This window comes from Strix aluco, chromosome 2 (assembly GCF_031877795.1).
Source record: "Strix aluco isolate bStrAlu1 chromosome 2, bStrAlu1.hap1, whole genome shotgun sequence".
Taxonomy (NCBI): Eukaryota; Metazoa; Chordata; class Aves; order Strigiformes; family Strigidae; genus Strix; species Strix aluco.
Window position 1 is genome coordinate 35,348,002 of NC_133932.1, and position 288,358 is coordinate 35,636,359.

Below are 288,358 nucleotides of genomic sequence, written 5' to 3' on the forward strand. Positions count from 1 at the left end.
CCTAGCACAAACTGTCCCACATCCATGCTGGTTTGGGCCTGGCCACATTTGTAACTGTTTGGTCTTGGGGAGATCCACTTGGGATGATCCAAAAGAGCCAGGGGCTGCTCACGCTGCTCCGCAGCTCTTCTGGCAATCCAAATGCATGAGACAGTTCCTGGCCCTCTCTTACTACTCACCATAAATACAGTTATGGCTGTTTATCATCAATAAATAACAGACATCCTGGGCTATTTGGCCCTGAGAGCATGTAGTAATTTGTGGTTCACATCTGTACAGCTCTTTTCTACCTCCTGGAAACAGGGTGGCCATGCTGGTTGTGGGGAACAGTACTTACCCAAATCATGCCCAGATGTTGGTGAGAGTAATGCTCTTTGGCACGGGTCAGAGTATGTGTAACAGAAGTCTTGAGGGTGGTGAAGATGAATGAAAATATGCATGTGAGAGCACTAGAAGAAACAGGAGTTTAAAAAATGAATAGGTTAATTGCTACAGGGCATTGTAGAAGTAAATTCATTCAAAGAACCTGATAGCAAGAAGGCAAAGAACAAACTGAAGCCTCAAGCTAAGGTAAAGAGATGAGGAGGAACAGGAGGGGTGCCATAAAACATCCTGATAAAGAAAACAACAGAACAGTGGGAAGCAGGAATTTTGGCTTTGACTTTAAGATCCTGACAGGTCCCTAGGGGGTATAAAAGTCACATCCAGAAAATAGTTTGTTGTCACCAGCGAAGAACCCAAGAGCTGTGCCAGGACCTGGCAGCTGGTGACACTGGCCTGCCATCTCACACACAGACTGTCTGGGTGGGTGTCTGGGTGCAGGTGACCAATGGGACATCAAAAGTGAGTAAAATACATGCCCTTTAGAAAAAATATCACCCTTTTATTTCATAAGGTCCCACAGTTGCTCCCTTTCCCTGGACCCATGGTAACCCAAAGACAGCACCCATGTCTGTGTCCAGGGTTGGCTGCAGCTCAGGAGCTGGTGTGCCAGGGCTCAGTGGCAGCCCATCACCATTCATCCTTACTGACTGGAAAGGGCAAGAGCCATATCTGCTTGAAACACAGTGTTGTGTTATGCCCATGTTTATTGTTTATAGACACCATGAAACTTTGTTGCCTCCAGATCATTCATTTAACCCCCCTCACCCTGTCCTCTTTTTCTAAGGTTTCCTCAGAATCACATGCTTGCACTTCCAATTCTGTCAGGTGAAAGGAAAAAAAGCCTCAGACACTCAGCAAAAAGAGTTGTTTTTTTCTCTTAAAATCTGGCATTGCTTGGAAGGATATTTGATTAAATGATTGTGGCCACTGATAGTTTTGAAACTTAATGTTTTGTGGTTTCCTTAGTGCTCTTACTCATGCAAAAGAGTGTGGCTGCAGCCCTCCACAATGGATTGTTGGGCACACATGATGCTACCTAAACCAACACATTATGGTTCGTGTTTGTGTATTTCTGGCAACACAAGGAGGAGATGTGGGTAGAGAAGTCATAGAAATGACCCAGCATATCAAAAAACTGCAGTCACTTCATTTGTTCTGGGATGGTGTGAGCTAAAGTGTCCACACAGTCCCACAGCAAATGTATCTTCATCTTCTACACATTTTGAGCATCTGAGTCTGGCCCTTCTTAAAACACATCATTTTAAGAAAATACGTTTGTCCACATTTGAGTTATTCTATTTTTAAAAGACCACTGAAAGATTTTTTTAAACAACTTAGTGGAGAACAAATTAGATGGGATAAAGGGAGAGAGAAAGCAAGTTGTGGTGCTAACAGTATCACCAGCTGTCTCAGTGGCCTTGACATGCAATAAGATGTAATATCTAGACACAGATTTGTAGTGCTTGATCCCATGCCAGGGCAGAGATCACGATCCATTATTTAAAGGCATGTTTGTAGAGACAGCACCACTGATTTCCAAATACTTATTAGCACAAGTAGTCTTCTGTGTGGTGTTGCTTGTACAAAAAATGTTTTTATTATAATTTAAATGCAATTTTTCACATGTCCCTTTTAATCACCTACTATACACAAGGCAAATATGATCAGACAGTTGCTTTATTAATTGCTCTTTAATCACTTGTGTAGAAAACTCTTCAAGGTTTGAAGGTTTCTTTCTCAGCTTCAGTATCTTAGTCTTCAGCATGACCTGTCAACTTGAGTTAAACACTATTTGTGCTCAACGCAGTATTTCCAAAAGCAAGCTGAAATAAAATCAAATGCAGGATAACTAACTGTAATGTATTTCCCCAATGCATTTTTTTAAAGTAGCTTCACAGCAATGAAAAAATAAACATCATGAAAGCAAGTTAGTATTCCTTATCTGTACCAACATGTTTGAGTATAAGCAAATATTTAAATTTCACAAGCCCCTTAAAACTGGTTGAAGTTTAGTTTAAAAGCCTTTTTTTTTTTTTTTTTTCACTAGGTTATTAGGAAGGTTATTTCTAGTAATCAACTGCTAAGGTGAGGCATGACCCTAAAAGTTACAGTCGACATAAACTATCCACAGCATGTTAGAGCCTTGACTAGGTTAGCAAACATCCCTCTCAACCAGCCACTCCAAGTGCTGATATCACCCAATCGCTGCCAGCCACCCAGATGCCCCCCATGGACCCTTAAAAGCTACTTAAAGGTTCATAGTGGTTCTGCAGACACTCGCTGTGACTTTACTGACCACGCATGGGAGCTGGTGCCCTACACTGAGTTTCCTGGTGAGAGATACTGAACATCTGCCAGGGCTGGTAGAGCAGAGGTTTGCCACACGGCTCACTGCTACGTTCTCCTGTCAGCAGCCTTAACTGGCATCGTACTGCTGAACAACTCTTAGTTATCTCATGTGACAAAGACCCAAATGCAGGCCCTGTTCATGAGTGATGGGGTAAAGCAAGCTGGTTGCTAATGCATGGCTTAGACCAGCATTCATTTTTCCTTCACTAGCAAACTGCAAAGACGTGAAGGAACAAGGTTTTTCCAGGTCTCGGTCTAAATTGGACTCCTGCTGATTAAGATGTTTTTATTGATGAGCAGAATGCAAACCAAAAAATCTCTTCTGGAAATGAACTAAGGGAAACAAGAGTCCTATTTCAAAATTTGAAAATTGTTCAACTTTTTGATTAAATCAAACCATTGAAATGAAATCAAAATAAATATTCATTTTCAAAGACTGAGGGCATTTGTTTTTCTTGGGTTTCTTCCTTCTATCATTCCCTTTTATTTTACTTTTTCAGTGATGAAAGGGGAAAAATGAGAGGTAGAGGTGCTGGAGAAGAAAAAAAAAGACCACAGAATACCAAACCTTGGTTTTCAGCTCAAGATTAAAAAGTAAAACAAGACCTATACTAAACTTGTATCTTCTTTTGTTGAAAAAAATTTGAAAAGCTGCTTTCAGCCAACTTTTTGTTCTTCATTTTGAAAACATTCACTGCTCTCAGGTGATCTGCAGTGAAGATGAGGTCTCTAGAGGTGAAAACTCTGCTGCTCCTTTGCCTGTAGGAATAATCACGGAACAGATCTTCCTGCTCACTCCATTGTAGGACACTGAAATGGTTGTAAATTTCTCCAGGTAATGAAGCCATACCCATGTGAGAGCTACAAGGACTCGGACCTTACACAGGTTGCAAGAAGGATGCTGCATGTCAAATCCTCCTGACAAAACATACAGGCTCTGTGTGCCTCACGTGTAACTGTACTGTAGCAGGTAGAGTGTTACAAGACCCTCTGTGCCTAAGGATGTCTGAGCTAAGAGGCTGCAAGGTGATGTGCCCATAAAGGAAGGGTATTTGTTATAATACCTTGTGATGTGGATGGGAAGTCCTACCATTGCATCAGTATGAGTCCTCCTGAAGATTGCTCTTCTGCTGGTATCAGCTAAATCTCTTCTGATGGAGCTCACATCACTGTGGATGTAATTTGAGCTAAACTGAAGGCCTCTCCCCATCTCCTCCCTCCCTCTCCCATCTCATTCTTGATAAAGGTTGTGCCTTGGGAAACATGGTAGCAAAGGCACACCCAGATAACCACATCAATGAACTGATAAAACAGGCAGCCTGCTGAACCACAGCTGCTGCAGAGGTGAGAGGAGCTGTAACAGCTAACCATGTTCCTATATCCTCATGAAGACTATTAGTCACCTTGGCTCTGCAGGCTTATGAGACAGCACTCTAATCTTGTTCAGATGTCTAAAGTGCCTAAATTACCCTGATTTTCTTCCCCAAGATGACACTCTGTCTGGGTGAGAGTACCCTGCTTCCCAGTGGAGTGGGGGTATCCACAATAGCCTGCTTGTATCATGTAGACACACCCCTAATACCACAGCAAGGTGGTTCTCACCGCGTTAAGAGTTGTTTCTAGATAAATGTGGGAAGGCACTGGAATGCTTAAGTTTCCATCCTCATTTTCCTTATTCAAAGAGAGGGTTTCTTGCCCCTGGCATAAGCAGCATAGAGTCTCTACCTAGGGCATGCAGACGAGCTGCTCACTCAGGTCTCGTGCCAGCTGGGGCTGAGTGCACACCTTGAACTAGAAGCTCTCCCAGTGCCCACAGAAATATAGACCAGGGGGGATTCAAATTCAGTTGGCCCTACAGTGTGATAAGCAAGAGAGGTGAGTGGTTCATGTTGTGCTTGAACCCCACTGTAAGAGGGGAAGAATCTGGAGATCCCACCCAAGGGCAGCTTCAGACAGGACTGAGGGGTACTCAGTCTGCAAAAAGAGGGACCAAGATGTAGCAAGCTCTAAAACATTATTCTGCCCACTTCAACTTACACAATTGCTTTTTGCTTGTGGCTTGGCTTTTTAAATCTTCCAGTACATCAAATGTGCTATACAATGTTGAAGTACTGCTGAAGTGAAGTACATCTACCACTACCAATCTTCTCAGCTGCCAAAATAATGAATTAGACCTTTGAAAGAATGAACTGACTTTAAAAGTGTGACAGACCAAAGAGGTAAGTGTTCCTTCTTCTGTTCTGCTTGCTTTTCTGTACTAGCAGAAGGCTAGTAATTAGTTACAAATCATAAAAAAGAAAAAACGTGACCTGGGATTCTTACTCCTGCTCAGGGCTATGAACTGCTAGTTAGGTACTAAATTGCTGATTTGTATATCTACTGGGAATATAAATCCAAAGTGCAGGAACTAGAAGGGACAAGAAGAAAAGAGAGACGTAGAGAAGGAGAAGATGAAAGAACAAAAAATTTAAAAAGAGGTAAACTGAGACAAGGGAAGGGAAATGTTCTTTCTGAGTGTACATGCAGTGTTTGTACTGCATGTACCTGGTATAAACAATGCTTTGTACACACACACAGAGGCCTTTAAGGTTTTGTGCTCCTCTCAGTCAGAATTCAAACTCCATCTATCCATCTGTCTCTGAAGAATATGCCTATGGGTGTTCAGTAACAATACTTTACTTTGTAAGAAATTACATGACCAAAATAGGAGCGGGAGAAGTTTTAAATGGAACACCCTTCTCCCCTGAATTCAAGAACTTGCCATGAAACTGTATTATAAAAATCTAATGTGGGATCAGTCAAAATCATTCACCTGGATTAAAAAGTTGTCATTTTAAAATGTTTGAAAGCCAGTTAAAAATGAGATGTCTCTTAAACAATAATCCCGAAAGATCTAAAGCTAAAAAATGTTGAAACACTTCATTTCTAGCCAGCTTCCTATCTCACCCCTGTTGCTGTAGTGTTTGAATGCCTCAGAAGTACACTCACATCCACAACACCCTTGTCACGAAAGCAAAGCTGTTATTCTCATTTCATACCCACAGAACTGAAGGAGGCACAAAGAAAATGCTTCTACTCCAGAGACATGAGGCAAACTGTGGTGAAGTGAGGTCTCTCACACTCCAACCACTGGACAGCTTCCCTGAGAGAGACTTTGTTACAAATACATGGGGAGGTCTGCATCTGTTCTCTCTGGCAATATAAGGTCGGATCTGATTCAACTTGATAATGGCTAAAATGTCTACTCTCTAGTTAGTGTTCAGTGGTTTTCACAGCCCAGATAGATTCCTCATTGTTGTGGGCCTCATCAACACTTGGTATGATTAGCATGAATCCAGAGTTTGGATGGCCCTAGAGACTGAATTGATGTCTCACCTGTGTATATACGTTAGGGGAAAGTGTTTCAGAGAGAAAGCTATGGTTTATACTAGACATTTTTTTAACCAGGCACTTCTAGCAGCTTCTGCAACACTAGCTATGGTACCAAAGTGATCAAGTAACTAGCTAGACAAGGTACAGCATCATTCTTTAAGTCCCACCTTTCTTAATTTTCCAGGAGGGTGGCAGTGAGGGCTTCCAAAAGTTCCTCCTATGTAAAGGATTTATTTCCACGAGGTCCTTGCTCAGTTCAGATGGAGGATCAGATGGACTTTCATTTACACCTTCCTGTCCAAAACAGTACAAATGTAGGACAATGTCAGTGAAGCAGCCTCTAGAAACTGAGAACATCGGCAATCCAGGAAACACAAAACACAGCATTGCTTACTTTACTGAATAATGATGAGAGTTGCAGGGGTATTAGACAACTACAGTAAAAAATAAAAGAAAACATAGAGCTCCCTCTTCTCACCGTTTCGACCTTCTTTCCATACATCTTGGCATAAGCTGAAATGCAAAAAGGGAACACAGTTAAAAGCAGTTTTGGAAGATGATGATTCTGCTTCCTGCACAATTCAGCATGATCTGTCATTTAACAAGATGCATCCATAAGGAAAATTAGCAGAGCTGGCTCTTCCCACAGCTCAGCTTTCTGTAAATGTAGCATTGCCATGCGTCCCTTAAAGATCAGATTCACCTCCAGCATCACTTCTATCCCTGATTAGGGTATGAACAACCGAGTTGTTGAGACTAAAGTGGATAGGAAGATGCTTTGACTTCTTGACAGTACAATGAACATTTTACTACTGGTATGACAGTTAAGACTGACAGAGATCTTGGTAATTGGATGCTTTTTGGAGATTCACAACAACATTGTGGCTCAGAAAAGAGACAGATTTGACCCTGAAAACTCTCTTCTTGAACAAGTTCTCAAACCACTAGCTACTGCTTCACACAAGGCAGTAAGAGTCCCTGTGTTTTTTAACCAACAGGAACACCAGGTCTGTAAGTGCCTAACTACAGACACGGTGTTACAGCTTGAGACTAGTGTTCTCATCTGCCTGAGACACCAGCACAGAAGGCTTATTTTCAGTCTGAGGCACTTGCTCTGTATTTCACTTATTGCTATGTAGGTAGCTCCCTGCTCAGGTAAGTTTCCAAGCATGTAACTTTTTGCAGGCATTATGAAGAGTCTGAGCCCTACATAACTCAGGAGCAGTAGGCAACAGGGTAGACAAGAGAAGGGCACTAAAGTGTATACATATATTTGAGGCTCTCGGTCAGTGCCTCTGCCTGTGGACAGTGGACCTGAGAAGACCAGTATCAGGTGTGTGATGGGTGAATGAATCCCTGGTCCTGCTCTGCCTAGAGAACCATGGCCACCTGAATCTGGGTTAGGCAGTGTAGTGGATGAACACTGCCTTGCCACTTTCAGCCAGAACCAGCAAGATAAGCAGCAGATAACAAAAGACTGAAGAAAACCAAATCAGACATACAGAGGCAAATTTACATTTAGAGCCTTAAACCCCTTCTTAAGAGATGTCAGAATCATATAGACACAATGTTACACACAAAGGCATGAAAGACAATGCCTTTGAATGTCAGACAGAGGGTAAAAATAATATCTGCTAGAATAAATGTCTAGCAAAGTCAGTGTAAACAGTCCCAGAACATACATATTTTTTGCTGGCTAGGTGGAGAGAGCTCAGACTTGGACACCTCAGTGGTCCACATTATATACATGTGTGACTAGCAGAGTGATGAGATTTCTAGATCCAACACATGCTTGATAGGTTTGAGATTTCAAATTCCGAAGATACTGAGAGAGTCGGTCTCTTCCACACAGCACCTGCTGAGTTACTCTCACACAATGGTTTCAGGTGGTGCTCCCTGTTTTGGCATGCTTCAGACTTTACAGAAACTGCACAGTTTCAAACAAGATGCTTGGTTTCTACCCCAAAGTTAGTTTAATTAGAACATTTTAGCTGAATCCTCAAGGAATCCTTCAGGAGATGAAAATTCCAGTTTAGAAAACAGTTACAACTTTACCTTTCCCTGAAGATAACTCAAAGGGGACCAAAGCTAGGAACAGGAAGCAAATAATATAATAGTATATAACTGACTTTTCAAATTCACCAGACAGTGGAGTGTACTCACTATTTACTTACCAGCACATCATGTGGGTGTAAACAGACTGCACAGCGAGTACACGATGGTCTGATTTCTCAAACAGTATTACTTACAATGCAGCTTTTGAAACACTGTAGATTCACCTGACAGAAAACTGCCCACAGTACACTCCACAGCAAATGCTGAATTGGCAGGCAATTAACTGAAAGTAGAGCCTGGTGGGGGGCATTCTGTGCAGAGTCAGTTGCTTTGCTACTATAAAACTTCACCCATTTTTTCCAGTTACGCAAAAGCTGCCTTTCAAGATACACATGGCTGTCTTTGAGTTCAGGAAAGCAGTTCTATGCTCTGATGGGATCTTTGAAATTGTCCTGGCACAGAACTACCTAGGTCAGACAACCTGGGTCACACAAGCATAAACCCAGATCGATTCAGACAGAGCTTCCCACTCATGATAAAGACCTCTGTGGGAAAACCCTACTGGGCACTGTGGCAGGTCTGACAGTGACAAGTATCACCACAGTCTAATTTGGCTGACTGCAGAGTGGACAGGCTTTTTAGATGCCTACAGACGAGGCATAAAATTCAGACAAAATTCTCTTGTGCTGAGACATCTACCAAATTTGACCTGAGAAAGCTGCAAATCTCTCTCTTCAGTCTGGGTTTAGCTGGGTAGTTTTGTTGCTCAGAATTTGTATTTTTTGTGGACTACTAACATTTAATGCTGGTTCTCATAGCAGAATGTTCATGCCATGACTTGGAGCAGCACTCACAGGCTTACGTTCTTCATTTAAACATGTCCAGTTAACAACAAGTTTAACATTAACTGCACACATAAATCCTGTTCGTTTCCATTTGCACACTTTCAGCTTTCATTAAGTTAAAATGGATTCCCTGTTACTTCGTGGAAAAGTTTTATGAGAAGACTATGGACAAGTATTGAGCCTACACTAAGTTTATGATTGAAGTGGGATCCTTGTTTAACCAGGCAGATGGTAGATTTGACACACTAGAACATAGTGAGTAAACTCTTGTTTATAGCATGATACTGTGGTGTACATGAATCAGGTTATATAGCATTAACCTTCTGAAGCTAGAGCATGACCTACAAGTGTTAGTAAAAGAAATTATTTAGCCTCTTCTAAGATTCAAAAGCAAAAGATCACTGGTCCAAATATAAGTCAATGGAAATTCTGTGGCTTGTGGGTTTGTTTCTTGTTTAAATTCCTCTACCTCCCTGATTGTGGTTTTGCTTTCAGTTATACTGAAACATGACCTCTGCCCTGCAGATATGATCATTATCTCTTCAATATTTGACTCATGCTGTGTCACTAATGCTGAATGACATGGCAAGTTGTACTACAAGTTGTATGACATACAGAACCAATGCTATTAAATGAGGTGCTCTTAAAATACTCAAAAACCTCTGCAATGACATATTGCTTGCATTAAGCTTTTTCACAACTTGTTCTCCTCTCCATTTATGGATGTCATCATAAATATCTCCAACAGTCTGAAAACTTCCATGCCTCTAAGACCTTTTAGTGGAGACAATTCTTATTTCACATCTCCTTCCCAAAAAATCTTCCCATGAGACACAGACAAACATACAGGTACTCCTTCCTTAGAAAAACACATTTAAAAAGAACAATCAAGGAAATAAGGAAGAATCTTACCCTATGCAAAAAGGTACCTGGCACTTTTTGCTACCTGGCTTTTATATGCGTTATAGAAAGAGACATGCACAGAATCAGCTATATACACCACCTTATCTCTGCAAAACCAGTAGCAGATTTGCAAATTTCCAGACCAATAACTTTTCAGCAGTTACCTTTGATTCCACTGATTTTAAGGTCTGCTGTGGGAATGGCACTTTTTTGTGCTTCATCAAACAATGACAAAAATTTCAGGATCCTTTCTTGTTGGTCTGCTACAGGGATCTCCAACGACATCTGCCTCTGAGCTTGGTCAGGGAAAAAAAAAAAAGCAGCATTACGACCTTCTTCAATGTCACATGTAAAACTGTATCTATCTACAGGTTGGCTGGATTCACACTGAATTTTTCTTCTTAGCTCTGTTTACCTCCAAAAGGTAGCCTTGCACTTACTGAAAATGCAGATCTCTAGTACGGTTCAGCTCAATGGTAGAGCTTGCTGTAAGGTACACAGCTTTAATACACAAAATAAAAATTAATTATTAAATAATAATTAAAACAAAATTTAATTAGCTAATTATATTGTTAAAGTATAATAAATAATTACATTATTTAATTTAAAGGAAAATATTAAATAATAAAAAGGATTTATTAAACAGAATGCAACATCTTCAGCAAGCCAGTTTCTTCAGTGGGGCTATGAGAGTTACTCCACCTGAGAATATCTTGCTTTGGTTTTTGGTAGTCCCTACTGTAATATAAAAATCTTTAAATTCTTTTTACTTGCATCTGTCAGCTCATCCTTCCAAGCAGCACACTTAACAATTACACCCATGATAGGAGACTGGTATCCTACTGAGACATATCACAGGACAGCACTGGGATCCTGCACTGAAGCAGACCTTACCTGCTGGATGCTGTGGTTTTGCAGGCATGACTGGGGAAGCAGCTGCTAGGAAGCCATTTAAAACAACTGCAGTGATAAGAATATTAGCCAACATGTTGGTTGCCATTGTGGTCAAACGGGATCTGCGGGGTGCTGAAGCCTCTACCTACAAAGCCTGTCAGAACTTCATGCACAATTTCTCTCTGGTTGAACAAACCATCCCATCCCCTGTCTTATAAATCCTTGGTCTTTCTTCATTACCCAGAGAACAAATTCCACATCCAATTTGACTTCAGCAATCTGCATTTTGACATTTGGTGATACGGCTTTTTCTGTTTTCTGTGGTTTGCTTTGTGCCACTCTAATAACAGAGTCACCAACGTCAGAAGCCTTTTCTCTGCCCGAGCAAACACATCAACGGGGTGCTATCACTGCTTGAACAGGAGGATCTTAAACATGTATGCAAACTTTGGGACTAAGCACAGTCACTGCTAACAGCAGCACAGGAGCAATTTCCTGGATTCACATCGTCAAGGCGCAGAAAAGAAATGGGGCTACTACTTCAGGAGCCAAGATTTCAAACATGGTAGTGACGCCAGCTGTCAGCACAGCAAACAGTGAGGAACTGAATAAATAGCAAAGCCTCCAAACTCTGTCATGTGCTCCTGGGGACTAAATCAAAATGTGAGATAGGGGTGTAACCAGCCTGGGTGAATCTGTCAGATGCAGGGCTAAATGACTCCACTGCTGGCAGTCAAAAGTGGAGTGGGAGTGATATACCGCTGGTTCAAGAGCTTGCCTCAGCTTGCAGGGAGTGATAGCCAAGAGCTTTCCTCCTGTTTGTCAGAGGCATTTGGTGCTGGAGGAAAGGCTACAAGGGGCATTCTCAGTAGCAGAACGGTAGCTGAACTTCACGGTACACCCTGGACTGTACTTGCCCAACATCTAGGCAGTGTAAAACAGGGAAAAGGAGTCCCAGAAGCACACTGGGGAGAGAGAAGCAGCTTGGAGTGAGCACTGCCATCTGACTGGGCAAAAGGCCGCCTTTTGGTCCTGGCACAGGGCCGCACACCCACTGCAATGCAGTTTGCGTAGCTAACTCCATATGCCCACTTTTTGGGTTCCACCACTGACTAATGGGGCTTTCCTGCAGGGAAAGCGTTGCTGAGGCTCAGGGAAAGAAGCTTGAAATCCAAGTGAGGTTCCTCAAGTACAGCAAGAGGACTGAGAGCAATGCTGGGAACAAAGAGCAGCTCTCTTCTCCTTCACTACAAAATTGCTTTCTTTTTCCAGCACATGTACAATGTATTGCAAGCGCACTGCTGGAGGAGAAGATTGGTCTTCTTACTGAAAGAGAAAATACTAAGCTACCCTGAAAGGATGCACTTGACCAGTCTTCCCTGAGCTTAATTCTGAAGAATTCCCCCAGCCCAACAATGCCTCACCCAAAATTCATTCATACTGAGTAAATAGTAGCCCATCTGGCCCTGTTGCAAATGGTTCCTGTGGCTATTTTGTCAGCCTTTTGTTGGTCACTCGTGGCTGGTCTCAGGTGAGCCGACATTTCAGCATGACACTGCCTCCTGTTTGTTGACAGTTTCTTGAAACCGAAGCTTGGGCAAGCGGTCAGAGCTGAGTACAGACAGATTTTTGCTGTGCTTTTGGCTAAAGAAACCACAAGAAAGAGACTAGTGAATTGTTTTCACAGGATCCCACATAGCCTGGATGTAAAAAAGGAGCTGAAGCTGCTGTTTGAGGCCTTGGGCAGGGAGAGGCCAGATAAACTTCATTTGCTTATACAACCCTTCTGTTGGGACTTGATTGGCAACAAGGGCTGAATTCAAATCGTAGGGGTCACTTCTAAACCCAGATGCCCATATAGAAGCTTGGGAAAATTAAAACTAAACTTTCTCGTGCTCAGCAAGCTAATTTTCTTCATTTGCAAACATGACTCAGTTTCCTTAATAAACAATGTTTTATTAATGGAAGAAAGGTAGATAAACAGCATAGCACACAACACTTAACTCCTGGTGTATTACTATTTGACAGTCCTCTTTTTTGGGGAAGCTGGTTAGCTCAGCTCTCAGTTGCTTCCCTACCTCCTGCAGTAACATCCCACTTCCAGCTTGGGTTGGTCAAATTGTGCTGAGCAGCAGTGGCTGATTCAGGCTGTGGGCTCCCTTACGATTCCCTCTTGCCAGTCCTCACTCTCCAAGCCAGTGTTGGAGACAATTTCTGTTTTTCCAGCTCTCCAGCAAGACTGCATGCAACATCTCAGATTACCCCCGTCCCTGTGCATTCAGGAAACCCTTCACCCCATTCTTGTCTCTCACTTGGAGGACTTCTGAACGAATTCTGCCCTGGTTTACTCTTTAAAGAAAACTTTTAATCAAAGCCTTTTTCTTTTGCTTCTCTGCCATTTTGGTTTTGGTTTGTTGTTTTATTTTTTTGAGGCTATAACTTTTGCATTCCAGTTCTGGAAACTACTGCCCTGCTGAGGGTGACCAACTCACCCCAGGGACACTGAAGCGTAGCTCCTTGGCCCAGACTTCTATCCCTAGTTACAATTACAAACATTCCTCTGCTTAATTATGCTCCTTTTTTAACCAGAAATGCCTCCCAAACATAATAAAATAATATGTGCAAAGTAAACATGTTTCAGGCCTGCCCATCAGTTCCTTTAATTTATCTCCCCTTTCCTCTAAGAGAAATCAATGGAGTACTCTATTTTTTTGCTTCTCCTTGGGGTGGTGAGACAACTGGTCTCTCTTCTAGGCTGGTTGTTAAAGCAAGGCTGACAACTGTCAAAAGGAAAAAAAATAAATCTCTTGACGACACATTTGCTAACAGGACTGCACAGCCAGGGGCCATTTCCACTGCAGGGCAGATAGCTCAGGTCAGCAGCATTTCCATGTAGAGACCGCAGCAGTTCTGGAACCTCATGAAGAAGCAGCTGCCCAGGCCTGCATCTTGTATGGCTCTGGCCAGTAGTAAGAGTTGCTCCTAGTTATTATGCAGCTGTCTGACCTCACACTGCTTAAAATTATGGTTCATAATATCTAACTTCCAGGACAGCAATGAAAATAAATGCATTAATGATTCTGAGACACCTAGTTTACTATATGTTGAAGACAGGCATATCTAAGCAAAAGAAAGTGGGAATTTCTGTATGCAGGAGGTATATAAATCTTTGCCTGTTATTTTTTTTTTTCCTACCATAAAAAATCTTTTCCTCTGTGAAAACATGTGGACTTGATAAAATGCACTTGTTTTGTACTTTACTTTACAGCTTCTTTTTCAAGGCCTGGACCAAGCCGAAGAACACACACCTACTTTCATGCACCCACAATTAGTCAGACTATGCCTATGTTTGGAACAGGTTAGTGTTAAAAGTTAAGCATGGCAATGAAACACAGCATCCCATCTTAATGCTACGAAAAGAAATGCAGTCTACCTTACGGTACTGGCTGGCAGGGTACTGGCACGCTGCTTTGGATTAGGTCTGTACTGGGGTTTCAGACAAGGGGCATAATGGATTCGGTAAGAACCTCCACAGGTTTTTAAAATTTTTTCTGTAGACACCCTGCCAGGTCACCCAGGAACGAAGTAGTAGGTCCTGCCTTTCCTTAGTGCAATGTTTATCAGAAACAACACCGACGGCTAGCTCTGGGCATACTCCTTCCAGTTAAATGGCAAAGGAAGGCTCTTGGGAAATTAGGTGGGAAGATCTCAGTGTGCTTGTTTTACTTAGGTTGCTCCGAGTACTACAGGCTAACATCATGGGTCTTTCCACTGCGCAACGTAAACATTAACATGCAATTTGGGATACGTGGGTATTACTTCCATTTCCCACTCCAACCTGCCAAATCATGTTGTGTTAAGATCACAACTTTCATTGCAATGTTGATTCTCACTGTGTAGCTCTATTAACTTCTTCAGGATTTCATAAATCTTATTTTAAATTGATTTTTAACCCTTGTGAGAGGAAATGCTTGATGACTCTGGAGACAAGCAAGCTCCTGAGAAGAACCTGGTCAACAGCAGTAGCAACTTCCCTCACTCAGTGCTGCTGCTCTGCCTCAGAAGGGCTGGCCCAAGTTATGATCAGTTTAACTTCCACATATGGTGAGCCATTGACCTCTCTGCAGAAGCAATAACAGCAGAGTCCATTAGTGCTAACTGTGGTGTATTTTCAGTGAAAAAAACCCCACATATCCATACCAGGAAAGATAACTGGTCTTGGACACAAATGCCTTTTGATGACATAAGATGTTGTTTGCTGGACTTCTTTAATTATTAGTTGTGATTTTTGTTAGAATAGTGTACCTGCCAGAGAGCAGCAAGGGCCAGACGATCCCTACGGAATGGGGACCCAGGAGAAAAAGGGTGACTCCAGTGCAGGCAGTGCTCTCACTGACAGGCACTGTCCTGCTGGGTCTGAAGGCAGCAGGCAGAGCCAGGGGCTGGTAGCAGGGTCCATTGACAGCCTCCATCACAGCGAGGGAGTGAGTCAGGGCCAGGATCAATGCAGGGCCAGCACCAAAATGGGGCTCCTGGCCCATGGGCAAGGGTGGGGGCAGGCCCAGGGAAGGCTGGGCAGGGACACTCAAGCCTGTTAGTGTCTGACAGTATCAAAATCAGAATTTCTGATTTTGATCAGCAAAATAATCTGCTCTTCTTTTGGGAATGCTCATCAGAAATAAAAATTGTTACCGAGCCTCTCCCTTTGATTAGCTTCTTTCTTAGAGATACAACCCAGCCTCTGTGTCTGAACTTGTAGAATGGGAAATGAGATATGTTCAGAGCAAGGCCAAAGTTTTACCAAAAATCTGCTTGCCAGATTGTGTGTAAAAACCACCTGACATTTACAGGTCCTGGTTTTGCCAAAAGGAATACTCCAGTGAACCTCTTTGATAGCTGCTATAGTCACAGTGAAGTGGTAACTCATTTACACCTGAAGTGAAACCAAACATGTAGATGATACAGTATCAATAAAGCAGAGAAACACACCTGAAGAATCTGGTTTGTTATCTGGCACCTTCTTATGATTTTTGGATCAGCATGGATTCTACTAAAAAAAGCCATAAATTTCAGAGATAGCTTGTCAGATGTGACTGGAAACATGCTGTCACAGGGCTCAAGCCATCTCGCAGATCCAGGATGACAAAGTATTTGGCGCTACAAAAGTTTGGATGTGAAAGAATGGAAGGCAAGCAATGAGTACTAATATTTTGCATATTGTTGAAGGAGTAGGAATCGGCCTGCTTCAGGAGTCAAAGTCTTCCTATCAGCCAGCCAGGGCGCCTGATGCATTGCTGAGATTACAGCCATAACACAGTACTGCAGACAACCCAGCCTGTTAGCTTTGAACCTCATGTTACAGTCAACTTTCAACATTTTCCAAGCTTCCAGGTCTCTGATGTGGCAATGGGAAGTTCTTCTGAGCTATTTCCCATCTGGATGCATTTATGGCTCCTGACAGTTTTGATCAAGACTTCTTGAAATTTATTCCCCATAAGCATTTACGGATCTCTCTGGTTGTCTGATCAGTGCATTCGCAGCTAGCCCATCTGTCTGGAAAAGTCAGGATTTCTCTCTGAATGGGCCTAATTACATGGCCCAAGTGCAGACACCCAATGCTGTTTACCTTCCTGCCAGGTTTGGATTCAGTTAACTATAAAAGACTCTTATAGGTAAACTAAGTTAAGAATTTTCTTTTCCTTCAGATTTAGAGATCTGCAATTGTCAGGAGCTTTAAAATAATTCATCTCATGTCAGCTGTATGCCTGAGCCTTTTCTTCCTCGGATTTCACTGCCCCTACTCCTTGCAATGCAGTTTCAGTCCCCTCCAGGCCATCCTTCCCTTGAGTCGTGCTGCTCAAGTCCCCCACGTGGTGACAGAGAAGGTGACAAGACTTTTTCTGAGATGAAGAAGCAAGGAAAGGATCCGTGGTTGAAACTTGGAAAGAAATGCCAGATGGATGTATTCCATTCACTTTCACAGAAGATATATAGCTACATACACCCTTGGCATGGCTTTGAAAAAAATCTCATCCAGCAGCAATGAACACAGTAGGTGAAAACGTCTTGCAGACAAGGTCAATGGCTTTTTAAAAATCTCCCTTCTGTCAGGAGGAAAAGCATGTTGCTATCCTTCCTACAGCTACTGCTAATGTATATCCACCCATTCCTCCTGGTAGTGCCTGGCTGCAGCCTTGATGGGCTGAAGGGCTACGCAGGCTCCACTGTGAGGCCCGGTGAGCGGCTGAGGCCTTTCGCCTTCCTGCCTGCCCTGCTGCTCTCAAGCTACTACTTCATATAATGACCTTTCCAATTTCAAGCCAGCACCATGTGAACCGAAAAACTATCTGCTAAGCTCACAGATGCCAAACAAATTTTGCAAATGCGCCCCCTCTCCTTTTATTGATTTAACAGCGTATCAAATAGCTTTCAGATTCCCAGCAAATAGCAGGGCCCTGTTGTGGGAGGCTCAGCCTTCAGGTACTGTTAGATTTAATGCCTGACAATTACTTGTATTTGTTTAATTCCAGTTCTTGTTGCTCTGAGGTGCTGTCACACTGCAGCTCCCCATGGAGGGTGATAACCCTTTGAAAGGGCAGCCTAAGAATAAATTGTAACCCCTGACCCCCGGCACCTCTCAGCCCTGCTGATTGCAAACCGCTTCCTGGCCGTGCGGAGAGGGAGTGAAATGTCAGGGAGGTTAGTGGCTACTGGCTTGTGGGGAAAATCTCACCTATGGATGCGGGGCTCTGCTAACACTGGGCTAGACAAGACTCGGGTTTTATAAAGCTGTTTCCTCACGCAGCGCATTACCAAGGCATGCAAAACCTCCAGGCTCAGCGAGGAAGGGCTGCGGCAGCAGCGCCTGGAGTCCTGTCCGCGGGTACCTGACCCGGCCACAGCAGACGGGGTGCCCCTGAGGCGCCCCTTATCTAGCCCCCTGCCCTCATCTCAGCCCCCCTCGTCAGGGCACCGCAGCCCTCGTTTCTGCCCGGAGCAGGCCCCGCTCCTGCCCGGCGGGGAGGCGCTACCGCCAGCCGCCGGCCCCCCGCGGCGCCCCCCACGGGCCTGCCCTCCGCTCCCTCAGCTGCAGCGCCGGCCCACCCCGCCAGCCGGCCGCGCACACCCGCAGCGCGGTGGGACCCTCCCGCTCCCAGCGGCGCCGGCGCGGCCCCGGCTGCCGGCGGCGGCCGCCCGCCGTTAGCGGCGGTGGCCCTCTAGCGGCCTCCGCCCCGGCCGTGAGGGGACGGGCTCCCTCCGCCCGCGGCCGCGGCCGGGCGGGGGCGGCCGGGGGCCGCTGGGGACGCGGAGGGCGGCGGGAGAGCCACCGCGGCGCCTGCGGCCCGGCCGGGCCCGGCCTCGCAGCGCCCGCCGGGCCGCCGGCCCACAGGGGTGAGCGGCGTAGCTCGGGATCGGGGGGAGCTTCCCCCTCGCAGCAAGGGCTGCGCCTGCCGCGAGAGTCCGGGGTGCCGGCTCGGGCCCGCGTCGGTGACGAGCTTCTGGGGAACGGAGGCCCTGCTCTGGCGGGACAGCTCTGGCTGGGCGCTGACCAACCCCTTCGCCTGTCAGGGCCTCTCCAAACCGACCCGAACAAGAAGCAGCTATGCTGGGCCTGGTGGGGATCGAGTTCTGTGGGTCACACCGTGATAAATGCGCGTGTGTAACTAACCGGCGGCGGTTTAGCTGTGAGTGACCTGCTGCTTTCAAAGAAGCTTCTCTTCCCCTCCCTGCCCCGAAAGGCGGCATCGCAGCCTCGTAGCTTGTAAAGCTTAGAAAGACCCATTACAATTCTCTGACCCGAACATTTTTAGCACAGGCCATCCGTACAGTTTGTGTTTAACATTTCATCAAGAGGCCAAATGGGTGTGGTAACAGCCTAGATTTTTATGTTCCCAGGGCCCGTGTCCATGACAGTCACGGCCTCCGCCTCCTTCCCCCGTTAAGTCCCTCTACTCACCAACAGGGAAAAATAATTCCTTCTTCCATCCACCCCGGCTCAGCCAATCTCCAGGAAGACCTGAGTCAGATGTTTGGTACCTAGACCAAATACCTGAGGAAGGTGGGGAAGAAGGAGACAATTGCTGGAGGGAGACACACAGTTACTAAACCAGCCTAATGTAAACAAGATCTAAAGCAAGAGTTCAAAGTTATTAAAACTAGGGGAAAATGCCAAAGAAGGAAATTCTTCTCTGTTCAGTCACCCAGCTCCAGAGCCAATGAAACCTGCTTCACCATCCCTGAAAGATGATTTATGAGCATGTTTTTAAACTGCAGACAACAATAACAACAACCTCCTCTCTGTGGACCTTTTCATCAATGGAGCTCAAAGTGCTTTTCAAAGAAGGTCAATGTCACTACCCATTTGCAGATGAGGAAACCGAGGCACAGGAAGGAAAGGATTTTGCTACAGCCATCAGCAAGTGAAGAACCCAGGGACAGAATCTTAGTCAAGTACATGCTGTGCTAAGATATGTCACCCAGCAAACATAAGTCTAAATTTACAAACGGCACCCAAGACAGGGTACATCTTTCTGCAGCAGCAGGGGCTCACCCCCTGATCATGCTCTCAGGTGTCTGTATGGCCCATGGACTCATCTGAAAGAGAGACACATCTGATGAGACCACACAGGGATGGATACCAACCAGAGGTGATGGAAGAACACAGCTGAGCTGGACAAATGGAGAGACAGACGTTCCGAGGGACAGGAAAGGGGGAAAAGTACAGAAATAGCTTCATTTAGTAAAGCATCGTAACAACTGGCAAGGAGATAAGCAACTTGTGGGAGCCGTGTTAATTTCTAATGGTGGATTATTACCAGCAACTGAGAGTACTGGATCATAAAGCTCCATAGTGTGTGTAAGCGGTGGTACAAAGGAGAAAAGAGACACTTGAGGAATTTAATTATGAGAGATGCTGAACAATTGTGGTGAGAAGATGAGGTTATTCTTCTCCTTGCAGCATCCGTCTCCATTAGCATCACAGAGGGGAACCTAGTTCCTAGGATGGTTTAGCTCTAATATGTTTGGTTTATCAAGGATAGGAAAAAACCCTCAGAATTTTTCCTTTTTTTCAGCCATTTACAGCTTCCTCCACTGGAAGGAGAAACTGCTTTGGGGACTGTTCTTGCACCTCTGTAACAGACAGTGAAAAACCTCATTCTCTTTAACAGAACTTGTTTTTTCTGCTAGAACTTTTTTCTCTTTCCTGGTTGCAAATACAGGTGGGAGGGATAACAGACAGGAAACATTATTTTGCTTATTTAAAGATTTGGAATAAACTTGACCCCCCCACTCGTTCCTTTTCTCCCCCCACAAGACAGACCAAACACAGCTCACTTTTCCCTCATGTGTAGCTGTGTTACTGAAATCACCAAGCTTCCTGTGGGAAGGGAAATCTCAATAGGCTGTAGGTATTGTTGCAAACAGAGCACAAAAATACCCCTCACAAGGAGTGACTGAAGGGCTCGCTCTCTTCCACCCACTCTTGTCTCAGTACACTGTTGTATTGAAAGCCTTGAGAAGTGGCAAAATTCACCACCCCCAAGGAGGGGACTCAGCAATGAGTGACTCCTTTTTCATCTTTAATGGAACTGGCTGAATGGACACTTGGAAACTTCTTGACCATACCACGCAATTGTATATATGCTACGGCAAGGTGTGGATGAATGATGCGTCTTAAGACTTTAAAATCTGATAAGCAGACATTGGAAAGTCAAAGGATAGTCACCTCCTGTGAGACAGGCAGCAATGGAGACATGGCAACAAAGACTGCCCCAAAGACCATTGCTTGAGACATTTACGGAGAACAAACATGCTTTGCAAAGTGACTATATACTTGTAGATTTATCTTCCAAATCATGCTTCATGATTTTCGTAAATTTTCTTCCTTTCATTCCTTCCCCATCTCCTGTCCTCTCCGGTTGCTGGCTATGGACTGATGTAACCTTCTTAGAGGAAAGAGTTACAAGCAAATATCAGTGAGAAGCAGCCACCTCTTTAAGGGTCGAGGGAGAACACTGGTGGGTTATTTGTTCTGGAGACAGCAGCTGAAGCCAAATACCAGTTCAGCTATAGGCTGCTCATTGAAACAGAGTAGCCTGCCAACCTTTAAAGTCTCTTATGTTCTGTTTGTGGGTAAAAGACTCCTCTGCTTTGCTGGATTCACTCTTCATTTATTAACTTAATCCTTGGGAGAATTAACAGAAGTGCAACCCCAAAATTGTATGTCTTAAGGAGAATTAAGGTGCATGAAAGACTTTACAAAGCAGAAAGTGTCAAGCTTGGCTATAGGACACTGAGGAATGACACAAATGTTTTCCAACAGGTGATATGCTTCAAGACCCAGGAGGTTAAGAAGTATACAGGGCATTACAAAATGATCTTACTAATCAAGTCAAACTAAAGGGATCACATTTGGTGAGGCAGAACTACAAGGCAAAATAACTGCCCCTTTAACACCTTAGGTCTGCAAGGTCACCCAAGTGAGCCCATGGGATCACAGCCACAGTCCTGACAGCACTGAAAAGAAGCCAAAAATGCCTGTTGTAAGAAGAGATTGCTTTTGGCCACTCATACCTGGCGCTGGTCAGAAATATTTCTGATAAACTGTGGTGCAACATGCTGACTCATCCCAACCATGTCACTGTTGTTGCCGATCAGCAGCATTGCCTGCTTCCCACAGAGTGAGGAGCCTGGAAGGCCCAGGATTCCCAGCTAAGCTGGCAGGCTCCAACCTTTGGCAACCAAGATCATTTTGGTTTCAGCATTTTCAGAAAGATACTACTGAACATTATTTCAGAATCACACGGACAGATGTTTGCCGTGTGCAGAAAGTTTTGGAAATGTGACTTTCTGTTCCAAAATAGAACAACTGTTCGTCCTCTCATCCAGTCCCAGAATCATAATGCCCATGGGATGGACACGCTGGCATTTGACCATCTGTGATCATACACCCCACAAAGTTACATGTGTTGGACTGACATCACTGAGCTCCCAGTTCTGCAGGAGGCTGGAGAAATATCAGAGACGTGTGTTAGAGGAGGGAGCAGAATAGAAAGGGAGGACAGTTCCCCCCCTGCAAATTTAGCTACCATTTTCCACAGTGAAGCAGGAAACATTCCCTGTGTAAAATAACCGTTATTGCCTTGTTTCAGAGCAACTATCACAGACATTTAAAAGAGGAAGGGTGAAGTTTACCACAGGGTCTTCATGCAGGGATTTTACTATTTCAGTGAAAAATAGCTATTTTCAGCCAATTTCGAAGGACTTCCATGCCTGTGATGCTCACCCTATGCAAAGACATAGTGCAGTTTGACCACTGGGCTCCTTTGAAGAAAGCCACATAAAAAAGCTGAGCAGTTGGTGGTATTAGAGGACACTGGAATACCTGGGCTGGGCTCTGTGGCATGGGGTTCAGTGCTCCTCAGGCACGCCCCTTGTACCTGTGGTATCCCTGCAGACGGCAACAGAGCTGCGTTCTAAACTGGGAGGTCTTGGTCCTGAGGGATTCTGGTGTGATAAAACAGGGGAAATGGGACTAAACAGCCAGCAGGCATAAACCCGGTGGCCGTGTGAAGCACACCCAGATGTCAGAGACCTCCTGAGGAACTGTAACTGCAGGCTGCCCTGAATACAGGCTCTCTTCTCTGCTTACAGGACGTGTCAGGCGTAGCAGCAGATAATAGTAAGATTTCTGTCTAAGCTTCCCCAGAAAAGCTACAGATGTTCCTGTGTTTGGGGCATTTGAAAGTAAAACAGCCAGAGGCACTTTTTACATGCTACAGGAAACAATTCTGCATCAGCAGGGAACAGGTTCTCTCTCTTTTGACAGCCTCGCTACCCTTAGGAACCAGCATTTTATAAAGCCAACAAATCAGACCTAATCCCCTCCCTGCTCTGAAAGCAGGCTATGTTTTAAATCTGTGTATTAGATTTTCTTTCTAAATTGTTTTATCCTCCTCTCACAAACCCAAACAATTCCCAGACAGTGACTCGTGCTGACTAATCCAGTCTGGGAGACTTCTAGGTGTCCCTGTAACTTAAAACCAGAAAACAAGCTTCCTAATTCAGTAGCTAGACATTCCAATGAAGACCTGTAGGTTCTGAGCTTTTATTTTCCTTCTCCTCAGGGTTAAACATGCTTTTATCTACAGTGTGCCTCCCTCCCCCAGCAGGCAAGAGTTGAGATGAGTTGTAATTCGGACATTCCTTCCCTGAGATCCTGCCTACATTAGAAGTTCTGCTCCACAGGGCATCCCAGTGGCAAAGTTAATGTAAGCCCTCAACATAGTTAAACAGTGGAAAAAGGTGCTGTCTTACAGGGAGAAGAAGGGGGTGCAGGGAGAAGAAGGGGGTGCCTAAAGTCATGTCGAGGTATGTTCCTGAATAATCTTATAGAACTGTAAAAAGCCCAGAACTGTAAAAAGATATGGGGCCATGGATAAATTGTATTTTTGGCCCATTCACAGTGCTGGACTGAGTCATATTTTAGTCATGTCTGGAAACCACAGTGCCATTACAGGTCTTCCAGTATCATAGCAGTTGCAGTGGTGGTAGGCCTCTAAGCTATGAATGCTGTGAACAAGGTCTGTTTCAGAGCAGATAATTCCATTTACTGTCCGTTCTGTGACCACACATGCTGCACCAGTAACGACCATTCCCATGCCTGCTCAGAAGAAGGGATATCACTTTTGGGCACAGTACCCCGCACCACTAATCCAAGTCTCTTGTCTTGTGAGACAAGCCACTGAAAAGGGGGAAAAAGCCATGTACACTGAAGGTAACACACCTGTGTTGTCTTCCCAGGACAGCTGTGTTGAGTTGTACAGTGCCTTGTGGGCTGATAGTATTTAATAAGCAGCTTTTGCTCTGGAGCCTGGCTTATGGCTATTTCCTCATTGCACAAGTCAAACAAAGCAGTGTGGGAGAACACCCATGACAATGGCCTTTATAATTAAACATCATTAAAAGCTGTCAGTCAGGGTGTGAGGTGCAACAAGTCAACAACCTTTTGCGTTCACCTTTGCCAGTCCCTCCTCTCACAAACAGCACCCTCCAGCCTTAGTCTTCGTCGCCTTCTTTGCCCTTTCCTCTCCCCCCCCTCAAGCAGCCAGAGGAGGGGGCTTGAGCTGGCCTTTCTCAGCTGCCAAAACAGGCATGGCAGGGCCACCTCGCGTGCCCAGGGATCCCAGAGGGCTGCCCTGACTGTGCACTGCCTGCTCCTGAGCAATCTCTCAGCTACCCCCCTTTGCCAGATACCCTGGGCAGGGAGGAAGGCAGAGGGGCAGGAGAGGGCAGCTGCCCATGCTTCCTCCCTGCACCCTGCAGAGACTGGGTGCCACCGATCTGGAATGGCACAACCACTGTGAAAGCTGGTGGTGGGCTTGGGGCTAGGAGGGACTCGTCTCAGTCCAACTGGCCTGCACAAATGCCTCAGCTGCTGTTGTCAAGTAAGAAAGACACGGCCTTTCTCACAGGGGCAGGCAGCCTCGGTGGCAGTGGGGTATGTGCACCCGGTTAAAATGGCCATGGTAGTCTGATGCCTTACCCTTCCACACAAAATGAGAACTCTGCTGCTATGTCCTCTACAGTCTTCAAAGTCAAGCAACAAAAATTTCTGTTGAGATGCCCTTCGGTGCAGTATTTTTGTTTTTGTTTTGACTGTTGCTATTTGTAGCTTCTTTTCCTGTTGTGTTAAAGTAAGAAACAAAATAAATCTGTGCTCGACTTCATCATCCTTCTCTAAAGAAGTGCTCTTGCGTTTCACAGAGTAAGGAGAAGAATCTGTAGGGTAGACCCTTGCAAAAATATAAGTGCAATATTATTGTTAGGAGAACATGGGATTGTGCCAGAAAGAAATGTCAGATGGTCGTACTGAGCAGGGTAACCAGTAACCACGTCAGAGGTTTGTGTTAGCATTTCTGACCTCTAAAGAGGTACCTGGAATTCAGTAGCTGTTTTCTCTTAGTGTCTTGGCTCTAATTTTAAAAAGATAATATGAATTATCATTTGAGAGATGGGGTGCTATCTGAGAAGTTGTCAGAAAAAAACCCACCTTTAATATTTTGTTTTGTAGCTTGTTTTTCACTTCACTGAGAGTAGTAGATAAAAGTTAACCTTTGCATATATACATTATTGTGTAGAAGGATACTACTGAAAGCTTCTTTAATATAATGCAATATCTTGTGTAGGGCCAATATCAGAAGATTACATATATATATGCATAGATACAGGGGCTTTCAGATCGAACTTTTAATATTGACTCTGGGTTTTTTCCTCATTTTGAAAGCTTGGTTCCCCCCTATTAATGTTTCATTAACACTGCTGTTTCATTATTTATTTAAAGAGAAAAACAACCAATGTATCTCATAAGTAGTATGACCTCAAACTATCTGTTTTGGTGCTCCTGAAGTAAGGTTCAACTCATCAATATCAAAAAGGATCCAATCCAAGAAACAAAAGACTAAGGGAGAAAAATAAGAGCTGTAGATGACCTTGAAATATTGAAACTCAATCAAGAATCCTGAGATATAATGCAATTACTAGGCTTCTGTATCTGCAAAGTCTCAGTTCAGTCCTATTTTGATGGTCCTATTGGATTGCAGGCCTTTTGCCAGGTCACTCCACAGCAGGAAAATGCCTTTTTTTGGTTAAAAAAGAAAGAAATCAGTAAAAGAAAAAGTATGGAAACATATTTTTGATGTTGTGAGTGATACACAGTCAATACCCTTTCTCTGATGGTTACTTTTTCTCTGAGAGGGTTGTTTTCTCCCTGATGAAAGAATGCACCAGGCCAATGCGCATACTTGTCAAACATTTTATTTGTCATTCACACTAATTATGATATTGAATTTACAGAGGAAACTGTGGTACAAAGAAAGAAAGAAAGAAAGAAAGAAAGTCTTCATTAGAACTAACGCAGCAGTCCAGCTGCTCTGTGTGCTAGTTGTAATGAATTCTCCCGTGGCGCTGGACACAGCCATCCCTATGTACAGCAAGAGTCTACTCTGACGTGGTATCTAGAGACTTCCTGTAGTGGGGGAAAAATCTACTCTATTCTCTTTTCCTATCTGGTTCCAAAAAACAGCATCCCCCCCCCCCCCCCCTCCCCTCCCGCCCCCCCTCAAAGAAAAATCCCCTGCAATCAAAACCAAAAAAGCAAACTTCCAGAACCTGGTAGTTTCCCCTTCTGGAAATGTTCAGCATGACAGTGCCAAGGGAAAATGTGACTGTTGCGGGATGCTGCAGCATCTGTTTTGTAAACATAGCCAGTAAATGCTGAACAAATACACTGATGCTATTCTGATAGGAGTGCGTCTCCCACTGTGTCCTCCCCTCAGACTTGCCATACGGCCACCTCAGACTGAAAGTTTTTGTTTTAAAGTAAGATGTGACTGTCAAACCCAGAACACCACAAATAACCCACAGATTTTTGCACATTCATTTCTCCCCTACCACAAAAAAGTGAAGAATGTTGAATAGAGACCATGCTATAACTGTTTACAAAAGTGAATAAAATGTAGTTAATCTTGAAGCCTAAAATAACTAATTTGGAAAGAAATAAGTCTCACTACAGTATTTAAGCAAACACAAAGGTAAGTTCATTAAAAACACAGAAAAATGAAAAAAACGCGGAGTAATTACAAGCACTAAATATTTTGCTATGAAGCTTTTGAAATCTATTTACATACATAAATACAAGTAACTCTGTTGATGCAACCCTTTTAGGACAAGGAGAAAAATGCCAAGTGATCGGTACTGACCAAGCAAGGTTAACAAAAATAAAATACAAAACTGTTATGATGCAGGAAAACAAGCGTTTTGCTCAAATAGAAAAATGATCCACTTCTCCTGAATCTTCAAATACACCAATGGAAAAGGTCACCCAGAAAGCAGTAATGAATGTTTCAAGAGTGCAGGCAATTCGGAACACTCTGACAAAGACTGTGGGCCATTTGGAGGAAAGGGTTTTTCTCCTTTCCAGTGGATAGTTTGGCATAATTCTATAAATCAGATCCTTCGTAGCAGGGATGCACTCTGCATCCACCTCCCCCTTGCACTAAAGCTCCTGTACCTCGCCCTGGAAGCGTAGCAGGAACTCTTGAAGTGAGCATAAATGTTGTTTGAAAGCAAAGTAATGGGCCTTAGAGCACATGAGAGCCGGGCCCTGTATTTACTTTGAAGTTGTTTGATATGGCTGCATCTGGACAGTGAGTTGTGTCTTGTGAAAGGAACACACAAGCTGATAGTAAGGACTGCCATTAACTGTGTTTCGGTAGGGGAAGGTATCTAAGGCACTCTGCTGACTGCAACTTGTGAACAGAAGCACAATAGTTCTTTTTTGATTCCATTCAGCTACCGGGATGATAAAACTATATAAATATATATATATTATATATATATAAAAATATATACTTATATACTATAATTTGGAGATGGGTGAATGGGGGAAATGTTTTATCCAAATGTCCTCTTTCTGCCTGCTAAGTGCTCTTAAGATACAAGAGGAACGACGTGAGAGCATTTTTACAGCCTTGAAGATCTTTGCTGTCCTTAGTGGGACAGGGGATGGCTACAAAAATATAGATTTGAGTAAACTGTGGTTTCTCTGTGGCACTTGTGTGAATACACTGAAACCCACAGTGATTAAACAGACTAATTGGGGGGGATAACGAACTTAGCTTTTCCCCTGTAAAGAGGGTGCTGCTTTGTGCTGTGCTTGACATGCAAAGGGAGGTTAGACTCAAAAGTTCAGTTGCTGGCAATTATCGCAAGTGAGACACTGGGAAATCCCAGGGTTTTGTGACGTGCCAGTAAGGACACACGATGAGTGTGTGACCAGTTCTGAAGTTTCTCATCCTGTTCACACCAGGGAGAGTAAAATTAAGCTTCACCTTTAGGACAAGTGTAGAGAAAGTAGATGTGTAGACATAAGAAATGTTCAGTGTAGGGTCTAATCTCCAGGCTGAGAGATGCCAACTCCCCATTCTTGTGAATCCCTGATCTTGTACAATACTACAGGCTAAAAGGGGCAAAGGGCTTTAGCAGAAAGCAGGCTGTGGCAACAGACAGGCCTGGGAACGTACTAACCACATCAACCTCACTTCTGCCACGGGGCTGAAGTCACCTGGCCACGGCAGCCCTGCCCTCTGCAGTGAGGCATCCGGCTCCTCTGAGGTCCTCTCCCTTCCCTCACTTCAGGGTTCACGTTGCAGTACTATGCACTTGGGTGGTCCAGTCACAAGGCAGGTGTGAGAACTGTAGTAAATGATGATTTTTAATTGCACGGTGACAGAGAATGTGTAAGATGGATTCTGCAACAGAGCTACTGTTTAGTGATGAAGGACTTTTTTTTAGGCTACTGAAGAGGTGAGATTCCAACTATGTAAATGTCACAACAGGTAGGGTCTCTGTATTTCTGTATTCAGCAAGGTCTCCATACTTCCAAAATATATTTTTAAACGTTTTGATGTAATTTTTGATGTTTTCTGCCTTTTTTGTTCAGAGCAAACTCTAGAAAATTACAAAGAATATTATACTAAATGAAAAGCACAAGGCCATGCATGTATTTTAACAGAAACATTTGGAACTTTTGCTGAGATCTCTTGAAACACTCCCTATTTTCTGCACAAAAATGACCTTATTGACAATGTAAATTCTTCAATTTGTAACTTTTCAATACCAAAGTGCTACTGCATCTGACTTAAACAAAGAAGCAAAATCATATTAAAAAAAAAGAAAACTTGAAAAACAAATGGTTTTAAATAAGTCCAGCTGTTTTGCTGCCTGCAGCCAAGGATCTTTTTAATTTGAATCCTTTTAATTTTTTTTAAACATCAAACACTGATCTGAAGTCCTGCTTTCAAATACTCTCTGAGTTGACCTGCAATTGTTTCACTCATTTAAGAGGTACATTAAATAACAATCAGCTAATTTGGAACGCACACGTGTCAACATCAGCAGTTTGTAATTAATGAGTAGTACAACAACTGCATTCAGACCAAACCCTCAAATAAAATAGTGCCATAAACTTTACAGTGACATCTGATATGTTTGTGCTGTAACGATGGGCAACGATGACGACTCTGTATTAAACATGCTGTTAGTATAAGCCTTGCATATTTGCTACAGGACAGAATATTGTATGCACCAGTTTTACATACCCTTCCTCTTCCCTCAGAAGATGGTGACAGAAGAACTGTTAAGGCCCCTTCTTTGCTAGCCTGCTTTCCAGATGAGCTTGACAACCCCGTTCAGTGCGAGTTATTTCGTGGTGCATGAACTGATCTATTTTCCAGCACACTGGAATGTGGCTTTTGTACTGCACAGAAATCTTGGCTCTGCTGAGCTGGGAGCAAATCTCACACCAACTCCATCAGAGCCAGGACTTTACCCTTGCCATGCTAACTGCGTGTTGGCTTTCACTTTGAAAGACTAGGAGGCCTCCACCGTCGCTGTTAGGAAGCCCAGGCAAGCTCGGGAGCAGAATGGGGCCATATGGGGATGTATTTAGTCAGGGAATATTGAGTCTGCCTTATGAAATATGTACATCCTGATTACTGATCCTGAGGGTCACCACAGTGATGAAGGAAAAATGAGGAAGAAGTAGGGAGAGATGACTCCACTGGGTGGGAAGGCACAGAAATTCACAGGGATTTTGGTGCCTAAATCATTTCAGTGGGAGTTGGGCACCTAAATGCCTTTGAGAATCTGAGCCCAGTCAGCTGAGTAAAATGAGAGTGAGATAATTGTAAACAATATTTCTAGGTAATTAGGAGGTCACTTTACCCATCGTTATTCCAGCCTTTTTCAATGTGATAAATTTGACTTTGGCTGCTACCAAAAAAGGCAATTACTGATCTTTTTTAATATAGGCATATTTAAATAATAATAGTATCAACAAATAAGAAAAAGTCTAAATATCAAGCATAAATATCAATGAAATCATCAAAGTAGTACAGTAGTTGAAAATGACCCAAGGCTGTAGCCGTTGTATTAAAAAAAAAAAGTCCAAGAGAAAAAAGTTAAATTAACTCATTGAAAAAGGAGCTGATTCTTTCAGTTGACAAAGCAAGAAAGAAGCAAGCATGATTAAAACAAAAAAAAGAGCAAAATCTTTTTTTTTGCAATTTGTAAGGTGCCAAGAGAAATAAAACAAATTAGATGCAAAGCAGGATGAGCTGCATCCTAAAAACCAGACAAACAAAAAAACAAACCCAAAACAAAACAAAAAAACCCAGCAATAAAAAATTCCATATTCTTTGGAATATACAACATGGTTAAAAAAAAAAAAAGAAAGAATTAAGTCCAACATATAAAACCTCTCATTCACAGCATTGCTAAAACAGAAGCGTTCACAGTTTCCCTCTGGGAATCTTCCTATACTTCCTTACAGCTAGTATGTCCATAAGATGCAGTAAACTCACTAAGATTTTTTGGGTTTTAAGTCTTAAAAATAGAAGTGAACCGAAACTCTCTTTAGGGCTGTGGAGACCTTCAAGCCCGGGCACGTTAGAAAGCCACAGGCCTGGAAACAGACTGGGTACCTTTCTACCCACCCTCACTACCACCAACTCAGGCGTCCTCCTTTCCAGAAGCTCAGCCCACTGCGAGGGATGCTTTGCTGGAGCGACGTCGCTTCACCAGGGGCTGGCTAATACACGCCACCACTCCTGGGAGCACTGACTTCTGGAGGGTTTGCTTCTGAAAGTGATGTATGAACATGGCAGGGCCCATAAGCAAGACGGGTGTTTATGGGATACCTACGGGCACTGGGAAATGGAAAGCACGTTAGTCCTGACCCATAACTACTTAAAATTCATTCAGTATGGTCGCCACACCGCTTCCTCTAGCCTTGCTGTGGTCGCCATGTTAGTGGGGGAGTTGCTGTGGCTCCCTTCTGCCTCGACTACATCGCTTTGGTTGGGGAGGTTGGGGTTGAGGAGCGTCGATCCCGTGGAGGCATTGGTGCAGGGAGGGTGGATGCGTGGGGGGGACCGGTCCCCCCCCGAGATCATGGAGAACTGATAGGAGCCAGCGGAGGTTCCATAGTAGAGGTGGTAGGAAGGCGAGGTGGTCTGGAACGGGCTGCCCTGGGCCTGCGATGAGCCAGGGTAGGGAGGCGGGAGGTAAGTGTGGTATCTCGTGGCTGTGGACATGGCAGACATACCGATTCCTATCCCTGAACTGACGGGCGTCGGTGTGTAGGTAAATGCTCCCGGGTAGTGCATCCGAGGGTCGGAGATGGAGGGGAGCGCGGAGAAGGAGCGGTCGATTCCCACCCGAGGGTCACTAAACGCAGTCAAGTCAGAAGCACCTGGGTGGTGGGGAAGAGAGACAAAGAACTGTTGAGCTCACAGAATGGAGGTTCACCTGTTCAAGGCAATAACCAACATCCAAATGCTGGTCTGTGGTTAACCAAAGCAGCCAGAACAGAGCTATCCCTCACCTGCTCTCTAATGCAGTCATTGTAATGCTCGTAGATCTGGATGTTTTGGATTAATTTCAGTAAAGCAGCAATTAAAAAGGAGTGCCAAGCTCTCGCCCTGTTTTGTATGTGTTTTAGATACCTTACAGCACATGCAATTATTTACATTTCCAGTGTGTCCTCACCCTCAAGGGGTGGGTAGGGAAGAGGGACACAGATCTCAAGCTCCTTGCCCAGCATCACCTGACTCACCAGGGATACTGATGGGACCTAAATATAAATTGTCCATCTTCTGCACAGTCTCTCCTTTCACCCAGTTTTATTTTCCAACTCAAATGGGAAGCTCCACGGAGCAGAGATTGTTCTTCAGGTACATGAATGTGCACAGGTGGGGTTTACACACACAGGCTCAGTCCAGCTCTCAGCACTTAGGAGCACAGCTCCCCACTGACTCTCAACACCACCAAAGTCAAGATAAATCAGGTTCACTTAAGGTCTTCAATCTGGGTCCTCATATAATGTCTACATAATTGTTACTAACTTCTGAAAATCTTGGCTCTAATGAGTATGTAAAAAGGACAACAATAGTACTGCCTTTTTAGAGCAGAATGATATATTTGGGGATTGGCCTTTTTTCCTCCTTTCATGTGTGCTAGAAGCCTTTCTCATCCTGCTAAGTGAAATGTTTTATAGGACAGTCAAATTCTGCTCCACTTTGGCTGACATCAGTGGAAGTATGCCCGGTCCCATCGTCTCCTTCCCTGGTGTGCAAGGATTAAACAAGCAGAGCAGATAATGGCCTCTTTAGGAAGGATCTTCATCATGACTCAGATTAATGGAAGGTGTCAGTCCCTAGAGTTGGCAGCTATGCATGATTAAAATAACAACAATAACAATTAAGAAAAAATCTTTCCAGAAGACAACTTCTTCTGTCAGACAAGGCGTGGAGTCTGTAGAAAAGGAGCCATGCGCTGAAGGAAATACTCATGAGAAGAAGCAGAGAGAAAACAAAGCTCTTGGCTCTGACCAGATTTAAAGCTAGAGCAGACACACTCCAGCGCCAAGTTCTGAAAGCTCATCAACGACACAGCCAGCACACTGATGAATTTCTATAAATTTCTTAGAAAAGCTCTGACGCATGCTGTATGCTTCCTTTTTGAGTTTGTCTTCTATTTTTTCTGGAAGATTAATGGGACCCCTGAACACATCTCCTTCCCCTAGACACCAGCACCTTTAGATTTAACATGGCAAGATACACTATGATATGGAATGGCAGGAGCTTCAGAGTGGCTAAGGTTGAAGGTGGCATCTGACAACCTGCCAGATTTTAAATGGTACTTCCACACCTCATTCCTGAGAAAGAAACCAAACATCTTGAAACTGCCTGGACACATCACTTATCAGATGAGGGTTTCTTCTGCCCAGTTTTGGCAAAAACCAGAATAATGAGATTTAATGTCAAGGTGTTTCAAGTATGTCCCATATCTTTGCTTTTTCTTTTGAGGCACTGTGTCTTTAGATGATAGGGCCTAAAAACCCCTCAGATTTGCTCTTTGTCCTGACAAGGAGGAATTTCTTAGACAGTAAGTGTGTGTGACAGTAATGGGACTGGGGGGAATATATTGTGAAGGACTTTTCTGGGACTACTGAATGACGTTTAATATAGAAGTAATATTTTGGAAGCACTGCAAAAACCACTTAAGGTGTGTACAGATGAGCCCCCATGTACAGAATTAAGAGAGCAAAGAAAGAATTCTGACATGTGAACTAAGCTCTTCTAGGTTCCTTCACAAGTCACAGAGAAACTACGCCTGTCCCAAGGTAAATTGCTTGGACCGTTTTGACCACGGGCACAAAAAGCACCGACAAGCCCTAGTGCTGGTGCCCTACCTCCATGCTCACCATGTGCACAAAAGAAACACAGGGTGCAGTTACTCCACGCATACGCAGCTGTCTTCTGTTAGACTCTGCACTCCCGGGGGCAGCCACCATGGAAGCCTTTAGTGCTCATACAGCACAGTGCAATACAGGCCTGGGTACACAATGACAACATTTAGGCACTACGGCAATGCAAAAAATACCGCATTTCAATACCGAGTGCATTCACTCATTTGAGTGCAACCTCAGTCGCCACACTGTGATGTGATGTGATGATGTGATTAACATCTCCATTCAGTCTGATTTACATATCCACATCTACAAGTACACATGCATCAGGAACTATGTATAGGGCTTGAAAAGCAGAATAGCTGGTAAATATTGATTTCAAACAATTCTGTGAAGAAAAAATACATTTCTAAGTAAAAAAACGATGAAATAATTTGTTTTACTTGAAATTTTCTGGTTGCTATGAAGAAGATCTTTTTTCATCCTTCTCTCTTTTCTCTGTTTCTGTATTTTGCCAGTGGAAAGGAGTGCAACAGGAGGAAAACACAGGGGAAAAAGTAAAAAGGAGTCTTTTATTTTTAAAAGAAGAGTGTGTCAATAAAGAATAAGCATTTCTATAGACCTTTTTTAAAACAAGAAATTTTTTCCTTCTTCTGAATGGTTTCCTGTATTTTCAGCTATCTCTAAGATGTAATTAGCACCCAGATCTAACACATAATTTACTTTTGGTAGGCATCGTCCCTGTGACTCTTTCAAAGCAGGCTCTATATGACAACAATAGGACAGGCTGGAGCATATTCAAGTGATTCTCTCTGATCTTAGAAGAAGCCCTGAGTATTCAAATGAGAGCAATATGTGCGGCCAAAGAAGATGTTTTTGAAAAAGCTCTGTGCAAATTCGAATTATATGGCTCTCATTCATTTTAAGAAAATTCCTGCTATTGAACACACACATATTGGTTCAATATGTGTGGGTTAGAGTCAGCAGATGGTCAGTTGAGTATGGTGGAAACCAGGGGGGTAGCTTTCACTTCCATGCTGTATTTTAATGTTGGCTTGTAAAGCTCTGCAGTACAATTTGACAAAGATGTAACAAGACAATCCAGTGCAACACTTAAAATGTCAAACCCCACCATCCTGCAGTCAGTGTGTCCACCCATAACCTGCTGTGCTCTGGTCTGAATTTAGAGTGAGGGAAAGAAACAGAACTGAAATATCTGTGGCATTCATTTCTTGGCAGATACGATAGCTCTTCAGCACTCCAAACTATTTTTATAGTTCCATACATCTGCAAAGTGCTGCTCTCTCCTCTTTTTTTGTCTTTTTTGACAATGATATGTTGGACCCAGACCGTATGTCTTTACTCTTTGCACAAATCCCAGCAAAGTGTTGGGAGAAGGCTTGCCTGAGAGGGCCCGCAATAGGCTTCACTGCAACTGGAGAAAAGCTGCGGCAGCACCCTAGGACGCTGCAACCTGTTTGCACTGGAGACAGCCTCAAGGCTTTGGTGAGGCCGGGTGCGGGGGGACAAACTTTTAGGTACTTACTTGACAGCCGGCTTGAAAGCTCTGCGGTGAGGGATGTCATGCCGCTAGCCCTGCCGGGTGATATCGGCGTGGCGGGGTGCACGGAGGGGGTGGCAATGGAGCCCAGGTACTGGTAGGACTGGTCGTAGGACCATGGCGGAGATGGCTGTACTTGCCTTGTGTCTGCAATGAAAAAGAGACCTATAGGCTGTTTTGAATGATAAAACTTTGCAATCAAATATGTGAACCAAACCACATGGTTGAAATAGAAACTTAAATGCCAAGATAATTACATTTCAGTTCCATAATCCCCTTTGTCAAGAAACCTTCAGATGAATTGCTTTCTAAAATATTATCTGTGCATCTGTGATTTTTGATCAGTTGACTTTTTTTGTGAAGATTTTTGGTATTTCACGTTGATGGTGGGCAGGGAAAAGTGGTCAGGGAAAAGCAGATCAAGCTTTCCGAGGTGAAAGACTATTCATTGCTGAGATGCATTAAGTATTTTGGGCTGTGTATTTGCAGCCCTTTTAGCCAAAAAGGCATGCCTTGCATGGCACCCAGGAGACAAAAATCTGAACTGTGAGTGTTTCTGTGCAACTGTGCAAGTAGAGAGAGAAAAACAAGATGAAAATGTGTGTGCGTGTGTGAGAGACAGAGGTGGAGAGTGAAACTTGTGTCCTCCAGAAGGCAGGCTCCTAAGTGGATGAATAGAACTGGGGAATTTGACTTCTTTTGAAAATCCCAGGCTTAATGAAATGAACAGGTGTTTTGTACATCTATTTTGTATATGCTAAAATACAGAAATACAATTCAGAGCGATGGGTACATCTAATAGCATTGTTTAAACTTTAGAAACAGAAAGCCTCACACAGACTCCATGGCACTGCTAAGCTGAAAATGCAGACAACCTACGAGTACAGGCTTTCTGTAGGAACTGCTGCTTCTTGGAAGCAAAATCTCAAAATGCACAGATGCGTAAAACATTTACAGAAAAACGCTAACCTATGATAGTCTAGCCACACGACTAGTTTGGCTGACGTTTGAAATCAGAGATGCACAGCAGGGAGTTTGTCCAAATCAGTTGCACCGATGCAGAAACAACTCTTCTCTGCTTATTTCATCTTTGTATATGAAGCTGGCATTTTCAGTGTATAGAAAACGTCTAACTTTCGTATAAATCAAACTGAAAAAGATTCCTCCCCCCTTACCTACCCAGAAATTTTTTTACTACTTTTAGTGAAATCTTTTATATTTTCTTCAGCCCTAAGAGCATTCTCCTGCAGCTTCATCTAGCTAATTGCCTTTTTGAAAAAAGCAAATGTTGGATGAACTGCATTCAGAAAAAACTGATCAGCATGGAAGGGAAATTTCCTAAGCCTGAGATGAAGGACTTTGATCTTTCATCAGAAAGCCCATGTGGAAATTATTATTTTGTTGTGCTTTATAGAGATGAGTTTTGCATTTTGTTTGTTTCATCTGTTTAGAAAAGAAAATTTATACAAAACTCCAAGCTTTTAAAAAATAACTAGTGAAGTCACTTGCAGAATAAGCTGAAGTCTTGTAAAGATTTTTATGCTGAGTAACATATTCAAATTCAGATATTATTAATATTTAATTTTTTTTTTTCAGGCAGGCTTCCTTAAAAAGAAATCCAGTTGACTCATGCTGTTTTAAAAGCAACATCCAATTGCATTAAATGGACTTCAGTAGAAACAAACAAAAAGACATAGGCACAAAGCCTGCCTTACTCTGAATTACAACATCATCTCATTGTTAATGTATGGTCAGTGTTTATTAAAGATGACAGGGAGACAGATGAGGGAATTCAGTCTTCAGGGGTAGCATTAGGATAAATACCACAAAGCATCGACAGAGCAGGTGTTGTAATGGTACAGCACTGTGTGTTTCAGTTCTAAAAGATGGTTAATTAAATCATTGCTCCCTTATTTCAGCATGCAATCTCACTGATTTTGGTTCAGCAATGCGGCCGAGTACTAGAATCATGATACATGTGCTGGAGTGATCCCAGCCCAGGGGTAGAAACCCCCTTGGCTATTTCTCTTGCCTGGGGAGCCCTCGATGTGCTCTCTCGAGGGTGATGCCACAGGTGGCAGAGTCTCCCCTCTGTCACCTGTCTTACAAGGGCTCTCGTCAACACTGTCACTGCAGAAGCCACTGAACCCCTTTGACTGGAAGTGTTTTATCACCAGCTTTCAGGTGCTCTGTCCTTAGGCCTTAGCACTGCAGAGAAGAGGGAAGTCCCTTCAGAGCGATCTGGGTATGTGTGAAGGGGGTGCTGCCACCCATCTTTGTTTTTCAGGCTGAAAGGAGAGAACGTACTGTCTGTTTTCTCCTGTTACAAACTGTTACTGCGTGGTGGGGCAGCTCTGTCTACCACTTTTCTCCTGTTTCTTACATTGCTGGCTCTTCAGCACAAGAGACGTGGCTTTGTCCTGTACCTTGCCCAGCACGCATGGGATCCTGGTCCGTGAAACAGCCCCAAGTGCAATAAATGCATGAACAACAGTAAGAAGATGCAGAAAAAGCCACAGTAGCTGCCACAGCTGCAGAAGAGGAAGCAAGACCTTGTCATGGGTTTACTAAACACTGACAAGACTAAACTGAAATACGGTTTCTTTCTTTTAGTGCTATTAGAATTAGCTTTGTGCTCTGGCCCGACTAGAAAGCGGATAATAGACCAAGTACGTGCCTACTAACATCCAGAAAGAGATTACCAAGATATCTGACCTCCCTCATCCATTTGCTGTTATTACTGACCTCTGGGGTACTTGAAACAGTGACAGACAGCCTGAGAGACCCCCATTATTAATCTCCTCATCCCATTAAGTCTTTCTTAAGTGAAAGTTCAAACTACCGATCAATTTTCCATCTTGGTACCTGCATTCCCAATCCCCGTATTTGCTCTTAAAGATTGGCTTTTTGACATCAGACTGGTTAACAAGTTGCAATCTATTCAGCGATGTTAATATAGTGCATTATATTATATACACATATTAAAGCGGGTTGTGCTGACTAACCCCAGGCATCACCTTCGCAGTTTTTTAATAACAAGTGGAGAAAAGTATCACTGTAATAGCATTTTTATGGCACCATTTCAATATCAAGAGGCAGACTCAGCTCCCAGTAAAGACAATGTTTGCATTTCCAACAGCTTCAATAGGATCTGGATCAGGGGCCTCAAATGGCATTTTATTTTTGTGATAGATGCTTTTCTTCAACTTTCAGGTTACCTGAAATTAAACTGGAATGGGTTCAAATTTGCCACAGGACTAGGCTACACAAAAAGGCAACAAACTTTTCCCAAATCCATCTCTTCTCTGCTTTCAAAATAAAGAGATGCACATCTCAGAAGTTAGTAGCTTGGCATGGGGAACTGGATGTGTGGCTTTGTGTGGCTGAAGTTAATTTGGTCAAAATATGCTGCAAATAAATGGGAGTTGCTTCCCAACTCAGAATATCTGTGAGGAGATTTGCAGGGAGAGCTCCTTTGACAAAGGGGAATAACAGGGCTTTGGGTCCACAGGGTTTAAAAGCCAAACAGGATTCCAAAATCATTTAAAAGCAGATCAAAATAGCACGAAACCAGGGAACTTGCTCCAGTTGGTGATCTGTGCCCAATCCTCCCGGTATTTCTCCCATTAGCAAGTACTTTCCATTTCTGCTTTTTACGGTGTGAGAAAATGTATTTAAAACATGAAAACAGTTATTAATTGCAATAAACCACTCCAGGGCGAGAATTATGGTGCAATAATTCACACCTTGCTGCGTAGTCACGAGCTCTCGGCCTCTCGCCTCATGCCTAACAAGCTATTAAGCCGAAAGTATTGAACCATCTTTCATGCCTCGTCATGTTTTATTGCCGCAAAAAGGTTGCGTTGGGCTTGTTTTAAAAAGTTGTAATTAAGCTGTACAAATGTTGCATAATGTTTAATAGTTTAACGAAACAAGCTTCGGTGAGAGACTCGGCGAACGAAAAAAAAAAAAAAAAAAAAGCGGCCTCCCCTTTGCACGCCGCTCCCTCTGGTCCTAGTATTTAGCATTTTCCCAGCCGTTTTCGCTGTGGAAAAATGAAGAGCCTCACCGGCGGGAGGCGGCGGGGGCCGAGCGGTGCCGGGGCGGCGGCGCATCGGTAGGTGGCAGCGGAGGCCTGGCAGGAGCCGTTAAGGCCCGCCGCGGCCCACAGCCCCCGGCCGCGGCCCACCGCCCCCCGCCGCGGCCCGGGCCCGCCCGGCGACTGCCGGGCTCCCAGCGCCGGGCTCCCGGAGCGGCGGCCGGGCCGGGCCGCCTCGGAGACCCGCTGCCCGAGAACCAGCTTGAGCAGCGTGAGCCTTTGTTAACACCTCGGTGTCCTCCCCAGCCGGGACGCGGCCGAGCTGCGGCCCTGCTCTGCGCAGTCGCTGCACCCAAGGGACACCTCTCTTCAGGAGCAGCTCTGGGCTGGGTGGGTATCCCAGGATTATCCCAGGAGCTCGGATGCACGGGAGAGGTGTAGATGCCCCGACCCGAAGGTACCCTGGCTCAGAGAACCCGCACGGTTAAGCAGGGCAAACAAACACCTGCCAGGCAAAGGAGTTGTGCTGGTGTGACACAGGGCATCTTTTGGCTTCCAAAGTTGTTATTGATAGTCAAGTACAAAAAGAGAAGAACCCCCTTCACCCTCAGAGCACAGGTCAAGACCACAGCAGATCTCCTGAGCTCGCACAGAACATCCTTTTGTTTGTAAAACTGATCTTGAGCATACAGGGTGTAGAAATCACTGGGACATAGTAAACATGAAGCCCTGGGATGCTATTTCTATGCGATTCTTTTTCAGAGGGCGCACACGCTTTAAAATGCAAAACAACGCTCCCCCTCTCCCTGCAAAAGAAAACGCTGTGATGCTGTCAGGCAAGGTATAAATCCACAAGTTTCAGGGAGACTACAGTTCCACGGTGATTCACAGTACCAGGTCAGGATGTTGCTTGAGATGATAGCAAAAATGTCTTATCACCTTATCACTTCTATATAACAAATATAACAATCCATACCAAGCTGTTTAAGAGAAAGCCCCTGCAAGATTTTATATTCCGATCAGAAAATAATTCTGTTTAGCCATATTAAAAGCTCTAAGCTTCGAATTCAACTCAGATAACAGGTCCCCCTGCACCTATGAGCCGAAAGGAAAAATGCTTATGTGGACACGCGTGGCTTGCACCAGGCTAGATCCCGCACCTCTCTGAAGCCGTTTTATGCCCCTGGAGCGCGGAGAGAGACGGTTCTCCGTGTGTCACTGCAGGTCAGACATTGCTGCCTGCTCCCAGCCAAGAGGCGCCGCGTGGCCAAATCTCAGTATGATACAGCCTGTTCCTGGAAGCTTCAGAAAGGAGCAGCAGGATGTGAGTCAGTACGCCGTGGCGCGAGGCGGGATGGCGGCGGAGCCGGCAGCGGCCCGAGAGGGAGCAGGTATATGCCTTTGACTCAACCAGGCTGCCCGCCTTGCCACCTGCCCCTTCCTGCCCGCCTGCGCTTGCACACGGGCTGCCTGCGCGTCCTCTCTCCTCCTGCACCCCTCCACCTCCGAAACGACACGTGCTGGCTTGAAAATAGAATTGCCTGGACAAACTACCTTCTATGAGTGATTTTTCCCAAGCCAGGGTCAGGGGAGACAGAGGAGTCAGACTCGGGTACCAAGCAGCTAATTACCCGCTATCTGTGTCAGTGAAAACCCCCCCCCGTCCTCAGCATAGTGCGATGAAGATGAATTGCGAAATAGCCGCTGCTGTTGCCAGACCTTTTTTCTCAAGTTGCAAAAATTTCTGTCAGTCATACGCAACAAACCCTGAAAGTCACATAGCATCGAGCTTTGCAATTCCTCCACCATCCTGGCAAGCACTTTAAAGGCAGCAACTGGCATAAGACACAGGGTGAATGAAAGCTGGGATTAGTTTACTGGTGTCAAACTCAGAGGCAGACAAGGGGAGAGTTGGATCCTTAACTGCTTTGAAAGGCTTTTCTGAGTCTGGGATTTGTCTGCCCCCCCTGCCCCCCGGTCTGATTTGCTAATCTTTCCAAAGGGAAACAGTTTTTATAGTGTGACTTTCCCTTCCTTTGAGTGTAAGGCAGGAATGGTCTTGATTAGACTTGTTCATTCAGAGAGGTGTCTTGCTTAATAGAGGAAATGGACTATGAGCACAGAAATGTTTCGTGTAGTTTTGGGCTCAGGAGAAAGATGCCGCCTGCCTTAAAACTTCGATTCAGTCTTTCCTCCTTCTCCCCTTTGCCAACATCTCTTATGTGCCTGTCTCTGACTCTTCTTCCTGCTTGTTTTCTTGCATTGCCTCCTCGTCCCAGCAGCTTCAGGTGAAGGTGTGAGCAGCACAAGAGACCATGACAGGTCGTGCATGAGTCTGACCTAGTCTGTCTCTGAAGCAAGGCATTTGAAATGACTCAATCTCCCTCCCTCACTCAGGACCCAGCAAATCCTCAGCCTAATGCAGCACCGTGAAAAGGTGTGTCATCTCCCGGCAGCTGAAAGAATTAGTCAGTAGCTTAAATAAGGGGGACTTTCCAAAGGACAAGTTCATCACTGGCAGTGGCAGCAGCCGCACAAGGCTGGTATTCTCATACCTCTCAGTGCTGGAACATGAGGAGCTGGAAAATTACAGAGCAAACTGTAAAATTCCACCAGCAGCTACTTCACCCTGCAGGGTGGTTTCCCTCCGTGTGCCAGGCTGTGGAAACCACTGTCACACCACAGAGCCACCTCCCAGCACAACAGCTGGGAGACCTGCAGGTTTCACCGAGGTGGGTGCGAGCTCTGATTTATCCCCAGGGAAAGTTTTTCAAAGCATTCTAATTTCCACTGGAAATTTATAGGAGATGAGCATTCACTCCTCTCCGTGGCCTTGAAAAGCCCCTTTTAGATTGCTAACAGGTGACAGGACTTATTCTGGTTGAGAATGACAGTGACAGATATGTCGCATGTCTGGAAATTTTTAAGTTTATGGGGGGTGGAAGAGCCACCCAAATTCCCAGCTATTCTCTGGAAGAGAGATCTTTGGCAGCAACCTCCTGCCTCAATGTTTCCTTTAATTTTATTTCAATATTACTGTGGTTTTGTGGAGTATTGCAAAGGCTAGAGAAGTTCTAGAGGCATTTGAGCCTCTAAAAAACCTTCTCTGGGATAGAATGAGGCATCACACTCTTCAGAATAAAGAAAAAAATATCAGCCTCAAGCAGAAACCTTTCAAAAACAGTTGCTGAGGCTGTTTGTTCTAGCTGCTGTGCTTGGAGTTGATGCGGAACTTCCTAAAGCATGCTAGGTGCTGCACGGACATCCAGGAGGGTACCAGCCCCTGCGAAGGATTGAGAGTATAATAAAGACAACGATGGAAAACCACAAAGAGTGGTGTGATTAGGTGCTGGGGCGCAAAGCACCATTTCTGCTCTTCGTTTGGTACTTTGCATTCAGTTTCTGTGCATCATCTACCCCCAACTCATCTTCTGTGTTAGCTCGTTTCTTGGCAGCGCTGCACTAGAAAGGGTCTCGACAATGAAAATGATGCAAATCTGCCAGTGCCTTTGAGGATATCAGTCCTCCAGTGCTGAATGTAGTGAAAGACTGGAAGTCTTATATGAAGATTTTTTGCTAGCTTTTATTTAGAAATAGATCTCAGGGAAAGGAGAAAACCAAGGAAGTGCATCCTATGGTTTTTTTGAATTTCCTTCACTTTCTTCATGTCCATGTCAAGAAAGTCAGTGCTCCAATGATAGTAAGATACCTGGAGATGATACCAAAGGCAGCAAGAGAAAGCACCTGTCCTAGCTGTCTATATTTTGGGGATAGAAGGAGAACTGTGTATTTCTTCAAGTTTAAAGCTGCCTGAATGAGCTGCCTAGGCTAGCAGAACCATATATGCACAATGCACCATAAAGAAACAAGTAGTATTTTAGTAATGGCCACTGGTCCCCTAAAAAACCTCTCCAGTCTCACTGCTAACTCGGTGCCAGAATCGGGAAGTGCAGACAACTCTAAATACCGAACTGTGAAAAGTCTGATTTCACAATCAACGTATGTGCTGCCCTAGCAGGTTAGTACATAAGCTGCTCAAATGAAATATAAACCATCTCTCCTCCTGAGTAAGCACACTCCTTCTGGGCTGGCGTCACTGCTGCTTTGAAGAACATGATGGCATTATGGGCAAACTGCAAAGTCTCTGGGTGCCAGTGACACGCAGAAGTTGGAAAGCTGAGTTTTGCAAATTAAGGATGCATTGTTCTTTGTCTTCGGAGGTATGAGTCACCCTGGAGAGCTGCAGTTATTTGTTCAAGAGGGAGACTCCATTCCACCACCGGTCCTCCTCTTCCCTCCCTCTCTGCATCAACAAGGAATGAAGTAAAAGAATTCAACCTTGACCTTCCAGTCTTTTGGCTCCCCTGGAGGAGACATGCTGCCAGACTCGATGCCGCTGCAGTGTTCTCCCATATCTCTAAGCGTACTGCTAAAGCACAAACTGAAACAGTGAGGAAATCAGGGACAGATACCACGCGGGTGTCGGCGGCGAGCAGACTTCACCCTTTGTCCCGTTGTACCCAGCCTGGGAGGTGGCGCGATGCAGAGGTCCCCGTGGCTCGGGCGGAAGGATGACAGTGCAAGCGCGGACACCTGCATACATGCACATACACACGTGTACATGCACATACGCTTGTCTACTTGCTGCATGGCACTGCGCTTTCCTCTGGCTTCAGAGGCACTAGGGAGAGAGCAGGTTGTGTGCTGCTGCTGGGAGGGTGTATGATCTGTGCTGACCTGTGCAGGGACTAGGGGATGGGATCTACTGGAGGAGTCACTGCTCCCTTGTCCATCTCGGTAAATCCACACCTAGAAACCACATCTCTCTGAGTCCTGAGTGGAATCACATGGGGACTGGGACAGCCTCCCCTCACCTGTTGCCACAGTCTGTGTGACTGCTAGACAACAGAGCACCTCTGTTTCTGTCCTGCTTGTCCCCTCCCTGGCTTCTCCCTTCTGCTGCTCTAGGTCCCAGCTATGGCTCTCCTCTTTACCTCTCCCTGAACCACACTAGTTTGTGATCGCCTCCCAGCTAATTAATTCCTTCATCCTCACACTGCCCCCTGAGGAAGGGTATTATTGCAATCCTCGTTTTAGCAGACTGATGCATGCAGAAAGCAGGGCTGTGGTTCAGCAGAGCATTCAGGGCACAGAGCTCAGCACTTGGCTGAGTCAGAGCACATGTGAATTACCTGATGTCACCCCGGCAGGGAAAGTTCAACTTGGGGGAGAAGTATCCACTTTGTCCTAGTTAGCTCACATCTTGCAAGCAGTCTACCTGAAGCATAGGGCTCAGGTGGGGCACAATGCTCACGGAGAAGCAGGTCAATTAGCCCATCTCACTACCTCGCTGCTGGTGAGAGCAGCTGCTTTCAGCCTGCCTTGGACAGGTATATCATCTCCTGGAAATGCAGAGGCAGAACTAGGGTACTAATTGTGTACAAAGTGTAGTGCTGTCTCCTGGTGTCCTGGCTCTTGGGGAAGGATTCATCCCACCTGAGAGATCTACAATGTAGGTGTCTACCTCTGAGCTACTTGTCTAGACTCTAGACTTTATTGCCAACAGGGTAAAACAGACACTTGTGGGGTGCAAGTCATTTCATCCTAAGGGAGACATCTAAGCCAAGCCAGGCGGGTGAATCACACCCGATGAACAGCTGTTTCTCTCCTCGATCGCAAAGATACCAGATGACTGTGTCAGACGGAGACACACAAAACACGGATGTCTAAAGTTAGGTGAAATGAATCCCAGCCTGGTTACACCTCCAAAGTTTCTCTTTCATGGGGTGGAGCAAGACCAAAGGAAGTGAAGAGATATCTTCTGGGCCAGGACCTGGAAGTCACATTAAGTCACTATTTGTAGATGTAGGATTACCTGCACCTTCCTCTCTAGGGCAATACCCTCCATGCCTGTGGTCTGGACCTGATCCTGCTGGTCCTGGGAGGGGATTGCTGATGCCCGGATGCCCTGCCCCAGAGCCATTGCCTGAGCAGGACTCTGCCTTAGTGTGTTCAAGAAGGCAGTCATGAGTTCATGTCACAGTGAAACATTTCCCTAGCTTTGTGTCTACGTTTCAAGACAATTAAATATGAGGCTGAAAGTTCCTTGGGTGGATTATTCCCACTGGAAGACCAATGCCATAAAAAAAAGAGCAGAGTTGAATGAGGAAGTCTCTGCAGTACACTGGGAGACACGGTGATAAAGGGATGACTACAATGTGACCGCAGGTATCTTACAGGTTGCTCCTGATGATGTGAACTAATTACTCCATATTAAAGTTCTTTAGCCTACAGATAAACAAAAAGTCCTCATCAATCTCTTCTTTTACACTGTCAGTGCTCCCTCCTCTTTTTCAACATGAAAGTAGTGGAAGAAAAAAACTTACTCTCTGGAGCTTACAGTTATTTTATCCACCACAAAACACTGACCTTGATCTGAACTAATTAGGATTGCAATAGATTATTAATACGAGTTGGTAAGGTGGAGTTTTGTCAGTATAAAAAGAAGCCTTTGAAGATAACAGCCATTTACACTTTCATGATCTCATCCCAAGTGCTCAGAAGAAAGCCTATAAACTAATAAAGTAGAATTCATCCAGGGGCACTCTGCACACACAGTGGAGTATCACCCTCCAAACCCTTATTCAGGATGGCAAATGAAATCTGCTTGGATTCTTTTAAATTCCAACACAAATCAGGATTAAAACAACTTTTGGTAATAAGCAGATCTCTGATGATCTAAAGACATACTGGTTCATTTTATTGACTTAGAGAAAGTAAGTGACATATCAAATGCAACCTTCATACTTTAACAACTGAGGTCACCTTGAGAAAAATGATACTGAGCCCAGTGGTATGAAACCTCTCTCCAGAGTGCAGCTTTGATTTACAAGGTGAAGTAAGGTCTTCTTCATGTGAACATAAATTTGTAAAGTCAGTTTGACTTAGAGTGATGCATGGATTTTTTTAAAAAGGAGGTAACTAAGAAACTGTTGCTCATTATGGTACTAAACTAAAAAGGACTTGTTGAAAACTCTATTAAGTGATCTGCTCCTCTAAACTGTCAAGCTGGTTTTGAGGAGATCTGCAAAACTGAAATGGAAAATGAGTCAAACCCAGAAGTATGTGCTGAAAGCCCCAACTCACTGGGTTGTCAGGGGCACTCAGTCCAGAAATACATTTAAAATACCGTTTAAGAAATGCTTTGCTTCCTTTACGAAATCCCTTGGCACTTGCTGTGTGGCCGAGGAATGCAGCATCCTGCTGCACTGTGGCCATCACCGATTCCACCCGACCTATGGCCCTGGTGGGTAGCAGCAGGATGCCTCCCCTGACTTCCCCTGAATCAGAGAGGCTGGAGGTGTACAGCCAGAGGAAGAAAGGTTAAAAGGAAGGTACAGACTCATCTCCTTGTTCAACCCTTTGCCACATTTGTGGGAGCAGGAGTGCTGAAGACATGCATCCAGCTCAGCTTGCGTGTTCACTCTACAGGCCATCTATAAATGTTATACTGATTGATTTCAGAGCAAGCTAGATCTAAATATGAAGGGCAAAAGATATAGGCAGCATGAGCTTTGAAGTTAAAATTACTTCTCTCTTTAGTGCTACTGAAGATGCCAAGCAGCAGCTCAGTGAATCAACAGACACAGAAGCTGTTGCAGGGCTGAAGCCCCTCGGCAGTCCTTCATAGACATCATAGAATCACAGAATGGGTTGGGTTGGAAGGGAGCTTAAAGATCACCTAGTTCCAACCCCCCTGCCATGGGCAGGGACACCTTCCACTAGACCAGGTTGTTCACAGCCCCGTCCAACCTGGCCTTGAACACTGCCAGGGAGGGGGCAGCCACAGCTTCTCTGGGCAACCTGTGCCAGTGTCTGACCACCCTCACAGTAAAGAATTTCTTCCTTATATCTAATCTAAATCTACCCTCTGTCAGTTTAAAACCATTATCTTTCATCCTACCCCTACACTCCCTGATAAAGAGTCCCTCTCCACCTTTCCTGTAGGCCCCCTTTAAGTACTGGAAGATGCTATAAGGTCTCCCCAGAGCCTTCTCTTCTCCAGGTTGAACAACCCCAACTCTCTCAGCCTGTCCTCATAAGGGAGGTGCTCCAGCCCCCTGATCATCTTCGTGGCCTCCTCTGGACCTGCTCGAGCAGGTCCATGTCCTTCTTATGTTGGGGGCCCCAGAGCTGGACACAGCACTGCAGGTGGGGTCTCACGAGCAGAGTAGAGGGGGAGAATCACCTCCCTTGACAAGGTCCTCCCTTCCAAAGCAAGGTGCCAAAAATGAGACCCCCTGAATAAGCAAGCGCAGGGCTTTGAACATGAAGGGCTCAGCCAGCAATGCCCTGGATGCACACTCTCCATCAGGGCGGTCGGGGAGGGGTCTGCCCATCTGTGCTCATCTGCACCATCCATCAGGGCAGTGATGCCAGGAGGTGACGGTGACCCAGTGGGAGCCTGCTGACACCCTGACTCCTGTACACCTCCCTGACACTTCTCCTGGAGCTCTTTCTGTGGGGGACCTGGGACAATCAGGCTGCTCAGAAACGTGCACTGTGGCCCCAACTTTTGTGTACCTACATCCCCATCATAATTTCTGGTTTGTGTGCAGGTAGGTGCTACCAGAATGGGTGGAGTAAAGAATAACAGTGTTAAAGGAAAATTGTAATTCAGTATAGAAAAGAAGTGTCAACACATGTCAAATGTTGCAAAATGTCCCAGTGCGGAAGAAATAAAGTAATTCCCAGTATTAACCAACAAACAGCTGTTGTGTTGCCAGACTGAGGAAGATTTCTTTTTGGAATAGAAAGTTTTTCATACAAATATGAAACGTTTTATACAAGTAACAGTTTTGTTTCATTCTCTGTATAAAACATCTTAAAAGTTAACCTTTAATATACTAAACACTTCTGAACGGCTTGAAAAGTCTAGCTTGCTATAAGCTCTTTTCAAATTACACCCTGTGACTAGCCTGTCTGCTCAGAAATTTCATGTAAAATTATTGTTCTCTGTTAGCAGTTACGAACCTATGAAACACTGACACAACAAAAACTTTTTAGAAACTTAGCTGAACACAGCTAAACTCCATGTGCTGAACTGCACAGTTTTACACAACTGTGACATGGAGAGTAAGATCACAAGTCATCATTATAAGCAAAAGGAACTCTTTCCCATTTAAGAAACTATCTCAAAGCTGAACATAATTGTGATATGTAAACAAATATTAAATAATTGTTTAAGTAAGAGTAAGACCAAACAAAGCATTTACATTTAATGTAAAAATCCAATACGATGGCAAGGAACAAGGTTATTGTAGGTTATAGACTGTTGGCTTGGTCAGGGAAAAAAAACTTCAGAAATTGTCCTAATTGAAATACTTTTTACATCTACATTTTCACAATTTAAAAAGTTGGCAACATTTTGAAACAATTCATTTAAATTCAACCAGAAATTATATATTTCTGTTGTTGTTTTGCAGTTGTTGATATTTTGGGACTGCCAGAGAAACAAAACAAAACCCCATTGATTTATTTGTGCAGGTCTTTAATCTGTTTACATTAATATGCTGTATTACTCATTTTTTCCCCAACACGATCCTAAAATGATTGCTTAGCTGCACTCACATTATTCTCTCCTGCCAGTGAATTAAATATGAAATGGTTTATTCCCCCATCCTCCAGCAGCTCTTCCCCCATCCTCACATGCTCATTTAGCCAGTCTGAACTTACAGATAAGCTGATGATGAGACACTAGAAGGCAAAAACAGACAATTATCTAGGCAAATGTTTGAAGGATTTGGACCCTGCGGCAAAAATGCTGTTTACTGAAGACTGAAAGCACCATTTCTACTTAGTACAAGCCAGTGTGTCTGAACTCAGCAGTTCTGGATAGTGGCCACCAGTGGACTCAGAGCAAGGTTTATAGGTGCAAGATAACATCATGCTCCTGTCTGCATTTCATCACCGCAGGGCCTTTTTCTGTGTTCTTAAACAAAGGCATGCAAGTACCAACAGAAGTATACTTTAGCATCTGTCTTTATATTCACTCATTACATAGTTAATAATTTATTTTTATGCTGAAGACCACCCTGACAAGGCGCAAGGGCAGATCCTCAGCTGGAGTAGTTAGTAAAGTAAGGCCAACTTACGTTGGTTGAAGAGCTGTCTTTTGGTCTAATTCTGCACCCTTCAAAACTCACTGGATACGAGCAGGGTTGCAGTGCCTCACACTCTCCTTTTTTCCTTCCTAATTTCCTCCTCGAAAGATGTTTTTGGGCAAAGAACAGAGACTGCAGTAAAAGTCAAGATGAGGAGGAACGAAAACACAACTCTGTGTTGCATTTCACACTGCTCCTCCCACTGAGCCCTCCATCTACCCACTCCTATCTGCAGAGCCCCGGTGATGCAACTAGTGATGGCACTGGCAAAAATGGAAGAGATCGGGCTGGGAAGTGTAGAAAAAGGCATGGGAAAGCTGCTGAACTGTACAACCAGTCTTTCACCTGGACAGGTGGACCCAGTCATGAACAGCACCACAGCAGTTCTGCTGACCCAGAAGGCTCAGTTAGCCTTTGACAGCAAACAGGTTTGTGGGAAGAGTCTGGGAGGCCACTCTGCATTTTCAGGCTGTTTCAGCAGTAAGGAGTGAACTCCTGCTCCAAGAAAATGCTCAGCCACATGCCTCCTGTCTGAGTTGCTGAAAAATTGCCATTAACATAGCAAATGGAAAAAACCCTGCATGGGCCAGGACTGCAGCCCCTGCCTCCCTCTGCCACCCACTCTCAGTGGGAAGAAGGGTGCAACAGAAAGGGCAGGAGAAGCCTCTAAAACATTACAGTTTCCAGAGGAGGCACATCTAAGACACCCGTGCAACAGAACTGGAGGAGGAAGAGTGCATGAAGGGAGACCATAATGACAAAGATGGATGAGCAAGACAAAGACCAGACTCCTGCCTTCAACTCACAAGTGAATGGTGTCTGGAGCCGGGCTGATCCTCCACCCAGGGCAAGCTGCTTCAGTGCCAGGAAGCAGAAGATCTCAGCCACGCTGGCATCTGAGCCCAGCACCTTTCACAACCTCTGAGATGTCAAGAAATGGCCCCAAAATGCTAGGTAAACAGCACAGGTGCTAGGCACGCTGATAAGAAGCTATTAATAGCGCTAACCCAGCTGGAGGTAAACTTTCCAGTAAGAGTGCAACAAACTAGGTGCCTGTCTCCCATGCTTAATCAACCAGGCATGGTCCTACAGAGAAAGTCCCTGGAGACCAAGCCTTAGTCACATTTAACTGCCAGCATTAAGCTATATTTTCCATAAGCACTCCACTGGCTTTGTTTTGTAGATATATTTTCCCATAAAGAAAAGAGGGGCATGCTGCATCCAAGTATGGGGAACATGTCTTGTGAGGAGACAGCATTTCCTCAGTCCTCCCTTTATTTTTTTTTCCTTCGTCTTCAAATATGAAAAATAAGTTGTATGACAGCCTTTGGTGGAGATGTGTGCAACAAGGCCTTCATTGTCTCAGACAGGTGTGAGATTGGAATTGATTCAGCGCCAACAACCCCAGTATCAGAGCCAGCTCTGTGAGCTGAAAACATACACCAACCATCCAGTAATACCACTGCAGCCAGCCAGAGACTCAACAATTTAAGGCTTAACACACACACAACATAAATCAGATGAGGATGTACCAGCCAACCGTCAGCTTCCTGGGCAGATGCCTGCAGACCGTCTGTGCAGATCAGACCTTGCCTGTTTCAGTTATTGGAAACTTTTTTTTTTTTTTTTCATATAAAGATGAGAGGCTGGGTGGAGCAGCTAGCTCAGACACATTTACATTTGCCCTATCTTGCCCCAACAGCCCTCCTTTGCTTGCTGTTGGAGGTAGTCCTTCTTGTAAAGTCACTTTATTCCAAGTGCAGCAGGGAAGGAATTACATCTTGGGGAAATGTTTAATGTACAAATACAAAAATCACATGGACACGCACTCAGTATGCACCACCCTCATGAAACAAAACCGTTCCCTTCCATGGGAGTTTAGGAGACTCTGAACATGATCAAACAAGCACAAGAATTAGCACAGCTGTTTTTCTTTCTTTTTTTTTTTTTTTTTTTTTTTTCCATGGGTATATTCCTTCACTTTTCCAGGAAAACCTGTTTTCATACTCTCTCCTCTCTGCCTTTACTTCTCTCACCTGCTTCAACCTAGTCCCTGCTCTACGTCTGGCCGTGTTAGTCACCCCGGTGAGGGCAAGAGAGGTCAGTGCTGGTGGCCTCCCACCACCTCGGGCTCGGCACGTGCATGGAGAGATCCCATGTGGCACCCCGCCACCGTGGGCTCAGTCACCCATGGGTGACCCACAGGTGCACTGGTCATGGCCAGGCCCCTCACTCTGCCAGAGGCATCTGGCGAACCCCACTCTGCCCGGTTTCTCCCTACACCCCAGCAACTCAGTTTTAGCTGCCCTTAATCCCAGCTGCAAGCCGTTCTCCCTTCTCCAGCTCCTCCATCCTCGGAGAGCTCACGGGGCCCCTGCATTTCATACCACAGACGGGCAGCTCTCGCAGTCCATTGCTGCACGAAAAGGGGGACTGGCAGGAGGCTTCCCTGGGCCGGGGCTGACTCCTGCAGGTCCCAGGCTGGTCCCATGCTGCATCCACCGGCGGGGTTTGTCTGCTGGGTGGGCAGTGGAAGAGGGCTTGCAAGGGTGGAGGCCGGGGAGCGCCCTCAGCACAAGAGCCTGGCACAAACACCCAGGTATGTGCTTAAAAGCTGAAGGAAGCTGAAAGAGAGCTTTTCAAAAAAGTATTTGTAGAGGAGGGGTAAAAATTACAGTACACTAGAGACCCATTTGTATCTAGGTGAGCGTTAGTTGGCAAATCTTGGTTTACACTCACTTGAAATGTCTCCCTCCATTTTCTGTGGTTCCTTTTCAAGTTAACACAAGTGTTCACCTTTACAATGTATGGCAGAGCAGCACTGCTTTCTGGTGGGTACCTTCCCCGTGAACTAATTAATACTGAGTTCGAATTTGCAAATGGTTTTGCATGCAAAATTGCTCATGTATATATAAATCTCAAGGATATCAAAGACACTATTCTTTTGAGCTTATTCACATGCTTTACTGCAGAATGAGGATCATCATTTGGACTTGGGGCTTTAAAAATTAAATATACTTCAGTAACCTTATGCAATGAGAACTGAAATCATCATAAATGCTATACTTGCTCAGCTAGCTGTAAATCATCACTACACTACTAAAACAAAGAATCACTTCTGACAAAACGTTGTCTTTCCTACAGGCCAAAGGACATAGCAGTTCACAGCAACTTCTCTGGATACTGGAAACTCATCAGTGAATAAAGCAGTGGATATATAACTTTTTGCTACGCAAAGGTTTTTTTGTTTCATTGTTTTTTGTTGGCAATGATCACGTGAATTTTATCTGCCACAAGCTAAGGAAACCTAAACTGTCCAATCATATCTAAAAGTTCTGGTAATTGTAATTATTTAAAAATGCAGAGGATGAAAACTACAATGGTTTATATTCTAAAGTGTGTCTAGTGACCCAGTTCCATTTTCGGGTACCTAATCGAAGACATTCAAAACATCTCTTTTTGCAGATATCCAGGGTCCCTGAAAGTGCCTGAAATTGAGCACCAAATCCTGGAAGCTCTCAGAATCACTGATCTTGAACTTAGTATCTTGCCCAACACAGATAAACCAAGCAAACCTCTGAAATAGACCTGGGCATTTATTGTTGGAAATCAAGCTGACCCTGACAGGAAAACCACAGTTTTTTAATAGATTTATTTCATATGCTTTTGTTTTTCAATGCTTTTAAAAGAAGAGTTGTATAAATAGAATGAAAATTGTCAGACAGAGACAATCGTCTATTTGACTATATAATGTGCTCTTCCCCACATAATTGATTGTTTTACCGAGACATCCAAGCCCATTGTTCTTTGCATGTGAACAATCTCCATTTATAGGGGTCATAATATACTGAATACACAGGGAAAAAGTATAAATAAGTTTGCTAAGGGTGTACTGTGTACTCAGTCATGTAAAAGGAGCCCTGTGAACCCTCTAACCACGTGGGATCATTAGAGAAGATCTGCTTGATGCAACATCTTGTTAAAGGCATGGCGGTGGAAGAGACGAGGGCATGTCTGCACCTGATGCTTCAAAAGGAGCCCCCTGCCCCATGCACAAATCCCAGTGGTGAAGAAAGCAGAGACTAAGCCAGTTCTCCTGAATGCAAAGCCCCTTGGCTGCTATGAGCACGGGTAGCTGCCGCAGCCTCCTGTGGAGCTGGAGGGGTTGATTTCACTCCATCCAAATCTATCTGTCTGCACCAACCCAGACCATGCAGGATCTGCATACTGAGGTGGGGTTTTCACCTCAGAAACAAACATTTAAATACTAACTCGTGTGCTAGTCTCCCTCTTTCCTCATTTGTTTTCTAGATGTCAAATAGTACGGGTGTCTGTGGTCACTCTGCTCTAACCCCTCAACATTTCAAGTTTGGAGAGGCTCAATTCAGTATTTGAGGGAAAAGAATTCATTCAATTACAAAATCAAAGTGGTATCTTTTGGCACATGGGCATCAGCTGAATAATAAACTGGTTTCAGTGGGTGTTTGTTTTTAGGGTAAGGAGCTCTTATTTATTTTTTGTTTGTTTTATTTACCATGGAAGGTAATTTGAGCTCTGGTATCAAAACATGTCATGTTCTGCCAAGAGGGGATTAAAGAGGAGAATGCTATGGAAAGAAACTGGGTTTGTCAGTAAAGAACTGAGAGAGATTTTATTTACTGGAGTTTTGCAATCAGCGCTTTTAATCCTCCTCACAATTGGGCCATTCAAAGGCCAAGAATATGCTTCAAGGGCCAGTGAGGAATAACCCAAAACCCAAGGAGTAGCTGCCTTAAATGCTGAAATGCTATCAAACACATGGCCATCCCAAGTTCAGGACAGTGGAAGCACCTGCCGCAGGCGGGGATATTTGCTTTAGACATCTCCAGCACGCCGATGCCATAGGTGAGTTTTAGTGCCAGGCAAAAGAAGTGGTGAGCCAGAATAACGTGTTTCCATGGAAAAGTAAGGGAGCCCAGTGACCCAGCTAATCTCAACAGCAGATAGAAATGCCCCCTGAGGTACAGTGCATTTAAGCTGCCATCCTGAAAGACGCTGAGCCTCCTCAGTTGCCCCAGAAGTGAGGAAGAGAGAAGAGCAGGCAGAGGCTCCACCTCGGAGGGGTGACTCCAGCACTGCTCTACCACGAGAGAGATAAAGGAGCAAGAAGTGAGCCCAAGTAATTAATTCTTTTCTCTGGCTATCACAGTGACCACCAAGAGCACTGACACTAGGCTGGTAGCATCAGTGGCGGCACAAGATTCCTGCATTGGGTCAGAGAGCAGCTCCACTTTTGCAATGACATAACGGAGAAGGGACTTTGGCATACTGAGTGGAAGATGACAAAACAAAACAAACCAGAGAGGATCACTGTGCAAGTTAAAAACTGAACTGGGGATACTTGTCCCTACCTGCAAGCTCTGTTTCTCTTAGCAGTACCCATCAGCTCAGCGTTGTTCTCATGTGGTAAAAGACATGGACTGATTAATGAAAAATAAAACTGTGTCTGGGCACAAGTTGCCAAATTTTATAGCTGCCTAAAGATTCAGCTAGATAGCTAGAGGGATTTCCAAAGGCATCTCCATAGCTGTCACTGATTTCTCTGTGGCTTAGGTGCTTGGGCACTATCAAAAACTTTGCTAAGACACCTTTTTGGTGTGCTAAGTTTTCCTAAATACTCTGTAAAAAATTAAGCTCTAAATAGCTTGCCAAAAGATACACAGAATGACTTTGATGAAACTTGGAACAAAATACAGATCTCTCAACTTCTCAATTTCTGCTCCTAAACCAAGATTTCCTTTTCTTTCATTAAAGTCATCCTTTAGGATGCTCTGTGTGGAGGAGAAAAGGGAAAAAAAGCAGAAGAAAAATTTGTGTAAGTGGAGATGTTGCTTGGGGACTGAGAACATATTTGTTGCCTTATCTAGTGCTTTTTTAATCTCAGGAAGTGCCAGGCAATTGGACTATGAAGATTGGTATCTTTTAAATATATCGACACTTGGAAATCTTGGGGATTAAACACCATTACATAACTCTTTCCATTGGTGCCTGAAGTTGATGAAAAAGCTAAACAATTTCAAGCCTTTTTTTTTCTAGAACTGAATGTGAGGAGGTAGGGGAGGCTCTTGAGCAAGGCTTATGCCCTGGAGCTGGGCGTGCTGCCTGCAACTCGAGCAGGTGTTGAGGAACTGGCTTCCTCACCTCGCTCTGCCCCAAGTGGGAACAGATGGAGGAGGCACAAATCTGTGGCTGAAGGGGATGAATCCTCGAGGTGCAGGGAGGGGGAGGCAGGACGGATTCCTGCCACCCTCAAATGGGAAAAGTCTTCCCGTTAGCAGGCAAAGCATGAGGTCTCCAGCACTGGTGCTGAAGAGATGGCTGAGCCTGCATCCCAGGTGGGATGTATACAGAGAATTGCTGAAGACCTGGTGGTCCACATGGGAGTAAGGAGAGCACTGGGAGTTTGCAGGCAGAGGTTTTATCTTGTCACCAAAATCTGACAGGGCAAAGACCTGAGAAGATCCCCAAGCATTCTCCTGCCTGTCCTGGGGAATAAAATGTCCCTTGTTTCTCCTCGGTGAAGCCACAAGTGCAGAGAATTGATTGAATGGAAGAAAATATGGGCCCAGAGAGCATCTCCTGGGCCCTGCAGCCCAGCCACATCTTGTGTTCTGCACTTACATAACATAGCAAGATCCGCCTTAAATTATGTCTTTCTGTCTCTGATAGCCCCTGGAAGGCTGCCAGGGCTGCTTTGATACCTAGGAACCATCTTCTAATTTCCAGTCTAAATTCATTGATGGTCAGTTTACAGAATAACCACTTGTTCTTGAGCCAAAACTATCCTTTGGCGCAAATGGTTCTCCTCCCTCCCCAGCGCTGAACGTCTCTGCTGTGTTTATTGACTGTAACTATCTTCTCTCTCAGCCTCTGTTTTGGCATACTGACTAAACCCAGCTCTGCTAACTTCTTCTTTAAAGTAAGGTCTTTATTCCTCTTGTCATACTAACAGCCCCCCTTTGCACTTGCTGCCTCTTGAATTAAATTTTTCTTGAACACTGGATGATCATTGTTTCATCTGGACCTCAGATGAGATTTTTCTAAAACTTTTTATACTGCTATTAATACAGTATCCCACCTATTGTATCTCAAAACGGCAAAACTCATGGCCTGCTTCTGGCAGGGGAGGAGGGAAGAGAGAGGTTTCTAATGCCAGACTGAGGGAATTCCTCAGGACTGCTCTCGTTCTTGGGCTGCTGCTGGGCATAACCACCCCTCTCGTGTGTCACAGCACAACCGGCCCTGCAGATAAGCAAAGTCTTGGCAGAGATAACGTGTCACAGTAACAAAATTTTATCCCTGTCAAAATCAGTATTTGGAGAGGACCCAAATGGCATTATGAACTTTACAAATCAAATGGAAGACATGCCTCTTGCTGTAAGAAGTCTATTTCTACACGGGATGAAATGACTGAGTAAGAAAAAATGTTGAGAGCTGGAGCCAAGAAAAAATGGACACTATGAAACTGTGTTAATTTAATTATATTAGCACATCTTGTGTATATCTTTAGCAGACTGATATTTTCTAATCTATACAATATACTCTGTATATACTATAACCTCACAAACGTTCTTGACGATACAAATATGAAGGGTGCTAGTTTCATAGCAAAATGAGAAGTCTCACTTGGCCAGAAATGCTACACAACTTACTTCTGTGCTTCTGCAGATGGCAAGAGTCACATTTCTGGTGCTCCCTTTTAGTTTATGCTTTGGAGCAAACTTCCTAAGACATGCTCCAGTTTGGTCAACACAAGTAACTCTGGACAAAAATGGGAGCATCTGTGCCTACAGAGCTACATGATCGATTCAGACAGCCTTAAATCACAGTTAAATTCACTTAAATTCAGACAGGTTTATATATATCTGTTAGTAGGGGATGTGAAAAAGGAGGGATTTTTCCCCAAAGTGGACTTCTATTAGACTGAATGAAAGAAAAATTGTTTTGCAGATGCTAATCCGGTTCACATGCTCATGTGCTCATCTCTTCAGATGCAAGCTGGTTTATGACACAATAAATAGACAGCAGGGTGAGTCTGCTCCTAATGACTGTACCCCTTAAAAAGAATAACTGCGGAGGTTACTCATGCCATTATATAAAAGTATTATCTGCTGAGCAATAGCAGCGAATCAAAGAAACATATTGTACTTTCAGTAAAAAGATATTTCTCTCTATAAAATTTCCTTTTTGAAAGAGCCAGTTGGAACCCTTCCAGCTAAACAGATTTGGTTTGCAAAATATTTTGGGAAAAAGTCACTATTTCAACAAACTTCCTGTGACCTCCTGGTGGTGGTGGCACTCGAGCTCTGGGTTCACGTCACTGGAGTGGCTTCACCTCCTTCCCTTTCCCCACGCGGGAGCTATTTGTTGGCTACTGGCATTGAAAAGAGGGGAAAGGAGAAAGAGCATCTCTCCCCCTCTCCCAGAGTGGGCTCCTGGCACCCGTTTGCCACATTAGCTGCCCGCCCCAGGAGCTGGGCGATGGAGAGGAGGTCCAACAGAGGGGATCTTCCCTGGCTGCTAGCAAAACGTTCGCAACCTGGCTCGTGGTGGGGAAACTGTACTCCGGGGCTAGGGAGGAGGGCTCCCACACATTCAGGAGAAGTGCTGGAGCCGGCGAGCTTGGCAGCCCCAGCCATGCTGATTGGAAATGATATACCCGCTGCCAGCTCCCACACTGCCCGCGCTGCCTGTGCTGCCCACGCTGCCCGCCGGCGTGCTGGCGCGACTCACCCCCACTACTCCGCCGGCCGGGGGAAGGCAGGAGCGGTGCTGATAGGAAGGGTGCCAAGCTCAGGTGGCACTTGCTCGACATGCCAGGGAACGTATTTTGGGATGGAGAGGTCAGGTGGTTAATCAAGTGGAAACAGGATGATATGCTGCTAAAATGCCGTGTACTCGCTCTGCAAGTGCTCCGGGTTAAGGAAAGACGGGGAGACGCAGATGTGTCCAAAGAGAACATAAAAATATCGGTATTTAGTGTATTGCACAATGGAAAGAGTTGGCGAGTCCCTACTCTTGAGAGCCTGTTTATCTGTTTTGGCAGGGAGCTATGAGCACGTCACTCTGGATTCTCAAAACGTTCTGAAAACTGCATTTTGCAGAGGCAGAATGACAGCCCCGTTGAAGCCTGCTCTGAAACGCTGCTCTGTGAACACTTCTAACTCTATTAACCTACGGCCTATTAAGCTGATTTAAAAGTGGAAATATTAAAAATCAGGGCAGGATACAGCCATAGTAGGAACAAAGCCGTTTTAATTCCCCAGGCTTATATGTCGCCCTTGACTCCACTCCTGTGTTTCACCGGTTCATGGGAACCCTGATAAACTTGGGCTGTTTTTGGTGGAATGAGATTACGATAGCAAGGACCTTGAAATGTCTCTTAAACAAAGCGTATTGCACCTGGAGGAAGACAAAAGGCTGGCTTGTAACAAAATAATCTCTCAGTCGTTATGTTTCGTGCTAATTCAAAGAGCTGATCTTTAAATGATCTCTCTTGCTTTGCTATCGGTGCTAATTCTACTGCTTCGCTTAAAGATCTGTCAGCAATTTTATTACAGCCTCTTGTTTCGAGGGATTTTAGACTTGGTCGTAAAAGCATGGTCCCAGCTGAAACTTAGCATATAAGGTTACAAAATTTAAAAAAGAAAAAAAAAAAGCAAGCAAGAAAACTCAGATATTTTTAAGGCTATAAAAGCATAAAAAGAACCAGAAGCATGTAGCTAAAAGTGATTACAATGATTATTTGTTTTCCCTAGACATAAGAAATAGCTTTATTTTATTCATTTTTTTTAACCTATGGGTAATCAATAAGTCACCAGCTGGAAACATTCTTTGTGCTAATTTGGACAAAAAAAAAATTGAAGTTATTTAATTGCACATGTTTTTGGATTATATTCCTAGCCCCACTAGTTAGAAATTTATTTATGCAATTTATTAACTCAACATCAGTGCCTCCAAAAGAATACCTTCGTGGCCTGATGACTTACACATTTGAAATATTTCTATTGGCCATGAAAAATAATTATACTGTAAAGGAACCGTATAAATTTGTATTTATGTAAAACTCCTGAATTACAGATCTACCTACTCCGGTTAACACTAACCACTGTAAAATTAGTATTTAGTATCTTTTTCAGGCTGGTGTTAAAAGAAACTCAACCATAATACATAGATAGATAGATATATTTATAGTTATTACATATATAAACTTAAATGCTGATCAAGGGTCTTACCTAAACTTTCCTAAACAACACCTCAGCACAGCTCACATGGCTCTGTCTATTTTCTTCTCCCCTCTGTACAAAGGAAGGGGTGAGTTAAGGTTGAAGTGTTGGCCAGGTTTGGAGCTTTAACTGAATATCCTTACTCTGTGCATGTAGGTCAAATCCTTTAACATTATACGCTTGGTACTGGGACAAAGTAATCTTTCAACTTAAACCATGTGTGATGTGGTGGAAGCTTTTTCTTCCCTTCTGATCCCCTTCAGTCTGTGAATTGGCTATGGTTAGATCTCTTAAATGAACAGGTGTACTTTCTCCCTCCCTGTGATATGAAAGAAGCATAAAACTCGATTATAGCAATTTATGGTCTCTTAACTTGCTTGGACTTGTATCCATGACACAAGCAGCTTTATGCTCAAATTCAAGACTTGGTAAAATAGGAAGTTAAAATTAACCTCAATCCTTTTTATAGATGAAAACCTCAACAAATAAACAGTGGTTTAGTGGCATGGCAACCTGCCCCTTTAAATCCAAGAACTAGTCTGAGATGTCTATTTTGAGTTAGTTTTGTTTTTTAACAAAAGATAATTGGACTTGGATGAATAGAGTAGCCTGTGATTCATTACTGGTGTGAGTTAAAACAAAGTTTAATGCTACTACTTGGAAGTTAGCGATGTATGGGGTTTTATGTCTTATTTTATGCCTATATAAAAAGCATTCTGTGCTCTCTTCAGTGAGAGAGTTTCAACAGAAGTGTTTCAGGATGCAAAGATGTGTGGACAGGTATAGCAATGCTATGGAGCAGGTCAGAAGTGTTTTGGTTTTGGAGGCCTGTGTTCTGAAATGTAGCCATTTATTAAAAATAGAAAAGAAATTTAAATATGTCAACTCGCTAAAGGTCACACAGAAGATCAGCCCAAAAACCAACCCAAAAACCAACCCAAAAACTTTGAACACTGAGGAAAAAATGATGGTGTTGGAGCTCCTTCCCACCCTAGCCCTTTTCCCCCGCTGTGATAGCGTGACCCTGAAAAGACGAGCCCTAGAAATTAAAAGGCGTCTGCAGCAGAGACAGTCCCGAATGAGGGAGGCTTTAGTCTGGGGCTTATTTTACTGATAGAGACTGCAAGCCTCAACAAGTTGCTCAACAGATAACACACACATTTTGGAGGCAGAGGGAAAGGGGAACCAGGAAAAAGCAGCCCAGTAGGTGAAGAGGAGGGTATCAATGAGGAAATGTTAGTAGTTCGATTGCTATCATTTTCTGAGCTACGTCCACAGGTAAAATGCATTAAAATCTTGTTTGCAAAGAGCAAAGCAGAGCAATGTACTAAAACTATTTGTGGAGAGAGCAGCTGAACCCCTGGCCGAGCGTGAAAAGACTATGGCTCTGAAGTTGTACGAGTGAGGGACTTTCACAGGGAGCCAGGGAAGAGGGATACTCAACGTTAAACCTGATACTCTGCTAAGCATATAGTGTTCCCAAGAAGCTGAAGAATGCAAGTCTGCGACCGATACCTCCACCCACGTAGCTGCTGGCTGCTGAGTAGCCATAATAATATGTGCGTTTTCTTTTACGGGAACGGAGCTGTGCGCAAGAGAAACCCAATGTGGTTTGCTCTGCAAATCAGAAAACTAAGTGAGGGGACTGCCAGGGGCTGGGAGAGGTGCAGGATTGGATCTTTCACCTGAGCTGAGCTGGCATGGCTCCCTGGAGGGGAAGGAGCTGGGTGGTCCTTCCAACTGTATTTTGGCCCACCTCTTTCTACAGTACGGCACATGACAATGTCTTGATTTATTTCCCATGCTTCTCAAAAATGCCTGCTTCTGCTCACAACACAGACACCTGCAGTTTTGCAGTAGATGTCACGAACCCGAAGACCTTCCTAGCCCTGGGAATAAAAGGATGTAACAAGCGTTTGCCTTAGGTAAGCGATAACCTTTTCTACACACAACAAAGAGTATTCTGGTTTTAAAAATAAATGCCGAAAATAGAATTTACTCTGATTTGCAGTAACTATTCCTCCCCAAAACCCCAGCAGAAAACCCTGACTAAGGTAATTTCATTCTGGCTGGAAGAATAGAGGAAAACTCCATTAGGAACAGTGCTTGCTAAAACTAATACTGTCCTGCAACCTCCATTAGGCGCATCTCACTATGAATCTGCATTTCGATACACATTTTGCAGAACACGTATCAGCTGACAGTTTAGACCTGATTCACTGCTCACCGAGTTCCAGCTGATCCTAGGAACACAGTTGGTTTTACCAGGGACAGACTCAGCTCCAGCGGTGGCAGACAAGATTTCAAGCTAGATGTCTTGGTTTCACTGGCATCATCTGAGCCTGAGCCTCAGAGGAAAGCAGACTCCTGAGTCACCGTTTTGCAGGTTTTCCTTCAGATAAAACCCACTGGATAACCACCAGCCACAGAAACATTCTCAAACCAGCCTGCCCATATTAATGTCTTAGCACTAAGAGGTTGTCTTCAGGGGACAAAGCACTTTGCAAAGCTTTCTTTGCTGCTGCCTTCCTGGGAAAGGTCAAAGCAAGGCCTTGATGGCATTTCTCTCTCATTCAAGCACACAATTTAATTGATAAATATCCATTGGGAAATACACCTACACATAGAAAAAGGCCTGGCATAATGCATCTTTGCAAGAAAACAACGGCTTTCAAGATGTCACGGTTCTAGCACAGGTGATGTTAACACCATGAGCTGTACTGACGCCAGGAAGACAAGACAGTACGGACCCCTTAAAATCTGTCAGGTCTTTAGAAATACAGATATATGTTAGGAAGCCCCTCCTTTCACTCGTTAAAGGCTCTCACTCATTAAAGGTGGCCAAGGAGAGTCCAGAAGAGATGGAGGGACAGTGGGGCAGCACCTGCAAGCCCCCATGCTCCGCAGGCTGGCGGGGTGGATGTGGGCGAGCGGGGGGGAGGATTTCAGGTACTTACCCTGAATCTGACTCTGAGGCTGAGGGTTAAAAGCAGTGGTGTGGTTCAAGGATGCTCGTGGGTTGGGTGTGGGGGCTGGGTGGTGTGGGCTGACCCTCATGGCCGTACGACGCAACTGCTCCAGTTCACTCAGGCGCTCTGAAAAGGACAAGCTCCCGGGCTTTGTCTGCTCATCTATTTTCTGACGATGTCCTATTGTGGGAGGGGGGGGAAAAAGATCAGAAAATCTCACTGATACATGAGGTCTGTTGACTTATTTTATTTTTTAAATTTTTTTTCTTTTTTTTTAACCCCTCATCCACTGGCAAAGTAACTAACCAGCTAGCGGCCATCTGAAATTAAACTGAAACCACCTCTCTGCAAGAACAGGAGACACAAGCAAGTCATGCACTGTAACCGTATCGTGGGGCAGCCTGAGACATGGCCTAGTCTGATGAACCATATCCACTGAAAATTGCAGTGCCTTCTTACACCTCGCACTGGGAGAGAAGGCGTTTCTAAAAGGAGGACTGTCTGCAGGGATGCAAAGTGAGGAAACATTGAGTGGTCCCTGTGCTAAACCTGCACTGGAATAATTCCTCAAAAATTCAATTACAGATTGTCATAAGGTACCATAATTAGACAAGTACTGTGGGGCTATAAAATAACAAACCCAAACAAATCCCATTTTTGGATCCTTTTGCAGTGGATTTACAGACAGAAATATGAAAGAAACACCAGAAGCTGGCAGAATTGAAACTGGAATAATGAAGTCTCTCTTAGTGGCATTGGGAGCTTCAGAAACATGAGGTCCCACCAGACATCCAAGCATAAGAGAGTAAATGCTGACATTACAGCATTGGCCAGTGCACAGTGGACTTGGTCATGGCCACGTGGGAGTTACAGGGTCCAGCACTCCTCAGGGCAGACCTTGGAGCATGGTCCCCATGAAGCTCCGGTGCTGCAGCCCACGGGGCTGGGAGGCAACAGGGAAGGTGCTGGAGAGGCCCAACTCCAGCACAGCATTGGGGCACATCCAGATTCAGCTGGAAGGGCAGAGACATATCTCATCACGGGCAGGACTGGTTTCAAGATAAGTCTTAGCTAGCAGCAGTGAACAGTATGAAAGGATCAAGGTAATGCATTTCTAACTGTTGCCTGTGGCTGCTCTCTGCTCTGGAATCCTTTGTGTGTCAACCTGTAACCATAAAGACATAAGAGGGACGTCTCATCTGCTGGAGTACTTGCTCTCTGGTAGGCACTATGAAAGCATAAATTTTAAATCCTTTTCCACCTTCTTAAGAGCTATCTTATTGTCACAACTTTGCAAACCACTTCTGTGTCCACTGGTTTCCAGTCTTATGAGATATCCTTCAAAAGTGGGGTATCTTATCCTGGAAGGCTGCTGACATCACACTTTGAGGCTGAAATGGAAACCTCCCTAGCAGACTTCTGTTTGGTGAAATGTCTGAAATGGGATGGTTCAGCCATGTTCCCAACCAGGTGGAATCAAAACTTTCCTATGTAATTTCCCCCCGCCTCTCAATAGGCTTTTTCTTCTTAAAGATCACAGAAAACAGCCCTTCAGCAGAAAGCCCAAAAGCAGACTCTCTCTGACACACAAGTTGTCCTTTCAAAGACGCTCCTTCCAAATGCAGGGCAATGAGTCTATGAGGACGTACCCTGACCCCATCTGTATTTAGTCAATGGAGTAGGATCCCCAGCTCCAAAATGTCATTTTCATGCCTTCTTCTTGGGGACCTTCTTGTGGAGCAGTGGATGTCATCATCCCTCCTTTAATCCCAAACCCAATCCCATTTCTGCACGTTGCATTTGTCTCAGGAAATCAGCTGCCTCATGAATGTTTGTGGCTTATCCCTTCCCCTTCTTCTCATAGGACACTGTTACCCTGACGGGAACGCATGTCAAATCTCTAGCCCAGAGGTCAAACATCTTTTTTTCTACTTGTTCCTTTAAAGAAAGTGGCATTATCCTTGGTTTCTGCTGAACACCATAGTTTGCTGTCTATCTTCTCCCGATTTTCATTTTCCTGTCTTGAAGAGTTGCCTTCTGCAGATTTCTTTGCATCTCCATCCTCCTGTCAAGGGGATAGCCAGTGCTGTTCCTATGGTTAGTCTTCTCTCAACTCACAGCTACAGCATTGAAACAGACTGGCACAAAACTGCTGAAAATAATCCACCATGCCCTATTCCAAACATCCCCATAGTATTTAATACATGAACATTCATAAACATCCAGCTTCCAATTTTGAGTATCAGTGAATAAGCAGCAAAAAGTCTCTGAAGAGCTCTGTATGCCCCTTATTCTACAGAGCACTCTTTCAAGCCACCCTAACAGCTCAATCAAGACACAGGACCATTTTATGCACTAAAAGGAAAATGTGCATTTAAAAGCAGTTCCCAGTAGCTGCATTTCTAAAATTAAATTTTATAACTTGTATTATGGTTCCAAATCGCAGTGGCTCGGCATTTCTTCCTGTTGCCAGGCCCTTTGGCACAGCTTGAACTGTCTCAGATTCCACACTGTGCTGTAAATTATCCCAAGAGGGGGGGGGGGGAAATTAAAATATAAAAAGACATATAGTAGCGGTTTCATCATTAAAGAGACCCATTAAGGCTTAAAAAAAAAAAAAAAAGGAGGGGAGAAGCAAAGAAACATGAAAAAGACTTTTATCTGACATTCTGGTTGGTCAAGAGCAAACGCTTCATTTGTCAGCAGTGCAAAGCTGGATGCTGCCTCAAGCCTTGGGCTCCTGACCCTGGGCTCAAACACAAACACGTGGAGTCATACAAGATGTGTAAAATACCTCATACATTTGGATTATTTTAAGCTTCAGCAGGCTGAACCCAGGGCTTGCAGAGCCAAGAGCCAGATCCTTCCAAATCCATCCCCCCGATGTAATTTATTCTAATTTCAAATTCCGCTCAGACATCTTCTGCTTTTAAGTGAGTGCACCAATGCCAAGTTTGACCCCCTGCTGCCCTACCTTCTCCTCCTACCTCCCTGGTGCTGCCCTCCCGGCATCTGGAGTTTTGCCTGCCTGGCATGAAACCAAGCATCCCAGCAGCTCAAGCGTGTGTGCTAGCAGCCTCGCACGGAGGTGAGCAGTTCCTCCGAAGCCAACAGGACAAGGGCTGCATTAAGGCTGCTGAGGCAGGAATTAACTTTCCTGCTTTGAATCTAGCTCAGGCACTAAATTTGTGTTGAGCTGGCACACGACGCTGGGCAGGGCAGACAAACCCAAGCTCGCTCTGAACAAACCAGCAAGCAGGTGGTGAGCAGGGAAAATTAATCCAGGCACAGCATCCTCCCGAGGTCACTGTAGGGCACCCCCTTCCCAGGCCAGCTCCCTCCGAGCTGACAGGACTATCTCTGCCTGTCTCTGCACCACGCATTCACGAAGTGAAACTCCTGGACCCCACAACCCAGCCCTCCACTGCCCCATATCATCCTGCTGAATTTTGGGCATTGAAGGGGGGTGTTTTGGCTAGCAGCCTCCTGCATGGGACCTCCTCTATAGCCTGGGGGTACCAGTGGTGCATCGGCAATCGGCACACCCAAGATCTCTCATCCCTTGGGCTTGTGGAAATTCCACTCAAGTCAGTGCATTCAGGGAAGAAAGACCAGCGCCAACAGGTTCCTTATGAAGGGAACTGCTGTTGTTTTCATCCATACGTTGTAATTTCTGACGGGAACTACCTAGAATCAACACCAGGCAATTGTCACTTCAAGATGTAGCTCCAAAAGTGGCTCTTTTTTTTTGACCCCCAATCAGAAGAGCTATTTAACCATTTTTCCCTTGCTGACTGCTGCAGGTAGTAACACAGAACCTGTTTTGCATGAAAGTCTGCAGGAGGGAAGTGAAGAACTATGTCAGAAAAATATAACAAATATAAATGCTTTTCCCAAGCCACTATAAATGTACAGGCAGAGCTTTGCTAGGGTGACTTGCTTTTTCGTGTTTATTAGCTTTACTTTGAAGTTATCCTCTAAACACCTTGCTTAAAGAGCAGGTAAGTTATCCTCAGTTCACCCCTGTAAAGCCCAGGACTATTATTATCCCACTTTTATAGGCGGAAAACTGAATGACAGAGAAATGAGGTGACTTGCCTGTGGTCAGGCAATGACCCTGTGGCCGACGCTCGTCTCCCAGCTCAGTGTGGTGACCACAAGCCCAGGCTTCCCCTTTCCAGGAGAGCAGCGTGATGCAGGATGAAAAAGAGCAGCAGAAAGGTGCTTGGAAACTGGTGAGGCTCTGCTGAGCTGGCAGTTTGGCCACAAGGATCTGCCACTTTTGCAAATCAGATGGGACTTTATGGAAGTCAATCAAACATCTAGCTGTTGAATGAAGAAGGCCTTAGCCCAGAGCTCACAGAGACAGCTGGCTTGCCACGAGGCAGCACCGCTGTCCCCCTTCCCTCCCTCTGTCCCCATTTTTGACAAGCATCAGTTTGCAGGTACTAGCAGAGGAAAGAAAAGGGCAGCATTTTTTTTCCCTTGGGTTGTAGGGTCAGTGTTTGAGACACTGGAATAAATAGGACAGCCAACCTGCTTGGCTAAACTACAGGGTTTGGGGGCTTTTGGATATTTTTTTCCTTATCCTTTTCAAGTACTGTCTCAGTGAGGTCAGGCAGATTTTTTTATGCAGAATATTAAACAAGGAGGGCAGAGAAAACATTAGCTTTTCCGATACTTTTACAGCAACGTGACATGAAAGTGCTTTCCCTCTTAATGGGAGGGAAATGCAGTTTTATGGACTTTAAGAGACTGTGGAGCACTCAGCTTGGCCCATGGCCATCTGGTTGGGGCTCTGGATGTGGAAACAACAAGAACAAAGTGCCTTGGCAGCTCCCAGTTTTGTGCACATTGGGCACTCATTGGGAATGGCTGCTCGGTCTGGGTTTCACACCATGGCTGGTCCCATGGAGATGACAGCAGCACTCCAGGCTGCCTCCAGGTGCAGAAAAAGAAACAGGTTTCCCATTACTTTCCTTTTAACCTAGTTTTTAAAAGTGTCACTAGATGCCTTTCAGGTTCAGAGGGGCAGAAGCAGGTAAAACAGAAGCTAAGGAAAGGCATCGCTACTCTCATTCTGCCAGCTGAAGCCACTGAAATTCCTGTGGGTACCCAGGACTGTTTTTCAAGTAAACACTGCTGGAATGGATTAATGGACATTTTTTTTCTCTTTTAATCAAGTCAAGTCACAAGACGAGTACACTCTTCTGTCGCCTGCTCTCATTCACTCACAAATCTGACTATTTGGAGCTGGTGCATCAGGAAGTACTAACGCCCGCAAAAGATATGGGCTTGGGGGTCCAGGTGTCTGATGGAGACTCACTGGCTCACAGCTGCTGAGCATCCCAGCCAGAGGAAGACCCGAGCAGAAACACCACAGGTTTTCTTGTGTATCATCCACAAGTTTTCTGCCCCAAATCAGCATGTTGTACTTGAGTGGAGATAGTATAAGGGGAGTTTAATTAAGCAGAGCCCTTTCTCCCTGAGGGGAGCAGAGTACCTCTCTCCTCTGCCCTCCCTTTTCCCAGGCAGAAATGGAAATGTTTCACACCCAAAAAGTGGATTATACACAGGAAAATACAGCATCTGGCCAGACTTTGCCAAAATAGGGAGTGACTGATAAGATGCGATGCTTTGGTTTAATGAAAGGTGGCTGGTTTGGAACTGCATTGGACCTTGATCCAAGCATCTCCTCTTTTCAGGGCTATTTGTGTTCAGGTCTTTGGTTTGGTTCCAGCTCTAGCGGGGTAGAAAATAAGCCATGTTTTATTGTGTCCAATTAAGAAAGTGGTAAACATTGTTTTGTGCCATTGAGTTAAAATAAATCCAATTATTTTGTACATAGTGAAGGATGAGAAGAAAATATACTCTTTCACATTATTCTAGGAAGTGAGCACACTATATACGTCTGTAAACAAAAGTGAATTAAAGTTTAGTGCTTCTATATTACTACCAAGCTGGAAAATGTAAATGCTTGAAAGCCAACTATCCTGCTTACAAAAAAGCATTTTCTTTGCTAACAATAGAAATAGTACCTTAAGTGCATAAACCAGTAATATTTTTCTATGTGCCAGACATCCCACATATAAAATACCTGGCACACTCTTTTTTCCTGATTTCCTGCACAGAAAGAGCAAGTAGTATAACTTTCCTAGGACACGGTTTGCTGTGTTTTCAAACAGACCTGACCTGATCCAGCAGAGATGTATGCACATGCTTGGTGTAAAGCACTAACCATTGCCACACAGCAGCCCACAGGCTCTAAGAAATCACACTTGAAAATAAAACCAATCTGTAGAGTGGTTTCCTCTCTAGCCTCCGTCACTTGGAAAAGATTTATACCACCTTCAGGCATGAGGAGGATCAGTATGGGACAGTGTCAGAGCTCACCGACCTCTTGCACAGTGTTAAAAATACAATGTAAGAAGTTCTTAAAAAAGGAATTAGACACACTGTAGGACATTTTCTCTTTCCTCAGTTAAAAATATTATTGCTGTGGTAAGGAAAAATAATGGTGATGATAGTCAGAGCTTTGAGCAGACTCATCAGCAATTATATTTTTTTGCTGTTTTTCCTAAGCACTGTACAATACAAGCCTTCTTTCCAGACAGAAGGAACATCGTGGTAGACAGGATATTATGCTCAATGTTTTCGTGCTGTGTCTGTAATTACCAGCAGAATCAGTGTTGGTCATCAGACCCAACCTGACCGTAGGCACGAGGTGCTGGGAAATGTGTGAATGAGGCTGGATATTACGTGACTCGATGACCAGGCTGACATCCAGAATGCGGAGCAATGCCAAGCACAGACAGACTGACACCGGGAAGCCCTTCCAGATGCATTTCTACTATCAGCTCCCTGGCAAAACTCACCCTTTCTGCGTCTCTATGGAAAAATCTGCTTGTTGCTCCAAGTAACTGCAGACAGACTAGATGTTTCAGGTATGATCCTTTGCTGAGCATTTAATTTTTCCACCTGGTGATCCAATCTGGCTGTGCATTGAACAAGTGTCCAGTGATACCAACAAGGTGAACAAAGATTTACAGGGCAGGTTCCCTGCTCTCTGGTAACTCCCCACTGTACCTGGGGGAAACCCCAGGTAGCTTCTTGCACCTCTGTTGGGGGGTTAGTTGCCCCACTGTAACAACGTGCACCCTGAGCAGCTGGTGCATTTTTTCCTACATGTTTTAAGAGTAGTTAAACAATATTTTGGCATTATTTTTTCCTTACCTTTTCTTTTTTAAATCAGTGCTTTTTTGAAAAACCACACAAAGAGACACTATAGATAGTGCAAAATTTGCAATGAGAGGGAGCCCTGCCCCGGAACAAGTGAAAGCAGGTGAGAGTCTGGATCAAGCCCCTCTTGCTTGGTCTGTACTAGAAAACAAACTTTGGTTTCCTATTTTTAGGTGAGTGCTCTAATTGCAGGCTGAGAGCCCTTTTTGTCACTGATTCACTATCCAGCTGTGTTGGGAGAGCTTCAGTGGGGAATGTCTCCAGGAATAGGGACAAGAGGAGGCTGCTGGTCTCCCCTGCTCCAGCCAGCACACTGACTGTGAGACCACGGGCTCCTCCAGGCTGGGTCCCTCCAGTTCTCTCCCTGCCTCCTGACGAACATATGAAAAGTCTCACGTATACCCTGAGGTACCACAGCCAGAAAAAGCAATCTTGACAATTTTTGCGAGGCAGGAAATATACTTCCTTTCCCCCCAGCTCTGCTGGTGAGGCCTGTGCTCTACCAACAAATAGCAATGCACAAATGTATTTCTACTTAAAACACAATTATTTTGCTTGCCATGGATCTACCAAAACTTCTGATGAATCTGACATATGTATGTCCTCTATTTCTGTCATGGAAGTGCAATTATTCTGTGGGTTCACCCCAGGAATTAGGTCATTGCAGCAAAGTAAAAGTAAGGGAACCAAGTGTTAGGAGTTTGGAGGGAATAAGTTGTTCATGAAAGTTAAAATAGTCTGCAAAATTATACCCTTTGCTTTCTTTTCCCTTTCCCCCATGTCAATGTATATACTTTAAAAATCCCGACTCCTTGACAAAGTTTGAATAACTCCCAAATTAAGCATCGCATTGCCAAAAGCCTCTTTTGTTTCTTTATAGTTTGCATCTTCCCACACGTACAAACTGCCATAAGAATACCCTGCAGCCATGGGCTGAGACATCATAGTTGAAGATATGTATGAAGGAGTAGGTGCAGAATGAGACACAACCAGCCAACCAACAGCTCAGCAAGCAACCAAGAAAAATACAGGCACAAAAAGACACCTCTGTCCAAAGAAAAGCTGCAGAAACACAAGGCTCAGGCAGCAAGGACTGAGCCACCATTTGAGCAGCCCTTTGGAGAAGGTTGCCTCTCTGCTGAATACAGGGGACCAGGATCCTAATTCAGGCACCTTAATCAAATGTGTGAGCTTAAGTAGGGTGAATCTGAACCCCCTCCCTCAGCCCAAGTGGGAAAAGCAAGGGATGATATCATTTGCCACCTTTGCAGTGCCTCCGAGAGGACAAATGAACAGGAAAGCGAGTTGCACAAACATCACAGTATTGGAGGTCAGAGAAATAGTTTAGACAGAAACCCATTTCATCAGTCCACCAAAATATCTCTAGACAGTAAAAGATCTCCATCATCCAGCCTCAGGCAGAGTTGAACAAGGGACCTGCGGCTTAAAGGTCAAGTCCTGTGGCTCACTGTTTTTGTAAACCAGGGGAATCTGGCAACACAGAAGTAAATTTACTCCCCATGGATACTGACCGTTCAGACTTTCACGACTTGTAAAAAACTTTGCTCCTGTCCAGAAAAAGTATATAGCCAGGCTAGGCACTTCCCTTGAACTAAAGACCTTTGCTCTTACCAAGTCCAGTGACTGGTGTTTCCACATGATAGTTGAAAATACCTGTGTTTCCGAAGAAATGAGTTTGGATATTTTAATCTGTAGGTTACTAAGCAGTCCCTCCTCTGTACTAATGCTCCATTGTGCCTACACAGGACTACAGTTCACTGAAAGCTCATAAATTTCGTGTGGTTCTGCCTAGTCTTTATTTTAGGTTCTTGAACCATTTTTTGCTTTCCTCATTTTCTTTGCAGCTGCAGAGAGATATAGTAAGCTACTGTATAGCATTTTGAAAGCAGGGCCTCTGAGAAGTTTCCAAACTGCATACAAGCAGGTTATTCTTTGGCTTGTTTTCTTTGGCTTGGTGTTAGCAGTACAGAATGAGTCAAACAGTATTAACTTTCAAGAGGGAAGTGGTGTGGTCAACCAAAACTGTTTGCGGCTAGATTGCGAAGATAGGTAGAGCAGGTAATGAAGAACAGCCCATAATGCAGGGTGTAGGTAGGAGAGGCAGACAGAGTCAGACAAACAGAATCCTTAATAATTAAATCAACACTGTCGCCTAAATTTTTCTGCAGCTTTATGTATTAAGGTTATGACACAGCCTGGCTTTTCTGGACTGGTCAGCCTTGAGAAGATGGCCTGGTGCATATCGTGCTTAATGGACTCAAACTACAATACTCTGCAAAGGAAGAATAAAGGTCAGCCACTATTAAAAAAAATAAATAAATCAACTTTTCATTTATGGCTGGTTAAATTTTTTCTCATGTCTCCTCCCATTTTTACAGGCTGTTCCTTATCTGTTCCATGATTAAAGAAGGCAGGGAAGATGTTTCCATCTTGCCCTCTCTTTAGGATGTGTTTCAGTTATAAACAAGCACATCGTGCCCTCATACAACAGACAACTCCTTCCTTTACAATTCAGAAGCTCAGTTGAGGTGGCCTCTCCCAGGCATTGCTCTCCCTTATGCTTCGCACAGACCCATGCAGCACTGACATAGGAACAGTCTGACCAAGATTTATCATTAACACTGATAGAAGATGCATTTACTCATTACAATTCCCTATTGCAGCAGACGAGCAAAGAGCTAGGACACAAATGGAGATGTAGAGCAAAAGTCTTTTTTGCATTCTCCACAACGGGTAGACAGGTATTTTTGTATGGGCCTGCTGCACCTTCTGATAATCCAGGGCAGGCGAAGCTGGGAGGGACTGCAGTGCAGATGGATTTTCACCCCTTACAGTTTTATTCCAAGAAGAAAATAGAGCTGTTCACCGAAAGTGCTGCACAACTTCATCCAGCTTTTCTCTTAAACGTGTTGTTTTGGTAAACCTGTAAGTAAGGCGACTCCCTCCTCAAAAACAGAGGCTTCAGAAAAGGTCCTGCACTGCCAAAACCTTGTTTAGTGATCAGGAGCATCTGATCACTCCATGGAGGGTGAAAGTTTTCCTTCTCCTTCTCCAAGAGAAAGAGAAAGCCCTCTCTCCCACCTCCTGTGGAGAGCAGGGTGAAGGAAGTGGGTTGCAGAAGTTGTGTGCAGTTGGGTCCTCCTGCCCTCCACCACATCCCTGAAGGAAACCTCATCTGCCAGCAGCGCGGTAGGCTTTTGGTGGCCAACCCTGGAGGGACAGCGGGATGACCAACCAATGCTCCAACAGCCCAGCTTTGCCAGCTAACCTCCTTCTAGGAAGGGCAGGGACTATATTACACCCTTAAAACCACAGTAGGCAGCTCCACTGAGGGGTTTCAACTACAAGTCCATCATGCAACTACAAGTTGCATGTTTCAGCTACAAATCCAGCTGATGTGAAGCCCCAGCTGCTACTTCAAACCTTTCATTCATTCACGTTTAATAACTACCATTGAGAAGTCCTTCCTTGCTGAAGAAACATGATGGATGAAGGACCAGATTCAGAAATCTTTGATTCAGAGCACCACCAACTAACTTTACTGGAAAGATACTTGGCATGTCAGTGAACTAAGGTCTTCAGTGGGGACCACCATATAGTCACATCCCCTATGGCCAACACGCTTGCCAAGGTGATGCATATTAATGCTTTTCTTTACATACAGACACACACACACACAAAATACAAGTGGCATCTATGCAGTCTTTTTTCATATTTCTATGGAAAATGCTCCCACCCAAAAAGACCTGTTCACCAATCCTAACAGCTACAGATTCTTTGTAGGTGAGTGCAGTTGACAGGAGAAAGTCAGACCTACTCACTGGTTAGGAAGCATTTTCAGAAGTAATATAGATTCACCTAATCCCGCTTTTGTCAGTTACAGAGTACTTGCCCACTGATCTCAGCTAGACTGACGCTGTATATCCCTTGAAAATCCCACCGTGCAAATATAGGTAAACACTTATAAATATTCACCACAGTCTTTGTAGCCATTCAATCGCTAGGCAATAAAATAATGAATTTTAAGTGCAAAAAACCAAAGTTGATAAAGACAAAAAAAGTGAAAGAAATGAAAAATAACTTCCTACCTGTTCTCAATTTAAAATCACAATAATTCAAGGGGGGTGGAAAAAGAGCTGTATGGGATTAAATGACTCAAAAAAGGAGTTGAAATAATTTCAAAAGGACTGGGCCAGTCTTACCGCCGTTCCTAGCCCACACTGGAGCAACTCTGGTTTCCTGTTTACCTGCTTTATGCAAGGAAGGAGCTTGTCCTGTCAACACATCTTTAAAAAACCAGCCAAATAACTAGGCAAGCAAGTATGTATGAGCTACCGCACTCCCAGAAAAGCAGTCTTGACACAAGATTTCTTACTGCACATATTCGATAATTTTATTGAACTAAAATGACAAATTCCCTGCCTCACATCACCCAACAGCAACTCTCCTAACTGACTCAGCAGTGAGACTGATAAATGTCAGGGAAGATAATCCTGTTCCATCTTTCCAATATGGAAAAGAAGTATCTGCACCATGAAACCTCAAGGATGCTGGTATTAAAAACCTACTGAGGTCCTACCTATTGAGTAGGACAAAAAGGATTCCCCCTATCACTGTTATGCCAGGGAGTGCTGAGCATTCATATAAATTTCATAATCCTTTGCACATCTGATGGAGAACAACCAGCACTGTTTTTAGGAGCTGCGGGTAGCTACTAGCCAGTTAAAGCTCATATGAGGCAGGTCTTGCCTGAACCTTGTCTGCGCTGAGGGATATTTTCATTGGGGTAGTTACAGCAGCTACTGGTCCTTGCTTTTACTGGTCTTTTCAGCTTGTTGGCCACATGCCTGATGGTATGTCTGTATGATTTCCAATATGAAACCAACTGCTTGAGAGCATGGGCTTTGCTTCAGATTCCTGCTGCCAGTGAAAGCCCCCCTGGGTGGCCAGGCAAGGAGACTCTGAGACCTCAGATAACAGGCTGGTGCTGTGCCAGCCTTGACAGCTGCTGTGAGGGAGCCAACCCCGGCCCGGAGCTGCTCCTGCCCCAAGGGGGCTGCTCTGCCATCCCCTCATGGAGGAGAAGGGGCTTGCCGAGCAGCCGGGATGTGGCGCACAGAGAGGTCTTTCTGGGACACAGGGGACCTGACAGCTGTGGAGGTGCCCGTGGATGCTCTACAGAGCTCACTGCATCCAGACACATGGTCTCTGGTCCCGTTCTGCAGCCAAACTTGTAACATCCTGTGTCAGGTGGTCCCGTGCTATGCGATGCTCCTGTGCTATATGGTCCTGTGCTAAGCCAGAAGGTGCAATGCTGTATCACTGGAATAATTCACGCTGGTTGTGTGAAAGTGCGTGCATAATGGAAACAGGCTGATTTCCCCCTCACTCTTCACTTTTCTTCAGAAAACACAAGTCACAAAGGGACAAACTGCTCTCTGCTCTTTCGCTCTTTGTGTACTTTCATTATGAAAAATGGGCTGGTGGCGTGCACAGCTTTCACAGCGGGGGGAGACGTGCCCAACTGCAGGATGTACATTTTAGGCTGTTGTTCCCTTGCTGCTCTGGGGGACCGTGGAGCTGGCCTTGCTGCCAGGGGACTGCTAGGACTGTGCTGCCTGTTCAGAAACAGCTCCTTTGGTCTGCAAGCATGCCCTTGCAATAATATACCACTTTATTTTATTTAAATGGATTCAATTGCTCTTTGTCCGTCCTTTGATAAGACACACACACAGAAAGGAAACCAACAGCAATCCCCTACATACCCGTAACCATTTAGAGACAGCAACGCATCAAGTCACATTGTGTGAATTTGAGCTAGCGATGTTTTGTAACTTCCCCCAGCTGCCACACGCTTGCATAAAACCATTGCACAAGCCAACCAGAAACGTCCCCAGAGTGCACCCATAATTTAAGCACTAGTCCACCCACGTCGGTGTCACCCAGACAATAGGACGCAGGGACAGAAATGCACAGGCATAGACCCGGCAGTGCACAACCGTCGGCTTTTCTTGCAGCCCATCCCTTTCTTTTGTCTGTACACAATCTATTTAGATTGGAAGCTCTCAGGGGCAAGCACCTTAGCCAAGATTTTTTTGAAAAGTGATTAGCAAAGTTGGGTGGTGATACTGAGAGGCTGGTGTGCTACTGAGCACAGAACTAGTGCTAGCAAAGGAAGAAAGAGTGCCAGTTGCATTTCTGTTATATGGACAATCAACTTGTAAGCACCACCTCTGCTGTCTACATGTTTTAGGCACTGTAAGTCTCCAGGTGAATGGGAGGATCTGTTAAGTCATTACTGAAATTTATATGGTGGGTCTCTAACACGATGATTCAGTTTTTCATGGTTCTAAACTGTTCATTGGTACATGTTAGTCCCAGTTTCCAACAGATGGAGGCACTTGCAGCAGAAAGCAAGCAAGAAATTAAGGCATTTAGTATTATTTCAGTTCACTGAGATGAAAAGTTTTTTTGGAGGATGGTTTGGCTTTCCTTGCATGAAAGGCTGAAGGTGATGTGAAACCCTCAGAGGAATCATCCCTTCCCAGCCCGACACATGCAGAGTCTTCTTCACTTCTATCATGGGACGGGGGATGCCGGCCCCTTGTGGGCTATGCTGACTCTCCTCCCAGAAGCTGTTCTGGGAGTCAAAGTCTGTGGGCAAAGGTTGGACAGGGCAGGGGAAAGGATAAGCAGATAAGGTACACTTAACACCACCAGCCCTTGGGGATTGCCTAAAAAAGACCTCAGGCCAGGCAAGGGGGTGTTTGAAAATTTCCTTCAGAACAGCTACAGAGCATGGGCTTTCCTTGAACCTTACAAGTGAGGTGGGATCTCTTCAGATCAGGATCTGAGGGTGTTAGCTGTGGTTGACCAAAGGTGTACCTGCACATACCCACCTGCCCCAGCTAGCTTTGACAGGAAGCAAAATGAAATTTCCATTCCTAAAAAGCTGCTTCTTGGGCCAGCAGCTTTTTAAGCTCCTTCTCAAATACTGCTCAGCAATATTATTCTCTTTCTGCCCCTCTGCATCCTGCCCTTTGATATAAGAATGCCAAAAAAGTGGGAAAACCACATATCCAATATGGGATAATGACGTTTAATGCCCAGCTTAACCTTGGACATCTCAGGCCCACCGGGGCTAAATCCATGTAGCCTTTTCATTTTGTGGCATTTTCAGGCACCTGGTCCATAAGTGAATTTTTCAGAGCTATGTAGGTTAAAACAATTCAATGAGAAAAACAGAAAGAAGCAGTCAAAAGAAGAAAAACCTAATTTTTCAGCAGACGTACACAGTAGGTCAAATGGCCTAAGGGAAATATTTAATTTAAGAGTCATACTATTTCTACCAAGTTTCCTAACCAAAAGTATTTTCATCAGGAGCACTACTCTTGATCTGGTTACTGCTAATGATTTTCCCCATGGACTTAGCTCATAAAAACATAAATTGCTTTATGAATCATAGAATCATAGAAGTTGGAGAAGAAAATGATGGGTTAGGTCATCTTGCCCTTCTCCCTGACAGTGCAGTATTATTTCTTTTTATAAAATATTTTGAAAATAAGCATTTATTCAGAGCTGGAGAATGAAAATGCTAAGTTCAAAAGAGATTTTAAAAATACATAATGAAAGCAGTGGAGAAAGAGCCAGATTCTTAAGTACCTTGGCTCTGTCTACAAGCCATGACAATCTGATGAGAAGTATCATCTGGATAGGCACAGTCAGAAGTTCAATGGCAAAAAAAGGACAATGGTGCAAGTCCTGTTCAAGAGTAATTATCACAGTTGTAAATGCAAATCTGGTAGTTACACAGGCAAATATGCTGCTAGGTAAAGGCCATCACAATAACTGTGACCAAATGTACAATGGGACGTGCAAGAACCTAGTCTGCAGGCCTTTGTGCAGAGCGAAGATAATACACACTGTGTTATCATCACCTATTGTGGTACCTCCACACATCCCAGTGAGCCAAAAAGTCTGTGCTTCAAATATTTGCTTTTGGAGCCTTTGGTTTGAGTATTTTTCTGTTTTCCAAAAATGGCTTCAAATCCTGCTCTGTATTACTTTTTGAAGTTTTTTCCCCAAGCATGCCTAGTTGAAAAGGCTGTCCTTTTGCATTGAAAAAACCCACTTTGAGAACCTGTCTAATTCTGGCTCAGAAACTGCTCTTGATCCAACATTATCTGAAGACAAAAGAAAATGTTTCTGTTATTTCTTAAGTTAATCAGTCTTAAAGGTTTTAAAAGAAAGGTATTCCTATGTCCTGTAAAGCTGACTAAAAATCGTCCTGGTGTGAAATTCTGACTTTCATCTCAGATGGCCTCAATCTTCAGAAATGGCCCCTTACTTTCCAGCATTTTTCACAGAGAATGCTCAGACTGAGAACCATTATCAACATGAAGTAAATGAATCAAAAACTGTTGCTAGAGTTGTGTTTGGACTTCAGCATGTTTTTTGTAGGTCTCTGTAATACAGACACCAGTATCTAATTTTGTTCCCATTACTGTCTTCCAGGGATTTCTTTTGAATCGGGACATCTTAGAAAAAACAGCTCAGTATTTCTGTAATTCCTTTAGCTCAAGCAAGTGAGTCATGGATCTGAAAGCACGAACGTTCCCAAATATCGATTACTGAAACTAAAAACACTTTAATCTAGCAATTTTTATTTTGATTCTAGTCTCAATACAAGAAGGCCGATATCATTTTAAATCCCTTCAGTACACAGCATACATGTTTTGATACGTCTAACCGCAAATCTTGTATGTGAGTTTGGGCAGGTAACAGCCCGGCAATCTGGTTTTGTACAGGCTACAGGTGTAACTGATCTAATTGAACCAATGCAAAATAGGATACACCCACCAAGCGAGAGTACAGAAAAATAATGCACAGCCCAAACCCGCCAGAACTGCCTCAGAATGGAGAATGCACTTCTTTTTTCCTTCACAGCCTGTAGTGTATCTCATCAGACCAACCCGTATCTCAGTGAAATGTCTAGAGAGAAGAAGAAATACCAGGAAGAAGAAATACCAGACTGATCACAACAGCCGCTGCAATTGAGAAACCCTCGGTGACAAGTCAAACTAAAGGACTTTGCAGCCCACTTAAAAATGAAAGGAGCATAATCCCTTGGACACTGCGTCACAAATGACTTAGTGATAAAAGGAGCTGTGCATTTCTACTGAGGGGGCTGTATGACCTCTTCTCCTCACACGCATAAAGCCTCCTGCACTATTGCCTGTGACAAAGTGAAATTATTTACAAGGAAGCTTTTACATACATTTGAGTTGGGAAGATACATATGTTACTTCTGTGTGTATTATATCTATCTCTACTTCCTTTTTAAAATGTAGAATCTTATTAAATATTAACTATTATACCAACTGAAGAATTGATTTAAAACAGTAGGTATGTCTGCAGGATGATTTTGTTTCTTACTATTCTAGCAGACTCATATTCAAAAAAATAAAGCTTATTTGTTGTCTGCAAACTATGAACATGCTCAGGTAATTGCATATGCAAATCCAGAACTTGCATATACAAATATCTTCTTTTATGTGCACAGATGCCTGGTTCACTGGGGATATTTTTCATGGACAATTCAACCACAATTTAAAAAAAAACCTAAACCAAACTAAATAAGAAGCCTTGCCCCGACAGCAGTATTTGTTTTATAGTCTGGCCTCAAATCCAAAAAATATAGGTCAGATCTTTCCACTAAATGCATGCAGCACCATGATGCAACTCAGACAAATGAAGGCTCAAGAACAAAATGCACAGGCAAGACATTAAGTTTTCTCAGCTATTTTAGTTGAAGTTTCAAACCTTCCTTTTCTTCCCCTCCCCCAGTTAAGAAACCCTGAGCTGTGAGTCTCATTCTCTAGTGGATGTTTGGATCCTGCTGCTCTCTGCTCCCGGGACGATTCCACTTAAGCAACAGCAAGAACTTCTGCCAAGTGTGCGGGAGGAGTGCAAGAAACTAACCACAAACCTCAATTTATATCAGGGCATTTTGATAAAAATATGAAAATTCCCCATTCAGGTTAGTGACTGAGGTTAACGATTGCCTCTGGTAACAGGCAGCGCATGTGCTGCAGTAGCATCTATACCTGAAGATCTGCTCCACCCTCACTTCACCGCCTAGACAAAACAGCCTGCCCTTGCCACCTGAACAAAACAACCACCTGTGTGAAAGGTGTGGGTATTCCCCTGGAGATATCAAACCATTCGTCTCCTCCTTGTACTTAATTCTTGAAAAAAGAAAGGAAAAAAAAAGAGGAAAGATTGGCTGGCTGTGAAAATGGGTGCTCCTAAGCTATATGACACAATGAGGTACAGTGAGCTCCACAAGGCAGCAACGAGGTGTCCTCTCTCAGGCATTTATTTATTTTTGCAGGGTGGCTGAGCTTGAAAAGTTAGATCAATGACATATTGGTTTCCAATGCTTTAAAATCCTCTTAATATCTGAAAGGCAAGACTAGCAAGAAGCGATGCGTAAGGTATGCGCTGCCCACCTTTTACCAGCATCCCTTCTGTCAGCTTTTGGGTATGATCCAAGTCATCCCTGGGTAGATAGAAATGCAATGCAAGTCATATTCTAGATCAGCGGGACACCCATGAAAAATAAGGCTTCAGGAAGGCATAATAAAACCATTCGTAGAACAGCCTTGGCTTAAAACATACCCACTGCTCCACATGCATTGGATATTGCTGCGTTTCCTGAGGCTGGTGATGAACCCCTATACTAAACCACCAACTTGGCCTTCTGCGAATGCTGTCATTAGCTCACTTACTTCTGGGTTCACGAGGTCCGTCCACTGTTATCTTGATGGCTCTGTGGTATGTGGCTACTTGTGGTGGATTTGTGAAGACCGTGATAGTCAGTGTGAAGCTTTTCCCTGCAACAGGAAAAAAAATGTTACTGAGCATATGTGTTGAGAAAAGGTGTACTTCTCATTTCAGATAGCACTCGAACATACCAAATGGCACTAAAACACTTTAGCTGTCCCTATCTGAAGATAGATATGTGCCCAGAGAGCAGGGTGTATAACCTCACAACTGCCTGGTGGTGGATGCATTCCCGCTGTGGCAACTGCTCAAACCTTTTGGGAAAAAAATTAATTTATATTTAAATGATCTACACTTCTTCTGTAAAAAAAAGGAGGTTACCCCTAACAGTTAAGAGTTTATCTGATCTGCATGACTGCTGGTACCTTATCTGTACTTTCTAAAGGGTGTTAGTTCAGAGGAGCTTAGAAATTATGGCTGACTCTTCCAAAACTCCCACAGGGATCTGATCAAGAGTGCTTGTTAAAATTAAAGAGAACTGGGTGCTCAGATGCCCTAGGCAGATCGTAAAATCCCACACTTTGTGGTTGAAGCTAGCATTAGATCAATTCCGTGTTGTGAACCAGAACTCTTTAAAAATAATCTGCTACTGCAATGCCAAGAAACAAGGGAATGGAAAAAACAAAAAAATCCCTACAGCTTGTCCACAGAGAATTAAAACATTTTATGAAGACATAGCAGAGCATTATGCTTAGATTCTCTATTATTCAGTAAGAAAACTGTAAAGACCTTTTCAAAATTGTTATGTGCATGCCACAGCTCTAAGTTGGGAAAAGTACTCATTTATGATGGCTGCTGGGGAGGGTTTCATATCCCCTTGTGACTGCAATGCCTTCAGATCCTGCTACCCCTGGATTTGCTTTTGGCCAATGCCAGCACTTACTTCAGGCATTTTTTAAATAACAGAAGTAACATTCTGCATCTTTGATAAGACCTCCTATATGCATTCATTATGGCTTTGGCCTGGACAACAATAAAAACATTGCCTGTCAGCAGGTTTAGCATAGTTATCTCAGCATCACAGAGGACTCAGACACTGACAGGAATCTTTGTTATCAGTAAGAGACATCGAGAGACATGACCCCAAGTTAGATAACCAGGAACTGTTTTAAGAAAATGGAGGTTCTCCTCCTTTGGGCACATGCTGTGCAAGCTTCCCCATACAAATCTGCCTGCTTCATTTTACCACTCGGCTCCAGCACTTCCAAGTGCTGAGTTTCTTCCCTTCTAAGACTTCCCATGTTTATTGTTTGCTTCATTTATCTATATAAATAAATATAAATGTAAATATAAATGCCTTCCTCTAGCAGCAATATTCCCCGCCTCCCTATGCACATTCACTTGCAATTCAATACTTCTCTTAATGCAGTTCCTACTTTGGTGCTAATGGTCTCTATCAACATCACGGCAAGCACACACACGTAACTGTTACTGGAAACTGTCCTCATCACATCCCTGTGAATTAGGGAGGTATTCTCCCCACTCTACAGATGAGGAACTGGGGGGAGATAAAGTGTCTTGGCCACGATCTCACAGGAAGCCTGTGGCCAGCGATGCTAACCACTTTGGCTGCTGCATCTGACTATGGTCCTGAATCACAGCCCTGACAAATCAGAAGCTGAAACACAAGCCTCACAAATCCCAGGCCGGTGTCTTCCCACCTCCACATCCTCGCTAGAAAGTAGTCCCTGAGATTGACGGAATTGCACCATAAGCAAAAGTAATTTCAGACCCCTGTCTCAGGGCCTTTGGCCCTCACCTCTTGGGTCCTACATCTACCCAGACCAAAGATGGCTGTGTTCTTGACATTCTTTAAATACCAAATTACATGATAAAGCTTTACAGCTTGGTTACTCTTTCTCTGCCAGCCCAACAGATCTTTCTATGAGGCAACAGTAATAAAGTTTAATAAACTCTTTTCTGAAAAACTTTATCACCCATAGCATTAGACTAAAAAAATATCAGAGGCACCTGTAGATCATCCTTCTTTCCAAAAATGGTTTCCCTGTATCATTATATACAACACCTAGATCACTAAGACTGAAAGAGACTTTGAAAATACACTTTATTTGCTTTACTAATCTGCAGTATTTCCATATTGCTTCCCATTTGTTGTTTTGGGTTTTTTTACAACTGCTGATGCATCAGGTAAGGTGCTCCTGCTGTTCTGCTAGAATACATAGTCAATTTATTTCTTTAGAAGGCTCTTGTGGATTTTCCAGAGAGAAAAGAAACACAGAAAAAAAATTGTAATAGTGATATGTAGTAAAATGTGGCCATGTTACCTGTCTACAAGACCAGAATAAAGAAAAAGAGGGAGGTGAAGTTACTTTCAAGATTTTCTATGGAACAGACGAGATCTCAGAGCCAGTATAAGGTTGTGACACAAGCTGGCAAAAGCAGGAAGATACTTAGCTTACGCCTTGTTGACAGAAGACTATTCATTAACCACATACTGGTTAACCACAGGACTATATAACCATAAACCTACATGTCACTCATTGCTGCTTACCAATAATTCTGGCTACGTTTTTTTCTCTGTTTTTTTCTGTTTCATTTACCTTTAGCTTTATTAAGTGGTTTTATCACTTTTATTCATAGCTTCTACACTACTCATCATTTATGTGTCTGGTTGACAAAGGTAGATTTAGATTGGACGTATTGTTAGTGAAATCTGTGTTTTATGGATATACCTGGTTTGGGATGACAGCAGGACTATAAATGTCTCCTCCTTGCTTTTATGTATTATACAGCCATGATACAGATTTTTATTTTCAACATACACTTGCATAATGCATTTACACATAAGCACATACACGTTGCACATACACACACACACACATATGTATGCAACATGCGGCAGACTAAACTGGTGGAAATAATACCAGATTAGTCAGTGGAGGCTGTATTCAGACTCCCTAGCACAGAAGCTTATATTAGATGCCATGATTTCTGATGCCTAAGTAAGTGGACCTCCGAACTATTGGTAGAAAACCTACACTGAGCACTTAGTGTCTCTGCTCAGCTCAGAAAGGGGTGGGTGCCACCAAAACTCAGTCAGACAGCCTAAGTGATTGACTGACCTCTCTAGTGGTTGTAAAGAGGGACCAAACACCCCAAGAAGGCATTCTGAAAGACTGGCCTGGTTTGGATGCCTCCAATAGTCATGATGACAATTTGATGATGTCCTAGCAGTCACAGCAAGCTGGCACGTAGCCCTCCGTAGGCTAACATCAAAATCTGAGACCCTCTGGGTTAAACAGCCCCACAAATCTACACAAAACCATACACAAATTAGTTCGGGTCTATGATGCATGCCTCAGTGTATGGAAGCCAATTGCTATTGTGTCATCATGGGAGTCTTTACCCATAGTGGAAGGGCTGACGTGTGATGTCAATGTCAAGCTGGCCTTTCTGGGGTGCCAGAGTCACTCCAGAGACTGTTGCTCTCTCTGTAACTATCCCTGACAGTTCCTAGTATTAGGCACATAGCACCTCACGACCACAACGATTAAATTCTCCAGATGTGGGATGGGGGTCTGCCTTTGGAAACCCTTCTCACAGACATCAAGCACACCCTCAATATTTGTAAGGACAGAGCACAAGACTCACTGCCTCCGTCAAGTCTTCCCTCACAACTAGGGTAGGAAAAATTGCTTGGTAATGTTTATTTTTGCAAGAGCATTAAGGTCAGTACCCTTCTAGAAAAAATAATGGAAACAGTAGCATTTCTGGCCAAAATACAATATTGACTTCTGAAACGATACCTAGACACTGTTGATGGGTTTGCTAGAGACTGTATTATCAAAGGTGCCCTCAAGAGTCACTGCTCTGTGATAGCCAAAATCAGATGGATTAAACCAGTTGTCCCCAGCTCATGACTTTACAGGATTTCTCATGAGACCCCCAGATGCTGTGCAAAGTTGCAAGAACTTAGGAGGAAGCACAATGCATATTGTCTGCCAGTGCTTGCCCAGCAATACTGTTCCTAGACCAGCAAAGGTGAAGATCAGCCTCCAAGACCCAAGCATCTGAAGGTGTTGTGCCCATACCCTACACTGCAATACAGGAACGTGAAGTCTGCATTCAGCCTGCATCCCATCTGACAGAGGCTGGAAGTGAGCAGTGAGCTCACATCTAGCATGATGAGAGATTAAGTGATCCCCCCGAACAGCACTGAAGGGCTCTAGAGGGAGCAAGAGGCTTGTAAGCTGGGAATGTTTGAGAGGAACAAGGGGGGAAAAAATGAATCCCAAGTGACAATATGGTCACATGAAGCTCCTGTGTGCTGCTTTAGTCATCCCTGGGCAGTGTCATGACCACATGGATCTGGGGGTGGGAAGACACACTTAAAATATAAGTGGCTGCATGGGCAGATGCGAAGGGGAATGAGAACAGACATGCTTTAGGGAAGAGAGGCCACATCTTGAACCTATCACTTCATTTTAATCCACCTCTTTCTCAGGCAAAAAGAGCCGTTGATTCCACTGATGGAATGGAAACATTCATCCAAATGAGGACAGAAAAAAATGGGAGTTAAAGCTTCAAAAGCTTGCCTGTGGTGGCAGGTGGAGGAAAGGGAGGCCAACAGATGATGTAGTTACAATGACTATCTTTTGCTTTTGAGATTTATTCTGATGATCACAGATGTGTCATTAGAGTCATGGTTTTTGGTTTTTGTTTTTTTTAAATTGTTACAGTAAATTATTAGATAAAAAGAAGAACGGAAAAGGGAAAGGAGCCAAGAATGCTTGTGCTGACAAGGACAAAAGGTATAGATGGAAAAATATGAAATGTAATACACAAATGCAATACAAATTATATTACAGGCATTTATATTATATTAGTGAGAGACTTTCAGGTTCTAGTAAGAAAGATTATGATTTTTTTTTTAACCCTACTTTTTAGTGCTTATGTACTTACTTTTATTAAACCATGCTAAATGATCAATTTTATACATCTTTACAATTTCTCACAACATCTTCCTGGGTATCTGCCAAAGAGAAGATGTCTACTGCATTTTAATAACATATCTGACTGCATCTCTGGGCAGGATATAATATACACACACTTGCATATTCATTCTCAAATGTCGACTATTATTCACTGGGGCCAAATTTTGCCATTCTTACCACTCAAGCCCCTGAATACTCTAAATGTAATCAATAGGATGAGAAGGGCCAACATAATTTGACCCTCCATTAGTTAAATGCTGTTCATCATACAAGTGAAATATTTTGTAGGTGTTCAAGTTGTGTGTCCAACTGCAAAAAACCTGCACAATTCCAGATTCTGTGCTCAGATGGTGACTCTTTTCTCCTGCCCTGGTGATAGTTTCACACAGTCAGAATACAACTTTGCCTGTTATGTTTGGTCCAGTGGCCACTTCATCAGAAAAAAGCTGCAGCTGAAGTAAGCAGCATCAAAAAACCCCATAATTTGTTTACCATCAGCACCACAGATACCACTGAATTTAAATACGAGAAAAAACTGTTATTCACCTCATCCGCTACCATGCTGTAAATGGTTCACAAATTCTGACCGCCACAACCAACGGTCCACACAGATAAACGCAAACATGAGGAGATGTCAGCAAATTGGGGTGATTGCCCAAAGAAATGCAAAAACTGCCCATGCAAATCAGTTGCACGGGCAACGGATCTGTTTGTGTATTTATATGGATGTTTTGCGGGTGTAAGCGTGTGTCAAGTTGAAGATTTGGGAAATACACCCACTTGCCTCCTGCCAAACCGGCCTGGATCAGCATAAAGGTATACTTTTGAACATTTCCGTCGAGTGTCTCACTCCAGGAAGTTCTTATATCTGTGTTTACATAGCATCTACTTACCCAGAATGAGATCTCCACCGCATTAAATCAATAGGTGTTTTGTTCTGGATTTATATGGGGCCAAGTTGTCATGCAAATGGCTAAAAGTGGCCCTGCTGCAGTCTTGAACCCAGCTATGAACTATTGAATTTGGTTTGCAATAAGTTGTGGAAAAGCAACACGCTGCTGCGGGAGTGTGGCTGGCGCTGGCTTCTCCCCTTCCCTTTCCTTCCTAGCTCCCTGCAGCACTACTGAGTGCTTAACCAAGACGTGCACTTCACTCTCTTTTCCTCCCTTCCCATTCTCCAAGCTTTTTTCCAGTTAACAAGTCAAATGTTGTGGTGGAGAGCAGCAGAGCCACCTGCCTCTCCTGCCACAGCTCTGGGGATTCCTGGAGCTAGAAGGCTAGAAGAAGGCTGTGTCTGGGGTGGAATCATTTCAAGGTGTTATTTTGGTGAAGCATATGTACATTTAACCTAAGGCAACACAGAAACTATATTAAGCAACCAAAATTACATAACTGAAATCAAGAAACATTAATAGAGAAGCTGTCAACAAATTGAATTTTATCTTAAGCCCATTATCTGGGGGTTAAGGATAGTCCCTCACAGTCTTCTGGAAGTTGTCTCTGACAATCTTCTTATTTCATAACTCAGAAACATAACCCTAAGTCTGCAAGCTGCAGACATGAAATATCTAAGCAAACAGATGCAGAAGCTGGTTCTATCCTCGGCGTAACTTACAGCTGTTGAAATAAAGCTGACTCAGGCTCTCAGCAGCTGTTGCAGCAGACACATACTGGTGATGCACAGTAATGTTTTGTGCATGCCCCTTGCCATCAGGTGTACCAGCCATGCTACAAGACCCGCCCCACACAGTACATGGTTCCCTTTGCACCGGAGAATGCTCATGCAGGTAGCAGGTCCTACCTAAAGTCACTTTTCCCTCACTTTGCTGTGCTACATTCAAATCCCTTTCCTCAGAAAAAAAAAAAAAAAAAAAAGGAGAACATCTTCCTGCTGGAATAAATAAAAAATGCCAGCATCCCAGAAATGTGTCACCATCAATTCAAAAATCACATATTCACTTGAATGCTGCTTTTTATCCATTACTGTAGCAACTAACACCTTTAGTATCTGATCTGAAGCCCTCAGAAGAGTGATTCGCCCTTGCACAAACAGGGATCGCTCACATTCTCAAGCATTGCAAGAGTGGGACTCAGCTCACTAAAACGACCACAATTTTTCTCTCTTTTTTCGGCCAGATATTTACATTTTAATTTGACAAGAGTTTGTGCACAGCCAGTTTCACTTCTGCACTGATGAGCGGTTTCACTTCCCAGTCTCATGTGTTGTCATGATGATACCGTCCACCACCTCCTCCAGCCTTGCAGGGGCCTCTGTGCTAATCCCTTCCCTGACAGCCTGACAATGTGTGTGAAAGTGCAGCCGCCGCTGCCGCTGCTGCTTCGCAGTTTGGCTGCGAGGCACCTGATGGCCCTTCTTTGCTTAAGAAACTTGGACTTGAAATGCATTCATTTGAAATGTTCATGTCTAAAATGTTAGACGCAAGGCATCAGTCTCAACTGCATTCCTTCAGGTTCCTTCCTCAGGTTACTACTTCTGCTAACCTTCATGTTATTTTTCCTGTGAATGTGCTTTAGCAGAGATGCCACAAAAACACAGTTTATTCTGTTCAGAGCAAAAAAACCTGTGGCAGTTGTGTAGCAGGAGATACCAGGTGTGGGTACTAAATGGTCATGGCCATTTATCAGGAAGGGAGCTGCTGCAGAAGACAGGTAGGAGAATAACTGAGTTTATGGGAAAGGACACAAATGAACTATCTGAGGAGAAGAGGCATAGGGTCAAGAGATTCAGGACTGAGGTGGCAAGAATGAGGTCTCTGAAGACAGGTTGTCCCACAATAGTGAGTTTAGGGTGACACACAGTAGATAATGTAGACATCAGTCACTTTTGTATGCCAACATCACAATTCACAAACACACAAAACTGCCAGGAATCCCCCTATATTGTGATGTTGTCCAATTTCAGTCTCTTCTGACTATTTCAAGATGTGGTAGGAATTTATTTGGCAGGAAGATTATCTGTACTTTAGCATCCTTAGGTCTAAGTCCTATGTAAATACCAGCTTTTAGGCTTTGTGATGGAGGTGGCATACATGTATGTGTGTGTGAGTGCGTACACCAGAGTTACAACGTCAGACAATATAAAAAAAAGTGTTTTTCCATTTGGTTCTGAAAGACAACCCAAGTGACCTGTTTTAACTGAATTTTTGGGGTGGGATGCCGCCTTAAACTGAAAGCCTGCAGATTAAGTTTGCAAAATGGATTAAAGCATTAAAAGGCTGGGATGGGGGGGGGGAAGACCTTTTAATGGAAAAGCCAAGCAGCTTCTAACTATAAGTGGAGTTGCTGCAGTAACCACTATAAAATTCTTATGAACTTGGGTGGAGACAATAATTACAGCACAGGAAGAATGAGATGCTATGGGGTGCCTGGCCTCTGCAGCAGAGTGGCAGCACAAGGAGATTACAGTTTGAGTTTTAAAATGCAATGCTTATTGTTAAAATATTTGTAAGACTTGAAATGTATATATGCAATTTATACAAATGTACACGTCGCTAATGTTTGAATACAGATTTTGAGAGAGGGCGGAATTACTTTTTCCCCAAAGATGACTTCAATGAAAACCTCTGATGCTCCTATGAGTGGGCTACCCCAAAACCTGAACCTCTGCTCTCAAGTTGTGACCTACTACATATCTGGGAATTCTGATTTTTTTTTTCAGTGCAATATCATTTTGGTTTTAAATGAAGTGTTTCTCTATACCAGAGCTTGGGCTGTTTGTGAATAAATGTTCAGAAATGACTTAGCCTCCACAAAGCACATCCAGCTCTAGATGGAATGAAGAAATGATCATTCAGCAGGCTGCTGTGTCACTGCTGAATGGTTCAGAGAAAGGGAAAAACAGCAACAGAACACCAGATGGAAAGGACAGTTCAAAACGAAATGACTTAAATACAAAGCTACCACCTTCTCACAGAAAATGCCTTGGAATCCTTAAGCCTAATAATAGTCCTTTACCCAGCTATAATTTCAAACCATTAACAAGCTTTTTGAGGTAGAAATTATCACCCTCACTTTATAGGCGATGAGAGAGACATGAAAAGGTTAAGGCCCAGATTCACAAGAGGATTTAGCTGCCTGAAGTGGGATTCAGGTTTGATTTAAATGCTTAAGTCCAAAATTACACCCCTCAGCCCTCCCACCCCCCCATCCAGGTGATGCCTAGCAGCAGCCGCGGTGGATATCTGAGGGGCCTTCCCCTGCCAAACAGCCCCATGCCCTTGAGGCCGCAAGCTCAGTCTCCGGGAAGGAGCATCTCAGCGTGGTCGGTTGGCCCTGACTCGCAGCCTGAGCCCTCCTCTGCCCCTTCTCCTCAGGGAGGTTTGGTCGGGAGCTGCTGATCAGGGCTCACCCACTGACAGTCTCTCACAGTGGCCCCTGCTCCTGCTTTAAGCAGGAAGGTCCCTGCTTTGTAGGACGTGCCTCAGACATACACTTCGCACATCCCCAAAGGGCACCACGGCCAGATGGCTGTGGTGGGGTGGCAGAGTCCTTGACACTGGTGGCCCCAGCGGACGGAGGTCCTCTGGGAGAAGAGGTCCTTTGGGCAGAGGGGTGGTGCACGCATGGCTCTTGGGGATGGTGGCTGCAGCGTCTGGGGTGAGGGGAGATCTCATTCGACTCTTCTCCAAGGACTGCTCTTGTGTTTGACCCCATGATTTCTTCACCTCTCGAAGCCCTGTTCTCATCCTTTGCCTAATTGTCAGACCGGGAAAACCTCGGTGTAATGGGTGTTGTGGTTTTTGGCAGATCCTGTTCTGAAGCACCTCCATTTCATGGCACATTGTTCTGTGAACCTAGAAAAAGCCCTTTGAGACCTGTATTTTGTCCTTCTCCCTTTTTCCAGCACTGGCTTTCATTTGGGACCAGCTCACATCTGGCTATTGTCCAGCCAGATGCTGGCATACCTTGGTGCTCTGGCATGGTGCACGAACTGGGAACAAACATGCTCCTTGCCCTACAGAGCGACGAAGATGATGACCTCTTGGCATGGCTGCAGGCAGCGGCACCAGGTACAGGGAACAACGTAGGTGTGGGTTCACTGGAAGAACAACATTCTGCTCTGAATATGAAAGGCAAGGAGCACTTTTATGATTATCAGGACCATTTTAGCAAGCAAGGGACTTCCGCCTGCAGTGGCCTAGAGCAGGTGAACACGAAAAGACAACCTGACAAGTCACTTCTCCTGTAGCTAGCTGAGCATGGGAGTGTGCACTGAGACTGTTTACTTTGAGTTCATTTTCTTAGAGGAAGGACTCCTCCATACCGTCATTACACTAATGCAATGCGCATTGATTTCAGAGCTTGGAAGAGGTCTGGGGTCACTCGATGGATATCCATGCAGTCAGTGATGGGGGAGATAACACTGCCATTATGAACTTGGAACCTGCCAAGTTCCACCAGAGACAACTTTCAAATGTAGAGCAACCTCCATGGCCTCAGATATGGACGCGGCTTTGTTAGAGTTGTGGTGCATAAAGTCTAGCCTGTGGAAACTTTGTGGCCTTGCCAAAGCATTTCCTTCAGTTCCTCCCTAAACTTCAGGGAACTGATGTGCATACACACTGCTCCAAGCACCGCCCTGTTGAAGAGCTCTTATGGCATTAAGCCTTCAAAGCAGCTGCTTCCCTCCTCCTCGCCTCAGTCTTCACAATCTCCTCCCTCTCCCCCAGACACTGCCCGCTCTCTCCCCGCACCACACAGCAGGTAGCTCCCTGTCCTCCGAGGGAAGGGTAGGAAAGGGCAGAAGGGATTTAGGACAGTTTATAGCAGCACACTTTGAGGCCAAAACCTGCTCCTGTGATAAAGGCTCACACAGGAATCCCAGCCTGTGCTGAGGGGCAGCAGCTCTCAAAGGGGAGGGGCAGGAATAGCATCAGTAGAGGAAAGAGGACAAGAGACAGAGATTGACACAGGATGGAGATGAAGGCAATAAGGTTGGTTTGGAGAAAACTGTGTTGAAATAATATGATGGGAAAAACAGGGGAGAAGTAGGATGGGAGAAAAAGATGTGGAGAGTCACACAGCATTAAGGTAATAGAAAAAACATCTTTTTTACTGCTGCTAAAGGGTTTTTAGAAGGGAACTGATTCAGACTGATGAGGGTTTATGCACATGACTGCTGGAAAAGACTCTCTTGACAGCAATTGTAAGCCACTGATTTGCAGCATCCTCACTTCTGCTAATCCTGAGTAAGCTGACAAGGACTGCACGCCATAGGATAGTCAGTTGAAGTTCACTAGCCAGCCCTGAAGCCTAATTCATCTCTCAGAATGATTTTGATGACAAAATAGCAGCTGTTATTTGAGCTTTAATACAGGTACATACATATATAGCTACATAGGTACACAAAAAAAGAAGTATTTTTTTACCGGAACTCAAGCAGCCTCTGAAGGAGGGCACACTAAAATAAAAAGCAAAATAAAAACAAAGGAAAAAAAAAAAAAGCTGAAGGGCAAACAGATCTCTTGAAACTATGTAACCTTTTCATCTAGAGGGGTACTCTGTTTTCCCTAAGCAGTATGCTGGTATGCCCAACTCCTTTTATCACGGCAAAAAAAATGAGAAAATGCTCAGAGGATAGCGTCTGCCTCATCCTCATTGTTAGCCCGAGTTTCAAAAATGTACAAGCAGAGCTCTGCAGAACCAAAAAATAGATTTATTGTTATTGGACTGAGGGCAGTGGTTCAGCACTTGGCATGGCCACTGTTTACAGCAGTAATGCTCCCGGAGACAGGAAGTTCTCCACATCGCTCTGCCATTATTTTTCTCCTGTTGACGCTTTCTGATCGAGAGTTTTTTCGCCCAGACGAAATTTTAAGTAACCCAGCAGAGAATGTCTGGGAGCTGGCAAAGCCAGCCGCAGTCATGCTCAGCCTCACAGACCACATGATGTTTTTCGAGTTAAACCCCCGCGCGGAGCTGCATCATACATATATTTTCTTACACAATCAGCAATTCATGCAAACCCGGCTGCACGTAGTGAGTGTGTGCCGAAGACGACTCGGGCAGCACTGGCAAAATGAGAAAGTCTTCTCCCCTCCCCTCCTCCTGCCACTACGTCCCTGCCAAAGGCCAGCGCCGGCCGAGGCAGCCGTTGTCTTGAAAGGGCTGAGATTGCTGATCAATCTAATGCCGACCCAGGCTTGAAATAGGCATTGGCTCCTGTGCACCAGTGCAGGGAGCCTGCACGCCGAATCCTTTCACAGCTACTCAGTTTACACAGAAATCTCGATTAAAATTAAGGACACAACTAAGCAACCCTAAGTCACTTAAAAATAAAATTACCTCTTCTGGCCTCTGTCTTTTAGAGAAGAATTCACCGTTCAGACCAGGCTGGAGCGAGAAGAGCCCTGTGATAAACACTGACACTCTAACCCACACCCGGGGCGAGGACCAGCAGTGCGACCCCTTCATTTGGCCTCTGCCCGTGGGCGGCAGGGGGTCAGCGGCGGCCCCAGGCGAGCGGCATTGCAGATGCCCGGCTTTCCCACCCCCAGGGCCATACCAGCTGTGCCCGCGCCCACCCGGCGTGACGGTGGGGCTGCGGGATAGCTCAGAGGAGCTGCTCATTTCTCTGCGGCCAAACCACCCTCCCACCGGCCATAGCATCCTGCTAGCGCCGCATACTTATCAATCCGAAGTATAAATAAGCGGTTGTTTTTAAACTCTATCAATTGACTGTTTTTTTCAGTTTTGATTGCTGTTGGATTTCTTCTATTTTCGTCCCGTCTGGCAAGTGCAGCTCATTGTTACTCCAGTATCTGATACCGCGTCCCCTGAAGCATTCCAATGGCTTGGACCAGGACCCAGCGGGCTGCTCAATACTGATTTTATGATCCTGTTGAATAGCATCCTCCTCTGTTTTGCACATACTTTTATAATTTTGAATGTGTTTAAGTAAAAAATAAAACAAATTTTAACAAAGTGCTCAAATAATGCAACCACAAGCTGAAGCTGCACAGAAGGAGCAAAAATCTGACTTCAGAAGACTAATAAAAATAATTGGACTCAGAATCCAGGCCAGTAATTTCTGGGTTTTAAGTATTTTTGAGATTCCAGCTTAAACGGATTTTTCTTCCCCAAAATTATATCCAGAAGGAAGAGTCCTGATGGCAGAAACTTCTGATTATGCTTGGTAATATATTTATCTAGTGTTCTCCTAGCAGCTACACCCGTGAAAAAGGAGTTCTTCTTTGCCTCTGTGGAAATCGAAAACTATCGCAAAACTTATTCATGACTCTAATCCCGGCAGCTAGTAGGAAATACATATACGTAGGCTTAATTTTCAGTCCTTTCCAAGACACGGTTTTTAAAAAGGCCTTGCTGGAAAGCTATCATGAAGCTCCAGCTCTCAGCTTTAGATTGACATCTTCTGCAGCAAGCCAAGACACTTCCCCATTAGCTACTATTATGATAACCTATTAATAATTATTTTCATCTGGAAAACATGTTTATTTGTTGGGTTTTTTTAATGTTACGTTCTACAAAGAAGATAGTTACTGGGATTAATGATTCCATGAGGAAAATATGTAATGCTTACTGAGCCACGAAGCTTTCCCTCTCCAAAATAACTATTTATTTTTAATTTTATCCAATGAACTTCTATGGTGTCAGGCTTTTTGCATCAGATTTATTTCATCATAGGAACCTAAACCAGTTCATTATACATTAAGAAAACAGGGTACTTTGCAGTAGTAGTATTTTGAAGTGTTTATGAACGGAGGGAGAAAAATAAAGATTAATTTTTTTTTTTTAAACCAGATAATCAGGCAGGGGGGCTGAGATTGGCTGAAGTTTTAAACTACATTTTTCTTTCAGAAATTACTTACTTGGGCTTACAAGCCAGACGGGCAGGTTTTCCCAGTAGCATTCTCAAACTAGGGTGAGGAATAGTAACTCTGGAGCCCAGCCAATTCCAATGTAAATCTGTTTTGTTTGGGAAAGCGAGCCAAATTGCTTTTATACAACATCTCAATGTTTTGGGCGACCTGCAATATTCTCAGCTCCCATTCCGGGTGTCAAGAAAATCAAGTGCTTTTTTTTAAAATTCCGAACGACAGGCACAAGCAGAGTAACACAGGGCAACTGCTTGCTGTTAGATGTGAAACGAATGCTGAAACACAGTTCGGTTCTTTAAGCTTCAGTCGATATTTGGTTGGTGCGTTTGCTGTGACTGACAGGCAGGATCAGACCCCCGAACGGGGGGAATCGCTGTAACTCTCTCACAGTCAGTGCAGAGACGCTTATTTACCGAGATGAAAATGTGGACAATAGTCTTGCGTTTGAAACAGCCGTCAGACTGTCTTGCTAGTTTTCATTTAAAGCCCATGGAAGAAAATGTAAACTGTTTATTAAAAATGTCAAGAATGACAATTTCAGGCTCTCTCAGAAGGGAGAGAGCGGTGGCTTGCTATCGGTTCAGCAAAGGTTTTAATGGGGATGGTTCCACCTGGGCGATAACCGACGCACAGGGAACTGTCACCGGTCGAAGCCGTCCCTTATTCTCCAGCAGTGATTTTAAATCACCCGAGGTACACAAAGAGCGTCCACTCTGACCGTAACCGACGTGAACTTTCAATCACTGTTCACATAAAACTCCTGGCATTGCATTATCACTGGTGGCAACTGAACTTATTCAAACTCAAATATTACACAGCAAACAAAGTTTCGGTTAATTTTCCTCTAGTGAAGTATCAAAGGAAGCAATGCCCTTTGAAGCAGCTACCTTATGCTTTAGGCTTTATACAAATTCAACAGAACAGCACCTCAGAAATCCCGTACCAAACGCAAACAATCCCCACCTTTGGAAAACAATCCCCAGTTCAAGGAGTAAACAAAAGCATATATTAGTCACTCGTTCCAAAGATGGGCAGCCAATGGAGGTGATGAGATTTAACCTCGAAGACTGACTAATAGCATGCAGCGTTCCCAAATCACCCCATCGCTTAAAGGATCCTGAGCACCTGAATATCATACAACATACAAGGTTTATGTCTGTGTGCGAGTGACCGGCTACTAGCAACCCCTTAGAGCAGGGTAAGGGGCTCAGCGACGTGCCCTGCCAAGCTTTTCTGTATGAATAGAGACTGTTCTCTCTCAGCCACTGGATTTTGACCTTGAAACTCACACAGTTCACTGTTATGATTTCTAGCTTCATTACCATGGCCAGGAACTGAACTACAGGTTTGTTTTTATTAGCTTCTCTGCCACTTTGCCAACTATTCATTTGAATCTTCTAAACAGTCATCTCTGAATCATAATGCAAATTCCATTTACTGAAAAGGTGGTACCTTTAATATAACAAATGAACATGTTTAATGACTGATACTTTTAGACATTACAGCATCTCTCATGTTTTCAGTAAATGGATATAATTTTCTCTGCATTACCCTATTATTATTCTTTGCTAGCATTACGAAGCTACGTTCTCAGCTGCGGGTGTTTTCCACCAAGTGCATTTTGAAGACAGCCCAAACAGCATGATTTAAAAGACATCTCCCTCTGTATCCCACAGCATTTTGAGCTGAGGATACAGAGGGACTGGATTGGTATTTTATTCTTAAACTGTATTTACTGCTTGTACCTATGTTTCAACAGGGCCATCCTCTTCCACAATTGCTGACTTTATTTGTATTGGAAGAATATCTACAGATGCATTTCACTTCAAAGCAAAATAAAGGATGTTGTGTATAATCAGAATAACTTCCTCGATCTGAAGCCATGTCCCATTTGGAATAAAACATTCTGAGACCGAGTGAGCACAAGTGGGTCACCTTTGTAACTCTCCTGAAGCATGCTCATAACTCCGTGTTCGTAAGAGCCATGCATGCACCACACATCAGGAGATGGCTCGGATGCTCACATGGGGAGAGAGGGAGTGGAAAATGATGAGGAGGGGTCAGCGAGCCCTGAGTACTCAATCTGGTTCAGAGAGACACCATCGCACAAATCGCTTGAAAAAGCAGTATACAGAAGCCTACTTAAGTGCAGTAGACACTGTCTTTTTGATTTGTGAGTGGTACAGCACTGAATTGTCCCTAAATAACACCGCTGTGTTTGGAACACCGTAATGTTACATTCTGATTTTACTTAAAGATATGAATGAAACGGAAGAAAAATATGTAAGTAAATATCATATGAAGTCACATGGAAGATGCGACAGTTTTTCATTCTTAACCTTAAAAGAGAGAGGCTGATCTTTTTTATGAGCTTTTTCTGAGCAACAGCTCACTGGCTTCTCTTCTGCGGGTTTGACGGAACCCCTCCAACCCATGCAAAGGGACTCCACTTACAGTAACAAGGGCAGTAATGCAAGAGGAGCGCTTAAAATAATCTTGTAATAGGAAGGTAAACATGACTGCTTGGAATTTATGGGGCTTCAGATTATGGACCGGAGCCAAAGAGGGAAGTTGGGAAGGGTCCTTCTGTTGATTTTATGGGCTTTTGGATCAAGCTTTGTACACCTGCCCACTCACAGATGACATGAGCTGCACGTATCAAGTACTATTTTCAGTTTCCTAACAACATTTTTATATATGCTAGCCTAAGTCAACTTCAATTCATTTGTTATTTACACTCATGAGGCCTTTTTATTTACATACCAGTAATTACTGGTTATCATAGAGATACAGCAAGCTCATCTGTTCTGTTCTGGTCTATCCTATACTTCACAGGAGCACATTAAATAACAGGACTACTGCATATTGTTCTACATCTATTTCAGAGAAAGAAATGTCAGAAAAAGTGCCCTGTGCCTTCATCAGGTCGTGACGAACCTGCAAAGTTTTTAGATCTATGCAGGAATTACTTGTAATTTTAGGTTGACTCTCTCTGTTACAGACACCTGCTTTTGCGGAGAGTGCCTGAGAGCCCCAGGACAATCATGAGTCTTTACACAATCTGAAAATTCTCATTTTAAATTGAAAATATGCTATTTAAACTTAAACATGGGTAATACTGTGCTGTTCTAAATTTGACAGGGTGGATTCCAGAATCAAAATGTGACTTGCTGTCTATGTGATTTTTTCTTTTCAAATGAGACTTAACTGTTTAACAGCAGAAGTAACACAGACGACGGGCTAGGATAAAACAAGGAAAAACATATAGCTAATTCTGTGCCTTTGGAATTGGCCTACACCAGATCTTGCAGTTTTCCCTGCTGCAGAAAACTCGCCGTCTTCAAATTCCCTCCACGTAACCAGAATCTGACATAACTGGTGAACGTGACTAAAGTGTAATTGAGAACAAACACATACCTCTTCCACTTCTACCCACGAATCGGAGGTCATTGAACCTTGCTACTTGGTTTTTCATGGCGGCTGTGGCATTTCTGAGTTCTGCAGAGTAGTTTTCATCGTTTCCAGCCATCACCGTTACCAGCGTCCCATCGGGCACATCTCCCAAGGCCACCACCTACGAAATCAAGGAGCAGAAGCCTCAGCTTCCCTATACAGCATTTCATTTGGGGCGCAGAAGATCAACAAGCAACATGATAAAATAGATAAAAGCAGCAACAGCAAACACCTGTGTGGACTAAGAAGCTGTTTGCGGAAAACAGGAATCGTTTCCATTCCTAGTTTGCAAAGATACAGAAAAGTTTTTACACCAATGCACCTCTGAAATACACAGCATAATGTGTACTCTGACATGAAAAATACATGAAATAAGCTTTCAAAAATATATTTCTGTAATTGTCAATAATTAAATTCAAGTAACAGGAACTGATTCTGGTCCAATTTACATCAGTAGCATTACTTTTAAGCTACAGCAGAGTCAGCACAATGATGGAAACGTAAAATTCAAGAGAAAACAAAACCAAGCCAATCTTCTCATGGATGCAGAGGCTCAGAGTCCCTACAGCTGCACTAGTTCCCTGTCCTTTCCTCCCACCGCTCTGAACAGAGCTGCCCCAGCATAAATTCAGAGTAAGTCCATGGAAAAGCAGGCCTCGATCGAATGTTTAATCACAACTTACTGAACAATTTCTTTTTTTCCTTTAGAAGCATGAAAGCAAATCACTGACTTAAGACCTCACCCACAACCTGATGGATGGAAATCGTGATCTGAACTAATGAAATCTGCAGTTGCTCAAAGGCTTTCACCTGGTCCGAAATGTTTGCGCTGTAGCTCCTTGGTACCAGCATCTATCAAACAAATATTTAGGAACACAGGATTCGCTGCATTTTTGATGCAATGTGCCAACAGATATATAGATTTCTAACCTTAAATTTTCTGACTTGTATCTACAATGTTCACACTGGGTAAATGATGAAAAATTTAATTTTATCTTGTCTTCTTGAGCAGGACTGAATTCTCAAAACAATTTTGCCCTGCTACGATCGAATGGATGTCTGGTGTGTCTCTTGATTTACTCTGGCAAAAGTAAAAGCTTGAATTAGGTCCCCTATCATGCTTTTTTTAGATCCCGTTGCTTCTCCCCCAGTTAAGATTGCAGTAGCGACCTCAGGACTACTACCAAAAAAAAAAAAAAAAGAAAAAAGAAGGAAAAAAAGCTAGCTGGTTTTTATTTCCTCTTTTACACATTCTAAGAGGAAGTAGTCCTGCATCGTGTCCTCTGAGTTGCAGCTCGATATTTTTCCTTCCTCTTAGCATTTTCTAGCTTATGTCCATGCAGTCTTATTTCTATTAGTTTCTAATCACACTTGTTCCTTCCAAACAGGATCAGCAGCTCCTTTACTTGATCTGTCTCTAACGCTTATTCCCCAGCCATAGCTACCTCCCATAATATGAAAGAGGTCTCCAGTCTCAGGTATTTCACAGCCTTTCCTTCTACAGGAGCCTGTGTTTCTCCCTTCAGTGCTCTCCCATTTGTCACCGATAACCCTTATTTTCACTTCCACATGCAAAGTTAAAATCACTGTGTCAAAATTCCCTCTTTACGTATCTATTTCAACTTCCTCTTTGCCATTTCTCTGCAGCCCTGACTTTTGGTTTTTTGTTCTCCTCTGTGCGCAGTAATGCATTTCTGTGGCCTGTGCTACGCTCAGCGTTGCGCTTTTCAAATTTCCCTGGTCTTGGGATAAATTAATCCCTGCTTGAAATGTTTAAGCTAAGAAGCCTTCTCCTTGCACAGGGCTGTGTGAGGCACGCTGGCTCACAAGATCAGCAACTGCGGACCCAACATGCTCACCCAGTTCTTAAAAAGTTACCATAAAACATTAATGCATGTACCTGTATTAAAGGCACAAGAAAGGGAAAGGGGAAAATCAGGGCATTACCCTCACCTCCCTGCAATGTAAATGTTTGCATGTTCGTTTAAGGAAATATATGCCAGCATTTTAAGGGATGAAAAACCTTCGTGAATCCAGGGTCAGTTGCCTCTTACAGGACAAATATTTTTCAAATTACATTTTCAAATTACACTGAAGGCATCCTCAGCAATAAGGCAGGTGAATAAAATGTTACGAAGAAGTATAAAAATTACACAGCCCAGAAAAGAAACTGGAGTTAAAAGTCATGGGCAATAGAAACAGAAATACAAACATTTACATTAGAAAAAAGACTAAACAGATAATTTGAGACTTGCTGACCAGAGTTATCTAGTATCTCTTTAGCTCTTAAAAATATGTATTTCCAGAGAAGAGACAAGAGTATCAGAGTTGCAGCACTGCTGGGTATCTAAACTACCTACTTCTGCTGCATCAATCAAACAAAATTTGCCTTTTAAATTAAGATTTAGATTCTTTCTTAACAGCGTTTGCACAACGAATCTATATGACACCTTATTAGAGTTATTATGTATTCTTTTCTAAATTTCTCAGAATCATTCTTTATTTTAGAAAAAAAAAAAAAAAAAGGATGGAAATTATCATTTTGGTTTGAAATAATACCCCGATCCTAAAGATCAAACATCACGAGTGAATTTTTCTAAGGAAACGTGAAGAGAAAACTGTCTGTCTCTCTCTTTTTATTGATGCAATGGCTGTTAGCAAATACTTGATAAAACTCAGCGCGTTTTTGTCAGATGCAGATCAGATATGGGCAGCACAGGGATGATCGGAACTAAATTTTCTAATTCCTGTTCCGAATGATCCTAAAAATTACGACCTCTAAAAACGCCTTTGCGAATATTCAATATTTCGTATAAAACCAATAAGATAGTTTGTCACATATAAAACAATTTCAGGACTCATTTCTCAGCGGTCCACGGCAGGAGCGGGTTTGGGGGGGGGGGGGGAGGACGAGGAGCACCGAGCGCCCCGGCAAGCAGGTGCCTCCCAGCCCCACCATTTCAGGGGCTCATAAGGAAACGCTCTCCTGTTGTGGGGTTTTTTTTCGGTTGGGGTTTTGGTTCTTTTTTTCCCCTTGCGTATTCCTAGGTTAAACTATCTCAGGGTTACAAACGGTTGCTTTCGCCTGTTTGGAGAGCCTGACCCTTTCCCCTGTTTGCAGAAGCCGGGAGCGGGTTTGCCAGCCAAAACTGCGCTGCGCCGCCCGCGGGCGGGGGGCGAGGACAGAGCGCGGCGGCGGGGACCTCTCGAAACCAGCCCCCGGGGGTTGTTTCCCGCGGGCAGTTCTCACTTAAGAGCCGCTTCATGTCCCGTGTCCGTGTGTCCGTCCCTCCCCCCGCCTGCCCCCTCCGTTCCCCGCCGGGAGATGACCGGGGCTGGGAGCGCGCCCCGCGCACGGTCACGCGTGGCACGGCGGGGAGCCGCCGCGGTGACCTCCGCCCGCGGGGGACCCCCAGGAGAAACACCGGCCGCGTCTGGGGACTTCGCATAATCTCCCTTCCCGGCGGGGCGGAGCGGGTTTTCACGGCTGTTCCGCACCGTGACTCTGCCTTCCAGGAGAGGAGCTTCCCGAGTAATTAGCAGCAGTTGCCTAGTGCGTGGGTGACAGTGTAATAATTAAATCTAAATGTGCGGATTTAGGAACTGACCCTGCCGATTAGTTCCTCCCTTTCCCCAGACTCATAGATGCGTGAAACTCTCCAGACATCATAAAACTTTTCCCTAAAGCCGCCTCCTCAGCAGGATTTCCCAAAGCTCTGGGAGCTGAACTGATTCCCTTCTCCCTCATTTCTCCTCCCCCCAAAAAACAGCGGAAAGACTCGGGTCTGGTCGCCTTCAAAAAAGTTTTGCTGAGGCGGTCGGTGTTTAGCAGCGACCGCAAAAGAAAGCCCGAACTTTACAAATCCCGATGCTAAATCTAACCCCGGGGCTCCTAGGGAGCTGCACGTCTCTGCGCTCCCGCCTCGGAGAAAAGGATAACGAGAATAATTACCTGTTCCTTTCCCTGCTCGGAAACGTAGCTACATCAGTAGCTAGAAAACCAGTGCGTTCAAGAAGTCAGCGACAGACCCAAGTCAAAAAAGAGCGTGAGCAAGGCGGGGGTGAATTTTGCCAGACGCCGGGAAGCAGGCCGGGGAAGGGAGAGAGTGCCGCTTTCTGCGGGGCTCTGGGAACAGGAGACGTCCGAGCGGCCGCAGGGTCCGCCCAGGGTAGGCCCCCACATTTACTATTATATATATTAAAACAAAACAAAACAAAACATCAGAAAAAAAAAAGCAGCCAAAAAAAAAAAAAGAAAAGTGTGTTTTTTTCCCGAAGAGCCTGGCGGGGGGAAGCGCGGCACATCCCGAGAGGGGCCGGCCGGTGCGGCCGGGCGTTCGCTGCGGCGGCTCCGCGGCGGAGGGAGGGTGTCTGTCCTGTCCCCCCCGTCGGTGGCAGCCCCGCAGGAGGGACCCGCCGCCGCCTTGGACAGATTCTGGGGAAGCCCGGGGCTCCTTCAGTTTCGGGACGCCTGTATCCGCCTGCACCGGGCTACGCCGGCATCTGGTCCCCAGGACAGGCAAACTCCTCGGGTCTGGCTTTTTCTTTTTTTTCAACTTTTCTTTTTCTTTTCTTATTTTTTCTTCTTCCCTTGAGCAGAGCCGCCCCTGAGGACCAGAGTTATGAATGGTCCGAGGAGGGAGGCAGCAGCGGGAGGGAGCCTGCCCAGCCCATCGCATGCCCCAGCTGCCGCCGCTGGCTCCTGCCCGGAGTCCGGGCGAGAGCCGCGCCGCGCCCGCTCCCCCCTCGCCTTCCCACGCTGCCGCGAGTAGTGGCGGCCGCGGAAGGAAGGGTGGAAGGGCGGAAGGATGGAAGGGAGGAAGAAAGGATGGATGGATGGATGGATGGATGGATGGATGGATGGATGGATGGATGGATGGATGGAGGCGCGGGGTCGGCTGCGACCCACCGCCGGCCCTGCCGTGGCCTCCCCGCCGGGGCGAGCCGTCCCGGCCGGCCGGCCGGCCGGGTCCCGGGCCAGCTGCGGGTCCGAGCCCGGGGGCCAGCACCCCGTGCCCCCCCAGGCGCGGGGCGCGCAGCCCGCCTTCCACGCTCCCCCCCGCTCCCCGCCGGCCCACCCAGCCGCCCAAGAAACGCGATTTTCGGGAGCCGGCAGACGTACCTTGAAGGCGATGGGCAGCGTCTTGTTGCAGCGCCAGTGGGTGGGCAGGACGGAGCAGAGGAAGTTGGGGCTGTCGGTGCGCACCAGCTCCCCGGGGTGATCGGCCAGGACCTCCACCATGCTGCGGTCGGCGCTGCGCAGCTTCCCCGGCAAGGCGCCGCTGTGCTCGGCGCCGGGCAGCGGCAGCGGCTCGGTCATCTTCCCCGGGCTCAGCGTGGTGGAGGGCGGCGTGAAGCGGCGGCTGGTGCTGGTATCTACGGGGATACGCATCACAACAAGCCTTTTGAGTGAAAGACCTCCACAGAGTTTTTACAAAACAGCCAAACGAGCGTAACTCTTCAGCGATCTGCTCTCTGGGGACCAACATAAACGGATACAGGCTGAGGACCCGGGGGAAACTTGTTTCTACGCCAGTCCCCAAAGTTAATTTTTCGCTGAAGGCGGCTGAGATAGCGAGCGCGCCGAGACTTAACTCTTGGCTTCCTGGCGCGGCGGAACAGATCACGTTAATCCGATAAGCGAAAGGGTCGTCCGTGCGGGGCTTTCCCGCGACGCCTGTGCATCTAGTCTGCGGCTGGGACGCAAAAAGTTCTCGGGGGGGGAGAGCTCCTTCCAAACTCCCGAGCACCGTGGAAAAAATTAGGCAAGGCAAATAACGAGCCGCGGTCAGAAAGACATGCAAAGCCTGGGCTTCCCAGAGAGTCAGTTGCCTCTCGGTTTCTTCCAGGTGATTTCTCTACAGTCCCAAGAGAAAACAAAACACATCGGCGTCTTCCGGAGGCAAAAATCGCTCTTTAAGAGGGGGAGATTCGGGGTCAGTCTTCAGAGAAGGCAGTACGCGAGCTAGACTGCCTGATCAAAGGTCAGCTGGCTACCACTCTACATATATATTCACGTACACACACGCACGCACACACGCATATACGGTACTTCATAAAATATTTACAGTATAATCTGTAGAGAATTTAAACACAACAGGAATCCATTAATGTTCTCCGCGAGATTTTTTTAAAGCAGCCTTCAAAATCAGCTTCAGTAGTTTGGTTCGCGTTGCTCTAAGAGTACTCATGTCACGACCTTTCAATCACTCTTGCGCAAAAAGAAAAAAGGAAAGCAAAAAAAAAGCTCACAGTGCATGGCGTTCAAGCTTTAAATCTCTTATCTTTTTACTTGTCTTTGGTATAACGTCTTTCATCAATTTAAAGAAAGGGCGCAGCCGATCGCAAGCTCTGAGGCTAAAAGGTCCACAGCTGAAAAGTTGGGTTTGGGGATGTTGGTTAAATTGTGGGTTCTTTCTGTGGTTTTGTGTGTGCAACAGCGCTCTCTCTCTCTCACTCACGTCCTCCTCAGCAGTCTGCAACAACTTCAGCAGTCATTGCCAAGTCTTTTTTCTTTCTTCCCCCCCCACCCCCCCACCCAGTATCTGAGGCAGTCTTCCTCTAATTCGGCCACAGGAACCGGCTGCTTAACAATATTTTAACCGCAGCAGGTGGAAGCCCGCTTTCGGAAACATGGCTCTTCTCTCGGCCGCCTCTAGCCAGCGGGATGGATACCGCCAGCCTGCGTGGAGAGCCCCCACGCGCACACTGAAAACCAAAAGCAACCAACCAGCAACAATTTAAAAAAAAAAAAAAAAAAAGGAAAAAAAGAAAACCACTACTTTTGAACGAGTGAAAGCTTTCCTTCCGCAAGAGAGGAGGAGGAGGAGGAGGAGGAGGCGGCGGGCGGGGGCGGAGGAGCCGCTGACCCCCACGGAGAGCAGACGGAAAGCCCCGGGGAAGATCACCGCCCCGAGCTGCCGGCCGGGGTTAGCAGGGACAGCCTCCAGCCCCGGCCACCGCTCCGAGAAAGCGCATTTCCACCGCCGAGAGCTCTCGGGTCTTCACGGGCGCCGCAGGGAACGCAGCCTTCCTGCCGCCCGCCCGCCCGCGGCGCCGGGGCTCGCCGTGCCGTGCCGAGCCGAGCCGGGGTCCGCAGCGGGCCGGGGTCCGCACCGGGCCGGGTCCGTGCCGGGGTCCCCGCCGCCGCCGCCGCCGCCGGGATGAATGGAGGTGGCCGGGAGCGAGTCGGCCGCGGCGCGCGGCGTGCGGAGGAATGTCATTCCCCCGGCTGCTTTGCATACGGGGAGGGCGCCGGCCAATCACAGCCCTTTCCGGGAGCAGCCAGGGCGCGGCCGCGGGCCAGGGGCTCCTGGAATTGGCGCGCCCGCCGCTACCGTGGGGCGCGAGCGCCGGGCCGGCGGGACGCCGCGTGCACCGCAGCCGCGCGCTGCCGCTCCCCACCCCCCCATCCCCCCGGCTCCGGTGGCCTCCGGTGCGGGTCCCGCTCGCCCTTCGCGTACCGAACCCCCTTCCCACCACCGCCGAGGAGCGGCTGATGCCCGCCGCCCCGGCACACGCTCGCGCCCCGCCCCCCCCCCCCCGGAGAGCCCCCGGCGGGGTTTTCCCTGGCAAGGTTTCTCCCCGCGGAGGGGGGTGGCGGCCCTGCAGCGGGACGCCCGCACCGGCAGCCCCCGGGGCTACCGCCGCCGGGCTGCCGTCACCCGCCCGCCCGGCTGCTTCCCGCCGCCGCGGGACAAGGACGCGGTCCCCAGGGGCGCCCATCGCTGCCTGACACGTCGGGGCGGCCGCCGGGCCCCCAGCCGGGGGACTTTCCCCCCCACCTCCCCTCCCCGGCACGGCCCAGCCACCGGCCGGGCCTACGGGCAGCACCGGCCGCCGGCGCCCGCCCCGCCCGCCGGCCTGGGCCCGCGGAGCCGGCAGCGAGGGTGCCGGGTGGAGGCGTGGCTGGCCTTTGGGGCTGGGTTGGGGTTGGATTTTTTGGTTTTGGTGGTTTTCTTTTTTTTTTTTTTTGGTGCTGGTCGCGACCGCCGTGGGCTCGCCGCTGGTGTAACCCGGGCTGGGAACGGGGCGATCCCGACCCGCTGCCGCCGTCGGGGCGGAGCCCCCGCCCGTCCTCACCGCGCTCTTGGCACAGGCTCGGGGTTCCCCCCGTGCAATTTCACACCCCTCCGTCGCCCGCGTCTGCTCGCCCCGCCGCGTCCCCCGCCGGCACGGCGGCCCCTCCCCGCAGCCACCCCCGGGACGCCGCCGCCGCCGCCCCCGCCAGCTCAGCAGCCGCGGCGGCGGCCGGCCGCGCTCCCCCGGGGCCGGGCGGGCTTTGAAGGGGAGCGACAGCAGCTGCGGCGGGGTGGGTGGGAGTGCGTGCGTGGGGTGGGCGCGGCCGTGGAGGGGACACCGCCGGGGCCGCTGCCCGCCGCCGGGCCTTGCGCAAGACGGCGGCGGCCCCGGGGGCGGCCCCCGGTGCAGCTCCGCGGCGGGACCGGCAGAGGGGGCCCGCCGCCCGCCGTCGGAGGGGAGCCGGGGGGCGCCGCGGGGCGACCCCCGGGGAGGGCGGCCGCTGCCTGCTGGGCCCGCTGCGGCCAGCACCGCCCGGCCCCGCCAGAGCCCACGGGGGGCTGCGGTCCCGGGGGCGCGGGACGTGGCTCCGCGGGGAGAGCCACCTTGCTGGCCGGGAGCCCGCCGGCACTCACCCCGCGGGCCTCCCCCCAGCCCGGGGCGCGCAGGGGCCAGAGGGAACCCTCGGTTTTGCCGACACCCGCTTTGGAAACGCGCCGGAGTTGGGGAAACAACTGCCGGTGGCGTCCCGGCCCCCGCGGAGGCGGGAGCAGAGGGCGAACTCCTGCCGTTGAGGGCACCCGGTTTACACGCGGTTCAGCTGACAGCGGGCTGCGTGCCCCGCGTGGGAGAAACCGGCTGCTGTCTCCCCGGAGCCTGCTGCCGCGGAGAGGGGCGCGCTGGGCGCCCCGCGGGTCCGCGCTTTTTGCGCGGAGACCCGCGCAGCGCAACTGAGCTCAGGCAGCGGCGCAGCCGCCTGCCACCAAATTCACGGGACAAGGGCCAGGTGTAGGTTTACTCGCACCTCTCCAGTGCGGGCCAGGAGCGCCACCCCCTCCGCGGGGGTAAGGGGGTTGTGTGTGTGGGGGTGTGCAAGGCTCCGCTTGCCCCCCTCTTCCCCGCCGCCCCTTTGCGGGGAGACCGGTGAGGCGGCGCCGGGCCGGGTTACAGCTTCATCTTCGCATGACCTGCCCCCCTCGCCTCCTTCCCCTCTGCCAAAGGACGCGGGGCCGGGTTTCTGTGCCCCCCCCCCCCGCCTCCCAGAGCGCTGCGGCGGTAGCGCAGAGCGAGCTGGGGGCTCAGCGCGGGCTCAGCCCAGCCCGCCCTCCCGCATCTGCAACAGGTCCCTGTGTTAAGCCCGCGAGTTTGGTGCAGAAAGCTCTCTATTTCACACCAGGTTTCTATGAGTTGTGCGTGCTTTTCTTTCTTTTTTCTTTCTTTTTTTCTTTTTTTTTAAAATTCCGTCTCTTAGACGGGTAGTCATTTCTTGTATGAAATTATCCCGAATTTAAACTATTAGGGAGAGGTTTCCTTCTGTTTTAAGGAAAAAAAAAAATATACAGGCAAGTGGCTGTTATAAAATTACAGCTTAAAAGCCATCTGGGGTATATCAGTGGCTGATAACTTTTTACGGGCATTGTAGAGATAAGAAAAGTTATTTTACTGATGTACATACATCTACATATATCGCCTAAAATGTGAAAACACGCATATAGTGTTGGGGTGGTTTTTTTAGTCAAAAGGCAGAGAGTATTTTATATTTGAATTAATGAATATGGTGAGCTGAATTTCACTCGCTGCTTTGCATTCCGTCTTAATCTGAACTCATTATACATACAAAATAAACCCGATCCATTACATACATGGATAGTCAGAAAGATACTAAATGCCACGATTTAACAGAAGACGCAGAAAATACTACATGCTTTCATTTTTCTATAGCTTAGCCGCATTATCAATGCTGAGATGAAGGACGTTAATGCAGACTAAAGGTGACTACTCTTTATAACCGCAAGCCAAGCTTCTGCAAGATAAGTTAAGGAGTTAAGTAAGAGAGGGCAGATAGGGAAAATACCGTGTGAGGATATTTTGATACAGATCGAGCTCTATATTTTACATGCCCATTAACACTAACTACACGTGGGTGGTTGTTTTTTGGGTTTGGATTTTTTTTTTTTTTTTTTTAGTTTGTTTAGCTAATTGAATTTATCGTCTTCCTTATAATTTTATTTTTGCATGACAAAGAGAGGAACTCTCAGAGGAATTTACTGTCCCCTTACTATATGTTGTGCAGGTCCTCTGGAAGAATAGGAACGAATGAGTTAATCAGCTTGCGGGAATATCGGTGACAAGGCAAAGTAAGGAAACGATGCAGGGTATTTAAAGCTGATGTTTCTTCTCACGCGGTAAGACTTTTTAGCATCCCTAATGCTAAGACTTGCGCTGGGACAGTCAGTCTTTTGAACAGGAATCCTTTTGAAGCGGGAATCGCAACTGGTGTTATAACTTTATGAATTCACATTCAGCACTGCTTGCATTTGTATTTTGACATCAATTCATCACAGCCGTAAACAAACCACAAGTGAATCTCTATCTACCGTGCCTTGCCTCTGTCGTACACGATTACTTGACCACAAAGCACCGAGCTTTTTACATAATACGGTTAAGCAAAAGCTTCGGAAATATGAGAGAGGGAACAACAATTTAGGGATGAATTTTAAAGAGCCTAAATTGCAAAGGGTGAATTAGAGCCTGAACACAATACAAGTTTCCACTGCGCAGGTAAATATTCCCTGGCCAAGCAGGCAGCAATGGACACTTGTTCGCAAGGGTTTGGATTTGTGTGGGACAGGAGAAAACTTGCACAAGGCGGGCAACAAAACATTTTCTTAAAGGAGAAAAAAATGCAGACTTTAACAGAGCTGGCATACGTTTCGTATGAGCACTAACTGAGAGAACTGGCTACAGACCCTGATCTTGCCAACACCTCAAAACATGCCCAACCTCATTCTTAGCAGCGTTTCTGCTGAATGCAATAGAAATCTCTTTGGGGAATGCAATTACACATCCACTTAATTGTTTGGAGCATCTGGGCTTAAGGCGGTATTATTCAGTGGGTCAGCTCCTACTTCTTGCACCTGAATTCATTTAATGTATGTACTAAGACCCTCTTAAAGACGTTTATAGTGGTGTAAGTGTGCCTTGCTTCTACTAGTGATGAATCAGTGGGTTAATGCCTATGAATGAAATTTGTGGGATCAGGCTTCTGAATTGCCCCTGGAAATATTTACTGTATAGCAGTTACCATCACGGGTTATTCCACTGACTGGCCTGAAAAAAATTGCTATTGTGATATATTAAATTTTTGGGGGGCTACTGGAATAATGAAACATTGCACAGAGAAAAGCAGCAGCCAGTAAAGAAAAAGACAAGATTCTCCTTATGTCCTGCAATGATCTCTTGTACACAATGAAATACGTGTATTTCATGCTGGCGTGTAAAGTGCACATATGATGCCACCAAGAATGAGATGTGAGATGGCCAGCATGATGCAGGGGAAATGTGGCCAGGACTACACAGGTGTATGGTGTTTAACTTCCCTCCATTTCAGGGAGGGGGAAGTGCCTAAACCCCTCCAGGGATCTTGTCTTTGATCTCTGTTAACTGATACAAGGTTATTCACTCTCAAAGTGGAGAAACTGGTTGCAGCTCAGTTTATGCAAAGCAGAGGGTTTGTGAGGAAAGATGAAATAACACATATTCATTCAGTATCTCAGCCTGGGCATCTAGTTACTTGTGACCCGAGTTTACTAGTGAAAAAGCTCCCAAGGACTCTCCATCCTCTTTAGGACCTCCAGGTGATAATGGTGGTCAAAAGCCTGTCTCATTCTTCCTGGGCAGAAGCTGAGAGCCTTTTTCTTTTCAAATAGGGCAGACCGATCCATGCTCTCGTCACTCAAAATATTTTAGAAGGTAGACGTGACTCCTGTTTTGAGGATGTGGGGACTGATTTGCCTGAAGAGTCAACATGTTATCAGAGACATAGAGGGCAAAGACATGGACCTAAGTATGAAAGCAGCTACCTTTTACCATTTGACCTCCCTCATCATTCAGAAACTGCAACCCGGAAAGCTGCATCTCTTTTGACTTAAACTATCAACTGGTGGCAGCAATGGGCAGGGAGCGGCTACGCCCTGAGAAGGACAATTTTCAGGAGAGGCTAAACTGTGAATTTGCATCCAGTGTTAACCCCAGCTTTGCAGGTCCTCCTAGGGTTTTGCTGGGTGAAGGAATGAGTCAAACCAACAGCCAAAGGAGAAGTTCAGAGCCCCAAAGGATGGGTGGTGAAATGCGATTCAGCTGAATTTTCCTACAGGCATGGGTGCAATCTCAACGCGGTGATCCCAACGGTGTGACTGATGCAGCACCTCACCAGTGCCACCACCCCTGGAGACATTTCTCCGTGGCACCCTTCCTTCCCATTTCCTCAAGGGGGAGATTTAATAACCATGAAGTTACTGCAGTAGCAGCCTGTGTGGATGCCCCCCCTCCCTTATCCCGCTTAGTCAGGCTGGCTCAGCTTTGCTGGGAGGTTTGCTAAGGGCCAGAGCCAAGGCTGGGCTCATTCTTGTGCTCACCTGCTGTGGGTGTGTGTCAGTGTGCAGGTGTGTGGCATGTGCCCAGAGCCAGGGGCTGCAGAGCCAGGCAGAAGGCAGGGGGTGCCTCTCCTTCTCTATTTCATGAGAAGCATCCCAATCTGGCTTTAAAAATAGTCGCTAGAATATCACCAGTGAGACAGTTTTCTCTGTGGTCTTACATGGCTGTTGATAAATGTTTGAGTAGGAGTGGAGACTGGTTAAAGTTTCCACTGCAAAAACACCATTCAGGGGTTTGTTTTGTGTACACTCCCCATAGCTGTGGACCAGACGTGTGAAATGCATCACTGTGCAGTCAGGTTGCCTTCCTCAAAGTTTGGGTATCTGGTGCACAATAAGCAGGGAGAGGCTAGCTGGAGGAACAGAAGCAGAGGGGTCACGTCTAGAGTCGAGGGAGCATCCAGTCTTATTTTTCCAGTGTTCATATCCCAGGGAGAGCAACAGGTTTAGTCCTGGCCACTGTGTTACTGGCCGAATAAGAGTGAATGAGAGAGATTACAGAGAAAGGCAACTACAGTGATTAGAGGTCTGGAAGGAGCTACCTATAAGGAAGGATTAAAGGAATTAAATACATACATATAATTTGGGGCAAAAGGAAAGCCAAGGGGACAGCGTGACTGCGGTTTACAAGTACATGAAAGACAACTATGAAGAGGAAGGGGAGGGACTGTTTTCATTAGTTAAAAATGATAAGACAAGAAATAACAGATGCCAACTGAAGTAAAATGAGTTCAGTTTTAAGAGCAGGGGCAACGTTGATCCTAAGATCAAATAGGTAGAAGAATACGCTCCCAGGGAAGCTGTAGATTCAACATCACTTGAACTTTTCAAGTCAGAGCTTGACAAGCACCTTGGAGGGGAAAGTTTAAAAAATAGTAGAAGCAAAGCCAAAAAGCACCAGCATGACCTAGAAGCCAAGATGATTTCGAGGCCATTCTAGAGGGCTGTGGAAAGCAAACACGCACAAACACTCAGGGCTTTTGGATGATTTCTTTCTCCACATGGTTCAAAATTAAAAGGGTGGGGGGTGGGGGGAAAGGCTAAGTGAGGAAAATTGGTCATTTAATATGATTCTACTGTGGCTAATCCCTAGAGGAGAAGTCAATTACTTGAAATACTTGGGAGTATGGGGTGGAGAAGGGAATGGAAATTGTTGAAAAGCTGCCATCCGGCATAAGTACTTGCTGGTTTGGAGACTTAAAAAATACATATTGTGTGCCATTATACTACGCTCATTACATGCCTAGATTAATGCAGATAACATCACCCACACCTAGTATTTTCTGTGGCATTTTATGTACTCAGGTTCACATCATAACAACCTCCAGCACTAATTGTAACATTTGGGCTTCTGATCTTCTGCTCCAGTAGGAACACTACAGATGCCTTGTACCAGCAAATGGGGAAAAAAAAAATTAAAAGTCTGGCTCCTTTGGTTCCAGAACATTTAAAAGGAGCAGTGAATCCGACCCACCTGGACAGCAGGGAACAACTCTGGCATAAGGAGGATTCTGCAGATGGCACAGAATTAATATAACTACTTTATTCCCCCTTCCAGCCCCTCTGAGGGCAAGGCCATGCTGGCGAAGCAGGAACTGCAGTTCAGCTGTCAGCTGGCCCTGAGTGCTCCGAACAGCCCAGTTCATATTGGAGAAGCCCTAATGATATTCTGATTTATGCTAGGAGCTGTGCAGGTAACTTTCCCCCCCGTGCCCCAGACTCTGCTCCTGCAGTGAGCGGTGACTGACCAGAAAGAGATTCAGGTCACTGAATGTACTCAGTCTAGGGAAAATATAGACTATAGCCATAGTGCTAATAGGCAAAATGTAACAGTAGCATTCTCACTTCATCTGATCCAAATTACTTGGTATGGGTTTGCCTTCTTCAGGGTCGGTTTGCTTGGTTTTCAGTCAAAATTAATTTTTCAGTCAAAATGAATTATAAATGATTGCAAGTTCCTATAGGGTCATAAGCAGGAGATTGAAAGCCTTGGTGTATTCCTGGGACAAAGCTCCTTCCCTAGGCACCCCCATTGCACTTTACTGCTGACCTGGGAAGTTCTGGGACATCATCTGTGGCCTCTTGACTGGGAGGGTCTCACTCTGTCAGAAAAACATCCTCAGTTACAGGGGAGTTTTATGACATAAACATTGTTTATCAGCAAGTAACATATCAAAACTTTGTACAGATGCCTAAATCACTACTAACTTTGGCCCAAATTTGAGACAGTGAAATTAAGACAGAAAGATTTTAAAATCCCCAAATGTCCTTCTGTTATCCCTCTATATAAGAGGTGTGTTGTTCAGGTCAACAAGATGCAGAGATGCTTTGATCCTAAGGAAAAGGAGCTCCTAACAACAGAAAGGAAGAAAGATGGCTTCCAGAGGAGGCTCCCTCCCTCCCAGGCTTGCCAGAAGGAAAATTGTGGTCTTGCAGCACTTTGGACTGGAGTTAACAGCTAGGAGAAATAAGGATGCTACCTGCATCCTTTTTCTTCTTCCCATGTTACTTTCCCCTTTTAGAAACTGTGACAAATTAGAATGATGAAACAGGAAGTGTTCAGAAGAAAATCATGATGTTATTCCCAGTATGACATTGTGATGCTCGTATCAGCAGGTGATATTATTAGGAAATTATTAGGATATTATTATTACCATTGGAAAGTACTCACTGAAGGGATGGCTTCTCTGCTTCTCCTATCCCTTCCTGCCCTTCATCTCCTGTTTTTAAGGGTCAGGATGGGTTTTATTTCTTTCTCTCCATTTCACCTTGTTCCATCACCCATTCAAGGATGATGGGGTAAATGCTGGTAGCTTGTTCATTGCCCACGTGGGAGTGCTTCACGCACTGAGTTTGCAGAGCATTTCCAGTAGCTGCCCAACAAACTGGCAGCAAAGGAACGACTGGGGTCTCTTTCCCAGGGAGGTTGCTAAGGGGAGCTTCAGGTTTAATTTGATTGGATGAGACAGAAACTGCCTTTCAGTCTTGAATCCAGTTTGCTACTTCAAATAGAGCTAGTTTACTTTCATATTTTTGCAGCCCTCCAGGAAAGGTAGGCAGTACCCTTGCTGTGTAAGCCTCAGCAGGAGTTGCTGTAGTCAGAGAGGGATTCTTTGGGGGACAGACGCTGCTGTCCCAACCCAGAGAGCCCCTTACCCACAGCTAACATGAAACCTCTCCCAGCGTGAATCTCAGTGCGATTAGAAGTAGTAAATCCCAGATACCTCTTTTCTATAGGAGGCACAGACACAGATTTGGCTAGAAGCTGTTCCTCACCCTGAACTAGGCTTCTCCCAGTGTCTGTCTCAGATGATAGGGCTGGTCTCAGCTGCACGAGCTGCGAGTGCCTTCAGCCCGCAGCTGAGCCTGTTCCACATCTGTCTGCTCTCCACTGACCAGCACACTTTATATTTAACCCTCCTCAGCACAGCAGTGACTTCATGTACACAGCAATGACTTCATGCAGAAAAGGGCTTTGCTTCTGAGCTGTTAGGGGGATCATGCTTGGGACTTTCACTGCAACATCCCTTGATCGACCTGGGGATGCAAAGGCGCTATTAACCACACTCAGCACCACTAATGCATTCTCACAGCCACAGACAAAGCCACAAGTTAAGCTCCTAAATTGTTTCTTCTCCACTTAACATCCCACCTGCTCCTGACTCTGCCTGTGCTTAGCAGGTCTGAGCCTGGGTATGCCAGTGTCACCCCATACCAGCTGCCCTGTACCCAGTGGGGAGCAGCTTCCCTGTACAGCCCAGCTTATCAGTGAGCACTTAGAAAAGTTTCAGCAATACATGTCAGACTCTTTAGTTATAGACCTTAATGACAGTAATAAGAAGACAATATATCTGGATAATTCTGAATGTGATCAATAAGGTGGCACCAGCATTGGCCACAGTTTCTGCTGAACTTCACCTGGTAAGATGCATTTGCAGTTTTAGGCTGAGCACGTGCTTACAGGACAATGCCTAGGAAAGAGTAGGACATAGTAGGACCGGTCTTATCTGTGTGTAAGGTTGTAACTCTTCTTTTGGTTTGATAATGAGAATTTACTAGAAAAATCTAGTATAAGTGTGTGTGTGTGACACGCTTTACATAGGATACACACACCCAGTGTTGTAAGACCTTTCCCTGTTAATGATGCTTCAGTATCAACTGCTCAGGACTGTATGTCGATGCTGAATGTTACTTGCTTTTAGTAGCAAAAGGACCTGATGCTCAGCTGGTCTCATTGACAAAGCAATGCCTCTGCCAACCAACCGATGGCGACGCCTGTGTATAATAGATTAAACTCTGTCTTGGGATCTTTTTGTGTACTTCCCTGGGGTGCCCTGGGGTTTGTAAATGACAGGTACAGCTAGATATATTGCCCCTCACTAAAATCTTACATGACTAATCCCACAGTGGCACAAGCAGGGGGAGCAGGAGGTCTGCAGGCCGGACTCTGCACTCCTTTCAAAATGTGCCCTTCCCAGAGCCAAAAGGCACCAGAATAACTCAGAAGGTTTATTCTTTGTGATACTCTCCATGGCATGTTGCTTATTCCTAGCTTTTATTTTTGTTAGTTTAAGGACAAGTATATTTTCCAAATTGTTTAATTCCTTTTAACATCTTTTTTCTGTGTTACTTTCTTTCGGTACTACAATTACAGTTTAACCCATAACACTGTTTTATAGTTTGATTAGTTTAGGGGACTTCCACAATTTGATTATTTTAGGGGACTCCTAAACTGATGCAAATGTTTGCGGGAACTGCCTGTGTCAGTTGGTTAAATGAGGACTTTCCAAGACATTCATGTCCACGACAGGCTATTCCGAGCTCTTAAATTTTGCCCTTTCACAGGCCAATTTGAGGATCTTCTGGTGGCACCAGACCTACACTCAATGCCCCAAGGATAACTCAAAACAGGTCCAGATACCCTAGAACAGCAGTAGTAGAGATGGGCTCATTTTTAATTTTTAGGGAAGCCAGCAAATTCTTTAGTCTCAGTGTCACTCTCGGTGTCACTCTTGATCTCAATGTCACTCTCACTGCCTCTGTCTAAGCTGCGATGATTCCTTCAGCTCTCCACAGCCTAAATCCTCATTTCCACTTTCCACTTTAAAAAATAGTCTCCAGGCAAGGTATAACAGTACGCCTCTGCTCAGACTGGTGGGCCCACATCAGTTCACACTGGGCAAACCTGAGTCCATTTCCAGTGTTGATCAATACTATGCCAAGTCGGCACCTTTTGTGGGACACAGGAGGTTCACAGCAATTGGGGGGATGGGGCAAAATGACTGCTTAACTTGTAGGGGAAAAAAAGATCACCTCCCCACTGGTGAGGGCAGGAGAGTTGGGGAGAGGCTTCCTGGAGAAGACCTGGGGGGTCCCTCCCTGCACATCCTAGGATGTGGCTGGACTGAACTCATGCATGGCTGGTGTAGGGTACCCGGGCTCTGCTGGGCATGGAGGAATGGCCTCTGTTCATTAATCGTGGAGATCTTTCCTCTGGCAGCCACTAAAACAGAGGGGATGTCAGAGGCCACCCCTGAACTGTGTGACCTGCAAGCACTGCAGGTGTGACAGGGGTGTGACAGGGTGTGAACCACCTCCCTCCCCATGCTTTGCCTTCCCTTGGAAGAAAACCAGTGTGTGAGCACACTGAGGGATGTCTGCAGGGCGTTTCGACAGTCCCAACCGCCTGTATGACCCAGGGAGCAGGTCTGCCATGAGCAACAGGCTGGGCAAAGCCAGATCCCCTGGGTCTGCCCTGGGGACTCGTGGGTGGTCCTGGAGCAGCATGCAGGGTGGCTGTGCACCGGGGGTGGCTGCTCCCGCTGAGGCAGAAGGTTGCATTTCCAGGGCTGTCAGCTTGTCACCCTCACCACCAATAACTGGATTTAAAACGTGTAAATAATTGCTACAAAAGTGTTACTTTGTTTTAATGGAAATCATTGCTACTCCTTTTGGGTGTTTTTTTTCTTAATCATTTTTAATTTACCAGGTATGTCATCTACTACTTTTGATCTCAACCACAGATCTCTCCCAGGTCGTAATGAGGTGCAACTTCATATCAAAGCCTCCGTCCTCATTTGTCCAAGATGAGATCTGTGCACGCCAGCGAGGGAAAGAGTATGGTCCAGGGAGAGGGAGGGAGCAGCTGACGTGAGTCAGGTCCCCCAGCGCATCCCGAGTGGGGATTCTGAGGCAGCCTGCTGTCCCTTGCCTCTTCCTCTCTGATACCTCCTTGTCCCCAGACAGGGATGCTGGGCTTGGACCACCTTAGGGCTGTCCTCCCATGGCCTGGAAGTTGACATGCAGTAGGATGATGATCTAGCAGGGCTTAACAAAAAGTAATGCCTCCCATCTCCCCTGAGCTACAAAGTCCTCCATGAGCCTAGTTCTCTGCTTACTCAGCTCTAGCTGTGAGGCCCTGATTTGTGTCAGGGTAGGTGAGAAGAAAAGCTGTAATTCCAGACCTTTAACTTCAGTCTTGCTACAAATCTGCTCTGGAATATACCCTAACCTTATAGAATATTCAAGAGCATGAAATATTCTTGGCAGCAAGTCATAATAAATGGCTCCCTGAATACCAACTACAATACACAACTCTTTTAAAAGGAAATTTGCTGTACAGTGAACAAAGCTTAGCAAGATTAGCTCAAGATCATATTTGTCTACTGCTCTTCAGTTACAGATGTTGCACATGATACCCAGTGGCACAATGTGCCATCTATAAATTGTCAAGTTCATTTTAAAAGACAACAGAATATTTTAATCTGTTTTTCTTCTAGCTCATTTGCACAATTATGAAATTAGGGACTGTAAATGCATTATTTTTAGCTTTGTTAGGCAACAGACATATTTAGCAATATGTATTAGCCTTTCTTAGCTGACACAAAGCACTCTTGCATGATTTTTAGGTGTGAGTTATCACCATTAAATAAAACCTACACAGGACAACATTAAGCAAAGTAGTTGCTCATTTGGTTTATGCACTACATAAACCATCTCTTGTGATAGCCAATTAACATTCTGTTTATCTACAGTATCTTCGGTGTCTTGCAGAGCAAGAATTACATGCATCTGCTAAAACCAGAATCTAAAATACAACAAATGTTTCTAACTTGACACTCACATTTGTCCTGGGCAACCAGCTCTAGGTGGCCCTTCTGGAGCAGAGGGGCTGGACCAGATGCCTTCCAGAGGTCCCTTCCAACCTTAACCCTTCCGGGATTCTGTGAGCCTTCTGTAAATTGGTTCTTATTCTATGCTCTTAAGTAAGAATGAAATTAAGAGGCTAATTTCTCAGATGCTATGAAAAAGATAACCACCAAGAATCCCTGTACCTTACAAAGCAGAAAGCATCCCACAAACACCAAGATTTATTTTAGACATGGGTCATAATACCCCGGACAGGTCAGAAAAATAACGTCTCACTCTTTTGCCTGCTTTCGCAAAGCCTAATAAATCACCCAGCCGTGTGGTAGGCTTTTTCAGTGCTTGCACTGTGTGTGAAGCTCTGCAGAAGCAAACCAGGGAAAGGCCAGACTTGTCCCAGGGGCATGGCACACGGCTGTTCCTCTGGCAGTCACAGCCTGCGCATCATCTCTTAGGACTGGGATGGTGACTCCTCAGTCTCGGGCTTTATCTAGCACTTAGGTATACTGCAAAATGATTCAATGCCGTTGTCCCAAGCACTCTGTAACAGAAACAAATGGTGATCCTCTCAATTCAGCACTGATTTAGGATGAGTGGAATTCAGAGTTCAAGGGGTTCATGGGCTATAAATCAGAAGAAAATTTGTCCCCTCATCTAACTGCAAATGGAAACTTTGCTCCGGTTAATGTTAACAGCAACGCCCTGAGGAAGGTGCCATACAAACTTGCTAGAACATGGAGTGGGAGAAGAACAGTGAAGGAATCTTTGTGCAGGAATGAAAATTAATACCTCTTCCTTCCCTCATTCCCAACTTTCATTCTTTCATCTTCATTGGAACTTTTAAAATCAAAACCATAAAAATATTTAAAACCTTGTTATAAAACCCTTTCACACACAGATATCAATTTGTTCAGTTCAGTAAATATTTAGCAGAAAACGAGTCACTAAGAACAAAGCTAGAAACAAATTTCGCAGTATGCCAAATATTAGAAAAGACGCATGATGTCTTTCTCTCTGGCACACTGTTTGTGCAGGAGGTACTAGTAATGCTGGAAAAGGCAGTTGTTTTATTTACATATACAGAGCAAAACGGACCATGGCAGGGTCTATACAATTTGTCAATGTTTTGTTAAAATTCCTATTATTTTGTCTAAAATATCCTTGTGATAAAAAATTGTCTTTGGTGCTTTGATGGGAAAATTTTTACTCCGTTGTCATTTTTGAGGGATTAAAAACTCTGAGCTGAGCCATTTGTTGGTATGAAAGAGCATCACTAGTGATCATAACCCTGGGACTCAAATCAATTGACAATGACCATTTACACTACTACTCTGTGATCACTTTGCTATTGCAAAGGTGCAAACCATCAAACGTTAAGTGTCATCATACGGACATCACCTTCCACCACCACGCTCAGCAGCACAATTCCCTCCGTCTTCTGTGGCACCCATATCCCAAGCGTTTGAAATAAAAACTGTTTTGAAGTATTTCCTCTGAAGAAACTGATTCAGTTAAAAAGACTTGCAACACATTTAACAGACTAGTGAAAGCTCCCATACATATTTAACTGTCTCGTGGACACATGCATACAGTGAGAGATTTCCTTATTTTGCTCCAACAGAAATTATATTACTTCAAAGAGTTTTCACCCAATACTTTCCATTACTTTACAATCAAGATTTCTATTTCATGACAATGCAAAGAAAAACTTTTTAAAAGAAAGATAAAGAAGTCTTTACCAAAAAAGCCAGTAGCTGCTCTGTTTTTCCTCATCAGGTACATGGTCCAGGATAGAGGAGAAGACATACCAAACTGCCCGTGGTTCATATTTAAGTTTATATGATAGCCAGGCAGTGGCCAGACACTGCAGAAGACCAGCAGAAACTAAACAAGATGAGGGGAGAGCTCTTCCTTTTCACTCCACTCTTTCTCTGCCCTAGAGATCATTATTTAACATGAGCAAATTGAAAAATGACATGCAGCCATACTTAGTATGTGTTTTTTTTTCCTTCCACTAACCAAACTCACATGAGACTTCCCATCTTTCTCTCTCTGCTCTCCCTCCCTCTCTCTCTCTTTTTTTTTTTTTTTTTTTTTTTTTTTGCCTCAGGCATTTATAGGCTAGTAATTTTCATTTAGCTTCTCAGATGATTTCTCTGCCCAATTAGAGTGGAAGTGGATGAAGATTTAAGTTCAGAGTTTTGCTGTTAGAAATCAGGTTGGGATTGTTCCTGTTGTTTCAGTTGATGCACTGTTTCAAAGGTGCAAGGGTCTACTACCAGTAAATAGAGTAATGATACAGATAACAATTCTTTCTGCAGACTTAGCCTGCTCAGAGTATTTTATAGTCACTAACACCAGACAGTGGTATCATGAGAATGTCTCTGACTATGAAGAGGAGATTTTTTTTCCCAATAGATACACAGGATAGTTTAAGGCCAACCTCTTTCCCCCTGTACATGGGAACAATTCCAGTGACATCCCCGGGATGGGAATTTTGTGTGTGAAATGGTAACAGAGGTCGGCCACTGTATTCTGGTAAATCCATAAATATGAGTCAGTATTTGCAAAACTTGAAATTTCTTCTGTAGGCAAAGTGATACGCATCTCACTTCCCTGGTCTTTAAGAGAAAATAATCCTTCCTAGAACTGTACAAGTGCTATATACATATAAAAGCCTGTCACATTTGTCACCAACTGTGAAATTCAGCAATTTCATAAAATTCATAGATGAATAGATATATGGGTGAATGGAGGATAGGCAGGTAGAGAGATTTTAAAAAGTGTTAAACCAGCCTCCAAAGTTCAGTCCAGCTGCTTTGCAAAGCATGCCACAATGCTGCAGTCACTGAAAGTGCAAAAGGTATTTGGAGGGCACCAGAAGCTAGCTCTCAATGGAGATTTACAGAGCATCTCTTGTACCAATGCAGCATAAAACCCCTGCACACTTAGTGGTCCACATGGTGACCCCCTCCCTCTCTTATTTTTTTTAATTTAAGGAAGGGAGTGTTGACTAGGATACCAAATGTATTTCCTGTATTTTTAAATCTCATCTTTTGTAATCCATTTCTCCCCCTAGAAAATGGAGAGATGGTTCTAAACAGTGATAAGAAGAAGAAAATCAAGTAGGAGCAGTTGTATCTGGGTAGACAAAAAGAAATGTTGCCAAATGCATAGCTGATGTGGGGTTTCTTGTTTGGTTTTTTGGTTTGTGTTTTCCAGATTCCAGGATGGGATGTTTCTAATGAAATCAGGGAATGCATGTGGAAACAAAAGGCTGTGAGATTTACTAGGATTTGCTGCTGGCCAAATTTCACATTTCAAGTTGAGATCACTGTTAGCGTTTTAAATATTATATTCTATAAAAACGCTAAAATCTCACTTGCCAGCATATGGCCACAAACCTATAGGCCCTACAAACACTTCAACACATGCAACATTGCCTATGAGGAAAATTGCGTGTGTGCTTCAGCTATTCCTGGAAGGGCCAAAGCTGTCACTCCATGAGAGCAGGTTCCAGTTCCTGTGAAATCACAGGAACTCTTGCGCCACAGACAGTATAAAAGGGACTATGAAATAAAACGTACTTCTGGGAAAGGCTAATCCAGAAACTTTTGGGGGCTGTTTGGCCATTGTTCTTGTACTGAACAGGAAAACAAGAAGCAGTACGTTGTTTTCCTTTCTTTTGAACTTTATCTTACCACTGCCTGAGTAAAGCCCCGCACAAGAAACATATTCCTTTTCCCAAGGAAAAGAATGGAAAGAGGAAAAGAAAGAAAAACCCAACAGAAAGACTAGTGAAAAGAAATGAAACAGTACAATCTCTACTGCTCTAGCAACTCTTACACAATCCTGTGTTATGACATTATTCAACTGCCACAGGAGGACTGCGAGAGACCTCAGGCAAATGTTTCATCAACTGCACAGCAAGATGTTTCCTGGGCTTTGCCGACAGTGGTTCGGCGGAGATGCAATAGCCCCTCTGTTACAGGGCAGATAAAGCACCCCCTGCTAGCTGCTATCTTCAGATGCTAAGTCTCAGAAAAGCTTCCTTCTTTCCATCCCTCCATATAGTGTTATGTTTGAGCTTTTGAAATGTACAGACCTTTAGTGCTTGGCTCTCTTAAGTTTGGGTTTTTTTGTTATTATCAGTTTTCACCTTCCTTTTCCTATTGCTTGTTGCCCATCTATCAGAGTGTGAGCACCTTGTGGGCATTTACATAAAGATAAGGAATGATAGGGCTACACAAGATACATGTATGTTGACTTCAGAGAAGATGGGTCTCCAGGGAAAACTAAACTACAGGCCCTGGATGACTTTCGATTTCATACTTTTCTTCCCTCATATAACACCTTAGTTGACAGAAAATTTAAGACATTTTAAGAGACTTTCGTTACAACTTACTTTAGTTTGATGACTTTGTGATTCTAGGAAACAACTATCAGATGAATGCTTTTTACTCACAGCGTGACTGTGCGTTCAACAGTTCAAAGACGGTCAAATGAACCCACAAGTGAAACCCCAGCTAAATTTTTATTGTATCAACTGCACTCACTGTCCTACTAACCACTTTTCAGCTGTATGATACAGGGTTAGCCTTGAGGTGGTAGGGGGCAGAGAGGAGGTTATGAGAGCCAAGAAAGGAGGTATTCTTAATTTGTACATATATACTACAAGTGTTGGTCCAGCAGTAAATTCTGACACACTACTTATTTAAGGCAGGCATACATTTTGGCAAGGCATTAGCTTAAAAAATGGAAATCTGTTTTTCTGGGGGTGCTAAAGACCTGCGACTCTCATGGACTTTCAGTGAAGCTATTGGTGTTCAGATCACCTGGAAGTCAGGGTTGTGATGATTTTTTAATCTCAGTAATCTGGAGCATTGCACAAATTTTAAGATTAGTCCTTGGAAATCTTTATAATCTGTTTTGTAAAGCAAAAGTAAACATCAGTCTGAAATAAAATGGAAGTAACTGGGAACACTGTGCCATTTGTGACATCCCATTAGCAGGTAATATGAAAAGTGAAAGCGGATTAATAGCTTTTGTTTTTAGACTGAGAGGATGTTAGCCATACAGCTTTCCAAGACTGTAAAAATAGCCCCATAAACAAATGCAGGTTTCCTGAAGTTATGCAGCATTTTGTCTTCTTACATATTGCTCTTAACATCCCCACGCATACTGCAGGACACCTGTCCAAACCAGCTTCATGTTAACAATAAAACCTTTACTTCACTGAATATGCAAGACAGAAACACTGTGAAATGACTGGGTTCCCATACACATCCCTTTATGTACCTTGCAATGCTTTGGTAAACTTATATTTCTCAAACACAAGGCTCTGGGCTCCCTAGAGAAACGATGGGCTTCTGAGGCCTGTGCTATACAAAAAAAAACGCATAAGGAAAGGAACGTAATCTGATGTTCCTTTCCCGTCTTAACATCCAGCCTCTGTCCCTGCTTTAAGACTGTACAGAGAGATTACCCAATAAAGCACAGAGAGTTTCCCTTTAGGAACAGAAGTATTTTTTAGGGTTCTCTGAACTGAGCTAAATGACTGACATATTTTTAAAAAGCATAATGCAGACAAAAAGAAACGAAAGAGGCAAGTAAGAATGAAACAGGATGGAGCACACGTCCTGTTTTCGATGTGCAACACGATCTTTAACTAGCTTTGAAGCATTACATCCTCTTTGCAGAGCGTTTAGCAACTCCCTTCTGAAGCAGGTTGTTTTCTGGAAGTGGGATGTCATGGGCATTTGTCCGCATTTCTGAGGGGATTGCCAAATTTGTGAACAAGGGTGGATTTCACTGAAAAATACAGATGGCTACTGGGAAAATTCAAATGCCAGGGCGTTTTTTGGATAGGGATAATATTTTTGTGCACTTTCACCATGATGAAGCTGGATGTGTTCTCCAGTGAAACCAAACTCTGTGAGACATTTGGAGCGACAGCTAAAATTTCATTTGTTTTGGAGCTGCCTACTAGACATTTGAAAGCGATCAAAAGCATGTTTATCTTTTTTTTTTTTTTTTTACATGAGCTGTCCTTCCATCACTGTCTCCTTTAAGTAAAGTCAAAGAGTTGTGAAATGGTTACTTTTAGAAAAAGCCAGAGCCTTGCAACCTGGGAATAGCTTTGCTGACTTGCTGCTCCGGGGGCACAGCTGTCGGGCAGCTGTCTCCCCCTGCCAGCATTGACCACTGCATCACCCAGCAGCAGTCTCAGAGGTGGTAGCAGCGCACACCTCGTGCAGAGCTTGGGGTTTTTCTGCATTGGGTGGCCATCCCCGTGCTGAGCTCTGCTGCATGTTTGCAGGCTCAGGGAAGCACAAGGTCTCAGGTCAGTGCTGGCCAGGAGAGGGAGCTTTGCAATGACCTGGCCAAGCAACGATGCCAACCCAGCTAGACCATGCCATTGCCAAAGGCCAACTCTCTGTACAACCCGAGTGCCAGAGTCTCTGCCCTGCTACATCTGCAGCAGCTGTATCTGCACTGATGAGCAGTTTTCATCTTTCTCTTCTCTGCTGAGAGCTACCCCAGGCTGTAATTACGTGGCCACAGGGAAGAGGTGAGAGTGCCCACAATCTCCCCCACCCCAAGCCAGCCACCTACCCACGCACTTTCGACAAACCTTAAGTTCATTACATGAGAATTTCTCAGCCAAGCTCAGCCAGAATCACTGCAGAACCGACACATTTTCTGTCATCTCAGCTTCCCTCCTCTCCCTGGCCTTGTACCAGCACTCAAGCTAGCCCATGGACTCAGACTCAGATGCTCCCCCATGTGTCATCTGATGTAGACCAACCTGGTTTGAAATACAGGTTGGAAACAACATTGGACACCTGTGCCACAGTACAGATAAAATGCTGAAATGCCAAATGAAACCACACCTAGAAGCCTGGCAGAGCTGTTGCCATGCAGATTTCAACAAGCCACCAACATCTCTGTCACCATCTTGAAGACCTTGAACCTCTTGGTTGCTTGACGTTAGCTGGGAGCTCATATCCTGTCTGAGTGTGATACTCCACAAAGTCTTCCTCCTGTGTGGGGTTTCAAACTTTCAAATCTTCCCAGCAGGTAGGGGGCTTGCCCGGGTGGCCAGGATGAGCCATACCTAGGAGGTGAAGGTTGCACAGCACTAGCCACTGAGCGGCTGGCTCTCCTAGCTTCTCCTGCTGGAGCAGGTCCTGTCTTCAGGAATAGCTGAGTACAACTGGAGCAGAGACAGGACTGGGGCCTCCCACATCCAGACAGGGCTGCAGAGGCAGTCTCTAGTTTGACCCAACATCCCACCCCAGAAGCTGAAGGATGTTTTCCAGTCAAAACAACTACATATGTTTTTGTGAAAAGCTTTGGTTTTGATGAACTGACATTTTCTGACAATAAAAAAAAAAGTGTGTGCATGTGTAAAATTACCTACCATTTCTCATCTTAGCCAGAACGACAGATGTGATCTGAGGAACCAAAGAAGCACCATCAGAGAGGGCCCTGCCAAGTATGACTCATGAATTTGAGTCATTTATTAGACTTCTGCAGTGCCAGGCAGCTGCCTGGAAAGCACCAAACCCGGGACCTCTGTATCTGAACCCTGCAAAGCCAGAATTCCTACCAGCCACACAGACAAGGAAAAACAGGCACCACAGATATACCATGACTCATTAGCTTTTAGAGCAAAATCTTTCCCAGATTGCCATTTAGCAATCTGTCAGGCCTCAAGTGCTGTTGGAGATTTGGTGAGTAGTTTAAAGGTAGGACCGAAACCCCCAGGAAGCAAACCACCATATCTGTGCTGTAGTTGCTGCTGCAATGACATGGAGCCTGAACCCACCGTGTGCTGAGGTATTTGGGTACTGGTAGCACTCCAGAGCTACAGAGACATTGCTGTATCCTCCCCTTCAGCATGCCACCCAACAGGATCTCCCTGGCTATGATGATAGAGAGGACAAACCCCAGAAAACCTGGGCTGAGCATGGGGTTGCTCTTTGCCCCCGCTCCAATCCTTCCCACAGCTCCTGGCAGAGGAGAAGAGGGAGAAGAGAAAGATGAGTGGGAGAAGAGTGAGGGCCATCTTTCACAGACTCGGATAGGACACTTGTGCTTGTGGCCAAGCTGAACCAAGCGCATCACACTTTTTCCAGATGTGAAGGGAATGCCACAACAAATACTGTGAGCTTTCCATTACCACAGGGCATGCTTCCACCCTGCAGAGCAGGGACCATGACACAGTCTGCCCAGCCTCACTGGTGGTGGCACTGATGGGATAACCTTCCAGACGTGCTTGCTCTAACAAAACCTACTTGAGCCCTCCAGACTTTACTCTGTGAAACTTTCCCATCACAAGAAGAGAGAAAATTAGAAGCCCAAGCCAAATCCCACCTCACAGTCACCTCTCCACCTTCACTGATTTATTCACCCATGTAGCATCTCTAGCAGACAAAGGCATGAAGAAAACAGAGAGCTTCACGATGATGATGTCCCACTAAGGCTATGTTTCCCTTCAGCATGCCAGGGGAGGGTCCCAGGAGAAAATCTATAACAGACAGTGACAGGGGGTGCACAAAGTCTGAGCAGATCCCTTGGTGAAGCTATAAAAGCATACAGAAGGTCCTTTCTGCCCTTCTCATGCTGCTCTGCTTGCTAGTCTCTCAGAGCCATATCTGCCATTATTCCCATTTGGAGGTTGTTGTACCTCCAAAGAAGGGAAGGTGTGTTGTATTGTTCTGGCTTCTTAACAGCTGCAGCCATTACAGATTGCTGGTGCCTTTGCTTTGGGAGGCAGCATCCTTCCCATTTTGTACCCTCCACCACTCTTTTGGTTCCTGTTGCCTGCCCAATAATGTTGATTAGGCTTCAGGGCAGAAGCAGCATTTTGCACTTTCTTCTAAGACAGGGTTTCAATTGCGGACAAAACTCAACCTTGCTTTCTTTAATAATTCACATGGCAGTATTGTGTGGATACTCTTAACTGCTACTTAAAAGTAATTAATTGATTTTCTGACATATCAGTTAACAATGTATTGCACTGACATGAAGTTGTGATTCTGCTGTTGATTGGGCTGGATGACAAGATGCATCATACTCAGTTCAGGAGCTGAGCTTAAAAGACTCTAAATATGTTCTGCTATAAAAGGAAAGGCATTTTACATGTAGTGTTGTCTAAAACTTGAATCCATATGCTGCCTCCAATGCTGTCAGAGTAAAGTATTTCATTGTTATTTACAGTAGACCGATAGTATTTAAATTTAGAACATCCGGTAGGTATGAAAACACAGTTTCTGTCAGCTGGAGACAATAGCACATGTTGAACTGCAGAAAGAAGGGAGTCTGCAGAAGGGCTTTATGTGTGTATATATAGCCAAACTGAGAGAGGTCGCTGGAGCATCTCCTTTCTCCGTACTAAGTTACCTACTCTGTTTGAAACTCGGGAGCACTACAGAGGTATATATGGATGAGTCTGAAGCAGGAAGACAAAAAGACAGAACCCATTTCTGGAGATTAACGTTGGTTTATACAGCTTTTTATCTTTACAGTAAGTCAACAGTTCTAATAAACTTCAGGGCTGGGTGGCAACAGCGGTTAAATAAATTACTGTGGTCAGAATGTTCAAACCAGCCATATTCTGTTAGACACCTAAAAAAAAGAAAACCAGCTTTTTCTGGCTTTAATGAAATTATCTAAGGAACTTACGAGCATTTATTACGCTCCACAATCACAAATTCAGAAATCTACTGTTTAATTACTTAGGCTTGAAAACTCTGACCTGGATAGTGCGTGGGGAACACTACTGGAAATATTTTAATTCATTACAGAGGATATGAGCTTACTTGCTTGTGATCTCTGCTTTGATATAGGTAATCCCATAATGGATAACTTGGAAGGTCATATCCCTAACTTTTATGTGTTCCAGAATACTTCACATGTTGAGCACTGTTTTACTTCTGTTCTCAAAGAGTCTTTTTTCTCTTTCCTTCCCTTCCTACGAAACACCACAGAAACATAAGTTGAGGAACAGACCATTTCTCCTCTAAAAGTGTTCTTTTAATAGATATTTTATGGATATTTTATGTTAAAGTGTTTGTGGGGAGAAGTAAGTACTTTTATTGTATCAGGTGCACAAACCCTTCTTCAGCTATTTAGATCCATATTTACCTCAAGAAAGCCTGATGTTTTTATCTTTCATGTGTCAAGAATATGAGAACATTTCTTATACACACTCAGCCTTGTCACAAAATCTAGAAGCCGCTACAGGAAATTAACTTCACCAAGACAATCCTGTTTATGCAATTACAGTATTAGCTGACTTGACTCGGCATACATGGCACAGAACAGAGTCCCACACTGCAAAACAATCTCCACCCTCAGAATTATTTATCACTAATCCTCTCCTGAGATTTGGCCATTAAAAATATGTGCAACCCTGTTATGACTTATTTTAACTTCAGAAAAAGAGCGATAGAAGAACGGCGGCAGATTCAGCAATGAGCATTTTGTGGGATGTTTAGCTTCAGAATAATTGAGTTTTGAAGAAGAAGAGAGTTCATGAATTATTAACGGTCCCCTCTGTAGATGGGAGAAAGTGTCAGGATTTTGCTGAAGACATGGATTGATTTTCTGACACAACAATTGAAAAGACGTGAAAGCAGCCACTTGGACGGTAGTGTCAGATGTACGATCCATCAGTAAATGGGATTCCTCCTCTCACTTCCCAGTACTGCTCATGCGCCATATTATATAGCCCACAGTAATACTTACGGGGAATAAAGAGTGGGAAAAGTAGGCAACAAATTGTAGGGTGGATGGATGAGTAAAAGAAAACTGACTGAAGAATTTCTGCTTTATAGAGCTGGATAAATGCTACAGCCAAAATATTTCTTTGCTCACAGAAGTAATGCAGATTTAGGCTAAACTGGCATTTAATTAATTTATGCCTTTTCTTTAACTTATTTTGCTCAAGGAGGAGTGAAAAATATAAAAATGAAATACTTTACCACTGGTTTTGGAATGAAATTTTTAATCAAACATTTTTACTGGAAATAATACTTTGCATTTAATTTTATTTTGAAATTGTTTTAAAAGCCTTGGCAGTTGAAAACATTACTCTTAGGGGTTTTTCTTGGTTCTAGATTAATTTTTAAAGTAGTTTGCCAAAATTCTTAATGATTTGCTTTGAGTCAACTCAAAATAGAGTATTTTCTGAGGTTTTCTACATTTTTTTTTTTTTTACATAGCTAGCACTGACAGAACAGCTACAGTCATTCTATGTAGAAACAATTCACCTTTCTGAAATACCTGATTTTGTATGTCTCTCTGACCATTCCTGTCAGTCAGAACAGGGATGTTGGATAACTGGTCTCATCCTTTCCAAGTGCCACTTTCTTCTCTCCACTTAAACTATAAATGTAGATGTGGAGGAAACAGCATAAACTGAAGAGCTTCCTCACTAGCCTGATCAAAAGTCAAAATGAAACCGCAAGCATCTTTCAAGCCTTTACCTCAGTTTAGTATTTCAAACCCCAAACTCACAGAAGGACACACAGAAATGTTATTACTCCAGACCAGCATAGGTAGCAAAGGCCTGGGTGCTTTTCTATTATCTCACTTTTTACTGCAGAAAAAAAGGCATATTTCTCTCTAAAAGTGATTGTAGGCTTGTAAGAAGAGCAAGCCATCTTTAGCCTTTATGTGACTACTGTCCCTTCCCTATTCACAAATCACTTGCCCAAAGTAGGGAAATAAAATATATTTTCTCCTGGAGAGTGGGTTGATAAGACCTAGCGTCAGCCTTTGGAGCCTGGAGCAGCAAGAAGGAAAAGTAGAAGTCTATCCTTCACAGGTTTTTGAACATACTAAACTGCAAAGCAGAAGGTGAAGAGATTACAGAAACATTGGAAATTTGCTGAAGGAAGTCAGATTTAAGGTAACAGACAGCATTCTAGAGTTGACACATTTGTATTTGACTGTCTCTGGTTTCATATGTGGCTTCTTTTAAAAAAACTTATTTGACATCTGCTTGGTCATCTTCCATTTTATGATTCAGTAACAGTCTGCAGTTACTTTTAGTGGATACAGTGGGAATGATGATCCGTACTGGAGTCAGATGTCAATTTTTCGATGCATAATTTTTTTTCACATGCTGATTTATCAAGTTTGATCTTTTCATGACAAAAAGGACCTGCTTCAGACAATTTTCCTGGAAAAGATTTTGAAAACAGTCTGAAATTTTGTTTTAATAGTTGACATTGTATTTCCTTATTTCTTAAGGGAAAAGAATACTTTCTGATTTGAAACATTTTGAAATTAAGTTTGTGATGGTATTTTCTGTGGTTTAAGGTTGAACACAGTACGTAAGTACGAGTGGCATTTTATATTTATTTTTGTTTTATGAATATTTCACTGGGAATTTTGTTTCAATGGAAACTGTGTGCCTATGCATATGTGTGGGGAGGATGATCTTTTCACCCAGCTGTGCCCTAAACATCTTGACTGCCTTCAGAATCATGTTAAAATGGTTCCTGGCATTAGGTGGTGCAAACCGCTGTCATAGTTTGCCCTGAATTAGATTAGGTGAAAGCAGCAAGGAATAGCATCCCTTTGCTTATGCTGACATTTCCCTCAAGGACTTATTACTGCTTTCCTTCCATCCAAAGAATGTAAAGCAGAAAATTATACAATACATATATATACTATATATATATGCTATATATATGCTATACTCGCAGCATTTCAGCACTACAGGCTTGGTGAAGAAGGATCCACAAATTTGGTGAGTTTGTTCACCAGCTATGGTGAGAAGAAAACTAGGATGGGAGGTGGCAGCCCACTGTGGCCAGCGATGTGAAGGTGAGGCAACAGCTCCTGCAGCCAAAACCCTTGCCCGTGCCGGGAAGGCCACCCTGGGAAGCCACTTCTCAGCCCAGCCAAACGCCAGGGCTCTCTTCTGCAAAGCCTCAAGCGGGATGGTGCTGACCTCTTTGAGTAAAAAGGGATTTGCAGAGCCAGGCGCTGGGACGGGGTTTTAAAACAATGGCGAGCTTATCTGCACCGCAGAGAGCCAACGACTTTAGCACGGTTCTGATGGTAGATAAAAGCAAGGCAGAGCCTGGCAATAAAAGATGACACAAAGAGATGGTCAAGAAAAGTTTAGAGCACATTGGAAGGATTGATTAATGCCAATTTTACAAGGCAATCTGCTGTATAAGACAAGGCAATGGTAGGCACCTTAACACTGAGCGAAAGATGAGGAACCCAGTGCAGAATTGTTCAAATTGTGTTGCTGAATTCCAGCAACAGTTTCACATTGTGGGAAAGGCAGCCTGCTTTGTATTTTTGTATGTTGCTGATGAGTTGTCTGTAGAAGAGTGTATTTGGTGGTCTTTGTTCAGTTCTTAGTGGTTTGTATCCCACCACATATCTGGCTTCTTTCCAGTGGAGCCCAAGTACTGAAAAAAATAATTTAACGATTAGCATGGAGATAACAATATTTCCTTCTCCAACTGGGTGGTCTATTTTATAGCTAAAATGATCCAGGAAGTGACAGGTATTTCTGAGGCTAAAGCTTGATAACAGTGAACACAAAATTCAGAAGGATGTGTCACACTATTCCCAGGAAGACAGAGGCTGGAAGTTTGCAAACACATGCAAAATAATGAAGGGAGGAGTGCAGAAGAATATTGTAGCTCTGGAGAAAACAGAGGGTGCTGATGTTTATTTCCATAGCCTTTCTGCCCATTTTCATTTTGCCAATACAAGATGGAACCCGGAAATACATATGTATTGCACACATGCAGAAAGGATGCAGGGAAAACCTAATCCCTGGATATGAAAGGTACATATTGCAAATTGCTTAACTACCTCCATAACCATGAAACACACCATGATATCCAGTCACCCAGAATTGCACGGAAATCTCTTTTCAAGTAAGGGAACCAGGCAGTACAGAGGCTATACTGCTGCCTGACGTGAGGACAGCTGCATGCAAGCACGCAGGAGGATGCGCTCTGGTGTCAAGTATGCCATGGGCCTAAATTCTGCCTCCAGACATTGTCACTGTTTGGTACCTTCTACAAAGGTATAACCACTCAGAGCAACAAAGTGTTACAAAAGCTATATATAGATCAGAAAAAAATATTTGCCTGACTCTAGCCCCTCTCCTTTCCCTGCTGCACTAGATGTAGGCAGTGCAGCCCCTGTTCAGAAGCTGGTGCACATTTTGATGGTAATTCTTTATTAGGCAGCTGTTGCTCTGCAACCCAGGTGATGCCCCACAGAACAACAATTAGTATTGCTAGATGTTTAGAGTGCCTGCTAAGGAAGACTGAAGATGACTCCCCTGAACTAAAAGCCCTTGCCCCTGAAATCTTGGAGTCTTTCAGCAAAGTCTAAGTGATGGCTGAAGGCCGCAGAGCTGAAGGCAGATGGTTAAAGCTGCTGAATCTCTGAAGAATCAGTGAAACATAAAAGTAAACAAAAAAAAAGTGTGCAGGCTACCAGTACACAGAGCACATGATCCTTTCTTGTCAAAACAGTAATAATGGTATTAAAAAAAATGACCACCAAGAGAGTGAACCGGTGGCAGCACTGATCTTTACAGTTTCACAGGCCCCAGAAATGCACCTCCTGGGCTACAGCCTCACAAAACTCCTCTGAATGACTAAAAGGCCCTGTGTTTGGGCACTGGGCTTGGCTCCCCTGTCGGCAGGGGCTGCATGCTGGGGGTTGGGTGCATGGGCATCAGTGGGAATCCTGAACCTGGGTTGGGGTTGCCCCTGAGCCACCTGTCAGGGAGGCCTCCAGCAGAGCTAGATCCTGCCTCGAGTCACGGGAGGGAGACAAAGCTGCCATTTTGATGAGCTTTCCCTTGGCTCTTCTTCTCTGAGCAAATTTAACCCTCTTCTCCACGGCCCCCACCCCCCACACCCATGAGCTTGCTGTGAACATTTCTGCAAAATCCAGCACGGGTGGGAAAACACTGTGCCAAGATCCAGCACAACCCTGCCCTCTTTTTGCATGCTGCACTTTGGTGTTGCTGTGACCACTGTAAGGATTTTGCTTTCTCCAGCAAACAAGGGCAGGCCGTGTTTGGCAGGCTCAGTGCCTGAGAGGCACGCCTTTCTCTGCTAGTCCATGCAAATGCCACACAAATTATCTGAGCTCCTTCCTTGCTAGGAGGCGGTGGGGCGTCCTGTGGAGCAGCAGCAGCAGGTAACGGCTGCTCCACTGCTATGCAAATCTAGCAGGGGGTTGTTTGGTTTCCCTTACTGGGAAGCACCCCATGCTCGGTGCGAGGTAAAGCAGTCCAGAAATCTCTGGCTACCAAACTGGGTAGCCAGATACCACCTCCCCACCATTACACACAGGACAGCAGCAGGAGGATCCACAGCTCCTCCTCCATACAGGGTTTTCAGGTTACACATAGCCGTGAGCTTCCCACAGTTTTCCCCATTTATGTTTTGCTGGAGGTCAGTATGAAAAGTACTTGAAGATTTGTAATGAGAGCACTTGAGTTTCTGCTTGTTGAACACAGTGCTGTGTGGTCTGACCAACAAGGCAGCAGTTCAAGCAAAGGGAGCGTAAGAAGGAAGAACTGGCACCTTGATGGAGTTGGAGTACAGAGACCCACATTTCATTTCCCAGAAGGGGTTGCTGTCCATTTTGCCATCCTAGAGATGATGGGGGCATTAAGTCGTATCCATACATAAAGGGAAAAATGAAAACATACAAAACGTAGGAGTCAGCTTAAGATACAGATGCCGAACGTTTGGGAAAGCTGGTGACCTGTTTTAAGCACACTGACTACAGACTGATTTCTCAGCAGTTTCTTGTAAACAGACTTTATCTTTTGGTTTGATAAAAGTTGAGGAGCAGATAAGTAAGACTGCCAGTGCTCTTGGCAATATTTTTATGTTTGTCCCCGCGTTTCATGTCCCTATGGTAAACAGGTGTGTTTTGACTGAAATCCTGACACCACTCGAATGAATGGCAAAACTCCTCCCTTGCTTAGGTGATCCTGTGGTATCAGAGATGTGCTGTATATGTTCAGAATTGCTCTGCTCGCTCAGATTAGTGGCTCCCATCTTGCTAGCACTGCTCCGTGCCCAGCAGCTAGCGGGATGCACTCCAGGGTGCACACAAAGCATGCAGGTGGCTGCAAGGCAGCAGCAAACCCTTGCTGCAGCAGAGATCAGCTGTGCAATCTCCCGTGCAGGATGTCTCCGTGGACTAGTAATAAAAAAACTCCTCAGCAATAATATAGATGAGGCTGATCTTTCTAAGGACAAGGAATGAATGGAGTGACCTCTTGAGATCTTTTCCAGCTCCCCTCTTCTAAGTTATTACAAAATGTTCTTATAAATCCCACCAGCTGGGTTGTGATCCCCCTCTTTGAGCTCAGTGAATCAGGGACCGGTTGCTGACAGCAGCATATAAACCACTGCGTGTATGTGTGTGCATGTCCTTTCGTGTGTGTGTGTGTGTGAGCGTACTAGTACACACGTGTATGTGTAGTAGGCTACTCGATCTCCATTTACAACAGCCTGTGCCCATACTCATCAAAGATGGACTAGTGAACAGAGATACGATGTAAAGGACACTGTGCTCACTTATTTTATACATTTGTAATCTCTACCCAGAATGCTTTTTTTAACAACACTGTCATTTCCATAAAATGTTTCAGATTAGAGAAGATCTTGGCTAAATTTAGCTTTTATGGAAGAAAGAATAAAACATAATTAACTGTTTAAAGAACAAAACACAAACCACATGAAGCAATGAAACTTGTTGGCGAGAAATCTAACAGTAGTGCTTGGTAGCAAACCCATCTCCTGTGGAACAGATGTTTGGGATTTTACACAAAAATAGAAACTACACTAATGTCAAATGCTTTACTGCCTGAAAAACTGACAAACATTGAGTGTTGCTCTTTGAGCACCACAAATTTCCAGGTTGTACAGAGACGCCACAGAAAATGGAACGAAATTAAAGCAAAACAGCAGCGAAGAAATATTGATGGATATTTTTTAAAGCAACTCCCCAAACTGGCGATGTCTCTCCGCCTTCAGGCAGCTTTTAGTGCAGTCTGAATGGCTAATTATTGCCAGCAGTGGTGGAAAAGCTGGTCTGCAGGCACTTGATTACGCTTGAAGTATTGGGCTCTGTTGTCAGCAGAGCTGTACACAACTTTCTATAAATTCTGCTTAAACAGGCTTGTTAGCCCCCTGCCCCCTTATTTTATAAACAAATATTGGGACTGTTAATATGGGGAAAGTAGACAAAACAACAACAACAAACCCCTTGGGTGGTTGTCTCATTTCTCATCAGCAGAAGGGAAAATCGGTGGCCTGATTTCCAGGGGTGACTCAAACGGGGAGCTGTAAGATGTCAGTGCCTCTGCCAATCACACATATCACGGCTTTTAGGGTAAGTAGCAGACTGGGATAGGAAGCTATATTAGCTGGAGCACCACCCTTTAATGCTTGTTGTAATATTTTTTCAGAGCCTGGATGAATGTGTTAGGATGCATTCATCATAAAGAAGATTTTTAAAAACCCCACAGTTTTGGACCTTTGGTTCACAAGATATCATGGGTGTAGAGCTTTCCTGGACATCATATTGACCATGAAAAAGACTTTTTATGCATATGCCCCATGAGTTTAACCCACCAGAATAGAGATGATATACCCTAGCAGACTCTGCATGAATTTTCTAAGTGGGTGTTCATGTTTTATATCACCATATGATAATGTGCAGCTTCATACAAAGAAAGACATGAGTCCCAGCCACACACATGCACACACACACGGACATGTACACGCTCCCCAAAGTTAAACAGATGTCACACCAAGCCCACATCTCACCAAAATTTTCCAATAGTCAAAATAGAAAACATCAGGCCATACTTAGTCTCCTCTGATGTGTGTGCACACACCACTTTCACTTTGATTCAGTCTTCTTGACATATGGTTTCCTCTCTCCTCCCACCTCCCCTCTCCTTCGTATTTCAAACTTGAGAAGATACAATAATTTGAATTTAAATATTACGTCTGCAGTGGACACCAAGGGAAGGAGGGAAACGCAAAAGCAGAGCTAAAGTTTCAAAGGGCAGACCGAGAACCAGCTCCCACCGCTGAGGTGAGCAGGCATTTCCCAGGGATGGGAGCTGTGGTATGCACTGAGCCCTGTGCTGCACTGTGGTCTGATGCTGGACCCATGTGAGGGGGACAAGGCTCAGATGCACATGTCTCTCCTGGGTGGCTCCTGCCTGCAGTGGCTGTTGCTTCGCTTCTCTTTGCCAGGCTTGACCAGTGTGTCATACTTGCGAAGTCTAAACTGAAGTGAGGTTTCCTCTCCTCCTTCTTATTCTTTTGTTTGGGATGCTCTTTTAATGCTGTTTGGCTAAACAGTTGCAAAAAACCCCAGCACCCTCCCTACCCTTGAAAGTCAAAGACACTTTCTTGAATAGAATTTAAGTGGAGGATTAATTTACGGCACTGGTTTACTTATTCACATGACCAGGGAGCTTTCATGAGTGCTATCACACACACCGATATCTTTTTCTTTGTTTACCTGGATGCCTGGAACAGCAAAGAGAGCCACAGACACAATGTCATTTACCCCAGAAATCCCCAAGACCTCCGTGGAGGGCAAACGTGTACTTTCCAGGAGACGTTCAGCATTTTATCATGCTTTATAGGATTAGAGCATAGGAACTAAACAAAAAGCTGAGGCACTTTTGAAAGTAAACACTCCTTGTATGAAGGGAAGTAGGATTCGTTCATGTTGCAAAGCTGAAACTCTCTTAGTACTGTTTTTGGGCCAGGAGATGTTTTTTGAAAAGCTTACGTGTAGCACCATTTTCATCCCTTGTTAAGCCTGGAGGAGAATGAGGCAAAAATTGGGAATTTGCTTCCCACTAGCTTAGTGCAGCTTTTCAGATTCACTTGACACCAGCTTTTAATATTATGATGGGGGAAAAAAGAGTACAGCCAAACCCAACCCTCTCAGCAAGTAGGTAGAATTAATCAAGGCAAGTTTGTACATACCAAGTCTGAATTTGGTTCATGTTCTGTCTAATATCTAAGCAATTAGATTTATTATTAAATCTTTTAGGATTAAATTTCTGTTTGGAAAATTATTCTTATTTAGCTGTATGAGTGAAGGAAAAAGAAAAAACAAACCAGGAGCCAAGGATCTATTTTGCACTCATATTCCACTTTGGATCCAGCAGATTTTTGTTGAATGAAGAAAAAAAAAAGTGATTCCTTCATAGTCTGAGCTCTCGTTTCCTCAGCCTGGAATGAAGCTGTGCATGTCCATCTTTCCCAAATTAATGAATAAATTAAAAAAAGCTGACAGCGCTGAACTGTACTTCTCTGGAACTGCATCTTATAATAATATTGGCTCCAAAACACTGCTGTAAATTCTTGCATATTTTGTTCAACTTTGCTTTTTCCCATATGCAAATTTTATATTGGTATGCAAGTTTGTTATTGCTTTATGTCCTGCGAACATGCAATCAGAAGAAAAAACTTAGGCCAACAAAAGTGAGATTTTATATACCTTGTTATTTGCCTTTGCAAATGTAAAGATCCTTCATCCCCTATTTTAGCAGTATACGCAATACTAATTTTCCTTTATGTAGCTCTTTTCGTCCCAAAGAATTCTGTTGAATGTTCCTGATCACAGAGGATTTGGAAGAACCAAATAGGTGCAACCACATCTGAGGTGGAATGTGGGAGCTTTTTAACCCAAAGAGGAATAAATTACCCATCAGCCTGCAGAGAGGAGGCAGGGGCAGGGGCTGTATGAGCCCAGTGCGATGTCCTGTTGCAAATTTATGGTTTCTTCAAGGTACATGTTGAAGCACTTGCAAAACCTCATGCCACACGTCTAACCTGGAGACTTTTCTCTGAGTACAGCCTTTGCCTGGCTTATGCGAATGGATGAAATCTCGGCTGCAGGTAACACCACCACCTATCCACCATGGTGTGCATGTGCTAAAACTTCTCAGTCACGTTCACATACATCACTGTTTCTGCAGTGTCCCCCCCAGCTCGAGGCAATGGGCAGCAGAGCATTCCTGTCCAGGGAGCTCCCCCAGCAGACTCCTCTTCACTGCTATCCCCCTGACAGCAAATAGCCGGGTGTGCCCAGGGTAGCATGGGTGTCTGCAAAGGATGTCTGAGAAAGCCAATGAATCCGCAGTGCTGAATGGATTTTAATGATGCGGGATATAATTAATAATAGAAGGATCCACTCTAGCTTAGGCTCCAAATCCTTCAGATGAAAGGAAAAAATAACATGTGGTCTGCCATGTGCTAAGTATTCCCCTGTCCTTGAATGTCCTTGTTAAATCTGTTCTGAATTAGAGATATCTAAACACCACAAATAACTGTATTTTATTGTATATATCCATTAGTAACTAAAAATAATCAGAAGCACCAAGTAATAAAGCTAGAAATAAAACCAAGGGCAGCCCAGTGGAAGTTGTTTGCACTAAGTTCAGAGGCGCCGATGCACCCTGTCTGGGGCCTTTCAGGGGGCCAGGGTCCGGCCGCTCTCCTACTCAGGGTCTGTGGGCTCTGCTCTCGCCTTTGGGCACAGGGGTGACATGCCTGCCCCCTCCTTGGCATCCTCCCCACCACCCGCATGGGCCCCTTGGTCCTCCTGGGGGCCAAACCAAGGTGATTACAAGAGGGAAGAGCCACTGCCACAGCAGCCGTGTGACTTTTTAAAACTTTCCATTTTCCTGGCAGCACAAGTTGCCACCCAAGTTTGGCACCTGAGCCCCTTTGGGGTTGCTGCTGTCTTGTTGGTGAGGGCGACAAGAGCTGATGCACAGGCTCAGTCTTACTGCCACATGCTCCTTTGCCCCTTTGCCTCTGGATAAACAATTCCTCCTTTCCCACCCTGCAACATCTCCAGCCAGAAGTAGCTTCTTTTTGTATTTTATACATTTCATTTGGAAAAGTCCTCAGAGACTTCCTTGCAGGTGACTAGTAAAGGAATTCTTTTTATTCACAGAGCTGCCTCAAAGCTGACATGCCTCTACCTGTACGCTCTTCACAAATCATTTTTGCCAATATGCTTTTATTATGTGACTTTCCTGTCTTAAGATGATCCTGTATGTTTTCCGTTACAGTCTGGACATTTTCTTAAATGTTTCCAAGGTCTGTCCCCTGAGCAACAGACCTTTTTATCTCCCAGACTTACTTTTAAAATCATTGCTTCTGCATGTGTGATGTTACGCTGATTACAGTAAAACTGGAGAATTCTCTTAAATGTCAGGCTCTCTGCTCTGCTGCAAATGCCTCACTGCTTTATTCACCCCAACTCTTTTTGAAGGTCACTTTACTAAAAGCAAATAACAGTAAAATTAATGTAGGGATTCTCATTTTGTAATGGTCTAGAAAGCTAATGATAATTTTATTGTTTGATGTTTTGTTATAGACAATGATTTTTGGTGTTTTTTTATGAAGATCTGGGATTGGATTCTTTAATGAAAAACATATGCTGTAACTTAAGCTTAGTAAGCTAAGACTGTCTCTGTGTCCTACAAAACTATGCTAAATCCTTTGATTTATGTTCAGTGTTTTGAACCACACAATGCAATTATCTTATCCATTCTAGAGATACCAGAAAAAGAGAGAGAGAAAGGCTTTCGAGTTCATACATTAAATAGACTCAAATATTTTCCTTGCAAGTACGACCAAGCCTTCACTCCTTGCATTATTGCTAGGGAGATTTGCAAACCTTTTTTCCAAGGGTGACAAAAATGTGAACTAATTACCACAGTAACTGCACTTCACTTGTTCATAGTGCTTTTACCATAAATGAAACAATTTCATCTTCACCATCTCATTCACTTGCTTTCTGTTTTAGTGAAGAGAAACTCCTCAGTATTGAAGACTTATCGTCTAAGTAGAGCAAGTAGAGACTGAAAGTAGGGGCTTAGGGTTACATAGGGAGTGAAAGCTTAGTAACCAGGACTGTTATTACACAGAAAATAGAGTAGGATAAAATTACATGAGTTATATTTTCAAATGAGTTAATTAACCTGAAATGGATGAGGTGTATATGTATCGATGCAATTTTTTCAGGCACAATTTTAGTGTATTCATTTCAAATGCTGTGCATGTGGCATGCTTAGTGTATATACGTTTTCCTGATAAAGTCTGGACTGTCTGGCTGGATTCCACAGTTCAGTTTAATCTGTAGGATGTTTTTTTTCTGGCATCAAAAATCAACCAGATTTTTATTATAGTACCTTTCTGAACGGAAATACATCCTCTTTTTGTCTCTATCAAAATATATGTGAGTGTTAAGATTACTGATCTTTACAGAAAACTACAGATTGCAGAAAAATTGTGCAGAAGAAAAAAGAACAGATTAAATAACTGACGTAAAAAGCGTTTGAGGGAATAACAGTAAATACTATTCTGTAATTATTCAATGCAAAAACCCTACCCAAGTCTTTAAAAATTGCAAATGCACCTATAATCAGAGCAGAATAAAAATGCTGACTGCAGCAGAAAATGCATGAAACCACATTAGCCAAATTACTGCAAGTTTAAACTTCAACTTCATTGGCAAAAGCCTCCAGTACCCTAGTTAGAAGAGTTTGCAGTTTGTCACTTGTTTCTTTCTTATTTTTAGGCTTGACCCAATGCCCATTAACTTCAATTAAAATTTTCCTGTTTACATCCATGTGCTTTTTTAGGCTATATTTAGCATACTGAAGCATGGGACCATGTTTTAAGCTATCGCTTACAGGAATGACACCAAAGGGACAAAACATTAGCACTAAACGCTCCCTATATTTCTGTATATTTTGTTAAACCTTAAGCAGTAAGGACCTTTGATTGCCTTTGTCTACAAAGTTAACTTTCCTCCCTGCACCCAGGAATACTCTGACGGAGAGTGTTTCATAAGGTCATGGTTCACATTTCAAGACTTGCAGAGAAACTGGCGGGGGCTCTAGCTGAAACTTAGCAAAACACTCAAATGTGAAAATTAATAATGTTATGAGGTTTTGCAGAGGTGATATGGCTTAAGAATGTGCTTAAAATCTGGAAAGCTCTTAAGTGCTGTGCTGGAAGGTATACTGTCCTGTGAAGGGGAGACCAGGTGAAAATGTACATGTGTGATACTACTCCTGAGTCACTCTGGTTTCTAGCAGCTCCTCCATCATTTGAGGAGTGTGTGGTGGTGAAAGCCTGGGAGCCCAGCACAGGGGATTTGGAAAGAATAACTCACTGCTGGTGACCTTTCCTTTCAGGACATGTCACTGTGCAGGGGCCTTGACAGTAGCATTTTTTCTGCCTGACACTGCAGCTATGTTTCTGCCCATCTCCAAAAGAGCTGTACCACTCCATCACTGGGAAGCCACTGGACTGTGTGACACATGAACCCATGCCGTGCTTGGACCCTGTCCAGAAGCCCTCCCTCTTTGATGTGTGGGTTTTTTTGGTTTTTTTGGGGTTTTTTTTGTGGTTTTTTGTTTGTTTGTTTTTGTTTTTTCTTTCTGGTTTAGAAGGTGGTAAGTTTCTAATGTTTGAAAAGCAATTGTCACACCGCTGCGCACGTGAGAGGAAACAGCAGAGACCACCCGAGTCCAATCCTTTATGTGGACATTTAATCTCCTCCACCAACATCAAAGCCCTTGCTCTGACATCCTATTGCACTGCCTCATGTGAGCTTTCCAGTTTGTTTTCTCTCCCTTCTCCCACCCTTACTCTTTCTCTCTTCACTTGCTTCACTTAATAATGCTAGCCTAAGGGATAGCTTTTTTTCTCCTTCCTCCTCATAAAATGGCAATCCCCCTCCTAGATGTGTATATATATGTATAATAAAGCAGACTGAGCCAGGGTGAGCACCCAGTGTCCCCTAGTCTGGTGGCTTTGGCCACACGAGGAGGTGAAGGGGGGCTACAGGGGATGTGAGGGGACAGGGCAGTTGGGGGGCTACAAGGGATGTGAGGGGACAGGGCAGCCGAGGAAAGGACAGAGGGATGACAACACTTGAGGCCAGTGGTGTGCTGGCCTCCCTTGCCTGGGTCCTTGGGGGTATCAGGGCGGGCAGCGTGGTCCGTGTTTGGAGATACCCCTATGCACCCACCCATTGAAAGGCAGAGATTAAACCCGCCTAAATTGGAATGGGCTGGGCTTGAAAGGGACGAGCGGGTGGGTGTATCAGGCGCAGCACTTCAAAAGCATCACGCTGCGGGCATCTTGGGGAGGAGAGGGGTCTCCTGCACAGCCACTGCCCGGGGAGGGGACCAGGCAGATGTAACGGAGCTGAACGGTGCTGCCCAAAAGACCTTCAGCTTCAGAAACTGAGGGGCTGTTCCTTCCAAAAAATACCATTTTAAAAAAAATCAAAATGTATTTTTTTGTTCACAAAAGGAATAGTTTTTTACCTTACAACCAGCTTTATATTTCAGTGCTTCTAATGCACTGCCACTGCGCTGTTAAAATGTGCAATATCTAGGCATGGGATTTGGAAAGTAAGCATCTCTCCTTGCATTTGCTAGCATGACACATTTCATATTTGCAATTGAAATGGCTGAGAAAGTATGTAAGATACAGAAATGTGGAATTCAGACTCCGAGGGTATAGTTTCCTATTACACAATATAAGACTCTGTGGCAGTTGTGTTTTATCATTTCAGATGAAATATGGATTGCATTGCACAGTTGGTTTTGTGTACACAAATTTACACAAGCACACATTAAATATATATTTATACACACAGACATGCATATATATGGATATGCACACACCCAGAAAGACAGAAAAAGAGACACCGAAGCCTATAATAACACTGTAGAACTTCTAAAATGATTAAGAGGGAAAAATATTGCACAAGCCTAAACTCCCCGCTGGTTTCATATGAAGCGTGGCACTCAGTGACGAATGCAAGATAGGAGTTTGATATCACAAAAACTTATGTATGAGAGCAAACTCCGAGAAGTTACTCATGCAAGTAAATTCCTTGCAGGTCCAGGAACTGGGCAGGTAAAAAACCCAGACACTTTGCTACCAATGTAATATCTGACTCTGGAGTATCAAATGCGAACACTACTTTCCAGTCTCAGCAGGCCACCCAGCTCAGTGCAGTAGCCTTTTGTAGTCAGAACTGCAATTACAAACATCACTTTTCTAGAGAAAATGAGAGCTGTGTCAATTTGTTTGCAAACTACTACAAACATGCAGAAGTTTTCTCAGATACAAGTTGCAAGCATTACTGTTGTATGCATGCGTGTAAAGGTTAGATCCTGAAAATGCAAACAGTGAATACAGGATCTTTCTTTTCTTTTGATCTATGCTCAGGATCAGAAAGGAGAGAGAATTTTGCCCTTGATACACCAAGTAGGAGAGTGAATAACACATCAAGGAAAGCACTTCTGGATTCTGTTTTTCCCCAACAATGGTAATACATATGCTCAAATTCCTTTTGAAGTAAAATTAGAAAGCAGCTCCTGTGTGTGGTAAGGTAACTGGTGCGTGCACTGAGCCACACCAGAGGCTGACTGGGGGCTCAGCAGTTACATCAGTGGGGATTTTCCTTCTGTTCCATCAGAGAGGATTTTGCCTTTCCATGTCTAACGGTTGCACATACCCCCCGCCCCCCCAACTCATTAGCACCCAGTCTGACAGCATGCTGAACGCAACAGAGCTGCTCCTGATTTCCTTGTGTCAAATTCGATCTGAACCCAATTTGTAATAATTCAGTCACTGATAAGAAACGCAGGAGAATGAAAAGCATGGACAGAGAAGTCAGCTGTAGTACCACTAACTCTCTGCTGATGGATGCTGGCTTTCTGCATGCAGCTGCATGCTAACAATCTTACAAACTATGTTAGCAAGTGTATTACCAATAACCTGTGAACAGATGCGTTCTCGATTTTACATGTCTCTAAATCACATGAAATAGTCCTAACATTGAAAACCTCCTAGTTGCTAGCAAAAGCCAAACTGTATTGTGTACATTGGCTTAGCTAAGAAAAGCTCTACTTGAAAAGTATCTAAAGGGGAGCTGATGCAAAATGTTAATACCGGAGAGAGACAGCAAAGGGAAAAAAATTGGTCTTCTTAGTGTCAATGTGCAGCAGGATGCAGAAATGCAAGAAATACCCCCAATTCTGAAATCATCATGGAAAAGTTCTGAGCAGAGCTGAAGACATTTTTTTCCAGTGAAAGCTGATATTTCAGGGGGATGAACTACAGTTCATGAATTTGAATAAAGTTTGCGTATAGATTCAGTCCAAAAAAAATGGGGAAATTGTTTCGAAGCTGTTAATTTCATTCTGGCATTTTCTAAATGTGATTTTTTTTTTTTTAATTGCACTAAGGTATTTTTAAAGTTAATATTTTGACTCTTCATTTGGATAATTCTTGTTTGCTTGTTTGTTTGAAGACTGGTCTACATTACAAAAATAGAAATAAAAAAATTATAAACCAATGCTAAACCAAACACAAAGTGAAACATTTACATTCAGATTGAACAAAAATATTTTGCACCAACTTAAATTGATATTTTCAGGTTTTTAATTTTTCCACAATATTTTTCTCTTGGTTTATTCTGGTGTTGGTTTGGGTTTTTTTTGGTTAGGGTTTGGGTTTACTTTTTTTTTTTTTACATATGGAAATTAACCCCAAAATTCATAAGTCATCCAGCTGCTTTGGATGAATGACTTCAGTCATGATAGAGTTCAGCAAGGTGGAGAGTTTACAGCAGATCTGGCTATTTCCTCCTGAATCGTGTGACCTGGAGCTTGAGAGGGGATGAGGAAAAACCTGCCTTTAATTCTGTCCCATCCTCTCAATAAATCCATGCATTATGTATCACTCAACTCAGGAACTAGCCCCCTAAAAGGAAGCATTATTATTTATACCATAAATGAGTTTAAAGGCGTCAATATAAAGATGAGGAGTGACAGCGTGGCAGACAATATTTATGTACAACAGAACACTATGAGTTCACACTTATAATTTTGAACACATGGTCAAGACATCTCGTTTAGTAACACAGACAGAATGTATTTATAAATATGACTCAAGTAAGACTGATGAATCAGGGAAACTATTCCACCTTTTATGGAAACAAAAATGCTCCTGCCTTTCAGGCCATAGGGAACACAGAAATGTGAACAGCCCCTTCTGGCTATGCACTACTCAGCCCTGCCACCCCAGAGTTGCCTATTAGGCCTAGTTTTAAGCAAGGGAATGTCACTTTTGTCATGTGTGCATGGTTTTGTAGGCACATGGACTTTGGCTATTCATGGCAGAGATGACCCTCACTGTGGGGCTACCAGCACCTAGCTGTTGAGTTGGATTGGGCTGCACGTGCTGTGACCTAAAGAAAAATGAGGAATGTTTTTGCTGTGGCCCACCGCCATACACTGCTCCAGCAGCTCTTTAACTTGGGAGGCATACACTCTGGCTGTGTCTGCAGTACAGTAGTGCTGAGCAACAGGAGTAGGTCTGCAGAAACTGTTGGTGCTATAGACCTGACAGCCACACTGTTTGTGTTTGAGAGATGTTTCCTTGAGTCTAACCTGGGCCCTTCAGTGGCCAGGGCATGTACTTGAACCCCCTGGACCCTGCTTTTCAGTTTTGTTTCAGCAGAAAGGGAGCCAGCTCATGCTTGCTGAGACGCCTCCATGATACACACCACAGTGTGGCGGGTGATGGTTGGGAGATGCCCTTCAGAGGTACAATCCTGATCACATTAAAATGCAAACAAAGGCCCACCCTTGCCCACTAGTAGACATTACAGTGGATGAAAAGCTGTCTTTTTGGGATGGAGTCAGTTTTGCCCTCAGAACTGTATAAGTGAGTCAGAAACGGATTGACATTGCCCCAGGAGCTGAACACAATGCCATCTGATTGACCACCACTTCTTCCTTAGTCACTTGATGCAACACTAGTCACAGAAAAGACAAACCCTTTCTCCAGATAGAATATATATTTTGTACAAGCACTACCACCTAAAAGGTCTTGCAGCCCACTGATGGTGCTTTCTGAGAGGGAACCACCCCATTTACACATCAACTCTTTAATGCAAAAGGCAGCCAAGATCGTAGGCTGTCTCAAAATAACATGATATGACTTAAATGGAGGATTGATGTAAAACATTATGATGTGCTGCATATTCAGTAATGAAAAACATCCTGGAAACTGATGAAGGAAAAGGTCATTCGCATACTGCTGAAATCCCTTAAGAATCTTAAGGCTTTGCTGGGTGCATTGATGGATATGCGCTAATGACCATGCAAAGATGTGGTCTAAGGCTGACCACCAGCCCTCAGCCCTCACTGCAAAATTATTGACAGCTATATTGCTTATTCTTGTAGCGGTTAGGAAATGAAATGCCTTTCTCTAATCAAGTAATTGCATTAAGCAACTGCTGGGAACATTTTGCTGCTCTTGTTTAATAGCCTAGAAGTCGAGTGTATTTCATATTTGTTAACTGTCAGGAGTAGTTTTGTTCACATTTATTTTTTACCTAAAACAACACTGTTACCATTTCTGCCCTTTCAAGTAAAACTTTTTTTTTTTTTAAAGTCAACTAGTAAACACACACAAGTGAAAAGTCTGGGCAATCTTCAGCCAGTGTGCAAGAAGGAACCAAACAAAGGAATTCTGGGTAGAATTAAATACTGAACCAGTGAATCTGGAATAACAATGATTAAAAAAAAAAAGATACAAAACCAAACCCAACAACACAAACTGGTTATAATTGAAACCATGCGATTCCTGGCAGACTTTGTACGGCTAAGGTATTTTATTGTCTCTCTTTCTCTCCCTGAGACCACTGGTGCAGTGGTTGTAGCCCAGCTGACTGCTACTGGGTGGAAGGAGCCACAGTGGCGTTGCCCTTCTGGCTTGCTACCCAGGGACTTTTAATTTCCATGAATGCCAGGAGAGACTGTGGGCTTGGGCAATCGATGTCTGTGTGACCGAGGGAGAAGCCATTGTCCTGCTCCAGCCCATGGTGTCCTCAAAGGCTCCCTTGAGCCACAAAGTCCCACGTTGTGGCCACAGAGAAAAAAGGAAAGGAGCTGATGCTCAGGCACAGGTGGCTCTGGGCATCCCACACAACTCCTGGGGAGCTGTGCTTCAAAGAGAGGGAGGCATGTCCTGAGGAAAGCACCCCCCAGAAGGCTTGCTCTGGTCAACAGCACTGGTCTTGGCACTTGAGGATCACCAGGGTCACCTGCTGGGTCTGGCCCAGCTCACCCAGTGATGCTCCTTGCCCGTAAGTGTGCACTGCTCTTAGTACAGATCTGTTTGCTTTGGCAACATACTGCTCTTCTTGCCAATAATGTTACAGCTATTTTAACCTGAAGCAGTTCTCTCCAAACTGAGGAGAGGTTAATAATAGAGCAATAACCCCAAATGACAAAAGACAAGATCATTTTCAAAGATAAGGATGCAGGAATTTGAAAAGCAGTACCAGCATCTTTTGCCACCCTCACAAATTCATTCATTTCTCATAGAGGCCTATTTGGAAATGTTCAGTTCGTAAAATGACTAAAAAGGCAGGCTGCAAGGTAGCTACTTGTTACCGGTATACACACGGCTCATCACCTGGATTGTACGTTACTTTAGATGGGATGTGAAGTAACTAATGACAATAAAAGTAGGAATGGAAACAACTTAGGGTGTAAAATGGGGGCTGGTAAAGACACATAATGTACATGACACCTGACCGCCCCATCCATGTTCAGTAGTGTGCAAGGCTGAGGTTTGACAGTGGATCAACACAGCTGCCTGTCATGCTGATACATGAGGAAAATTGACACTGTAAGCCGGCCCCCAGCTCAAATATTCAAACCTGCAAAAGGTCTAAGTCATCACACGAAACGGACTAGAAGCCGAGCCCTCTTACGTCTGCCAAAAGTAAAAATAACCCAGAAGCCCTGCTGACAGTCCTTGCTTGTGTTCTTATCGCCTTGTCGTATGAGTTTGTTTTATCTTCTCCAAACAAGAAATGTGGGACAAAAATGTTTTGGGAACAAGTAAAAACTACTCTGAGCCCCCTGAATTATTATTCTGTCCTCTTATTTAACATTTTCAGGCCATATTTTGAGGGTGCCTTACAGCTTTTTAATTTTATTTTTCTGCTCACATATTCTGTACTTGCTAGCTCTGATGTTTTCTTCTATGAAATCACCCAGCTGCTCGAGTGTCCCTTCTACAGATCAAGATGCAGTATATAAGGCTGAACTTGGAATGCACAGTGAAAATGTAGTGCGGCTGATCTTTGCTAAAAATATCCTCTTTCAATACACATTATTTAGTACATGTTTTCTACAGAGTTCTGCTTTGTTTTGTGGGTTGGTTTTTTAATCAGCTAAGTTTCTGTCCTGAGCAAGGAGTTATTTAGGAATCCTTAACCAGCAAGCCAATTTGTTTTGTAAGGACCAAACGTAAGGTTTGTAAAGTTGGGCAATTGCTCCCATAAATACACCAGCCAAGATGAATTTTTGAGAGCGGGCACAGGTATACCCATAAAACCTCTCCTGCTCTGTATCTAACTGGACAGGGAGAAACAGCTTTTGGAGTATTTTTCCTGATTATAGCTGGGGAGCTTCTGTGTTTGCAGTCAATATTTGAGGAGAAAAATACTTACTTTGGTCCTTCACCAAACATCAAATCGATTTTCAGCCTTGAGAACTCTCAAGCCTCCCAGAGGGGAGATGTGGAGGAAAGTCACAGATCCAAGAATGTAGTAAGTTGAATAAGAGCTTGTATTGTAGTAAAACTGATCATTTTCATAGGTCTGGAAGCCCTGCTGGGCTTCCTGTGTGCTGAGCATGCTACAGTTGGGGCTTAGTGATCAATTGAAATGCTCTTACTCGGTCACTCCTGGCCAGCAACTGCCCGCTCCTGCAACCCTCTCCCGTGTGATAAAAGCCCTTCCGCAGCAATCGTGCTGGGCTGGTGGATCCACAGCAGTGGCCACCCAGCAGATGAAGCTGCAGGCACCTCCCTCACGTGCTGGACGCCTGATTGCTGCGAGGTGGGGGGGCACAGGACTTTGGTTGCTTCAAAAACTTCGAGGGCTTTTTTAAAGCGTGTGGGCTGATTTTTCAAAATTCAGATTTCCTATTTTTTGATGAATTGTAGGCAAAATCATGGAGGGAAAGTACAGCCAATCTAATTACATGGGCAACCATCAAGTATCTAATTCCATTCATTAAACCGACCATGGAATGTTCATGCTGTGCTATTCCTAGCACAGAACAAAAGTGTTCTATTGCTGCTTAAAAAATCACTCAGCTGAGTGAGTGTTCAGGTCTCAGCTTCTTACATTATGGAGATGTTCAGCTTGCAAAGAAAGTTCAGTGTCCATTTAGTTTGTGTATCCTTGGGAGTATAAACTTCTGTTAAAAATAGCATGAAAGAGATTCCTAGATGAAAAAGAGATTCCTAGATGATTTTTGTTTTTAAAGAGGTGATGATTTTGGAGAATGTTTACCATGCATTCAATAATTCAAGTTCAGTAAAGATTGAGACTTTTCTGAGAAAACATTCATAGCAAGCCTAGGAGAGCAAGCAAATCCAGTGGCAGGGCAGCCGAGAGAACAGCATACACTGAAGGATGACAGACAGAAAGGGGATTTGGGGGAGAAGATGAAATTCTATAAGCTGAGCTCCACTGCTAACCCTTTTGCTAACAGCTGATTCCAGCTCCTCAGACCAACCAAGAAAGGGAGAAAGAAAAGATGAAAAGAGGAAATATAGGAAAAGGAAATGAAAAGAGCTTTATTAGTAAGGTTCTTCTCCTGCCTGACCCAATTATCAGATTTTGCATTTAAGTTTAAGACAGTAGATCAAACAACAAGAGCCACTTTGTACTTTTGCCAGGAGACCATATGATATCTCTCAGTGACTCTCCTGCATGCCAGGAATAAGAAACTGTGCCTCTAAGTTAGTTTGTCTTACATATGGTGCAATGTGCAAAAAATAGCAAAATTCATAAATGACTGCACTCATGGATGATGTCCAGGATTTATGGCACTTTATCAGCTGGGGTGGGGGGAGAAGGAGGAAAAGGAAAATCTAATTATAAGTTTCCACAAATAAGCTAAAAAGGAATGAGAACTGAAAGAAAGTCCAAAGGTTGGTGTCATGCTAAGTTAGCAAAAGCAATCCATTAGAGTTATTTTGAATGAACAGTTTACAATGTTCAGATCCAAATCTGCTCTGGATATTTGGATATTTTTTCAGGGATGAACAATCTGTTATAGAAATTAATCTGAAAACACCCAAGATGAACTACAGCAGCTATAACACTGTGATACCTTATAAATGCTGAGTCCTTCATTGTCACCTCCTTGAGACCCTTTCTCTAGGTTGCAGCATTTCAGGTTCTGAGTATTTTAAGGTTGGAGTGGGATTTGTGCACTGAATGAGATAGAAGATGCCCTGAAGGGTGCTTACCCTTCTCTTCAACTTTTTTGAGCAGTACTTTTGGTAACACTGGTAAGCACTGGAACCCCTTCCACTGCACTGTGGGGGTAGAGCTTGTTTCTCTGCCATGATGTCTAGCAGTTCATAAAATAACATATGTTGCTTTCACTTGTGCAAACAAAAGCAAGGAACTGTAAGTTAACTGTGCTTAAGCATATCCCTTTAAACAAAACCAGAGGCAAATGTTTCTGAGAGATTTTATATTAGGCTCTTCTAAAGATGAGGTTACTTGCTTACCTCCCACAAGAAATGCACTTGATTTTAATGCCTGTACTTATTTTTCACCAGCTGATTCTGACACTTTAGCACATTTGTTTCTAACATATTTTTAGTTTTGATGCATTTCATTAACACCTGTGTTTCTTAGCACAGTACCAGCTTTGTTTTCAGGGGACAACCGTACTCTTGCATTTATTATCCCCTTTGGGCTGGAAGCCATTCTAATGGACTTTACTATTATCCACCACATTCCTCAGTAGGAAACATCTAGTCTGAACTTGGCCATCTTGGTCCTAAACTTGTTCCACAGCTAGCCTTTTTGTAAAGAGAGGCTAGGACTTTTTGTCCTCCTGTTTTGCCTACGTAGTCTCATTGGAGTTTAAATATATTGTCCCTTTGCTCTGTCTTCATTAACCAACAAAGATAACAGAGCCTTCTTATTTTTATAATTTCCCTTTACACAGATGTATACACAAATAGTTATGGACAACCATCTTGCTTTAACTAGATGGCATGTAGCCACTCATATTCCAGATGTTTTTGCATTCCATTTTCTCCTCCTCTTGGTGACCAGAAAAGATTCAGCATGTGTTTGTGTCAGTAGAGAAAGTATGAAAGAGGTCTATAAAATCATAAATAGAGTAAGGAAGGTGAAGGCAACAATTATTCATTATTTCCCACTGCACAAGAACAAAAAATTAGCAGGTAGCATTTTTGTAACGAGCTAAGGAAGGACTTTTTCACATGGCTTTTAATTAAATCATGGAACTTATGCCACAGGATGCTGTAGAGGCTGAATTAGAAATTAATTCAAAGGGGTTTAAACATGTTCACAAAGAACAAATTTGATGAACCCATGGAAGTACAGGTCTGTTACTGTCTACTAAACACAATAGTCTACATGCAATTTCCAGCCCAATAAGTCCCTGCGCTACTGACCGCTAGAAGCTGTGAAGGGCCATGAGTGCCAAGTCCTACATACTTTCCTGAACCATATGCTACTGACCATTGCTGGAGACAAGATGACTCTTTGGTGTCATCTCCACATGCCTATTTTTACAAATTTGGGCAGTGAAGACGGGACAAGACAGACATGATGTACAGAACAAGACAACCTCTCATGCATCAGTGAAGTTATGAAGAGCAATCTTGCTCTTTAGCTTAAAGTCTGAGCTTGCTCAAGGAGGCAAACCTTTCTTTTCCTTTTCAGTAATCAAAAAGTCTGTCTCTGTACGTTGGGGTTTGCATGAACTCTTTCAGTTTCGCCCTTGCTGGAGAAAAGTCGATCATCTTACCACAGTAGGGAAACCTTCCCATTAGCTCACATCAACTAAACTAATAGGAAGAAGTTTGTCTCCCAGTGACTGATCTTGAAGAAGTCTTCTGGAGGGGTCTTCTCACCTCTTGGCAGATGGGCTGCCATCAGCCTTGAAGGGAAATGGCACCACATGGACTCTGGTGGCTGGGATAGCCCCTGCAGGCAGAGGTGACATTCACAGCCATAGCTCTCCTTCCCACCACAGATTTCCTGGGCTGATGCAAATGTCTGGGGGAAGGTGTGTGCATGCATGGGTGGCAGTACTGCAAATCACTGCCCTGAAACCAAGCACAGCTCTACAGCGGAGATCTGGGAGCTGCTGTCTAAGTACGAAGGCTTCCTGGAAAGACCTGGAAAGCTATTCCTCTCCATTCACCCTATGGATACTGTCATGCGGAGCTGTTACTTTGCTGTCAGGATGGCTGATAACTAACAATGTTTGATTCTTTGCAAGTCAATATGGATTATAACCTTTGCTCTTAATCCAGTCCCAACCTGCTCTGTTTTCTTTCCACCTCATCCATAGTGGCATCCACACTGATGTGGATCTGGGAAGGAAATAATTTTTCTTGGAAAGATTTTGGCTACTCCATGACAGCTTCTTGTGTTGCTGAGTTTTGTGTTTCTTGGTTAAAAGCATGCTCATCATTTGCTTTTTTTTTCCTTCTTTTTTTTTTTTTTTTTTTCATAAGCCACGTTTGAATAAGGAAACACAAATATATAAAAAACAGCTGTTGAAATGTAATTAAAGAACAGACGGGGCCTTCTGCCAGGTCTTCTGAGAGAAATGAGAGCTTGCTCATTACTTGAACCCTCCTCTGTACCACACCCAAGCACTAGGATGCCTCGCTACTGAAAGCAATCTCTGCTTGCCTAGTGGGAATAGACAAAAGCAGATACACAGCATGTGTTAGCGGCGCTCCTGTCATGTGACTGGCTTCAGTTTGATCAAAGCAGAAGCAAATTACATTTCCATTTATACTAAACAACAAGGCTGTTTTCTTCCAAAGCAAATATTTAGGAATCAGTTGCATAAAGGAAGCCATACAGTGCCCTCTTTATGTTGTTTGATATTTCGCAGTGACTTCAGAGCTGCAGAGAGCAAAGCTGTTCTGGAACAGTGTGAAATGTACCATGATATCTGGAGAAGTAAGGATGGCTGGCATTTTTCTATGCCACAGACCCTGTTCTTTGGGTGATTTACCACAGAAATGTTCCTCTGCTTGAAGAGAACCCTTTCTTTGAATCTTGTATCTCTAGGAAGTCTTTGGTTAAGAGCGGATAACTCTGTTGGACTACTAGGAGTGGATTCAGACACCCCCACTAGGTATCTAATGCCCTTTGAGCTGACTTAAGGAGTCCAAGATGTCCACCTGGTGACAGCAGACATCCTAGGTGACTCATGGAGGACACATGCCTTGGGAGGTGCCAGGCTGCGCAGCAACTGGAGGCCATCTGGAAAACCCCAGGGCATCTCAAATGGCACCAGATGTCTATGTGTGGGCAACAGAATCAAGCCCCCGGTGTCATTAGGAAATACTTATTTAGGGACACCTATCCCCAAGAGTAATTCATAACCCTGTCAGTTGTTGTAAAAAGAATGCAGGCTTCAGCATTTATTCAATTAGACAGCATGTAGTCTCTGATAGCTACACACCATGCCTGTCTATCAGAACAGAAACTTTTGCCTGCAGCTCAGGGATCAAAGGAATTAAAGTTAGTCTTAAGAAAGATCAGAACATAATTAGCAGAATCGTTGAAAAGAAATCTGAATGAATATGCGCGAACTACATATTATGGACATAGGAGCAGAGTTCAGAAACTGTAGGGAGAAGATAGGCTCATCCAAACCATGAAAATGGCAGAGAACTTACATGAAAGTTTTCTAAATACATCTCACAAGTTATCTGCAAAACAACTTTCTGCAAGAATACCCAATCCTCTCTCGGTCAAAGCAAAACAACTGAGAGGGAAAGCCAGTACTGCAACATTTCAAGATTGCTTTGTGTTTATAGCAGCACAACACAAAGTTTTATGTCCTGTATAACACACACATGTACATTTATCTATTGACAGATGCTGTATGTTTCTCTTTGCTGCATATCCAAAAGTCTTGGCTACTACAGTCAATGCACTAAACTTGAAAAGGCCAAGAAAATTTAAAAAACAAGGTGTTTTCTGGAAACAATAACCCCTCCAAAGAAACAGGGCTGAAATTCAAAATGAAGCAATCTGGAATTTTATTTCTGTTTAATGTTGTCTTCCAAGCTTACCTCTAATATTCCAGAGGGAACAGTTTTTCTCATGACTGATGGAAACTTAAGTCTCCTCATAGGAAGGGTTTCCCTTCCAGAAATTTAAAACTTAAAAGAAAAAAAAGTATCAGACAGTACAACACTGTGCCAAAGAACAGAATTTTCCAAAGATTTGGATGGAATAATCACTTTGTTTTACATGGCAGACAAAACCTCCACTGAAAAGAAAACACAAAGATGTGGAAAATGCAGAAACTGGACTTACAGGTTTAAGAGTCAACCAACATTATATCTGCAGAGTTGGAAACCCAGAATTATCCATGTGCTAATAACTGAAGACTCAAAAATAGAGAGTGAAATGTGAATATGTCAGAAACTTTTGGATTAAATGTAGTCAAAAGGTTAAACAATACGATGTGGGTGTCATTAGAAAGATGTGAAGGTGAATTTTTCTGGGAAATGTCAATGGCCTTCTCATGAGACCACACAGAGGCAATATCATCCTTCCAACACCATTTTCAAAATATACTTCATATGTAGCTTTTCTTAAAAAGCTACTTTTTCTTACTTAAAATCTTTACAATTGAATGTAAAGAGTTAGATCCTTAGCTAGGACAAGTCAACATGTTTCCATCCTAGCAGCTGACACCTGGCACAATGTCATCGTGCCTCATTCAGGTGAAGGTAGGAAATACCTACAGCTGCCTCCAAGTCACCTGGTAATCCAGATTTTAAGTGCAGAGCTCTGCCTCCAGGAATGTCAGGAATGCTATCCCTTACATATTTTATTCTCCTAGGAAAAGGTGTGTCACATAAATAAAAGTTTCTCTTTTACACCAAGCCTAAATTTTGCTGGTTAGGCACCTTGTAATAGCCTTAACATGTATGCACATAGGGAGAATGAGAACCTATTTCCCTAAGGCTGTGACTCTTGTACTAAACGATAGACTGCAAAACTTTGGTCTGTCCCTCTCTGGTGTTCTCATGAAAAGATTGCCTACAGGTGAGAGCCGGCAACTGCATAAAACCAGAAAATACCTTCCCAGCCCCGATTCTGCATTCACCAGTGTGAGAATGTGTTAATATTGATTTATTCAGAGCCACATAGAGAACCTTTCTCTTATGGAGTGAATTCTCAGTAAATCTTTAAGTGTTCTGCAAACAAGGCAAGTATCATTATCTCTACTTTACACATGGGAAATTGAGTTACAGGAAGGGGGATCTTATTTGCTCAAAGTCATCCACCAATTGATTAAAACCAGACTATCTGTGAATATGTGCTATTCAACAGTAGCAGAACTTGATCCTTTAGAGTGTGTTTTCAGGAACGTGACTTATGCAGTCAAGAAAAGAAGATCATTATGGGCTTGCTCCTGCAAGGTGTTGAGCTCTCTGACTCCAGTCTCAACAGCGCTTAAGAACAAGCCCGACTTTAAGAAAGTGAGTTGATCTGTTGATTTCTGTGAGATATAATAACGTGCTGAAAGTTAAACATGTGCTTAAACATGTGCTTTTTGCAGGACTGAGCCCTTTATGAGTCACCAGTGCAGTGCTACATGTTCTGCAGATTGAGATAAACCCACTACAAACCACGGCAAGCTCACTGATGGATGCATGGGCTGGAGGGATTCTCCCAACCGCTGAACGAATAAACAAATCCAAAATGGCAGGATGTTAAGCTACACACAGCAGAGTTCAACTCAGAGACTACTCCAACATACCAAATAAAAATAATTTCAAAGCACCATTGCTGCCTGCCTTGTCAAATGCAGTGAGACCTGAAACCACAAGGAAGAGTAAGAATTAAGAAGGTATTAAGAAAGCAAGAATAGTCTGCTCTTTCCGAGGGCTTGGAGATCCCATTTGTTTGTGCCAGAGACACAGGGCTTAAATTAGGTTTCTTCCGGCACAGATGTGCTAGGAGGGGGAGAAGGAGGCAGGAAACTCAGCCTGTCCAGCGTATTTATTTAGACCAGATATCATCTAACCTCTGGACATGATTTGGAGAGCTAGGTGAGGACAAAGAGCAAGGCTGGCAAAATTAATGCCAACAGATGAGTGGCTGTACAGCCCAGAGCCTCCAGGGCCCAGCCCTTGCAGGCAGCCCTGCTGCTCAGCTGCAGCAGGGAGGACCCCATCAGTGATGACTGGCTTGGCACCAGCCTCCAAAGGGCACATCTTTGGAGGAGCTGAGGTCCTCTCCGTCACTGTGACCACATGCTCTGCAAAGACCCAGCCAGCCTGATGCAATCCCCTCCTGAGCATGGCACAAGTCACTGAGGATATCAAACTGGAACTGTATAGGATCTACTAAGCATTGACCCCAACACCCAAAATAAAATGTCCCCCTCCCGCTACTTGCTGTCTATCCTTCCCCCAGCCCGGACGAGGGCTGCGAGAGGGAGCGGGTCCTGCAGTTCAGCCTTAGGCCAGCACATCTGGGCCCCAGCAAACGCACTGCCAATGGCACCAGACGGGACCCCTGGCTGGGATGGGATTATGCTCTAATCGAGCACAGACAACACTTCTGCACATTAATAGTGCTCCAGCAGCAAGTGCTGACACCATTATTAGCGTGCATAATTCTCCCCAGTGTGGTTGTTGCCATTCATTTAGTTTTATTTTCTCTCGTGACTGACTGACTGCTTAAATGCTCTAACGAGGCTCACATGTGATGCAGCCCGGGTGGGGAGGATTCAGGATTCAGTTTGGTTGCTCATACCAATGTGTAGCAGCATGACATTTAAACAGGGGGTAGCTAGCATCTTAAATTTTGTATATTCCATAGCACAAGGCTGATATACATGCACAGAATAAAAATACTCTAATTAGCAGGGAAGGAAATGCATACTTCTATGCCACTGATTAGTTTTTTCTACTGAGAATGTGTGTGTCAAAATGATGTTGGCTACCAGCTGGCAGCAAGCTCTGAGCCTCAGATTTTGGGTAGAAAAGGCCTGGCTGTGGAGGACCCTTTTGGCCAGCATGCTGCAAGTCAGCCACAATGCATTCATAGAGAGGAGAAGGAAAAAATGAAGGAAGAGAAGAAAAAGCCTAAAGAGAGGAAAAATTTACAGGCATAGCTTTGTACCAACAGAGTTTATTTGCTCTGCTACCTTGTAAATACAAGCAAGCCCTGTGCAGAAGTCTGCTCCAGCCCATGGAAAGACTCCTTCAGGGCACCACATCCAGAGGGAGAGGTTGGAAAGCCAGTGTAGGCTTATCACAGCTCGCACCTGGGAGACAGGAAAACCAGGACTGGCCCGAATACCTCAGTGGCAATATCACAGGCACATGGGCTCCTTTCTCCTGCTGCTCCCAGCACTGTCCCTGGCACACAAAGAAGGCGCGTGCAACTGGTTTTTGCTAATGGTGTGTGTGAAGTCCCCAGACCAGCTGCCTTGCGCCCCTTCGCCTTTTGCTCTGTTTGTGTCCACGGGCACAGGAGATGGGATCAGCACTCCCTGGTGGGAAAAATGACAGTGAGAGAAATGTAGAGGTGTCCTCCAGGTGCAGCCAGTGCTGCTCTGTCCCCTGTCAGGGACAGTGATGGAAGACACACCGGGCATGGGGAGATACACTGCAACTGGTCACCCCACAAGAAGGGGCTGCAGCTGCTCAGCCAACCCCACAAGCTGTTGGAAATCACAGGTGTTTAAAAAAATAAAATAAAAACAAATCTAAAAACCTGTATACCCCTGGATTACTTTTAGGATAGTCAGAGGTAAGGCAGACTGAAGACAATGTAAACAAGTGGGTTGAGGTGATGATAGATGATGGGTGATTTCTTTGTGCTGTGAATAACCTGCAGTAAGCTGCAAGCTACTTGCCACATTTTTTGGCTGGTCAAGTGTGTTTAGGAGGATGCAATTATTCCTAGAGAATTAACATTTTCTGATGTGCAGTGCCTACAGCAGGTAAACCAGGCTCAATGGCAGAGGTCCCACAACATTTGGCCTACCACCCCACTACAGCAGAGCGACCTTGCCCGCTGCTCCTGGCCTTTGTGGGGCTTTGAACTTCAATCAGTGCCAGACTGGCAAATTTTGTTTAGTCCAGTCTGACTGTCCCGCAGGCTCCCTGCTGAGGGAGGGCCAGGCCAGGCACAGTCAGGTCTTTGTTCAGTGAACTGCTGCCTAAAGATTGAATTAAATCCCATTTAGTCTGCTCCGCAGCTGCAGTCCATGTCCCTACTGTTTCAGACGGCAGCCTTCATGCGGGGCAGGGAGGGCTGGCGTGCCTGACGGTAGCTCCTGCGACTTGCCAGCTGGCTTAGATGTTCCTAAGGTTGTCCTGCTGTGGGCTCCCAAAAGAAAGAGCAAAGGACAGGGCAAAAAGCCACCCTGAAACAGCGACACTGAAACCAACCCTCATCTAAAACTTCTGTTAAACCTCGGGAATATGGGAGCTGCAGAAAGAGGGGATGGGGGAAGAAGCTGGAAGTTGAGGTTGCTGTGATTTAGTTGATGGGTTGTTGAGGTTATCCTCTTGGAAAATGAGCACTAGCTGGAGACACCAAGCACCTCTGCTCTCACTGGTCCCACCGCCACCCTGCTGGGCTGCGCAACGTGATGCTGCTCAGACGACAGGCCCGGTGCCGCAATCCCTCTCCGTGTTTAAGTGGGGAGTTGTAAATGCTGCACTTTGTCAGGCTGACAAGCTGGAAGGCGCTGATTTGATGTCGTAGGAATGTGCTTTGGATACAGATCAATATAAATGTTTATTTCTGGATGTGGGAGCCCAGGTTAGGAGCTGACTCTTTCCAAAAAAATACTGAGTTCTGACTTCCAGCCTGGCGGGTGCATCACCAGCTGATGACCAAGGGGTGGGGGATTGCCTCTGGAAACTCCCACACCAGAGAAGGGAATCCCCACTCTCTTTCTTCGAAAGAGGTGAATCTAAAAAAGATTTGGGGACCCAGTTCAGCTGAGAATGTGTTGTTTTAACAGCAAGCTGAAAATTTCTGCTGAACACTCCCCTCGAAACAAATCAAAACCAAACCAGAGCAAGGAGTGCTTGCACTCTAACACATGCTGCAACCACTGCCCCTGTTTGCTTATAAAACTATAACTTTTTGCTAGAATTTTGCTCTTATTTAATCTTCCCACCACACTTTGGATTTTTGCTTCCCAGCTTGTTAGGGTCTTGCAGATCTCAAATTTCTATCAGAGCCTGTAGAAGAGTCTCTTGCATGAGCCCTAGTTGAAGACCTTCTTTCTGAGTCATTTCTTGCTGCCTTTAAAACTGGCACTGGCTGCCACCAGTAAATTCTACTTGACATAGATTACACTGCATTTTCCATGCTAACTAAGAACAAAAAACATAACCACAGTTTTTAGAAGACTCTTCTACTCTGGGTTTCCTAGAGAATGAGTAGGAAGCACTCTAGTTAAGCATTTCATTTCAGAAACCAGTATTTTGTGTGGAGTTTTGGTGCAATCCATGCCCAGTACCCGCTCAAACCATAAGCTCAGTGTCAAGCTTGCAAAGGACCACTTATTAAAGACAATGTCAGGGAATAACTGAAATGTGAATTATGTCTGATTCCTGAACAGACTCCATGACCTGCAGCTCAGCAACTCCTGAGAGCAGCACAGCGAGATGCTGGGTGGGAGATCCACCTTCAGACGTGTGAGGGGGGAATATCCTTCAGGGACCACTGGGGCAGCTTTTTGGTGCTGAACTAAGACCAGATTTCAGTCTGACTGGCATGCAATCTTATGGGAAAGCAATAGAGAAGAGGAAAGAAACAACCCCTTTACAGAAGGCTTAGGGTTTGTTTGCGTAATATAATAATTTAATAATAACAAAGTGTGGCTCTGCATCAGCAGGCCATTCAGTTTTTGTTCTCCAAACCTAGGTCAGCCTGTGAGGTTCCTGCTGTAGTGCCTGCATGTGGAAAGCAAAGCTTTTTGGACAATAAATGACTGCCTCACAAGGAACACAGTGTGCAGTACATGTGCAGGCACTCGAACAAAAATGCAAATACAACTCTACAGTCTCCAGCTATTCCGGTCTGAAATAATTGCCAGCAAATAACTCCATTTAGTGAAAACAAAAAGGACGCTGCTGCTCAAGAAATTCTCTTAACAAGTTGTTTGCAAAATCACTTGCTTTTTGGCATAACTAAAGAGAACATCTACACGACCCATATGCAGACAGACCCTGTTCCTGTGCCCCTGCTTGGGGCAGCCCAGACATGAACTTCCTACAGCCCGGAAGGATTTGAGGCATCCTCAGCCCCTTGGTGGGACATATAGCCCCAGGCAAGTTAACGTGGAGCTATGGCTCCCCTGGCCAGAGCTGACTTCAGCCAGCTGAGAGCAGGGAAGAGCCAACATGGGGTTGTGCAGCAGCAGGTCTAAGCAGGGCACCGCAACCCAGCAGTCAAGAGCTTTGTTCCCCAAAAAGTTTGGGAGTAACCTTTCATTTGGGATAAATGTGAAGACAGCAGTCAATTCCTTTAGGGTTGAAATAAGAGGAGCCCAAAGCCAACAGAGAAGGGACTATGGAAGACACAGCAACAGCATGGTGCCACAAAGAAAAAAACCCATGAGAGCTTTAAACACTGGTTGGGCTGAGAGAGGCTTGGAGCCACCATCAAAGAAACCGTCGTCTGTTTGATTCTTACTGCATTCAGGGAAATAAGGCTTCGAACAGTGTTTGTAAACAAACAGGATTACAGCAAACAAATATCTGGCTCCAACACTAGCATCTACAGCTAGCAGAAACCCCCTCAAGGCCTCCAACTACTGTCCTTTCCACTTGGTTCAGAAAGAAGGAAAGGTGTCGCATCTTTGCACCACCAATGTCAGATCAGTTATGCTCAGCAAGAGTGATCCTCAGCAGATGAAGCACCATGAAGATCAAGGCCCTTCTCAAAAGAGAAGTCACAGATTTGCCTTCACATCCAACCACCAAAACCTCTCGTACAGTCTTCTCTCAATCTGTAAAGCTGCAGTAAAACATTGAGCAGAGATGTCCAGAAGGGAGCCTGTTTCCTGACCAAGAAACTCAATATCTCCATCCCACACATGCCACTGTCCCTACACACTTCTCTGCTCACAGCAAGACTGGCCAAGCAGGCAGGCTCACTTATAAATCAGGATGTCCAGCAGCTGTCAGAGACAGGAATCCTTCACTGAAAGCCTTCTCCTGCCAACGTTTAATTCAGGAAGCAGCCAGTCTGAGCGTTTCACCTCTCTCTAGCTGCTAGAGTATCATGTAAGGACAGAGGTAGCAGCTAAGGGAGAGAGATTTAGCTCATAAAGGCACAGCAAAACCCTTCATCTTGACCTGGAAAGCAAGTGGAACTTCAGCCAAAAGCTTGTTATGTATCTGGATAAAAGCTGAATGAATTCCACTGATTTCCTATAACAAAGGAGGGTGCATCCAAAAGCCTTTTAATCACTTTCAAAAGTGTTAAGAAAGTTTTATCTACTCTTATTAAGCATTAAAGGATTTTTTTATTTTTATAAATACAAGGAAAATTCAAAACATCTGGAGCCTAAAATAATTATTTAACACAGACTGTTTGGGGTATGAAATCCATAAGCTTTACAAAATTCACCCTGTACTACTCACTGAGATGGACTGATCAAGGAAATCCAGATGACTCAGACTTCTTCCTTTCCTTCAAAAGAAATGGCTGGCAACAAAAAATCTTCTGTTTTCTATATACGGGCACAATTGGATGGTCAGTCTCCTTGATAGCCAGTAAGCTATTAATATATACACTGTAGTCACCCTGCTAATGAGCTTGCACTAATGGAAATGGATTTGGGGTCTGGTTTATGAGATCATATTGCGAAGTGCAAGGGTAAACTGGAAAGCACCAAAAAATTGTAGATAACTACACAATTATTTTTATAAACCTCTGCCATTGGCTTGCTGTAAACGTCTCAGACTTTGTATAAGAACTTCAATGTAATCATGAACACGCACTTACAGTGCACAAGTTATTTCAGACTAATTACTTCTTGTGGATACTCTCAGTGGGCATCAGGGCAAGGTACCTTTCTTCACTTTCAAAATGCAGTGTAAATTCATTGCTGAGTTACCCCTCTGATATTTCCTCTGCAAACAGGATTTGGCATGAGGGAAGAGGGGCTAAAGCTGTTACAGGACAAGAAAACAAATAAAACTGGGCAGTTTCCAGGTCAGCACTGCTATCTCATACCTACATTACTGAAAAAGATAAGGTAATTTCACATTGTACTTTAAAGCAAATGGCTGACTCCTCAAATATCTACTGCAATCATCTCAACAAGCACATAAAAGTAAATTTGAGTTTACACTATATCTCTTCCTATTACAATGTCAAAGCTAAAAGAACAGCCACCATCCAACTATGGAAATAATTTAAAAAACTTTAGGGTGAAAATACATAGTTTCTAGAGTGGTGTGGTTAATTGCTACAGTCCACCACACTTAATTATATAGATATGGTTAATTGACTAGACATTTTTATAGTGTGTTGATTAATTAATGTTAAATCCATTGGGTTTTTTTAGGGTTTCCTAAAACCAGCATCTTAAAAATGAGAATGCCTGTTTATGAGAATTCAGACAATACTACTTTTCGATTGGTTGTATATATATTTCATTGCTAGAAATTCTGACAGTTTATAAATAATTCTGAACTTCCTTTGATCTAAAAAATCCTACAATTCCCACCATGCAATGAAAGTTTTGCTTTATTCTGTAACATTTCAAAAATAGCAAGTGCAGGAAAATGTTTTTCTCTGTGAATGAACCTATTGCACTAAGCTGATTTACAAGTTTGATCATACTGTGTGCACAATTCTGGATGGGGAGCTCTGGCCAGGGTTTAAGACAGAGGTGCCAAATCCTTTGACACAGGCTGTTCTCATGGCAGGTCCAGCCCTCCAGATGTGGGAAGTGCTGGGGAGCTCATGGGCAATTCCAGTCTCATGACAACTCCAGACCAGTTCTGGAGGCCCAAGAATTGTGGTCATTTCAGATAAACATTTTGGCAGACATGGATGACAACATGCTGACAGCTCACTCTTCATCTACCAGTGATGCTCCTGTTGATGGCAGCTGCTTTGTGAAAGCAGGGGAAGAAAGTATCCAAACAAGATGCTCTCTAGGACTGTTGGCACTGAAAGGGACACATTTCCAATTTCACTTTTTTGTTTGTAAAACAAATTGTCTGAATTGTAACCAAAGTTGCATGCTGACAGCAATTCTGCAGTTCAAAAGGGCACCAATCCAAAAGATAGTAGCCAGTAACGAGGGGACAAAAGTTAGAAAGCCAAGCAGTGGACAGAGATAGGTTTCCTGGAAGTACACTTACAGAAACTGGCAAGTTTTTACTGCCCAGCTATACTCCTCCGGGTTTAGCACTCCAAATCTATCTCCTTGGAGTAGTGGAAGTGAGTCAATTATGAAGTGATTGAGATCATTAAGTACTTTCCTAGAACTAAGAAGGAACTGTCAGCCTGTGGAATCCCATGCATTTCGCCTGCAGGGCAAAAGAGGTAGATAAGATTAGAGGGAAAGAAGGTGGACCCATCTTCAAGGGTTTTGCACTCTTGCCAAAGTTTCCTTTTTTTAAAAGCCAGGGGAGAGCACTGGTAAAAATCCTTATGATCATCCTATTCAAATCCTGTTTTCCCACATTTCATAGTTTTCCCAGTTGAAAGAACAGTTACGTGTGTAACGTATTAAGGAGCACCACCAGCTCCATTCAAATTTAGTAAAGACTCCTGTGACGCCCATGGAGTAGGGCTCTCTCTCCAAGAGAGCAAGATGGTAGCCCAGGGATGACAGAGCATGGAAACTAAATGGTCAGCAATCCTAATCTACTGGTCTCAGATTCCTCAGTCATGCTGTTGTAGAGCAATTTGTCTGGGTGCAAAGCTTAGGGTGGGATACGTCTCACCTAATTTTAGCTTTGTCTTGTCTAAGCCAGTCTAAACTATGCTCCCTTTATAGTCACTGGAGGTTAGAAAGGCACTGCCAGAGGGTGATTCAACCTACTTATCTTAGAGACTTATCTTGTGATGGGAACAAACCCTATATGGAGGTGCCTCTCTCCCTCTCTCTCCCCTCATTAACTAGAGGACAGACAAACTTGAGCTAGTTAGGTGAAATGAGCCTCATCCCATACTTCTTGTAACTTTACAAGTCTCCCAGAGCAGCAGACACCTTTTCCTGTGCATTTTTTGGAACTTGCAATCTTCTGGCATGCAGATCCAGAGCACAACTTCCTGACATAAATCTGAAATAGTTATTATCCTATCATACATGCAAAGTTTTTTTTCATCAGCTGTACAAACTGATCTAACAGCATTAGTGTAATGACTAGAAGATATTTGTTTTCTGACCTTTTTCTAAGGCTTAACTTCATTATGGTGATTACAGCTACCAGTAAAACAATAACATAACCTCTCAACCAGTAGACAATGTAATAAATTCCCCTAAAACTTCCAAAGCAATTGCACAAGGCTTTAGATATGAACCCTCCACTAGAGTCAAAAGGAACTGCATGGCTAATGCTCCACACACTTCTTTGGAAATGTGTGTCCTAATTATTTTTCCAGTCTGCAAAAGCAGTTACTGCACCCAAGTTTAATATTAAAAAGAGTGAAATGTCGATGGGCTGAGGTGTATCCTAGTTTATGTACACGATGCCAAAATGGCAGCGAGATAGATATCTAATTCAGGGAATATATACATATATCCCCTTTTAGACCTTTTGTAGCAGTAAGACAGCTGGTAGTGAAATCACTGGTACACATGCAAGTGAGTCAGAGAGGAGAAAGGGTAATGGGAGACTCCCACAAGTGGGAAACTCAGTGGATCTAGACATAACTATGCCAAACCAATTTACAATTGCACATAGTTAAGCCATGATTTGTACTTTGATGATGAGTGAACAAGAAGGGAAAGAGCTGCCTGTGAGACATGACTCATCCATTTCTTTTTCTTGAAGGAAAAAAAAAGAAATGAAAAAAACCACCCTCGTGAAAGAGTGCTGCTGTATGACATCACCAATGGTAGAAATATACATGAAAACATTTCTTGTAAGTTCTAGGGTCACAGCTCTGCCGTTAGCTGCACCCAAAGCAGCACAGCCAGCTCGGGAGAGGAACTAACTGATGCTGAACTGCAGACACATCCTATTTATGGGACATAGATGGACATGGAAATAACAGAGGGCCTAACTTGGTATCTTAACATACCTGAGAAGAAATCAAACCAACTCTTTTTTTTTTGACATGTGTGGAAAGAATGTCCTAAAGTGTTCAGGAAATCCTCCCCAGCTTTGCTTTGGACAATGTTTCTGTCCTAAATAATCCAAGAACCTTGGAAAAGTGATTGCAAAGGGAAAAGCACATCTTTCTCCTGAAAGCACAAGCAGTGTTTCAGAGAATAACTGCAAAGCCAGAAGAGATGTCCTGCACTGAAACAGAGGAACTGACAAGTTCATCTTGAAATACCGTAAGTGGCTGCACTTACTTAAACAAGCATTTAGGGACAGACTCATAAATACTGCTGAAATTCCAAAAAAATCTTTGGGACAGTTTCCTAAATGCCTTTGCAAACTCAGGCTTTAGGTGCCAGCAAGTTCAGCTGGGCCATTGCACGCTGCTGCTGCTTCTTGCCTTGAGGCTTTCTGAACTGGGGGTTTCTGCCCCGTCCTATCAGTGTCTGTGGGCACGCATGGTATGGCCAGTTACACACCAGACAGCCACTATGGCCACCTGGGGAAATGCCCTGCTTTTCAGCAGGAGCCGGTGGTGCAGGGCACCCCGTGGGGCATCCCGTCCCTTGCATGGTGGCAGCCTCTGGCCCGGCCCCGGGGCTGCCCGTGCCCTTTCCTGGTGCTGCACACCAGAGGGCAGGAGGTGACCATGCACAGCCCCAGGGCTGGGGCTCCCTCCTGGCCGACCGGCTGGCTTTAGCATCAGGATTTGAAAGGGAGCCAGGCTGCACCTCCCTGCACCTTTACCTCATGCATCCTTGATCCAGCTCGTAAAAATCAGACTTGTAGCTGATTAGGGCTGCAGGGGTGACCCAGGTCACCAGCTCTGTCCTCCTCTACAGCAGCAACCATAGGGCCTCCTGGGAATTAAATGAGAGTGGCCCTGAGAAGGGCTTGGGGATAGCAGTGAATGGAAAACTGACTATGAGCCAGCAGTGCGTGCTCACAGCCCAGAAAGCCAACTGTATCCTGGGCTGCATCAAGAGAAGTGTGGCCAGCAGGTCAAGGGAGGGGATTCTCCCCCTCTGCTCTGCTCTCGTGAGACCCCACCTGCAGTGCTGTGTCCAGCTCTGGGGCCCCCAACATAAAAAGCACATGGACCTACTCGAGCAGGTCCAGAGGACGCCACAAAGATGATCAGGGAGCTGGAGTAGCTCCCCTGTGAGGACGGGCTGAGAGAGTTGGGGTTGTTCAGTATGGAGAAGAGAAGGATCCGGGGAGACCTTATAGCACCTTCCAGTACTTAAAGGGGGCCTACAGGAAAGATGGAGAGGGACTCTTTTATCAGGGAGTGTAGGGATAGAATGAAAGATAATGGTTTTAAACTGACAGAGGGTAGATTTAGATTAGATATAAGGAAGAAATTCTTTACTGTGAGGGTGGTCAGACACTGGAACAGGTTGTCCAGAGAAATTGTGGCTGGCCCCTCCCTGGCAGTGTTCAAGGCCAGGTTGGACGGGGCTTTGAGCAACCTGGTCTAGTGGAAGGTGTCCCTGCCCATGGCAGGGGGGTTGGAACTAGGAGGCGATCTTTAAGGTCCCTTCCAACTCAAACCATTCTATGATTCTATGACTCTAATTCCTTTTCTGGCTTTTTTCCCAAAACCTTATCCTGAGCGAAAGCTGCCAGAGACCCACTCCTATGCCCCTGGGTTGAACTAGGTATACCACACTGTGCAAGGCCAGGCATATGATTACACAGAATGCCCCAAGCCCATATGAACAATGCCAGCAGTGGGACCTTGTGGTTGCTGTCCATACCCTAGAACATACAGTAGATGGGATTTTCAGCATCACTTGGTAGGATTTTGGTGAAAACAGAGCAAACATGGGTTCTGGTTTATCTACAGTCATTTTCCACCCCCCAGCCTCATGGTGGTGGCCTTTTTCTTCTACAGGGTTTCATGCTGTCAGACTGCATGGTAATGAGATCTTTTTAGCAGGGGTAATTTCAACTGGAAACTAAAATGAATTTTATGACAGGTCCACATCCATGTGTATAGTCTATTCTTCTCTAAATGTGTTCTCCCTTGCCAAAGAGTGGTGTACTGTATTCAAGAAAGTAAAATGAAACCCCTTACACTATGGTTGGGATTTCTATTTCCAGGCACAAAACCAAGGCAAGCCGCACTCGACACCCGATACATTGACACTGTAGGTACTCTAAGGGATGTGTGTATAATCAGACCAGACCTGCTGGATAATCACTGTGGACTAAAAGGGAGGAGGGTATGGAGTGGTGGTGGAAGGGTAAGAGGGAGGTCACAAAGGACCATAGGCTGGACACCCAGCAAGGTACACCATGGTGTAACAGGCAGCACACGGCTGGGGAGGGCTAGAGCCATCCTTGCTTGGGAACCAGTTCTAAGACTTAAAGATCCCCTTGTGCCATGGGACACACACCAAAGCATGAAGCAGCACAAAGAACAACACTACAGGTGCTGCTTTGGAGTATCCTCTGTAGACTAAATTCTTACCATAATCTCAAGGAGAATGCATGGGACATACCTGAAATCAAAATGAGGTGATGGGTTACTTCTATATCAGAGACATTCTCTTCTCCACACCCCCTTGGAGTTTAATTATGATGACCAGCAAAAAATTACAGCAAAGACCAAATCTGCTCCAGAAAATATAGATAAGCCAGAGGTGTAGGATAGTTGCTCTGGGATTGGAGGGTTTTTTTGGTTTTTTTCTGGTTTTTAATTAAAGATGGAGCCTCTGGGTTCATTCTGGCAAATTTTTTCTTCTTCTTATCTTAAATATTTTCCATCAGCTGGCCTGGAAGCTCCCATGTTAGTATGAATGTTTGTGGTGTTGGCACAGGTTGCAGTAAGAAATCATCAACAATGGCACCAAAGCATTAATATAAAGCAGCATTTTTGTGGCTGTGTGAATTTATTGCTTGTGAAGGGTGACTCACTGATAGCTGTGGAGACTAAGATCCTCGGTTAATCCATAAAAGAGAGAAAGCAAACAATTCTCCCACTCGCCATTCCCCACAATGCATCTCCTTTCACAATGACCAGCTTCAGAGGTAAGAGGAGACACTGCAGAACACGCAGGCAGCCCAGTCTCCGCTGGGTCTGCCAGCAAACAAATTCACAGTCAAGATATGAAGCAGCCCACTCGTTCCACAAAGGAGCAACCTGAATTAGCAGACAGTTTGTGGCATTTGATCATTCCTAAAACATTTGTTGGATTGGGCTCGGGTGCCTTACACCATTCTCACCAGAGCCATGACAGCTTCTCTCCTTGTCCAGTATGGGCTCTCTATTTATTTGGGAATGGCTGCTGGACAGACAGGTAGCAATCACCTTCTGTCTGTTGTTGAAAAGCCACCGGGAGAGTAAACCAGATTAATGTACAGGGATGTTTTGGTTGGTTATATTACTATGTGCACAAGCAAATGTGCGAGGGCTTGCGTGTTTGCAGTGGCAGCTAATTCCATCAGCCTCTCAGGGAATAACATCTTTATTTTTAAGTGTGCTGCAGGCTTACAGTAAAGTACTCTGCTGTTGGGCTTCCCTGGATGCAAACACACTATTATTATCATGTAGCTCCCATTTCTGCATATTGCCAGAGCTTTCCCTTTGCCCACTTCATATAAACATGCAGGCTCGCAGGGGCAGGATCTGTACCTTTGAAGTGACTCTCACAGGACATTACAAATCTCCCTGGACATCTGCCACAAACTCTAGTTTATTTTTAAAGGTTTTACTTTTTGTCTTAAGAGCAACAGCTTGTCTGCAGTCCTGGAAACACCATTAGGGGTCTGTGTGACTCAATTTATGACTCAGGAAACTGCTTATTCTGTCTTTCAAAGCACCACATTTTTAGATCCAGACTTCAGTCAAATTGAAGTCAGATTAAACTGATTTTTTTCCCCTTCTCTGAGTAATTTAATTAGGCTGCACATCTGAAAAAAAAAGAAAAAAAGGAAGAAAATAAGATAAATCCTCCCATTTTACAATAAATACCCACTGGGTTACTTACTGGACATTGAGATAACATGGTTACTTGTCCCATGTCTCACTTCTAGAAGGCAGTTCCTCTTCATACTGCTTGTCTGGTACCTGTGGGCATTTCAGGGGTGCATTTGTCCACAAATATGTTGTGCAGCTGTGTCCTGACATCATCCTCGGAAGTCCTGCCTTGACAGTGGCAACACCTCCTGGAATAAAGCTACCGCACAACCTCAGCACTTCTAGCTGTGTAAATCCTTCCATAGACCAGACCAGACAACACAGCGAACTTGCTTTGGTACAAGAAACATGTCATTGCACAGCCTCCAGTTTGTAAAGCAGCTCAAAAAACATGGTTTTGGTTTAGCAGGCTACTCTCCCTCCCCTCGACCCACACTCTCCCTTCAACACAGCTAAACTAGCTGAACTAGTTGAACACCACTTTGTAGCTTTCATCCTTCTGTTTCTACCTAAGACAATTTCCACAACATTAAGTTCTTGAAACAGAACACTCCTCTCAAACTGAAGATGTCCAAAATTAAAATCCTGATTTTACTGCCTGTTCCAGCTCGGGCTTAGCACTGAGATTCTCACCGGCTACCAGGATGACCTCTTTTATCTTGTGGGCACAAGGGCAGAACGGTTTCTCATGCTCTGTGCCCTCCTCAGTCCACTTCCATGCTCTTGCAAGGAAAAAAAAAAAAAAAGGACAGAAAAACAAAAGCCCATTTGTTCACCTAGTGATTTAGGAGGACTCCAGAAAACCCCTATCAATTCCAGGATTTAAAGCCCTCAGCTCTCCTCCACATCTCTCTGCCAGGGGCTGCTGCCTCTGTGCCAGGGCTGAGGAGATGTGGAGGCACCTGGAGCCCCAGCCGGCCAATTTCTATGACAGTCGGTGCTGGCACGAGGTGGGGTGGGCAGCCGGGGGTGGTTATGCCGTAGCACAAAGCTGTATAGAGCCAGCACTGCACTTACCCAAACCACAGGCACATAAGCATGCACACTGTGGAAGGTGGACCTTGCTCTTCACTCGCAACAGGGGAGCTCAGCAATGAGAAGCTCACTCTGCAGGGCACGTGTTTCCCTGCATGGCGATTTGCAAAGACCTATGAAGTCTTTACAAGCTCAAGGCTGTATGATCTGTCTGCAGCCATGTATCTATGCAATCCTCTCCCTTCCAACCCCATGGCCGTTGGGCTTTGTCTGTCACCACACTGAAAAATGAGGCCCAAGAGTTTAATTTAAAATGGGGGTAGGGGGTGTAGCTGCTTTCCTTGCTATGTAATAGCAATATGTAAATATAATATATGCATACAAATTCTGATATATTACATATGAAATTAAATTAACTGCTGATTCGTGAAAAGCTTGCATCACTTGTGAGTGGCAAAGCCATTGACTGAGGTAATCGCCATCCAATACCAATAGCACATTTATACCACACTGACACGCTTTCCACACATAACACACAATTTGCAGGAAACCTACTTTAAAACTAACATTTTTAGAACCACCTCTAAGCAAGATTTCCTCCTCCCCCTTTCAGTTCAGACAGCTTCTCTCTATTTTTTTGTAAAAACCAGAAATCTGCCAAGTATAGAAATGAAGGAAGAGAAACCCTTTCCTTTCCCCTCCCCCAGGCTAAAATATTTTAGAAATCTGTACAAGTGACCTAGAGTAAATTTTTTCTATTACTAAAGCAGAATGCACAGTTTAAGGAAGCGATTAGGTGATGTGCTTGATGTACTTGGGAGGACAGAGGACAGAGTGATGCTGTGCTTGAAATGGTGAGGAATGAGAAACCTCTTACGTTAGGAAGGCAATTAAAAACAGGAGGTGAATGTACATCACAGGTCTGAAGTTGCTTCCCTTTGCCTGACTAAAGGAAAAGAAACTGTTGGAAGGAGAAGAAATAAGACTGTGGTAGGGAAAGCCCTGGCTTTGCTCCATATTACTTTCTTAGGATGACGCTGGTGAGGGTAACAGAGGGGTTTGGGTTTTGTTGGCGTTCCAACACTCGGTCACAGCCCTGAATAGCCAGGAGCTGCCCAGGACCTATAATCGCACCCAAGTAATGCACCTGTGTTACGAAAAGCAGTCACACTTTCCATCACTGAGGGGTGCCGATGCAAGTCCTGCCAGCTCTTCTGGCTGCTTCACCCCGCTCCAACAACATTGCCTCTGTCTGGAATAGGCATTACGGATGAAACCAAGGGGAAAGAAATTAAGCTGAATAGGAGGAAAATTTGCTACCATATAGCTTATTTAGACTGCAGACTTGTCTCCCAAGGGAAGTGGTAGGAAGCACCATAGCCTGAGTCATTTAAAACTGCACAGGACAAAACGATCAAGAAGGCAGAGTAGGAAACTATCCTGCACTGGCAGCAGGGGAGCGTGGGTCACTGTAGATGATACTATTGCTGAGTTTCCAAGTGGCTATGAAAATATGGCCAGGCCAAGAGGAAAACATCCACTCCAGGCTTTTAAAAGCAGAGCATCTGAAGCCTCTTGATAATTCCCAATTATTAATTTTTTTTCTGGATAACCTTGCATATGCAGACTTCTGCCTACACCTCAGCTGCTCATTGGAAAATCAAACAAAAAAACAAGTGTGAAATACTGAGCTGTATGGAAAACCAAACAAAAAACCAAGTGTGAAATACTGAGATGTACACTTAATTCCTGACAGGGCAGGAGTCATCCAGCCATTGAGTCAGGGTTTGCAAAAAGTATTTTCCGGGTTTTGTGCATGAGTCTGCAGCCCTGGCCTCCAGAGGACAGACCCTATATCACCCCCTGTTCTGCTGCTCTGTCAACAGCACCTAGGTCCCAGTAATGCTTTGTGTCACTGAAAATATGAAGGAAGGTTTAGAATTCAGATAAAAGTTTTGTTCAAGGCCAAGCATTTTTTTTTTCTACGTTGGTGGAAAGAAATAAATATAATATTAAACTGTATCTGAAATACATGGATTTTTGTTACAGTTCGGGTTAACCTGAAATGGAATTAAAAAGAAGAGTTGAACTTGACCACTTAGGCAGTTTTTTCAGACAGCCATCCTCATGCAGCTTGGCTTTAACTCTCTGCTTTGCATAAACTTCCCATATGACTTTGCACAAGACAGTTATTCCCTCTGTCTCACTTCCCTTTCAGCAAAATAGGAGGTGGTGGGTCCCCGCTTGCCACTCTCTGTCCATCTTTGCTTGGAGTTACCAGCACTGTGAGGTAAGGCCTGCCTCACAGCCCTTTTAAACACTTTAAAGTTGCATAGAGGACAGCCTCTTAAGCTCATCGGTCCCCATCTCCAAAGCAGCTGGGGGAAATGGAGTGAATCTCCTTGCACAGCAACAAGCAGATCACTGGCTGTTTCTCACCCTGCTCCAGCATCCACCTCCACCATGTCTCTGCTAGAGCTCTTTGCCTGCAGACCCAGCTGCCACCTGCCAGCGGTGCCTTGCCACAGCCTTTGCAATCCCTACTCCTCCTGGACTCCACCTTTTCCCGAGCATCCCCTTGGAGACCCAACACACACTCGCTCCATCTATCCCAGTACCTGTTCTTGACAAAGTAATAACATAATTAGTGTATACTCTAGATAGCAAGTGAGCACATGCTGTTAAACCAAATGAACAGGTTCTAGTGATTATGGCGTGATAATTAATGGTTTTGAACAGGACAGGCTTAGAGGGCAAGATGAAATTTCACTGTCGTAGGACATCAAACAGACATGTACATGAAAAGAGCCACTGGTCAAAAAAAAAAAAAATCTTATGATGGTAATTGAGAGGCAGATGCATGGCTCTCAGAGGGAAAGTTGGTCGTGTGTGCATTGAATAACAGGCAATTATCGGCGGTTTTACTGTTTGCCCTAAAGAATGTAGAAGAGTGTCAAATGGAAACTTGAACTATGGGGGTGGAAATAGTACGGCATCCTTAACCCTATGCCTGGGTCAAATTTGTTTCCATAGTTAAGTTTTTTGTGAAAAGTCTAAGAAAGTTTTGCTAGTCCACCTCTGTGAATGTGCACTTAATGCAGATCCATTTTGACTGGTCAGAAACTCAAGGGAGAAACACCAGGACGGAGGTACCAGTGAGGAAGCATCTGCATGTCCCTGCTCACCAAACTGCTGTTCCCAGCAGGACTTGTCTCCATGTCTGGGAGCAACACGTCCTGGCCTGGCCAGGAGAAAGCATGGGAGCATTTTCCAGCCAGACCTTTCCACCTTTTCTGGTGGGTCCCACACCGACATGGCATTGTTACCTGAGAGCCTGTGCAAAAAAACCATCCTTTGGCCTCAAGCCATGAGATGTGAAGTTATTTGCCATATCTGGCAGCTGCGTGCTCTACCCTAGAGGAAGACCAACGTATGAAAGCCACGATTATTCATGTTTAAGCATTGGCCTGTGAAATAAATGTAAAGTGTGTTTACCGTGAAGTGTTACAACAAATAAAATATTTAAAAAGCATACTTCTCAGCCAAGTGATTTTGTTGCTCCCTTTGGTATTTACTGTACTAACTTTTGAAGTTCAGATTAATCTTTATATTCAAACTATGAGTGCAAATAGAAATCAATCCATCTTTTTCTATGTTTTCTACAGAATATGGTGCCATTACGCTGACCCTATCTCTCGCCTAAGTTATCATTCCTTTTAAAGTTACCAGGTGCTCAGCAATCGGAATTACAGACTGAAATGGTGCCTCTACTAAAAACTCCAAGGAGAACATGTACTGGATTCATTTGCTTCTAACCTCGGGCAAACCATTTTCATCAGGATGTTTTAGTAATTTTCCTTGAAACTTTTCTTCCTTCTCTTTAGTGCAATCGGTAGATTAGATATTTTTTTTTTATAAAAACATACTTCAAGTGGTTTAAATTGGGTGTATCCTTTCACTGAAGAACATACTGATTTTCAGGGGATTACAAGTGGTCAAAAATAGAGAAAAGTTTCACAAAACATCTGAAATATGTTGAAACAGAACATCTGGGCACTCTCAACACTAGCTTAAAAGTTTTACTTTCCCCTTCCAGTTTTTTCCTCTCTCTGTTGAGTGCAATATACTGAATGAGTTCTTAATTCTTTTCTCCCATTTGCCCTTTTTGTCTTTTACTATTCTGCCAGTTTGCTAAACTTCCTTGGTTTTGAAGTGTTACAGATTGATTAACGCAAACATGCATCTCTGTCTCTAGGACTATAGCTTTCTAACCTTCCTCAGTGTAAAGTCTGAGGCAAAATGGAGAAAAGAAAAGCTGGCAACCTCCAGTTGTTGAATTTGGGGTGTGTGTGTGTGTGAGGAAGAAATTAAGTGGAAGAAAAATAATAGACTTTCACAGAAAATTAAAAGAACACCCCCACCCCCACCCCCCATTTATGAGTTGTCATTTCTCTTTTAAGAACACTTCATTAAAGACATATAATGAAAGAATTGAATAGATATATTCAGTATATTTTTAGCATTATATTTTTGCAGAAGACAATCACTTGCACGTTTATTGGAAGGTAGAGAGTCTTTAGGATCCTTAAAACCTTCATTTCTTATGCAGCTACCATTCCTAAGCAACTAGTCTCCAAAAAGGAAGCTTTTCTACTAAACAAATGGATTACTTTTTTTCATTGCCCTACATAAAAATCCATTATATATTCATATCTCCAAAGAGGACACATCCATCCAAGCCCTCTTCAATTTATTTGAGGAATAAAACCATAGGTACCTTATGAAAAATGATGGAGGATTGCTAGAGCTGAAGAATCCTACCAGCTATTTAATCTGCCCATATAAACCTTGAGCACCACCTATCATGGGGGTCTATATTATTCACACAATGCATAATTTAAGTTACAGTCAGCTGGGGATGTCAAAAGTTTTGGAAGCAACTATGCAAGTTTATGGCAGAAAAAGCCCCTATCCAAGTCAGGGAAAGCATATCCTGCTTGCTATGTTTCTTACATGTTTTTCTTAAGTACCTGTGGATTGCTTTTCTCAGGGAGAAGATGTGGGACCAGATGGATTTTTGTCTGGATCTGGTATGGTCATACTTCCACAATATGAGGCTCTTGCTTTTTAGATTAAAGACTGCACAAAATACTTTCAGCCCTATTGTATCTGCAATTGTGGCTAAAATCTGAAGCAGTCAAAGCCACAGTTGTTTCAAGCTGGGATCTGACAAGAATAATAAGAGATTTTTCTCATAAAACCATCTTCTGTTCTCCTTCCACAACACTTCCACTGATATCAGGTGGGTCAGCTCCTCTGTGGGCAGGTGACAGCGCAGGGTCCTTCTGGAGCTGAGACCCCCTCCCAGCCTTGGATTCAGAAAGGATGTGGAGCCAGCTTGGCACCTAAACCCCATTAAAAGTAAGTGGAAGGTGGACTCCTAATTCCCTTGGGAATCTCTGGAAATCTGAAGTTGTGCCCCTAAGTAGACCAAATATTGTGTATCGCTTCAGAGCTGCACTCCTACTACAGTCCTCTGTAGCCTGTTTCCTATGGAAGGATGAATTGTACATAGTGAATAGATACTACCTAACATTTAAAACCTCATGCTAACACCAATGCTCAAGATGCATAAAATCAAAGTCTAGACATTCTTATCAGCTTGCTTATACACTAGCTCTTCTTCAGCATTTACACATACAGTTTCCTCCCCCCACTTCAGCTTTTAAATAAACTCCGTTGAAAGCCACAAAAGTGCTCTGGACCCTTTTTCCTCCAGAAGTCTAACGATCCTAGTGAGCAGCTGGCCTGTAACATGAGTCCTGTGCCCCACGGTCTCTTTTGTGTGTGCCCTCTCAGCTAAAGAGTGGGTTATTGGGTGTCCTTTGGCAGGTGCTACTGGATTAAGGGGGCCATGCACGAATTCTGAATTGGGGCTTTTTTGCACTACTTAAGTAAACATCATCAGCTGTATAAACCTCCTTATCTCCTACCAGGGAGTTGGGATTTTGTAGGAGAATGGCATTTTTTTGTGTACATATTTCATTAAAAATTATATGATAGTTTAGTTTTCTTGCATGCAATTGCGAAATAACATGCTCTCATTCTGAATACCTTCCATTGACACTATACTGTCAATTTACCCCTGAAGACTGAGTAAAAACATCCCCAAACTTGAGCTGGCACAACAGTTGCTTTTGACAAGAGTCATCCCAACCTGCGCTACAGCAAGGGCAAGGACACTCAGCTTTATTTCTGCTGTCCTGTGCCTCAGGAAATCGACTCAGAGTTGTAGCTAATCTCTTTGTCTACTATAGCATGCCAGTTTTTTGTACTGACTAGGAAGTCATGGCATCAGAGTGGTAAAGTAATAGGGAACTAGTCTTCTGCCAGTGTAAACATGAAAACCCCATAGCTGGGGTCTTAGGCTTTAAAGCTTGCTGAGAGTCACATATTCACAGAAAAAAACAAACTTTCTGTGTAGCAGCAGAGCTGCAGTAGGAGGAAACTTGTGGGAGACCCTTTTCCTTGCTGTCAGGGAGCACACGAACCTGCTTTGCACTTCAAAGAAGCAAAAACCTGGAGGGGGATTTTTGTGTTGGAGATACGGAGGGGAAAGGTGTGCCCCCACTCCCTGCCTGTCCCAGGGGGTCCTTCTTCAGCAGCTTCTTCCCTCCTTTCCTCTACACCTTTTCCACTTCTATTTCCCCTCTTCTGCTGATATCCCCTCTCCCCTAAAAGCAGGCTCCTTTTTCCTCTTAGCCCTGTGGTTCCTCCTACTCCCTCCTACAAAACCCTCTCTGATATTCTTTGCTCTTTTACTTCCCCACAAACATCTCTGGAACATCTGCCCCATGCGGGAACTCATCCAGAGGAGAAGCTTTGGCCAAGTCCCCTTGTCCAGACAGGACCACTTGGTTTTTTATAGCTCTAGTTTCATAGCTTGCATTTTTCTGCTCTAAATGCAGAATCGAAGTGCTGAATTTGAAAACTTGACCTGAAGAGGCAGAGGTAAATTCATAGAGAGGAGTCATGTCAGTACTGCTGATCCTCCAGAAATTTCTACAGTGTGAGCTTCACAGCTATTTGTTGTTCCTATGGCAAGCATATTGTTTGCATTAGGGAAGGAATTATTTCATACTGATAAGAAAAGATAGCTAATTCAGCGTAGTAGGAAAACTGTTTCATAGAGGTCAGAGAGATTTTTTGTTTGTTTGTTTTAAACTAGGAATAATAGGATTTGGTTTTACAGCTATCAGTCTTCACATCTTCTATGCCTTTTTTCCATCTACAAACATTGACCCTCCTCTCTGTCAGTTGCCCCATTTTGCTTTGGAGTGAAGGCACATGAAAAGGAGAGCTCACAACAGCATCACCCGTACAAAGCGAATACACCTGTCCTCAAGGCAAATGAGGCCGTTCTGGGCAGCTCCCACTTATACAATAGGAGAAACTTTCATCTACTTGAGTGGTGCTACCATACCAACCTATCAACGCTTCCCTGCCCTCTACTCCTAACCCTCCATAAGGCATATCCTGACAGCAGCAGAGAGAGCTCTGAAATCCCCGTGGCGGAGCCGCCCTCAGTGCCTGCATTAGTTGCTTGCAGCCTACCACAAAGCCCAAAGTGCACAAGCAGGCTGTGCAACACCGTGTGTTTCCTGATTTACTCAGCGGCAAGCTCACCGGAGGCTGATTCATGGTAATTCATAGAATTCAGGTGCTTGCATTTCAGGGACTTTTTTAAATATGTGCTCTAGCACTGCACAAAAAGCTCCCGACTACCCAGAGACATTCACCAAGCACACAATAGGCAGCCTTTGCCCCGCAGTTTCTAGGAAGCCATGCATCCAGGCCACCAGCACCAACCCATAATGCATCTAGAGTAAGCAACCTGGACAGCATGAGCTGTTCTACCCTCCTGTTGCACTGAGAGCTGATGAGGATGTAAGCCAGCTTTGATCCCTTAGTCAATGCCTTAGTCTACCATGGTCTTCTGTGCCTACTGGGCAGCTCAGCTCAAGGCTTATCCAGCAACTGCCTCCTCTCAAGCAAGAACCTTCCAGGCTCCTCTCTCACCCACAGCCTGCTCTTAAAATGACAAGGAATGGGTATGTGAATTGCCCTCTCTCTTTAAAGGTATCTCAGGAATTAGCCAGTCTCTCTAAGTAGGGATATACTCTTGCTGTTTCTGCTTCACCTCATTGGTGCACACAGAGGGTTTGCACTTCCAGGTTTGCCAAAACTGGCACAGCCTTCGTGGCTTCCCAGGCCATGCAATGAACTTCAGTAATCTTAAGAAAAGAGAGGGGCCCATTCATTTGAGTCCTGGCCTTCACCAAAAGAGCCGATTTAGAATTGCTGACTGTAGCAGCTGCCAAATATCCTTCATCCTAAAACACTGCCATTTAGGGGTGGCTTTGCATCTAGAAAACCAGGGATACCCACAAATAGTCTAGGAAGGATTTATCTACATTTAAAGGGATGGCCTGAAACTGCCACAAAGGCTTTGTGACATATTCTCCAGAAGAGGTGTTACTTCTTGGGTTTTAATGAAATCCCCGTGGAATGGCTCTGTCAGGCCAGTCATTAATACAAGCTGTCTTCTGTATGTCTTTCTGTTAAGAAAACAAAATATTCCGAGACAGCAAAACAGAGATGTTTAATAGTGACACTTATACTTTAGCTAGCCCTGAAGGGGAAATGACCTATTTTTGACAGTAGCTAACAAATAATGGCTTTTGTCATTTGAGTGGAAAACGCTTATCAGGAAAAATCCATTTGTATTGCAAATTATATGGTAGGGAATAGACAATGAACCACCATACAGCCTGTTTTAAAATCTACTGATAGACATTCACAGTTCACACCTAAGCAACTCTTCTGTGGAGGGTCAGAAATGTAAAACACAAGCTGTAAGCTTTTCCCTATGGTTTAAACTGGAAGCTCTGATCCGATCTTGCCAACTTGAAATCCTGAAGTTGAACCTACCACTTGGGAGTATGAGAGTTTGTGCTGAATCAGGAGAGGCAGAGCTTTGCAGAGACCTCTGAGCAAGGAAGATGAAGGCAGAGCCCCCTCAGGAGACTGCAGATATGTGGGGTATGTGGTTAAATCTGGTAATCCTTTTAGGATTATATTTTTATATGAAACAAAACTGCAGTCTGAACTGTGCATCTCGGCCAAAACAAAGGATGGCAATCTCATGCCTACAGCAGGCTTTGGTTGAACTTCAATGTTTTAAGATTTGTCATGCTTCTTTCCAGCTCCAGCTCTGTTACTGTACCAATGTAAAGAAATGCTTTCTAGGAAGAAGATTAAAAAAATTAAATAAAAAATTGCGCCATCCAGGGAGGGTCCATCCACAAGCGCAGACAAAGCTTTTTCCCATGCACCATCAGCTCTCTAGTCCAGCCTCCTGCACCATGCTTCTTTCCCGTGGCACAGCTGTTAATTTTGGGAGGTGAGGGGTGGCACCACTGCACTTCTCTGCTACTCTGTCAAATGCAAAAAGGATGTGTTGGGAATAAGGCAAATTAAATGTGAAATGCTGTTGGAAAAACATGAGGTCAGCTAGCCCTATCTGTGGCCCAGCAGAGTACCCCATTTACCTCCAGTCCGCCTATCATCAGCAACCAAGGAATGATTGTGGTGGAATTAGTGGTGTACGTGGCTTTCGCCTTCCCACAAGAGAAAACCTAATACTTTTTGCAGCTTCACTTTCTATGTGACGTGGTTTAACTCATCGGGGCAAACGGCATCACATTCACACTTCTGGTAACTACAAGATGAAATCAAAGCTAATCACGGCACCATAAAGTCAAAGCCACTGACTATAGTTGTCTTCTAAGGAGCAGCTTCTTCCATTGATAGAAGAGAAAGGGTAAATAAAAGCAAACGGAACTGATGTTGGCAACAGATAAAGATACCAGCAGGCTCCTTCAGAGGCCCATGCAGAGAGGTACCAAGTGCTGACTCATAGCAGCCAGGAAGGACGGCTCTGCACTGCATCCTCTGGGGAAGAGCAAGTGACAGCACCCACCCGCCTGGGAGGACCGCGATTCACAGGCACACCTGGCAGCTTCATCAGGTTCATAGGCTGGAAGAGTGGGTGACAAGAACCTTATGAAGTTCAACAAGGACAAGTGTAAGGTCTTGCACCTGGGGAAACATAATCCAGGAGGGGAGCACAGGCTGGGATCTACCTGGCTGTGGAGCAGCTCTGTGGAAAGGGCCCTGGGGGTCCTGGTGGACAACAAGGTCAATATCAATAGGAGTGAAGAGTGTGCTGCAGTGGCAAAGAAAGCCCAGGGGATGCTGGGTTGCATCAACAAGGGCATCACCAGCAGAGATAACAAAGTCATTATCCAAATCAGTGCCTGTCAGGCCACACCTGGGATACTGTGTTCAGTTTTGGTCCCTGCTATAGAAAAAAGACGTGGGCAGGCTGGAGAGGGTCCAGAGAAGGGCCACAAAGATGATCAGGGGACTGGGAAGCCTGCCACATGAGGAAAGGATGAGAGAATTGGGCTTGTTCAGCCTTGAGAAAGGAAGTCTTAGGGGAGACCTTATCACCATGTTCCAGCATTTAAAGGGTGGCTACAAAGAAAACGGAGACTCCCTTTTTACAAGGAGTCACATGGAAAAGATGAGGGGTTATGGGTACAAGTTACTTCTGGGGAGATTCCGATTGGACACAAGAGGAAAAATTTTCATAATGAGAAAAATGAGCCACTGGAATAATCTCCTTAGGGAAGCAGTGGATTCCCCAACATTGGACACTTTTAAGATTCAGCTGGACAGGGTGCTGGGCCATCTTGTCTAGACTGTGCTTTTGCCAAGAAAGGTTGGATCAGATGACCCTCGAGGTCCCTTCCAACCTGGTATTCTATGATTTTACGATCACCGAAGACACAGCCCAGGATTACTCCAGTGCTGACGGGGGAATGGGCAGAGAACACTCGCACCTCCTGTTAGCTCTGCAACGCCCAGTACACCACGCTCTTCCTCTGATCCCCACACAGATGTGGCAGCAAGCAGCACTGCCACATACTTGTGGTGCTCCCTTGACAGAATAAAGACAGGCTGGCAGCCCACCTCACCCTGCTTATCACCTGCCTTTTAGGATCAAAGGGCCGAATACACCACTCTTCAGCCTGTGGTGCCCCGTGCTGTTACCCAACCACTCAGGAGATTTTTCAAACAAATGCCTCTACCCTTCCCCTTTGCTGCTCTCACTTTGTGGCACACCTATGATACTGTCCCACTATTCCCCTCCAATTCCTCCTTTGCTGTGGTATCTACAAACACTTGGCATGAGCTGCTGCCATGTCAGAGCACTGTGTAACCTGACAGCCTGTCTTGCTGCCTGCATATTCATTTGTTGTCTCTGGCTTCACTTTTTTTTTTTAAGCTGAGAAACTGTCTGAGGCAGGGATGCTTTCTTTCATCGGCTTTTACACAGCACCCAGCTCAGTGAGAACTAGTTGCAGTGATCATTACCTACTCTGATTTTGGGAGGGTAGCTGCAAATTGAAAGGAGGGTGTGAAGGGAGGAGGTACGTAAAACAGAGCATTTTGGGCTTTATTTGAGCTGGACAATGATGGTTCTTCCCAGAGGGCAGCCCCCTATGAGTGCTCTGTGCCCTGCCTCAGCTTGTCTCAAACTTTTCACTCCTACCTCCTGCCCTTGCCTCCTCCTCGCCCTCACGCATGCTCCCTCCCAGCGCTGGAGCAGGTGCTCCAGACATCTCACTCCATCCCTGTTCACCTAGTAGATCCACACACAGGAGTAAGTACCCAAAACGGAGGGGTGACCACACTTTGGAGGATACTCTGAGCCAGCCCCAGGGAGAGAAGCATCTCCTCCAGAGGAGGTCCTGTTCGGGGCTTTATAAGGAGGACTGCTGAAAGGCTTTGTTATAGACTGATTCGGGCCAGCCTTCAAGATCCAAGCATTGATGTAAAATATCAGTATTGAGGCCTCTGGCTCATGTAACTGTCGTTGTGGGGCTACAGAAGGAGCCACTTTCTCCCCCTGGGTCCCCCCCTGCAGCCATGCGCTGCAAAACCACCACCCTCCCGCGTCTCTGCCCACTCCCCTCGCATGTGGCATGGTGCAGTACATCAAACGTGTCGATGAGAGAGAGTGCAAGAGGTGTGAACGGGGCCTCAGCTGCAGCCACCTTCCTGGTGGGCCCAGGGGATGGGCTGTGGGGCTGCTGCGCTCATCGCAGTTCCTCAGTGCAGAGTGAGATGATGATTTGAGGAGTGTGTAGCTAACAGGTCGAGGAACAGGTTTATGAGGACAGCTTGGAAAGCTTGTCCTTGGATGAGTAATGAGTACATGGCATGGTAAGCACATCCTGCAAACACTTAGAAGGGTTTAAAATACAGAAGAGGTATTATTTAGACTGTAAAGTAAATAAAATACAATGTGCATACACATGGTGTATGGACATCCCTATACATACACACATGTGTATATATACCTCTGTATTGTATACTGCAAACACACATTCATAAACTATAATAGTCTACAATAACTAGATGACTTAGATGAAAAGAAGAGAAACTTGCTGAATGCTAAGGAAAAATCCCTAACCATAAATTCTCTCAGTGAATGACCTAAGGGAAGGGATGGAAAGAATCCTTATTACTAGAGCATTCAAAACCCATCAGAGCAAGTACCCTGCAACCCTTTGTCTGGATAACCTGAAAGTTTCTCCACTCTTTATCTTTGAGGGGGCACAAAAGGCTTCAGCAAAAGCAAGCCACGCATGAAAAGGCTATCTTTTCGTGCCAGCAAAATAAAAAGCCACCACAACTTATAAAGCAACAGTGTCTCTATCAAGTGAGGGCAGCAATGCCATAGCCCTGATCGCTGGCTGGCCAGAGCGCCTGGGATGGGGACCTGGTGCGCTCGCAGCAGCCAGACACAGGTGCCTGTGTGACCCTGGTCTCTGAGGGATCCTCTGTCACCTCGGGGTACATGGGGTGGGAACAGGGATGAGAGCAGCGAGCTGCCAGTTAGTTTTTCACCTCCTGACTCCATATTCAAAGACAAGGAAAACAAGCCCTGGAAAACTGCCACACTGGCTAGAACAGCTGTTTGTAGCAACTTTTGTTAATTGGCTCCAACAGCTAAAGAGACAGCTCACTATTTGCCCTGTTCTCCAGTTGCTCTGTGGCAAGGAAAGGAAAGTCTGAAAAAGGAAAGATGATTTCGTACACTAAAACACACTTTTTAAAGGAGAAACCAATGCAGATGGGTTACTAAATACAGAAGGTCATGTATGTTTCCCTCACTTACCAATAAATGACACAGCAAAGTACACTTTCTTCATTTTCTGTCACTTAAACAAGAGCCTGAAGCACTAAACAAATAAGCTGAAGCCAGTAAGTTTGATCCAGCAGCAGTCTCTTGTGAATCCCAATTCCACTTTCTCATCATAACTTGCTACGCTGAGAGATGCTGCAGCAAACCCAAGACTTAGAGTGACTGAGGGAGTGGGATGTGCAAGTTACTCTGAAGCCTATCGGTGGTGGCTTGCCTAGATTCCTTTGAAGATCCCAGTCTAAATGCTTGCTAGCATGTGAATATCAATGTCCTCCTAATGTCTGAGTCCTGCAGAAAGATTTCTTGGGGGTTTCCCACTTACAAGGCAAAGAAAAATTGTAAAGCATTCCTGTGGTCCAGGCAGGGAGGAAGATGGGGGGTATGCAGTCCCAGAAAACGTGTTACTAGATGGGAAGGAGAGGCGAAGTGACCAAAGGGCAGCGCTGGCCACGGTGCCTCTAACTCTGTCGGGATAACAGAGTGGGCAATGAGGCAGGAGGCGGCCACAGAGGGGGACGTGTTGTGATGCCCCCACTGAGAGTGGGGCTTTTGTGAGAAGCCAGGACCAGGAAAGGTCTTGCACTGGAAGGAGCAGAGGGGAGAGGAGCATGCACGTGCCTGGGGAGGGAGACCACACAGCACAGAGCCCCAGGAGGGCCTGAGGGATCTCAGTATTTGGGCTAAAACGAGACAGGCTGCAACAGGGACAGAAACAAAAAGAAAGCAAAACAGTTGAGCACTTTTGTTGCAGCTAGGAGAGAGAAGTAAAAGCATGAGTGGAGAGTAATTTGTGGAGATTGAGGTGACTTCAGACAGCCTTGCATTACAGAGGGCTCTCTAACTTCCTCCACACACTTGTGTGACTGATGTTAACACTTGCCAAAACCATTTTTATCTTTTTGTTTCATTTCATGCTTCTCACGAACTAAGTTTCAACAGTACTGGTCCAGTAAGCCCATATCCTTCACCTATCTTCAATTGATTTCTTGTCTCTAAATTCTTCAGGGTGCTTTCCTGTACATTTGAACAGCTCCTGGCACAGCAGTGGAGCACGTTAGTAAAAGAAAGAGGGCAAAGTCACAGGGAAAACCGTGAAACTCAAAAGCTAGTGGTTTGGCAGTATTTGAAATTAAAATGTTGTCCACATTTTTATTATTATTATTCATTTATAAGAACAAAGTGAATTGACATTTTATTGAAGCAATTTTCCAATGTATTTTTTCCTGAGAATCTAATTCCTTACTAGAAGCCCATCTTTCAGCAAATGAAAAAAATTATCAGGATCACATAACTGATGCCGATAAGAATGCTGGTCAAGCTGTTTTAAACAAGCATGTCTTGAGATATCTAGCAAGAGAAAGAGCGGTCTGATAATACTGATGAATTTTATGCAAAGCTCAAGAAAAATAACATTCTTGGTTGAAGAAAGAAAACCCCTTTTCTGCTAGCTCCAGCATTCTGATCAAAGAATGGAAAGCCGTTTATGTTAACACATGGCTGAACCTTAAGGTGAGATGTTGAAAAGTGAGTAAACCTAAGTCATGGGAAGCCCAGTGAAGATCCCAGCTTCCCGCTGGGGGAGATACACGTGTCTAACACCTTTGTAGACCGTGCATCTGTGAGCTTGAGCTTTCTAAGCCTTACACATGTGCTTAGCTTTGAAGAGGTAAGTAGCACCATTTACATAGCTGTACACAAAGTCAAGGCTCATGCTGCAAACAGAAACCACACACGCATGCATGCACACACTTCACCACCACAAAAGGGTTCCCATCAGACCCGAGGGAGCCAGCAATAGCCACGGCAATAAAGTCATGCACAGTTGCAGAAGCGGGGTTTAGGTCTGCATTGCGCTGAGATTTAAATACAGATCTATTTGCCTAACTGCAGGCCTCTGGGCCCAAAAATGCTTTTCCCTTTGCATTACCAGTTCTGGTCTCCTCCAAAAATGCTCTGAATGTGGGGTTAAATGAAGCCTCATAAAGTGCCCTGAGATCTCAGGCTGAGGAGTGCTGGCAGGGAGGCAGACATGGGTGCAAGATTACGAAACCCCAGCCCATGACAGGTACACACTTTTAAAGACACTTATTTGCAGCCACCTTCTTGAAAGCCGGGCCCTATCCCCCCGCTCAGCTCTGCGGACGCCTGCGGTCCCCCCTCTGATGGAGCAGACGCCTGGCCACCCCTCACACGCCGTTTATAGCAGGGGAGGGCCCTTTTGAGAAACCAGCGAGTAACTGAAAAAATGTGGCAGAACTCAACAGCAAGAAACGGCAGCGAGAAAAAGCGCGAAACAGGAAAGCGCCAGCGAGGCTCGCGCCGTCCCCCCCGCCAGCGCTCGGCGGGACGGAACTGCTGCAAAAGCGGCGCAGGGCTGTTATCAGCCCTGCGCAGGGCCTGCGGTTTGCTCGCTCTTGCAACCCTTCTTCAACTGTCACTTGTTTTTCAACAAACAGGATGCCTCCGCTTGGGCTGACAGCTTCCCCGTAACTTTGGGGCGAGGGGCGGCGTGGATCCTTCTCGCCACCTCAGGGACGCTGGGCCCTCTTCCCCCGGGCAGGGCGGCTTCAGGTGCACCCCAGGCAGGGCACAGCGGAGGGGACAGGCCTATCTCCTTCCTGCAGCCCTCCGCTGATGAGCAAAACAAGAAGCATGCGGTGCAGGCTTGGCTGCATTGGAGAGGAAAGGCTGACCTTCCATCTTGCTCGCTTTTTATTATTCCACCTAAAAGCAGTTACTAAGGAAGTGCTTGTGTTATGTTTAGGCACCAAAGGCGCATCCAAGCTGCTCACCTCCTCTCCAGTCTGTCAGCAGCCACTGATATCCCATGGCACAATGGCTGCAGGGATGTGGATAGCACAAGTTCTTTTCTATGCAGTCCCCCTGCACAGGCTGGACCAAAGGCACAAGGTAGGACTGGTTGAATGGAGATGCTACCAGCGGAGGCAAAGGAGCGACTGCCCTCACTGCCAGCAGCTCCAGAGCCTGTGGCAGGACCAGGGCTCCTGACATCATTGCTGGGAAGCTCCTACCGCTCGTTTTTGCCCCAGTTAGGAAAAACCCTGCACCAAGCTTTGCTGCTCTGGCTCCTCAAGAAGAACATTCTGTTTTTCAAGGTTGCTTGGGCTATGCTATGCAGAAGTCTGTTGTCTCTGCAAACATGCAAGATACCAGCCTGGGTTTCTACTCAGAAGTTAGATATGGGAAAACAAAACACTCTCTGCTCCTGGTCTGATAATTACCTGGCCAAAGGTTAGCCTCTCTCAGGAGAGATGGAGCCCGTGCCAACAGCAGCGCAGGCTTTGCTGCAGAGCTGCAGCAGGGCTCTCTTAACTTGCAAGCTTTTCTGGCACTGCCCGGTGCTATGGCAGATGAACACTAGAGAAAGCAGGAAAAAATATATCTCTAGAATGAAATTTTCAGAAAAACGAATTTTTTTTAAAAAATATTTTCTGCAAAAAAAAGAAGAAACACTCCTAAATGGATGCATGGTTTCTTCTCGCATCTCCCTGTCCCACAACGCCGACCTCCTTGCTGGACGCCAGGAGGTTTTTAGGGAGTCTCCAAGCAGTGATGTTTCCAGCTGGGTTAGTAGGACTGAACTGTAGCCTACTCCTGCTCTCCCTGCCCTTCTCCGCTGGCACGGGGAGGTGCAAAGCATCACCTACTGCCAAGATGGTGCTAAGCCAGGCTGGAGAAAACCCTAGTGCACTGCTCCTCCTGGATCTGAAATTCTAATGAGCTGAACGAGTCTTGTATCACGAATTCTTTGTCATCTACTCTTATTTCTTTTCCTGTTACTATATTGTCCACAAACAGCTCATAATATTTTCAAGTTTACCTGCTGCTCAAAAGTAATTAGAAAACAATTTTTCCTGGATTTTCTTTACTGTTTGCTCTTTGAACTGGATTGCCCAGTTGCAGCTGGAGATGTACAATACCCGGGCCCTGAAATGATGAGTGTAATGCTAAGGTAAATTTCTGATGCAAACATTGACTTGATCAGATTTGAAATTCAAAGTAAACAAGAGATCATTTTGTAGATAGTCAGGCGCAGAACTGTAAGTCAAAAACATTCAGGTTCTGTTTCGACTTCTCTCTCCCTCAGACTTCTGATATGACCACTCTTCCCTAGTTCTTCATCCATGAAGATGAGGAACATGCTATTCCCAAAGTAGGTTAAGGAGCTTCTGAATGTATTTTGACTATCTTTGTGATTCACTTTGGCCCAGTTCACACCAAACTGAACTGCAAAGCTCTTTTATCAGCCTGCTTTTCTGTGGAGGCAGTGCTTATGTGATTGCTCCCATTCTCTGTATACTTCCCCTAGCTTTTCTGGTTTGTGGGTCAACTTTAAATTTGATAGAGCGGAAGTGGTCTTAAGTTCCTACAGCTTTCACGAAACATGGCAGTAGCAGAGAGGCTCTGTCAGTGCTCCCAGCTGAAGGGTGCCCAAGAGAGATTTTAGAGATTCCTCAAGAAGAGAAAAACCTTCAATCAGATTAAAGCCTTATCAGCTTTAGAGAATGCAGCCACAAGACCCATGTCTGTAGGAAATCAGCCTTCACTAGTTCTGCCTAGAACAGCATGTCTCAGCTTTTTAAATGCATCAAACTAGACTTGCCTTGAATTCAGAATGCTTCTGTCTGAAACTTCACCATAAACCCAACATTTCCATGGAGAAGATTTTTAGTGGTTTTGCACGCTTTCAATCAAATAATCCGAATTAGCTTTTTGAAATTTCCCAGTGCAGCAAGGCTTACCCAGAAAAGAACACAATAAATTCTCATGAGAAGTTTCCCACAGCCCCAGTAGCATGAGAGCTTTTTACCACATTACACTGGTTGTGGGGAAGGCTCACATTAACAACATTATGAGAGCATTTGGATTTAATAGAGTTAATATACACAGCATAATTACCCATAGTGTTTGAGGCAGATCTCAGTCCATCTAAGTGCTTCCCCAACAATTCCTTAACAACATGACTAGAACATTTATGATGTCACTGATCACTTCCTTAGCATCCGCTGTGGCTCAAGACAGGTCTTGGTATGCTCCAGTTCCAACTATCTCTCAAATAGCAACACTGAAAAGTCTCATGTTAGCATTCTAAAGTTGCATGGGGCTCAACAGAGGTCCAACACTAAGTCTCACTAAGAAAGAAACTACTAATGCTGCAAATGGCTTCTGGTTTGGTGGAGGACACCGTGCTAGGCTGATATCCACTGCAGAACACAAGCCAGCATGATTAATATTATTTATTTATTGTAAGGCACACTGAAGGGTAATGCTACAGTAAGATTAAAAAAGAAAAACAAAAGTCCTGCAGGTATAATCTTTAGTACTTGAACCAGCCCTTTAGCTTAATATCCTCATCACTTTTTATCTACCACATCATAACTTGCATCAGAACTCTGACACAAGCTGCCTACCAAGTTTCACATCAATTAATGTATGCTAAACATGAAAATGTAAGAGGCTAAGAAACTAGTCTAGAAATACTTCTCTTTTTCCTACCTTTGTTGTCCCTCCCACACCCAGCACACACCACCTTCGAGCTTTGCATTGATTTCATCACATTACCAAAATCAAACTAACAGGCTAAGTCTCATGCAGAAGTCTTCTGGGACAAGCTGGAAAAAGGAAAGCATGAACCCACAGAAAAACACACCTGTTGATCCCATGGCACCCTATGCACAGTGTACTAAACATGAGATTTCGGAAAAAAAAATCAGAAACCTTGTAGGTGTATTCACCACTTACATAGAAAGGACCAAGTACACAATGTGTTGTCTCAGGACTATCTGCAAGCTTAGAAATTAAAGAGTAGGATTGCATAACAGCACCACAAGAAGCCAGTCCTTCCATCCCTTTCTGACTTTCTGTATCAACTGGAAAGGGATGAGACTGCAGAATCATGATCAAAGGAGGCCAGTACCAGGTGCTAGTCACAGAAGCATGATATCTTTTGGCCACCTGTATCCATCTAATTCTAACCATAGTGGGAAGATACCAGTGAAGAAAAGGTCGATAATTTAATAAGTTGGTAGGATGACATTATGAACAACGGGGGACTTAATTCAAACACCAAGCTTCTAAAAAAACCCAAACAAATGCCACTGGATTATTCTCAGAGCACAACCTGTAGGTGTTACCTATATTGCATTACTCTGGTGCTGGCTGGCTGGCTGGCAAAGGCAGCTCCAAGCACCTGTGTCTCAAATATCAGCAGCTGTGCCTGGTGTCTCTATCACCCACTGATCCCCCAAAACCATGTCAGCTACAATTGGTTGGGAGTATGCCCTATTCAAGCTGGAAAATGCAGTACCCAGTGGAAATAGTACTATGTTCCACAGGTTTGCTGAGGAAAAGTACCTTTGCCAATATAAGGGCTAAATCAGGCACACTGCTTCTGCCACACAATAAAATACTTCCTCCGATTCTTGCTCTCTTCCTGACTTTCTCACCCTCCCTTCTGTGCTGCAATCAGGAAAGGAATGCTTGGTATGGATATGCATATTCCTTAGCAGTCAAATATATGCTCCACATGTATTTTTCCCCCTTTACTATGTGATAACTGAAGGCATTTTTGTCTTGAGATGCAGAAATGAAAACCTGCAGCGAAATTAGCAATGTAAGTCATACACTAGAAATGTTTGGGTTAATTTGTTCGTGGCAAATGTTGCAAACAGCAGCGTTTTATAAAAACCTCAATGACAAGGTAGTTTGTTTTCTCACCAAGGAAAAATAAATGAGGGAAACTTTGTTACAGCTAATTATCTCCTAAAATAGGACAGCTAATGCTTTTATATAGGTTATTTTTCTAATTCTGATTTCAATCTCCCTTTGAACTGCAGTTTCAAATAAGGGATGCCTTAAAGTTGCTTCTATTTCCTGCAGAAAAAAAAATAATCCAACAAGACCTTGCAAGAAAAGGGGCTGAGATGTTAGCAAGTGAGGGACTTCAGACAGAAGGGAATTTGGGGAACTGTGAAAAGATTTTCCTTGAAAACAAGTTGGAATCTGACAACAAATTTCTGTTAAATCATGTTTTGGATTTTTTTTTACCAAGATGGTTGTGTAAAAAAGTTGTATTAGCCTAAACCTTCAGAGGAGGCTATGGTTTTAGGCAGGAATGCTCAATTACTGGCTTAAGTCATGTACATGGGAGAAAACCTACCGAGCTGGCACCTTGTGTTGCCTTGGTTAGCTGTGCATGCTGCTTGGTTGGCAGCTACATGACTCATGCAGTGAAGTCTCTCCAGCGGGGACTATGGGGTATACCAGGATGTGTTCATGAAAAAAGCTGGATACTGAGCAGTATTTGCTGGAGAAATTAGCAAAGAATAAATGAGAGCATGTCTGACAGGGAGCGAATAATTCATAAACTGAAGATGAAAACCATGTTGAAAAACTGTTTACGGAGAAAGACCCTTTCTCCTCCCTCTGATTACTTTAGCTGGCCCAGGGTTGTGAAGCCAAACCCTGCTGCTGCCTTGAAGGAACTCCCGTTTACCTGTAGGTACTGTGGAGCAAAACATGAGATTTTCCTCTTACTTCTGAACAGAGTGGAGGACAAGCAGAGATGCCTGGTGGGGAAGTCATCTCCCGGTCATATGGCAGGATGCCCATACCCCAGGCAGGGAGTAGGGACAGCCCAGGCTCCCTGATGCCCTTTGTGGGACTTCACGAAAGCAGCAGGCAGACCAAGGGCGCTCTCTTTGTCCAGCCACTGCCCTGAGCTTGTACAACACCATCTAATCCCCTCAGACACAGTGGTGTTCAGTTGTATTTCCTAATCCCTCTGGCCAGAGTGGGCTTTTCTGAAGGCTGAAAGGGGAGATGAGAACCTGAAAAACCTCCAACTGCTTCTGTTTAAATAGTGCTTTTGATCTCCAACTGGTGCAGTGTAGTCAAAGCAGCAACACTCCAACATCTGGAGGATGCTGGCCTATGGAGCTGCTTTGGGCCCATCTCTATGTGGGTCTGGGACATACCCGAAGCATGGAGCTGTTAGAGGGAGGGGAGGAGCGGGAGAGGGCTGCCCTAATAGCCTTTCAAAAGGAGCCGGCCCATTAGCAGGTGGCTGGAAATGCGATCTCTAGCTTGCACAGTGCCATTTTTTATTCAGCAGCTCTTGCAAGCATGTAAAAAGGGCAGAAAGCACCGGGATGCCACTCCAAAGAAAAGATGGGTTGTGGCACAGAAGGGGAGCCAGCCTCACCCCTCCATATTTCACATGTGCAAGGGTGTAAGGACAGCTGTGCGAAAAGGGACTGCTGACCTGGGCTGTCAGCAAAGTGACTTCAGGTTGTTAACACCTTTATCTGGAGGATAACAGCCATCACAGGTCTCATCCAATGCCCAAGGATGTCAGCCAGGTCTTTCCTCTGGTTTCATTGGCTCTTGGATCAGGTGCCATGTATACAAAATACTGGGCTGCTTTAATCACCCCAGTAAAAGGTGAACCTAAATCATCTTTCCTCATATAGACATTTGTCTAATGACATAACTTCACCCCACAGGGGAGCTGTAAATCCCTCTTCATGTTGGTACATGCCTAGTTACAGCAGAGCACTCTCCCAAATGGGAACGGACTTATATAGGTGTTCATACTGATAAAGATTATTCCTACGTAGAAAAGGAAAGAAGCTGTTTGAGGCTAATGTAGCTTTTCTGCTGCATAGTGTAAAATAGATGCACCTAAAACCATCAGTACAAAATAATATATCAGTCCTCAAAGAAGTACTCAAGGTTGTTTGGACTGTGTATAAAACTGTAAAAAAATAACTGTTTTGCATTGCAATCCCTATTAGGAGAAAAAAAACCAACCACCCAACAATAAACCATCCTTTAGTTTCCACAATAGCCCAGCACACTGTACTTGAAACACCCCGTTTCATTTAGAAAAGCAAATCATTTTCTCCAATGCAGCAAGGTACAGCCAGAATAAGTTCCTGTTCTTATATGAGACCTGAATCTTCATTTCAATATGCAAGTTATTTTATATCAGTGTAAAAAATGTGTGGGTTGTTTAGCACCATACATTATCACTTTTTACAGGCTTGGTGTGGAAGCTAAAGAGAGAATTAGTGCAGAGACTAAGGTGTCATTTTTCCTTTCAGAGGTGGCCATCTCTCCAGGTTGCGTGAATGGCGGTCCTTAGAAAGCATGTGGGGGCAAACCACACGGCAGCTCTCTGTGCTGTCCTTCCTCTAGCGAGAGTGTGACCTACCTGCTGAGCTGCCAGGCTCACCCCATTTCCCTAGATGGAGTCATTTGCAGAACACTTTCCACACAGTATCTGCCTCCCAGGTCTGGGTTCAGATGAAATGGTGACAACAAAATAGGAATCAGACTGGTGTAGAAGCATACTCAGTGATCTGGTGGATGTAGGTCTGCTTAGGACCCTGCATGAAGTAACCTCTGCAGCTCCCTGACCCAGAGTCCACAGAGATGCAATGGACAAAGTGGTACTGATTTTCTTTGCAGAGCATTTTGCCAATGTGTATAGGATCAATTAAACCATTCTGTATTGCAGTAACTGATTCACTGACCCCTGCGCAAATGGGGTTAACAAAGTCTTAACTTGAATGTGTCTTCCAGATATGAATTCTGCTACACCCAACCTATGCAAAACCCAAAACTCATTTACATATATGTCCTGAAAAACAGAAGCATTTTACAGAAGTCTGATATTATCTATCAACTGTATTGTAAAATAAATTGCACTTCCTACGAACTGGGCGTAGCATGCAGTCTCATATCAGTAGCCTGCTCTGGATGATGTGCAATATGGACAGATGGTCAGCAACCATGGCAGTCTTGCTGTGTGGAGACTGACCGCACAGGTGAGGCCTCCTCCTTGTCTCTTACTTGCAAGGTGCTTTCAGGGTGCTTTCCAAAGCTGTGGTTGCACTCACGGAAGTCCTCTCCCTCTCTGTCCTTCTATATAAGACCAGGAGACAGTACACGCTAAAGAGTGCTTCTTTCAGAGTCTCTCCTCACTGCTTAGGAAGGAAATACACCTCACCTGTCCACTGGGTGAGGCCTACACCCTTGCTGTATAAACTAAGAACTAGCAACCAGAAGAAAATCCCAGCCAACTCAAACTGCATAATATGCCATAAATAATTGTTCTACACCAATATTTCCTAGGTAGAAGAGACAAAATATTTCATTCTCAAGCCATAGTTCTGCTACTAGGCATTACAGGAATTACACTCGCACCTTAATGCTATGTTTCTTTCAGCCTTCAGAGCTCACCTCATGTCTTATTCACAACTTCGTGTTTTTCTCACAGGTTTCTTTGCTCTTGAAGGACAGCCCCAGCCTCACTGCAGTTGATGGCCATTTTGTCCCTGTCTGGGTGAAGCCAGGATATTATCCTAAGAATTGGCTCTGGGGCATGCTTTCTGCTCCTGGTCATGTCTACAGAGAAAAGGGGAAGCGTGCCTGCAGGCATGTGGGAGGAAAGCACTGCTAGCTTAAATCTTCCCAGCCCATATAATAACAGTAGTGAAAACACAGAGGTACGTCTCCCGCCCCCGCTCTCCACCACGGTGTGTACCGACATCTTCCAGGGGTTGGCTGGAGGTGGCTTACACCCATGCGATTGCATCTGTTTCTGTTATCCTTGCTAGAGAGATGAAAGCCTTCATTTTGCTGTGCCAGCTTGCCTTCCACTACCCTTTGATACTGCAGCAAGTATAAATAGAGACCTGAGCGCTGACAGGCAAGGAGGCTGGTCTGCCCAGTGCAGAGGCTGTGACACACCACTCGCAGCCCCAGCTCAGCACTCTTGCAGCAATTGCCTTCGCCAAAGGAGGAAACTGCAGGGCACTTTAGCACTTACGGAGCTTGGCATCCTTCGGTGCTTCTTCAAGGCCTCTGCAAACACCCCGATACCTCCAAGGCACGCATCTGGCTGGCACGGTGCAGGTGTATGCCATAAAACTGACTAGAAAATGGACTTATGAGAGATGCAGGTGGTGCTGAGGTTGAGAAGGTGCAAGACATTTGTCACAAACGAAAGAGATGCTCGGCCACATGCTGTGCCACTTTGCCCCAAACATGCAAGGTATTTCGCAACGATCATCTTTCTCTTTTAAAGACCACAAAAAGACACTTGAAGGGCTGGGTCAGTGCCTTCTGAGGTTGCTGATTTGACAAGGATTGCAGGGCTTGCCCTAAATACAGCTGAGTGAAATGTTTATAGCAAATCACATAAAACTTGACAGGTTTCAAGTTTCCTCACACCACATTCATGAAAAGATTCGTAAGAGAGGCAAGCCTTTCAACTTACAGTCAAAACCCTACCTAAGGGCAGCTTCTCAGCACATCTCAAAATCACAGCTTCAGTGTGAAACCAGACAACAGACTGCAAGACAAAATACTCAGAAGGCAAAAGAAAAAGCCCCAAGCCCCTGACTTGGACTGCTTTTGGGTTCACTGGAATCAGAAACTCAAGACAAAAAGCACAGGCTGAAAAAAAACCCCAAATAGATCAAAGCCGGAGAAAATGTTCTCACAGACCTTCGTGAAGTGAAACTACCCAATTTCACAGAGTTTCACTTGCAAGCAGAAGTGGTGAGCCCTGTGGACAGTATTAAGGATGAATTGGAAACTCTACCAGGTAGCGGCTACTGTCATTCTCTACTTCCCTGCTTTCACAGTTAGTTCTTCTACGCCCCCTTTTTTTTTTTCCCTATTTGAATAGTCTGAATACATCTTTATGGAGAATTTGATGGTTTAGACTAAAATGTATCTTGGTTGTAAGCTGAGGCCTTACTTTGCTGGGATCTAAGTGGAAGAAAAGGCATTTCTATTGAAAATTGATTACATTGGGAATCTGTATATATAATTTCTAGTCTCCTTTCCACTGGCAGCAAGAATGACATGTCTTGCATTCAGTATCACTGGATATGCTGGTGCATCCATGGATGTCACCAACATACTGTAGACATTTGTAGGTGCTCTACTGCTCCAAACACACCACTGCTGTCACCCCATACAGTTCAGTAATACACTTCAGAGAGGAGATATCCCTACTACTCATCTACTGTTTGGGAATCTGACTCAAGTCTATACAAATATTATCCATTCTCTTAAGATGACAGAAGAGGTAATGAGGTAGTGTAATGTTTTCTTGTCCTTCTCTCAGACCAGTGATTCACCTAGCCAGGGGCCTGTCTCTCTCCATGGCCAGTACAAGATGTCGTGGAGGAAGCCACAATTCATTTTGCGGATGACAGACCTGCTTACATGAGAAGCTTTCTTTCCAAGCTTTAACAGAGATCAGTTTGTGCTCTAAAATACAGCAGTGAGAGACAAAGAGACAACTTAACCCTTCCAAAGCTGCTTTATTCTTTACCTGTCTGGTACATATTAAGAAACTGCTATGTATATACAGACACAGCTGGTTTAAGGATCCTGCTAAACTCAATGACATTTCAATGACATTTTATGGCAATGAGTTCTAGGCCGTGATCACCCACTGTTTAAAAAAGTTTCCACCATACCTTGCCCCATTGACTAAGCACAGAGAAAGGAGCAGGAGTGGGAGAGCTGATGATCAGAGTTGTTTTAGGAAAAAACAACCAAAGAGAAAACACAAGTAAATAAATAAAAATTGAGAAAAATCTTAGCAAAGGCATCCTTGCAATCTGCAGGAACACAGAAAATCTGTCAGGCTCATGCCCCTGCAGTGAAGGGATTGTCCTGAGCTTCCTCATTGCATGCTGGAGTGCCTTGTCTCTGGGCATAGCCTGATGCTCACAGCAGCCACCTCCCCTCAAAATGTCACACACCCCAATTTAAACTCACACCCTGCATCCAGGAGGCCTGTGCTGGCACGGGGAGGACAGAGATGCCAGGTGGAATTGGGATTCAAAGAGTGGGTGGTCCCTCTCCAGCCAGCCTCAATCCATCCTCTTACCCAGAGCCAGAGCTACTTCTTCCTTGCCCTCCTGCCGAGGCTGTTGGACCCATACTGCCGCCCTCACCCCGCAGCCCATCAGGTGCTCACGCATTTCAGCAGAAGCAGCCCAAGCCTCTGACGGAGGTCGTTATCACTGCGTGGTGCAGCCTTCCTCCTCCACTGAGCCACCAGGGCCAGCCAGGTACTTTGTGGCAGCCTCCTACGTGCAAAACTTTGCCCTGCACGTGCAGGAGGAAGACAGGTTTCCCTGTCTTGTCACAGGGGTGAGCAACCTCAAATTATCGCTTAGCGAGGCAGCAGTTTCTGAAGAGCACCAGACCACCCTGAGTTTTTCCTGCCTGTGGCATTCCCCCTTAGCTCCTGAGCCCACTCTGCATGTCACCTTTGCTCTCCATAACAGCACAAGAGGACCTTAGGCTAACACCCCTGTCCAGCCCTCCGGGCACTGCTTTGGAGGTGCAGCAGAGACCGCTGGGACCCAGCACGTCCCCTCTGTGTGTAGCAGGGTGTCAAAGTCAGATGAGCTTCTCCTGTTGGTGGAACAACCTCATAGTTTTAGAGAGAAATGCATTTGCCATTTCTTTAGGATTGCTTCTGCTTAGCTTTTAAAAGCAAGTATGTCTATTTCTAAATCCAAGAACAGTAATTTTTTTGCCACTTAGTTTAAGCAGGATGATGCAGATTCTCATCCTGTGTTCTCAAGTAAAATTCTTCAGGAGTTCATAAATTACTTTCATGAACTTGCCAATATCACTGGCCTTCACATGCATTTAAAGATAAGCAGACTGTTCTTTTGGGGTCATGCCTTAGCAGTCAGACTAAACCATGATTATCTTCTAGTCATGAAAAAAATGCAGTTTATTTTTTATTCATATTGCATACACTGGCAGTGTGGGGAAGATACTTTTATTTCCCACCAGAGAGCTACCTCAGAGATGAAATTTGGCTCTTGCAGTAAAACATGGTCCAAGGCAGAGCAACCATCCAACAGTCTCTTATTAATGGCCACATGATAAAGGGCAAGCCAATCTGGGGGATCTGCAAGCCAGCCATAACTTTACGTCCTTGCTAAGACTGTCATCACAACACATCACTACACTTAGTGTGACTGGTTAAACACTCAGTCTAATATTCTGGCCTAGGATAAAATCCCTTGATCTTACCAAAGCAGTGTATTCATCTCTGTCAGATACTTTACCCCTTGCTTCACAGGAATTCCTGTGTTCAGGCCTCACAATGTTTCTCAAGGCTTTTAAATGAAAAAAGGCTCAAACAGAGAGAAAGCTGTGTAAATCAGACATTGTGCAAGTTTTTTTCTTCTAGTAAGCCAAGGTTTTTATGAGCTTTAGTTCAATTTCCTATTCACAAGATGCAGTTAGTATTTTATAATGCTGACACAAATTAACTCTGTTACAGTTCAGGCAGTCTGCAAAAGTGCTGGGAAACTTTCTCTCTCCCCTACGCAGTGACCACGTAGTTTATGCTATTGTGAAAAGAGGTTTCTTCTACTGGGCGAGTGAAGGAAAATATGTGGCAGTGTTGGGTACCGTGCATCTCCCAGAGAAATGTATCTTTGGCAGAGTTACTTCTAATATATGACCACTTCTGCTAATGTCACCAAGTCTAGAGGGCTGAAACCATTATCAACTTGCTATCCTTCTCCTCATGCAGCACTCTCTGCAGACAAACACTTACTCCTAGGGAGGTCTTGTACGCTGAGAATGACACACTTCAGATGTAGACTCGGATCACAGGGAGCCTCCGATCACTTCACCTCACATACAGCACCAGGGACTTTAAGAGTCTACCAACATAGATCCCATCACACGGCAAGTCAGAGCCACTAACTTTCAATGAGAAGCAGTATACTTTGGTCCAAGGGTCCAGAGCAAGAAGAGGTTTTTGCTACAGTTTTATTTAGCATTTGCAAAGGAAGAAACCCACAATGGCTGGGCACTACTTGGCACATCAGAACTAAGAAGAAAGAATGCACAGTGTATTTTTCCATGTTGTAAAAGTGCTCTGCTGGAGTTCGTTTCCATTTGATAAGAAACCAACAAAATGTTGCACCACAAGTCTTCATTGCCTTGATTAATTAATAAAAAATACAACAAAGGCAAAACCAGGAGTAACCTTCTTTGCATATTGAAATAATTAGACCTTGCAGCAAAAGGAAAAGTGAGGAAAAAGTGCCCTCCTGGAAAATATTATGCTTCATGCTATTTAGAGCTCTATAAAAACCCTGCAAAAAGATTAGTTACTCTTGTCTTCCTTTGTAGGCAAAATTATTAGGAAACCTTATAGGACAGTCTAACACCCTTAAGAAGTTAAAAGAAGTTATGGCGTGGGGTGATATCATGTAATTATCTAGGCACCCTATAAAAACTGTATGTGCACTCTTTAATGCAAGACTCTCCAACAGGCCTAATTTTGGTCCCCCTGCCCAAAAGGTATCACTGTGTTGACCCGGCCAATACACATGAACCTGTGTTGAACCCTCAGTATAACCAGCACATCTATCCTCATACTATGAATCTTGCTAGATTAAAAGTTTAAACTACAGCCTTGCTGATGCAGTCCTAGATTTGAGAAAGAGATGGAACGATGCTTTTCTGCGGGTTGCACTGCAGCAAGACACTTAGAAATGCTCCTACTCTGTACTCCTAACACCAAGCCCAGACTGTAAACTGGGAGAAGCCATTAGGAAGATGAAGCCATCATTAAAAGCAGAGCTGGTAAGCATTTGAATGTGTTCAGCATGCAGAGCACACCACTGGAGGTTTCAATATAATCCTCATTTCTTTACCTAGTGGCAGAAGACAGGACCTGGTGTGGTGTGATAGAAAAAGGGCCATATCCTTTGTGGTGTACCACATTCAATTAATATCTCAGGCTTTCTATGTCTGTCACTGCTCACAGAGGCTGGAACAATGGTTCTGCTTCCCCACTCCCCTCTTTTTTTCCCAATTTTCACATAGTATCAGCTAAAAAAGAGTTATGGATTTCCTTCACAGAGAACTGCATGGACTGATAAAGTGAAATCCACGGCAGAAAACAACATGTTATTTTTTCCCTTTACCTCACGATTTCAGTTAAGAGAGAAAGTGCAATAAATTTTGGCGGGAAAAAAAGAAAAGAGACGGTTTTGGACATTTCGAATGACCGGTCTATGTAAACACTATTGAGAAATAGGGGTTAGAACAACCGACCCTAGGGATGATTATTTTTCTTGCTCCAAGGTCCAAGCATTACTTTTGCTGTGCCCAGGATTTTGAAATTGTGTGAAATTCATTTGAGTAAAGAAAGGAACAAAAAGGGAACTGCTGGAAAACCGTCACAGCCTTCCACGTTCAAACACAATATTCTTTCGCAACGATGAAACATTTGCTTTATAACTCAACCGAAGCGCTGTTGCCCAAGCTTTTCTAGCACTGTACAGTGGGAGTTTGAGCTTGCTTGCACTGGGTACATACCAGGATCTGTACCTGGTTTTCCAAAACTAGATTAATATCTTAAGGTATCTAGCACAAGACTTCTAACCTGGTCCACGAACAAACAAAAAATACTGGTACTATAGTAACATTAATGACAATAATGAGAACAGTAATAAGAAGGATAATAAAACCCATTCTGGAGTATTGAGCTAAATCACTTGCTGGATTAATCAACTTTAATGAAACTCCTCCTTTTCTGGGCAAATCGATCCCTGGTCTCCAAGCAGCTGCTCTCAGGCTCTCTGGGCTCCTGTCTGCAATACACCCTCTGTCCTCCCTAACCCCTCCTGTGGGTTGGCTGTGCTCTGGCACTCGCTGCAAGCACTGCTCCATGAGGTTCACTCTGTTTGTTATTTTATCAGAAGCACAAAAGTTTTCTCAGTACGTCTTCCTGTGCTACAGATTAAACAGTAAACAGTTGTGTGAGCTAAAAAAAAAAAAAAAAAAAAAACACCAAAAAAAAAGGCTGACGAAATGCAGGAAGATCCTTCTTGTTATTCTAGCAGTATTGCTTCCTTTGCTTGGTAGGGGTGCTGAGGAAATGTCAGCACTGCAAGTGCCGCAGAGTAGTTAGCCACTTCTTGCTCACCCTTCAGCATCTCCCTGCCCAGGCTAGAAGCTGCTGCAAGCCTGAGTGACTCACACAGCTCGCTGCAATGAATTGCTGAAGCTCTCCTCCGGTGCCAGGAAAGACAGATGTAGAAAAACTTTTGACACGGGGGGGAACAAAAACGAACTGAAGCAAGGCAGGACAGTGGGCTAGCATTTCAGCAGACTGCCCTCCGCTCGCATCCCACTCGAGGGAGCACTGATCCGCAGGAGTGGCAGGGTGCCGGTGGAGCCGCTGCTTGTTGTGACACAGCAGCTGGGACGAGCCTTCCGCATTCCCCAGCCCGATTATTAATACGAATAACTCATGACTCACACCGACACCGCCAGCGAGGCCGGGAAACTGTAGTCTGTAACTATAAAGAGTTATGAAGTGCTGCTTTCTGGCAGCACCCCGGCCAAGCTTGACGAGAGGTCTGCAACGGGCTCTGTGAGCCTTGTCATCCGCATAGGTGCAGCCCGGCTGCAAAAAGGGCTCGAGCGGGCAGAGGGCTTGCGTGGGAAGGGGAAAAGTTCAGCTGTAGCATGAGCTATTTAGGAAGGTAGTTACGAGGAAGCGGACAAGTTTCTCGTGCCAGTCCCTGGCTTACTCGTATGAATAACCCATGACTAAACCATTAGCTCCACGGGGGGTTGTGAGAATGTTAGAAGGAGCCACTGAGGGTGCTTGGTCACTGGTGAAAAAAGACAGATTGCTGGGTGAAGCCTTTCAATCCCCTCCTTCAGCCTTTACAGGACTGCTTCATTTCTCTAAGGGTGGGTGCAGCCGGTAATCTGCAGTTATCCAAGACCTGAGTGGCATCAACAGAAACTCTGAGTTTATCCACACCGCTTCTTTTCCTGAGCCACGTGAGTTGCAGCTAACTTTAAGCTTTTTCTGACTTCTTCCCGGTGAACATGCCTTTACCCAGGCTGATGGTCTAGCATAAGTGAGACAGCATCACGCTCTGCTGGCTGTACACACCAGCTTGCTGCTCACTCCCCGTGTTTCAGCCTTTAATATGTGTTGTATGCTGTTGGCTGTCATTTTTCACGGCAGTGGCTCAAAAAGTCATAATTCTGCCAAAAAGAATCAAAAGGGGCTTGTGCTACTGCTATTGTATCTGTAGTAATACATGTGAGATATTCTAGCACACTTTGATTTATGAAGAGAAAAGTCACAAGCATGCATGGCTGTTTGAACAGCTTAAATGAGTCCTTGTTATAATCTCTTTAATGGGCTGATAAGTAATGAGATGGTATTCCTGCAAGCTCAGATATTAGCTTCGATGAGAGCGCCTCAAAGAAAACTGAAGTGGGAAAAAGCATGTACTACAAGAATGTCCCCAGATACTCTCCAAACATGCATTTTCTTAAGTATGGGAAAGTAAAAAGTATATTTAGAAAGTCTGAATGGCACTTACCTCTCAAGAAGTGCTGGTAAGAAGGAAGTGACTCAAATATGCTGTTTGAAGCCATTGTTTCCTCTTTAAAAGTCACTCTCTCTTTACAGTGAAGGAATATATGATTTCTTCTACCTTGGGGAGTGAAAAATGAAGAATGGTCACTGCTACCACCCTCCTCCCAGCCATCACGCTCTGTTTTATCCCGGTGCCTAAGGAGCAGCACAAAGCGGATTATAAGGTTCTTTTACTAAAAGAACTCTGAAATTGTTTCTTAAAAAGAAAAAAAAAATAGCGGATCGGTTGTGGTTGATGATGCTTACCACTCTACGAAACTCTGTGGTTTGCAGTCAAAACGATTCGCCCTGCCTGCTGACCAATATCCCGGACCCGCTCTTGTGTGACTGCCTCTGTACCCAACTTGTGGTTCTGTGGTTGTTTATGAGGCCCAAAGAAGTGTTTCACACAACCAAAATTACAAATTTAACTGTTCCCCTTTCTAGAACCTGCCTCCATTGGTCCCTTTGCATCACGTGACCTGAGTGATGTCGACTTTCTTTTTTTTTTTTTAAACTTTCTGAAGTCATGCCCTACCCACTCCACCTGCCCTCCCCGGGGCTGTGCGAGGCAGCAATGAAGTCTGCTGAGGGAGGGAAAAGAAAAATGACTCACCGTCCCTGATGCTACAAATGGTCTTGCTGAGTTAGTTCAACTCTGCTTGTTTTGTTGTTTGTGGTTTTTGGAACTACTGATTATTTTGATAGAGATTTCATTGCTGCTTATTCAATAGTAATTCAAACCCGGGTATTAGTCTGCTGCTAAGGCAGGATGTGCAACTCATCCTGTAAAACATTAGGAATCAGCTGTAGGAAAGACCACTGGCTGGGGAAAGAACACTGTGAAGAGGTTTAAAAAAATGATTATTAAAAAAATAGAAAGAAACTGCCAGGGGAGACAAAAAACCCCCCAAAATTATTTTGAACCTATATGATGGCACCCTTTAAGGAGTGCTTGAAGGTCACTAGTCTCTGAGTCCACAGGAAAAGTTTGTTAGGTACTTCCATAGAGTCAAATCCAGTAGTCCTTCTTTAGCAAAGTCCTGTTCCCATCAGAGGATCTCTACCCAATAGAAAACCTGAGTAGAATCCTCAAGATTTAGCTCAGCATCTCTTGAGGTGGTAACAAGTCTGTCCTGTCATAAATTCTTCCCTTTCCTTCTCCCTCCCCAAAAGAAGAAAAAAAAAATTAAAAAATAATAATTAAAAAAAAAGGTCCTAAACCTAATAATCAGATAGCAGTTCTGGCTCTGGCTCTGGCTCTGTGTCAGCGCAAAAAGAGGGGAGAAAAGTAACTTACTGCAGCACCGAGAAATGGCTGCTGTGCCACCTTTTGTCTCCTTTTCCTCTCTTCTGAAGAGCAGGGAGCAGCCCTTTCCCACCTTGCTGCAAACCACGGGAAGCCTCACACCTGTACAGCCTGGGGTTCAGCACACTGAAACCCATGAAACCTTTGCCAAGAAACCCGTGGCAGTGAAATGACTGAACCAACAGCAGGGCTGAAGCAGAACGAGACTTTCCTTGCACCTTCTGGGTGACTACCACAGTGAAAGAGCTCCCTTGGAAGAAAAGGAAGAAGCCTTTGCAATATTATCAAAAATACTGGTAGGTGGAGCACAAATACGTAACAACACACGGTTCCTGCCGCAAGGAGCTCACAGTCAAAGCCCCTGGCACACAGATACTGCTTATGCAAGCCGATGCCAGACTTCTGCGGGGCCCTGGAGAAGCTTCTCCCTCATCGAGGAGTAGGGGTCCCCTGACAAAATTTGGTGCTTAATGTGTTTGGATTTTTTCCTGCTTGTTACAACTATGGAAGTAGAATGCCTTTTCCTGACACTGCCTGCATTTCTAGCACAAATGCAAGCTACCCGGGCATTCTGGCTTCCTTTTAGAGTTGGTGGGGAGATGCGTGTGCAGCAGGTTTTCCTCTGAAAAATTCAATCTGCTGAAACAGAAGCTTCTCGTGACTCAAAAGGATCTGGTGGTTCTAATGCCCCATATAACCTAGGAAATTCTGAAGTTTTCACAAATGAATTTCCAGAAAAAAACAGAGCAATTCTGAGCAACAAGAACTGAAGGGTTAGGACACTTGGCTACCGGGCGCTGAGCCCTGCTCAAACCCCTGCCGCGCTTGAATCAGGCCTACCTGAGTCTTGAACACAGAGCCCACCGCAACCAGACCAACTTTTTGGCTGGTCTGGGGTAAACCTCTCCCCGCTCCCTGAGCTGGACTCCTTCCACTCCCATGTAACTAACTCAACAACCACCCGCCAAAGACGAAACCAGACAGCAACGCCGGCTCCCTTGGGGCGCTTGCCTGGGCGGCGGGATGCTCTCGGGGGGAGCACAGCCCGCTCGGCCCGGTCAGGCCCAGCGCGCTGCGGCCCGGCCCGGCCCGGCCCCGGGCGGGATCGTGCCCGCGGGCGGGCGCTGCGGGGCGGGGGCCGGCAGAGGGAGCTCGGGCCGGCGGGACGAGGCCGCAGCCCTGCGGGGAGCCGCGCTCCCTCGGAAGGGGAGAAAGCCCGAAGTGACCCCGCAACCTGCAGGCGGGTGGCCGAGCCGGGAGTGGAGGTTGGCTCCAATGTTTCTCTCGACTGCCTGTGGGCTTGCGTTGTGCCATGAGGTACGATGCCGCTGGAAGACAAGCAACCGGCCCTACAGAAGCCAATTTTGGCTTCGCTTTCTCAGGGTAACTGCCCAAGAAACCTAATTCTACAAATTTAACTCGGCTGGCCAGAGAGCAGAGCCAGAACCTTATGGCACATTCACCTGGTGTAAGCCAAGCACCCAAATTTCAGACAGATCTGTCACCATGTAAAAAAGATTTTTCAAATCAGGGACACAGAAGAGGTATATAATGTGCTGAGTTAGCTGCTCTGTCCCAAAAGGCAGGGAAGATTTTAAATGACAACAGAGGTTTGAGATGAGGCCAACAGGAATGTATTTCAGTGAGCCTGAGGAACCTGGCTGCTGCAGGGGTGTGCTTGGGCAGGCTCACCTGCTGTGGCAGAGAAGAATCAGACCCCCTTATTTCTGACCCTTTGTCTTGGCATCTGGGAAAGAGACCCTTCCTGCAGGAGCTCTAGTCCCTGGCTGCTTCAGAAGGCAGCAGCGATCACAGACTTAAATCACTGTTTGTGCTGCATTTTATTTCTCTTTTTCAACGGGCTGGGGCAGGAGAGCTGCCAGGGCTGGGACGGACACCCAGACAGCCAGAGCATGTGCCATCAGCATCCGCAGCGCTCTGGGCAGTGCCCAGCAGCACAGCATGCCAGTGCCCAGCGAATGTCAGCTATGTTAATACCTTCACCTCAGTCATCTGCCGTGAAGGCTGTGGCATAGCTATGCGATGTGACAGGCAACAGTTGGGCTGGTTTTGTCATCTCATAGCTAGGGCAGATGATGCAAGGCAAAAGCCTGAGTGTTTCGACATGTAGCCTGCCACTCCAGTCTCTGCTCTGCCAACAGTCAGCTGCAAACAGGACCTGAGAATATGCTTTGTTAAGATCTAACAACCTTGAATTTTCAAGGAAAGGACTGTGCTCTGTGGGTCTTTGCTACACTTAAGCAGGGGGGATGGATGACTCTTCTCCCAGGCCACTGCTACCCCCACCAGAGAAGCTGTGAATCCTAAAGAAGTGGGCAAAGGGTTGCTGGCAATGCTCAATGCACCACGGTACCATTCTATGCTGGGTGCACATCAGCTGTTCCTACAGCCTTACAATAAATCTACGTCAAAATGTACTGTTAGCGTAGCTGGCATTGCTCAGAGGAGAGGAATACACTGGATCGTTTCACAGTAAGTGCCCCAAAGAGGGCATCCAAATGTTGCTATGTGAGCTGTTCCACCATTAATGCCAGTCTCATTTTTTTTTAAAGCTGTCCTGTAGTTACAGTAAACAGAGGCCCTTAGAAAACTCATGTCACTGGTACTTAGACATCCTTTGCTTTCTAATAAATAAGATGTAAGATAATGGTTAACCTTCAGGGAGTAGTATCAGTCTTAGATCTAGAAGCTGACACATCATGAAACAAATTAACAAGCGACCACATGACAATGGAAAGATCAAATTATTGTGCCAGTAGTCATTTGTTTAATTTTGCGTATGGGGTAGGACTCAAAGATTTAGGAATAGTGAGGAATATATCTCCTGCATTAGTACTACAGAGCTTGGCTCTGTTGCTGGGGTGGTTGGCTGGAACATGAGCTCCAGTAAACAAGCCCTGAATATCAGGCATGTACATGCTCTGAAGTCTTGGTCAACAGATCCCATTTGGAATCTCATAAGGTTGGCAGAATTTGGAAAAAGCCCACCACCACTCCCTCCCTCAAACCCTCAACAGAAGTCCAGTTTTTTAAGAGCAAATACTTAAGGTCTCACTGGTAGAAATGCTAAATTAACACCAGAAAAGCTCTGAGCATTTAAATTTATCAGATTCTACATGTAAACTGACTTTTTCCCCTCACAGAGCACAGTAATCACTTGACCCCACCAAGGTATGCCCCAGAGGCCAGCCACCTTGCAGGCTGCAAAATCCCACAAGCTACTAAGAGACCCAAACCAGAATGATTTAGGGATTATTTTGACCACTCTAAGGAGGTGTTGGGAGGTCAGGCTTACAGTATGAGGTTTGACACAACAATGTAGGGAAACGCGTAGTCTCTCCATCTGCCCTACAAGTGACCGGCTGTACATAAACAATGGCTTCCTTCCCTCCACTGATAGCAGCCTCTCAGTTTTCATCCTCCTTTCAATTTAGACTGTCTTTAATCCCTTGAGATCTTCCAGACAGACACTGTACATCTCCGTGCAGCAGGATGTGTTCAACCCTGGGGCATAATCTGCATGTTAGATTCGCTCCACTGCTCTGCTCCAACACAAGCAAAGCCTGGACTTCACAGAGTGAAATGCATGGTGTGCCTGGCCAGCCTTGGACAAAGCTGGTTGGGTTCAAATACGAGCAGGGATAGACAAGTGCTGAATGGACTGAAGCGAGCCAGAGCAGGTGAAGACCAGGAGAATGCCATTCCTTTACATCCACTTGTCCCATCCATGGGACAGAGCAAGATTAAAGCAAAGCAAATGCTCACAGTGAGAGGACCAAAAATCTCCTTGAGGCCAGCAGGCAGGGGCAAACTCGAAACCTTGCACACTCCAGTTTGGGTAAAGGCCCTAGTCAGCCAAGGCACGCCACACTGCTCTTCACAGCACCCTCTCACCAACCCCCAGTATACTCAAAAGAAACATGACCCAGGTTTCCTCTGTCACGACTTTGCGTGCTAAGGCTTTTGGCACAGATCTTGCAGAGGGGAAACTGAGAGGAGGTTAGAAGCTGCCTGCGTATTTTGCTCAACATGTAATTTATATTTTCCCTCAACACTCTCCCTTGCTTCCTACTTTTCTGGAAGCCAAAGTAAAGGCTTCAGGCTTCCAACATCTGCATGAGTCTCCCTCTATCCAGCAGTGTCAGAAAGAGACCTGGTTTTCAGCCTTTCTAAGAGAAAAAGCTGCCAGCTGCCAAACTAAATCCTCACTGTATGTCAAAGGTGAATGCTATTGAACGGCAGCATTAGAAACCTTAAGTCTGAACCACTTATTGAGTTAGTGCTGAGAGGCTGGGAATGTTATGGGCCAGGCAGTCCTGCAAAATCACCATGGAAGAGCAGAGCTTGAGTTACAGAACAGCAAACTGGTATTGTAGTAAACTGGAGCTGCTGGCACTTGTTTGCTATCAACAGGATGCTCTGGCTTATGATGACCTCTCATAACCTTGTGAATGATGTCTAAGAGTTATGAAAATAATAATTAAGAAAAATGCAGAGGAGAAGATTCACCGAAAGATGCCCTTTCAGACCAACGGATCTGCCTGTGAATTGAGGCTGTCAGTCAACACAGCAGAGGAGAGGATGGAAACATTTTAAAACAACACCCAAATGTTTCACTCTGGCAGTTTCAAAATAAAATGCTTTAGGTTTTCATTTCAAAATTGACCCAGATCAAATAACTAAGCTAAAAAAAGGACTGACCTAAATGAACTGTTTCCTTCTGGTCTTCCTGTTTTACAGCCATACCAAAAATGCTACATCAGTGCCGTTGCAGAGTGCTCTGGTACAGAAACCTGACCAGTATCACTCCTCTACTTTTGGCCCTTTTTCTCCTTGGATACAAGAGCTGTTTTATTTATTTCCAATAACTTATTTTCAGTAATAAAGTTTGGAGGGTTTTTCATCAGCCGTTTGCTGGGGAATTGAAATGAGTCAAATGCTTGTGGCAAGCAGGGGAAAAGGCAGAAAAGTGGGAAAAAAAGAAATAACAAGAAACTTGTGGAGAAGGAGGGGAAAAGGAAAGGTCTCAAAAATCCACATAAGTACCTAAAGATGTTTGCACATAGCAGCGCACATAAAACTTCTGAGCATTTTTAATTTTCTGGCAAATATTGCAAAAGTTACAGGCCAACCCCAGTTCAGATCTGTCCTGCATGTCCCTGAACTCCCTGTGAAAATCAGTGAGTGCCAGGGATGTGCTACTCCCTGGGCACAGACACAGCTGTGTCTAGTTACAAGTGATGCATGATGGTAAAAACAAGTAACTCCCCATGCTATTGACTTTTTTTCTTTTTTTCTCACCTGGGGAGCAAATTCCAGCCAGAGTCCCAGCCTACCCTTTACATTGACAAGTATCACTGCTTTACACTGTCTCAATATCTGCACCAGCAAAAACCCATTTGGATGAAAATAAAATAGAGAAACAGATCAAGGCAGCTAAATAATATCCTGACACTAACCACTGGCAAGAGTTGAGCTTGGATTAAATCTGTAAGGACTGAATTTGAACTTTTGTCAATAAAGTCACAAAGCAAACATAGTGAAATAGGTAATACATGCTTACATTTCTTCATGTGAGTTGTTTAATCAGTGGGATTACTCACAAGTGGGGGAAATTTTGCAGGCTTTGCCATCTCTTTTGTTTTGTGTTTTTAGGCACAGGGGTAAGATTGTCTAGATATTGTAATGAGCTATTGTTTCACTGTTTACTTTTTAGGATGTACTTGGTGATATTTTTCAAAGCAACTAATTGTTTTCCTATAAATGTAGAAAATGAGAAATATCTACTTAATAAGAAGTAGCTATTTTAGAAAGTAATCCAGATAGCTTAGTGATAAAACTTCAAATTACTTATCTGCTACTTTTCTCTGGGCTTAGAGAATAGTGCTTGACATCTGTATTTCACAGAGGATTCTAGCGAAAATACCTGATTCTGTCTAATTGCTCAGAAAAGTCTTTAACATTTATGACAGGGCTTTCTCACTGTAACAATACCGGCATGTTGCAAGTGATGGCTATGGTAAATCTGAAGTTGGTAACAGGTTCTCAGGGAAAGCTGCTGTTTTTATTGCTATGCCAACCTTTTCCCAGTATGGTTCCATGACATGAGTTGGCTCTGGGTGAACTAGGTGGTGACCTGGGAGTTGCACCTGGTTACTGCCCTCTGCCAAAATAGTCTTCAACTTCCCCTGCACCGAGCTCTGGTCTGATCCAGTATGAAAGATAGATGGATGCCTGCCCAGTATAGCCCCTGTAAAGAGCAAACAGATTCCCAGGGAAGATTTTCCAAATGCTGTACAAATGATTCATGTACCCAGCTGCTCAAGAAACCTGGCTGAAAAATTCCCACCAAATTTCTATATATGTGTTTAATAAAAGTAATTCCTTACAAGCTTTAACTGTTCCCCCTGCCCCGTCTGATCATGATTAGTACACTAATTTTGCATAGTCATGATTAGGAGCAGGGAAGATGCCTAACAAGCAGAATCTGGGAAGACATTTGGGTGTAAGAGGCAGCATACAGGAGAGACAGCTGTGATGTAAAAGGATGAAGAAGAGATAGAGGAGCATCCATTTGCAATAGCAATTTCACAATATGAGAAAAGTCAAGAGAAGGAAAGAGAGAGGGAGAAGCAAGAAGGAAATGGAAAGTCAAAGATAAATTCAGAGGGAAGAATCCGATCAGGAAAATGGACAAGTCTTGCAGGAATTGCAGTGAGGGCAGGTGGACTCTGTTAAAGAAAATAGAGCCAGACATTTATGAAAAAGGGATGTAGAATCATATAAATGAACCTTTACCACTAAATAAAGCAGGGGAGAGCTGTTGTTCATCCAGCCTTAAATGAAAGAGAGTAGAACTGACAATTTGCCCTGAACCAGTGCAAAAAAGTTATTGCCGTAGACTTTTTGAAGGAAAGGTTTAACGCTATGACTGCATCCTGAAAAACAGCTTAACAAAAGTGTGGTCAAATGGGTAGTTTACCTCATTTTTCCATGCTGGATTTACTTGCCTTTTCTTCCATATGCGCTCCTCATGGTCCTGTCTGGGTTTTTCCCCCTTTCCTCAGTATGAAATGCTTGGATGTCTTAATTGCTGGCTTGGAGATGTGCTAAGTTGAAGTGGAGGGCAGCTGTGAGTTGGACACATCCTGCAAAACAACGAGTTTCTCTTGTTGTCAGCCACAGCACATCTCCACCATTACATCTGCTACAAACACCCTGGTGGGCCCTGTCAGGGCAATGGCTGGGGAAAAAACATCCCAAACCTATATCCTCTTTTGATTACAATGAAATTTGTTGTGGCTATGAGAGTATCTCTCTTCAGACCTTTGCCTACAGGCCAGCAAACAGCCTGGCCCTACACATGTGGCCATTCAGTGACAGGCATGACTGGGTCTGATCCAGCCCCCACTGAAAGCGAATGAAGGCTTTCCTAAACAGCCAGTGGCTACTGCATTAGGCACAGTTTTGTGATGAAAAAAATCTCTTGAGCAGGCAAAGAATGCATTTGTTTTCCTGCCCACGAAGCATCCACACCTTTACTCACACAACAGATAAAAGGGCTGAAAGCAAAATGAGGTGTAGTCAGGTTGCTCCATAACGAAGAGCTTCAGTCTTGCTTTTTGTGTAGATCATCGTATATTGGGCTGCTATTTCACCCAGGCAGTATATCTGATAGCACAGATGTGCTGGTGGTGCCATAATCAACATACTATTTCTCTTAGTCTTTAAAGAAATGTGTTAAGCATATGCATGTTTGTCAGTGGGATGAGGTACCCTGTAGAAAGTTAATGAAAGTTAACTGTAACGTGACTTCCATTTAAGGTTTGCTCCTAAAGGAAAGAAGTGCTGGTGAATCATAGAATGGGAGTGTGAGTTGATGAGAGGTCTTGTCATTAGCAACAGAGTGCTGTTCATATCATTTAATAAGCTTGTCATGTGTTGGCCAACCTACAAAGATGCAATGACAGCTGTACAAAATTCCCTGTAGCCTCAAGGTAGTGCATAGCAATAAACAGGCAGACACCAGAATGAGAGGGCAACTTGCAAATGAGAAGTCTTCACTTTGTTTTTACAAGCACTGAATCACATTCAACACCCTCTGTTAAATTTTACTCTTTGTTCAGTAGCTAAATATAGGGAAATGCCACAGTTTTCAGTGGAATTACATTGTTATAAACTTAGAGTTATCGAGAACGGAATTTCACATTTATATCTGCAACCTTTTATTCAGTTGTCTTAGAAATTATGAGGAAAACCTTCCCTGAAGTACCATACCAGAGCCCTCTTACCCCAGGCTGCAAGCATATACATAAAAAAGATCATACCACAACACAGAAAGCAACAATATGCAAAACTGATTTTTGTGTTGACAGAGGTTTAACGCTGTGAACTTAGTACACCCGTAGGAAAAATGAGAAACTCTCTTCAGTTTGGGAGAGAAGGTGATCTTATTGAAATAATCCTTCAGTTGGAAAGTCTCCTGTGGACTTGATGGTGAAAACTGTCGGTAGCAGCTCCTGATTTTCCATACTCCCACCATGAGCCTGTGGAAAGATTTGCCAATAGGAAGTCTAGTCCTTTGTGAAAATTAAGTCCCCTTAATTTTGTTCATAGAAGCTATCAGAAGACAGAGGCACTCTGAGCCATTATCTGCTTCTGAAACTCCTGGTCATAGTGTATACTCGCTTATCAAATTTTTTTGAAGTCCCTGTTCAGAAAGTTTCAATGCCCAATAGCACTGAAACACAGATCATGACAACAGTGTATGCTTTCCCAATAACTACTGCAGATATTTCTATTTAATAAGTGGTTCCTCCTGGTTTAGATTCAGTGAACATTTAAAGAGATCAGGGGAAGTTTGTGCAGGTTTCCATTTTGCTGAGGGATCATGATGTCTCCCAGCCTGCCAGGACCTAACTGAAAAAAGTGATGTGGAACAAAGATCTGGAATGAAAGGTGAGATCCCTGGGGAAGAAATCTTTCCAAATCCTGCTGCAATCAGTAGCTTGACCAGTGGAAACTTTTGGATACTGTGGAGCTCTGTTTCTCTTTGCTCCACATTACTCACCATCAACAGTAGAGTGATCTTGCTCTTTCCAGGAGCAAATCACTCGAAACAAGCTGGCATTGTCATCTTTCTGGGCCAATTTGCCAATGGATCAACGATAAAATGCATTTCACTGTCAATTCATATCATATGAGTTTCTTGCCCCGCAGTGTAACTGAACAGCCCTTAGCCAGAGGTGTGGGGGGGTCTGTTTGAGAAACTGCAGTGATAGGATATCTTTCCCAGACTGAACCTCTGAATGCTACTTGCTGCCTGTTCATCTCTGGAAACATACAACCAAACAGCATTCAAAAGTGTTTCTTCCCTGGCAAAGTTTCATGCCAAGTGCCCTCAAGGGAAAGCATTTGGGGAATCCTTGGATCTCCTCTGATTGCAGCAGCACGGCACATGAAGCTTCAGAACAGACCACACAGATGGATAAAATGCCAGCAGAAGGAAACCCATGAAGGGAGACTGCTTACTGAGATATCGACAGAAATCACCGTTTCAAACATCTGAAGGCCTGCTCTAATGCCTACTGAACTCAATGGAAAGAATGTCACTGAAAGGGACCCCCTGGTTTTTGAACCATAGTCTTAAAATAAGCACATTTTGTTTAGGTTTATTTATTTTGTCTTTGAGAGCTGGCAACGGCTTATTTGCTTAAAACTAGCTATGTAGAGTTTGTGAGATTGTACTCAGCTTCAGGCATGCTGGGGCTGCAACCTAATCCCCTCACAGAGCCGTCCTGCTAGGAGAGTATGTTACATGTCCTCTATTTTGCTCCACCCCTTTAAAAAGCAGAACTATCTCCTTATCTGTACATTTATCTGATTTTAAGGTCTTATGACTGTGAACACTGCTAAGAACAAAAATGTGTTAACATGCACATTCAAGAGAAGGGAGTCTTTGTGCCTTACAGTGACTCTTAGGACTTCCACTGAAGGTGGTTGCAGCTTATTTCAGTTCCTTTAAGATCTGAAGAGCAGCTGTCACCTTGGTTCAGTTTCATTTGTTCCTCTGTGGAGTCTGAAAAGGGGTAACATGCCAGCTAATCAGGAGCATATCAGCTCTTACGTACTATTTTCTCCTGTGCCCCTTTAGGGCAGTTAATGAAAAAACACTGAGAAGTTATGTCTGAACAACCTCTCTCTCACTGGGGGTACTAGAAATCTTCCATTTACCCATGCAGGCCAAGGAGAGGGCAGCCTCTGGTTGTGGCAGGCTCAGCAGTTGTAGCTAAGCTTCCCTTCTGAGCTCTCTGAAAGTCCTTCCCTGTACTCATCACAAAGGTTTGCCTACAGAGTCCATTCTGGCTGGCCTACCCATGCAGAAGTTGGCTTTTACTATCTGATACATTCCACCAAAGTTACATAGTTATAAAGTTACAAAGTTATATAAGTCTTTTATACATACATATATTCTTGTCCAGCAAGTAAATAACTTGCTGTGCAAACCCATCACTGTTCGGGAGTCTGATAACAGAAGCGGCTCTGGAGGCAGTACCCACTTCCAGTGGGGGATCTTTCATGTACCCAATCACTTTCAAGCTCCTGGAACAGTTTAGGAGCTCCAGATGCGTATGAAGGCATGACTTTATGAAATGGAGACTACATATATTCAACCCAAGAGCCACACTGCTTTTAGGAGGAGAGCATGTCAGAGTGGTTAACACTGCCTTCTGATCTGCATGTGACAGAGTGCAGAAAAAAGTGTCCAGACATGTAGAAATGTACACTCATGCACCTGCAAGAGGTGACAGGAGGGGGACAACAGAGACACAGAGATCAAGGAATGCACCTCAGAGCCAGACTAGGTACGGGAGTAAAAAAGGGGGAACATCAGTGAAGTGGCAGTGATGTATTTCAGTTGGTTCCTAGAAACTGTATTGACAGCCTCTAGGGTTTATGTTTACAACTGTTTAACAAGTTTTTGCTACTGATCTGAACAGTTTACAATTTAAACAGTATATAAGTCATTACTGATCCTCCCTTCAGGCTTGGACAATGACACAGGAATTGGCAGTAATTTGCTGAGGAACTCTGTGAGAGGGCAGAGAACTCAACATCAAAGCAGTTAAACTCTAGCTGCTCTGAGAATAAACCAGCTTTCTAGAGCTTGACCCTTTATGACCAAAGATATGCCAGCTCTTTTCCTTTGAGTTTGCTTTCTCTGCCTGCTCTTAATAAATGTCTGAGTTTGTTTTATTTTCTATTTAGATCTTTTGAGACTTTTATGATTTTAAGCTAAAGGGCACTTCAGTTCTGTCTTCTTCCAGGCTGTACAGGATGAGCTGATGCACAATCTTGAAGATCTGAAGTGTGATGAAAATCCCACCTCAGTTCCTGGGCAGCCAGCAGAGTGAAGAACGACTACAACTGAATCAAAAGTTCCCCCCAAATGCAGATTGATCTGTGGCACTACAAAGTAGGAGGGAAATACTGTAAAAGACTGAAATTGTATCTATTAATTTGCTTTTGTTTGCTTGTACAAAGTAGGTTGTTTCTTTACTCCCTTTTGTTCCCTTTCAAGCCAGAGAATAAATTTGCTGTGAGGCTGAGCATATGAGCCTTTGAAAAAAGCCCTCATACCTAACAAAACACAACTGTACCTTATACACACAGGCAAAATAGAAGATATTCCATTACTTTAGTTTCATTTTTCTTTTGTTCAGACATTTCTGTGGCATTCAGTGGAAAGACAGCTGTTTTATGGGAGGCACAGTAAATGCTAATTAAATAAAATATTAAAACAATTTGCATCAAAGTTGAGTAGAAGTGATCAACAACAGATTTCCTTTTGTATTACTTAGGAAATTCATGCATTCTGTATCATTTTGTAATAATGCATAATGCATGTACTTTATGTGTTACTGAATTATTATGCCATGGCTAATGACATATCATAAGAAAAACCTCAAACAGCATTTCCAGAGGGTAGCACTTAGCCAGTTATGTCTTGATATCAGAGACTGGACAGCAGCCCTGAAATTGCCTAAGTTGAGGGATATGTGAGAAAACCCACTTTGGTCAGTATCCTAAATAAAAGTCAATATTCATTTATATATTTTTAATAAGTTATGGTCTGCTTTAGGTTACCTGCTTAGGTGAGGTTCATTAAAAACCTACTACTGATGACATTAGTCACCAGATGAGAATGACTTTCCTGGGAACAGAGGTGTGGTTTTTGCAAGTATGCACTCACTTCTACGTCAGGGCAGGAAAAATATTTTTGTCCTTTCTGAACCCTTTAAGCAACACGTGCAAATGAGGACTCTTTCAGATACATTCAGAGTCCCCGTATTTAATGATGGAAAGAGGGAAGAAGGGATTTTTCATAGAGTTAAACTGTATCTTAATCACAGCCAGATGCCTGGCTGTAAAGGGTGTTTCAGAGGAGCAGTAGGTACCCTGGGAGTATTTTCACAGTTGTGGGGAGATTGTGTCCACGTGCGTGTATGTGCCAAACAAGCAGTAATCCAACACTTGCCTTCCAAGGAAAGAGTCAGTCTGCTGTCACTGAGTAGGGAAACCTGATAACAGATCCCAAGGAAACCACAGTGATTATTATATCTTTCATGTAAGTCTTTATGGAAATGGTCAGCTATGAGGAGCTGGCTTACAGTCTGGTTGTTGACAGGGAGGCACGTGTTCAAGCTCATAGAGAAAAGAATTGCAAGGAGTAACAGTACCAGGGAATGGCTGTGCTGAGGACCTGACCTCTACATCATACGTATTTCAGGGAGGTTTTCCTCAAATCAGTGCTAGTCTGGCCCAGAGTGCACCTTGCATTTTAGTTTCATCCGAAAGTCACCCTGTTCACATGTCCTGTGAGTGCTCCATGGTGTGAGCCAAAGGTCCACTGGGGAAATGGGCAGGAGGTTTTCTTCAAAAGCACACTCCTGATTCACACTGATGTACCAGTGGGGATGTGCCCTTAAGCATTTTGACATCAGATACACTGGATGGAATCGAAACCTAAGACAGTTTGGCAACAGGCTGAAGCTATCACAGGGCTGTTAGCAGCTACCCTTGGGAACCTGAGGTAACAGATAAGTTCCTAGAGGACTGGAAAAGAGGGAAGCCAGCTCCAGGATCTCTGATGCTTTCCTGGTCCATTTTCCTATGAGCAGATAGAAGCTAAGATGGTGTGGAGGAGCAGCTAACAAGGACAAAGAAAACAAGCATCAGGTGTGATCCCCCTATATTAACTCCTTGGGAAAGGAAAGACTCTTATTCAGACTCTTACTGATGCTACTGGAACAGTGGAACCACAAATGGAAGACAAGCCTAAAATCCTAAAAGGTCTTGATCCAATGAGCAACAATGTGAATAAAGAAAGTGAAATTCAGTCAATGCAAATTCAAAGTCATATATTTAGCAATAGCCAGATACACAAATACTGTTTGGAGAAACACTGGCTCGGCAGAAGTTCTGCAGAGGAAGATATGGGGCTTGTAGTCCACATGGTGCAAACGTGTTATGTGGCTACAGAAAAAGCAAGTGCTGAGTGTCACGGGCAAGTCACACAACATAGTCTTTCTGTTTGAGTTGCTACTGACAAAACCCCAGTGGGAACACATAGCTCAAGAATGTGCGCAAACTGCAGAGACCAATGGAGAAGTCTAGAAAAATGTGGTCTGTAGGACAGATTCAGCTGGGGTTGTTTCCCAGTCTCTCAAGGGAGATCCAATACTTGTCTTCAAACCTGTCACAGGCTCACATGTAGGAAGGGAGTAAGCTGTGCTATTCACTGTAGGTTGACAGGAGTGATGATATTCAACTGAAGGTAGGGAGACTTAGGCTAAACATGAGGAAAATCTTTCTACAGTTTAGGATAATAAAGCACTAGAATAAGCTGTCTAGGGAGGCTGCAAACTCACCGTCACTGGAAGTTTTGAAGAGCAGGAATGTTTGAAATACTGGTCCTGCTTATATTTTAGGGATGGAAGTGATGACCTCCTAGATCTCTTCCAACTCTCTAGCTCTATGTTTCTATCAGGAGACACAACCTAACCAGCCCTTCCCTCCACATAGCCAATCTGTGTTGTTGGCCAACGCACACCCAGGGGACAGTTACCACAACTTCAAGAAAAAAAGGGCAATTCTCCACTTGGGAAGGCAGGACACTACTCTACAGCTCATGTCAGACTGCAGTTCTTGCTGTGGTATTGGTACCACATCTGAAATCTTCAGATATCACAAGACAGCTGCCAAAAGCCACAGGACAGGCTTCGAAGCATGCCTGGAAAGAAAAATATTTAAAAGCCATCCTCCATCATCATGCAAGAAAAATAAATCATTGACCATTCTTTGAAAAAAATAATAATCTTCATAATGTGGTTGCTTCCAGTGGAACACGAAACTGTTACTTTTACAACAGGGTCACAAAACCTGAAATGCTGTGTCAGCTACATGGTATTGAAAAAAAAAAGAAGAAATATAAAAGTGCATTACAAGCTGGCTGTGCCTTAGAGCAACTCACTGTGGGCAGAGTAGTGATTGCACTTGCATCTCTCAGCTCTTGCAGTATATTCCTGCCAAGGTGTAGCAACTTAGAAGGAGCCTTTGATAATCTAATCACTCCCCTGCCCACCCCAGTCTTGCAAGTGCACACTGTGTGGTGCAGTTTAATTGCTCCTGCAGCAGCATGCACCTCCACAAGCACCTGGCATGATATCTTGCCACAATACTTTATCTATTTAATTTGTCCACTTTATGCATTTAATTTTTATTCATTTCCACTAGATGCTCACAAGAACTTCAAAGGGAAAAAAGCTTGTTGTGAGTGATTTCTACTACTCACTGCAGCTACTTTCTACTACTGCAGCTCACGTAGTTTGGAAAAGGCCAACAGTATGCCTGTTCATGGGTCCAAGGCAGATGCAAACAGTAACCTATCAGCAGATCTGACATGTAAATAATAAGGGTCAAAAGAGCTTAATGGATAGATCCTAGCAGCAATTTTTCATGACATTTTTGCACATTTATTTTCTTCTTACGGAAGAGGATCTGGCCTTTTTAAAGGTTGCATTTAGGACATGGCATTCTTGTATTAAGTTGTAGTTAGCCTGATGTGACAAGCAGTTTCGTCAAAACAGAGGCAAGCCAAACACTCCCCATAGTAAAAAATGATTGAATATGTAAGGAAAGTCCATTGTCAGACAGTCAGAAAAACTTCCTGATGAGCATCTGCACACAGAGCTTGTGTGACAAGCTGAATGCTCCCATGAGATGAGAGCAGCACGCAGGCTGTCGTAGCACTGCTAACGATGACTGCTCTTCCCTTTCACCTGGTAATGCCAGAGTCCCCTGATCTGCTGGGAGCCAAGTCAGCTTCTTTCCAGGGACTAAGCAAGTTGCAGCAGACTGTGCCTGCAAGTTATTTTCCTCCTTGCCCCCCTCCCCACCTTCCCTTTGCTCCCTCCCAGGTGCTGCTTTTCTGCTGCAGTCCATGGGCACAGGCTGCACTCCTGCCTCCTGAGACCTCGCATCACTTACCTCTCCCCGGGGAACTAACCTTCGTAACCTGGTGGGAAGGAAAGGGCAGGGCTACACATCCTTCCGTGGCACCACCAGCTCCTCAGCTGTGCCAGAGACCGTGTTGGGATGTAAGCAGCAACCGGGTTTTCCGACATGACACGCAGCTACACTGGCTACAGCCGCACGAGGCTGGGAAGGGTAGAGCTATCCCTTTTTTCATTAAGCGTATTTATAAACATACAGTACACAAGCATTTTTCCTTTCTTCACAGTGACGGATGATTATATGTCTATGAAATGTTTTCATTTATTTGGCGCCAGAGTAATCAAAATCAGTTGAAACTGTGGCGATGAAGGGAAGGAAAACAAGTAAGCGTGGGATTGACTGTGCCTCTCGCTCCCTGGGCCGTCCAAGGGTAGTAGCTGGTAAAAGTGCACCCCTTGCAGATGAACATCTTATTCAGCTGGTAATTGTTCCCAGTCGTGCTCATGGCCTCTGTCCATTAAGGATGTAGCCCTGCATAACTTTAAAAGCAATTGACTCCGCTCTGGAAACGCTGTGGGAGCGTCTGAGCCAGCATGTGCGTGACTCCACTTAGGCAGAACAGAACTGGTCCCAGAAAACCTTTGTGAATGAAATTTTCATGCTTTCATGTCTGCCCCAGTGCAGATTCTGGGTCAGTCCTTCTGATCTCAAACATCCGGTTTAAACGGGTGTTTTGCACTACATAGATACAAAAATATTTCCATTATAAGCCTTTAATGACTCTGCATAGGCAAGCAAGGGGGATGAGGTAGGACAAGGGAGTTTAGGAGACTGTGTCAAAGACGCCAATGTAAAAAGAAAAAAAACCACCCAGAAACCAAAAAAAACCCCCCAGGTTTCTCTGCTTGTCAGTTAAAAAAACAACAACATTGTATGTTCATCTTCTTAAAGCCAGATGGTAAAGATTTCAGAGATGATGTTTTTGTTTGTATTTCTCCCCTCCTCCTTCCCAACATTTTCGCAGTCAGCAAGCACCAGAGCCGGCTGCGTGGCTGCAGACAGCTGCAGAGGTGGCCCATGCTGCTTCTTCCACAGGAGCTTCCCGGGGTATTCCCCGCTTCCTCCAGAAAAAGGCGCCGTCCAAGTACTCCACCTCTGACATTACGCACGAGCTGGTCACTGGCCGCATTTGCAAATAAAGTGCCTGCAAACCACAAGCTTGATTTAACGCTGAAGAGGATCTGTCTGCTTCAGCTGATGTCCGGGGCATGTGTGAAGCTGCGTAGAGCAAGCAGAAGGGCACGGTGGCTGCTTGCGATGTGATGGGTTGTTAAAGGGAGCTGTAGGTACCTCTTGCCTTTTCTCCCGTCAGAGAATGAGCACCTCCGAAATGTGCCTGGTCTTCAGTGGTCAAAAGTGAAAGCTAAACAGCAGCTTCACAGACAACATCATGATTACTTGAACCACATGGAATCAGCACAGAAGAGCTGGAAAATCATCATTCTCCTACATTAAAAAGAAAACAAAACAGAACAGCAATTCTATCACTGAATTAAAAAAGGTTTGAGGAAAATACCTATTCTCTTGCTCCCACTGAGGTTTTTTTTACTAGGCCCTGTGGAGCAGCTAGAACACAACTCCAACTTCCCCCCCTCATTCCTCTCCTTATTAGAATTATAAATATATATATGTGTGTATATATATATATATATAAACCAAGTCCCCAATCCCACCAAACTGGCTCTTGTGTACTGTGCTCACACCTCACTCTGCATTCATAGACATCATTGACCATTTCCATATTTTTTAATGAATGTAACAAAAACACATCCCTGAAAAGCAGCAAGAGCTTGATGTTCACAGCCATTGCTTCCAGTGCAATGGAAGGGATCCTTCTGGACAGAGCAGCTGCCCTGAGGCCATTCCCTGGATGAGACCAGCTGTCTTGTCTCTGAGAGCATCCCCAGGGTGGCGAGGTGGACCTGCTGCAGGAGGGTGGCTTAGCAAGCCGGCCTGGGGCCAGGCTCCCCCCAGGGTGGCTGTGAGGTTCGGAAGCCGGCAGGCTGTGGAGTCTGCTCTATGTGAGCATACCTGCTCGCAAAACACTCCAGAAAAATCATGTTTGTAAAAGGCAGAGAGAGGGAAGAGAGGGAAAATGGGCTTTTGAGACCGGTTGTCTTCTCACTTCAGGAGAATTCAGAAAACAATCTTAATTTCTGGGTAACCATCTGACATCTGAGATGTCACATCATCCCACTGTGGCCACTGCACTGTTTAAGGATGATTATGTGGATGTTGCTGCTGCTGCTCAGGGAAACGTTAAAACAGCTGGCAAACATCCTGCTGTTTTACTCGCCAGTCTAAGAGATGGCTAGATAATATGGGATAATTTATATGGAGGGACTTCTTCAGCACCTGATATTATTGGCTAGTAGGATGGATGACCATTTGCAGAGAATTGACTATACTTCCTTTTCAAAGATATGTTAGACAGCATATGCACTCCAGAGACTCCAGCCCAAGATGTTTTTCCTTTTGATAGACTGCCTCGTGGCAGACAAGCAGGAGCACTGGCTTCTGGGGACTCCAATCACTGTTCTCACAGCTTTCAAAAACTATTCAGGGTGACAAAGCTGTAGGACACAAAAGCAGTATCCTTATTGACTTCACTTGTGACTATCTTGTCAGCCTGCAAGGTTGAGCTATTTGCAGATGTCAAAAGAAAATCTGGTAATCCACAAGTAAATTATCTGTCTATCCATCTATCAGTGTAACAGTAACTGGTTAACTTAAGGTGCCCAAGATCTAAAAGAAGTTTCAGTTTGTCTATTGTACAGCCAAATATAGTGCCTGCCTGATTAGATTGGTTTTAAAATGTGAAAGAGTCTTTATGTGTGTGTCTGTGTGAGGCAGAGAAAGACAGAAAGTAAGAGTGGGAAACCAGGCAGGCTCCTAAATCTGTCAAAATACAGTATGATCATGTCAACACATTTAACAGACCACTTGATGGTGGACTGCCAAGTTCGTTCATAAGTTTACAGACATACATTCAACTTATTTACATTCCTCTAAATCCCTTCTCCAACTAAATATAGATGGAATAAAAAAGACCACAACAGTAAAAATTAAGACATGGGAAGGAGGACTCCTCTGGAGAGTCTGGTATTCAAAACAGCAAGATTTCAGTCTTCCCCAGTACATGTTAAAGCACAGAAACATCTGTTTCATTCTCCCCATGTTGGAGCTGGAGCAACTCCTTGGGAGAAGTCCTCCACATGGCTAAGGGCAGAGCCTGGCTCTCCCAACACCTGGGCCAAAGCCTTCTCTGCTGCCCCGAAAATTGCCCAAGCTTGCTTGTCTGCTGGGAGTTTGAGACTTCCCAAGGTAAGTGGCATTTATTTCTAGGTGCTCAGGGAAAAGGAAGCTGGAAAAAAGCTTATGTGACTTTACTTCAGAGTTCAAGAAGACTCAAGGACTAGACTGCAGGCAGGAAAAATGCCGCAAACACTGCATGTGACTTATCTGAATATCACTAAAAACTTGCACTCTCTGTTTCTGCTTTTTGGTCTGCTCTGCATTTCCTTAAACGGCCTGTGAATAGGACAGCTCCTCACCAGCTGCTATCCCCTGGAGCCCTCAGCAAACTTTGGGGTAGACCCAAAAGGATGCCTGTGCACAAGACAATGGTTAAAATTTGGGGATTTGTGTCTCATCTGCGTTTTCTACCAGACAGACAGAAAACAGTCCACTGTGCTGACTTGCAAGTCTTTTAACTGCTCTGCCTTGGTTCCTCCACAGCTTAGATAAGGACAGCAAAATGCTCCTGCCTTTTACAGGAAATATATTCATATTCACCTGGAAAGTGCTACAGGTGTCAATTAATTTTAAATGTTCTGTACACCATGTTTACAGCAGAGGAAAATACTGTGGGGGCAGAATTAACTGCAAAGAGTTATCACAGCTCTACAGGCAGTTTTAACAAATTATTTCAGCTATGGAGCTGCGTGGGTATGTTTCTTCTGTGGTGCACTAGAGATCTGTAAAGTCAGGTTAAAAGCACACAGATTACCCTTGACAGTTTAAGTATTTAATTAAAACCTGCATTTATAAGCATCTGACTAAAACTGCACCTTCAATATACTCCATCAGTATTACAGACATGAACTATTTCTCCAAAAGCAGCCTACCTCTTCCTTACTCTACCCTACATAAAATTATTATGTAGATATCTGTCGGAGACTCAAGAACATCTATAGTTGGAAGACCTGGAACATTTTAACATTTACAGATAATTCTGTGTGTATCAGAAGACAAATGGTTCCCAACCTAATGGTCTGCATAGAAGTCTGGAGGAATGCAAATATGGTCAATTTAACTTTCAGGACACTGAGTAGTGGCATAAGGATGAAATCTGAGTCAGAACTTTTAAACTGCCTTGTCTTGTGAACCTAATCAGATATTTAACATTATTTGGACACGACTGCTGTGACTAAACTTCTTTCTGATGGTGGCTTTTAGAAAGAGAGTGTGACAGAGTGAGCATCTCCTGCAGCACTGCCTGCTCCCAGCACACAGAAAACATGGTGTCCGAAGGTGGCCACAGACAGCACACAATAATCCTAACACCTAGTGGTTGCATGTGACTTCAAATGTTTTACAAAATGATTAAGTAAGCCTCTCTGCATCTTCGTGAGATATGTAAAAACTATCTCACCTGGAGAAAAAGAAGTTATTACCTAAAGGCCAGAAGGAGGCTCGTGTTTGAATTCTTGAAGCAATTACTGGAATTAAGGCAGCTTCCTACCTGCCAGAATTTTCTTTTAGACGCCTGGAGTTCCTGGGAAACCATGCACTTCTCTCATAGTGAAACTTTATGAAAGCTGTCACCAGTGTGGAGTAGTTATTGCTGAAATGGTGTTAAAGACATTTATTTTGAACAGCTTTTGTTTTGCTTTTATTCTAAGGCAGCCATCACGTTACATTTAAACTGTAAGCAGGAACTACTGTTGCTGTAAACCACGCCTGTTTCCCTGCAATTATAAGCTGCAAATACTCTCTCCTTATACTTCTGTAATCTAGAAAAGTCCTAGCTGAATCACTGGTGCAGCTTTATGAATTTCTTTTGCAGAGCTGTTGGCATTTCAACATCAGGGCAGAGGAGAAAATACTGACTAGCATGTTCTTTCATGACTGACCTTACACAGGCATACCTGGTTGGTTATTTTTTCATACTGACAAAGCAGTGGAAAGCCAACAGGTTTTAGGCTTTCAGGACAGAATCAGTTAAACAAAAGTGTATTATGTGGCTTTCCCACTTGGTTAATGATCTCCCCCATCTGTCCTGAGCTACCTCAGTCTCTCTTGGTGGTAGAGACCAGGGCCACCACTGCACAGCCATTACCTGTGGAGCTCCCTCATTGCTAACAAAAGTGCACTGAGTCCACCGCCTAAAGCAAGTGCTTGGCTGTTGTAGCCCTAGGGCTGGGTGTTTTTTAAATGACTGTGACTTTAGTTATTTCCTGCTAGACTTTTCCATAGATAAACTCAGTCATTCCAGTACTCTCAGCCCATGTCTTTCCCTTTGACCATCCATCTGACTGGGCTTAAAAATCTGAAAAGTGCCAAATGCCCCATGTTTCTCCCCAGAACTTGCAGGGCTTGAAAAATTAAAATACTTCTGCTGAGTTTTGTAAAAGAGGAAGGTATTAAAGAGGGAGGGAAGGGGCTGAGTTAAGGAAATACCCTCACCAATCCCTTGGAGCTGCCTCATATTTTAGGGACCGAGATGTCCCAGGTGGAGGATACTCCCAGACTCCTGTAAACAGCATTTCTCCAGCTATCTCAGAGTTTGGATCTGTTGCTTGTTTCTTCCTTAGAACAGAGCTATCACTGAGGGCAGGTGCAGATCCAGATATTCAGCCCTGGTCCAAAGAAACTGCTTGTTCAACCCCAGCAAGGCAAAGTCTTTCCATTAAGCCCGGCTGTGTGCCTCCTTTCCCTTATTAACCTGAAAATAAGAAGTTATTACATAACTATTATTATGATTTTGCATTTTGTGAGGCGTCTTGCTGAACGCATCTTTCCTCCAGCTGTCGCATCCGTTTCCCATCATTTCTCCAGAACAGCTCCCAGATCTTCCCCAGCTCTCCATCTTCTCCTCCTCCTCTGTCATCAGCTTTTCCCTCTGTGTCCCCTAAACATCCTCACCTTCACGCCACTTCGTCTCCTGTCCCCAGACTCAATGCCCTCAGCCAACTCCTGGGTGCTGTAGTCCCTCCTTCTGTGTCCCCTGCCAGGGGCTGCACAAGAGACAGCTGGTGCCTGTGGCTGCACCAGAGCCCATGGTGCTTGGGCTCCCCATGTCAGCACACTGACTGGCTGGCCTCTGTCTCCTGGGACAGATAGGGCTGAGATCTACCTGCCCTTCCTGGTAATCTCTGGTGCTTCTATTTGCCATCAATATTTTGGTTGAAAGTGGCTAACTCTCCAAAAGTTATTATGAGGGAATAACAAGAGATCATGTGGCTGGACGGGTATTGTTTCCTTGGAACCCAACCTAGAAATGCAAAGTGTTCATCTTGGTTGCCTGTTCACTGTAGTATTGATAAGCAAAGATGAAAACACACAACACACTTGGACAAAGAAGAAAAACATATTTTTCTGCTTTGCAGCAAAAAATAATGCAGTCAAGAAGAGTGAAATTCATTCGCTTAAACAGGGGCTGTGTCGTCTGTGGTGGTCTAACATACCAGCCTTCCTGGCTTCCAGCCACTTCTCCAGTTCTGCAGTATCAATGACAGGAGGATCAAGCCCTAAGGCTGAATGTGCCCTCTGGTCCCAGGTGATGGGCACAGAGCAGGACACCCTCTAGCCAGTCTCCAGGACTGCAGTTCATTGTGTCCTTCTCCTGGCCTGGGAGATTTCTTCTCGCTGTGTAAAAGCCAAAACCACTAGCATTTAGTTATGATCACTACTGTTTATTTGGTGTCATATTTTTGGATTTACTATCATCTTCTGGTGAAATAAACTTTATGTTCTTTGCTTTTTTGACCTTGTTTGTATTTCTTCTTTCAACCTGTTCTCTGTCTTACTTTAAGATTCTTTTTCCTATCTGGTCCCCTCAAATATATCCATTTGAGTGAGCACTGCAAAGAGATTACAGGATGGGTAACTTTTTACTTTCCTGAGGCTTTGGTTCACATTATCCATGAACTCCAGACAACCTCATTATACTGTACTTTGCCTTTGAAAGATCTGTTCTGCAATCAGAAAGCTATTTGCATAAAAAAAGGAAGGTTATCTTATACAAAGTGTAACTATACCACCTATATACCAACACACGCTCTGTGTGCTAGACAGGGGCCAGAAACCACGTATCTGAAATCTCTGCAGCAGAGGAGTATTCCCGTCTGTGTGCCTGCTCCAGGGGTGAACTCTTGCTTCTGGAATTTGCTTCCTTCAAGAGTTTGCCAGAGCTAGCCTTCGGGGGTCTGGAGGGCACCATGATGAGGAGGCTTGCTTTGGCAAGCCCCTGGGCTCTGCTTAGCACATTGTTACGGGGAGACACACAAAATCAAGAAAAGGCGGTTGTCGGGCCAAAGTGGAAGTGGCTGGGTGTTATTCACTTGAATTGCCAGAATGTATTTTTAAATGTGGAGAAGTGCCCAGAAATGGTCTGTTCTGCGCAACATAAAGGTCTTGCCATGAATATATATATATGTGTGTATGTATAAATATACATTCGTATATGTATATCCTCTCTTGCTCCCTGCCCACCTCCTCCAAAAGTGACTAAGAGTGTATGAGAGGGAGAAAACATTTTTGCCTTGTGCCAGTTGATCCCTGTTAATTGATACAAATCTTTAAGGACAGATCTTTCATACAGAGAAGCATGCTCTGTCCTCTGAGTCTCCTTTTGGTCCTCAGCACCAGCTTTGTGTCTTGTGGTCTAATGTTCTCTCTTGAAATATCTGCATTTTTCAGTCTGTACCCTTCCTCATTTCCATGTCCTCCAAGTTTCTGAAAGTCTGTTTCCTCTGTCTGGCAAATCTTTCTGGCTACTTCCTGGGTCATATCCTTCTTTTGCATTGCTAGGATCCTCCTTATGGTTAGCTGTACTTCACAGGGTCCTGTTTCTCCAAACTCTACCTTTATTGGTGGCATTACTTATTTCTCTGTCTTTAGGCTGAGAGAAGCATATTCAACATGAATTCAGTCAAAAGAACTGGGGCAAGTTACAGCACCGATTAATATGTGTCCTCTCTGTTTCCAGGTTCATTTTCAGGGTTCATGTCCCCCTTCTTTTCCTCCAGCTTTTCTTCCATCTTATTTGCTTGTACAACAGTAGGAGCCAGCATCCTCAGGTGCAGGCTGGAGCCCAGTGTGCTATAGGAAGAGAAACAAAGCCGAACCTCTACTGTCACGGTATGAGACAAGTGAAAGGCTCCCATTTTACAGAGGGAATGGAGGCAAAAAGAGAGGAAATTACTTTTCCAAGGCTGAATGGGAAGCAGCCTGATGGGACTTTTTGCAAGCTAGCAGTGAAGCAGACAGCTGCCCATCTTGCTTGGCTTCCTGTTCCTACCTAAAGCTTTCTAAAGCTTTGACAGACTCCCTGGGTTACCACACCATGCCTCGACTCCATCCATCCCCCACGTTTGGACTGAAAGCTTCCCATCAGATGTGTTCTTCTTATCTTAGCTGTCTTTTGTTGTTGCTGCTGCTGTGCTTTGTGTATGAATAGGGTATGTGCAGCCCATTTCTTTCTGTGTCCCTGCTGAATGAGTTAAGATGCAAACACAAATACAATAAAGGTCAGAATTTCACAACCAAACTCCACCAAAGAAGAAAGTATTGTTAGAAAGCAGGATGTTTACGCACATATTTGCATGGTCATGATGCAAATGACCCTGAGCATTTTGCTTAAGGAAATTACAAATTTCTAGTATGGATTCAAAGCAACACAGCAGTCAGAGGAAAAAACCCAAAGAATAATGGATAAATAAAATTCTTTTTAACTAACTGCAGTCTCACGTGTACCCAGGGATTCACCTTTTCAAAAATGTTGTGAACATTTGCAGACTAAACTCATTCTGATGGGAGAGGTAGTGCTCCCCTGAGTCATTTCTGGGAAGGTAAAGGGCCACCCTGGCTCACATCTGAGCAACATCTTGAGCAGAGTGAAGATTCTGCTCAGCATGAGCTACAGCGACAATAATCTGGTTTTAATCTGCTCTCCATCCCACTAAGTGAATGTGCGGGAATCTATTACAGCTCCCCAGAGGAGGGCCTGCGAGGACCTCTGCCTCCTCCTCCTGCTCCCCCGCTCCCATCTCATGGCAGCATCCAGCTCCAGCTCAAAAATTTTGGGCAAGACCTCTGTCTACAATAGGCCAAAACTCAACCTTCTCCCCACCCCTATCTTGATCCAGGACTTAATATGATTCCCTGGATCTATTTCTAAAATGAGGACTTATCTCAAAGACACTTAGGAGGCTCTAGGGTGGTCTAATGGTAGCAGCAAAATAAAATAGCTGCTTGCAGTAACCTATGGGGAATACATTCGACCTCTGCAGTACCATGACTTATTCCTCAGCTCACCAGAGACATACAGACTGGGTGCTCTGCACCTGAGAGCGGAGTTGCTTCAGCAGTTGCCCTCCAAGGTGACTCAGTCTGGAAAGTAGCCAGACCTTCTCCATCAAAAACACCACAGTCATGAGGCAAGTTCTCAAGAGAAACAGGAGGGAAAGAAATGGGAAGCAGCTGTATGAGATGGACTGAAACTGTGAGAATGAGAGAGGGAATGAAAGGGAAGGCCAAAATCTTTGTGGCTTCTGCTTCCATAGGATTTGTGGTCTAGACAAATTTTCTTTTCCTACACCTTCAGAGTTATCCAACACAACAGGTCTGACTTTTTATTTGGCAGTTTTTTCACACCAAATCTTACAAACCTCCATGGCTAAAGGAGACTGATGGGACAATTCTCTGTACTGGCTCCCATTCCTCTTCTTCAGCTGGATTTAGCTGGTGCTGATGCTAAGGTATCAGAGGCACCTGTGACCACGGAGCTTCCCAGGAACCAGCGCAGAGAGGACTACGACATGACCAAGGGGTGCCAATCTGTGTGGGACCTGAGAAGGAAGATGATAAAAAAATCCTGCAAATGTTTTTTGGTGTTTAGCTAAGTAATGTGGATGGCAATGTGAGAGGTATCCTCTACTCAGGACATTCATACCTGGCTGGGGCAGTGAGTGATGAATTCTTGTCTTGACATGTTCAGTCACCAGGAGGACTTTGGGCTTATACCACCATAAAATCTACCACAGCTCAATGAATGAAGTCTTTATTTCTCCATTTGCCTTTGCACGTCCTGGCTACTCCTACTTTGTCTTCCTTCTAATGTTCCCTAATTTCTTTCAAGTTGAGCACAGTCCATAGAGCTTCCTCCTCACCCTTGCCTGGCAGTTGAGGGACATCGCCAGTTCATTTCCTTCTTCCAACATGCTCCTTCCTCCAGACCTAACCCCCAAGCACTGGGGAGATAACTGCGGGTGCAGCTATATGGTCTTTTGAAAGAAAAGGAAGCTATGCTTGCATGTTGTACCAGATGGATGCCAGGTAGACATATTAGGGTGGCAGTGAGCCCAACTTAATATATCCTGCCTCAGAGCCCAGTTTATTAGCTTGGGCACAGCGCTATGCTAATCATGGCTATGTGGTTTCCGGTGCAGAGTTGGCTTGTGCACACATAGCTCTGAGCATGGACAAACCAAATTGTGTCTGTCTGCAAAAGACATAACCCAAGAAGATAGGAAAAATACATTAAAAGTCCTGCCATGACTGTATCAAAGACTACATTCGTCTTCATTGTGCATCTTACTCTCTTGCTGGATGTTCAGATTATACTACTGAGGTAGCATTTAGATAGAAAGCTTGCTGGAGTGGGGACTACATCTTCCACTTCTAGGTGATGTTGAATACGTGTTTCCATGTGAAAAATGAGGATAACTGGAGGCTGGAGACTGGCAGAGTGATGGCATGTTGGGTTAGTGTTGAGATGTGACATTCACCCAGAGGGGACCAGGACAAGGAATTCATACCCTTCCTGCATCTCCACAAAAGGTGTTACAAGAGACACATGGTGTGTCCACACCTCTGCAGCTGCCCCGCTTGCATGGCAGCTAGATTGGGACCTTAATGCACCTCTTACGTGTTGCTCACCTTCCCCCTCTCAGACTTGAAAAAAGATAATACCCCTTATTCTCATCATAAAGCATAGAGGGTGGAGGAAGCTGCCTGACTGGGTAGATTTTTGAAAATTGGGAAAGTTGGATGCAAGATCTTCCAGGGATATCACAGATGAAAAGGTATGGGAGGCAGGATGTACCTGTATCTTTGTGGGGCTTAACTTTTCAGCATGGAATTTAAAAATTTGAGACGATGAGTAACAAACTCTGCTGAGTGTTAGGAGGCTCCCTTGGAGGCTGGGATCATTCTGGGGAGCAATCAGCTCAAAGCTGGTGATGATTTTCTCCTTCCATGTGCCTCAGAAAAACTGGTAACCTGCCAGTTGGAAAAATAAAAGGAAGATTTTCAAACTGAGGTCATTCCCTCAAGTGGTTGTCAAGGCATGTTGCAGTGGGTGCTCTGCCCTTACATAAGGTATATCCCAGAGAGTCCATTTCCCAGAAAGTGAGGTGCTAATTAAAAATAGATTCAGGAAGGCTAAGCCTCTACCCCTCTCCCAGCAGAAGCTCTTACATCTCAAGAGGAGAACTTCAGCTGTTCAGTAAAATCCTGAAGGTGTCATTTTTTGCCTTAACCGTGAACCTCCTCTCATACCTGCCTCATGAACTGCTCTTATGAAACTCAGTGCTAGGCTCATTGTTGTCCTCTGACAGGTTCCCCAGGTCCTTGAAGAGGATCTGCACCGGGGAGCGAAGCTCTCTGCTGGAAAGATGTCTCTGTCACTGCTGCCCACACTGGGAAAATGTATGATCTCCAGCACATGTGGGGTCCTTGCTGCCCCTCTACGTGTTTGCCATTGCCCCATGACATTCCCACCAGTGCAACTGCCCTGCCTGAAAAATCTCCAACAGTTTTCTCTGCTGTTCACTTTCACCTGCCAGATCATCATTTTTAGTGAACACAATGAGTTACAGTAAATAAAAAACAGCCGCAATTTTATTTAGAATGACTTCTGATGAAAGAGGATCATGGCTAATACATTGCAGATTGCCGAATGCCAGTGTTGGCTGGTATGCTTCGCTAAACAAAAGACACAGTTTAACACTTCAAAAAAAGATCTGTGTTATCGTGAAATGGTGTAATAAAGCATGACCCATTTTTTACTCCATTATTTATTTTGTTACCATGGACGTCTTTAACTTCCCCCGAGGACAGCACCCTAATCGTTTAAAGTAGACATTTTCTTTCTCAGACATATGAAAAGGTTTTGTACAGAATGCATTAAAACAGGAAGCGCAACTGTGAAGAGAAGTCTCCATCTTAACCTTTTCAACTGCTGGATCTCTGTGTTTGTGTTTTATAGGCAAGTCTAATATATGGGTTGTTCATCAGACTGTAAGTTTCATTCTGATCGAAGATTTATGTTTTGCATACCAAGGACAGGCCACAGGCTGCTGCCCTCCTTTGGTAGACCTTCTCCAAAACCCAGTGGTTTGCTGGGCTAATATTTGTGACTTGGATCCTCTCAGCTGAGCTATGGGGTTGTCATCCATCTTCTGATAAAACACGAGAAATATGGCCATCTCTTATATCCGTTTTGTACAGAGAGAGTGAAAAAAAATCTACTCCAGCACTCAACAGGAGTGGTCAATGCGCTAGTGATAGTAGTAACTGTCTAAATAGGCAGCTTTGCTTTGCAGAGTGTGTTTTTCATTCATTTTAAGGGTCTTGTGTTTGTTTTGAAGACCGGAACTTTCCTGGAACTATAAAATTTCAACATTTTGAAGAAGACATTTTTCCAAAATTCTAAAAAATGGCTCTTTCTGAGCTACTCTAAATCTGTTCCTACCCTACACATGCCTTGTGCATCTGGCATGCTCAACCTTTACGTATTTGTTGCAGGGCTCTCTCCTTGGAAAAAAAAAATCAATCAGAGTAAATATTCTGGACAGAACTGGTATTCTGTTACTATTCTGTGTGACTCCCCGTATGGGTGGTACTCCAGAATAAACATCCCCTTATTCCAGAATAGTATTTCCATTTTGTGAGTACAAGTGTTACTAAGACGTAAAATGATTTTTTTTCCGGAATAGATCCCACAAAGGAAGCTACCCTTGCATAGCTGCTAGGGCAAAATTTCCCATGCAGGCTAGCCCTAAACAGTGAATTTACACCATCTGTTAATGTATAAATATTAAAGACCTACTCTTCTGCCATTTCAGCTGTAATGAATCAAGGTTGGGGTGTAAATAACCACCCTATTGGTATTCTCTCTCTCCTGGACTCTGGACACATATTACAACTTATACATTGCATGCCTCTCATACAGAGTATGACTTTTTGAAAGTACATAACAACCACTAATCTGAAATGAAACAGTTGACTTTCACTGCTCCTAGTTAGGAAACTGGCAATATCTGCTGAGAGCCATGTGTTTCACACAATGTCTTAGTGAAGGGTAGTCCCAGAACCTCCATGGCCACCTCTAACTTCCTAGTAAGTCAATTTTGACTCCCTGCTGCCTGCTAGAGCTTCACTGTGTTTGTGTCACAGTGACGTGTTTTTCAGTGGGTCTAAATCGACAGAATTGCCCTGATTATCCTTTCCGGTGGTGGGGATAGCAAGATGATACCAGAGGGTCTGGAAATGCAGAAAGGCAGCAGGATTCACAGTGCTGAGTGACTTAATTCACTGTTAGGTACCTGGTCTAATCCTCAGCTCTGCTGGAGTCCTCCTCACCAAAGCTGGTCAAGCGTTCAACTACAGCTTCGTACATGGAAATTTTTAGAGGGGTCTCCACCTTTCCTTTAGCATCCACCATATCTCCTGGTAAAAATACTTCTGAGCCAGAAAAGTCCCAAACGAGAGGTGTCTATCCCAAGCCAGTGCTTGCAAAAGTAACACTGCAATTTGATAGAAGAGTTTTCTGAAATCCCAGTTATTCTGAGACATCATGGTGTGAGGATGGCTTGGTGAAGGTTCCTTCCTTGCTCGCACAAATCCCAGGTTTAGGGATGTTTTAGAACTTAAAAATAATCATCAGCCTACTGCAGCATTCCTTCCTCTACAGACAATTGCTATGAGGTTGTCCAAGCTTTCCACATCTGCTGTATGGCTCCTGTAATTCAGGTTTTCCTGAGAGCAAGCTGTCATCACACTCCGATAACTACAAGTAAATCCCCAGTTTGCACTGACTTCACGAGTGGGCCAGGAGTGTTCAGTGCTTCTGACAACCTTGTTCCTGTAAAACTTACAGATTAATATGGACTTCCAAGAACAGAATACACCATGCCTCTTGTGAGTAATATAATACATAATTTCCTTATTGCTGGAACTAAATAGTTTCATAGTGTCACTCACTATAAGGATATCATCAGTTGCAAATCTCAGCTGCAAGGGAAAACCACCTTAGGAAAAGCAAACAGGTGATTTTTAGCTTTAGACTGAATCTGTGGAAACTATTGAAAGCATTCGTCTGTAATGCATTTCTTTTCTCCAAATCCCTCTGACAAGGAATTCCAAATTTAGCTCTCTGCAATTTATTGGAGGGTAGGAATATAGGTGTATTTGACTGCAAGTAAAATACTGTGTGGTATGAAGCTGCTTACTCAATCGCTGCATCTAAGTATTTCAAGATGCTTGTGAGTGTAAGGCAGAGCAATCCCTGCAAAGCAGCCTGCTCCGAGAGCTTCCTTGGAGGTTTTTATTATGTTACTTGTGCAGTGATGGTCACAGGCAGCTGCCTGTGTTGGAGGGACTTCTCTTTTACGTGCACTTTGCTAACTCCACTGTTACAATTCAGCTTGAAAAGCCTCACACAGTTGATCTTTGCACACTTAGAGATGTGACTTTTTAACTCTCCCTCCACGTTCACTAGACAGTGCTTAGCCTCCATGAGGAGGAAGCTGGGGCAGCAATAATCTCTCCGAGACAGAGAGTAATTAACTGAGTGTCTCAGAGGCTGCGGTGGGTCTGGGTTCCCAGCGCTTGATAGGAGGTGAACTGAACATACAGCAGCTAGGAAGTTCTTAAAATTTTTCTACCATCCTCCCCAATTACATGACCAAATCTGCTAATGAACTATCCCATTAAAGCAGAGAGGTAATCCACTCTTGCGCGGGGCTGTCTGCCAAAGAGTTCAAGTTGTTCGAAAAAAATGAAGTGGTGCGGCACTCTGCGCTATTAACGTGCCAAAACAACAACAAAAATATTTTCTCATGGTCCAGAATATTAAACAGACACAAATAACTTTCATTTAAAAGCCACATTTTCTGTACAGAGTTTTCCCTGGAGAGAGCAACATTTCTTTTCATAAGTAGGATGAATTTTGCACTTCATTAAATGCCTTGATCTTTTCATCACATTAGCCTTTAATGCGACAACATAATCTTTAGTTTGTCTGGATTAACGATTAAAATAAATGCGTGCATTTGTGTGCGCATGTGCATGTCTGCGGGTGTGTACAAAATCCTTTGTTAATCTTTAAAAAACAAAATGCAATGAAACCACCCGACGTTCTTACCAAAGATACTGGTTTAAAATAGATATGCATGTGCTTTCTGAGTTGCAGGGTTAAAAGCTAACTTTTAAAGGCCTCTGATTCTCCCCTGTGATGATCTCCACAGGGAAGGGTGGTTATCTGGATAGGTGCTCCAATTGCCTTTCTCCCTTTCATACCCAACTGCTTTACAAGGAGCGGTTGGTGGGCTTTCGTTAAGGTCTGATCACTGTGGCTGGGACTTGCACAGCCCAGCATCGAGGCCGTTACAGCTCTGTGAGCTGATGCCAGACTGATGTGTGAGTGGGAGAGCTGAGCCTGAGGCATCTGCTGGAGCTGCTGTTCCTGGGTCTCCCTCGCTCCCACCCCGCGGATGCTGGGGAGGCTCAGAAGTCGGCTGCCACTATCAGGAAAGGCAAATTCGGGGAGGACTCATCTGAACCCATCTCGCCACAAATTGTGGCGCTTCTGGTGCTGACTGACCAGGAGTGCAGCTGTCCTCGCAGCGGGGCGGGAGGTGCAGCTGTCTGTGGCAGCTGTGCACCAGGGGAGAAAAGGGTGCCAAAAAGGAAAGGTGGGATCAAAGGTGTGTTTTTGGCTAAAGGTGGAACAAATAATTTCTCCTTTCTGTGGCAATATACCGAATGGGGAGAGATTCAATTTTATGCCAAGAAAATTTGTCAAAGAGATTTTGGTGTTAACAAGACTCTGTATTTTGGATAATGAAATCTCTCACTCAGCCCAGAAACAGAAAACTCTCTTGTAGTTAAAACCCTTTAAAAAACTTATTTTAATGTTTTTTTAATCTATAATGGAAGGAAGTGATAATGAGGTCATCTCCAAGAGAATGTATCAAAGTCATGCAGCCTTTAAATACATCTGATATAAGCAATGTGGCAAAACTGACAAAATATCCCAGAAGATTTTATTATTTTAAAATATTTGTTTTTTCAATAAGTTTCAGATTAATTTTTTGATTCATTTATGCTGCAGATATACTTGGAAGCTATATTGCTCTAGTTTCTGTGTTCAGACCCACACACAAAACTATTAAATGTCTGTCCACTATTTATTTAGTGACGGTCAATGAACCAGGCTGAAATCTGACAAAAGTTGCTGCTTTTTTTTTTTCCTGGTGTTTTCAAAACAAAGCTCTGGATGACATATGGAACTGAATACCCATCTGCTTCAGAGACAGCATCAAACTATCAAAGCCAAAACTTAATGCAGAAACTGCTGTCTTGTCTTACAAACATGGGAATACCAAATTTCAGAAACTCACAGAACAGATCTGACACTAACATATGCCCCAAACGATCCTTGCAATGTGTTTTCAATCTGGATATTGTGGTGAAATAAAGATATAGTAAAAGCTGAAGGGTCCCAATGCTGGAACCATTTAGGGCACCACAGTCTCAGAATTCATGCAGGGAAGGTTTAATTTCACCCAACTTCAGCTGTATAAAGCAAGACTTGTAGTCCCAGCTAATTACCTCGGCTCCCTGGATGGTGAAGGGAGGGAAGCACCTACCTCTGGAAGGAGGCAGCAGAAGAGCTGCCAAAGCTGGGAGGAATAACCACACGCCTCCCTGTTAGAGGGCCAAATTAGACAAGAGGAGCCTTATCACAGCTGCTACAGAGGGATGAAGAGAAGCTCCTGCACAATTAAAGTGTTCAGCTGGGTACCAGTGTCAGGCTGGCTCTAACAGGCAACGCACAACTCCCTGGGACTTAGAAATGCACTTCAGAAGTGTCAAGTAGCTCATCCTCGAGCCTCACGCTGTTGTGCAAAATTGCTCCACCGTGCAAGCTCACTGCTTGAAAGCTCATTTGAACCTCTGTAGGCTGCTCTGGCTGCTTTTGACCAGTGTGTAACCACAACCAAGCCTGCCTCACTGAGAGAGAGCTATTTCCACTGACTTGAAGGAACATGGGCAGGTAAACAGAAATCCAATGGATGCCTTGAAAAATGGCATAACTGTGGGTGGAAATCTATTCCCCAAATCTTCCCATTCTCCATTTCCTAGCTCTGCCAGATACTTGCAGCAAAGAGCACATCCACAGCAATGGTTTTTAAGGTAGTGAATCTAAGAGCCAAACAAGTTAATTTCCAATAAGATGTAAAAGACCACTGAATCCCTGATGTGCGCAGTCTTCCAAGTAGTAGGCTTTGTCTTGAAGACGTGTCACATGAAATGTTCTTGGAAAGTATTTCATGGATGGGTATTTTACAATTTGTGATTGAGGAGTTTAGAAAGAGCATTTGCAATTTTCCTGTTGTATTGTAGCATGCACAAACAAACCAGAAAAGACATTTCTGCAGAACTGCGTTATTCTATCTTTGTGACTTCAAACACATTGCCCAGCTGAAGGAAGCTGAATCACAGAATATGAATAGTTTGGAAATATACCCCTCTTTCCAAAAGGGAAAGACCTCTATTTTTTTCACCCACATAACACAGGGCAGAAAGGGCTCCCCAGTACAGATCAGCACTAGGCTTCCTACATTTTTAGTTTTAATAAATAATTCTGTGGTCCTGATCTGTCACAGAAACTATAAGAGAGGGGAGCAATTCTTCATAATACTTTAATATCAGCAAAAGCTCCTACTACAGATGCAATTGCTTTTGTGGTATAGGCTCAGTTCACACAGCATCCTGGTATAAAAATGCATATGAGAGTCCACACCTCTAAACTGTGTTGCTACACTGGCAGCTGTTTATGGTACACGCCCTGGCTCAAGTTTGTAACAGAAAATAAGGGAATCTGGGAAGGACGGTGCAGCTCCTAGCATCGTTAGCTAACTACATAGACCCTGATATTGCTAGATATTTAAACCCCCACTTGAAGCTGCCCCAGTGGTTTGATGTCCTCCCCTGAATGAGAGCTATTTTGGAGCATTTCTCACCATTTAAACCCAGATCTAAAGCTCATTGAGTTAAATTGGCTTCAGATCAGACCTTACAACATCCTCCCGTGCTAGCAAAGCCAGCACATATTTTACCAGCAGTATTAGGCACTCAGTGAGTGCATTAGACAACTAGACTAATTTATAATACTTCAGGGTGTGTGTTTGTACAGGTATGTCTGCTGGCAACCACTGTGAGTCATCTAGACAGACCTAGTTTACAGCATGAACACTCATGATGTGATCTGTGCTCTCTGAATGAAAACTCCCCTTTTAGGAAATGTGACTGTTTTTTCCTCTTTTTCAACAGGAATTAAAAGCATGGTTGGTGCAGGGGTTTATGCACCAAATAAATGGGAGATCATAAAACGAATGCTGTTGAGAAAGCGGCAGGAGGGATGGTGAGAGAAAGGAGACCTGTCAATAGAGCAAACAGAAAGTAAATTAATGTCACTGCTGGTCTAGGGCTGGAGCTGACCATGCCCCCTTGGCCTCTTCGGTGGGGGACTCTTGGGGTGACGGCAGACCTTGCAGTCAGGTAAGATAACAGAAGGACCCTGAATGAAACAACAACCCGCACCACACAGGGATGCCTGGGAGAAATAATGAAGTAAATAAATGCATAGTGTTGCTGTGTTCACCTCGTCCTCTGCCTCTGCTCTCCCCAAGCCTCCTGCTTGCCCTTTTTCCCTTCCAGAGACGGTCGTGAACCAGCCTAAGAGGACATGTCTGAGTGGGCTCCCTTTGGCTGCCAGATAAGCCACCAAAATCTGCCATCATACAGTATGTTTTATAGATGGAAAGTTCAGGACTAGGAGTCACTGTGCAAAACTGTTCTTGTCACTGCACAGTGAACTGCTTAAAATCACCCACTGCACGGCATTGACAGCAAAACCAGAGTACAGGAGGGGTTAAAGACATATTATCAGCTACAGCCCACTTCTTCTCCTTTACCCTCATGTTTGTAATTTTTAACAGTACCTGAAATAAAAACATCTATTTTAATAATATTAAGTACCTTGAAAGTAATACTCACAAAAGACTTCAGCATGTGACATGGCTGATAAATGAACAGCAAACTTTTTTCAGTTTGGTAGGATTTTCTCCCACAGTTGTGAGCTTTTTAGCTCTGAAAAGTGACAGAGAAAAAAAATAAATATATATTGGCATTAGGAATTATTTCTGGCAGTATTCACAAGAGTTTAATCTAGGAGAGATTATTCAGTAAGAATTTCAACATTTTTAATATGTTCAAGCAAACAGTTTCAGCCCAATGAGATGGTTAGAATATCCCCTAAAATACAGAGGTTTTTTTTTACTAGCAGGCTAGAAGCAGCATGACACATCGACAACAACTTTTCCCTCACCTGCCGTTTCTTGTCACACTCCCATGATTTCTCCTTCAGGTGCTCTGACAAGCAGGAGGAGCAAACCCAAGCACAACACCCCCTTGGTTTATTTTGCTTTTTACCAACTTCTCATCCATCGCGTGCATTTAGGTCACAGGCTAGGATCATCATTTCCTTCACCTTGCCTTCTTCAATTTCTGGACTTGGAGTTTATCTTAAAGCCTTTTGTTTGGGCTCATAATTCAGCAGTGAGTCAGTAACCCACAAGTACCCCGAGTGGAGCCAGCCGGGATCCGCAGGCTTCACTGACCACCTGCTCCAAGCTGTTTCCCGTGTGGGCGGCCAAGTTCAGAGACACTTAAAATATGAGTTACGGTAAATTTTGTTTAACCTTGGGTACACTTTGCACACACTCGGGGTGGTTAAAACTGGATAACACTGAACTTGATTTCTCAGCCGCACTTGGCTTTGCTGTAAAACTGGCTAAACTTTGCTGACTTTAGGAAAGAAGGGCAAGAATCCGGCCATAACTATTTAGTTCAGCCACGTTTCATCATCATTCATTGCACATGCCATTACTTGCTCTCTCGAACCACTGCTCCCATGCTCCTGCGGTTGCCCACAACTGGCCCATCGGCTTTCCCTCCCCCCTCGTGACCAAGTGATGCTTCTCTGGCTGTTGCTTGTCCGCCCTGGGAAAAGTTGGGATGCTTTTGTTCTTCCTTCAAGGTTTTCCACGGACACTGTAAGTTAACACCCCTTGGAGCTTCAATGCCCCAGTCAAAAAAAAAAAAAAAAGAAAAAGGATTAAAACAGCCAACCAAACCTGGCTAAGAAAATTTGGAAATGAGGAAAGAGAGGCAGATGTGATATCCTCAGCCAGAAATGCTGCCCAGGCTTTAATAAATTTGCACCCTGCGTGTAGATCGAAGCAGGAGCGTTTGTAGATACATCTCTTCCCCTTCCATCTCAAGCCTTTCTCCCCCCAGCCTGACTCATTGCATAGTTGTACTTTGGGTTTTCTTGATGTGCCTCCCTTATCACGCCAGGCTTTCCCACCAGCACCAACACTCCCCTTGCTGCATTGCTCTGCCCCCCGGCTCTGGCTCTCTTGTGTCCACAGGTCTGCTCTGCTTTTCCTTCTGAGACATTCCTGCTGCAAACCCTGGTTCAGATAGTTTTGGCTCCTGCTTTTTCCAAACCCTTTCCTGTCTCGGGCCATGGTGTGCCCACTCCTCCTGCCAGCAGCCACGCTGCTGCAGGCTGGCTGTCCGGGCTTTGGGGGGCAAGTTGGGCTAAACCTGAGCCTGGCATGTGCCTGGTGTGGCTGCCCATCCTGCTCACTGTGCTTTAGGAGCAGAGCTGAATCCAGCAAGGTGAGGTTTCAAAAGCAGGTTTACATGTTTGGTTTGAAGCGAATTTTTCTGCTCAGTTTTTCTCATTTTTCAAGGGCAATACTTGTGCTAGCTTTGAAAGTCCTGATTTGTAAGCAGTGTGTTCATCTCTGGTAATTGCTATTTATCTTTCATTTGGTTATAATAGCACTGGAACCAGTGTCTTCGTCACACATATATCTTTGGGAGAAAAAGATAATATCCTGCATTTATCTCCAAAGTTAAGGATAGACTATGAAATGCTTTGCAGTTTATTATTTTGATGCATTTTCTCCATTTCCCTTAGCAAAAGGGAGTTCCAATTTCCTCACACACTGAACTTTGTCCTTCTGCTGAGGAATCTCTGATATTTTGCTTTGAAAAACTCCTAGCCTTGATCTTTACCCCATCCATCACGACACACACATTTTGTGAGAAATGAGTTTGGCCTATTTTTGCTCATGAGAGCCCTAAATTGCTTTCAATTCTTCTATACTTTCATTCCATGATTCCTCTTTTGAGTAGGTTGAGAATATTTTGAATATGTAGTTTTGACATAACTATTAGCAATTGTCTGTAGAGGAAAAAACTGTCACAATTTAAAATGTATTATTCTTTTCCCTCTTGCTGGAAACAGATGTAACAGAAAGGTTCCAAAATTTGAAATATGATGACTTTTAAAATACAAATTTTAAAATTTCACATAAAAGAGAAAGATGTGAAAACTATTTAAAAAATATTAACCAATTATACCCTTTTTTCAACATGTTCTAATGAGCCTGAGAATTCTACAGTGATTTTTTTCCCTGTGCACACATTTTCAAAGCAGAAGAAAATGGTGTTCTGTGGATAATTTGCTTTGCTCACAGGCAAAGAGCTGGGATGGCACCAATTGCTTTTAATTATTTGCTTTTCTTCCACAGTTTTCAAATGGTCATTGGTGAGGTTTCTTTTAAATTATGGCTTTGAAAGTGGTATACTTCTTTGCATTTGATGTTAGGCAATAGAAGGGATTAATTATAATACTATAAATGCATTACTACCAGCCCGTTTCTAAAGATGTTTACAAGCATTGTGATGGTGAACACTGTTGAACCCTAAGACATAGGAACTCATTCATATTTTGCAGAAGGAAATTAAGCTGAAGATAAGAATGACAGATTAATTTCAACATTGTAAAGTGATGTCACCCTGGGAAAAATAGATCTTAACTTTAAATATTCAGTGTTGAGCTCTGAGTCACCTGTGAGCATCCAGGAATGGAGTCCTGGGGCAAGACTGCTACGGAAATATCCTCTCTGTGCCCTGGGAAAGGAAGGACCAAACCAAACCACTGTCACTACTACCTGGTATAAAACCCTGGTCTGTCCTTGTCTTGAATACTGTGTGCAGTCCTGCTGCCCCTCTCAAGAAAGGTCATACTGGGACAAGAAAGGATGCACAGGAGGGTAGCAGTGATCATCAAGCTCATGCAAACAGCTTCCATGTCAAGAATGAGTGGTTAGTTTAGGAGCCTTTAGCATAGCAGAGACCAATGATGCTGAGCATACATGAGCTAGGAGCCAGCTGGCAGTTTTGACAGGAGGCGGGTGCAAGGCAGACAGTGGTGGGTCCTTACACAGTGCTGGGGGATGGCCCACTGCTGGGCTTGGTGGGAGCAGAGAGAAGAGTTTACGTGGAGAAACTCACAGAAGTGTGAATGCGCCTAACATGTCTGCTGCAGGCAGGAGCATTGACTCCAGATGACCATCTGTGGGGACTAATTGACTAGATGACTATTTCTAGCACTTAGATGTTTCTTCCCTGCAATTTAATCTGCAAAAATGGGACCTTGATCCAAAAATGACTGATTTGTACAGATGAGTCAGAGCAAACTCTATTGCACAATGTGGAAACTGTAAACCTAGCAAGGGAGGTTTTCGCAGTCTGAGAAAGTATGTGATAAGCTTGAGACTGAAATTAAAGAAATGTATTTTGTTTTCCCAGGGAGGAGTCTAGCCAGCATTTTTCTTAGATGTGGTTAAGCACTTTCCCTCATTTCCATTTTGTGATTTAGGGCTACTTCATTCATTGGTTAAATTAAGAAAAATGAGCATGCTGAAGTGTGCAGATGATAAATGGGTCACGCAGTCAAATAGCAGTGGCACTGCAAATCATCAGCATGATGCTTGGAGAATGACGGAGAGAGCAATCCAGGAAGGAACGGGGGACCAGATGCTGTGAGTTATTGCAAAGTCAGGATTTAACTCTGATCTTTGTATTTCAGCTCTTCCATTATCATAAAGCTGAGTGGAATAAAACTAGGGTGAGGAAAGTTATGGCAGTGTCGGCCTAGGACTAAAGCTCAAGTTGCGATACTATTTCCTTTTCTATTGTTGTTATATATTTATTATTACAATTTACCCATTACTGGTTTTGCTTAATTTGGCATAGAATTATAATTTCATATTGTTCACATTTATTTCAACTAATGTAAATCTAGCTTACACTAGTAAAGTTAAAAAAGGACAGGAAAATTTGGCTCCTAATTCTGTTTTTAGAGTAAAATGGAAACTATAGTGATAATGTGTCTAACTGTACAAGGCAAAAAAGCCACTAACTTTTTCCAATATGTACTTTGTGAAGGCTTATTTTGGTTCAAACAGGACAGACTGAGGTCCTGCATTCCACCAGTAACCCAAATCCAGAGCATCTCCAGGGAAGGTATTGGGCAAGAGTCATCACTGCCTCTCAATAGAAGCAGCAGACAATCCCAAGAAATACGTGGTGCAAACTTCAACCAATTCATAACACTAGCTTAGCTGTGATTAGCAACTGCAGATTTACTTTGGTTTCCCTCAGCTGAGGACCTGGCCTTTCAGAATTAAGTCATGTGTACTGGGTCTCGGAAGATCACTGCATCAGGCCAGTTGCAGGGGCAACGTAACTCCACAGATACTGCTGAGCCACCCCAGCAGGACAGGGTGTAGCTTGGAGTGCCAGAATCCACTGGTATACTGGGTATCTGCCCCTCAGCAAGGGGGAGATAACCCCCCAGAGGGGTTATTCCCAAGGGAGAGAAGCACAAAGAGTTTGGTCCTGGTAGACTGAGGGAAGGAAAATCAGCATGGTTTTGTTTCTTTTTTTAACTTGTGCATCATGAAGAAAGTCATTGCTGTAGTAGAAAAGATTTTCAGAGGTACGAAGACACACAGACATGTACAAACACACAGAACTTCCCTTGGTCAGCCTGATCTCCAAGTGAGCAGAATTTATCAGCTTGGAGAGGGGGGAATAGCAAAACAACAGAAGGTACATAGGAGACTTTTATCAGTAACTGGTAAGTGAATGGAAAGGTCCCCAGACACCCACTTTGCAATGTAGTCACTAAAAAGACAGGTTGCTACCAAACATGAAGACAAGCCTTTCCCAAGGGCACTGGGTATGGCAAATTTATATCATCAGGAGGTTATTTTCTTGAAACCTAAAGTAAGTTTTTCTGTAAAATTAAATTCAAGAGCTGCAAAAACTCTGCAATTCTTAAAACTGGGTCAGGGGCCCCTGACATCCTGCTTGTGTATACACAAGGCTGTTTGGAAGGAGATGAGTGTGGTGCAGCTGGTAGGTGCAGCCCTGTGCCTGCAGACAGCGTACAGGCAAGGATGGATTGCTGCTGAACAGGACTGCAGATGGAAATTTGTTTGCCAAGCAGGGCTGATTCACCAGAAAGATCTTACGTCAGGAATAAATTTTCTTATCAAAAGTAGAGAAGGTCTGCAAAGAGGGTGAAGGAGAAAGTGTCCCCATAGCCCTGTCCTGTGGTTAGGACAGTTGTTTGGATAGGACCGAGCTTCCTTCATGTCCTTCCCGGTGTCTCACTGTGCCTTTGCAGTGGGCTAAGTGCATGCGCACAGCCGGGAGCTGTGGTTCAGCTGCCCCCCATGCTGCAGCCAGCTGACCACCAGCCATCAGGAAGGAGGACACATGTGAGGCTTCCAAGGCGCTGCTGACACACCATCCGTGGTGGAAGTGTCCTGCTTTCCAGAGGGACCAAGGCTGAGTCCTTTCTCACAAAAGCTACTCAGGGCATGCAGCAGTAAGCAGACACAGGCTAAAATGACTTAGCAAGGAAGATGCCGCTTCTCATGTCTGCTGTAACAGGGCGGACTGACAGCCTGGGAGCACAAACTACAGGACCCCACCACAGCGGAGACTTCAGAGAGCAGGGACATGGGCAAAGTTCAGGCCAAACGTATTCCCGGGCTGGCACCTGCCCCTTGCACAGGTAGGTTTTGGTGGCTACTGGCTGTGAGCTTAGGCAATGCTTTGGTGCTGGGTAGGAGGGTGCATTAATGCTGGGCATGCACCCCTGCCCCTGGGATAAGAAATGTCAGGGCAGTGTCAGTTTTCCACAAGCTCTCTTTCACCCTGCTGTCACCCTGCACTATTTCACAAACATTTTTCTCTCTCTTCAGCACTGAAAATGAAGTGGGGAGGGAAATATTAAGTATGTTGATATAGTCTACATGAGTCACACTGCTCTCCAAAGAGTTGGATGAGGCAAACACCCCAGGAGAGGGGGTGGGATTTTAAGGAAGGTCCTGTTTTGTGTTTTACCATGATGAGGCATTTTTAGCACATAAAAAGGCCACCCTGGGAAAAAAAGAATCAAACCCCATTGCTCAACTGCAGTAAAAATGAGCTTGCATTCCTATTACGGATAATGCAGTCCCAGGACACTGCCTGCTGACAAATCTATTTGACTCTTACTTCAGGAAGAACCAAAAAAAGATAATTTCTCACCTATAATGCAGCAGTGCCACCCACCCTGGAGGGGAGTAGTTTCTGTGATGCAATCCCACAATCAGCTTTAAAAATTACTGTCATTCTAACCAACGACTTGCTGAAATGCTGTACACTCATCAGGGCAGCAGTGCGTAGTTTTCCTCATTTACTGTACAAGTCAGGACTGTGCTACCTGCAGCTGGCATGTGTTGCTGCCCAGGGTAACAGGAGATGCTCAGATGGGGTGGGGAGAGCAGCCAAATAGATGAGGGTGGGATTTTTGAGAGCAATTTGTGTTGGCTTGTCTCTCATGTCTTTGAAGTCAGGGGAAGGCCTTGCTGGGAGGGGAGAAGTAGGCAAACACTCAGGACTTTGGAAACCCTGACCCTAAAAAGGCAGATAAAGGCTATGAGTCGCTAAGCGTATTAGTACAAGATTTACTGATGTTGAATGCTAGTTCAAAAATGTGCCCGCAGGAATCCTTCAAGGTCAAGGGCTTAGAGCTGACTGTCATGTTTTCTTGCAGTAGAATGACATTTTGAATGGTTAAAACCAGGTATTGGCACTGTTGAATAGATTATATACATAAATATACTTACCTATATGAATAGGTAAATATACACACATATGGCAGCTGACAGGGGCACTGAAAGTAGATAGGTAATCATTTGGAAATAACCCACAGCGCAAAATATCTCTCTGCAATTACATCTCATTTCACACCTGCCTTAGCATTGGTGTCTCTTTGAAGTGCCCCCATGGTTCCAGTTCATCTGCTGCGCACCTTTTTATTTGAACTGCACAAATAGTTTTAAAAAAAATCATACCCCTTACTCTTCTAATGCAAAATGCAGGTTTTGATTGCTGGCGTAGTTTCACAGGATGTGCCTGTGTTCCTCAGACTCTCATTTATTTTCACCAGGATATATGCACATTTTCACTTTTTCATGAAGTAGGAACTTGGTTTGCTGATAGATGAGGCTGTGGACTCGCTCCATGATAAATCTCACAGTTATGAATTATTTGAGTTCTCTATTTATAAAAAGTACTTAAACACATGGTCTTACTTGCTCTGCCAAATAAAAATGAGTCAAAAACACAGGCTTGGGCAGTCAAAAACTTCTCAAATTTGAGCTGAATTCAGAGATCAGTTTTAGGAGGTGAAAAACAGCAAGAGAAGCATTTCCAGAGCATCAAAACACATTGTTTTAGCACTTCTGAAGTGAAACTCCTAAGTTTTCATCTCGCTTACTTGTTCATTTAAAAAGATCTTTTTGTTGTTGTTTTAATGATTTGGTTTTCCTTTGTTTCTTACTACAAAGTGCAAGCAACCTGAAACAAAACATCCCCTCCACCCCAAACGTTTAGTTTTGGCTCCAGAGAATCTTTTGAGAGTGATCCAAAATAAAACACACTGCTCTTTGATTTGCCAGGAATCAAGACACTTCCACTGTGAGACAACTTACTCTCTTAAGTCCTAGTTGTTCCCCCTTTTCAGTTCAGTCACTAAACAGAAAACTCCATCACCCAGACAACACTACATTTCATACTCAAGCAGGTGTGAATCGCTGCACAAGTGGAGAAATAGGTTGCTTGCATGAGCTGTACCCTCTGGTACTGAACTTCAAATGAACAGGTTTTAGAGTAATATCTAACACAATAAAAGTATTAAAATAAACATATCTGCCATGGGGTTTGGTATTCTTCCAAGAATGGGAGTATGACTTGTTCTATAGAGCTCATGTTTTTCCTCCCTTTCATTCAGGTTTGGACATGAAGTTGCATACTATTTTTTTTTCTTTTGCTTTTGCTTTTTTTTTTTTTTCCCCTAGTAATAATTGGACCACACAGTCTCCTGTCAACAGAGCACTTACTGTCACCCTTCAACATCTTGGACCCTTTGTGTACAGTTAAGGCACTTTGTAAAATTGATGTCCAAGAATAAACAAGTACATACACTTAATAAATTGAGATTCCCAGCAGTAGCTTTCCCTTACAGGAAAAAAAAAATATCTCTGTAGGATTAGATCACACTCTGACACTAGTTCCTTCAAACAGGGTAAGGAAAATCCATGAACTACCCATTTGCTGTCTTCTGTTCTGTGACTTACAGACTTCTGTGGCTTAAAAACACACATGTATAGCTGTATATGTATCTGTACTTACAAGAACAACCTCCTAGAATAATAAAAGAACCAAAGGTTGAACACCAATAAATTAAAAATTATTTCAAATAGAGCACTGGCTTGGTATTGTACATTTTTGGCCTGCCACACCTAACTATTTAACTTAGCACATAACTAGAGAAAATACTGAGCTCAATGGTTTACTTCCAGCCCTGCTGAATAATGATGCAATTTTGTGTCTGCCCTTATTCTTTTACAAGGTTCAGACTATGACTGACTAGCAGCCAGTTACCCTGGAAAACCTCACTGACAAACAAACGCTTGCAGCCTTGAAAGACCAAGAGGCTGAAGAGAGACTCTGCAGTCGGGCTGACTTCTGGATACAAGTGGGTGGTATAAACATAAAAGGGATGGCATTAGATTAGAGCTCTTACTTTGATCTCCGTACAGTAACAATAAAATAGTCATAAAGGACTTTCACTCAGTGGATCTCAAAGCACTAGACAAAACGTTAATAAGCCTCACAGCTCCCCTGTGAGGCAGATATTATCGCCTTCGTTTTACCAAACAGTAAACTGAACCCAAAGGTCTGAGATGGTTTGCCTGAGGCATGCAGGCAGCCCATCCTCATCCCTCCTGATGGGGACATGGCCCTGCCAGACACCCTAAAAGGAGTCATGGCTTTCTGGTGTCTACTTGTTTGACCACTGTGCCTGGCAGCCCCATCCTTGCTCGCTCAGCAACAGACCAATTTCACCTCTCTGTATCTGTCTGCTCTACTTTGGGCAAGAGAAGCAACATTTTTCACTTCTGTTAGTGTTTGGAGCATTCGAGTCGCCCCTGGTCTTTATTTTGTTTAATTTTCTCCTGTCTTTCGTATGCATGCCCTCATGGTGTTCTTGGCAAGTGTCTGAGATGCCCAAGTTGCAGCTTGTGAATCTGATGCCCGTGCAATGTTGGAGCTGGTACGTTACCAAAACTGAGAGGGAAGCGCTCCAATGGGAGGGCTGAGGATGCTGCCCTTGGTCTCCCAGGCCGCCTACCCCAGCCAGCCACCCCTGCCACCAGGCTGCTTGGGAGAAGCGCTGCCTTTGCATGCAAGCCTCAAGGAACCCTTCACCCCTGCAGTTATGGTGAGTACCAGCCCCAGGCCTTGAGTCAGAGTGAAGAATATGTTGTAATTTGTTGTCCTGGACAGCATCCATCCGGTGTGAGATGTGGATCTGACCAGGCAGATTAGGACTAGTCTCACCCTCCTCTTGCTGTGTTCACACTTGCTGTTGCCCATGGATATTGGGCTCCCCGTCCCCTTTAGGGCCTCTAGAAAATCGGCTCCCATCCTAAAAGTCTGATTGCCTGCTGTAGAATTACCATAAAGCTCCTTTTTCCCAGACATGTCCACTTTTTCTTCCCTCCAGGCTCGATCCAGGTGGAGTTTGAGCTGCAGCTCCTGTCTGGATTTTGGAAATCTCTGCCAGGAGCCCAGGCAGATCTGTAAGGAAGCGAGGAGGCAGGTTTGGCCAGCCAAGGCAGCCCCAGGTCAGCCAGCAGCCTGTGGCCCATGAGATGGGGCTGAACCTTGTGCAAGCCGGGGTCCCAAGGGTCTCTGGTGGCACCCAGGGACAGGGAAAGGGGCCAAACGGAGAAAAGCCCTCCAGTGGAAGGGGGTGTGGGCTGTGCGCCAAGAGTGAGCATTACATCAAGGGGCAGGAGCATGAATTAGTGCCTGCACTTGTCTCCGTTAGCGCAGAGAGAATGGGATTAATTATATTAATTTTAATCATCTGCTGCATTTGAGGCCAGATGGGAGACAGGACAGACTTCAGGGATGGGGAAAGTTTGAAGCTGGGGAGGTGGGTTCCTGTACAGAAAGTGGGCATGGGGAGCTGGAGGAAGAGGGTTAGGGAGCAGGGAGTCACAGAAAAGGCTGGGGCTATGGGAAAGGAGTTTGGGATGGGGTGGAGGTGCTGGTGGGAAGGGAGGTTTGGGTGGCTCTGAAGCAAGGAAGCTGCCCAGGGCTGGAGGCTCTGCCAGGACAGGGCAGGAGCTTCCCATATGTGAGATTGGAGGTAAGGGCCATGGATGTGGAAGAATGCTTGGGAAGCCTCAGGCAGGCACAAGGCCAGAGCAATTTGGGGAAGAGAGGGCTGGGGCGAGATAAATGCCCAGGGCAGGTGGGAGCTGCCAGTCTTTAGGAAAGCTGGGCTGGGACTGGAGTCCCTGTTTTGATGCCTGAGCTACCCATTGTACTCCCATCCCTTTCTTTTCCACCTTGTTGGAAATGGGGCAGTCCTACCTTGCCATGGCACCACTTTGCAATACTGTCATGATTTTAATTAAATAATAATATTAGAGGTAGCCACCAGCAAAGGGGACTGGCCTTAAGAAATAACTATTTGAAGGATGTAGCAAATTGTCCATGGTACACTATTACAGTAAGACCTTTTATCCCAGGGAATCATCTCACAGAATCCATGTGACCCATCATTCTTCAGCCCAGTTTATCTGCCACCCATATGCTACAATGCAGATCTGATTTTCCTGAAGCATCCACTGACAGGAGTGTTTACCTCCTTTGTGCTCACCATCCCCAAAAGACATGTTCAGGCATAAAGTCAGGATTGTCTTTTCGTGTTGTGATTTCTAGTAGAGCTGGGTAGGATATGTTTTTTTCTATCCCATGGGAAATTTTCAAGATTTTGAATATTTTACTATCTTGAATTGGTAAAAAAAAATTCCATTGATGTCAGGACAAATAGTTAAAATATCAAGTATGTTTTTGAAATTAAAAAAAAACCAACAAAACTAACCAAAACAGGTTTCATTTAATGACTTTCAAACAGTTTTTAGTTTTTATTTCAGCTTTTTAAAACATTACTTATTTATATTACAAAACGAGAAGTGCTTTTAAAGACAACCTCCCCCCCCCCCCCCCCCCCATTTTCCTTTGAAAGTACAAAGGGAGACATTTAGATGACTCCTATTTTTTTCATTAGCTATTTCAAGGAGAGAAATTAGTCAAAGGCAATTCTTTCTTGAGAAGTTTTTATTCAGCAGCTCTGAAAAAATACTTTTTGTTGAAACATTCCCAAGCAACTCTTTTCTAGCTGATGGTCAATGAGAGGCTCTGCCCATGAGCAGCAAAGGGAACTACACATACAGCAGTGGTTAACCCACTGCAGTTAAACATGACATATGCATTCAACTTTTGCCTCTCCTGTGACCTCCAAAAAAGCCTGACCAAGGGCTCCATCAGCTATGGAGGGCTTTTTGTGCATTTTGTTTAGAGGCGTGAGACTTGATGAGCAAATAGGGGGTTTTTTTTGTTGTACTGTTGGTACTTTGTTTGACAGATCACCCTTCTTTATTTGACAGAGGGCTTCAAGCTGCTTTGCTGTTGCCTGAAAGCTTGAGGAGATTGAGGAGTGAGTGGTCAAACTGGTCAAGCTCTTTGGGCTTCTGATCAGCATGACTGAGATTTAATACTGAAATATGACATATTTTGCCCTTCAAATGAAATTCAAGATGAAAGAGGTGTTCTGAATGAGCAGGCAAGGATTTTATTGACTATATACCCTTCCATAAGTTTAAATACCAAACTTGGGGTTGCAGTTTTGTTACTCTGGACTTAGGCCCATCTTTATAGTTAGTAAACTTGATAGTCCATCAGATTTGAATGGTTTGAATTCATCAAAATCCCAAGCCAGCAGACATGCAAGGAAACACACAGACAAGCTCACTGTTTGGCAGGGATTTCATAAAATGCCTTGAAATCATCAAAGTTAAAGTAACACATGAACAAGGCTGTGACACGTACCCTTCTAGACTCTTGCATATGTGAATCCCCTCTTTTTATATACCGGTAAGCCCCTGCATGCATGCACATGTACGCACACACGTGCCATTTTTATAAAGCCTGATATTCAAATGTGCATTTGGTTAATGCACCTAGTGTATTCTATTGTACTTAATATCTTTTTTTCCACTGGACTGTTGCCCCCCACCCCCTAAAAAAGAAACCAACACATCCTCAAAAGACTCCTGGTTTCCTGTCAGTAACCAGTATCTTCTTGACAGATTACCCTAGGGAAAAAGAAAAAAAAAACCAAACCTGACTCTCTCACAGAGTTCATGTTGCCCTCATTTACCTTTTGCATAACAAAAGCTCAGACTATAATTCTGAATAGATGTTTTGTGTAGTTGAACCAGGTGTCTTGCTTGGAAAGACAGTACATTAAAAGTCAGCAAAATGCCAATTTGCTTTGTTTCAAAACATTTTGTTTCAATTGTTGCCAAGGCCTGGGGCTAAACACTACATTCTGTTTTAAGTGTCTCCGTTCCACAGTCGGCAAGTTTTTAAGGTTTTTCTTGTTATTTATCAGAATACTCTAATGACAGTCTCACCTAATCCTATTGCTCTGGAAGAGATTTTAAGAAGTAAAACCATAGCTGCATACAGTCATGACTATGATAAATTGATGCCCACAAATAAGGTAATTTCTGTCCAATTAGTGAGCCTGGTGAAAGGAAAGATCAGAAATAAATGTCTATATTAGAAGAATTTTGACTCGTCTCTCATCATGTCTGTGGAGTTCATAAACCTGCAACTGCAGTGTGCAAGCTGTGCACCATACTCTGGGTTGCTGATTTATTTAATCAGAGTTTAAACAAGCATCCCATGATTTTATCATTTGTGCTCTACATGTTTGTAAATCTGGTTTAGCTCTGCCACAAGTCCGTGCCTGCTCAGCCAAACACACCGAAGTTCTTTGGCAGGGGGGGGCTTAAGCACATGCTTAAGCGCTTTGCTGAGCTGGGGCTGCAGTGAATGCATTTTAACATCCCTGCACCTGGAAGCGTTTTTGCACATGCCTAATTTTATGCACTTGAGTAGTCCCAGGGAATTTAATGAACCTACTTATATGTGTGAAGTCACTTGCGTGCAAGTGTCTGGATGACCAGGGCCTAGCACTAAGCTGCTCTGTCTTGAGGTGTAGTAGGACATCTCCAAGCGAAAGTTTTTTCTCCTTAAGCCTTTCCTAAGAACTAAGGGATAGTCAATAGTGGGTCAGAGCAGAGGTCCTTTTAGCTCACCATCTTGCTTTTAGCAATGGTAAACAGTAGAGACCTAGGGAAAATGAGCAAGAAACATAGTGGGCATGCAAGGATGTGTCTTTTTGTATCTCCTCCCTCTTCTGCAGCTCTGCTTTATGGAGGTCCTGAGCTGGAGGTTATATTTGCTCTGATGCGTTTCATAGTCCCTAATGGCCCTTTTATCCACTTAGACTTTGGCTTCCACAGTATCTGATGGCAGAAGCTTCCACAGCTTAAAAATCATATGGGAAAACTGCCGTGTGGAAAAAGTCCTTTTTCTGGCATATCCCATACCTGTGCCTGACTGTCTTGGAGGCTGCCCCCCAGATCTCATGTGATGGCAGGTTCCTCCTCCAGCTGCTTCTTCCTGCTGTAACTGTAACTGCACACCCCCTTTTGATTATACCTTTCCTACTGCCACCTCTCCAAATTATAGTTTATTTAGACTTTCTACTGATGCTCTTCCGTAGTGCACTCCCTGCATCCTTCCTGCATTCATACTCTGACATACCTCTGAGATGGGGCCAAGAGGAGCATTCAAGTTAAAATGTGTCCTAATAATATTTTCTACTTTATCCCTGACTACTATCTTAACAGCGGTATTTTTCATTAGACTGCTGCTGAGCACTGAGTTGACATTCGGAGAACTGCCCACAATGACTCAGTTTGGTGTATCTTAACATTTCTCACATGAGAAAAACTGTATGAATACTATTGGCCTCAGTCTGACTGAAACAAGAGGCTCTTTGAACTGCATCTGAGTCATCTGTGTCCTGCAACTAGTTTAAATATCATGATTAGGGTGCCACATTTATCACTGAAGTTGTGACAAAACTTGTGACTAGTGATGAATGAATAACTGAAAAAATTTCACAGATTTTCTTCTAAATTCAACAGCTAATTTCAGTTTGACTGAGTTTCTGGCTCATTTTTTTTTCCTCTCTTTTTTTGGTAACACTTTGAAATTTCAGTTAATGCATTCAGCAGCAGAACTGATCTTTTCACCTGTGCCGTGGTCAGCTAGTTACCCACATCATTTGGCATTATTTCTATTTCCTGGCTGGATTAACTCCGTAACAAATCAAAACAGCAAGTATTGCAGTCAGAGAGATTCAAGCTATTCCTGTGGTCGTGTAAGTAGTTTAAGTAATATCCTAGACGTGATGCTGTGCCCTGTGGCTTGTATGTTCCTCTGCAACTCCCTGTTTTGAATGACCATCAGTGTTGGTTGTTGAGGAATCTGAATATGTTTTTGAAAAATGAATAGGCACTTTGCTGCAAACAATCTGGTTTCACCCTAAAGCAATGCAAGCCAGTGAGAAGGCTCCCCTGGATTTTTTTCTGGGACTGAATTAGGCTGTCAGTGAGCAAAGCAGTGATGTGAAATTAAAAGAAGAAATAACAGAGTAGAAATCACTCACTTTTACCTAGAGCTGACCCTAGAGCTCAGACCCACCCAAAGGCAGGCAAGTTAAGTGAAATAACACCCACTGGCTTCAGCAGTATTGGGGTTAACCCGTCAACTCTGGATGGTGACTCTCCACTGTTTTGGAGGAGGCCACAGGTAGAAGCCCACAGTTGAGAGCTGGGAGGATGTCACAGCTGCTCTGCGAGTCCCATAGCCTTTCTCACCTGATATCTTCCCTACCGTTACCTTGACTAATGCACCCCTTCAGCCCAGAGCCAGAGCTTTACTGCTGCTCCAATCTGCTCTGAAGGACCATTCAATTTAAATATACAGTGCAATTATAGCATATTAAATATTGATTGTTTAAGAAGCACTTGGTAAAGGGTATTAAACAAAGTACACACCTTCTATCTAACCGCCTTTATGAATATGAGAATTCAATATACTGTTGTACATTTATTACCACATTAAATATGACATGCACATGGCACTCTGCATACCCTCGACGTAAAAGCGTACGTTAATACTTTCTCTGACAACAACTGCCTAAGTGATACACGTTGTAGCTTGTTCAATTAAACACTAGATAACTGTAAACGCTCATTAACCTACAACCCTCTAATACTTCCTGGTGGACCAGAAGAACCATTTAACAGTATTAACATCACAGCTGAATCGTGTGGGCTGAAATCCAGACCAGGATCAATTCCCAATCCCAGTATTTTTACACTTCAGAACACTAAGAAGCAAGATATAACACCCAAATTTTAAGGCTAGACTGGATGTACCAGATTGGAAAACATTTAATCTTGGTAAGGGTAGGGGGTATGCAGAGTTCAACAGCCCCCACAGGAGTGAAGGAGAGACCATCCCAATCTCAAATGCTTTGCAATTCATTCAAATGGTTAGGTTCCTTTCACAGAAGAAAGAAAAATTAGGTTCACTTTCCTACTTCAGGTCACAAAGAGCTGGGATTTGAACCTGAGTGGATACTAGTAGGGAAGAGCAATGTCAATGTTTTCTCCTTGTTTATCTTTTTAAGAAAGGACTGATTCACTTTCCAGCTGGATCTTCAGCCTAACCTCAGGTCATGAGGGAAAGGAAGCATGGCTATAGCTGTGGCTGGCTCCACAGCATTTCCTGTAGGCCATTTTATGCGGCCCATGCCCACCAGGTCAGGTCTCCAAGGATCCTGTCTTAGGCCATGGCTCTTGGCAAACACCAGGCAGCCCATTTCAGCGCCACATCCCTCCCCTGGATTCAGCCGCACATCCTCAGTCTGGCCATATAATACCTACCCTCAGTGGAGACTGATTTTTTTAGTGGGGCTGGAATTTGACAAGGCTTTCAATCTCCAGCTATCACAGTGGCACAACGTGAATTCTGGTCGTACATCTTCCATTATCCACAGCTACCTTTTGTGCACTTTTCTCTTAAACTTGCTGAATCTGATCTTCCCCACTGAAAAGACAAATTTCAGATAACTAAGAAAATAATTTGCTATCATAATATTGCCATGAGCCTTACAACACCATGATGTTTCTGAGAGCTATGCTTGTCCCATGTGTATATTTGCTTTGGTTTCACTAGCATTGCAGTAGGCATCACCTCTGACCCATTCTGTTTACTGCAAGAAGAAACATCCATTTTCATGGATTTTGCTCAGCTTCTGAGTAAGAAGGCCAATGCTGTTGACTGTATTTAGAAATGTAATTGAAGTCACGGAAACCAAGAGCAGGAAGAATGCATCAAGTAAAAATAACTGCTTACAACAGGAGGAACATACTGGACAAATTGCACGGAAATAGTAAATTGGGCAGAAATTCCACTGGAAACAGGACAAAGCTCTTTATGAATAAGACTCTCTAGCTTCTAACCAAATTCTTTCCAATAAACCCAGGCCCTCAAAAGTATAGCAATGTAACTATTCTGGCCATTTTTCATTAGCTTATTCTGTCATTCAGAGAACACAAATGACTGCTGTTTACTTGTTACTGCTAGGATAGGTTTGTTAATTTTCAGTGCTTATGAATTTTTTGTCATATATGTAATGTATTTGAGTGTCACAGAAACTTATTGGGCTTTCACAGTAGCCACATCATTCAAACTAGAGAGAATAAAAAATGAAAATTTTTAGTAACAATTCAAATATCTTTTTTTTTTAAAAAAAAATAAAGCAAAATATTTTAGGCTGGATATGCTGGTGCAATGTTTCACAGGGAGCTGTAGTACAGGTATCTCAATTTCCAGACACCCTTGCCAGACCGCATCTCCCAACTCACACTATTAATGGGAAGAAGGTGAGGGGGCAGGGTGTACGGTGGGAATTTCCCCGCAATGTGTCATGGTTCACGTAGCCTACTCAAGAAACTCTCACATACACTAAGAAGTAAGACATGGTGCAACCAAACCAGAATGACTGTGAAGCAGATTTTTTCTGGCTGAAAATGGTTTTTTGAAGCATCATCTATTTCTTTAGTTTTAACTTCATATGTTTTCCCATCTTTGAAAACCAAAATGTGCCACCAGAACTAAGAACTCAGGAAATATTCTACATGTCTTGCCTGGAGTAGCCACAGGAGTGGCAATGCAAGTTTCCACATGTTACCCTCACTTTCTCTATTTCTAGAAGTCCTTAATCAGCTTACGAAGTACTTTTTCTAAAGGCTATGATTTTCTAAATTACACTTGTAGAGCCTACAAGATATTAAAAAACCCTCAGTACAAAGTGTTCCTGCATGTTTTATTTGTTGACATCTTCCCCTAAGAAACAGTGGGTGTCTTTTTTCTTTTTATTTCCTTTCAACACTGATAGTTTGTCTATTAAAATCAGATCGGTGATTACAACTCATTTTGCACACGCTGCGAAAAAACTGTCAGCTGGTTGCTGCTGATCGTAGTTGGATTTCAAGTAGTATACTACTGTACAATGCAGTAACTTAGTGCATTGTAATTAATCCCCAGAACCATCCAGGCTTTCTGTCACTTGTAGTTTCAGCTGAACTGGGAACTTGTCTACTGCAAAACTGGCTGGAAAAGTTCCTTTTTCATTCAGAGCGAGGCTGAGGAACACTCCAAAAATCTTGTAAAACTCTTTTAGAGAGATCCAGGGGATGGACAACACTCACTTCTGTACACTTCTTGGGAACCCCTGCTAGCTCCTGATGCCCCAGGACAGACAAACAGGAGCAGGGATGCTTACCTCCAGGCAGGTGCTGGGGCAGGAGCATCCCTGGGACAAGACCATGGGTTGGCATGGATCTGGGGCATAGGGAGCAATGACAAATGAGGGAATTAACCTAATTGGAGCACTAATGATGGGCCCACAGGCTGACATTGGCACCCAGGGGCCATGCACCACAGATTTAGGGACATCTCAGAGGGAAGAGCATCCTCCTCACATCTGTTTCCACACAGTGATTCTATGGCAATAAAATCAAAGCTCCTGCAAATGTTGTAGCTCATCTTGCTGAAACAGGCTGCAGTACCTGACAAAGCTGGGGGGAGCCTCCACCAGGCATCAGTACAAGCTTTCAATTAAGATGGCAATAATTCTCAGTTTTATATTCCTAATTAATGTAATGTTTCTGAACGGTGTCAGGCAGACATCAAAGCTCTGGGCTTACTGTTACAGCAGACACCACAAAATGAAATTGTTTCCATTGTCATTAGCCATGGCTATCTAGCCTTCTCAGGATGGCTTGTTAAATATAGAGCTTCAAATATGAACCTGAGCCAACGCAAACAAAACATGAAATGTTGATTGCCTTTGGGAATTTCCCTGATCTTTCATTTCTTTAGACAAACAAAAAGGAAGAGATTTTCTGGGGTTTTCAGTTTGTGGGACTCTTTATTTTTTAAGTCTGTGTTAAAATTTGATCTTATTCTTTGCAAGTTGCTATCCCATGATTTTCACAAAGATGATCTAGCAACAATAGGAAGAGAAAAACTGATCAACTAAAGTAATGAGGAGCCACCTCTCAAAAAATTTCTACTCTGTGCCAGGATCATCCCAGAGCTCCCTGCATATCCACAAGAGACATTGTGTAGATACAGACTTCTGTCCATTGCTTATTCATATGCAGTAATACAAGGTGTATTTTTGCTTAAACTGTGCTGAAGTTGGTGGAGTTACAAAATGTGATAACTGCTGCATTCTACTTTAACAGAATAGCAGCAGAGATTAAAAAAAAAGGAATTTGATGAATCATGAAGCTAACTCATTCTTTTACTTGATTTTCTCCTGATACAGGCATTGTTTTGTCTCAGTTGGTTTGAGTTGGAATAGATTCTTAAAAAATAAGTGAAAAGGAGCTTTGAAAGTAACATAATACCTCTGCAGGTTTTTAAGAGTAAATCTCACATAGAGGGTCTTACTGATTTCAGAGGAAAACATCTCTCTCTGTTTCTCAGAAAGACAGATCCTCTTTATCTTCAAGAATAAAATTAAGGTAGAAAACTTGTCCATTTTGGAGGCCTCCCACACACCGGGCTCCATAATCACACTCACAGAGTGGTGCATCATGATGCATTATTCATCAAATACATTTGTTCAGATGATGTCATATATGTCTCCCTAAAGGGCCACATTATTTAATAAAGGATTTTTATTTTCTGTTGGGAGGCTGCATGAGGATGTAGAGAAGTTTTACTGGGCTTCTGAGCCTTGTAAAAAAGTACAGCTTTTTTCAGACAATCCTTCTGATCCATCTGGGGGGCCTCTGTCTATGTTACTTGGTAGAAATATTGGCTTGCTTACCAAACCTGATACAAGCATTATGCAATAAACACAATATAATACATGCATATTATATATAATCATAATAATTAATGTACAAAATACATACACGTGTGCACTGCGGAGTTATGTTTCATAAATTAATATATATATTACACTAAACCCACACAGAATATAAAGAAAATCTGTTTCTGCTGCATACAAAACAGACATTTGAACGTGTGAAGCAAATAGGAAACATGTTTCCCAGTAAATTTAGAGGCCATATTTCACGGAGATCTCCATATGTCTTCTTAATTCATCTCATGTTTCTATGATCGTTTGCATTTCTTCTCTCTTCTTTTTTGTCTCAGAACTGGTGCAAGTTAGGCTGTTTGTAGAACCAGGGTCAAGACTGATCTGCTGTCTCTCTACATAGCCTTAATAAAATTTTCAAGGTTTTTGCTTCCTAACTATTGGTTTGCGATTCCTATCCTCTTTTGCAGAGAAAGACATGCTGAAAAAGAAAATGAAATATGAAAGTGATTTAGTCCCTGTGCAGAGATTCATACACTATATTTAGCATTAATTGACAGTATTTAAGTGAGTGGCCAGTGCTGAAAAACCCAAACAAACTCTAGCCTAACTGCTGAAGGGCCTAGTTCAGAAGGCATATGGCCTTTTGGTAACTACACAGCAGTAGCACATGTCCTGTATAGTAAAAGTACCTATACGTTAGCCTTCACCTAATGTCTAGAAAACATGTTATCTCAGCTTTGTACCCCAGTGCCCACTGATTCAGAGATTAAGAATATTTCCTTTATATTGTAAATAAAAAAGCTTTCTTTAACTAGCAAATCAAAAGAGGTTTTGGAAATCTTATGCAAGGTAAGCCTGTCTGCAGTTTTCATTAATCGGCACTGGTATGGAGCTATTGGTGGGCACAAATTAACTGAGTTTTTCTCATTGCTTCTGCCTCTTCGTTATGAGCAAATATGGAAATAACCGATACTGCATTTGCCAATGACGTCTACTCTTTTCTGTGGTCATTAGCACACGGGATGATGTCTACCAAGAATTCTTTTCATGTGGGAAGCTAGGAACTGCTCTCAAAGGAAAAAGCACCCTTTCTGTCTTGGTTGAGGGCAGCAGCAAAGAAAACGTCTGGTGCCCAGAAGAAGCGAACTTTCAACGCCAGCAATAGTGAGCAGCTAAAGAAGCACTCACCACCTATTTATCTTGCAAATGCAGGAATGCCTTCTTACAAGATGCCCACACTCTTGTCATTGCAGAAGAGATTCATGTAATGTTTTTTTCACACCCCTCCCCTTACAGTCCTTTCACGATGTACCATCAATAACATTATTACTACTGCCATTATTACTATTCTTCACAGCAAACAGAAATAGGATGAGCTGGCAAGTAAATCGGAACAGCTATTATAGTTTCTTTCCCCGTGGAGACTTCATTTCTCCACCCTTGAGCCAAAGTGCACAGTGCTGCTTCATTTTGGACTGTGACAGTGTGTTTTCTTCTCCTGGTTACCCTTCAAAATGGTTGCAATATGTATGCAGACTATACCATTGCTGCTTTGGAAATACAACCACCTCATTGTCTGAAAACAAACTGAATGAAGCTTGCCTGAAAGACAATACAACCTGATAAACTGCTGTTTGGTATTTTCAGAGAAATAGTTCTGTGCCACAGCACTAGGAGAGGGGTAACTCTAGAGGTATTTCTTCAATGTCAGGTTCTTAGCTACAATATGTTTACTGGTGAATATTATTTTTTGAAGTCTCAGAGTCAGAAGAGATCCATACCAGTAGCAATAGCAAAACACAGAAGCGGGGCAATCCAGAGAAGCTAATGTAAAATAAATAAATAAATAAAAACAAATAATGTGTGCACCACATCTTTCCTCAGTTCCTTTGTATTGCCTCTGGCTCAGGCCCATCCAGAAGAGTCTGAGTATTGGCTAATGTCTCATTTCTGAAAATAGGATATATTGCAAATAGGTTTCTCTCCTGCCAGACCTCGTGCTGGCACAAAGCACGTAACGAAGAAAACTCACACGACTGAGGTGATCAACCTGAAATCTGCTTCTAAAACAACAATTTAAATAAGAACATGAAACAACATGATGGGATTCTGTTCCTGAAGCAAGACTTTCCATGTAGAAAGTGGGAAGGTGCAAGTCTAACCTATTGCTGCTTCAGTTTTAAGATTACAATCTTGTGGTCTCCTTGGGATGTCATAATATGCTTTGAACTTTGAGTCAAGCTATTTCCATATTCATTTGCTTACTTCCACAAGGACAGACACCAATAAGACAATACACTACAAATCATTTTGTTTTAAGTTACTGAAGGAGTGGAAGAAAAAAGGGGGAGAAGAAAGAGGGAGGGGGAAGGGGGAGAATATTTGGTCTGTTCTTAATTAAAACCAGCTGATGACATACAATGATTTGTCTGAAGCACTTCTGAGCTGTACCCATTTCTGTTTACACTTGACAGCTGTACATTCTTTCCTGCCTGTATTGTTTGAACTATGGCCAATGGTACAATCATTAAATCTTTGATAGTGTTTTTTAAATACAAAATTGACCTTTTTCTTTGAGACAAAAAGAGAGGTAGGGAAGGAATAACTATTTTATATTAGAGAGGTTTGGATTTACTAGGCTGTACACCCTGTACTGCAAAACAGTGCCTCTGGTCATTTTTGGACTGGCTATTAAGAGGTTTTTTTCATGTTCCTCACATCTGCTTACAAGAAGAAATCATCATCCTGTGACCCTTTCCTCCCAGAAGATGCCTGTTTTGGGTAGAGAATAAACCAGAGCATCCATGATTACTGACGGTACTTGTGCATTGTGAGTGGGATGCAGACAGTCTCACTGGGCTATGACAGATTCTTGCTATGAACAGAAGGATTCAGCAAAAAAAATCACAGATTAAGAAAACCAGAAGAGTTAAATATATCTGAAACCAGCTATCAGTCTATCATGAATTGAGAAGCAGGAAAGTCAAAGCCAAATGTGTCTTAGACACTCCAATGGTTCTCCCTCTGAATCCAGTCTGCAGTCTCCAAAATTGATGGCTCATTAGAAATGAAAATGCTTACCTAAAAAGGAGAGAGTAAGAACATTAGCATATGCCTTATCCCTTAAGTTTGAACTAAACCACAGAACTGACTTGATCCAGATATTGCCAGCTGTCCCCTGAACTTGCCTGAAGCATGTTTTGTTGCCAGCTTTGGCAGAGACAGACGGTCAGACGATGCTGTATTACTAACCAGGGCTGTACTGCTCCTTGTTGAGCTGAGACGCCAGAGATGCATTTTGTTTTATAGACTGGAGCTTAGTCTAAAATCACACAGAGAGTAAACAGGAAGGATATATTTAGCTTCTGCAGCTTAGTAGGAGTGGGAAATCTTTACTTTACTTTACTTTAAAGTCCTGCAGTCATCTTTAAAAACTTACACGATCCTCAGAGCTGTATGGGCTGGAGGGGATGTCTAAGTCCTGTTGACACTGCAGCAGTATCTACTACTCCACTACTTGTCCTGTCTTATGTGGAGATTGCCCTGGGTTACCAGGTTTGGTTTATTTGTTAATTTAAATGTGTTATGAAAAAGAAACTAAATTCTCAGATTTTATTAGGCAGATTATGGCAGCACTTAACTGGCCTTAACTGAGGTTAAAGACCAAGACAAAAGGAGATAGAGTCCCTGCTTTGAACATTTGATTGCCTTCCTCCTCTACCCTTTAACGTCCAGGCTTTCTGAAAAGAGAGACTGCCAAAAATATGTAAAAACACATTGCACAACACTGAATGCATTCAAGCAATGTCACAGCAATGCTGGGAAGACACCGAATTAGAGCATAACAGAGTCCCTGCCCCATGGACCTTCATGTGAGATTTTCAAAATTGCCCAGCATTGACCTAATTGAAGTCGATTAGAGTTTTTCCCTAATTTACTTTCACTATTAGACCAAGGCCAAAACGTCCAAAAAATTTCACTCACACTCTAAACTATTAACTTTATCAATTATTCAATCAACTTGAGATCTTGGTGAGGACAAATTTGATTTCAGGTGCTGGTATCCTGCACTAGCATTAAAAGTAAAGTTTGCCAGTTTCAATGGATCTTCTGTTTTCCTCAAAAAGCTCCAGGGAAGATACCTTTTCTGAGAAGTCACAGGCATGAGACTGACTGACAGAAGAAACATTACAAAAAGACACAAAAGCAATGGCTACATCAGACACAGCTGAGGACCGGCAGTCAGCCTTTCTCAAGCTGTTTGGAGATGTTAAATCCAAGTTGTGGGATGCCAGTGTGCCACCCATCGCTGGCCCACACAAGGAACCCAGCCTCCTCCTGATGAGCCCCAGGTACATATCTTCACCTTCACTTCTGCCAGGGGTGTGACATCCCTACGAGCAGGAAAAGAAAAACGTTCAGTGTGTACCTACAAGCCTCCAGTCTTCCCTGACACGTACATGCCTCCTGTATGTCTGACCCTGGGCAGGTCCCTGGGAAGACTCACATTCACTTCCACACAGCAGATTCAGCCTCACATTCCCAGGTCTCTGAAGGATACTTCTGGGGAAAACTAGAGATGAAACATCTGGCAGGCTCCACATTTGCTGTAATAGTGATTATTTACATGCTGTGCTAGGACTGGAATCTTTTCAAAGCTGGATGGATTGTGGTGCCACCATGTATTTCTGTACTATGTCTGCCAGAGTCATACTGATTCATCCATAAACTGTCTTCCATCCAAGAGATTCAGATTTATCTCTTTCTCTTTTTCCTTATTCTTCCAGCACTCCTAACATTGCTGTTTTGGGATCACCACCTTCCACTTGACTGAATTGTCCCCAAACACCACCTGCCAGTGCTGTGACTAAGAGGCAATCTCTGCTTGAAATTTAAGGCAAACTGTACGCACATTAGCGTGACAGTGCTGTAGAAAGCTCTCTCATTGCCCCATCTCAACTACCGGCTCTCCACACCACTGTCTGCTTCTTTTTAGTCACTGCTTGCTGTGTCACTTTTTGCAATTCAGATGCATTACTCTCTGACTCAGTAGCCATACTCTTTTGGCTCTTTCCTGGGGCTCTGAGTGGACAGAGAGGAGCTTTTGCTGTAAAGAGTCTAGCCTTGTGCTTTGAATCACTTCATTTTCTTGCAGGGACCTGATTAACGGTGTTCATTGCAAGTTCCAAGCGTGGTTATCCTCTAACTACATTGTGATCATCCTTGACTGGTACAGGAACTCCAGGGACTGTCACCACAGGACCATGTGAATACAAACAAATCAGTATCATTGAGAAGGATAAAGGGGAAAAAATGTTTCTCACAGAACAGACTTTGAGAGGACTAGACTCTGTAAGTGTGCCTGCTGGCAGCAATGATATCTGACCTTCTTGTTTCTCAGCCATCTACCATGTCCCTTCTAGTTTGACTTTAGCTTCACCAACTGATTCTCCCTCTCTTCCTCAGGAGGAATACAAGGATATTTTAGAACTGAATCACAACAGAGCTGTTGTGTTTGGTTTCATTGGTGAGGATACTCCAATTACCTGCACATGTGTAAAACCCACTGATGGGTCATCATCTGTCTGTACCACCTTACTGAGAGCTGAAGCAGTTCTTAGATTAACACTAATTTAGAACTACTCAGAAACAGGCAATGTCATGAGACACAAAACCAAGGTCAACAAACAACCCACTTCCATACAGCCAGTAGATAACATGTGCCAACCCAGCTGGGATCCTCAGCCATGTAAGGGAGTGTGGATTTATACCACAGTTATGCCCTGAGCAGGTGGACCTGATGAGCAGTGAGATGAGTCAATCCATGGGGGGGTTCAAGGGGAATCCCTACATAGCACTGAATCATCAGTCACCCATTCTGTAAAATAATTTCCACAGCAAACAGTTTGGAACAAACAGTTAAAGCTGCAAAGAGAGGATTTGGGTTCAGCAGTAATCTCTCGGGGCACTGCTGAGTCACTCTCTGGACTTGGAGGGAAAAAGCGGGCGTCACAGCTGGATGCGTTCGTCTAGGAAAGAAATCAAAGACATGATCAGTTCCCAGCTCTTGATATTTATTTGTAGTTCATTATTGTATTTATACTCTTCTCTGTGAAGAGCGTACAACAACCAGCAAGGCTGGCCTTTTGGGGAAGTGCTTATCAGCACCTCTAATGGAACACAAATGTACAGGGCCCTCATTAGCAGGCTGGGAAATGAGGGCTGGTGGAAGGCAAGATGCATGGCTAAAACAGCACCACTTCCCCAGCCAGCTGTAGCATGATGGCAGCAGAATCTGAACTCCTATTTCCGTTCAGGCCAAGCAAAGATGTTTTTGTATGTATTTATGCATATATCACAAATGCATGTCTTAAAATAACTCAGCTGGGGCACTTTCCTGCAGTTTATGAGCAAGGAGGGTGAAGACAATGAGGGAAACATGTGAAAGAAGAGATAATGACATACAGTGTCTTCCGCCAGGGAAGACGCAGCCTAGATGAGGAGGACAGCAGGCATACTCATGCTGGCCAGCTTCAGGTGCCTCACTTACATGCCTCAGCCTTGTGGGGGTCACTCAGGATGGGTTTCAAATCTGTTGTGTGTGCAGGGCTTGTGGGGACAGGGTTTAGTAAAGTGGTGGCTATCAGCATACAGAGGTGTTGCTTAGGCCTGGGACAACCATCATTAGTTGACCATGGGTCTATGCAGTAAACACAGGCTTCACTAAGACAGGATGGGCAAAGTCAGCCTAAACAGGTTAACCAAGGGGATTTGCCATTTTTTTCCTGTAGCCTGACAATACTCATAAAGACAGCCACATCAATAAACTCACATTAGGCTGCACTGAATTACACAATTCAAAACAGATATGTGTCTTATTGTGTTTAACTATTATTAAATCAGCTCCCTCAACTTCTTTAGGGCCATGCCAGTTTACACCAGTCGAGGATGTGGTGCTAGCTCTCTAGGAAGCTGCTCGCTCCTAAGTGCAAACATATTGCCTGCTAAGAGTTCACAAGCTGAGGCAAAGACTCACCCGGGATTCCTATGATCTCCTGCTGCTGTTCAGACTGAAGAACCAAGGTATTAAACATGTAATATGAAGAAATAAAAATGTGCATATTTTTAGCTGAGCTAGATTTCCATGTCCCCTGCTTTTAGGAGTATTATATCAACACCTGTTAGTTTTGCTCTAGTCATCATTTCCATCAGAAACTTATTGTTTCAGGGGTTTTATAACTCGTAAAACTTTTATAAGTCAGACAAAATGTGCTTTAGGAAAAAGCTGATCTTTCAGGTCTCAGTGCTGGAATGTATTTTTATATGCAACAAATGTAAAAGAGAATAATGGCTGTAATGGCTTTTATTATATTTAGAGGGAGGAAGAACTGCAAATACAATCAGAAATCAAATCATTTAACCATTAATTTTACACAAAGAGCCTGGGCAACCCTCACAAAATATCTGTCAATAGACAGCAAATAAAAAGGAACCCAGACAGTAGGGAAATTCTCATCCTTCACTTCCAAAAATCACTTAAGCACATACTTAAGTCCATCCTTACTGCAAAAGACATTTGAGCACGTATGTAAACCCCTCTTGCAAAGGATTGTTTTCCTCAGTGTCTGCTGTGAACCCAGGAGTCATCCCACTCAATTCATTACTAATGCTCTTGCAATTACTCATGGGCATAAATATTTGCAAGAAGGGGCCTCAGTGAGGAGCTGTGTCTATATGAGGAACCATGGCCAAACTATGCCATTCTAAAGAAAAATGCTCCCAGACTTGCTGTCTCCACCGGAGAGCTGTTACCAACAGCGCACAGAGTGGCTGCTACTGCCCAGATGGCAGAAGCCAAGTGCATGCCCCCTGGCAGCAGGCCACATCTCTGAGGGGTCAGTTGTATCTCCTGGGAATGCATCTCCAGATGAACCATGGGAAGAAAAAAAGCACTTCCATGGCTGACAACTGCTTGCTGATGAACAAAAGCTTCTTTAAAACTGCTCTATCCCTGTTTACAAATAGCGGATTGAGGTTCTCTGTGGCTGTTTGCAGCACACAAGCCTGACCAAGAAAACCGCAAAGGTCCTCTACAAACTGCTGTCTCAACTAGCTCGGGGGTTTGGGGAGGGGATGTGCATGAATGACATCTTGACTCAGAGCATCCACGAACCAGAAGGGATTTCCAGTGAAACCCTTTTGACAACAGCCAGAGGTTGGGCCCCTTTTCAGAGGTCGGTACCCTCTCAGTGTCTGCCTGCTGCTGAGACACCATCTGGTGAGACACCAACAGTATCTCTCATGGAAACGAAAGGAAGACTTCATGTTTTCACTGAAGCACAATAGCGTATTACACCCTTCAAAGGCCTCCAAGCTAAAACAGTCCCAGCTTACATTTGAACACCCTGGACAAAACCACCCTAAATCTGGCAGGCTTTGGGCTCACGTTCATTAAAAAATAATTTGTTCCTCACTCTGTGCGTGATCCTGTCACACAAACACACACCTTGGGATGCAGCTGGTGTTGACAAAGCCTAGGTAAAAAGATGAATCTAGTATGGACCTGTTAATCAAAGAGGAGTGGGAGGCTTGACTCTATGAATTTGAGAGCATCTGTAGTGTTTCTGAAATATTTTGCTCAATTCTTGTTTAAAGTCTCATGGATCCACCCCTGAGTTTTGATTTTCTCAGCATTTTGAAGACCTTATAACTGTGTTTTTACAGTGCTACCTAACAGCTGGCATGACATACCTGGGAGAGCTCATATAGACCTTTTTACAGGTGGGTTATGATGAAAATACTGGATGGCAAAAAAAAATCAAGTAAGAAAGAAAATCTGTAGGGATGGCCACAGCTCCATCAAGCTTATTTCTCCAGTATAGGGGTGAGAACTGTAACTTTTAGGACCTTTAAGATTCACTTGTCCTTTCAATTCCCTACCAAATCTGACTGTCCCATGAAACCTACTGAGGAAAATGTAAAATCCCAACACTGAAGGTTAATGTAAAGCTTTTGGCATTTCTTAACGCTGAGGAAAAAATCATCTTTCCTGTTTCTAATGCAGCCCATGTGTAAAGCTACAGGCTGCGAGCACTGGCTTTTAACAGGAACTGTTAACAACCCTTTTTGATCACAGGAAGCAGAGGAAAGCCTCTTCACCTAAAAAAATAACAACAATGTTTATGGGCACTGCTTTCCTCCCCGTTGGGAGCTGCCAATCACCCCTCCCACCCCCTGAGCTTATTTCTGGGGGGCTGTGGCGGGGGGCCGGGGCTCGCTCCAGCTTCCTTCCGTTGGGGGGCTCCAGCGGCCGATGCTGTTTCTGGGCAAACGGCCACTGCTGCGATGTTTATGTTAGATAGGCTGCAGCTGGGCTGGGTGGGTGTTGCAGGCAGGCTGCACCCAGCCAGCTCCCCAGCCTCCGATTCCTGGTAAGAACAGCTTCCTGATTCCTTTGAGTTTGAACTTTCTTGGGTCTTTTTTTTTTTTTTTTTTTTTTTTTTTTCCCAAATTTTAAGAAAATAGGTGCTGTTTGACTTCTAGGAAACATAGGTGTGAAAGTTTGCTGTGCATACAGAAGGGCAGCCTAGCCCATCCACCTTATCCCTCTATACCTGTTCCTCCAATGCAATAAGTGGCACTTTCTTCTCTTTACTATCTCTGTTACAGGAGCCAGCAGTTCATCCTCCTGACATTCAGAGCTATACTTTTAAAAGCAAAACAGTATTCCGGGCTACTAGCTAAAAAGCTAAGAGCATGTAACTGGTTGAACTGAAAGGAGCAACGCCAAGGGAGAATTATTTTCCTGTGTTATCTCATGATTTAAAATCTGTTCTGGCAAAACTTCACGTCTTAAGTTGCAATTTCAAGCTGCAAGTATTCAGCAGCTGAGGAACCAGTGTGTATATATATGTGCATGCGTGCACCATATGTATTCATGTTTATGCAGTTTTCCACTCAAAGCAGTCAGCGGAAATGAAAACCTGATTTTGCAAGGCTTCCACTGCAAAATTAAACATTCAGTTTTTCCTTAAGGGAGTTTGCTGTTTTATGCAATGGGAAATAACTCCTAAATTTTATTTTTTTTTCCTTTTTAAGTCCAAAATATCTTGCCTTGAAAGAGAGCTGAGCTATGATGGGAAACACAACTCTTCATTTGGGATAGGAGAGGGGAGCAGCAAGGTGAGAGAGAATAAAAAGAAATCAAATGGAAAAAAGCAAACAGAAGTGAGGGATTTTCAGTTCCTGTGTGTGTGTCCATCTATTTTTATCCTAGAAGGAAGCTTCTTAACATAGCTGTGTTTTCTTTCACGCTGCTCTCCTCCCGTTGCAGGACTTCCAGAAATCATCTCAGCACCTGGTTTTTCCCTGAACTTGATGTGTTATGCCTACAAGGCAGGACAAATTTGGCAGCTGTTGCGTTGGAAGCAGAAGGGGAGCAGAACAGCAGCAAAGCCGGATACTTCGTACGTCCAGGGGCACCAGAGGGATGTCATTTATTTCTTTTGCTTAGGATTTTGCTGGCAAAGCTGACTGCTTTCCTTTGGCCTTGACTGGGACATCTAGACAGTGGGAAAAGTTTTTTTCTTTTCTTTTGGATCATAAGTATATCCTTTCTCCTAACACTTCTGTTGCTCATGTTCTTATTTGGAGAAAGCTTTTCTTTTTTCCTTTTTTTTTTTTTTTTTTTTTCTGAGACTATGAGACAAAGGAAACTTTTGGCTGGATTGAAGTGTTCTTAAAGTGGAAAGTAAGCAGAGTCCGAGGCACCAAAACAGAACTTCAAATATTTTTCCATTTGCAAAGCAACGTACAGCCAGGAGGGAAAGGCCGAATCCTAGCCCCACTGAAGCCAATGGGAAATGGGCCACTGACTTCCAAGGGACGAGAGATCCACGTGAGGAATCCAAACTCACCAGTCTGGCCATCACAATTATGATTATTAATGATGTGTTATTTGTATTGCTGTAGCAGCTTGAAGTTCTAGTTAATGGGCAGGATCCCCTTTGTCCAAGGGTATGTACAAGCCCGGATCAAAGAGATGTTTCTTGCCCCAGAGACCTTGAAATCAAAATTTATGGCTCACCTTAACGCCTTATGGAGGAACCGTATAGTGGAGGCACCCCCTGCCTTGCCAGGTCTTAGCAGATATTTGTGTCCTGCTGCACATCTAGCCAGACACAAACTTTTTGAAATAGTCACATGTCTAAGCCCACCTATACTGCATGTGAAGCAGGATAGGATGTCACCACCCTTTCAGGGACACATGCAAAGGATCAGGTGTGGACGGTTGTTACCTGCAGTCCAGGAATGGCATGCTCAGTGTCTTAGGAGAAGCTCTCTGAGACCTCCTGGTGGCTCCTCTTCCCTCCACAGAATTAGTATGTCACTTTATTAGGAGCCTCAGTAAATCTGAGTTCTTCTGCAAGGTGAATCTAATTCTTACGATGATATAGCCCTAGGAAAATCAAGCCAAGCCCAATGTATAATGCGAAAACAAAGCATAACAAGCATTCTAGATTTAGCACTATGTCAGTAAAGTGTTCCTTCAGAGAAGAAGTTAGAGAGCTAAAGAAAATTCCAATTATTTGGTGCTGCAGCACCAGATGATTCAATATCAAAGGGAATACCATCATTATCTTTGGCATCAGAATCTCCAAATTTAGGCTGAGATGCTGGAAAAATAAAAATTGTTGTAATCAAAATCACAAAAGAAAAAAAGGCCTTTTAAACTTGCTCGAGATGTAACTTGGCTGGAAATGAAACAAAAAGAGTAGAACCCAAAAGAAAGAGATTCAAAATGGAAAAGCTTGAAGCAAAGTTCCTTCAAGCATGGTGGCCGGGGCCAAGTGAGGAGAAATACACATGTAAACAGCTTTTCATAAAATCATACCTTGCCCTTATACATAACTTTCGTCAGACATTTTCTCTCAGCAGCAGTGGTTCCCAAAAGAAACAATAGCTGCTAGCACACCAGTAGGAATTTATGGTCCCAAAAGGAAGAAAAAAAGTCCTGATCTACAGACATGAGATACATGTTCACTTGCTGAGAGAAGGACTGACACCATCAAATAAATTCATGAAAAAAACAGCAAATTCCAGTCAGCTGTCCCCATCTAATACCGAGGGACCAGAAATCACTATGTGTCTTTTGTCTCAGTAATTCATTCAATGAAGTTAATAATGATGAACTCTCAGAGAATAATCCTATTTCTTTAGGAAAATAGGATTAAGCATAATGCCCAGTATGAAGCCAAGGCTGCTTAGGTAGGTAATGGCTCTGTATGTCAAAGGATAAACAATAATCTCGTTACACAGGCAGTTCCCAGACACTGGGGTGTTGCCTGGATCCAGCTGTTCCCTGCAGCAGCAGTGCTGGGTGCTGGGTGCACTGGAAACAGATAGCATTCAGGCTTCATCTGGGAGCCTGCAACTGTTTAACGACTATTTTTTTTTTGAAGGGCATTGTCCTAACTGAAGAAACCAGAAGACCTATTGTCTAGTTCCCCCCCAACACCTTCTCAGAGTGTTTCTGCTTGAAATGAGGTGAATTTTTTTAAAGAGGAAATAGGTGGGATCTCTGGGAAGCAGGTTTCCCAGCATTTGCCTGGTGCTAGGAGACAGTCCTCTGCTTTGAGAGACTTTTAGTGCTACCAGATGCAACACCCGACGCAAGCTCCCCCATTCCTGGCACCTAAAGGCAGGTCTTGCACACTTGCCATTTTCTCTATGAGGTGAGAGTGAGCCGTCCATGCTATTGCAGCGTATCGCTGGCTCCCCTGCTTCGCTGCCAGACACAAAAGCCATGCTGCTGCTCAAGGCTGGCTACTCTGCTGGGGAGCAGTGGGCAATGCTGCTGCCCACGGTGCAGACTGCAACTGCCTCGGCAGCAGGGGGGAAGACAAGACTCTTCCCTGCCGTGGTGCGAAAGAGATGGGGGAGGCCTGCGGCTGAATCCTGCCCTGCCATAGGGTGTAGGAGGCAGCGGCAGGGGTGGACACTGGAGAAGAAGGTGTTTGGGCTGTGCACTCTCCACAAGCCCACCTAACCGTTGGTATCCCCTTCCCTTGCAGCAATGCAGAACCATTTGGCCATCGCTCATCAGTCCTAAATAACAGGAGAAAGGGAGCTTTCCTCCTGCATCCCCTCCAGTGAAACTGAGCTGCTCAGCCACCATTTAGTTTTAAATCTTTTTATGTATGTCTCTCCATCGTCCGGGGTGGCAGCATTAGCAGCACCCACTTCTCCCATTATTCACTTGGTGCTTGCTTTGTGTGGGAAATGGCTTTTCATCCCCACTGATGGCCTCCCTAACCACTGGTGGATGGGGACAAGGGCAGCTATCAGTCTGAACGAGTGTGGAGGGACTCATGCTCTTCTCCAGCATAGAAGTTGCCGTGTGCTCCTTAGGACAAGGAGTAAAGTGTCTTCTACAGGACAAGAGTATCTTTTCTCATGAAGTAGATCAGCAACCATAAGCAGGAAGACTGTGAGGTGGTGCCATTAAGGAGGACTTCTGGGTTCACAGAGTTTGCAGGCAAATCTGGTCTCATAAGGAGAACACATCTACAAGAAACTGAAGTGTGGGAGTCAAGTCACTGAGGGAAAGAATGACTGCAGAGGGGCCTGCAGAAACATCTGCAAGATATCCTCATGATGAGTGGCACACACCCATGCCTTCCACCACTCATCTGCTGAGGTTACCTTGCAGTCATTTTCTCCCATCTGCTATGGGCTTAATCTCAAACCTCTCAGGGACAGTGGAGAAAATCACAGTGACCTCTGAGTTGGGGTTGGTATGCATCAGCCCCTGTGGCGCACAGGACCTCATCTTTTCCTGAGAAATAGGCTGCAACTTTTGTGTCTTTCCCTGCTTCATCCTCTGTAACTCCTTCCTTCCTTCCTGCTGTTAGCCGGGTTAATGACATCATCTGGGATGTATTGACCTCCTCCATTCCTGATCTGGTGGGCACTTGGTAATATAAGAGCACCCATATTGGGTCAGACCTAAGGACTGTCTACCTGGTAAGCTATCTCCAATATGGCCAGGAGAAAATGCTTGGATATGTTTCAGATGTGGTACCTTCTCTGGGTTCTGGTGTGTGGGAACTTTCTGTGTGATCCTGGAGCATCACTTCAGCTACCATAAATCTGATCAGATTTACCTTCTACAAGTCTGTGAAAGCCTTCTTTGAAATAATTTCTGAATGAATTATGGTAATGAATTTCCTGGTTTGCTTACCTGTTCGGGGAAAAGGTAATTTTTTGTTTATCCCTTCCCTTGCCCTTGCTCTCTGCCTTGAAAGTGTGGCTAAAGATTGTAGCAGAAGATCATCACTTCAGTTGCTCAGGGCTGCTGTGCAGCTGCACCCCTACCTCATCCCCTCCCACAGCTCCCTGCCCAGCTCTTACTCGGTGGTTCTGATTTACAAAGCAGCTTTGGGGTTAATTCTTTCAGATCATACGTTTTACAGCGCAGCTCAGCTGACGACAACAGCCATAAACCTAACCACAAAGGTTCTGTGACACTGTTACTGGGAGTTTGCACCACCTGCAAGTCTCTCTCTACAATGACCCCTCCAACTGGCTTCTGCACTCCTATTTCTCAACAGTAAAATCAGCAGCCTTGAGCTGCCAGTGGCTAACTAAAAAAAAAAAATGAAAAAAGAGAAGATACTAATAAATGAAAGAAATCTAGCATTATACTTAAAAAAATGTGAAAAGGCAAAGGAAAATCTGTCCAAAACAGCTGGGCAAATCCTCCCCTTTGACTCAGTGGCTGACTCTACTTCCAGTGGGACCTTTCCCAGAGACTACTGATGGTCTACATTGGTCTTTCCCCTCACCCCACCCCACTCCTCCCTATCAGCTCATCGGGCTCTTGAATGCAGTCACCCTTGTATATTTGGCTTGCTGACATCACGAAGATGTCAGCCAGCCCCTTCATTTTCAAATTTGGAACCAAATATAAGGCCACGCTTCAGTCACTCCCAGGACAGGAGTGGGATGGCTGGCAAGGAGGAAAGCATAGGAAAAGCCTGCAGGGAAGAAGAAGGTAGGCGTTCAGAGGGTTCAGGAAGGGTCACATTAACTTGTAGGTTCCCTCCTCCTTCATTTTAAATTTCAACATTTACTTCGACATTTCTGTACTGAGAGTTTCACTGCCCTCATCTTTCCCTCTCCTTTATAGTTACTTTCCACAACTGCTGGTGTGATGAAGATTTACAGCCATGAGGAACTGAAAAAGCCTTTGCCCCTGCTCAGTCAAAGAGGGCCAACAAGCACATCCTACATGGGAGATCATTCCCTGTGGACACCAGGACTTGAACGCTGCCCTTGAAGCACAGACCAACAGTGGTCTCTGGTTTCTTCAGAGCTGAAACTCTTTGGAAAATTCCATTCTTCAAATCTAAGAGCAGATTTTGTTCAGTTTTGTTGGGTGGGTCCCAAACATGACAATTTAATTATGAGGTCCAGACCTCCCTGCATGCTTATGCTCACACCAAAGTGTCTATTCCCAGATATCCAGTGGGACCAAGAGCAAGTTGTTCTATCAAAGCTACGTAAGGTTTTTGACATACTGTGCAAAGGTAGCCAAGTGGAAAAAGCAGGCTGCCTGTCTAGTCTCAAACACAGACAGTAGCCACATTCTTGTAGGGAGCCCAGAGTATGTTCAAGAAATTTAGGGAGGATAAATGAAAACCTGTTGCTGTCCCAAAATGGAGCTGTTTGACTTGGAATGGAAAGCTTAGTCATCTGTCCTGCAGGGGTTTGCCCAGCTCCTTTGGTCTCTCCATCTGTCTGATTTGCCTCTTCATTTTTTCCATTTCCTTCCCTACCTTCTTTTTCAGGGTTTCAAACATAAAAGTGTTGGCTTTCCATGATGACATCACCAGTTACACAATGCCCAGTGCACTTCTTCTCACTTTTGAAAGGGGGCATTGGGGGGCTGATCTTTTACAATAATAGTCTTATGCCCACATAACATATGGAAATGTTTAGGAAGGAAATAATTTTCAAACAGCCCACTTGTCGTTGGTTACACAGCAGAACCAGCATCAATCCTCCCTCCCCCTTTACTAACGACTCCTGTTGCATTCAGTTCCTATAATTAGGAGGTAATTATAGGCTCTGAATGACCTCCTTTATGTTTGAGGGGATATCATCTAGTATATAAGTTATATTCCTATTTCATCAAGTAATAAGGCAAGTGTTAGGAGCCTGAAGTTCTTGGCAGAGCCTTATATCCTACCGGCACTTGTGTTTAGCTGCTGTATGTGACTCATTAGATGGAGGTGGGTAGGTGACATCATCAGTAAAGGGAAACACATGATAAAGTGAGGGTTCAAGGATTTAAACTTCAGCTAATAAAATATCCAGACAAAGAGGATTAGCTGTGTTTGCAGGAAGAGAGTGTTTGCCTCTGTCAGAAGCCATATAGCCCAAAGAGAATAAACTATATCCTTTTTCTTCCTTCAGCCACCAGTTTCTTGTCATGCTGGAAAAAATAGGAGAAACAAAAGAAGAAAAAGAAAAACAAACCATCTGTCTTTCAAATGAGTGTAGCCATTACCTCAGTTAGTGCATTACAGAAACATTTTTAAATCAGACAAATTTTCTGGTTTATATCCCAGGTTTGGATTTCTGTTCGTTAAAGACATGGTGAGATGTAGAGCTAGACAAAACAAAAGTTGTTTTAGTAGCTTAACAAGTGGATCAGCATGCACAAGTCTACACAGGGACTGAGCTGCTACTCTTCAGCATCATCATGGACAGCCATAAATTACAGCACTGCTTTAGCTACTTATTAGCCAGATCCGAGTGTTTGAGGCTCTAGGTAGGAATGACAGCATCCCCATCCAGCTGCCCCCTGATGAAGGGAAGCATGGAATCTCTGAGTTCACAAACACGAGGATACACCAATGACCTTTCCTGGCCAACCTCACTCTTGGGGAGTAAAACAAGGTGTCATGGGCTTCCCCAGGAGCAGCAGGCACTTTTTACTGTCAGAGAGCGTGGAAAATGACACCGTGTGAATGCAAAGGCAGATCTTCATCCTGAAGCATGGCTAGCAAATGGCCTTTGGGAAAACGTGGTTGAACACAAACCAGGGTCTTTCCAAGAACCTTCCCAAATGCAGTGGCTGGTCACTTGAAGCTGTTAGACAGGATCACAAGAGGCAACAGTCACAGACCTGCTTTGTTATTGCTGTTTCTGTGCCAGAGCTGACAAACCATGGTCTGAAGCATCCACAGACACAACAGCAGTAACCTCTTACTAAAGTTGTTTGGAGCCAACCCACACACCCAGGTACACAAGGCTCAACCCAGATCTCACTCACAGAGAGCTGCAGTGCATATGCCACCTGTATGCCCAGGGGGCATGTCAGCCTGACTCATCCGCCTGCCATCATCATCGTGCAGGTTTCACAGTCCCCCAGCTATGCCATGCTGGCTGCCCCAGAGCCACATTACAAGTTGCAGCAGTGAGCAAAGGTGACAAACGGCTCCTAAAAGTGAAAATCAGTTTTGCTAGTGCTATTCTGCCCAAAACTGTCAGCCCACTTCCCCACATGAAGGAAGGGCATTATAGCAGATACAACACCTGTAATGGCTTGTTGCTGTAGGCAATAGGGAATGACCATACTCAGTCGGCTTGGTCCAGGAACACTTGGGGTGCTCCCAAGCCCAGGTACTGCAAGTGAACATTGGCTTACTGACTTATACTCCTCACTGTGCAAGGCAAGCAGCTTTGCCACCTTTTCACTCTAAAGCTTTCTTAGCTTCAGCATAAATATGTCTCACATGAAAGGATGCTCACCTTTTCTTTCTCCACAGTGTAAGCCACAGCTTGTGGAAGCCAAAAGCTTCAAAACTGATACAGAATCAGATTGCTATAGCTCTTGTCAGCTGAGGTTTAGAAAAAAACAAACGCACAAAACCCCAAACCTCCCAAAAAACCCATACACACTCTGCAGAGCAAGGGTTGGTCTGCACTGTTCTCATGATGGGGAGGAGAGGAAACTGCTTATACCATTGCTGTTTTTGCAGTTATTGATGGGATTTAAAGAAGATATATTGGGCGGGCTCTAAGACCTGTAGCTGTGTCTCCATGATTTCTATGGGTGGCACCTGGATTTCTTAGCATAGAACTTGCCCAGGTAGAGCTTGCCTCAAAGAGAGCTAACCCTCTTCCTCTGGGGTCCCAAGTAAGGGTGATAGTAGATCCTGCAAAATATTGTATGTTGTTCTCCTATATTTTGTATTAAATTGATATACAAGCTTTGGTCACTGGCCTAAGCCATCCTAGGTGCTTGAAAGCCTTCATTTAACTTTCCCACTTCTGCATTTATTTTTCACAGCATTTCAGATTTGATGTGGCTTTATCCTATGTCAATGTTCAATTAAGTCTTCTGTGTTACTAGTCACTGGATGAGCTTTTAGTTTTCTATTTATTGGTGAGAAGCTGCTTTTACCCAAAGCATCAGTATATTGCCTCATAAGTCAATGAACTCATTCATTCCCTGGTCTCACAGTGGAAGAGAAACACACATATCGCTCTAATTTGTGATTTTCTTTAACTAGCTCTTTAGCACTTTTTTTTTTTTATATCAAAGCAAATATTAGTAATGAGAATTTGGAACTGATCAGCCTACTCTTCTCTGTACCTCTAGTTTCTTCTGCAGGATGTAGGATGTTTGTTTGCGTTACTGAGGTATCACACTGGCCTCCCATACCTACTCACATCTTACAAGAACTGAAACCAAAGGCTGTTTCCTGACACTACAGCAACTGAGTCTGAAGAAAAGAAACTGTCAGATGTTTCTGTGTAACAGCTGCATGTCAAAAATAGTAGAGTAGCCAACAGCTTCACTGCACTACAAGCATAGGAAGCATACTGCCTCTAAGAAACATGTTTCTCATTTATTGGAAGTGGGCAAGTGAGTCCTTTTTCCATAATCACTTATGAGTGGGAACTGAAACCTTTCAATATAGAGATCTGCATTTGACATTATAGCTGTCTTCTTGTTATTCAGCCACTGTGGCCACAGATACGGCCTCATCATTGGGTATTTCTTTCCTGGCTGAATGAGAATTTGCTATTGTATTTGTTAGTGTGCCGCAACAGGATTAAAGATGCATGCATAGACACATCCCAAGGTCTGCATAAATAAGGGTGTGCTTAACCAACTCCAGCTTTGGGAGGACCTGGTTATGTCTACCCCAGGCATATCAAGCTTTTGGATCTTGCCCAGAAAGGGACAAAATATGAACTGGGAATTAGGGCAGAGCAGTCAGAGTCATCAGGAATTTCCCTGTCTGTGGTTTGAGGAGGGTGACTGCTACCATTAGCTGCACTTCCAACCCTCCACTTCTAAGAAGACTATTTTACAGGTACTGTGACAAGCCCTTAAGACGAAGGCAACAAGCGGTGTGTAAAGCCATGTAATTACAAGGCTCTGAGCTCCTTGAGGGGATTGTGGTATCACAAGAGCCCCAAGGCAGTGTCCTATTAACCAGGCTGTTCATACAGTTATTATCTGCTGCTGTTTCCCAATACAGCAAAGTACAGATGCCTGCACAATACAATTGCAGGACTGTGCTGACTGCCTCATGCTTTTAGCTGCTCAAGGGAAATTTTCAGGGATTTTGTCTGACTGAATTTAGACACACACACATGCACACAAAGTATGTCCAAGCAGCTCACTCAGTAAAATGGCACTCTTCCCCTTGAGTTTGCCTTACTTCCCCACCCCCTGACTAAAGAAGGGAATTTTTCTTTAAGAAATCACTCCTATGTCACATAATTTGGACAGTTGTGTGGCACAGTGAATGCTTTTTTTCCTCCCCCAGATGGTGGGAAATTGTTCTTTAACAGCCTCCCACTTGGTCAGTACACGGGTGGTTCATTGCCAATGAAAACCCAGGTGCTGCTGAATTCTTGTTAGTGATTCAGGCAGCAGTCTTCCCTCTGAGTCAAGAGAAAACCAATACCCCCAGAATGGTTTTAATAGGGGCTCTGTTGCAGATTGCTCAGACAAGACGTAAAATAGAGGTCCTGACCATGTCTAGTTGTTAAAGATCCTGTAGTGCTGTTTGCAGAGGTAGGAGAATGAGTCCACAGCAACTTGCTATTGTCTTCTGCCTAGATGTCTATCTTCCTTCACTCCCTAATACTGATGCAATGGTATGCCATCTCAAGAGATTTGAGACGTATCTGCTTAGTAGTGGATAGTCTTTTAAGGGTATTGTTCATCATTCACTACTTTCCTATTCCAGGCATGGTAGATTTCAGACAGTCCTTCACACATGCATGTATATATACACACCCAACATACACAGAGAAAAAGCAAGTCCTTTCTTAAATTGCATGGGCACAGGGGAGGGAAGTCAAGTGCAGGAAATCTTAGCCCTAAGCAATCTCTCTAGCACCAGGCACAGGAGTCTCTTAATTTTCTGTGCCCCTGCGTGCCAGCCAGTCCCTTGCCTGTTCAGCCAAGCACATAATGTCTTGCTGAGCTTTGACCCAATAGCCTGACCCTGAAAGGTGCCAAGGTCCATCCCTGGCTGTGTCTCTCTGGGAGAGGTTGGACTGTGCTAGGAGAAGAGAGCACAGCCAGCTGTCACCTTGACATGTGCCAGGGTCTGCCTGCCACCAATAAGTACCTTCTTCCTTGCAGAGGAGCCTCCCGGCCTTTCTCAGCTGGGATTTCCAGTGGACACCCCCTCTAGCCAGACCCAAAACAGCTGCTCCAGCCCAGACTGTTTAACGACATTGTCCAGGCAGAGGAGATGCCACCCACGGATGTGGGCTCGGAACCCTCAGGTTACAGCCCCGTGTGGTTGCAGTGGCACCAGCTACAGACCAAACACCTTGCCCTGCTCCACTGTGCTGTGCAGGTAAATACTGAGGCAGAGCAAAACTGCCTGCCCTCTGTACAGCAGCAAGAATTGTTTCCTCTGTCACACTCTGCAAATTCCCCCTGCCTTAGAGATATGGCTTTCTGAAGGATGTCTTCATCCCCCACCCTTCGTGTGGCTTCCCACAGGGAGGGAAGGAAGGATTTGGCCATAGGCTGTGGAGAGATTCCATGTTGTTTAAGCCAGGAGGCACATGTATGTGATAGTAAACTATTTGGCAACAAAGCAAGTAGAGTCTTGCTATGCTCTGTAAAGAAAGAGAAGGTGAAGCAGGTCTTCTGGAATCAGCTGAGAGGGACACAAATTACAACAGAGGCTGACCTAGGGTAAACCTTATCCCATTTCCCCAGTCATGACTCCATTCTGGAATATCAGTATGGTGGCATTTCTCTTAGCCCTCACACTGTTCTTGGCCTAGATATGGAAACTGAACTCAAATGTAAAAGGGGCTTTTTTTGATTTCCTCTTCACCAAAAAGAAAAAAAAAAAAGCCTTTATATAGATATTCTCTGCGTCTGGCTACCTCACCACAAGTTACAGGAAATTGGTTGGCTGCGACTTAACACAGCTGTTAACACTTTGGACTAGCAGTAGCCATTGTGCTGATACTGGTTTAAATGAAAAGGATGAGGTATGTGATGGTTAGAATAACAACTGTCTCATGTTCCACAAAGAACATAGACGGCATTGGGATACAAGCCCGCGTGCCTTACCCCACTGCTGCAAACATTGCTGGGGATGTATAATTCTGCTTCCCAGTCCTTCCGAGCATCAAAGAGATTCCAACACATTAATAAAATGTGTCATAACAACCTGATGATACAGGATCACTATATAAACATGACTAATAACTATGGTGGTGTCCGGGGACCAAACACAATCAAGACTGCGCTCTGTACAAGGCGGCAGAGTCACTCCTGGAGAGTTTTGAATGTAAACAGAAAAGATGGATGAAGTCTAGGTGGGAAGGCAGTTACAGTCCTGATTGACTAGCCGAGGTAAAAAAAAAGCAGGGAGGGATGTAAAACCCACTTTTGATATGGACTGAGATCTCTGCAGAGTTCTTAGAAACAAGTAAGGAACAAAATTGTTCTTGTGGGAAAGTTCAGCTTCTCAGAGGTAGACTAATCACAGCAGAATCTGTATATTTTTGGGTATGATTATCAACAGATTTCTTTATAAGTGATTGTTGACTTGATTTTGTCAATACTGATGACACTTTGAAATATCTGATTGTAGAAAATTACCTTCAGTCAAATGATTAAGAATTAATTCAGTTCTCTTAATAAGATTCTTGATTTTAAAAGGGAAAAGTTTGACAAAGTCAGGGAACTAGTGACTGAAGCCATCTGGACTGAGCAGCTTGTACTCCAATATGCAAAGTCTGAAATTTGCTTAAGTCATAGATGCAAGCAAAAGGGATGAGGAGATGGTGCAGCAAAGGCCAATGCTCCTTCTAGCATCTCAAATAAAGAAAATGATGAATAATTAGATAGCCTACATGGATTGAAAAATGGGACCCATCAGCAAAGAATGGTACATCTTAGAGGTCAGCAGTATATAGATAGAATGAAAAGTACTAAAAATCAAGCTGGTTTAGATCTTGCAAAGGAAATAAAACCAGTAACTTAATGTTCTTCAGTTATATAAATAAAAAGAGAACAAAGAAAGAAGAAGTGAGGGCACTCTTCGGTGAGGGCAAGTTAGAAATCATAACTAAACAGTCTGCATCAAAACTCAGTGAATGTTTTCCCTCATTTCAGTGAGGATGCAAAATGTGGTGGCAAATGCAGGATGACTAATGGGAGTGGAAGGAAGGTGAATTGGAAATGATCACACCTGAGGTGGAAGCAGAGCTCAAAGAGCTTGCTGCTTCAAACCGGGCAAACCAGACACTCTCCATCTTCATCTCTGAAAGGATTTGCATGTGAAATTGCAGGTCTGCAGCACAGATGTTTAATGACTTTTTTTTGTGCTTGACTGAGACCATGTGATTGGGGAACAGCAAATGTAGCTCCTGCATTTGTGAAAAGCAAAAAACCTGTCCAGGTAACCACAGGTCTGTTAATCTGATCTCAGCATCTGAACTGAAGGTTTATGTGTTATTGGTGAGTTAAAGATAGGATTAAATGGCAAATGAAATGAAGAAGTCAATAAAAACTTACCAAAGTTACATCACTTCAGGCTCATATCTTTCTCCCATGACAATGACTGATTTTCCAGAGTAAAGAAATGCATTTATCTGGACTTCAGGAAGGCATCTGATAGTGTGTTTTATGGGGAATTTGGTTAAAATAGATAAAATGGGGAGGAGCGTAAAACTGTCAAGTCACATAGGAATCAGACATAATTGGACAGACTGCAGCCGGACTGCGAAGTACTGAGTTAGAGGTGGTATAATAACGTGAATTCCTCCCGGATCTGCGGGACCTGATCTATTGAGGACCAAGGCATTCCATGCAGGCTTTTGCCATACACATTAACAGAAATATGCCACAGCCTGCCCTGCCTGCCCACCTCTTGGTGGCATGCAATGGTGATATGCTTTGGGCATGTGTCAGGCAGGTTCAAGTGTCCCATGGAGAGAGACTCACAGTGGGAGCCATGGGGACAGGAGTGCTGGACATCAAGGGATGGTTGGAAGCAGAAATGACATCGGGCTGGTGCTGCTCTTTTCTTCTCCCTAGCATTTCTGAAGCAGGACAACACGGGCAACTTGGTGGAATCTCACATTTCTTGAACCCGTGGAAGGGAAAATAGATGCAGCCTTCTGCAAGAGAAAGCAAACCTTTGTGGGGAAGCTTAGAGCAAGTACCATTTTGGTACTACCACACAAGGCCAAGGGAGACTTTACCAATGCAGACAGGATTTTATAACTAGAATTGCAATAACCCTAACTTGTAAATATTCATCACTAAATACTGGTAACTATCTGTTTGCATCCTTTCCTTTCAGTGTAACTGTTCAATATGTTGTACCGCATATTGGCCTGGCAAACACCTCCTGCAAGTACGTAGCTGATCAAGCTCAAAGTTGAGCTGTGAATTTGTTTGTTACCATAGCTAAAATGCTGATGCACACTTTATTCCCTCCCAATCACCACCCACATATCTCATGCAATTTCCTAGGCAGATGATTGCATACTGGAAGCATGTTTTTGGTTAGCTGTGGCAGGCTGAAGCTGGTAATTCGTACAGGGAGCAAACAAACAAGTAAATAATAGGGAGACAATAATAATCCAGCTTCAGGGGAGAAGAGGGCTGAGAGGCAGGTAGGGTGAAAGGCACCAGAGCAAGGACTTGTCGAAATGCTTCTGAGGGAAATCTCATGTTCGAACACTGCGTGCTACTGCTACGCTGCACCACTGAGGGTTGGATGGAGTGGTGAGTAGCAGCATGTGGTGTACGGTACCTACTCCAGAGCTGAGTGCAGACAAAAATATGAGCCTAAGTTCATGGTGACATGCAGTGCAGCTGTTCCCTGAAAAGGCTCAGCCACCCAGAGATTATTCAGAGTGGGCCTCGTTTTTGTTTCTTCCAAATAGCAAAGTCTGCAAGCTGTGGCTCCACCGTGGCCATGAATATACATCTGCACGTGATGGGGAGGAGAGAAAGAGGAATCACCATGGGGTCCCTCAAGGAGAAATGTGTCACAAGTGAGCAAAACAAATGACAGAAAAGGGATGTGACTGCTCTCCGAGAACACCTGAAGAGGTAAATACCACAGAGGAAAATAATGTCATTTTAGCAAAGAATAATATTGATATAAGGAGAAATGGAAATATGTTGGCCACAGGTAGATTTAGGCTAGAAACCACAGAAGATTTCCAGCCCTCAGAGGCCAGAGGTTGTGGAGCAGCCTTCCAGGAGAAGCAGTCTGCACATGGAGGGTGATCAGGTGTTGGAAGGTTTTGTGTGAAGGGACCAGAAAGAGGACTCTGCTTCAGGAGAACTGCTCCAGCACCATGTCTCTGTTGTTTTCCAGAGTGGCCCCGAATCTTTGAATAACTCTCTGGATTTAATTGCAGGCTTCCAAACAACAGGGCAAAGTTGAGTAAAGAATTATTCAAATATTAGGGGAGAAAATGTGGGAGATTCCCATATACTGATGCACCGCACCAGCTTCACACTGGTTTGAATCCCTAGACGGGATCCAGGCGTGCGATGTGCCAGGAACACTTACTAGTCTTATACAGCAGACAGTGTTTCTGGGCTCTGTTCTCAGCTCAGGTAGGTTGAGAGCAATTCTCATTGCTGTTGCCAGCTGTACTGCACTGTCTCTGAGGAGGTGAGCAGAGGCAGTGGTGAAGAACCCCATGGTATTTAAACAATAGCTGCCTTGTAACTTCAGTCTCCAAGCATTACCTTGAAATATTTAGGGAACCCTAACTGCATATAGAAATTCTGCCTCCTTAATCCAGTCTTAACTCAATAGACAAGGAAATTAGCATGAAAGCCTAATAATCATGGCTAGGATCAAGAGAGACAGACAGGTATTGTTTTATATTCACATTCTAGCAGCATTAGTAAGCAAGCACAAGGGAAAAACAGTTCTCTGTTGCAATGCATAAGGATTTTGGCAGGAGGAGTAAATACTGAAAGCTCTGCTTGTAATTAACTAAGCTATATCTGCAGCTTGTAGTATTGTCCAGAAGAATTCCCATTGCTCCAATTGAAGGTGCTTCAAAGTCCATTGCAAAGAACACACCATTGAAAAGTTTTGCTAGTAAGGTCTTTAATTATGGCTTTGTTATACATTTAAATTATAGATGAAAGAACAGCTATTGTAAGTTTGGCTGTTAAAATCATATACGTTGCAAGTTGTTAAATAGGCTTCTCGCTTTTTGTTAATTCCCAAATATGTCAAGAAAGTCATTTAATATAATGTATGTGGAGGGTTTTTTTTCTTTCTTTCTTTTTAAGTTAGATTTAATTGGATGGGTACTGCAGTGAAGCAGAAATAGTGGCATGCAGTTAAAATTAAATATTTCAGGGCAAGATTTTAAATTTAAATTCTGAGACATCTGAAAGAGGTACAGTCAACTTCAAAACAATGAGCACTTTGGACCTGCTTCAGTTAGCAGTAGTGTCTGAGATAGCTCTAACTAAAAGAGAACCGCAGATTTTTTTTCCAGTCGGAATGTGCCCTTATGTTGTACCTAATCACTTTTACTGTTTCCCCGATGAAGCTGAAGGGAGCCTTATCACCAGGCTGGACCCTTGCAGACAAGCCATTCTTTCCATGCAAACCCCCTGTGATACAAATGCCTCCCACCAAAAAGATCCATATGACACACAGAAGTGAAAATAATTTTCCTGGGCAACAAACAGGATATATTTGTGAATTTGCTCCCTGGTTTTTGGTTTTGTTTTTTTTTTTTTAGGAGTGCTGCCCTCTTGTAAAGGAGTCCTCTTAAAAAATCATCCTTCCTGAGGACCTGAATCACAAAGCATTTAGTAGATCCCACTAATTTTCTTCTCAGGCTGTGTAACTACACAGCTGTGTGATCAGAAATCCATACCTGTATTATTTTTTCCCTTTGGCTGCACGTGTTAGCACCTAAAAGTCCCAGCAGACCCTGTGATGTGCCAGACACTGCTCAGGCAAACGAGGGTGCAGCCCTGGTGCAAGGTGGATCATTCCAACAGGGAGCCCTTAGCAGGTCTCTGAGCATCTCACTGGCAAATGGATTTAACACCAGCATGCACTTCTGAACCTCTGATTAAGCAATGCCATGAAATGCCTTCTGAGATTTACCATCTGTATGGAGAGTAAGCCTGCCAGCAGCAACCTCAGGAGCGACCCGGACGATGTCTGAAGCATTGAGAACCCCAAGTGCTCAAAGGGGCCATACGAGTGGCCAGGCTTGGTCATTAATTCAAGTGCTCACACAGAATTAAAAATGATGCTCATCAGGCGAGGAAGGAGAAAACTCAAAGTAAATTACCTGCTTTGTTAACCAAAGCCAGAGCAGATTAAAGATTGCTACTTCCAAAGAATACATGTGAACAAACTGCACCAAACATTATTCATAAACAGCTGGCAAATGCATGTCAATTAATTCATAACCTGCTTGCAGACTTCGCAGCAGAAAATGAAGCCACATTCACAAAATAAATTATTCACTGCAAATGATTCACCACCTTTATAAATTACCTAATCCTTGATCTCTTTTTCCAAACAGTACAGATTAATTTCTATGGATTGTTTTCAGTGTCTCTCCCAGAAACTTAATTATTTTTCAGGTTTTTATCCCTCATTTGGCGTCTATTACATTTTTCTTGCCTGTTATCTAATCCTAATGAGAACTCTTTCCTTCCTGACTTATTCCCTTCCAGCAAAGTCCTTTTTAATTGTTGTCTTCTGTTTGCTAAAGTGGCTTTCTAGGTCCTGGGTACTACAGGGTCTTTGCTGGTTCACCTCAACCCTCTTCATTTGCATTCTCAGTCCTCAAGGTCTCAGCAGAAACTCTCTATGTCACTGAGCAATATGCTTTCAGCCACTCATCTCTATGCACATGCACATCCATCTAGACCTTGTAGCTTGTTTTGCCCCTTCTCAAATGCCACAAAACCACCCTTTTACCATTTTCCATTCACTTCGTGGGTAAACAACTGTCCTTTGGGACATATTTACTCTTACTGAACTGCTGTCAATGACTGCTGCCATTCATAAAGTTGGATGATGGATCAGAGCATTACTGTTAGGTGTCCACAGGTGAGCTATCCCTGGCTTCACAGCATCCACAGGAATGAGCACAGAGCCAAGCACATGCCTTTGCCATGCCTGAGCCTGGTGATGTGGCTGTGCAGGGGAGAGGGGAAAGGACTGAGTGGGGAGGGTGAATGGAGGCGTCAGAACCAGGAGGTGTGTTGTGCCACCACTCTACACCTCCTGTGCTGGCAAGGCATGGGACAGAGGAAGGTGAGGAGCATCCCCCAGAATAAATGCCATTAACTGCCCTGCTCCCTGAGCTCCAAGTGTGCAAGGGAAGGTGTGGATCCAACCGCCTTCCATCCCTCTGTCAGCTCCTCCCACAGTGCAGAGCCACACACACTCCCATGTCCAGCAAGGTAGCTGATGGCTTAATCCCATCTTTTATTTGCAGGGGCTGATCTCCTTGTCTTCAGCTTCCTGGGGACTTTCCCCTGCAGCTGTAAGGCTGGGTCTCGACAGCCTCTTTCTGTAGGCAGCAGAATCCAGAGTAAAGTCCAGAGCTATTCAGAAACTCTTCCCCCCTTTCCCTCTTTGGCTTGGGAGGTTCACCTCTTACAACTATTTTTACTGATGGACAGTCTGAGGCAGTTAGATACATTGAATGAATTACAGTCACTTGTAAGTGACATCAGATGCCACTTACTTGTCAAGCTAATGGCAAAGCTGTTGTGATAAAGGCTTTTCCAACAATGCAGAAGCACCACATTAAAACCTGTGCATGGTCCCAAATGTTTTAAGTTATAAGTGGTAATATTTTTTTAACTGCATCCTTTCACAGCAAACTGAATTTTTCAGTCTTACATGTTAGTCTTTTACTCATCAACAAAATGAGTGTAGAGCGCTGCCAGATCAGAGTGGCTCAGTTCTGTGTTCACTTTTCTCAAGACTAAATGACAGAGCACTGAGTAGAGCCACCACAGGGAAAATTTTCAAAATGGCCAAGTTATAGAGAGTAGAAAAAGTCCACAGCCCAACTTCTGAGGCAGCAGCAGTATTTAAAAAAATATACACAAGACCTGGTACTACTGCTGGTTTATAGTTAAAAACTTCTATGCTCAGAGCCATGGAAACATGCACAGCAGCTAAGCCAAGCTTAACTGTCAGGCCAAGGAGTGACAATCCTGCTTATTTCCCATGGCCACCCTTTCTACAGCCATTTGTTACTTAGTGTCTGCCAAGACAGGGGGCTAGTGCTTGTGTGATATCTTAAAAAGCCCCCTTCACCTATTTTTTTTTTTTTTTTAAGGAAGAGTCTTCTTATATTCAGTCCATAAGCTGAGAGAGAAAGACCTGACAAAATGAAATGTTGAAGTTGCATTGACTTCCTCTCAAATTATCAATTATCTAAGGTCCTGGAACAGAAACATTCTGTTATTCTGGTAACTGGGTTTATACAAATGTGAAATACAAAATTGCAAGCAGTAGAAGTGAGTGACGGTTAGCTTAACCACATCTTCTCTAAATTGGTGACACAAGCCAGGGTCCTAAAAATAAACATTGTAATTGCGGTTTTGGTTTCAGAGCCATAGCACAGTCAATAGCTTTGGTGCATGTAAAGGAGAAAAAAAAAAAAATCTCTTCTTCTAAAAAAATGAGAAAAACCCCTCAAACTGTTATGGTGTAAGTTATTCAAGTCCACATAGATACAGCCACAATAGGAGAAATTACCAGCTGCCATTGAAACACTTGTTGAAAGTTACTGAAAGCCAAGGTGGCAGGCGCAGCTTGCAGTTGAAGACCGGAGAAAAATGACTTCAGAAAGGACCAAAGTGATTTGCTGGTCCCTCCTCAGCTGGGCACTGAACTTGAACCACCACAAGGTGCTCTCTGGAAGGATTTTTCTCAGTCAGAGTTTGAGTGACCAGCTTGCCAATGCTCATTCTGTGTTACGTGCACTGGCCAGCCCATCACTAATGAGGCTCTGAGGTTCCTCCCATGCAAGATCCAAGCAGAGGAGCAGCTGGAAGTAAACTCTGATGCAGACTGCAGACATGCATGTACTATGCCTTCCTGATTGCATGCATCTATATTGAGCTGTTGTTGATTAGACTGCATGTGTCAACAACTGGCTTACAATCAAATTATTTTCTGCATGGTGAACTGATACCGTCCTCTGTTGAGGTATCCTGGGAAGTGCTGTGGATATCATGGTCCAGTACGGATGCTGGAGTCCCCAGTGCTGCAAGTCACTTGAAATATTGGATACAAGTTTACCCTGTGGCAGGGAGCTTCATGAATAGCATAGGCATCTTAACTTTGGTCTGTTATGGGAGGGGAAGGAGGAAGACAGGCCTAATTAAAAACAACCAACTCATAATTAAGTTGATCTACTCTGTTTTGCTGGAGAATTTTCATGTTTTTGAATGAGTGGGACAGTTACTGTCACCCTCTTTGGTTTTCTGCATCTAGAGAAGACAGTGAGAGAAAACAGCAAGGACGAACATAAACCTTTTGTTCTCTCTGAACCGGACATCTTCAATTACCAAATATTATTACATTCTTTTCAATGTGGTCACTACATTAATTTCGTTTCTGGTTTTTGCCAAGAAAGTGTCCCTTTGGAAATTTTCCAACCAGGCCAACTCTAGATGGAGTAACAAGTTTGAAGGCTATTTTTTTATCAAATGTGTTATTAAACATCAAGACAGCTCTGAAAAAGAGGTGCTGTTTACCCCAGTAATGGTGTGGAGTAGGGAACTTGCAGTATTGAGGAAGACTAGGCAGCTGAGTCAAACAAAACAATGGTATGCAGTGACCTTAGCTGTCCACATACATGCTGGGCTAATATTAGGGGAAATTCTCTGAATCTGAAAGAGCTGCTGCATAGAAAAACTGTTTGTATGGCACAACTAGTGTTGACTTGATAAGCAGTTCCAGCTAAA

General features: G+C 44.2%; 1 protein-coding gene across 4 annotated transcripts; it reads right to left on the bottom strand.

The window, feature by feature from the left end:
- Positions 1–26,378: 26,378 nt before the first annotated feature.
- RUNX1 (RUNX family transcription factor 1) lies at positions 26,379–202,043 on the bottom strand. Of its 4 annotated transcripts, none has more exons than XM_074814315.1 (8): positions 201,794–202,043; positions 201,492–201,605; positions 102,605–102,858; positions 97,447–97,603; positions 80,162–80,266; positions 62,100–62,291; positions 34,661–34,822; positions 26,379–31,116 (listed from the first exon to the last, which is right to left on the bottom strand). In XM_074814315.1, the coding sequence occupies exons 2-8, from the start codon at positions 201,544–201,546 to the stop codon at positions 30,623–30,625; spliced, it is 1,419 nt and encodes a 472-aa protein (XP_074670416.1). In that variant the 5' UTR covers positions 201,547–201,605; positions 201,794–202,043; the 3' UTR covers positions 26,379–30,622. The 4 variants fall into 4 exon arrangements, with proteins under 4 accessions (XP_074670416.1, XP_074670415.1, XP_074670414.1 ...); XM_074814314.1 differs by lacking the exon at positions 201,794–202,043 and adding an exon at positions 168,802–168,881 and having other exon boundaries at positions 201,492–201,600; XM_074814313.1 differs by lacking the exon at positions 201,794–202,043 and adding an exon at positions 168,802–168,990 and having other exon boundaries at positions 201,492–201,553.
- Between the last annotated feature and the right edge of the window lie 86,315 nt (positions 202,044–288,358).

Excerpts from the sequence above, each read along its gene's own strand:
- RUNX1 (XM_074814314.1), bottom strand. The coding sequence starts at position 168,865 with ATGAAGAGGAACTGCCTTCTAGAAGTGAGACATGGGACAAGTAACCAT. Across the intron at positions 80,267-97,446 it reads CGTGGGTAGAAGTGGAAGAG|GGAAAAGCTTCACACTGACT; the intron begins GTATGTGTTTGT and ends TTCCTGTTGCAG. Across the intron at positions 31,117-34,660 it reads GCTTTCAAGCCGGCTGTCAA|GTGCTTCTGACTTGACTGCG; the intron begins GTAAGTACCTAA and ends CCCACCACCCAG.